The following is a 241,995-nucleotide window of genomic DNA, read 5'->3' on the forward strand; positions in this document are numbered from 1 at the left end:
GAAAGAAAGAAAGAAAGAAAGAAAGAAAGAAAGAAAGAAAAAGAAAGAAAGAAAGAATAAAAGAATCTCAGGGCATCCCCAAATCAGAAACTTCCTTTTAACAATTTCCTCAAGTGATTCATATACACATTAAAGTTTGATAGGCACCACTTTATAATTTGCTACAGGCAAAAAAAGAGAAGAGTAAGCTTGTTTCTAAAGCTTCAAAGAGCTGGCTGGCCCACCTTTCTGTTTGGTGGACATGTATACGTGGCCTAGGAGGGTAAACATTTCTACTTACTCTGGACTTACAAATATTGGGACTTAGGAACGATGGGGCTTTAGGAACCTAACCTGGTCACACATAAAAGAGTTTCTAAGGTTCTAAAATAGGTTGTATATCCCTGCTGTCTCCCGAACATCTCTGTGTGTGTATATGTGTAGAGAGAGAGATGTCCTAAAGAGATTTCAAGTTATATAGTAGGTGCTCAGTAAATGAGAATTCCATTCATTCAATTCCCTTTAGAATACCAGGTTAGAAATTCTCAGATGGAAGAATTGTGGGCTATGTTTATCATGTTCCCAGTGGAATATATAAGGTTGTTCAATTTAATTGCTTCAGACTGCTGTGCATTTTCAGTTCTCCCATTTTACCAATTTTCTTGTCTTTCCTGTATTTATTCTGCCAACAGTAATTGCTGCTTTCAATGTGCCTCTATCAATAGCACCTCCTCCCCTGCCCTGTGATTTGTTGTTTCTAACTGGGTATAGGCTGGATAAGTACAGAAATGACAGTACTGTATATCTAAAATAATAGCCAAATATTCTAAATAAGAAGCTGAGAGAATTTCCTGCATGCACTTTTGTGCACAGGTTGACTATGTGGTAATTATTTGCCTAACAATCCCATTTTTTTCCTTTTAGGATTTAGCTGTGTCTTAGATGTTCGAGACTTAAGTGATAGTTAAATGACATAAACATAAACAACCACATAACATAACCTTGCTACTCAAAGCATGGGCCTACTAAAAATGCAGTAAATGTGTAAATAGACCAGATAAAGGAAGAGAAAGAAGAAAATTGTTTTTCATTTTGGGAGAGGGACACCTTAATAGGGAATGCTTCTAAAAGAGAAAAGGTGTTCCACTAAGATCAAACAGGATTTAAAAGCTAGAGAATAAAAACAAACTGTCTGAGGAAGATGAGAAGCCAGGCTACGATAAAGAAAGAACTGGACCATCATCTTTTGAGATACACACAGGTCTTTAGTTGCAAAGTCTCCTGCAACCTCTGTTGTAGAGAATAGGAGTCATAAGCTGGGGGTGACAAATAGTGGCACGTGTGTCAGAACTTTACACTTGGCAAAAAATGTCCCTCCTGTACCTGCAGAAGGGCTTCATTTCAATTATACCACTCTCCCACTGAACTCAGACTTGGAGTCAGCATTTGCCTCCACCCTGCCCATCAGTCAGAATTGACACAGGTACTATCACATTTGGCATTTCTGGCACTGCATTCACACATTTAAAAACTATGACTTTTAATGATTGGCAAAAAAAAAAAAAATGAAGAGATGTCCTGAAGAAAAGGAGCATCACCTCCTAATGTAAAAAAAACAACGAACCATTTCAGCTTAACTTTGCTATTCAAAAGCAGTGTTTCTCCTATTTTTCCTGTGTGTCAGAATCACCAGGAATGATTGCTGTTGGGTGCCCTGTCCAGAGTTCAGTAGGTCCTGGGTGGGACCTAATAAATTGCATTTCAAACATTTTGAGATCCACCATTCTCAAGAATACTGGAACAAATTTTAAATATGTAAAACTGAAAATCCTTTGACAAGCAAAACAGTACATCATCATTAGCATAGGTTTGTGAAGAAAAATGTAAAGGAACCCAGCATAGTCTGTAGTGAATAGAGCAAAGATTTTGGAGCTAAATAGACCTTGGTTTGATCTATGGTTCTGCTATTTATAGGCTCATGATTTTTACTAAGATGACTTGAACTCTATTAAAGTCTTGGTTTCCTCTGGTAAAATGGAGATAAGAAAAACTGTGAGGACTAAATGTATCAAGTAACTAGTATAGTGCCTGATACATGGTTAAGTATTCATTCAATCCTTCATCCTTTCCCTCCTTATCTTCACTGATGGCAGTCATGGAACTTAAAGTAATGGAGTGAAATAACATATTTTCATAAAGGTTGTAGGACCTGACATGCAAAAGATTTTTATAACCATTCTAGAAAATACTACAGTGAATTAGTGGACAAGGGGAAGCAGCTTAGGTCATAAAGACTATGGGGAAGATCTGCTGAAACCTATGGTCCCAGTCCATCTCTTTAGAAGTCTCCCCTAAAGTGATAGGGCTCACCTTCATTCCACATACCTCTGATTAAAATGGTCTCCTTATACCCAGGAAAATACATTCAGGGGCAGAATGCCAATTGCCTAGTTGTTCCCTTACGCTCATAATGGTAGCCCTTAATCCAGGGCTTTTTCTTCTAAGCCTTTTTTCAAAGAACTCCTGGGAAGTGTTGGAACCCATAACCATGTAATCTCCTTAATAAAGCAGAGTGTGATCTTCTGCTCATGTTAGGGCTTAGGTTTCTGTGGAAAAGGTTCGAATGCTGTGGAAAAGAGTTTCCCCCTTTTGTCTATGTGGAGTATGATGTATCCTTGAAAATCCTAAAACTCAAAAGTACAAATCCAACCACTGAAATCGTATTCGTGGTGCATTAAAGCACCACGTACCGTTAATTTATGGCAAAAACGAGGGGCAAGCTTTGCATTATTCCAGAACACACTACATGATTTCCATAATTATTCAGTAAATTAGACTTATCACTCCAGAAATATCTTGCTAGATCCCATTTCGAGTTCTATGATGTTTCTGAGCAATTTCATTCCTCATACAGAACGATGGCAGCGTTCTCAGAATTCCAAGATGGCAAGACTACTTGGCTAACGTAGTCCAAGACTTGCTTTACAGTTAGCATGCTGGGACAGATCAGGGATTCAAAGATTTCAATGTAGAGAAAGCAAACTGAATTTTTGCTTTGGATGCTATAGCTTCTTTTCTAAACATCAACAGAATGAAGCAACCCTTGGCAAAAATCATGAAGAAGATAAAATTTGTCTTCCAGTTTCTCTTACTCTATTTTCTCCTTCCTCTTCCCTAGATTTAAGTCAGTGGGAAAAGTTCAGAATAATGCCATTCTTATTTCGATTCTTGGGTTTATCAAAGAGAAATGTTTCCAACTCCTTTGCCGAGGATTAGAATTCCCTGGGAATTCAGGTACCCTGAATGCCATATTTCTTTTAGAATTAACATTAAGAGGGGAAAATTCAAGATTAAGAACCAAAACCGAACCTAGGGTTCTCTTTCGGAGGAAGGGAGGAAGGGTGGGTGGGGTCAGTCCGGGGCAGCGTGGCCCCGGGCTCCGGATGTCACCCCGCGGCTCTCGGATCCCCCTCCCAGCACCGCCGGGCCAGGCTCGCCGCGCGCCCAGCCTCCGCACCGGTGGGATCGGGCCCAGGTTTCCTTCTCCTACCGGGGTCCATCCCTCCCGCCTCACAGCGACCGTGGCTCCGCCTGGACCGGACCCGCCGTCGCAAGGCTGGCGGTGAGGCCGCGGCCCCGGGCCCCGCCTCGGGCCTGAAAGCGCCGGGCTTTGGCCTGCAGGGGGCGTTGCGGCGGCGGCCCAAGGCCCGCGGTGCGAGGACCGACCCGAGGCTGGAACTCCGCACTCAGGGTTTGGGGCGCGCAGCACGGCCGAGCGGGGCGGGCCAGGAGGCAGGGTCGCGGCACCCGCGCGAGGCTCCGCGGTGCGCAGCCCCGGCAGCCCGGCCGCGGTCCCGGGCGACTCCCTCGGTGACGCCGGGCGCGTTCCTTCCTCTTCCTTTCGCCTCTCCGGCCCCGCCTTCCCATCCCTCCGCCCACCTCCCCGAAGCGCAGCCGCCGCCGCCAGCCGCGCCGTCATGTCGGCCCCCGCCGAGTCCCCTCATCCGGCCGCCAGCGCCCGGATCCCGCCCAAGCTTGGCGGAGCCCCCGCCTCAGGAGCCGCCGCGTCCGCAGGCCCGGGCCCGGCGCCGCACCAGCAAAACGGTGAGGCGGGCGGCCCCAGCGCAGCGCGCGGCCTAGCGCCGGCGGGGCAGCCTGCGCGGCCGCTCAGGGCCGACCGGACCCGGCCGGGCCGGACGGGGTGATGGGGCGGGGGGCTGCGGGCGGTAGGGGCGCGGGGCGGTGGCCGCGCAGGGGCCGGACTGTGTGTGGGGTGGGCGCGGGGTGCGGGGCCGGGGGGGAGGGGCGCCCTGGCGCGGGGGCGGGGGCCGACCTGGGAAAGCTGGGGCCGGGGCTGTTTACGTAATGTGACCCTAGGCCCGAAAGCGCCCGGGATTAGTACGGGAGGTAGAAAAGGAGGGGCCCAGGTCCGCTTTAAAAACCCTCCTAGCCCGCCTGAGCGCAGGCGAGTTGCCCCGAGCGACCCTTTGGCCGGCGGAAAGCCGAGGCCGCAGCGTGCGTGGTCTGGGGAAGCCTGGTGTAGCCATGGAGCTGCACGGTTTGTGCCCTTCCCGTCTCGGGAAAATTGCTTTGATTTCTGCGGCCCAGCGAGCACGCTGCCTTCAAGGGAACTTAAGTTAGAGCTCAAGTTTGTAGACAAAAGGGTGTAAATGTGCAACACAAGTGTAACCGTAACGCTGACCCACTTCGGCCGCGAGGTCTGCCCTTGGCTGCGGCGGCGGCTCCGCTAGCGTTTGGAGTTTGCTTGTCGTCTTGGAAAGGGAGTAGGTGTCAGACGGATTTAAACGAATACCTTTAGATCCGGGTGGCTTTTGCCCCAGCTTCACTTTCAGAAACACAGAAGCGTGCCAGAGTTGGCCCCGCTTTGACAGAAGAAAGGCCTTCATACAGGCAGCAGCTGGTGCAGCTTGAAAGCGGCTTTCATGCTGAGGTCGTAGGCTTTTAGTATGCAGGAGGTTCAAGTGAAAAATGATCATTTCTAGGATATTTATTTCCTGAGCATTGGGATCTGAATGTTTGTGGATGGGGCCGGAGAAGGGGGAACTCGCGTTATAAACTTGATAGTAGTTTAGAGGAGAACCCTCGAAAGTAATTACTTGAGAAAAATGCCCTGTATTTTGTAAGAGAACCAAACTACACTGGTACTTTTCAAACAGTTGTTGGACTGACCTGTTTTATCCAGTTTGTTAATGAAAATTCATTGGGCTGTATAAATGAGTTCAGCCAGTATGTAGTTTTTCAGCTGATGCTTTTCAAACATGAGTATCCTTTATCCTGAGACTCAGAAGTTGAATTTTTTTCATAAAAGTGATGTCTTAGGCTTAATATCCTTTGGATCAGCCATCCTTGTCATTATTACATGCTTTACTTCCAGTGGTCGGTGTTTACTAGCGTGCAATGTGAACAGTATTGCAGGTTTGGTGTTCCTGTCCTGAACATACATAAGGGCATTTCTGAGCAGTTTTTGTCCTTGTAAACTTGATACAAATTGTTGTTTTTGTTTTGTTTTTAAACAGTTTTGTGTGTGAAGGAACTAGCACATGTTTATTTAAGAAAAGTTTCCAAGTCTTTTGGAATATTGTAAACCCATGTTTTAACAGAGATCCAAGGATTGTCTTTTCTTGATTTTCTGGGTATACATTATTTTGTTAGTGCATGATTTTTAAAGGGGCAAATATTGCTCTTAGCCTTACAAATTTTGTGAAGGCTCAAGAAATGCCAAGATATTACAATGAGGATATTAAATCCGTAAGAATGTTAGAAGCCAAATATCGAGGATGGTGCTTTGTTTCTACTGTTTGTAATCATTACTTTAACATAGTTCATTTCAGCATTTTTTGCGTGTTTACCAATTGGGTACCTAAGATTAGCCTAGTAGAAAGCAGAATCCCTGCCTTTCTCCTAAATTCACCTTTATTTTGTTGACATGCGAGTTCGTTCTGACCTTGAGGGATTTCATGGGTCGGGATAGGAGGGCAAGACCGTCTTGAGGCAGGGTTACAGCATGAACAAAAGTCTCAAATTGTCAAAGTGCAATGCATGTTTAGAAACTAAGCTGTCAAGAGGCAAGAAGTGTGCTGGGTAATAGGGAGAACCCAAGGCATTGAAGCTGAAGGGAATGCTTAAAAAGGGGTCAGGTTGCAGAAAGGCCTTAAATGTCATTGCCAAGGAATCTGGAAATTAATATAAAGAACGAGGCTAAGAGGGTAAATTTTACCAGTTCTCATCACAAGAAAAAAAAGTCTGTAACTATGTATGGTGACAGACAACTACACTTACTATTCTAGTGATCATTTTTGTAATTTATTCAAATATTGAATCATGTTGTATACTGAAAACTAATGGAGCGTACGTCAGTTATACCTCAATTAAGAAAAAGGATGAAGTAGGGTCAATTTTTTTGTTGTTTTTGTAGAAGGAAATAGCTTAAGTAGAGAAGTAACAAGATCAAATCTGTTTTTGTTTTTATTTTGCTAATCTTAGAAAAAATAATTTTTGCTACATTGTGTTGGCATTTATAGATAAAGATTAAACCGTCCTTTGGGTTTTTGGTTTATTCTTTAGCCGTACGTGAAATAGTTTGCCTTTTAATGTGTCTCTATGGAATTCCAGACATGGTGAAAAGAAACAGGTCAGAAGTGTGCGTATGAGACATTATGGGAAACAGAATTGTTAAACTGGAATGATAGCTAGAGATGGCTTATTTTAGGGGTTATCCAACATTTTAAAAAACATTTATTTTTCCAAAAGAATAGTGGATAGAGCACTTGATGGAGAAATCAGAAAAAAGCAGAGCTGTTATGGTTAAATAGAGGTAGAGGTTCGGGTGTTTTTGGAGTGCAGTCTGAAAAACACCTGGTCTACTCCTCCAATTTTATAGATGAAGTCAAGATCCAGAAAGGTTAGGTGGGTATGTTTTTCACCAGTTCCTCTGTAAACTTTGTGACGGTAGCAGTTTTGTCTCTCTTGTCACCACTGTATGTTCAGGTACTCGTTAAACATTTGTTACACCAAGTCCACTTCAGTCTTCCTAATTCCAGGTCCAGTTCTCTATTAAGAGACTGTAGAAAGTCTTTTTAGAGACTTTGACATTTTTTTGCAAAGGGTAGGGAATAGGCAGAAAACTGAGACTTCATTATCACTTTTGTTTTCTAGGTTTAACTGCTCACATGCTTTACCCCACTCATTTGAAGATACAATTTGACTTGAGTCTGTGACATACTTCTCTTAAACTTCCTTTTGTGTACTTGTATTTCTGTACTTCAGTTTTTCACTGAGCAGCATATGGGCTTTTAGAATTATTTGTATTTCCATGTGAAGTGTTAGTTGAATATTCTTCACTTTTACTCTGCCTTTTGAGAGTCTCTCCAAAGCCCAGTCCTCAAAGAAGGGAAGATTGGGTGAAATAATATCCTGGTAATATGATGGTGTAATTTCAAAATTTTTCCCAGTTGACTTAATTTGAAAGATATTTTAAAAAGTTTTTTTTGGAGGGAGGGCGCTCGGATTTAACAGTAAACCACTGCTGCTTAATTCTACTTTTAGGAAGCAAATGGTGCTCATTTTCAAATGAAATGTGTTTTCTTTCTTCCATGTGCCTTTTCCAGAAATGATTCTACTGGCAGTTCTATCATTTCAATCGTCAATAATGTGAGAAAGATGAGTCAGTAATGGGAATTTTGGGGATCCATTATGGAAGATGTAAACATACCATTCACTCAGTAGTACTATCTGGTCAGTTATAGGAAACCCTTCAGCTTTGAGAGCGCATGCAAAATTTAAAAGGATAAAAATTGCCCCCGTGTGTCTGAGTAAGTTCCTTTTGATCAGAGCAGCGTCTGTGTCTCAGGTTCCTAGTCTCCTTTATACCTGAGCAGAAGCATCAGGCCCTCTGGTGAAGATACTGCCATGGTGTAATGTAACCGTCTGCATACATCATTTCCTTCTAAGCTGATTAATATTTTGAGAATCTTAAAAATCATGCCTCATATAAACAAGTGTCTCTTATCTGGGTTTAAATTTTATTTTTTGTTGCTGTGTGTATTGCATTAGTTATTTGCAGTGTCCTCCTCCCACTCGACTCCTTCCCCCTGGTGTCTGAGATTATATCTGGGATAATTTTTGCAAACCCCATTCATTGCCACTGATTAGAGTATTTCATCTCACTTCCATTTCTCTAATGATCTGTAAACCCTGAAGTGCTAGATGCCTAAAGACATTGAAATAGACCAGATTTTTGAGCCGGTCTTCAGTGGACTTTGTGAGAAACGAGAGCATCTCCACAGTCAGCCCTGCATGTGACAGCAGATCATGTTCTATTCAGAATTGTCAGAAGGTGTGGGCTAGTGAAAAGGTTGTCGGCTTTGATAAAGCTCCAGGTTTTGTCGAGGTAATTACTCAACATCTCTGAGCTTAAGGGGGGAATAATACCTTCCTTCTAGAGTTGAGAGAATTATATTAAATGAGTTATTTTTAAAGTACCTGGTGCTTAGCAAAATGAGATACTTAGCAAATGAGAGTCCCCTACATTCCATCTCCTGCAGAACACCTGGATATAAATTCTTTAGGTGGCAGAGACTATCTCAGTTTTCCTCATCATATTCCCAGGGGCAGCAGGCAGGAGGCATTCAACAAAGTAAGTGAACTTGGCTTCATATTCACTATTGTTTTTGAAGACTGGCCCCTGAAAGGATCTGTGTATGGCCAGCTCTCCCTATCCTTTCCTGTATTTAAGGCTCAATCACTGTTTCCGTCTTTTTATTATTTTCTTCCACTGCCAGCCCTTCCTCCCTCCAACAGATCTACTCTTGGAAAGTTGCCTGTAATAGCCCATCTACCTCAGCTAGCTGGCTTCTGGGAAGGTGGATTTAATTGGTTTCAAGTTTTCTAAAATTGTATGCTGGAAGCTGCTTGTAATAGGAACCAAGGAAAAGCAGGATGAAGTAGGAGGTGAGAGGGAGTAGTAAGATGCCTCGCCTAAGCCAATGGCCAAGTCTTAACTTGCTTGTTTTTCCTAGTATTTCTGAGAAACCGGTATTGTGAAATGAGCTTTGGGACCTGCAATGCCTGGCTTCTTCACTACTTACCAGCTATTTGAAGCTGTATAAATTAGTGACCTTGCATGCCCCCATTTGTCTGTAAAACGATGATAGTGATACTTCACAGGATATTGTGAGAATTATGTAAGATTATGTAGAGGAAAGCAAAGTACCTGGCATGTAGTAGGTTCTCAACCAGTATCGGTTTTCTTTTGGTCCCTTTACTCTTAACACTCATTATTATGGCAGCCAAAGAGGAGAACTGATGGGCTTAATGCAGTGAGATTTCACCCAAATGGCCGCACAGGCTGTGTCTGTCTGTAGGCTCTGTCTGCCAGCAGTGACTGGGACAGTTACTTTTGTAGCTATTAGTCTTCCAGTAGAAAAGAATAATCCGGCATATCCAGATGTGACTGGAATTCCCCCCCTTTTTTTTAAGATTTATTTATTTTAGAGAGAGAGCGCATGCAAGGTGGGGGGGAGGGGCCAAGGGACAGGGAGAGAGAGAATCCTCAAGACGACTCCCCGCTGAGCACAGAGCCTGATGTGGGGGCTCCATCCCACGACCCTGAGATCATGACCTGAGCTGAAATCAAGAGTTGGACGCTCAACCGACCGAGCCACCCAGGTGCCCTAGGAATTCCTCATTTTTAAAATCACGAGGGCTTCGAATTACAGGTTTCTTTAGGGCTGTGGTGGTCATATATTTTTTATGCTTGTAAAAAATTTTTATTTTAGCAACATTATTGATACTTTATTGTCAGGAGTCCTGTATCCAAAATATTCAGAAATCAGTACTATGTATACTGATGACCGGATGGATACCAGCGTTAATCCCACCAGAGCAGGATTCAGTAAGCCTGTAATGTGCCATTAGTCTTTTAGTTGCTGGATCATGAGGAGGTCTTGGAGGTCTGGGGCAAGGAACCAGCATTGTGGGGTATAACAGGGAAGCAGGGTCAGGGCTGTGTGACTATTTACTGGTGTCATTCTTTAACAAGAACGATTGCTAAAATGCATAGTGGCTGAATATTGACCTATTTCTTGGTAGTTCAGTGATGAATAAATTACGTTCTTATATCTGATACTGCCTCTCCACGTTAGTATGAATGTGTCCCTGTAGGATAGAGGAGCTTGTACTTTGCTGACCTTGATATTCTTTTTAAGATAATGAAAAAAAACCTTTAATCTGACTTTTAAAAAATATTGAAATGTGATTCAGGAAAAGACTAATGAAGGAAATATTCTTAATATTAAAAATGTTACTTCTCTGTCGGGAGAGGATGAGGAAACTCATTTATTTAAAGAGAGCTTATGATTAATTTTTTTTTTATAAATGTATAGTGACTAGACATTCCATAAAATACCTTGTAAATTCAAATTTTCATGTCTGGCTTGTTTACAGCAAGAATAGATTAAATTTTCGTCTGGTGGGAATCTAGTCTCTGGAAGGAGATTATGTCCCTGAATGTAGAAACTTTTTGGAGATTGTATATAACCTGAGTTTTTCTGTTTTTCAGTGATTTCTTGATGCTCTTTTTATGAGTCACTGAGTTCAGCCCTTTGGTGGATGCAGTAATTATATTACTTCATTGATTCTAAGACACTTTTTTTTCACATTTTTAGCTCTGAATTTGGGGGGCATCTTAGAATTGGTGAAATTTTAAAATTGGTTTTACTGAAACTGTAGAAGTTATGGTATACTTATGTGAAAACCTGCGACTGACAGCTGATGTGGTGAGCTGAGTACAACGGCCCCCCAATATGTTTCCATCTTAATCTTTGAAACCTCTGCAGCTACGATTAAGAATTAGGGATATTATCCTGGGTCTGGGTGGGCCTGATATAATCACAGCAGACCTGATTAGAGGGAATCAGGAGGAGACAGCCAGCAGAGAAAGTTACTGACCAGAGAAGCAGAGGTGGGAGTAATGTGCTTTGAAGATGGAGGAAAGGGCCATAAGCCAAGGAATACAGGTGGCCACCAGAAGCTGAAAAAAGCAAGGAAATGGATTCTCTTCTTAGAGCCTCAGAAGGAACCATCTCTGCCCATGACACTGACCTTAGCCCAATGAACTGATTCTGGGCTTCTGACCTCCAGAACTGTAAAATAATAAATTTGTGTTGTTTTAGGCCACTGAGTTTGTGGTAATTTGTTATAGTAGCAAGAGCTAATATACCTGGTAGGTTTAAAAAAGCAGCAGCATCAAAACACCTTAGATGTAATGAAAAACTATATTGTTACTTTCCTTTTGTTTCAAATGATGTTCCTATACTTGAATTAATGTAGAGTAAAATGTGTAAAATGCCACAGTAAAAAAATTCAGATCTGTATATTTGTTCTTGTACTAGAGTATAAATTGCTTTAAGTACTGGAAGTTCTTAAAGGTTTGTGTTCTTTCATTTTACTTATCATGTAGTCCTTGTTGAGACATGATGAGGGAAATGCCTGATTCAGAAATATTTGGTGATTATTTACTAGGCTTCTTTTTTCCCCCCTCAAAATATAGGGATGTTTTCCATGAACCAGGCACTAAGCTAAGCTTTAGGAATATGATAGAGCTGAGAGCAAATTAGACTGGCTCTTCACTTACAGAGTTTGCAGTCAGACAATTAAAGTACCATGTGAAAAGTGCTATAATTGTGGTCCAAGATACAGTAGATGCAACATTAAGTAGGCATTCACTTGTAGGGTTAGCAGATGTTTTCTAGAAGAGCTGAACTGAGATCTGAAGAGTGAGTAAGAGTTGATCAGATGAAGGGGGAGGAGGGAATTTTTGAAGATTCTAGGTAGAGGGAAGAGCCTGTGTGAAGGGTCAGGGGTGAACAAACATGGCTTGAGAAAAATTTAGTATGGTCGGAATGTGTGTGGAACACTGATTCTCAGTCTCTTCATACTCATGGCTACCTTAGTGCTAAAATTTTAGTTGGTGGCATTCTTGAAGGAATTAAACTTTTTAAACACCTGTATTTTAAAAAAGCAAATTTCAGAAAAATAGCACATGTTTATTTGATCCCCTTCAGAAGCCTTTACAAGGCAACTCAGCTGTATTCTGCACTCACCAACCGCTTTGATGGCCTTTTGAGGTTAAGCTCTAGCATATACTCCTTCCTGATGTGCTGTGGCTTCTTTGCTCCCTTCCTACTAGGTCATCATTGTGTGTCACTTTGACCTAACGATAGGCACCTTTAGTTTTAGCACAATTACATTTTATATACTGATCGAACTTCGGTAGACCCATGTGAATGACTTGTGGCGTAGCCGTATGTTAAGGCGCATCTGTTGAAAATCATTGTGAGGAGTGGTGAGCAGTAAAGTAGAAGAGGTAAGCAGGAGTCAGATCATGAAGGGCCTTTGCGTTCGTTTTCTCTTTGCTGCTGTAACAAATTTACCACAGATTGGTGGCTTAAAATAACATGAATTCATCATCTGTAGGTTAGAAGTCTAACAGGGCAGAAATCAAGGTGTCAGTAGGGCTTAATTCCCTCCTAGAGGCTGGGGGAGAGTATCCATTTCTTTGCCTTTTCCCACTTCTAGAGGCTGCCCACATTCCTTGATTCATGGTCACCTCTTTCTGTCTTCAAAGCCAGCAACCTCTGGCTTCATCTCTGAGGATCTTCTGTAGTCACGTCTCCCTGACTCTCTTCTGCCTTCCTCTTCTACCTTAAAAAGGACTCTTGTGATTACATTGAGCTCACCTGGATAATCGAGACTTTTCTCCTGATTTTAAGGTCAGCTGATTGATAGCAGTCCTAGTACAAGCTGCAACCTCAACTCCCTTTGCCATGTAACGTATCATATTCACATGTTCTGTTGATTAGGACATGGACATTTAGTTGGGGGGAGGGATTATCGTGGCTCCCATTGCCTTACAGACTATGTTAAAGAATTTGGATTTTTTCTTGATGGCAAGAAAAACCATTAGAAAGCTTTAAACAAAGAAATAACATAACCAGATTTGCTTTTTAGGGAAATCACTCTGGTTATGTGTGGTGCAGTCATTTGTCTAAAATATAGTGTCATACAGGGGCGCCTGGGTGGCTCACTTGGTTAAGCGTCTGCCTTCAGCTCAGGTCATGATCTCAGGGTCCTGGGTCGAGCCCCGCGTCATTGGACTCCCTGCTCAGTGAGTAGTCTACCTCCCTCTTCACACTCTACCCGCCCCCCCCCCCCCCGTCCTCGCTTGTGCACGTGCACTCTCTCTCAAATAAATACATAAAATCTTTTAAAAAATTGTGTCCTACAATTTAGTAAGTCATTGCCAGCACTTTTTTCCATTGATGTTTTTTAAAACTTATTTTGCAATAATTTTAGATTTGCAGAAGTGATGCAAAGATAGTACAGAAAGTGCGTTGTTCACTCAGCTTCCTCTAAAGTATGACATCTTCTTATGTCTTACCATATTACAAAATCATGGTACATTTATCAAAACTAGGAAATTAACATTGCTGAAATACCATTAGCTAAACTATACCATTTCCACCATTTTTTTTCTGTTCCTGGATACAATCCAGGATATCCTGTTGCATTTAGTTGTCATGTCTCCTTAGTTTCCTCTGATCTGTGACAGTTTCTTAGTCTTTTTGTTTTTTAGGGCTTGACAGGACTGGTTAGTTATTTTGTAGACAGTTCTTCACTGTACTGTTGCTTTCCCATGATTAGGCTGAGGTGGAGTCTTAAGAATTTAGGAATTTTTATGAATTTATGAATTTTTAGGAAGAATACCACAGAGGTGAAGTGCCCTTCTTATCATATCAGGGATTATATGTATCAACTTGTTTTATTACTCGTCATGTTAATCTCTTGAACGCTCGATTGAGGGAATGTCTTAGCTCAGGCCTCTATGACAAAATGCCATTGACTGGGTAGCTTAAAGCATAGACATATATTTTCTCAGTTTTCGAGATGAGAAGTCTGAGATCCGAGAGAGTCTGAGATCTGAGAGACGTCATGGTTGGGTTCTGATGAAGACCCTGTCCCTGGCTTGCAGATGACCACCTTCTTGTTGTGTGCTTGCACGGCTTTTTTGCATGCATGAGGAGAGAGTGATCTCTTCTCCTTCTTGTGAGGATACTAATTCCATCATGAGGGGCCCACCCTTGTGACCTAATCTAAACCTAATTACTTCCTGAAGGCCCCACCTTAAAACTATCAAATTGGGGGATAGAGCTTCAACATATGAATTTGGGAGGACATATTCAGTCTATAAATAGGGGCTACCAAGTTCCTCCACTGCAAAATTAATATTTTTTTTCCCCACATTCAACAGGAAGGGAATTTAAGAATTAAGCTCCACCTTCGGGTGCCTGGGTGGCTCAGGTTGGTTAAGCGACTGCCTTTGGCTTGGGTCATGATCCTGGAGTCCCAGGATCGAGTCCCGCATTGGGCTCCCTGCTCAGTGGGGAGTCTGCTTCTCCCTCTGACCCTCACCCTTCTCATGCTCTCTCTCTCTCTCAAATAAATAAATATCTTTAAAAAAATAAATTAAGCTCCACCTTCTACAGTAAGGTGTATCAAATAATTTGTAGGTGTATGCTAAAATCATTACAGTAATTTATAAATATTCTTGGGGAGATACTTTACTATCCTGTTGCTTTTTAAAATTTCATCCGCTAATTTTAGCATTCCTCAGTGGCTTGCACCTGCAGTGATTTTTACTGTGGAATTCTAATGGTAATTTTCTCTTTCCCTCCTTTACTCTACATATATCATTTGGAATTTTTCCATAAGGAAGACTTGCCCCTTTTTTTCCATTTTAAAGTGTTTTCAGTCATTTATATTGTGGGCTCATGAATATTATAATCTAGTATTATCATTATTTATATTTGTTGCTCAGATTGTTACAGTTTTGGCCATTGGCATCTCTTTCAGGTTGTCTCCTGTGTCTCTCTGGCACCACCCTTTTTTCAACTGCTTCCCTACTTTCTGACGCTACAAGATACTCCAATTTTGTCCTTGCCCTATCCCAGCACTAGAATCAGTCCTTTGTCCGAGAAGCCCTGGTTCCTTTTGTTGGGGCATGGTATTTAGAAACTGAGAATTGGGCCCTGGATGTGGTCGTAGCTACAGGCGTATCACTGCTGCTAGGCTTTCCCAATAGACAGAGTTAGGAGATACATATGTATCTACTAAATTGTGTATGTAAACATCTCTGTAATTATATCTGCATCTATCCATCTGTGTATATATATATTGCCTAAACATCCTTCAGTGAGGTTATCATACATGTAATACAGCTAGACTGATTTGTATATGTTTATTGCCATCCCTGTATCTTCTTTGGTGATTCTATTTTCAGACCTTTTACCAATTTTTTGGTTGGGTTGTCTATTTTTCTAACTGCTGAGTTTTAAGAGTTCTTAATAAATTTTGGATACAAATGATTGGGCATGTGATTTGCAAATATTATCTCCTTGTCTGTAGCTTGTCTTATAGTTCTCTTGGTGGTTTTTCTGGAGCAAAAGTTTTTAATTTGATAAAGTCACTTTTCTCAGTATTTTCTGTTCTTAATCATGCCTACATATTCTTTATTTTCTCCTAGGAGTTTTTAAATTTTACTTTTAGATCTGTGATTCATTTTGACTTAAATTTTGCTTAAGACCTGAGACATGTGTTGAGGTTCATTTCTTGAATATGGACTATGGCAGTCGCATTTGTTGAAAATATTATCTTTTCTTCATTGAATTGGCTTGACATCTTTGTCAAAAATCAGTTGACTGTATTTTTGTGGCTCTATTTCGAGACTTTTTATTATGTTCTACATGTCTGTCCTTTCACTGGTACCATACTTTTTTGATTATTGTAGCAGATAAAGCAAGCCTTGTAATTAGGCAACAGGAGTCCTCCCACTGGCTTTTTCAGAGTTTTTGTTTTTGTTTGAGATTTTAGTACCTTTGCCTTTCCATAGAAATTTTAGAATCAGCTTGTTGATATCTATAAAAGAGCCTATTGGTATTTGTATCGGGATTGCATCAAACTTACAGATCAAAACTGAGATAATTTATCTTTTTTTTTAAAGATTTTATTTATTTATTTGACAGAGAGAGACACAGCGAGAGAGAGAATACAAGCAGAGGGAGTGGGAGAGGGAGAAGCAGGCTTCCCGCCGAGCAGGGGTCCGATGCAGGGCTCGATCCCAGGACCCTGGGATCATGACCTGAGCGGAAGGCAGACGCTTAACGACTGAGCCACCCAGGCACCCCGAGATAATTTATATCTTAATACCAAATCTTTCAGTCCACAAATACGGTGTATCATTCCATTTATTTAAGGAAATCCTTGATTTCTTTCATCATGGTTTTGTAGTTTTCAGCATACAGATCCTTCACATATTTCATTAGATTTATATTTTAAGTACTTTTTGGTGATATTATAAATAGTATTGTTTTTTTAAAAAATTGTAAATCCTGTTTGTTCATTATTGAGTTTGAGAAGTGCATTTGACTCTTACATACTGGCCTTCTATCTTGTGACTTTGATAAACTCACTTATTATTAGTTCCGGGCCTTTTCTTTTTCTTTCTTTATTTTCTTAATCCTGTCATTCTGTAAATATCGTTTTATTTCTTCTTTTCCAATCTGTATGCCGTTTATTTCTTTTTCTTGCCTTACTAAAGTAGCTAGTAAATCCTGAACATTGTTGAATAGGGGAATGGCTTTTATTTTTTTTTTACTGTGAGTGCATGGTAGTGAAGAATATGGTAGTTACTAGTGTTGCTTGGTGTCATTGCTTCCGTTTATGCCACAGGACCAGCATGTTACCCGTCATTGCTATTGTGTCATTAGTACAAATGTCAACACAGTAAAGAAGGCAGATATTTTCATACACTATGAAAGTAGTTTTTACCTGTGGATCCCCCAGGAGTCTCCAGTATTAACCAGGGTTCTATGTACTACACTTTGAGAATTGCTGCTCTGTATCCTTACTGTATGAGTTTCCTAGGCTGGCTGTAACAAAGTACTACAAACTGGTAGCCTAAAACAACAGAAATGTATTCTCCTCCGGTTCTGAAGACTAGAAGTGTGACATTCAGGTGTTTGGCAGGGCCTATTCTCTCTGTAAGGGAGAATCTTTTCCTTGCCTCTTCCAGCGTTTGGTTGGCTGTTGACATTCCCTGTATTTTGGCTGCATCACTCTGCTTTATCCTCTCATTGCCTTTTCTTCAATGTGTATGTCTTCTCTTTATGTGCATCTTATAAAGATACTTGTGATGACCTTTAGGACGCACTCAGATAATCTCAAGATCCTTAACTTAGTCATGTCTTCTATCATAAAAGATAATACTCATCCTTTTCCATATAAAATCATTTTTACACGTTCTGGGGATTAGGATGTGGATGTATCTTTTGGGAGGCCACTGTTCAACCTACTACCCTTATTACATAAATGTTAGACTGCTTCATATTGTTCTGCAGGTTTCTTAAATTTTATTTTTCTTCAGTCTTCTCTGCTTTTTTTAATTGGATCATTTTACTTACTTATTATTAATTTTTAAGTAAGCTCTACACCCAACATGGTGCTTGAACTCATAACCCCAAGATCAAGAGTCGCATGCTCTACCGACTGAGCCAGCCAGGTGCCCCAAAGTTAGATCATTTTATTGGTTAGTCTTCAGGTTCATTAATTCTTTCTTCTGCCATACTGTTGAAGCCATCTAACATATTTATTTCAGCTTTATTTTGAATATTTTCATCTTCAAAATCGTTTTCATTTCTGTTTTGGTGTATCTGTTCATTTACTGATGATTTTTTTTTCAATTCTTTAAATACATTTTCTAATTTTGAACATATTTATAATAGCTGCTTTGAAGGCTTTGTCTGCTAAATTCAACTTTTGGGACCACTTTGAATCTGGTCTCTGCCTGCTTTTTTTTTACTGAGCATCTCAGTGTCTCTCCTTTGTCTGTACAGGTAAGCTGCCAGTTAAGGACTTGACCCAAAAATTGTAACTGACAGGAAATAACTTTCAGGAAAGTAAAATGAATGAACAGACAGACTTACCTACAAATATATTTATCATCGTGTGGTTTAATGTTTTTGAAAAAAATGGAAAACAACCTAAATGGCGGTAAATAGAAAAGTGATTAAAATATGGTAAATCTGTATAATGGATATTATTCAGACATTTAAAAATCATGATGGAAAGATATTCAAATCAGGTTACATAAGCAAATCATTAAAAAATGCACCTTATAATTCTACTTTTGTTTAAATTAGTTAGATAAATCCAAGAAGAAATTACTGGGTAGCTATGCATCAGAATATTGATAGCAGTTTTCTCAGTTAATAAGATTATGGATGATTTTTATTTGATAATTTCCTGTACCTCTTTTTGCAGTGACTGTATGTATGTAACATTTGTAATAAGAGAAACACTTCTAGAGTTATTTTTCAAAAATTTGACCATCCACATATGTAACTAGTTTATCCTTTCCTGCACAGCCTTTGTCTCTCTCTATTTTAGAAGTATTAAAATACCAGTGGTCTTATATGCTGCAGAGCCATTTTGCTTTTTTTTTTTTAAGATTTTATTTATTTGAGAGAGAGAGAGAGGGAGATTGAGAGAATGAGTCGGGGGAAGGATAGAGGGAAAAGCAGACTCCCTGCAGATCAGGGAGCCCGATGCAGGAGTCGATCCGAGGATCCTGGGATCATGACCTGAGCCAAAGGCCAACGCTTAACTGACTGAGCCACCCAGGCGCCCCTGCAGAGCCATTTTGAATCCAAAAAAAGATACGCATCTAAATTACCCCAGAAGGCCAGTTATTTTTCTTTTCTTTTCTTTTCTTTTTTTTAGAAATCAGCATTAACTAATGAATCATTGAACACTACATCAAAAACTAATGAGGTACTTATACAGTGGCTAACTGAACATAATAATAAAAAAAAGAAATCAGCATTAATGAAATTTGGTAGTACCTCAAAATGCTTTTATAATTAATGTTTCTACTAATGTCCAACTTAAATGTTTAGGCCTAGCTTGAAAGCATTTCATATATACCGATATTCTCCTTTCTGTGTTTGTATTTTTCTGTCTTATAGTTGTATTCAATAGGAATTTAGTGTAAGCTGCACATGTAATTTTAAATAGCAAAAAGAAGTAAAATCAATTTCAATTTATCCAGTTATCACAATATATAAAACATCATTTTAACATGTATTCAATATTTATAAAAATTACTGAGATATCTTACTTTTTTCATATTATTCTTTAAAATCCGGTGTGTATTTATACTTAAAGCACTTCTCAATTCAGATTAGCTCTATTCCAGTACGCAGTAGCCACGTGTCACTAGTGGCTGCCATATTGGATAGTGCAGGTCTATAGCACATGTATGTGATTCCAGGTGTTTTTACCTCTCGTGGTAGATCCAGTTTTCAGCCCTTAGTTGTTTTTTTTTTCTTTCATTCTTTCCTAGTGTACCTGATTCAGTTTTTTTCTATATTTTACTTAAGCTTTACAGCTCTCAAATAATATATTCTAGGAAGGAACTTTTTCTAATAGAATAGGACAACTGCACTGAGTGCATATATACACATATTATGTTTAACTTATTTGAAGATAACATTTTCTTTTGTAAGACTTATTAAAACTATGATATCTGGACTTTTAAGAATATAATGCATTTTTATGTTAGGTAAAGATGGATGTTTTTCAGTTTTAGAATCTCGAATCTGAACCTTTTTTTTTTTAAAGATTTTATTTATTTATTTGTCAGAGAGCGAGAGAGAGCACACAAGCAGGGGGAGCGGCAGGCAGAGGGAGAAGCAGGCTCCCTGCTGAGCAAGGAGCTGGATGTGGGGCTCGATTCCAGGACCCTGGGATCATGACTTGAGCCTAACGCAGACACTTAACCAACTGAGCCACCCAGGCATCCCTGGATTCTGAACTTTTCAAATTAGTAATTAGTTGTTGCTTTCAGTTACTGTTGCTGGAAAACAAATTATTCCAAAACTTAATGGTTGAAAACAACCGTTTTATTATGCTCACAGATTCTGTTGATCAGGAATTTGTACAGGGCAGAACCAAGATGGCTTTTCTCTGTTCTGTGATGTCTAGGACCTCAGCTTGGAAGACTCAAAAAGTGTTTTGATGGCTGGAGTTTGGAATCTGGAAGGCTCATTTATTCACATGTCTGGCACCTGGGCTAGAATGACTCAAAAACTCGAACTTCAAACCTGAGTGCCTAAAGGTGAACTCTCCACGTGGTTTGACTTCCCCAGATGGTGGTAGCTGTGGAATAATTGGACTTCCTACATATCTAGCTGCTCAGGGATCCACATGCAAATGTTCCATCAAACAGCATAGAAACTGAGTTGTCTCTGACCAAGCAGGGAAGTCACATAGCTTCGCTTCTGCCAGTCTTTTTTGGTGGAAGCTGTTATAAGGCTGCTCAAATTCAAGGGAAGTAGACAGATTTCACCCTTTAATAACACAGTATCAAAGAATTTGGGGACCATGTTTTTTAAAACTGCCAGTTACTGAGGGAATTAGAGGAAATACAGGCAAATGAAACTGCTAATACTAACGAAATGTCCGTAATTTACAGATTGTTTTAAAAATAAAAGAGCTTAGGTTTATGTAACTTAATGTATTTGTAATATTTGCCAGGCTCGGTTTTAGTATATGCAAAAGAAATAAAACTTTAATATTAGTTTTGGTATTATACCATAATAAAGTTAGGAGGGTTATCTAATACATTTTCAAGTTGAAGAATATGTGTTTCTTGTTAGGTCACAGTAAGGCAAAATTTTTAAAAATATTTTACTTGTCCTAGATAGCATTTTCTTTTCATTTAAGCTGATTCTTATGTTTATTTTTTTTTAAGTAGAGGCTTTTGAAAATTGATTTAAAATATTTGAAAGGAAATATTTTTCTTCCAAAGGAGTCTTGATTCATTTATCATTTTGACCAAATTATTTTCATATACTTTTCATACACTTAGAACATTTAGATCTTGATATAGAATAAGGAATGGTGAGCATCGACCTATAATTAGCTATGCACACCTTCACATTCCCCCAAAGTAAGTACCTTCTTTGATGGACTGAGAAGTAAAAAGGTTCCTCTGGTGGGTAGTTCACTTCTGATAAATTTTAGCATCTAGATACAACGTTCCTGTTAGTTTTAGAAGAATGACATTTGGGTAGCTTGGACATACTGATAATTATTTCCCTGTTTTCAGATCATGTAGCATGGATGAGCCACATTATTAAGTGGATAGATATTTAAATAGATTTATCTAATTCTGACTTGACTCTTCTCTTCACTGATAAAGTCTTACCAGTGTAGAGTTTTCTGAGACTGAAGAGTAGCAAACCATTTTTGTATATTTAAGGAAGGAAGTGGGAGAGAACATTTCCCTTTTTTTTTTTTTTGACATGTTAATGAAAGATTCCTATCTACTCTTTCCCTTTTAAGTAAATAAATTCTTTCAGGTGAACTATGACCATATAAAATATCCTGTAAGAAAAGTAAATTATACACCCAGTAGAACAGTGTTACCGAGTTTGGGTTCTTTGTATACTTCTTGGAATTATAAAAGTATGGATGTTATTTTTTCCTAACAGTTCGATTATATAAGTTTTCTTTTTTCTGCCATAGAATATGTATTTATGTGACCAAAATTGAGATGCCACTACATTATTGAGTAGAAATTGAAAACAGAATAAGGAAAGATAAGCTCTATTCATAGATCTTTTATAACAAGTATTTTTATTTTTTTATGTTTTCTATTTTTATACATTATTATAGCAAGGAATACAGTGGCACTTCCTTTGTATCAGTGAACTTGAAAAAGCTTGTGAATATTTTTTTTGTTATCCTTTCATTTGTGGTATGGCACAGATAACGATTTCCTTCCACAACATAGGAAAATTAGATTCTAGGATAAAGATTGCCCTTAGTTGGGAACAAGACTGGAATTCCATTGTTTGGAACGATTGACCATTTTCTGGGCTAAGGAAAGCCAGCCAGACTTTAGTATAGTATGGGTGGCAGATCATTGTTTAAAAGCATGGATTTGGGGTGCCTGGGTGGCTCAGTTGGTTAAACCGCTGCCTTCAGTTCAGGTCATAATCCCAGGGTCCTGGGATCGAGCCCCACATCGGGCTCCCTGCTCATGCAGGAAGCCTGCTTCTCCCTCTCCCTGCGCCTCCCCCTGCTTGTGCTCTCTCCCTCTCTCTCTCTCCCTCTCTCCCTCTCTCCCTCTCTCCCTCTCTCTCTCTCTCTCTTTCTTGCTATCTCTCTCTGTGTGTCAGATAAATAAATAAAATCTTTAAAAATAAATAAATAAAATAAAAGCATGGATTTGAGCCAAGTTACTTGATTTATCTTAGTCCTATTACTTCTAAGCATGTGACTGTATTAAAGGACTTCTGTGCCTTATTTACCTAATTTGTAAAGTGGGTATAATGATACCATTTACTTCAAGGGACAATGAGTGGTACATAATATAATATGTTTAATGATATTTATAATATTAACAAAAGTAATACTAAGATTAATGTTAATTTGAATGGTATTGATAAAAAATACATTCTGTGGCGATTGAAGAAAGGAATATATGTCAATGGAAGTTTTAAAAGCATTAGAGGAAAACATGAGTATATATTTATATAATATTAGAATAGGGAAGGCTCTTTATGATTTAAAAATGAACAAGGTCAAAAAATAGTAACCCGAGGGAAAATACGTGTAGTACATAGTAATAACATAAGGTTAAATTTCTTAATACACAAGAACATTTATAAGTCATTATGGAAAGCACAACCCTGTGGGAAAAGGGCAAGACACTTAAGTAGCTAAGAAATATTTGGAAAAATTCTCAGCGTTACTCCCAGTACTACAACCTGAAATGTTTCTCCCCTATCAGATTGGCAAAGATTGAAATGTTACTCAATGTTGGGAAGATGAGGCATTCCTAAGCATTATTCATAGGAGGTATGAATTGATAGACTTTTGAAGAGGTATTTGGCAGTAATTATCAATTTTAAAAGCACAAACCCTTTGAACTCCCAGTTTCACTTCTAGGAACTTATCCTACAGATTCATCACAGAGGTTGACCCCATAAATATAAATTAGTTCACTCCCTGAAATAATCATCAAGGAGATTTAGTAAATAATGTTATATCTCTAATGAAATACTATGCAGATTTTTAGAAGAATAGTGAAGATTTATATATGCTAACAGAAGGTTATTCAGGACACATTAAGTAAAAGAAAAGCAGGCTGCTGAACTGTGTCATAAAGGATACACAAAAAGCCATTAAGTAATAGCTACATGTGGGAAGAAGTCTGTCAGCTACCAGGAAAAAAGGAGGAATTGTACTTTTTACTTTATATTCTTCATTGTTTGATTTTTTTTTTTTTACAACAGGTATATTGTTACTTTTATAGTTTAAAAAAAGCTAATAAAAAAGGTTTGCACTTTGTACTGGGTATAGTAGTTATCTATTGTTGCATAATGAAATACCCCCAAATTTAGCGGCTTAAACAACAAATATTTAATCTCATAGTTTCTGAGGGACATGAACTTGGGAGCAGCCTCGCTGGGTGGTTCTGACTTTGGATGTCATGAGATTGTAGTCAAGCTGTCAGCTGGGGCTGTAGTTTTCTCAAGACTCTCCTGGGTATGCTTCCAACCTCACTGATGTGGTTCTTGGCAGCCCTCAGTTTCTCTTTGGCTCTTGGCCACAGAGTTCAGTTCCTTACCTCATGGATTTTTCCTTAGGGCTCTTCACAACTTGGCAGCTTTGTTCATATTGAGTGATCTAAGAGAGGGAAGCCAGCACCCAAGATTAGGCTAATCTTGAAAGTGATACATCATTACCTCTCTGGCATGCTATTGGTCATACAAATCAGTCTTGGTATATTGTGGGAGGGTGTGAATTCATACACAGGGTATGAATATCAGGAAGTAGGGATCACTGGGGCCATCTTGGAGGCTAGCTACCGCAGTGGGTCTATAACAGTATATATCTTTTGTGACAATTTGGGATTTTAGAGAAGTAAATTAATTAGGGCAACATTTGATGGGAACTTTGCTTAAAAATTAGTTACCTCCTTGCCAATCCCGGTAAGTGTTTGCTCTTCTTTTTCAGGTCCAGCACAGAGTCAAATGCAGGTTCCATCAGGGTATGGAGTGCATCCTCAAAACTATATTCCTCCCTCAGGACATTATCCTCAAGGACCTGGGAAAATGACCTCATTGCCATTGGATAGCCAATGTGGTGATTACTACTCTGGTCTCTATACGGTACCGACACAAAATGTGGTGACTTCTAATACAGCAAACCAACAACCAGGAGCACAGCATGTGTATGGCAGGGGTCCTCCTGCCCCTCATATTGTGGGATCCACTCCAGGATCTTTCCAGGGTGCCGCATCATCAACATCCCATTTGCATACGAGTGCCTCCCAGCCGTACTCCCCTTTTGTGAATCACTATAGTAGTCCAACCATGTACTCTGCCAACTCTTCTGTTGCTTCTCAGGGATTTCCGTCGACTTGTGGTCACTATGCTATGTCAACTGTTTCTAATGCTGCGTACCCTAGTGTTTCGTATCCCTCTCTGCCTGCTGGTGATCCGTATGGGCAACAAATGTTTACCTCACAGAATGCTCCGACTGTCAGGCCGGTCAGAGATAATTCGTTTTCTGGTCACAGTACCGCCATCGGTCATCCGTCACCGCTTCCACCTCCTCCGTCACACCAGTACCACCAGCAGCAGAGTCTTTCAGGATGCAGCACTCTCTCGTGGTCAACTTCAGGCCTTCCGTCAACCCAAGATAATGTCGTCCGAAACCACACTGGCACCCTGGCTACAGCCGGCAGCAACCCAACAAATACTGGTAGGTTGAATGGAAAGTTCACCAGAGCATGGCTGAAAATCAGTGCATTTCCAATCAGGTTTTTATTTGCGTGAAGGTTTAAGATGATATTGCCTAATAGAAAAATTGGAAATTAGCTCACTTTTGCAGTTTATTTGCTTTTTTTATTGTGGTATTTTGCAACATCTCCCTGAGCCCTTCCCCTTCACCTATTCAGTTAGCCACCCAACCATCTGTCTTGCATAGTATGTTCCTTGTCATGATGGGGATCTCAGTCAATATTTATTGATATATTTTATGCCTCTGCAGTAGTTGTCTTTAGTATGAGTATCTCAAGGGCAAAATAGGAGGGTCCATTTGGGTATATGCTTTGTTAGCATATACTTTCTTTTTCAACCTTGGGACAGTTCCTGTTCCAGCCAGAGCCTACTCACTATAGAATGCCACACTGGTTTCTCTAAGTGAGCCCCTGTTAGTGATGCTCTCAGAAGATAATATATGTGTATATGATATGTAGGAATACATACTAAAGCTTATGTTTTCTCTTCCTAAATTGGTAAATTAGGATGAAGGCTGGGGAAGATGAAGAAAGATGCATGAAGAATAGTCTTGTAGTTAGTCTTTCTGACCTTCCTAAACCAAGATGTAGTTAAATTTATTAGTTTAAAAATTATGTAAGTTACGTAGTCATTTTAGTGTGGGGTTTCCATATCATATACTCATTTTAATTCAGCTTGTAAGCTTGAACTTCAACAAAACACGCTCTTGAACTGCATGAAAACGTATGTAAAGAATGGGAACTGGTGAATCTGTGGTAGTTTTCTGAGTGATGTCTTCAAATTATATATCAGAATCCAAATAGCCATAAGTCAAGGATGCCATAGAAAAGTATCCTTCCCTGGACAGTTAGATTATTTAAAATTAAAATTATTTAAAATTATATCTGAACTGTATATTTGAGATCATCTGTTCTTTCACTGTAGTTATTTAGAAACCCTTTTGGCTGCAAGCAACTAATAGTGGTTTAAACAAAAAAGGTGGTATTTTTTTCACATAACAAGAAGTTTAGGTAGATGTAGTGGATCCAGATGTCCTCAGTGTCTTTTCTCTCCCTAGCGTACCATCCTTAGCGTGTTGGTTTCTAGAAACAGGAGAACTTCTGTGCCTGTAGACATCAAATCCGAGTTAAAAACGGGAAGAAGGGAAAGGAAGAATGGGGTGGTGGCACTGACAGATTTTTGCCATAACCTATCATTTGCCATAGCTATTTTAAAGGACAATCCCTTATTTTAGGGAAGGTTAGAAAATGAATACTTAGCTTTATAGCCTTCGTGGCAGAGGCAGGCAAGAACGAAAGGGGTTGGCATTGCCTGGGTCTTGGGTGGATCAACTTGAAGCATCTGTCACAGTTCCCAAATCTGGCTGTGCACCAGACTCACATGCACAGATTGTAATCTTCAACCTTACTTGCTGAGCTAGAATAAAATCTCCAGGCTAGTCTTGGGAATCTGTATTTCTGACTTGATCTTATGATGCCTAGTAAAAATTCAAATTCTGTTTCTTTTTGTTGTACAGATGAGGAAAGCTATCCAAGTTGGGTTGCCTGCTTGTGGTCATTAATGTTACAAACCAAGTTTGTCCTGGAGCTCAGTTTCTTTGACTCTCAGCCTTCCCTTCTCAGAATCAGGACTTTCTGTCCCCTAGAAATTCTGTTTTCTTGCTTTCTTCTTTCAGCAGTCTTTTTACAGATCAACTTATCCTAAGGTGCCTCTGACTTAAGGATTTTGTGACTTTCAGGACAAAAAAAAAAAAAAAGAAGAAATGCAGGTAATTCCTATCTTATTTCTGAGATGGGAATGGGATCCTGGATGGAACCAATTATACTGAGATGTAGGATCAGGGAAATAAGGGGCCACTTGGCTAATGAACAGAATACCTAATTGGGAAGTGCTATCCCTGAAAAAAAAAATTGAATAAAGAATACAAATAATTACAAAATTACCTTCTATTTGAATAACTAGTAATTAGTTCTTTATATAGAGAGATGGAGTATATTTCCATTCTTTTAATCCTAGTACTATACTGTGAAAGCCATAATAAGTATAATTTTAGAAATTAACTCATGTTAAATGGGGAGGGTTTGCCTTTAGATTGGTAAGTTACTTTTTAATTACAGTTCGGAGATTGACAGATATATCTCAGGTTAATCTGACACTTGTTTTTCACTATTTCAAAAGAAATAAAGAGGTTACTTTTAAAACCTACTTTGAAATGAAATATTACAGAAGTTCCCAAATTTTCTCAGTTGAATTGTTGTGTATCAATATTATTTTTCATGGTGCCCCATGCTACTTAGTAGTAATAGTTCGTAAGGTATTTGACAGATATCAGTGTTTTTTCTTAGAAATTTAAAACATCCCTTGGTAGTTTTTTATAATAAAAAATAACAAATATTACATAGAGTTCAAAGAAATAGATAAAATGGAAAGTAAAAGTTTCCTACCATTAGACATTTTGGCCACTAATTTTCAGAGATAATCACAGTTAGCAATTTTTTGTGTATCCTTCCCAAAATTCTCTACACATATACAAATGTTCTCTATTAGAGGTATCATAAGCACACACATACACACTTAAGTTAATCATTAAATAGCGAGGAACTATTTTGTACGATAACACTAAATAACATGAAACTATTGAAATTTGTAATTTTTTGGTTAATTTACGTTAATTTTACTAAATTAACTTAGTGCATAAATGTACTATATTGGAATGTAATAAACTGAATTCATTAAAAAAAAATAAAACATCCTTTGGAACCCTGTGAATTTTTGCCAGGGTGACTTGGGTGCCTAGGTACAAGGTTTGGTAACATGGGAATATTGATTTAAATTTTCTAGAAAGACAGACAACTTTTAATTGCTTTGGATGCCCTTAAATATTGTCATGTTAGAATAATGATCTTAGGTATTAAACATGGTTTTGGGTGAAATTGAACCATCGAGTAATTAACAAAAATGATTTCACTTTTTTATTACTTGATTATACTAGTTTCATTTTCAGGTGTAACAAAAGTTCTTAAACAGTTCATAAAGTGTTGGCATCCAAAAGCATGAACCTGAGTTCAGTGATTACCAAAAACATGTTGCTGCATACATGCTGTTATTTTTAAGCAGTCATTGAGTTCATTTTCAGAAACATTGGAATAAGAGAACTTCAAATGTTATCTCACCTCTTTATTTTATAAGAACATGTCAGTATAATTCAGCACTAGAACTTCAGATTTTTTTTTTTTTTTTTTTTAATTAAAAGGTCTATCCCAAGTATGTATGTCTGGGGTGCTATGTTTAATTGTTAACTTAGGGTGAAATTTTGGCTGGTGTGTAAAGAGTGTCATTTCATTAGGACTGTTACTGTAGATAAATCTCTGAAGTTTTAGAAGGTTTTTTTCTGGTTTGAGATGAAGTTAGTTGAGTGTGTGACTTTGGGATATAAAGGTAACCATCTTTGATAGCAAGATGAGTATTGAAACATCATTTAAAATCATTTTCTTAGGGCGCCTGGGTGGCTTAGTTGGTTAAATGACTGCCTTCAGCTCAGGTCATGATCCTGGAGTCCCGGGATCAAGTCCTGAGTCAGGCTCCCTGCTCAGCAGGGAGTCTGCTTCTCCCTCTGACCCTTCCCCCCTCTCATGATCTCTCTCTTTCTCTCTCATTCTCTCTCTTAAATAAATAAATAAAATCTTTAAAAAATAAAAAGCTAAAATCATTTTCTTAAGTTTTTTTACTATCCCTTTTTTTTTTTTTAAAGATTTTCTTTATTTATTTGAGAGAGAGAGCATGAGAGCGGGGAGGGTCAGAGGGAGAAGCAGACTCCCCGCTGAGCAGGGAGCCTGATGCGGGACTCGATCCTGGGACTCCAGGATCATGACCTGAGCCGAAGGCAGTCGCTTAACCAACTGAACCACCCAGGCGCCCTATCCCTTTGTTTTGAAAAGTAATTTTAAAAATTGGCAAGATAAATCTTGGCTAAAAAGTAGAGTTTTGCCAGAAGATATATTTTCATTAAAATTATTTTTACTTTTTTTGCTTAAAGAGAATCATATTAATAGCATATTATGAAATAGTACTGTCTAATTAATGGTGTTTTACTCTGTGCAATTTTATAAAACAAAAAGCATATGTAAAAAATTACTTATATATTGGGGCGCCTGGGTGGCTCAGTCGCTAAGTGTCTGCCTTCAGCTCAGGTCATGATCCCAGGGTACTGGGATCGAGCCTTGCATCGGGCTCCCTGCTCCGCGGGAAGCCTGCTTTCCCCTCTCTCACTCCCCCTGCTTGTGTTCCCTCTCTCACTGTCTCTCTTTCTCTGTCAAATAAATAAATAAAATCTTTAAAAAAAAAAACTACTTATATAAAAATAATAATAAACATTTATATAATCCTGTATAAAAATCCATAATATACATGACATCAATATCTAGTTACTGATAAGTTAATATTATATCTGTCATCTTGGGGTACTGATGTGCCTGAGGAAAAGCAAAATAAATTCTCAGTTTTCCCTGATACTTGAGCTGCAGTCTGAAGAATGAATTCTTCATGTGTAAAGTAAATTGCAGGCAAAATAAGTATTTAAATGTAAAAGGCAAAATGTAGAAACTTTTTAGAGAAAGTATGGAAGACTACCTCTAGAAACTTGGAGTAGGGAACACTCACAATACAATATAAAAATTATAGGTATAAAGAGTAAGCATGCTCAACTTGACTAATTTCGAATTAAGAACTTTTCTTCACTGAAAGACATGAAGAAAACAAAAAGACAAGCCATAAACTGGGAGAAAAAAATATTTCGAGTATTTATGCAGAATACACAAATAACACATAGAAATTAATAAGGAAGAGAGCAACAACCCAAGGGGAAAAAAACAGAAGATGAGATGAAAACATACTCAACCTCATTAATAATCAGGAAAAGAAAGTTAAAACTAGAGTGGGATATCTGTTTATACCTAGCAGCAGAAAGGTAAAAAATTTGAGAACCTGACCATACCATTGGCAAGGATGTGGAATAGCAGAACTCTTAGACTGTTGTTGATAGGAAGATCTATGGGTTCAATATTTTAGGAAATTTTGGCATTAGTGGAATTGAAGATAGCCATCCCCTAAAATGCAGCTGTTCCACTTCTAAAATTTGGTGCATGAGTCACCCAGACTCTTGTTAAAATGCTGGTGCTTACTCACCAAGTCGAGTATGGCCTGGCCTGAGATTCTACATTTCCATCAAGTGTCTGCAAGGGGTGTTGCTACCTAGTGACCATACTTGAAATAGGAAGGCTCTGGAGCACCGTGTCCTGTTGTAGATGTGTAGCACTTACAGGAAATGCTGACATTTGTCAGGGCTCCCGGGCTAAAAGGACCAGTCTGCTCTCTGGGCCAAAAGACCTCATTCCCACAGGCTGCCCCCAGGCTGAGGGGGTTCTGAGCCCTTGGCTGCACACCTTCCACCCACGTGGAGCTGTGGCACACACTTTGAGAAGCTCTGCCCTAGAGCAACATGCGTATCTGCACCAGGGACATGTTCAAGAATATTTATGGCAGCACCGTTTGTGAAAACAAAAAAGTAGAAACCCAAAAATCATTATAGTGGAACGGATAAATAAATTATATCCTTCCAATGGACTGCTGAACAGAAGTGAAAATGGGATATAGGGCTGTGCTCATTAACATGAGTGAATCCCAGAAATGTAACATAGGAAGCCATGGAAGAATACATGTAGTATGATATCATTACCAAGTAAAAAAAAAAAAAAAAAAACCAAGCAGAAATAATGTTCAGGAACACTTGTCTGTGTGGTAAACTATTTAAACACAAAAGCAAGGGAGTAAACAATTCAGGAGGGAGGGCTTCTGTGAGGAATATGCTGACAGCATCAGCAGTTTTGGAAATGTTTTATTTTCACAACTGGATGCTGAGTTTGTGGGTATTTTATTAGGGTTTTATGTGTGTATATGTGTACATATGCATATATGTATCACATAAACTCAGCTATAACAATTATTTTATGAAAGAAGTTTGTGACATCACAGCGGGGAGTCCGTGTATTCCTCTTTATGGGGAGAGAGCATGACAAGTTCAAGCGACTGGAAGACGACCAGTGAAGCTGGAGGAGAACTCCGGCCAGGATGAGGCTAGGGACTTCGGATCATTCCAGGCCTCATTAACCATGTTAGGAAGTTTTGAGGATAAGATGTTTTGTCTCCACCCTGAAGCTCTGGCAGAATTTTGAAGGATTATAGTATGCATGTTGGAGACTGGCTATAGCGTTCTGGAACGGAGAGGGGCCCTGTTTAAACTACTTATCTTTGACTTTGTGCTTGGAATTGCTTCTGAAAAATTAATTGTGGGAATAGTTTGAGGCCTAGGACGATGGAGTTGTTCTTGATAGAGGCTTTTTGTTTTCTTCTGCCAAGTGCCTCTAGGTACTACCTGCTCATTGCACTAATTTGAGTCCAGAACTCTAGACTTCCTGGACTCTGAATGTTCCCAACCAAAGCCGCTGGTGTTTGAAAGGTCTGGTTTCCTGGTTTGTCCTTATGCTGAGGTTATAACCCTTCAGAGCACTCTCTTCAAAGTGGAAGTCCAGTATGCCCTGGCATGTGTCTTCTGTTTCCCATGCCCTGCAGGGCCAGAGAAAACAGCAGATCAGCTTTGCAGCAGAAAGTGAAAGCAGCTTTGAGTGTTGGCTATTTCTCTTAGTTTTCAATTTTGTACAGATTTTGGCCCAGAAATTCATTAATAGCGTGTTAGGTCTTTGATGATTTTAGGAAAGTATTTTTTAAAATAGTTTTTAGGGAGCCTGGGTGGCTCAGTTGGTTAAGTGACTGCCTTCGGCTCAGGTCATGATCTGGAGTCCCAGGATGCAGTCCCGCATCAGGCTCCCTGCTCAGTGGGGAGTCTGCTTCTCTCTCTGCCCCTCCCCCCGCTCGTGCTCGCTCTCTCAAATAAATAAGTAAAATCTTTAAAAAAATAGTTTTTAAAGTTACCTTTAATGGGAGGTTTGGTCTTTACCTCACCCATCTTTACTGTGTCTTCTACCACCCTTCCCTTTTCTCCATCACCCAATGTTAGATGATTTTATCTTTCTTAGTTTTCACTTTGTACTGTTAAATATACTTATCACTCTGTTACATTTTAATGATTCTGTCAGTTATCTAATTCTGGTTTAAAACAAAAATGACTTATTATTTTTCATAGTTCTGTGGGTTGGTTGGACAGTTCCTCTGATGGTTTTTCTTGGACTCACCCATGTGTCTTCATTTAGCCGGAGACTTCATTTAGCTGGGTTGGAAGATCCTAGAACTTCACTTAGGTGTCCAGCAGTTGGTGCAGATAGTTTACTGGGGTACCTAGGTTTTTTGACACTTAACTAACTTCCTTTACATGATAATCTCAGGACAGCATTTCAAGAGCAGAAGGGCATAGCTACAAGATGTCCTGAGATTTGAGTTCTGGGATATGCATACCATTACCTCTGCCACATTCTGTTAATTAAAGCCAGTCACAAGGTTAGCCCTAATTCAGAGGGAGGGAAAATAGACTCCACTTCTTAATGAGAAGAATTGCAAACTACCGTGACCATGTTTTCAGTTTCCCACTATGATGTTTGTCCTCCCTAAAAACGATGAATAGCATGTTTAGACTCCTTCCACCTTCTTTCCCGTTCCCTATATTTATATCATTTGTAAACTGGGACATATAACATGTTTTTTTTTTACTTAGTTTTTATTTATTTATTTTAAGTAGTCTCTTATCCCCAATGTGGGGCTTGAACTCACAACCCCGAGATGAAGAGTAGCATGCTCTTCCTATTGAGCCAGCCAGGCGCCCCAACACATAACATGTTTTGTTCTGTCACCACATTCCTACATTTGTTTTAGTCTTAGCACTTCTAAGTTTGTCTCTATGCACACACACATCATGCATGTTTAAGCATACATGTATGCACATTCATATATGCATATGTTCAGTATATTTTCACTGCTCACTAGTTTTTTTGCCATAGGTTTTTTGTTTTAAAGATTTTTAAAATTTATTTGACAGAGACACATACACCGAGAGAGGGAACACAGCAGGGGGAGAGGGAGAAGCAGGCTTCCCGCACAGCAGAGAACCTGATGCAGGGCTTGATTCCAGGACCCCGGGATCATGACCCGAGCCGAAGGCAGACGCTTAAAAACTGAGCCACCCAGGCGCCCCACCATAGTTTTTTTTTTTTTTCCCTTTGAGATATAATTGACATACTATGATGTGTAAGTTTAAGAGATACAGTGTGATGATTGATATATGACACACATACGTATTAGAAAATTACCACAGTAGGGTTAGTTAATATATCCATCATCTCACATAATTACCTTTTCTGTGTGTGTGTGGTGAGAACATTTAAGATTTACTGTCTTAGCAGCTTTCAAGTTTATAAAACAGTATTGTTAACAGTAGTCACCATGCTGTACATTAGATCCCCAGAACTTACTCATCTTAAAACTGAAAACTTATAGGGATGCCTCCATGGCTCAGTCAGTTAAGCTACTACCTTCAGCTCGGGTCTTGATCCCGGAGGTCCAGGATTTCCAGGATCGAGCCCCATGTCTCCAGCTCCCTGCTCAATGGGGAGTCTGCTTCTTCCTCTGACCGTTCCCCTTCTTGTGCACTCTCTCTCACTTTCTCTCTCTCAAATAAATAAATAAAATCTATTAAAAAAAAAAAAACCCTGAAAATTTATGTTGACATGGTAAGTCTGCTTATTGTGGTGAGCATTATGTAATTATCAAATCACTATGTTGTACAACTGAAACTAATATAATCTTATATGCCGGTGGGTATACTTCAATAAAAAAAATTATAGTTTATACCCTTTCCATGCCAGGCCCTGGAAACTACCATTCCACATTCCACTCTGTTTCTTTCAGTTAAACTTTTTCTACGTGTAAGTCAGATCGTGTATTGTTTATCTTTCTCTGACTTGTTTTACTTAGTATCTTCAAGGTCCTTCCATTTTGTTGCAAGTGACAGGATTTCCTTTTTTGTGGTTGAATAATATTCGTGTGTGTGTGTGTGTGTGTGTGTGTGTGTGTGTGTGTGTGTGTGTTTTATCCATTCATCCATCAGTGGACACTTAGGCTGTTGCCATGGGTTTTTCAATGAGCTCTTGGTTGGCTGAAGATTATAGTTGGGCAGTTTGAGCTATCACCAAGGCCCACTATGAATCACCTGTACTTTATTTATTCCAGAGGTCCGACCTAGTGTTACCATTGAGTCCTTACTTAGTTACATTTGAAATACAGCCTCTGATTAGTAGCAGTAAATAAGATGTGACAGTTTATAATACAAAAGGGGATCTGAGCTGATACTAGAAACGTTTGTAGAATTCATGGACTACATTACTGCAGAAGCAAATAACCTCTATTCATCTTAGACAATAATGAATTAATAGTAGTGCTCATTAGTAGAGAAAAATTGGGGTTCATTTTGTTTAAAAAGGTAAGGAGGCTTATGACATGTTTTAGGAAAGTTGCTGTTAAAGATTATTAAAACATTTGATAAGTTTTCAGTTTATCTGGAAATCATTTCTTTGGACCTTCTTATTTTCTCTATATAATACTAGATAAATGTGATGCTACAAGAACTTCAGATAAACCGTATTTTGTTGGTATTTTAATATTTTCAAGTTGATTGCTGTAGATGAAATAGTTTTTTGTCTTCAGTTGCAGATTCTTTATCTTGTCCTGTTATGCAAAATGTTCAGCCTCTCAAGTCCAGCCCAGTCGTACCCACTGTTTTACCAGGAGCCTCATCGACACGAACACCTCCAGCTGCAAACCGCCCAGTTGAGCCGGTAGCCTCAGTTACACAGCCATCAGAGCTGCTACAACAGAAAGGTATTTAAAAATTTTATTTTAAAGTTTATTTATTTATAATCTCTGTACCCTCTGTGGGGCTTGAACTCATGCCCGTCAAATCAAGAGTCATGTCCTTCTGACTAAGTCACCCAGGTGCCCCTCAAATAGCTGATTTTTTAAAAAGTCAAACTGTATAATCGTAATTTTTAGAAAATAAGAGGAAATGTCATTTATAATCTCAATTCAAACACTATTTCCTTTTTATATATTAACTTCCAGTCTGTTTATGATTATCTTTTACATAATTGCAATCATAGCTTACATACCATTTTGTGTATTGTGGTTAAATTTATTCAGTTATACACAGTTCTTCAAATATCCATATAGTCGTTATAGTCATTTTCATGGCTAATACTTTATTGTTTCAGTGTATTATGATTGACCAATCCATCCCTCTGCCATGGAACTTTTGTTTCCTATTTTTTAAAGGTTATTATAGTTTTAGGATAAAGCATCCAAGATTTTTTTATTTAATGAATCTCCATATCCTATTTGATGATTTCTCTACTTGTTATTATTAATGAAAGTAACTTTTGACCCAGTTTTGGGAATGAGAAGGGTGAAAATGAAACTGTAAGCCATATCTTTGCAGCATGCACAAACAACACAGTTTATTCATTTGCTTGTTTAATATTCTTCATGTGTTAAATAAGTGACAGGTAACTAAAATGTGTTTTGACCCTCTTTCCCTACTTTGCCTTTTATTTTGGCAGTATTTTGGGTTTTTTTTTTTTCTGGCTAAAATTCCAAATCTATTGGTGTTTCCGGTTGAAATACTGTATTTTTCATTTCATGAGAGATAACTGAAATGTTATTAGGAAGTTTGTATTTCCAGAGCAACCATTAGTAATATCTTAGGGACTATACTTACTATGTAACAACAGCTTCTCACCTTGAATATGAAGAATTCTCTTTCTCTCTCTCTTATGTTCTGAAACTCAGAAAAAGCATTTTAGGTTGATCTCACTACTTATTATCTGTTAAGTATGTGGTCAGGAGTACTTTCTGCCATTTGATCAGATTATACATTATAAATTTTCTTATTTGGCTTTATAGGAAAACCAACTGCAGCACCATGGAGTGTCCATGGATTCCCAACAAGCCAGTGGGTATATTAGGAATAAACTCTAGTTTTTTATAAGCATTTGCTTTTAAAATGAAGGACTGGTAGGAAAATTTTGCTTATCATGAGTAGAAAAAACTTAAGGGTAGGTTGAACCCCTAACTAAATGAATGATATCTTTCCTCTACATTGATGACTGCCTTCATTCCTTAAATATTATGCTCGTTTGACCCTTCACATTTCCCCTCCTAATATCTTTTTCCATTATATTTTCTTTTTTTTACCATTTTACTTTAAGTACCATTTTACCATTTCACTTTGTCATTTTGCAAACCACAGTCCCACAAAATAATCATGTTTCCTTTTTTTTTCTTACTAATAAGATAGATTTAAAAAGATAGATTTGAAAAGAGGAGCTACCATTTATTGGGCATTTACAATGTGCCAGATACTTTATTATTTATTATCTCCTTTAACCCCCACTGCAATTCTATAATATTATCCCTGTTTTACAGATGAGAAAAGTGAGATGCACAAAGATTAGGTAATTTCCCCAAGATTATAAATTACTCTGCCCAAGTAACAGAGTGAAAGATTTTTAACTCAAACCTTTTTATCTTTCTATAAAATGAGGCTGAATTGTTTAGTTGGCTGTTAAAAAATGTGATGTACCTAAGAGAAGCTCCTTGAATAAGTAACAGAAAAGAGAATACTAGAAACATTTGAATTGTAGCTTTTATTGTTCCTTTTTCTTAAGTAAGAGATTGGTTTATCTTAGTGACCTTTTTACCTTTGGATAGATTTGGATGTACAACCTAATTGGGTGAGGTAGGGCTACCATGTATGTTGTGTAAGTTGTGGTTTGTGTGAATGGTGCCTATAGTAGTTGGGTGGTGTGTGAGCTGTATAAGCTATGCTGTGGTTCTGATATGACTACTAAAATATTAATGCTTAAAAGAGATTAATATTTTTCTCCCAGCTTCAAAGACATCCTTTCATAGTTATTCTCAGAAGGACCCAGCATTCTTATCCTGGTTTTAAGACAGGAGGCTGCATACATATCTCCTAGGAAGTTTTTGGGTAAACTCTGTAAACTACTTGAACGTTTTTTAGATTGACATCTAAAATTTTTCACCAGGAGTCTAAATAGATGAAGGTATATAACTTTTCAACATAATGCGTATGTTGACTTTAAAATAAAGACGTTATATTATTCTTTGTATCCACTGGAATGAACCTACCATCATCCTTTTAAAAAAGGCCCAAACGAGCCTTTAACATTTTTCTCCTTAATGTCATACTGTTTCCCCTGAATATAGTAATATAATATATTCTTTTTTTTTGTTTAAGATTTTATTTATTTAACAGAGAGAGACACAGCAAGAGACGGAACACAAGCAGGGGGAGTGGGAGAGAGAGAAGCAGGCTTCCTGCTGAGCAGAGAGCCCGATGTGGGGCTCGATCCCAGGACCCTGGGATCATGACCTGAGCCGAAGGCAGACATTTAATGACTGAGCCACCCAGGCGCCCCAATATAATATATTCTTAAGCTAGAAACTCTTTTATCATTCTTTCATACTTCTCTGCCATAGTAATATTATATAAAGTGAAATTTCACGTTTTCCTTTATTGTCTATGACCATTAGTGTCTAAGCGTTAGCACTTTTTCTTCTGGATTAAACTGTCAATACAATTATTGTTAGCATATAGTTGGTCAGAACAACATGTAAGAATTGTGAATTTGCATATTTTTTATGGAAAGTACATTTTGACTGGAAATATATCTTTCAATGAGATGAATGGCTCTCCCCCATCCCCCCCATAGCTTTGTGTACCTGAGTTGCACATGACTCATTACTAGAATAAGATAAGCTTTAGGTAAATTTCATTCATAATTTTTATTTTCACACATACAATTGTTAAGAAACTTTGTTCAAGTAAAGTAGATAGGAATGGTATTAAAAGGCTTTTATTAAAGCAGTATTGTTCTTTGGAGTTTTTTAATGTGTTTAACCTGAGTTACATACCAGAAATTTTTATTGTTTGTTCGATTTTATTTTCCAGATAGTAGCATTATTACTTTCATGTAGCAGTTTACAATTTTAAAGTACCTTTAACTTGTATCTTATCACTTGATCATCAGGGGAAGCAAGCGTATCGTATTTCATCCTCCTTTTATAGAAGAAGAAATTGAAGTTTAGAGGGGTTAGGTGTCTCACCCAAAAACACAAACTCCCTAGGTGGGTTGCCAAGATCAATATAGATCTTCTGCCTCCAAACCTAATACTTGTTTAACTGAATCACCGGTTATTCAAAATAGTGTGAATTTCATTGTACCATTGCCAGTACAATATCATATCCTTTAAATGTATTTTTATCAAAGATTCCAAGCTGTGATGGAGGTCATTTGTTTTATGTGTGGTATCTCATATAACCTAATTGGCTAAGGCAGTCTTCATTTTCAAACCATTGAGACAAATTTTATTCTTTGTCAGAAAATCTAATTTTATTTTTTTAATCTAAGGAAATGTGTTCCTGGAGTTTCAAAAGAGTATCATAAGCTCCACTGAGAAACAAATTATAGCATATATTTTCTAAGCCAAATTACTAAAAACAGTCAAATTTAAATGTCAAAGATCTAATGTGATTAATTTATCCTTTATTATAGTAGGTTATAAAAACTAGACAATGAGTCAGTATGCTGGTTTTCATTACCAAATTTGAAATAAAGCAGTGCAACATGTACCTAATATTATGCTATTTATGAAGTGAGGATTATCTTGAAAAGTATTGTATTCTGGTGGTAAATATATGCATTGTGTGTATCAAACTCTGATATTTGACTTTTTTAAAATATTTAAATAGGAATCAAGTATAAAAATCAGAAATAACTGTTGATTTCATCAGACATCATGATTAAAATGTTCCCATGTAATTAATTGAAAAATGAAAAACATATACCACTAAGTGACAGCAGGTTCCCCTGTTAGTGAATATTTTTGTGTTGTTAAAAGGAGGCAGAAAAAGTTAAATATTGTATAAAATAAAAGGAGGTGAGAAATGATTATAAACATTATAAGTATTTTATGGTAAAATAGGTTGTACAATACTTTTTTGAACATCTCATATTGACTCTGAAAGAAATCATGTAGAATTTTTATCCATGAGTTTTATCCAGTGTATCTTGAAAAAAATTGGTTATCCTAGAAAACATTCTACTTGTTTTTAAAAGAATTTACATTGCTAAGAAAGCTACTCAAATTGGTGGAAGGTTCTTTTTTTAATGACTTGCCCTATCCCCTATAGGGTTAAGAATTAAGAATAGCTGAAAATAAGTGTTTTTAATTATACACAAAAACACATTTTTAAAGTTCAATAATAATAGTAGCTAATTAATAGTATTTAGTATATTCCAGGCAACCTTTTTTTTTTTTTTTTTTAGATTTTACTTATTTACTAGAGAGAGAGAGAGCATGAGAGGGGAGGGTCAGAGGGAGAAGCAGACTCCCCGCCGAGCAGGGAGCCCGATGCTGGGATCGATCCCGGGACTCCAGGATCATGACCTGAGCCGAAGGCAGTCACTCAACCAACTGAGCCACCCAGGCACCTGCAGGCAACATTTTAAGCTTTGAAATATATTAATTCATTTAATCCTCACAACAACCATTTGAGGTGGTTACTACCCCTTTTTACAGATGATGTAAATGAAAACTAGAGAGGTCAGTAACTTGCCCAGGGAAACATAGCTGGTAAGTGATAGAACTTAGAATTAAACCCAGACTCCCCATCTTTATTCACAGCGTCCTGCTGCTTGTCTAGTCAGTCTTTCTTAACTGTTTCTGCTTTGTTCTCACGGGACTCTTTCAAAAGCAGTGGGTTCTCTGACAGTAATAGTTTTGAGCTGTGTGTATACAGGATTATTAAATAAATTCATCATGACTCCCACCAGTCTACTTTTCAGTGTTTCTGAATTAATAATATTCCAGTGAGGGACGCCTGGGTGGCTCAGTCGTTAAGCGTCTGCCTTCAGCTCAGGTCATGATCTCAGTGTCCTCGGATCGAGCCCCGCATCGGGCTCCCTGCTCAGCGGGAAGCCTGCTTCTCCCTCTCCTACTCCCCCTGCTTGTGTTCCCTCTCTCGCTGTGTCTCTCTCTCTGTCAAATAAATTTTTAAAAATCTTAAAAAAAAATATTCCAGTGAGCACCAACGCTATTTCTAACATATTTGGTCTTAACTGAAACATGAATGGCAAGGTAAAAGAAAGTCTATAGATATAGGGTGCCTTGATTAATCATTTAAGGAAGAAGGAAGTTTTCCCTTTAGTGCCAGAGATATTTTTATATGTCAGGGCTATGTATTGTAAGATTTAGGATAAGTTAAGAGTGTGTTTTCTTTGTAAAGTGAGAGAATGGCTGTTGTTAACATAGGCATTTTCTTAGGTGGGTAAGTTTTAGAAAGAGAATACTATGGAAAATTGATTCTGTTAAAACCATTATTTTGCAAAGACATGAAAAGTCTTACAGTATGTGTACCTAGTTTGAATACCAGCTTAGAAAAGATAACACTCAAAAGTCTGAACTCTTAAATTTAAAAAAAGCGAACTTCCACAAGGGATTTGTTCTCTTCAGACTCTTCAGATTTTATTTATTCCCAGTATAGCTGTATCCAGGGAACAGTGAAGTAGCCTTTTATTAAGCAGCTCCAAGAATATGGTCTCCTTTTGAGTTTTGCCTGAAGGTGCTTTAATATGAGAGGTAGTTTAAACCGAATGTCCTTTTTAAAATACTGGGGCCCAGTTGATAACAAAGCTCTTCATCATGTTGGGTTCTATCTACGAAGTGTGTCTTGCTTCTTGATTTACTAGATTCACACTGAAAAGCTCTGATTAAAACAGAGTAAGTTAGGATTCAGCATTGCCACCCCATTTGGTGGTAGTGGGTGGGGTGGGAGGTACTCCATGTACATTTCTACAGTGGCTTTTAGGCCAAGCTCTAGAAGATGCGTATTCTGCCACCTCATATATGCAATCTGAGTATCTCATACACAGGTTCTGGCTCCTAAAGAAGGTCTAAATAAAGGCACTCAGGAAGTTTGCATAACCATTTACATATCCTAGAGTAGATGACTTGGCTGTCAACTCCTTTTTGGCTCCCTATTTGTTGCAGTTTGTATGTACTGTACCCAGCCTAAAGCAGGGCATTTAAATAAGGAGTGATTGTTATTCTGGAGTCACCAATAAAAAGGTCATATTCTTGTGCCATTAATATTCTCAAGCTTCAAACAAAGTTTACTTGGACAAGTAAGGAAAGGCTAAATTCTGAGCATAGTAAGAGTCACAGTTGGGGAAGGGCTTAAATCTTGACACTTTTATCTTTAGCACTTCTCAAAAAGGATTGCATCTTTTTTCAGGAAAGTAAAAATTTGAGTATGCTGTGCAACATTCTGTTAATATAGTACATTGACATCCATAGTATAACATAAAATGATATAATAATGTTACTCTATTTTATTCATAGGTTTGTTCCAGTGCATTAAGTAGTTGCTCTTTAGATTTTTTTTAATCATTGTGTAGCCATCTCATTTGTTTCCAATTAAGCATTGGATATTTTTCCAATAATAAGTGAATCTGTTTTTAATTCAGTAAATGTGGAGAAAGAGAGGAAAATGTTTTATCATACATACAGGTTTGTGCTGTACTTTGGCTTCTTTGATTAGTTAGAGTCATCAGTCTGAATATTGATTCAGTCATGAAAAGAATGGATTCTCTTCTGATTTTTTTCCTGCTTAGTGGCCCCTCTTAGCGCAGTAAATGGAATTTCTTCTTTCTCATTTCTTCTTATTGTGTACAAACACTCGTACTTTTTGAAGTGCAATACTAATTGCATTTTGAGAAAGTACTTAATTTTAAAGAGGTTCTTAAATTGAAGAATTTGTTTTCTTCTAAAATCTTTTTACAGGGGTGCTTGGAGGGCTCAGTCGGTTAAGCATCTGCCTTCGGCTCAGGTCATGATTCCGGGGTCCTGGGATCGAGCCCCACTATGGGCTCCTTGCTCAGCGGGGAGCCTCCTTCTCTCTCTCTCTGCCACTCCCCCTGCTTGTGCTCTCTCTCTGTCAAATAAAAAAATAATATCTTTTTACAGTTAACTTGTGTTTAATTGCACACTGTTTAGTATGTTTAACGCAAGGTCTATTACTAGTCAAATTTTCATTTTAAATAGGCTTTTGTTAGAGGAACATGCCACTCTGAATTTGGTCTTTCAGAGTATCAAATTGATTTCTTGTATTGCCTGAATTTATTTTAGTTCACATTGATTTTTACTTTCTCAGATGAGTTTGTGATAACTACTATTTTACCTATATATATTTTTGAAAGATTTTGTTTATGAGAGAGAGAGAGAGCATGAGCAAGGGGGGTAGGGGAGGTCAGAGGGAGGGGGAGAAACAGGCCCCCCGCTGAGCACAGAGCCACCAGGGGGCTTGATCCTAGGACCCCTAGATCATGAGCTGAGCTGAAGTCAGATGCTTAACCAACTGAGCCACCCAGGCACCATTTTATTTTATATTTAAAAGATGTCTCAGCAAAGCCAGCAGATTTTTCTGTGACTTATTTGGTCCTAGTGAGAAGATCAAAGCTTCACTCATCAACAGTTTAACCTTTGCTCTCTTCTGAGCTCAAATTTTTCTCTTTAATAGCGTTTTTCCTATGATAGACATGAGTATGTTTATTAACATAACATGCTAATTTTAAAAGGTCACCTGAAAGAAAAAAAGAAAGCATCAGAGGACTACCATGTGATTTTGGTGAGGCAGGGCTTTATTGTGCTTCCAATATTGTGAAATGTCCTTAAAAATCCACACTGTGTTTCTGTGTTTTTTTCTTTTATCTTTTTTTTCAAGTTGAATTATAAGATTTTCTTTATAAGGATATTTATTCATTTTTATATTCTTATTTTTAATTGGGATTATTTTATTTTCCCTCGTAAAATTTTGTGAATGTTAATTTTTAGCCTAATTTTACCAGTTTTATTAAATAATAAAAATACCCAATCACGTTTTTTTTTGAAGAAGTGTTACGTAGTTAACAGCTGTACCTCTTCCACACAATCTTCCTTCTCGTTGTGTCTTACACAGAGGACCAGTCTCATTCATCTGCTTCAGACTGATGTGTTCGCAATAGGCTGAGATGATTGGCCATCTCAGAAAATTCACTGTTTTGTAATTGTCACACTTGTAGGACCACAGTTAATAAGCTCTCTTTTTTTTTTTTTTTGAGTGTCTGTGAGCAGAGAACTATTCTGAATACAGTTCTTTTCTTTAACCGTCATTCTTCTTCGGTTATGAGAACTGAGTTACCATCAAAGTGGCATTAGCAGAAGGAAGGTATCAAGTATTTGATGTGTGTTGAATGCGTTATAAATTCATTTCACTAGAAATGATCACTGCTCAGCAAGAATGCACAGTCCCAAAGGAAGTATACCACAAGGGCCCCAAGGTCAAAGAAGGTAAACATGTATAGAGCTCAGTAAAATTTTCACAGTATCATTGCAGTTTCCTGAATATTACCGGTGTAATACGTGGTACTTTTTTCACACTTAAACCAGTTCATGTAAAAGCTGCTTTTACTAAACTGCTTTGCAGAAATTATTCTAACGGTTCCAGTTTTGATAATAAATTTGCTAACATTAAAATGCATGCTGGGATGTTCTTTAGAATGGCAGAGTTCTTTCTCACTTTTAATGCAATGTCAAAATTTTATTTCTCCTCTTTCCTGTTGGTTTGACTCTTGTGTTTGTGCTTTCCACTTTACAGGCATGCAGTATGGTGACTATGTTAATAATCAAGCTAGCTCCGCACCAACTCCCTTGTCATCAGCTTCCGATGATGAGGAAGAGGAGGAGGAGGATGAGGAAGCAGGTCTGCTTTAGCTTTACGCCAGTTCTTGATCTTTCCTACTCAAATTTTCTTTTTATGTCCACAGTCTGTTAGCCTTTAAAAAAAAAAAAAAAAGTGTCTGCAGATTTAGCTCCATGAACTTGCTTGGTTTGGGTTATAGAAGGTTGGGTCACTTGAAATGAGGTGTTTTGCTCGTTTGCTTTATTTTTCCTCCTTTGGACATCTTTTACCATTTTGTAAGTGACAATACATCTTTCATGATGATAGAGTGCTTTCTTCTTTCAGAAATGCATTTCCTCTCATGTCACATATCAAAGAATGAGCCCTAATTGAAGCTTTTGGTCTGTGATTGCTTTAGCACCCTTTTAGGAATAATGTTAATTATTTTCTGCTTTGCATGCCACTTTAATCAAAATAAACCATATGGATTTTATAATAGTGAAAGAGAAATTGACAGTCTTTCTTTTAGGTCCTTTTTGGTCCTTCTTGTCATATATTTAAAAGGCCCAAAATTTGTAGTTATTATCCTGCTTCTTGAAATAGTAGTTCACATCTTGCTAGTGAAGAAGTTGTGTATGCGGTTAAATGTTGAAGCCTGTTTAATATCTTTTTCTGGCTTTGCTGGGTAGAACACTAAGCAGTTCAGTTCCTTCATTAATTTTAATAGTTTAAGACAACAGTAAGTGCTGACCTTTCAAGTTATATATGACCATGATTCTCCTTTGGTCATCTTTATTACTGAGTAGAAGGATTTGCTCTATAAACAATAAGTTTAAACACAAGTTTGTTTCTTATGCATTTTTGAAATATTCAAATCCTTGTGCACAATTAGAGGAGGAGTAAAAATAGAGGTTTATAGATGGGGAGTAATTTTTTTTAAGTATGTAGATACCCATCTATCTTTTTGGATTTTTTGTAATTTTTAAATTTTATATAATTTCAGTCTTACAGAAAACTTGTAAGAAGAGTAAAAGAAACTCCCATGTACACTTATATAAACCATTTTTGCCCCACTTGCTTTATTATTATACATTTTTTTCCTGCATCATTTGAAAGTAGGTTGGAGTTACCATGGACTTTTACCCCTCCGTATTTTAGTATGTATTTCCTCATTATAAGAACAATGTCTTACGTAACACAAATGCAATACAGTATTCAGGATATTAAACACTGATGTAATAATATCTGGTACATAGTCCATAGTTAGATCTCAACGGTTGTCTCAGTAAGATCTTTTATAGCTGTTTCCATGGCCCAGGATCCAATTCAGGGTCATCCATTGAATTTTGTTGCTATTTCTATTTAGACTCCTTCTATCTAAGACGATCCTTTAACCTTTCTTTCTTTTTCTTGACTTGACATTTTTAAAGAATACAGGCAAGTTGTTTTTTAGAATGCACCTCAGTTTGGGTTTATCTGATGTATCCTTGTAATTAGATTCAAATCATGTGTTTTTGGCAGGATTACCACTGAAGTAATATTGTGTTCTTAGTGCATCCTGTCCAAGGCACGTGATGTTGATTTGTTCCCATATTGATGATGTTTACTTTGAGCACTTGATTATAATGGTGTCTCTGCCAAGTTTCTCCACTGTGAAGTTACCACTTTTTCCCATTGAAATTAATAAATAATTTGTGGGGAGATTTTTTGATAGCATGTAAATGTCCTGTTCTTAATTAAACTGTCACTCAGTTTTAGCATTTATTAATGATTTTCTAATTCGAACATTCCTTCTGTATTTATGAGTCAAGGTTTCAGTGTAAAGGAGAGCTTTTTCTTCTCCCTTGTTCACTTCTTTGGGTTCATATTGACTCATGGATTCTTATTTTATTCACTCAGTAGTAACCCATCACAATCATTAGTTATTTTGATAGCAGCTAGTCCTAGATGTGGTCAGTGACAGCTTCTTCAAACTGTCTTTTGAACACGTTGCCATGAATCTTTAAGCACGTTGGGGCCTCGGTAAGATATTCCTAGCTCATCTTATACTGCTCCAACGATGGACTGAGCCATTTCTCCAAGGCGTCCTTTTTCCTTTAGTGAAGAAGGGTATTTTAGAAACTAAGATCTGATTGTAGTGTGTGGTTATTGCTACTAATGGGTTGTTGTTCTCAGGCCTTGTATTATTATTATTTGAGCACTTACTGTGTGCCAGTTGCAGCACTAAAGAGCTAATGGGTTTTTGTGTCAGTTTTTCTAGATTCAGATCCTGACTTTGACACTTATTAGCTTTGTGACAAGTTTCTTAAATTCATTGAGTCTCAGTTTACTCATCTGTAAAATGGGAGTCATAATAGTAACAATTACATATGGTTATTTTGAGGATTGAAGGTATTCTTTGTAAAGAGCTTAGAACAGTGTCTGGCAAATGAAAAAGATTAACAGTCATTCACATTGAGATTATGTTCTTAACTGCAATTTATTCTTCTCAACAATCCTGTAAACCAGAGATAATTGGCTCCATTTTACAGAGTTGGCTGTGATCTGAACAAGCTGAGTACCATTTGTCTCTGGCCTCACAACCAGTAAGTAGCAGAGTGGAGATTAAAACCGACGTCTCTCTTGTCTGCACAAAGGTGTGAAAAAAGGAGTCTCTGTCTTCTAGTGAGAACACAAAGCACTGGAGTAGGAGGAAACTAAAGGGCATGTGGCAGTAATCACTACTGTATTACTCACATATTGTCTTCCTCCTGCCTTTATTTATTATGCAGCAAAACAGTAAGACTATATCATGGACATTTTTACTAGAATCCTGTGTTCTCAATTCATGGTTTGTTAAAAAAAAATCATATATTGATTGCAAATTAAAGACATGTTCTGAATGGGGAAAAAATGTAGCTTTTACATGAATTTTATTTTATTTTTTTAAACCCTGCTCAGTTACAATAATTTTTTCATGTGTAAAGTGGTAAAAGAAAGTTGCTCAAATTATTGTAGGGACTATATATAAGTATTTATATAGAGATTTAGAGTGCTCTACTTTTTAAGCATTACCCTGTATTCATGGGACTTTTGTGTGTTTAGTTTATATGGAATTGTTCTCCATTTTTGAAAAAATAATGAGATATTAAGAGCAGGTTCAGAAATCATTAATATTCTTTATAATTATGGTATAGATTTTGTACTAGGGACAGTCTTATATTTTGTTAGAAGCTACTAAAAGTTCATAATTGTTGGAGAACAAACTTAAAGGAAGCTTGAGCAAGTAGCAAGCTATCAGGTTGCCATATGATTGTATCTTAAATCCTTCTCTTTAAGTTTATTCAGTCATGGGTATTCACTCCTTCAGTTGTTAGTGCTTGAGTGGACCATCAGTTTTAGACAAATACTTGAAAGTGGGAGTGAAAGGAAATAAGCAGTGAAATAAAAATTGAGAAGTGAAATGATGTGAAAGTGGGGAAAGAACACAAAGACTAATTCAGATTTCGGACTTTATCAGCCCTGTTCCCGGAAAACACTATCAGGTAATGTTCTGTTACTTGCTATACAGACTCTCAAGCACCTTTCCTCTAGGTAATTTTCAGGTTGGGAAGAGGTGAGAGGACAACGGGTAGCTTTCTCACATGGCTCTGGGAATGTGACAGCTTGGTGCTGTATTTTGTAAGTGCTAGTGGAATAAAACTTTTGATTTTTCGTAAGGAGTTTTAAGGTCATAGTCAGTTTTTGTTTGACTTTCACACAAACTAATAGTAATTAATCAGTTCCAGGTACTGCGTCAGAGGTAATGATGTTTATGGTTTGCCTTGGGTATTTTAAAAGGTAATGTTGTATTCTGACACAGAACAAGTTAAGTCGACTCCTGTAGATAACAAGACAATATTGGCCTGCTTAGGTCTAACTTCCAAAGAGAATTCTTTTTTTTTTTTAATTCAAGTATATAATACAGTATAATTAACTATAATACTATGCTATATATTAGATTTCTCAGACTTACTCATCTTACAACAAGAAGATTGTACTTTTTGACCAGTATCTCCCCCTTTCCCCTACCCCTCAAAAGAGAATCCTTAGAAGGATTCAAATCTGTCTTTCCCTTTAATTGATGTGATATTTTATTATTTTAACAGGTAAATGTCTTTCAGCTGAATTCAATACATATGTAATATATTTTTAAAATTTTATAAATTGAACGCATAACCTGGGTCTCTGAAGGATATAAAAGGATATTCATGCCACAAGAAAAGTATTTGAGGGTTTTCAGTGTTTATCTACATTATACAGAAAATATGGTACCTGTTACCTGATATTTAGCTTATAAACACATGCCATACATATGTGTATATGATTACTATAGCTGGAAACTCCCAACTTTCTGTATACTGAGAAGGGGCAGAGTATTAGGGCTACAGTGGAAGGAGATTTGGTACCAGCATCTAGAGTTAGAATTCAAAAGGTACTTTCAAATAGAAATAGTATTCAAGTAGTAATTAGATGTCTAGGCTAGCCCCAAATCTAATTAACTGAAATACTAAACATTTGAAAATGCTCTCTTTTTTTTTTTCTCCAGCCATGGCAAATGTATATAGTATTTAATCAGTAATACAGATTATGTGTTTTATAAGTACCTGCAAACTGGACCTATCTAAGGTTTAAGAATGAGGGCAAGTCTCTAAGCTATTCATTTGACTAAAGCCAGATTATACACAGAAAGAAGTATTTTGCTTGGTGTCATGCTTCCAGAGATTAATAAAGCAGCATAGCCTCCTCCATATACTCATAATATGATAGGGAAGCATATATGATTACAGTATATCTTGATAAGTGCGTTAATTAAGGGGTGAGAAAATGTCCTGACATAGGAAAGGAAATGATTTTCCATGGGTATATCAGAAAGGTTTAATGGAGGATTTGAAATTTGAAGGATAAGTAGGAATTTGCCATGTGGAAGAAGAGAATCTAGGCTCGTGAACCAATATCTGCAGTGCATAAATGCAAGAAAAGATGGTATGTTGGGTGCAGAAGTAGATCAGTGTGATTGCATCATAAGGTAAAAGAGAGAAAATGGTGTGGGAATAGGAGAGAAATAGAGGTGAAGAGGGCAATTGGATGCCACATTTTGAAGTTCCTTATGATACCACAAAGGTATTTAGACTTTATTCTGTAAGATGGTAGGGGAATCGTGAAGGTTTTTTTAGACTTGTTCAGAATATTAACTTGTATAAAGCACTTCTTAAGAAAATACCACTTTGACTTGTGTTGGCAGTGATGTCGTGACCTGATTAGAATTAAACAATAAGTTTTAGCAAAGCTTGAGATGTTTAGTTCAGTGGTTCATCAGGATTTAAAACTTTTATCATGGTTTTGCTATTTTAACAAGTTGAAAATAGAGATTAGCATTGGTGCTTTTCTTCCTAAAGTGAATTTTAAAGTAAGCTAGCAGGTTTCAAATTATTTAATAAAACAATATTTTTTTAATTTATTCATTTGAAAGAGAGAGTTGGGGGGTGGAGCAGCAGAGGAAGAGGGAGAGAGAGAGAATTTCCAGCAGACTCCCTACTGAGTGTGGAGCCTGATGTAGGGTTCGATCCCAGTACCCTGAGATTATGATCTGAGCCAAAATCAAGAGTCAAATGCTCACCCTACTGAGCCACCCAGGCACCTGAAAACAGAATATTTCTACAAAATTAATACTTTAAATCTTTAAAATAACTTGATATGTGTAAGCAGTCTTACCTTTATTTTTTTTTCAAGAATAATTATTTCTTGATATTTACATTTAAAAGTTTTTCTTGGGTGCCTGGGTGGCTCAGTCAGTTAAAAGTCTGCCTTCAGCTCAGGGCATGATCTCCTGGGATCGAGTCCCACGTCAGGCTCCCTGCTCATTGGAGAGCCTGTTTCTCCCTGCTTGTACACTCTCTCTCTGTGTCTATCAAATAAATAAATAAAATCTTTTTTTATTTATTATTTTTTTATTTATTATTTTATTTATTAACTTGACAGAGCCAAGAGCAGAAACACAAGATTCAGAGAGAATGCTATGTATTTTTTTATTTTTTCCTTTTTTTATTATGTTAATGCTGTGTATTTTTTTAAATAATAGCTTTATTGAAATACTGTAAAATTTACTCATTTAAATTGTACTATTTGGCAGTTTTTAGCATATTAACAAAGTTCTGCAACAATCACTGTGTAATACCAAAACTTTTATCACCCCAGGTAGAAACTTCATACCTTTTAGCAGTCACTTCCTGTTCTTACCCTCCTCCACACATACATACACACAGCTCTAGACAACCACTAATCTACTTTTTGCCTCTAGATTTGTCTGAGCATTTCATATAAATAGGTCATATAATATGTGGATTTTTTGTGACTGGCTTCTTTCTCTTCTCATAATGTTTTCAAGGTTCATCCATGTTGTGGCATATATCAATACTTCATTTCTTTTGGGCGCCTGGGTGGCTCAGTTGGTTAAGTGACTACCTTCAGCTCACGTCATGATGCTGGAGTCCCAGGATCGAGTCCCACATTGGGCTCCCTGTTCGGCAGGCGGCGGGGAGTCTGCTTCTCCCTCTGACCCTGGTCCCCCCCCTTTTCATGCTCTCTCTCTCAAATAAATAAAATCTAAAAAAAAAATACTTCATTCCTTTTTATTGCTGAATAATAGTTATGTAGATATATCACATTTTATTTATCCATTCATAAGTTGATGGACATTTGGGTTGTTTCCACTCTTTGGCCACAGGAGTATTGCTGCTGTTAACATTCATGTACAGCGCTTTGTGGAGGTGTGTGTTTTTATTTCTTTTGAGCAAATTGCCAGGTCATTAGGTAACTCTGTGTTTAACCTTTTGAGAAACCACTAGAACGTTTTCCAACATGACTGCACCCTTTTACAGTCTCATGAAGTTTCCAACTGCTCTGTATTCTTGCTAAAACTTGGTATTATCTGTCTTTTCAGTTATAACCACCCTGGTGGATGTGAAGTGGCATCTCATTGTGGTTGTAATTCTCATTTCCTTAGTGGCTAATGATGTTGAGCATCATTTCATGTACTTATTGGCTATTTGTTTATCTTCTTTGGAGAAGTGTCTGTTTAAGTCCTTTACCCATTTTTAATTTGATTATTTGTCTTTTTATGGTTGAGTTGTAAGAATTCTTTTTATTCTGCATACTGGACCCTTATCGGATGTATAATTTGCAAATATATTTTCCCATGTCTCTTCTTTCTTGATGGTATTGTTTGGAGCATAAAAGTTTTCAATTTTCCTAAGATCCAATTTACTCTTCTTGTTGCTTGTGCCTTTGATGTCATATTTAAGAATCCTTTGCCAGTCCATGGTCACAAAGATTTACTCCTATATTCTCAGATTTTTGGTGCTTACGTTTAGGTCTGTGACCCATTTTCAGTTAATTTTATTGTAGGGTGTAAGGAAGGGGTCTAACTTTATTCTACTTCACATGGCTGTCTTGTTGAAAAGAATATTCTTTCCCCATTCATGTTGTCTTAACATACGGTTTTGAGGTGAAATTCTCATAACATGAAATTAACCATTTTAAAGTGTATAATTCAGTGTCATCTAATAGTACAACCACCACCTCTGTCTGGTTCTGTCATTTTGGTTGTTGTACAGTCATCACTTCTATCTAGTTCTAACTTTGAGAAAGTACTGAACTAGGTAGAACTGAACATTTTCATCATCCAAAAGGAAACTCGCATTTTCATTAACTTCCCATTTTCTCCTCCTCTCAGCCCCCAGCAACCACCAATCTACTTTCTGTCTCTGTAGACTTACCCCATTCCGGGTATTTCATATAAATAGAATCATAATTGTGACCTTTTGTGTCTGGCTTCTTTTGTTTAGCATGTTTTCAAGGATCATTCACATTGTAGCATGTATCAGTACTCCATTCCTGTGGATAGCTGAATAATATCCCATTATATAGATATGCCATATTTTGTTTATCCATTCATCTATTGATGAATATTTAAGTTTTGGTATATTTTGGGGAGAGACTTAACAAAGATTTTATTTTAATAATTGAAGTACAGTTAATATACAGTGTTAGATTCAGGTATGCAGCGTAGTGATTTGATAATTCTATACATTACTCAGGGCTCAGCACACTAAGTGTAGTCACCATGGGTTACCATTTGGTGTCATTAGAACATTTTCAACTCTATTCCCTGTGCCGTACTTTCATCTCCATGACTGATTTATTTGATAACTGGGAGTTTGTACCTCTTATTCCCCATCACCTGTTTCACCCATCCCCTTACCCGCCTCCCCTCTGGCAACCCCCAGTTTGTTCTCTATAGTTGAGTCTGTTTTGTTGTTTATTTGTTCATTTGTTTTGTTTTTTAGATTCTACATATAAGTGAAATCATATGGTATTTATCTTTCTCTGACTTATTTTGCCTAGCATAATACCCTCTAGATCCATCTGTTGTAGCACATGGCAAGATGTCATTCTTTTTTATGGCTGAGTAATATTTCTCTCTCTCTCTCTTTCTCTCTTTCTGTGTGTGTGTGTGTGTGTGTGTGTGTGTGTGTGTGTGTGTGTGTGACATCTTTACCCATTCATCTATCGGTGGACATTTGGGTTGCTTCTATACCTTGGCTATTATAAATTATGCTGCAGTGAACAGAAGGGTACATATATCTTTTCAAATTAGTGTTTTGGTTTTGGGGGGTAGATACCCAGTAGTGGAATTACTGGATTGTATGGTTTTTTGGTTTTGTTTGTTTGTTTGTTTGTTTGTTGTGTGGAACCTCCATACTGTTTTCCATTGTGGCTGCAGCAGTTTACATTCCCACCAACAGTGTATGAGGGTTCCCTTTCCTTTACATCCTGACCAAAGCTTGTTATTTCTTGTCTTTTTGATACTAGCTAGCCATTCTGACTGAGGCATAGAAATGCGGAGTAGCAGGCTAGGTAGCAGCCCAAGCCGGAGACTCCTCTTTTAAGAAGGTTTCATACGGCTGTGCTGCCTTATAAAAGTCACTAAAATTTCATTATCTTAAAATATGCTAGTACTGATAAAATGTATTTAATAGCTTGAGATTTGGTAGATGCGATCTTGGAGGTGTTATTCTGGTAACATTTCCGTCAATCTAACATTTATATTTGTGTGTTCTACTAATTTTAAAAGTTTGATACCTGTTCTTCTCTAACACACCTTCACATGCATTTGATTAAATTGTGTTCCACTTGCCAGCTCCATATTCTCCCCACTCTTATTAACAGAAATTTATATATGGTTTTTAAAGGTCGTTAAACATCAGTCACTTTGAGTTTAGAGTCAAGAATTTTCCTAGTTCAGCAAAACATCTTTTTCCAAATTGCCAGAGGCTGCTCTATGATACACTGCCATTTTTAAACTTAGTGCATATTTCCATTTTTCCTTTTAGGTGTTGATAGCTCTTCTACCACGAGCAGTGCTTCTCCAGTGCCCAACAGTTACGATGCCTTGGAAGGAGGCAGCTACCCAGGTAATTCGTTTTGTGCTTATTTGATGCTTACTTGAAAAATTACTGACCATCAGTTTTTTCCAAACATCAACATATATATAATTAGCAGGCTGTATTTTTAACAGAAAAAAGGGACATTTTCTGGTATTTCTCAGCCTTAAATTAGTAGTTTAATTGTCATATAACAACTACAAATGTTATTTCTGAGAGGCCAAAGGAAATCTATTATTTTATTTTTGTTATCATGCTCTTTATCTTTTTCCTCTTTCTAAAAGACTTTTAATACTAAATAATTCTCCTCTTTCCCTCCTTTCTTATACTGGTAACTCCTTAAGTAAATTTTATATTTCTGTTCTCATGCTTAGGTCCTTGAATTCCTTCCAGCTAACCTCTGAATATAAATAGTCTTTGACTCTTTACTCCCCCTATGGCTCCTGGCTGCCTCACCAGGTAAACAGACTAACCAACTTGGGGGTAGATCTTGGAGGCATTACTTTTAACCTTATCTGGAAATAACTTTGGCCATTATATAGGAATAGGAGTGGTGGATAGTATTAGAAAAAAATACAAACTTAAGTTTTAGAATTAGTAGTCATTTCATTATAATATCTTAAACTGTGATCTTCCTTTTTAGTCTGTCTCTTATCACAGATAACCTGACAACCACATCTGACTGCTCTCTTCTCACTTTTTCTAGTGATTCGAAACTTTAGGACTAACAGAACAAGTAATTTTGCCCTTCTCTTTATTTCTTACCACTTTGGTAATAATCCAGGATGGAGCTTAATTGAAGTTGGCATATGCTGGACTTAACATACCATCTTGCTATCGCTATCCTACGAATCGGTAGAAAACTTTCATCTTCTCAGCTTAGTAGAGTTCCCTTTTAATATTTCAAGAATACTTCAACAAGCTACTCACTCTTTTGTGGTTAAGGATTTTTTTCCTAGGGATGTGTGTTTGTGTAAGAAATTGTGGATCATTCCAAAAGCAGTCACCATTATCAAAATATTCTAGAATTCGTGGACTAAAAGGTGAATACTACATGTGGAATCAGTATATTATGAACCTGAAACTAATATAACACTGTATGTTAACTATACTGGAATTTAAAAAAAATTTTTTTAACTAAATTTTTTTAAAAAGATGTATTTACTATAACTATATAGTATTTCGTGAGCTTCAAATTAACCTAACAGAAACAAAAAGAAAATTAACCTGAAGTGAAATGCTGAATGTGGTAGTTAAAAGATCATGGCTTTGGAGTTCAACCTTGCTTTGTCTGTCCATATTCATTTCATCAACAAATCGTAATCTTACTATGAACTGTGCTGACATTGAGTGACCTTGGGCAAGTTTTCTAGCTATTTATAACTACACCAAAATTAAAGATGCGAACATCTATAGCAGTAAGATTAAATGAATTGAAAATACTGTGTCAGGTGCTAGGACAGAATTTAGGACTATAGAAATGTATGTATGGTATATCATCCCTTTCCTAAGGAAGGGGAGAAGTGTTAGACCTCCACGTTTGACTCCAGCTATTTATATCTTGTGCTGATGGCTATTACCATGTTAAGAGACCTTTCTACTTACATTCCCATCACTGTGAGGAAGAATAAGCAGGGCATGACAGTACATTGAACCTCTTGTCCTATTAAGAAATCTGGGAGGTTACCAGAAAGCCAGTAAGCCAGCCCTTGCCTAATAAGCACAAGATGATAGACAGAAGAATGTCTGGGAACATATCTTCAAAATGAGAGCCAATAGATACTGTCTGTAGAAAGATATGATTGTTGAAGAATCTTTAAAAAATACATTTTATTAAGTCACATGCTTTTAAGAGCATATTTTTTGCAGAATCTGGTTGCTGGTGAAGAATATAATTTTTATATGAAAAGTAGATTGAAATTCATATATATTATATAGACCTGACATTTTTAAAAATAAGACTAACATTGTAACATGTTAATAATGGTATGTGTAGTAGAGTAATTTTTAGGGTTTCTTCTGATATTTGTGCTTGATGATTAACTTTTCTACACTTTTTTCTCAGTTTTAATCAAATTTTAGTTTTGTTTTTTTTTTTTAAGATTTTATTTATTTATTTGAGAGAGACTGCACAAGCAGGGGGAGTGGCAGGCAAAGGGAGAGGGAGAAGCAGACTCCCCACTGAGCAGGGAGTCCACTGTGAGGCTCCATCCCAGGACCCTGGGATCATGACCTGAGCTGAAGGCAGACACTTAACCGACTGAGCCACCCAGGTGCCCCTAGTTTTTTGTTTTAAATTTAAATATAAATAAAGGAAAAACATTTATTCATTAAATTTTATTTGGCATCTATTACATACCAGACATTGTTTTAGAAGCTGGACACTATACACTGTCTTTTATATTCTCACAATTTTGCCTCTGCAAATAATACAGACTTCTAGCTGACTGAAGGGGGCAAAGGGCTCATGATTCTATTCTCTCTACTTCTGTGGATGTTTGCAATTTCTCATAATAAAAAGTTTAAAAAAGGAAAATGCCAATTATGGCTTGCCCAGGAGCCAAGTCTTTATAGAGTCTTGATTTTCAGCACTAACACCATGTTTTTCCCTTTGTTAGATATGCTTTCCTCATCAGCAAGCAGTCCCGCTCCTGATCCCGCTCCTGAACCTGACCCTGCTCCGGCTCCAGCTCCTTCTGCTCCTCAGCCTTCAAAAATGGCTAAGCCATTTGGGTATGGTTATCCAGCTCTTCAGCCTGGTTATCAGAATGCTACAGCACCACTTAACTCTGCAGTACCGCCCAGTAGCCCAGGGTATTCTGGGTTCCAGCCGTATGCTCAAGTATGTGTAAAGACATTGCATTTCCAAAATTTGTAACTATTATCAGTTCTCACAAATCCCTGGTGATTCAAATGGATTATAGGTGCAAATACAGATAAGCCTAGATCAAACATACATACATTTTGGTTCCAGTTGTGTGTGTGTGTGTGTGTGTGTGTACATAGATAGAGATAAAAAGAAATATAAATAACAAATCTTTAAAGAGGTTAAATCTGGATCAAGATATTAGCTGTGATTTTTCTGTCCTTTGTTGTACTTTTATTTTTAGAGTCTTGCAGGTATTAATTTTATAATCAGGAAATTAAATGTTAAGTTTTTTTAAAAGTCTGTATTACTAAGCTGACTTTTTCCTCAAAAAAAAAAAAATAACATGTTATAAATGTGGTTTAGGATTTGGGTTTCAACTCTTAGATCGAAGAAGTCTTCAGGATATGATGTATAACTGAAATTGGTAACAGTCTCCACAAACATAAATGCTAATCAGTAGTTATGTTTATTAGTAACTACTGCTGTGACCCATTCTGATATGACCTTTTTTGAAGTCACCTTTTAAATGCCTAATAATACAGAATAGTAAGTATCTTACATTTATTTTTATTAAGAATGTAAAATATAAGGAAACAATTGAAATGGTAAAGCATTTTACTTAAAATGAAAAAGCATTCTTAGTAGACTAACCTTATAGAAATTTCATCTTACAGGACACTAATGAAGATTAGAGGGACATAGGAAAATCATGGGTCTGGAATTTAATCTTAGAATTAAGGCACAGAAGGAAGAAGGAAACTGGGAGAGGCACTGGAGAAATATGATTGGTTAGAACAGATTTTTCTGCCTTCCATTTTGTTAGTTTCTTAAGACTTTATTGGATCCAGATGAAACAATTTTGTAAGTCATTATTTTCTGACTCTTGTGCTTTAGGGAAATGGTTTTTGGGGGTTGTAATATATAACGTATTCCTACATTTTAATGAGAAGAAAACCAAGTTCAAAGAAAGGATCTGGTTCTTGGAGGAAGTTTTGGGCAAGGAAAAAATTGTAACGGTATTCCACAAGGACAGAGGAAAAGGTTCTTGGACCAGATCTGGCCTGCTGCCCATTTCTGCAAATAAACTTTTATTGGAATAGAGCCTCGTGCATTCTTTTATATATTATCTGTGACAACTTTTGCACCACGGTGGTAGAATTGAGTAGCTGCAGAAGAGATGTGTGGCTCTTAAAGCTTTAAAATATTTACTACCTGACCCTCTACAGAGAACGTTTGCTGACCCTTGAAATAGTAGAATGGAAAGTATTGTGGGGTGTTTTTTTTTGTTGTTTTTTTGTTGTTGTTGTTGTTAAGATTTTATTTATTTATTTGAGAGAGAGGGAGAGTACAGAGGGAAAGTGAGAAGCAGACTCCCCACTGGGCAGACAGCCCTATGTGGCCTCGATCCCAGGACCCTGAGATCATGACCCGAACCAAAGGCAGATGCCTAACCAGCTGAGCCACCCAGGCACCCCAAAAGTATTGTTCTTGTTCCATTTTATTTGGAAGGTTATTTTAGAAAAGTTAAGAGGTTGTCCTTGGAATAAAAATAAAAATTAATATTTATTATGCTAGATTTTAAAAATAATTTCATTCTGTTCTTCTGTAATCTCCGTCCTTTTTATACCCCAGCTCCGGTGCAAAGATCACAGGAATTTGAATGAAGGAGACAGAGGCAGACTGAAAAGTAACTGATTCTTAATCATGGGAGAAGTAAACATCATAAAGCAAAAGCTTTAGACTTTATACTGTTAGAGATCATTCACTTCCACCTTTCCTTTTTTATAACTTTTTATTGAAATATAATCTGTATTATATTTACGTACAATTATATAAATTAACATCATACTGTTCGATACCTTTCTACAAATTGAACACATGTAACCAACAGCCAGAACCCTTTCTCATGCCTTTTCCAGTCATCCCCAAACGAGAGTTAGCAACTGTCTTGACTTCTAATACCACACACTAATTTTGCCTGTTTTTAATAATAGCTGTGTATATTCTTGCCTAGGCTCTTTGGCTCAACGTTATGCTTACTGTGTGCTTGTAGTTCGTTCATTTTCATGGTTGTATGTACTCCGTTATGTGAATATACTAGTTTATTTATTTGTTCTATTGTTGATGGGTGTTAGGGTAAATTTCCAGTGTGGGGCTATTATGAATAGTGCTATTGTGAATATTTCTGTTCATGTCTTTTAAATGAATGTATGTATCAAGGAGTGGAATTGCTGGGTCCTGGAGTATCCATACTTTCAGCAGTTAATGCCAGACAGTTTTCCAAAGCAGATGTTCCATTTTATACCTCCATTAGCAGTGTGTGAGAGTTCCAGTTACTGCACATCCTTGTCAACACTTGGAATTTTGACTTTTTTATAGCAGTCACCTTCCTTTGATTATTTAATTGAAGAAATTGAGACTCAGATAAGTGAAATCATCTGTCCAAGACCAGGCTTAGTTCTGAGAATACAAGTCTTTACAGTTCAGAATTAAGCACTTTTTTCCCTCTCTTTAACTGGTAGGGACTTGTGCAGAAGAAAACCAAAGTCATATTTGATATATGTATCTAAGGAAGATTACAAAGCAGCAATTTGTTTTTGTTTAATCTGAATTTAAAATAGTTTTTTGGACATTAGTTTCAGGGTCATTGAACAATAATGATTTAAACATAATAGCTAGGCTGTACATTTAAATTCTTACCTATCTACTAAAAAAAGATGATAGATTTTAATCTAAGATTAATATTAGCAAGCTAATTTTAAAAGAAGCTATTTAAAGGTGACTTTTTTTTATGCCCTTCTGGTCCCACAATTATGGCCAAGAGGGCTATCAGGGTCACCAAGAATAATTTGGAGGTTGCCAAGGACTTGTTTTGAAGTGTTTTCAAGTCTGACCGAGAACTCTGACAGATTTGGGGAGGGAGAATTAAAAAAATAAAAGAGTAATAGGAATAAGATCAGAGGTAGTGAGGGACCATAGTCCAAAGCTTAGATTTTATCCCAAGTGCAAAGGGGAAACATGGGAGATTTTATGTAATGGAGTGATAAATCTGATTTACATTATTTAGAGAATCATTTTGGCTGCTGTGTGAAGAACAGGTTAGGAATGGAAGTATTTGAAAAGACAAAAATGGAAACAGGGAGACAAATGGAACCTTTGCCATTATTCCAGAAATGTATGATTGTGCTTTGTTCTAAGGTGGTATTGGTGAAGGTAATGAAAAGTGGATGGATAATATCTATCTTTTGACTTGTTGATGGATTTGTTATGGTAGTTGAGAGGAAGGTGAAAAGATAAATGTTAGGTTTTTGGCAGAGCGATTGGGTAGAGGGTAGTTCATTTACTTTGAAGGTGAAGGGAGACAGATAGGTCTAAGAGTGGCAATTGAGTTGGCCATGTTAAGTTAAAATGCCTAATAGATTTACATGGAGCTATCTAGCAGGCAGTAAAAGTGTATATGAATGCCCATTCATCTGTATTACCAAGTCCACCAAGAATTATTTTTTATAAGCAAACATCTTTTTATAATTATTAGTCATTTATGTTTCTTTACTGAAGTCCCAGTTCATATTCTTTCATCATTATTCAGGTCCTCTGGTTTATAAAAGCCATCTATAATAAGTATATTAACCTTTTGTCTAATACATATTGCAATTTTTTTCCTCCACCTTGACATTTGTTTTTAATTTTAATGGTATTTTTTTGACATTGAAGGAATATCTAAATTTTATGTAGTTGTATTATTTTTTTAATTTTATTTTTAAAGATTTTATATATTTATTTGACAGAGAGAGCGAGCACAAGCAGAGGGAGTGGCAGGCAGAGGGAAAGGGAGAAGCAAGCTCCCCACTGAGCAGAGAGCCTGACAAAAGGCTAGGTCTCAGGACCTAGCTGAAGGCAAATGCTTAACCAACTGAGCCACCTAGGCGCCCCCATATAATGATTTCTTTTGTTTTTACTTTTGTTTGTATCCTTTAAAAGATCCTTTCAACCTTCCAGCTATAAATTTTTTTAGTTCTTAGGTGATTTCAGTTTTGGGTTGTTAATCTAAGGTTTTATTTTGGCTCATAATGTAAATAAATTCATTTTCCCCAAAAAAGTTAGCTCTAAGTTCATTATCATTTATTAAATAATCTGTTTTTTTCACTGGCCAGTTATTCATTAAGTCACTTTGAGTTCATAGAAAGCTGTGAATTCATAATAATACTAAATTATAACAAATGTAACACAGAAAAAATAAGCAAAGCAAAACTCATTGAACATCATTGTACATTTTTATGGCATCAACTCATTATTCTGAAAATTGATCATTGAAAAAACTTGGAAACAAAAGCATTTATCCTGCTTTTCCAGTATGAACTGTATTCACAGAATCTAAATTCTTGATGCTGAAAAACATTGCTGCTGAAATTTGTTGTGAGGTTTAACTGTGCTAAGATTTAAATTCATTATTTTGCTTTGAGTTTTTTCCAAGAATGCTTTAAATTGAACTACCTTATTAAAATCATTCTATTTCCAAAAGAAGAAGATAGCCGGAGGGAAGAATGAAGGGGAGTAAGTCAGACGGGGAGACGAACCATGAGAGACGATGGACTCTGAAAAACAAACTGAGGGTTCTAGAGGGGAGGGGGGTGGGGGGATGGGTTAGCCTGGTGATGGGTATTAAAGAGGGCACGTTCTGCATGGAGTACTGGGTGTTATGCACAAACAATGAATCATGGAACAGTACATCAAAAACTAATGATGTATGGTGATTAACATAACAATAAAAAGTTATTTAAAAAAAATCATTCTATTTCCAAAATTGAGGAAGACACAAAGAAATGGAAAAACGTTCCATGGTCATGGATTGGAAGAACAAATATTGTGAAGATGTCAATGCTTCCTAGAGCAATATACACATTTAATGCAATCCCTATCAAAATACCATCAACTTTTTTCAAAGAAATGGAACAAATAATCCTAAAATTTGTATGGAACCAGAAGAGACCCCGAATAGCCAGAGGAATGTTGAGAAAGAAAAGCAAAGCTGGTGGCATCACAATTCCAGACTTCAAGCTCTGTTACAAAGCTGTCATCATCAAGACAGTATGGTACTGGCACAAAAACAGACATAGATCAGTGGAACAGAATAGAGAGCCCAGAAATGGACCCTCAACTCTAGGGTCAACTAATCTTCGACAAAGCAGGAAAGAATGTCCAATGGAAAGAAGACAGTCTCTTCAACAAAGGGTGTTGGGAAAATTGGACAGCCACATGCAGAAGAATGAAACTGGACCATTTCCTTACACCACACACAAAAAGAGACTCAAAATGGATGAAAGACCTAAACGTGAGACAGGAATCCATCAAAATCCTAGAGGAGAACACAGGCAACAACCTCTTCGACCTCAGCCGCAGCTTTTTCCTAGAACATTGCCAAAGGCAAGGGAAGCAAGGGCAAAAATGAACTATTGGGACTTCATCAAGATAAAAAGCTTTGCACAGCAAAGGAAACAGTCCACAAAACCAAAAGACAACCGACAGAATGGGAGAAGATATTTGCAAATGACATATCAGATAAAGGGCTAGTATCCAATCAGGGAAATCCAGATCAAAACCTCAGTGAGATACCACCTCACAGCAGTCAGAATGGCTAAAATTGACAAAGGAAACAACAGATGTTGGCGGGGATATGGAGAAAGGGGAACCCTCCTGTACTGTTGGTGGGAATGCAAGCTGGTGCAGCCACTCTGGAAAACAGTATGGAGGTTCCTTAGAAAGTTGAGAATAGAGCTACCCTACGACCCAGCAATTGCACTACTGGGTATTTACCCCAAAGATACAAAAATAGTGATCCAGAGGGGTACGTGCACCCCAATGTTTATAGCAGCAGCGTCCACAATAGCCAGACTATGGAAAGAGCCAGGATGTCCATCAACAGATGAATGGATAAAGAAGTGGTATATATACACAATGGCATATTATGCAGCCATCAAAAAGACCGAAATCTTGCCATGTACAATGACGTGGATGGAATCCTAGAGGGTATTATGCTAAGTGAAATAAGTCAGTCAGAGAAAGACAAGTATCATATGCTCCCACTGATAGGAATTCTTAATCTCAGGAAACAAACTGAGGATTGCTGAGTGGTGGGGTGGGAGGGATGGGGTGGCTGGGTGATAGACATTGGGGACGGTATGTGCTATGGTGAGCACTGTGAATTGTATAAGACTGATGAATCACAACCTCTACCTCTGAAACAAATAATACATTATATGTTAAAAAAAAAAAAAAAAGCAGGAAGGGAAAAATGAAGGGGGGGAAATCGGAGGGGGAGACGAACCATGAGAGACTATGGACTCTGAGAAACAAACTGAGGGTTCTAGAGGGGAGGGGGGTGGGGGGAATGGGTTAGCCCGGTGATGGGTATTAAGGAGGGCATGTACTGAATGGAGACTGGGTGTTATACGTAAAGAATCATGGAACACTACATCAGAAACTAATGATGTATGTTGACTAACATAACATGATAATAAATAAGATACAAAAAATTAAAAAAAAATAAAGTAAAATCATTCTGTTTCCAAGCCAGGTTTAAATTTTTGTATCTTATTTATTCTGTATGTTAAAATCCTATATATAGCATAGTACATTGTATTCATGCTTCTTGTCCTTTTGTTTGTTTTGTTTTGAATTGCTTTTTCAGCAGTATCCTGGTATGAACCAGCTGTCCTCCAGTCTGGGAGGACTGAGTCTTCAGAGTTCTCCACAACCGGAAAGTCTGAGACCTGTAAACCTCACCCAGGAGAGGAATATTTTACCCATGACTCCTGTTTGGGCTCCTGTACCTAACTTGAACTTAGACCTCAAAAAATTAAACTGTAGCCCAGAGTAAGTATTTATTTTATGATCTTTAGTAGGTAATAGACTTTGTTAGAAATCTTTGACTTTCTTTTTTTTTTTTTTTTAAGATTTTATTTATTTATTTGACAGAGAGATAGAGAGAGAGCACAAGTAGGCAGAGAAGCAGGCAGAGAGAGGGAGAAGCAGGCTTCCGGCTGAGCAGGGAGTCCGATGCGGGGCTTGATCCCAGGACCCTGGGGTCATGACCTGAGCCGAAGGCAGCCGCTTAACAACTGAGCCACCCAGGCGCCCCTGAAATGTTTGACTTTTAAAACTAGTACAAGTGATATGATATTAATTCCTTGATTGGAAGTTTTCTTAATGGGGACTTTTCCATTTTACTTTGTACAGAAATTCTAGCTGTAAAATTCATTTTAGATCCTGTTCCTGCCTCCATCTCTGTCTCTGTCAGTCCCTATCATCGAATGCAAGGGAAATGTTTTTTTTATTTGAGTGAAGGATTTCAGGAACCCAGATCTAACTGTATTTTTCTTAAATTTCTTTTTCCTTACTTTTCAGCAGTAATAACTTCTGATGTCTTTTAAATAAGGTGGAATCTTTAAAAATGTATGCTCTTCAGTCTTTGCTTGAAAAGGACACTGACTTCACTTACATAATCCCAAGAACAGGTTTAAATGGTTTGTCTCTGGGTTTTCTTTTCCCACGCAGCATAGAATGCGAAGACCAGTACCCCCAGGCTTATTTATTCAGCCTGGATTTAAATTTGGATTTCCTTTATTGAATATTTCCTCACCTCATGGAGAAGTGTAGCTGATAGTTTGCATCCGGTGGCCACCAAACCCTGGTGTTTCCTCTGGGTGGGTGAACTAGCTCTGTCATGCACCTCACAGTACCTTCAAAACCAAGAGTTTTCCTTTGTTGTTTGCTCTCAGTACTTTACTACACTTTCAGTGTCTTCTTCCTTGCATTAGGAGAATTAGTGTTCCTCTTTACAGCCAGTATTTTCCTTTAAAGTAGTAGTTTTCTGGCTTGTTAAAAAAAAAAAACAAACGTAAGCTTCTCTTTTTTCAGTCAAAATCTTACGGAGATTTCCAGTACAGAAAACAGAAAATGGAGTTGCTCCAAGGATTCCCCCTCTTCTGCCACACACTACCACCAACCCCCATCAGTGCCTAAGGCAGTGTCAAGATCATTGCTGTGAAAATGTACAATCATTGATCCTAAGAGGAAAACAGCTGCCCATACCTGTGAATATAAGTTGCTATCAGGTCTATGAGTATGTGGATTTTGGCCCTCTATTTTGAAAGATTAAGCATTCCCTAAGTAGGTGAATATAGTGTATATATATGTCATAGGTAGCGGATGGTGTATGTTTCTACTCAGTTATGTGTTTTCTGTGAAAATCTTTCTCTTACCAAGACAGCAATGCAGAGTATTTACGAGTATAGACTTCACAGTTGGATAGACTCAGGTTCTTACCATAGTTCCACTAATAAGTAGCTATAAGACTGCAAATTTCTTTAAAATTTTTCAATATTGTCAATTATAAAACAGGAATAATAATTGTTCCTACATATAAAGGTAAGTCATTCATTCAATAAATATTTACTGAATGCCTTCTAGGTTAAGGGCCAGGTACTGTTTCTAGATGCTGGAAATGAAGCAGTAAACGAATAGAGTTCCCAGTCTCTTGCAACCTTTATCCTGTTAAGGAAGACACACTATGAACAGTCAGAAAGTCATAGGTTAACCATCATAAGTTGGGGACCATCTGTATAATGTAATGTCAGAATATTACTATGAAGTAGGGGTAGTGAGGGTGGAGGTTGGCTGTTTTCAACTGAGGAGTCAGGACAGGTTTTCCCAGAGAGTTAACACTTGAGTGGAGATCTGAATGAAGTGTGAGAGCAAACCACGTGATCTGGGAAGCAAGTGTGCCAAGCTACATGAACAGCAAATGCAGAAGTCTTAAAGCAGGGATCACCTTAGTGTTCAATGAACAACAGCAGCCTGGAGTCAAAATAAATCTGGGTGTCTGTACGTACTATGAGCTGCTCTTAAAATTCCTTTCCTGGTTTCCCGTACTTCTGCTTCTTACCCCTTTGATTGCTCCTTTATTGATTCTGTGTCTACTGACCTTAACTTATAACTTAGTACGTTATAAACAGTAAGTTATAAGTGAGTATTTAGTAAGTTATAAACACTTTCTCTAAGAAAGGAATAGTGCTAGGGTGACAGGACAAAATGATCACTGATCTCAAGTGGAAAAGACAGGGTACACAACCAACTAAAGCAAAGCAGACTACTAAAGCAAAGCAGACTAATGGTACCATAGAAGCATAAACTGATCTCAGAGCACAGAGGAAGACATCGTTTCTTCTGACTTGTGATTGGAGGGAAGGGAGATTTCAGAAGTGATAATTTTGATGTGTCTCATAATAAGACCCATGAAAGGCGTTTCAACAGGTGAAAATGGGCAGTAAAGCAGGAACAGCATTATTAAAGATACAGAGGTTTCCTGTTCACTCCCTCCTATTCGTGTTCTACACGCTAGTGATGTTTTTTTCCCAAATGTGTTGTACTTTTCCACCATGAAACTGTTGAGTCCTTAATTTAGGTTTTTTTGTCCTATATTGCATATATGCCTGCTTAGTGTAATACAGATCTTCCTAGTTATAGTTATATAACATTCCCAGACAATTTTCATTTATGCCCTTAAATTCTCTTGATTATCTACAACTATCTATAGTACAAATATTTTTTGATAGCTAATAGAGTCCATGTTGTCTATATTTTTTGCAGTTCGTTTCGGTGTACTTTGACAAATATTCCGCAGACACAGGCTTTACTGAATAAAGCTAAGCTTCCTTTAGGATTGTTGTTACATCCCTTCAGGGACTTGACGGTAAAGTAACACATTTTAAAATACTTACGGGTACTGACGTGTGTTTATGTGCAGCGTATTTTGATTGTATATTTTCTTGGAAATTTTTTTATCTTTTATCTTTTAAGTTAGAAATAATCATTTTTGTCAGATTCATCTCAGCAAACATTTTCTGACTTTCTGCTTTGTCACAGGCCTTAACTAAACACTGGTAAATACAGAGATAACGAAGTCATTGACCTTGCCCCTAAGAAATTTATATTTAACAGGGGACAAAGATGTAAAAACAAATAACCACGGTGCAGGGTAACTAATATATGTACCTAACCAAATTCTCAAGGTACTTAGGCCCTGAGTACAGTATGGGAAGTGATTCCCTCTGGGTGCAGGAGCAGAGGTTTGCCATGAGTGATGAGGTCTGAGCTAGACTTTGAAAGATTAGTAGTTCTGGAAGTTGAAAAGGCCATAACAGATAAACTTTGGGAATCTTTATTAAACATAAAGGTAGCACCAACAGTGATGTCCAGTTGGGGATGGGAAGAGCTGTATGCTGGTTCCTAATTGTATGAAACAAATAATCCTTGTAATAATAAATCCAAATGCTTCTGGTCTACTGAATGAAAACATTACTTAAGTTTCCACAGTCTATTGGTTTAATACTAAGCTTGCTGGATTTGGATTTTTACATACAGTTCTGGTATTTTATGCAGATATGTTGTCTTTAAAATTTCTAAACTTCAGAAATTAAGTTTCTCCAGATACATTTTATTTATACTCTATAAGGTGCATTTTTCCCTCACTTTTTTTTTACTACTGTGGTTTTCAACCTCTCTTATTGCTACCGAGTTTCTTTTGCTCTCCTGGAAAAAAATGTGTATTAACTACCCATTATGCTAGATGCTGAGGATACAAAGGTTAATAAGCTTCCTCGTGGAGCTAACTTTTGTACTAGTTAGGATACATAGAAAGGAGCAGAGTGAATAGAAAATAAAATAAATGTGCAGTAAATACCTTGAATGTATTCACTCAGTAGATACTGTTTGATCACCTGTAATACTATTTCAGCCATTATCTCTAAACCAAGATAGTTAATTTCCCATGTACATAGATGAGAATTTTTGTCTAAACACAGATGCCATATATGATACCTTCTGGAAGTATATACACTAAATTAGCAACAGTGGCTTCCTCTTTGCTGTGGAATTCTGGGCAAGTCTTTATTTTCTCATTTTCAGTTAATTGTATTTCCTGATTTTTTCATAAGTATTGTCATTACTTGTGTAATAAAAACTGTGTATGTGAAAGAAATTAAATACAAACATATAAATATTTATGTAGAGTTAGAAAAAAAAAGCCAGAAGAAAATACACTAAAATGTTATCAGGGATTAATTCAGGGAGATAGAATAATATGTGATTTCTTAGTGTTTTTTCATATTTTCTAAATTTCTTAAATTGAATATAAAGTTCCTTTCCCAAACCTTTTCTTTCCTTTTCCTTTTTCTGAAGCAGTCAGAAACAGATGTATAGATTAATTTGTAATCTTTGTCTCCTCAACACTTTTGAAAAGGTCGGTAAAATTACCAGCATTTCAGTGATCTCTTTTTTGTTAAGTTTAGCACCATAACCTTTCTCACCCTCTTAAAAAAATAACCCATGCAAAATTAGGTAGGACTTCTGCCTTTCGTCATCTGAAACTATCACACGCACACATTTTTTTTTTCATGTAGGTCTTTAAAAGGCACTTCATGCTTGGTTTGTGTGGCCTCTGTTCCTGTGAGGACTCTGGCGGCTGTCTAATGCGCAGAGCTCTGGTACCAGATGCTGTCAGGCAGCAAACATAAAGACATTTCTACGTGGTGTCTGGTTCTTTCTCACTGGGGTTTCTGGAGTCTAGCTGATGAGCTTCGAGTTAAATTATTTTCTTGGCCAAACAGGCTTTTTTTATCAGCCAGTAACTTTTATTGCCTTTGTTTTGGTGTTATCTTACGGTTTGTGACAAAGAGGGAAAAAACGTGATGGCTGCTTGTGTTGCTAAGCACATCACTGGATTTTATGAAAATGCTTCCGTTTCAAAACACGGTTATGGTTTCTGTTCTGTCTGTGGAGCAGAGCAGTATGCGTTCCATTTTTTTCGCCTGAGGTGCTTTTTCTGCTACAGCATCTTTATTTTACTTCCTAGCAATTACCAGTGATAACATCAAATACCATTGTGAGGTGCCGATCTTGTCGAACATATATCAACCCTTTTGTATCCTTCATCGATCAGCGTAGATGGAAATGCAATTTGTGCTATAGAGTTAATGACGGTGAGTTTCAGATTCTTAAAATAAGTGTGTTTAATATTATTTTAAACATGTTGACATTTTTGTCATCTGGTCTCTCTCTTCATTGCTTTGAGAACTTTCATGCCACTTTTAATGGAGAGAATATAGGCTAGAGACACTTCGTCTTGGCGGGCCAGGGAATGATGGGTAATGAGGAGAGTGACAGTAAAGGCAAAGTAAAAAAAATATTCACAAAACAAGCAGTGAAGTTCACGTGGACTAATTGTGCCATGTCTGTCATCCCCTTTAGTCATTTCTTAGGTCCTCTTAGTATAATTGCTTTCAAATTTGTGTTTCTGTCTGATTTTTTTTCCATGTCATATGCTATAATAAATAGGACATAAGGTTACCTGTCCTGGTTTCCTCACTTGATTTCACAATATAAGTTTTTTTTTATCTTCATATATTTTTTAAAGAGCATTTTTATCATTAGATATTCACAAAACCATTGTAAACCTTATATAAATATTAATGATAAAGGTGTTTATTTCTTGTTATGCATATGTCTTATTTAGTTGCAAATTGTATTACTAAATTTGTACTGGATTTCTAATTATTACCTAGTTCCTGAAGAATTTATGTATAATCCCCTTACTCGATCTTATGGAGAGCCTCATAAACGACCAGAAGTTCAGAATTCAACTGTGGAGTTCATTGCTTCTTCAGATTACATGGTAATTACTCAATGTAAAAATTAGTCCTGGGATATAACTGTATTGGTCATTTATAATTTGCTGTTAAGTGAATTCTTGCAAAATTTTGAATTGTCCCCAGTATGAATTTTTTTTAAATAATGCTGAAAGTTTATACTTCACAAATAGAAAACTCTTTGTAAAGGTTACTTGATGTCCTAGAAGATGCAGTTATGTCACTAAGAAACATTAGTAGTTTTTTATGATAAGCACTATTTACAATTTGTTGCCATTTTGATTTGATTGCTCACATGAAATGAATATAAATATTCTTTTGCCATGTAATATTTAAGACCTTCAAACAGAAAAACTCAGTTTTCGAGCTCTTAAAGATACCACCATCTTACTGGTTCACCCAGTACAGCCGTCAAGATAAATGGATAGTGACTTGACTTTAATTTTTCTCTTTCCAGTTCATCATCAAATTCTACCTTTTCTTTAATTATACTATAAGATCTCATTCTTCTTTTCCATTTATAAAAATGAATTCTTGGCTTAAGTTCTCATCTTCTTTATCGTATCTACTCATTTTTTTTTTTAAAGATTTTATTCATTTGAGACACAGAGATAGAGAGAGAGCATGAGCAGGGAGAGAGGCAGAGGGAGAGGGAGAAGCAGGCTCCCCGTTGAGCCAGGAGCCCGATGTGGGGCTCAATCCCAGGACCCCGGGATCATGACCTGAGCCGAAGGCAGATGCTTAACCATCTGAGCCACCCAGGCGCCCCCGTATCTACTCATTTTAAATGTATTTATAATAACTTACATTTCTTCAGTACCCTTATTACTAATCTTTGTTGTCTGCAAAAATGGAAGATGTTGCTAGTGGGGAAAGGTAAACAGAGATAGCTAATGTGTATTAAATTCCTGTTTGACCCATTTCTTTCTTTGTTTTTGTAATTTTTATGGTCCTTTGTGTCCACTTTAGCATATGCCCACTTAACTACTGTTTCCTTGTCCGTTTCCATATTAACTATAGTAAACTTTTACTCTCAGCTTCTTACCTTCTTTACAACTTACATTCCCAACTCTGTTCTGACTCCTTAGGATCTTAATCTAATTGAAGTGGTGAAGCAAGAAGTTAATCTTTAATTTTTGCCATATGACCCATGTGATCCTTGGTTGGCCTATTAAGAAAAAAAAAGATTCTACGTATCCTTTCAACTTTCTATAACAGCAGTTTTTAAGCATATTTCAAAAAAGAGATAATAATATAGTGAACTATTACTTACCCATCACCGAGCTTCAACAGTTGTCAGCATTTTTCTAAATGTATTTCATCTATCCCCAGTCCACCCCAGTGCCCCCTCCCCTCACCCACCCTGGAGTTTATTAAATGGTGATCCCAGCATCATATCATTTAACCTATAAATACTTCAGTATACATCTCTAGCAGATAATGACTTAACATACTTAGAATACCATCACAAGGACTTCCTTTATACTCGGCACTTGATCCTTGGGATTTAGCCACCACCAGGTAACCTAAGAGCTAGTACTAATGGCTAGTACTATTAGTTGTCAGATTTTAAAAAACAAATATAAAAAACAGTATTTTTCTGGAGTAGGGAAGGGATATAGATGTTCATATTAAAAAATAAGCTCATTTTTTCTTTGAAAGATACCTCAATCAACACTCTTATCAGGAAAACATTTAGCCCATCTACTTAAACATTACTGTAACAACTCCTTTTTTTTTTTTTTTTTTTTTTTAAGAGAACACAAGAGCCAGGGGAGTTGGGGGTGTGAAGGGCAGAGGGAGAGGGAGAGAGAGAATCTTAAGCAGGCTCCATGCCCAGCACGGAGCCTGATGCGGGGCTGGATCTCACAACCCCGAAATCATGACCTGAGCTGAAATCAAGAGTTGGACGCCTAACCGACTGAGCCACCCAGGCACACCTAACAACTGCCTTATTATGCTTAATCCATAACCAACTTTATAAGGAAAAAAGCTAAAAGAATGTCATTTTCATTAGTACGTAAAATCTTATAAAATGTCGATCCTCCTATTTGTATATTTTTTGTGTGTCATTTACTCAGTAAATACCCAGTAGTAAAAGTGTTATAAAAAGAATAAATTGTGCCTACGAAATAAATTACATTATTTTCATTCCTTTCAGCTTCGTCCTCCTCAACCTGCAGTTTACTTATTTGTTTTAGATGTATCTCATAATGCAGTGGAAGCTGGATATTTGACAATTTTGTGCCAGTCGTTGTTAGAAAATCTAGACAAGTAAGATTTTTTTTTACTCATAATGTGTGTGTACAAATATATATAAATGCGAAATGTTTATTAGCAATTTATGGGGTTGGTTTTTAATTACAGTTTGACTTCGTTTATCTCTTACTGCAAGAGTACTTCTTTGTCCACCTCAGACTAAGGGTCCTGCTACTTCGATTACTACAATTTATGACTTGGTATCTGAATCACAGAATTGTAAATGTTTAATACTTGCCGAGGAATTTAGATTTCATCTAACTGTTCCTCTGACTTAGCAGATCTGAGCACTGGCCAGGGTATCAAGGACCTGGATGAGAGAAATCTAGCTGAAATTTATGCCTGAGCAAGGAGTTTTTCATACTAGTTTTAAATGTCCTAATGAGAAAATGAGCCAGATAAAGGGAAGGGAGGAATTGATTTTGTACTGAATATTTCAGGAAGCCAGAAACTGAACTCTTCATTTTGGCACATTGATAACGAGCTGTATTGTGAAAGTAGAAAGAGGGTATAGGATAGATTACTTATACTTGGCTCTAATTCCTGCCTTGTATTAGTCATGAAGGAGACCCTCAACTAGCTTTAAAAATGAACCTTCCAAATCTCTGGAAAACAAAATAGTTTGTACATTTCTTTTTTTTACTCCCAACACCCACAGAGATTTGACTTAAGGTTATTAGTAAGAGTGGTTCACACCTGCATTGGTTCTTGACATGTGTAGAGGAGTTGGGATGGTTGCACATATAAATACTTTGTCAGAAGTACTCTTGGTGATTCCAAAAAGTTTCTCCCATCTTCCATTTGAGCCTGAGAGTCCTTCCTCTAATAAGTGTTAGCTTTTATCACAGTAGTCTACATGGCACTGATCTGGGCCTATGATAAGTGGATAACATTGAGATAAAAATATCCAGAGATATTAAATGATTTGCTTTTATTTTCTGTTAATAACTTAAGAGTTCTCATATTTTTATCCTTATTGAAGCATTTGCCCTGTTTTTAGTCAGAGGTGCTTAATTCAGATTCAGCTTTAGCAGTGAGTGGCAATGGAAGACTCTGCAAAGAGAGAGTTTTAAAACTGAAGAGTCAGCTTGCTGAGAAAGTATGAGCATATATAACTCTAGAAATAGGAGCCAGACCAATGAGTAACTATTTGTGAGTTAAATAGTAACTATTTGTGAGTTAAATAAAATTGGGAATGGAAAATCATTTAAAACATGTATATTTAATTAAGCAGAAAGTAGAAGTATTAGGAAAATAAAAAGGTAACATGTTTTTGGAAAGGGCTATTGATAGAACATTGAGAAAAAAGAATTTGATGTGGAGCAATTGTAGCTCAACTCTGAATTTTGAGCTTGGAGTACTGTGGATAAGTAGTCTCCTTTTTAACTGGTAACAAACGACCCTAACACTCATTGACCTTAGAAATTTCAAAGGAGCAAAGAATTTGTCTGTAGAAACATCATAAATCTTAACCAATATTGGTAAGCTAAACACCACGTAACTTGGTGCATTCTGTTCTCTGAAGTGCTTTTTGACCTTGTTTGCAGACCATCTGACTAGCCTGATCAGTCATGCATAATAGTAATAATGCTTCTTTTTTGATGCACACTGTTTTGGCATCCTATAATATTTAAAAATATTTTTAGAACATTGCTAAATAATATAACTATTATATATAAAATTATATAATAGCAGTTAATATGGTTGGTGGTACATAGAAACATACTTTTGTAAGATGAGGCATCCACTTTATCAATAAGGAGAACCCAACGAGTAATGAAATGATTTATTCTTTTGTGCCAGGGCATTGACTTTTGAATACAGAGTTCCAGCAGAAAACTAAAAGGTTGATGATAGATAAAATGTTTTGATGTTCTTAAATGTGGTTTTTATTTAAAATTTCTACATTAAAATCTTTACATTACATTGTCTTTTCTTGGAAAGTACTCATTTGTCATTCTGCCCTTAAACTATTTAAACTAGATACATTATTTTTGTGGTATTGGAACTGGAAAATATGAGTAAATTTTTAAAGGAGTGTGTTTTAAAGGAAAGTTAGCAAGAAATCTTTGGGGGATTTTTTGTTTGGAGAGAGAGTGTGTGCATGAAGGGGGGCGGGGGTAGAGAGGCAGGGGGAGAGAGAGAACCCCAAGCAGGCTCCACATACCCGGCATGGAGCCCAACTCAGGGCTTGATCTCACAACCCTAAGATCATTCACCTGAGCCAAAGTCAAGAGTCGGGCACCTAACTGAGCTACTCAGGCACACCAGAAATCTTTGATTATTTAATCATATCATTTTTAGTTTGGGTTTAGGTTTGAACATGGTTCAGTTTTCTGAAATAGTAACTGTAAACATGTTGGTTTCATCTGAAAATGGGATGGTTCATCCTTGGTCTTCTCTGATGTATGTTGGTTTAGGGAGGAATAACTTTCTGTCCTCTGTGAAAAAGCACATGTAATTATTCTTGGACTTAGTTCACTATTTTATTACTTTTTAAAATAAAATATGTAACTGAAAACTTTGAATTTAAAATTGTCATTTTTATCCTTAGGCTTCCTGGAGATTCACGAACAAGAATAGGATTCATGACCTTTGATAGCACTATTCATTTCTACAATTTACAAGAAGGATTATCACAGCCTCAAATGTTGATTGTCTCGGACATAGACGGTAAGCAATGAATAAGTCTTTTCTAACTGTAGCTTTTAAAATGGAGGCTACTTTGTTTGACAGTACATCCTGTCATAATGCTGTAAGGATAATTTGGTGTACTTTGATATTTGTTTCAAAATAGTTTCCTGGAAAAAAAAATTTTTTTGTTTCCTGAAAAATACTTCATTCTAAGTTTTCTATGCCTGTGTGTGTACTTAATACAAGTGTGCAGACACGTGTGTAAAATGTACACAGTGTGTGTGTGTTTATAATAAAGCAGTATTGTGGTACCCATTATATATGGCCTGATAAAAACTAAGATTTTTAAATTGATGATATTCTTTTGACTTGATTTATCTGTTGATTAAAATATGTTTTCCCCCTTAGATGTTTTTCTACCTACACCGGATAGCTTACTTGTGAATCTATATGAAAGTAAAGAGGTGAGATAGATTTTTTTTTCTTAAAGTATGAAAACATTTCTGTTATTTCAACTATTTACTAAAATCTTTAACATTTATTTACTTGGTATATGAATACCACATAGACAATGTAGGTAGCGTATCTATTGACCCCCCCTCAGGTTACGGTCCCCATGATAGAGTGGTGTATATATTATACTGCAGAATGTTTTAAAGAAGAAAATTGCCTTGCCCTCTCAGTAATTCAACTTTTAATCTTTGTTTTCCCAGCTTATAAAAGACCTTTTGAATGCATTACCAAATATGTTCACCAATACAAGAGAAACACACAGTGCCCTTGGTCCTGCGCTTCAGGCTGCCTTTAAATTAATGTCTCCAACAGGTGGCCGTGTGTCTGTATTTCAGACACAGTTACCTTCCTTGGGTGCAGGACTTCTGCAGTCCAGAGAAGACCCTAATCAGAGATCAAGCACAAAGGTATTGTATATTTGGTTTCTTGGTCATATTTAAGATGGTGTTTTGTACCTCCGTAGACTTTGTGATTATGTGTTCATTCTTCTACTTCTACTTCATGAATAGTAAAAACTCTGCTGAGAAGGTTTAATCAAATTATCGTTTTGTGTTGTTTTATTTCTTGGTTTGCAAGTCATAGAAATTTAGGAATCACTTACTCTAATCCTTTCATTTTACAGATGAGGAAAACAGATTAAACTTGCCAAAGGTTAAATAACTAATGGTAAAGGTGTGACTTGATTTTCTGGCTGCAGTGCTCTTTTCTGTTATACAAGGAATAATACTTACTAAATCTGAGATATTATAATTTAACATGCTCGTACTAATAAACATTTTAATTACAAAGGTAATACAAATCATTGCCTAACAAATTAAGCCATCAGTAATCTTTACTATCAAGATAATAGCGTTTATGGGCGCCTGGCTGGCTCCGTTGGTAGAGCTTGAGACTCTTTTTTTATTTTTATTTTTTTTAAAGATTTTGTTTATTTGACAGACAGACACAGCGAGAGAGGGAACACAAGCAGGTGGAGTGGGAGAGGGAGAAGCAGGCTTCCCGTGGAGCAGGGAGCCCGATGCGGGGCTCAATCCCAGAACCCTAGGATCATGACCTGAGCCGAAGGCAGACAGTTAACGACTGAGCCACCCAGGCGCCCCAGAGCGTGAGGCTCTTGATCTCAATGTCGTGAATTTGAGCCCCACATTGGGTATAGAGATTACTTAAAAATAAAATCTTTAAAAAAAAAAAAAAGACAGTAGCGTGTAGTTATATAAACACATACAGATAAGCATAATTGGGCATCATACGTATACAGGATCTTTTTTAACTGGCTTTTTTTTCATTGAAAGAGTATATTGTGAGCATTTTCTGAGGACCCTGAAAATTATCTTTAAAAAATACTTTTAGAGGTACCTGGCTGGCTGAGTTGGAAGAGCATGCAACTCAATCTCAGGGTTGTGAGCGCAAGCCCCTCTTTGAGGATAAAGATTACTAAAAAAATAATAAACTTGCAAAAATAAAAAAATAAATATTTTTTATTAAATATGAATGTATTTGATTTAATTAGTTCCCTCCTAGCTACTAAATAGTTGTCTCCAGTAGTTTCACTATAAAAGAAAAAAAAGATGATGAGGCTGAATACTACTTGGGTTTTATATGAAGATTTTGTCAGAGTGTTTGAATCCCTTATTTCAAATAATAAATGAACTAGAATCATTTTTGTGCTGTGTAGAAGTTTTGTCTGACCTCAAGGAAATATTACAACTAATTATGAGTATGAATTAAACCGTTTTAATAGTGCCATAAATATTTAGCCACAATTTGGTTTTTCCTTAGGAAAAATTCCTAAAAGTGAAATTATTCAGTCAAAGAGTATATAAACTTTATTTAAGTTATTAATGTGTTTTACTTGGATTTTTTTTTTTTTTAACCAACTGTACTCTTAAGGACTCTCAAATCTTCTAGCCATCATTAAGTATTTTTGCTTTTTTCTTCACCAGTTTGCTAGAGAAAGTGCCATATTTCACTTTTAATAGAAACTGCATTTTTAAGTTACTTTTCAGGAAGAAAATCTAATTTTAAAATAAATTGGGGCAAATATATTTTTTAAACTCATCAAGTAGAGCTAGCATGCAGTTCATTGATCCAAAGCAGTCCGTTATAGAATATTGAGGGGTTTTGAACATAGGAAGGTAGTTATGTGTTACTGAAGTCTTCAGTGCAGTTTTGTTTTGTTTTTCTCATTTGACTTTTAAAAGTATTCTTTATCTGCCTGGGACTCAAAAGCTTAAATGCCTGTGCTAGTTTACATGTTTCTTCATATCTGAGTAAAGTCTTATATAGTAACCATATACTATAATTAAGAAGATTGAAACATTTTGTTTTGTAATATAGCATAGTGATTAAGAACTTGGAGCCTGGCTCTTGCATTTTTAACTCCTCTCTGGTGCCACCTTCTCAGCTCAGGTGTCCTTATACCAGTTAGGAAAAGCCTTCTTTAATCTAGGACTCTTTCACGTTGTTACGAACAGTATACAGTAAGGGTTAACAGCACTCACTCTGGAGCCAGATTTGGCGGGTTTATATTCCAGCATCCGCCACTCAATAACTATGTAATTGGTCATTACTTAATCTATTTTTTGCCTCAGTTTCCTCGTCTGTAAAATGTAGGTCACTTTAATTTATATAAAACATCTTGAACAGTGCTTTTTAAGTGCTTTATAAATATTAGCAATTATTAGTATTCTTAAAGAATCTGTGACAACTACCTAGACATTTAAAAAACTTCCTTAGTTTGATAGAAGGACAAAATACCCTAGAAATCCCTATATCCTCTTCATTATTGCAGGAGAGACGTAGAAATATGTGCATAGTGCAAGGTTTCTAGCTCTTACTTTATGACCTTTTGACTTAGGTTGTACAACATCTTGGCCCTGCAACTGATTTTTATAAGAAACTGGCTTTAGATTGCTCAGGGCAGCAGACTGCAGTGGATCTGTTCCTCTTAAGTTCACAGTATTCTGATCTTGCTTCTCTAGGTAAGGAGATATCATCATGTTCATCTGTTTATATAAACATTTTTAGCATATAGTCAAATCTAAACTCTTTATTAAGAGTTCTCAACATTTGGGGGTAAAAAGCATGTGAATTGGATAGATACCATCTATGAAAATTACCAGTAAACTGTAAAGCACTATACATATCTAAAATGCCATTACTATTTGTTTTTAAAATCCAATTCCTTTACCATTTTGCTTAATAATAAACCTTATCACATACTTTACAAATATTTGTGTTTTCTCAGATTTATATATTATACTTATTTTGACCGCTTAGGTTTTCTCATTATGACAGATTTTGTTCATGACATAGAATCTCTTCTGTTGTTGGACAAGTAAGATATTACTGGATATTATTAGAGGATATTCTTGTTTCTGTAGCTAATACCTTTTCTGTTTCTCTCTGAAGCTTGCATGTCCAAGTACTCTGCAGGGTGCATCTATTATTACCCATCTTTCCATTATACTCACAATCCTTCACAAGCAGAAAAGTTACAAAAAGACTTAAAACGGTATCTCACAAGAAAAATTGGATTTGAAGCGGTTATGAGAATAAGATGTACAAAAGGTATGAAATTATAAAAATTAGGCTTTATATTACATACTTTTGTCAAAATTAATTACCCTGACCACCTGTAATGATCCTTCATCATGAAGGACTTCCTGCCTGATCCAGTTAGCTGTAAGCTGTTTTAAATATATGTAGTTATTGAATAATCATTGCCCAGTTTTTTAAGTAATTTGAATAAATAAGCAAAAATAATGTTTGCTTTATTAGGAAGAACGTTAATAGAAAGCCATATTGGAGGTGATTTTAGAAGGAGAAGTAGAGGAGTAGGGAAGGTTGTAAATGAAAATTGTACGATGAATGATCTTTGCCTTCATAATCATTCAATTTGTCTTCAGTTTACCTCAGTTTTACGTGAGTGTTTGCTGGAGGGAATCTCCTCTCTAATTTTAATTCTTAAATGAGTTGTACAGTAATCATCATTTGTTTCATTTTGTGTATTAGATCTTCGTCTGACTTCAGATCACATATGGGAAAATTTAAGATCAGTTATCAATACAAGTTAAATGTCTACTCTCCCTTTTATATAAGCTGCATTGTTCTTTCTGAACTGGTGTTTTAGAACCTCTGCTGACACCCTAGTCCTACTGAGTTATCCTTTTGATTCAGTATCAGAGGCCGGTATTACTTCACAAAGTAGCTTTAGCCTGAGGTAAAGATACTTCTTTTACTTCATCTTTTATAACAGGTTTTCTCTCCCCTAGGTCTTTCAATGCACACTTTTCACGGAAACTTCTTTGTCCGTTCCACTGATCTGTTATCCCTTGCCAACATCAATCCTGATGCTGGATTTGCAGTACAACTGTCAATCGAAGAAAATTTGACAGATACTTCCTTAGTGTGCTTTCAGACAGCCCTATTATATACATCAAGCAAAGGTAATGTTAACAGATATGAAATACAATCAGCAATAGTTTTCCCCTCCTTTTACATACTAGGGGAAATGGGGAGAAAGAATGAACGAACATACAGTGGGAGATAAATGGAATTTGCATTAGTTAATCAAATATACGTTTTTGGGTTTTTTTGTTTTTTTTAACTCATTTGAATCTTTAATATCTTTTTTGACTCGTGGAAGTCATGTATTCTCAGGATCGTATCTGTCTGGTAAACTCATGCTAAATCCAGCTACGTCATCCTTAGCATTATTTTTTGCCCCATAAAATAAAAAATTCCACATAGCACATAAGGCCCACTTTAGTTATTTGACAGTCACGTTTTCTGTCATTTTACTCTGTTGGATATAATTTAGAGTGATTGATATTAAAATAAAAACCAGAACCTAATTTTCAACTATATACAAAATAGTATATGTTCATAGTCTACAGATTTGGAGAGCGTTTTGATTTTCTTTAAAACATGTTACTTGTAAAACTTTTGTTTTTACATTTCAGAATCCTGTGGGTGGTTTAATCCAATCAAAATAGTAATTTGAATAATGTTTTGACCTGTTTGCTTTATTTCTCTCTTGGCCCAGTGTGTTTTTGCAATGACGTTGCTTCATCATTTCATATAGGTGAGCGGAGAATTAGAGTACACACGCTCTGTTTGCCGGTAGTAAGCTCACTAGCAGATGTGTATGCAGGAGTGGATGTACAGGCTGCCATCTGCCTTCTGGCAAACATGGGTGAGTAAAAATGTGAAGGAACAGGTGAAGTGTATTTTTCTATCCTAAAAACTGAAACCTGGGTATTTTTTTTTACCCTAGAAATCCCTTACTTAGAAAGTATATATATATGTTTTGCATTTTCATTTACAGCAGTATGAATTGGACTGTTCTTATATTTCTCACTAATTCCTCAGTTTAAAAATCTTCTGGGGGATTCATAATCACTAGAAGCTGGTAACAACCCAAATGTCCTTCAACTGGTAAATGTATGAACAATTTATGGTATATCCATACAATGGAAAGACAACTCAGTAATAAAAAGAAATGAATTATTGATGCCAACAGACGTGGATGATTCTCACAGTCATTATGCTAAATGAAAGGAGCTAAGCTTCAAAAAGACTACATACATGCATTCATATGACATTCTGGAAAAGGGAAAATTATAGGGATGAAGAACAAACAGATCATTGATTATCAGGGTTAAAGATAGAAGATTTTACCACAAAGGAGCAACACCAGTGGATATTTTTGGGGTAACGGAACTGTTATGCATTTTGATTGTGGTAGTGATTATATGGCTGTGTGTTTGACATATAATAACCATACAATTATACCCAAAAACGTACATTTTATTGTGTGTAAGTTAAAAAAAAAATCTTTTGGGGAATCAATATAACACTGAGTTTTGTTTTGAGTGAATTTTCCTTTTGGGCATGAAATGAACCTTATTCTTCATGTAGTCCTAGAGAAAAATAGTCATTAGTACTCATTTTGGGGAAAAAAATCGTAATAACATTTACTAAAGCATCCCAGTTTTTAATTATTTTATATCAGTATTTCAAATTCAGTATGTTATAACTGTTCTTCAATATACTTTTATTTTTACTAGGGCACATCTGTAGGCTATCTCTAGCTTAATAAAATATGGACTTAGAAGAAAATAAGTTTCACACTGATTATCTGGCTCTTCAGTGTGTCTGAGAACCTATGTTCAGTTGCCCTCCTTTTTTTGTTGACTTGGGAATGCTTTGACAGGATTTCAGAGGATCACGGGATAACTCAGATTGTAGAACTTACATTGTTTCTGCAGAAAAAAAAGTGATACTTTTTACCTGTGACTTCTACTGGAGGAATGGCAACATCCCTAGAGCTTTCTCAGATGTAAATGGTTGATATACATTCTCTAGTATCACTAGCAATTAAGTGGTTTTAGATGTAAAGAGACTAAGACAAAAAGATCCACAACAATCTAGATCTGTTCTGCTCGTGAGAATTATGCAGATGTACTTTGCAAAAATTGTGTAATGAGCAGACACTTGCAAAATGAAGGGGCAAGTGAAATGTTATTTTCTATCCTAAAAACAGAATTTTTGTTGGTTTCTTAAATAACGTGTTTAAATTTTATCCCTTACAGCATTCATTGGAATCTAGTGGTTAAATACATTTTCATTTTGATTGCTTTATAGCTGTTGATCGATCCATCTCATCAAGCCTATCGGATGCAAGAGATGCCTTAGTGAATGCTGTGGTGGATTCGTTGTCTGCATATGGCTCAACGGTCTCCAATTTACAGCACTCTGCACTGATAGCACCCAGCTCCCTCAAGCTCTTTCCCCTCTATGTTTTGGCCCTTCTCAAACAGGTAGCCCTCTTGTCTACACTGTTACATTTCATATATGTATCATATACTTTTCATACATTCTCAATACATAGATGAAGAAATGAAATCCAGGTTTTCTGGGGTTGTTAATATTTAACTAGATAATTTTGCAGCTTAGCACTGTTTTGAAAAACAATAGATCAGTAGAAAATTAAAGTATATAAAAACACACGATGACTCTAGTGAAACCATATGCTCTCTTTAATATGTGGGAGCAGCTTGAATAATGGTGTGCTTATAGCGCACTCTTAGTATATATGTGCTTCTGGAAAGAGACTCTAAGGAAAGGATTTACTGTCCATTGAACATCTTTCCAAGTCTCAGGCACTGTAATAGTTGTTATATATGCATCATTATATAATCCTTTCAGCAGCTAGAGAGCTATTTTTTTCTCATGATAATATAACTTTGAGAAGCTGAATAACGAGCTCACATATCTACCTATTGAGTGTCAGAGCTGAGAATTTAATCCAAGTCTGTTTTGAAGGCCATGCTTTTTCCATGACTGTGATGGTATATATATTTGTTTTGATATGTATCTGTATTTATGTTTTATTTGAAAAATATGTGATTTTTTTTCTTGTAGAAAGCATTTAGAACTGGTACAAGCACACGCCTGGATGATCGTGTATATGCCATGTGTCAGATAAAGTGTCAGCCACTTGTTCATCTAATGAAAATGATTCATCCCAACTTATACAGGATAGACAGATTGACAGATGAGGTATAATTTTTTTAGTGTATTTGAAACTTTTTTATTTAAATATATTTTAGTATCTTGATTCTACAGCTAAGGTGCTAATGTATTCGTAACAATATTTTACATCTGCTTTTTCCCTGTGATAGTAATAATACATTAAATAAGGACACTAGCTATGAATTTGGTTGAATAATAGGACTATCAGATACTATCTGTGGTTATGGAGTTTTCAAAAATATGGGAAGTTATTCACCTTGAGGTTTGGTTATAATATTTATTACAAAGCTAAGTTGTAGAGTGGACATCTCCATTTATATTTTGTAGATACTGACTGTTCCTGTTGTGATCAGAGTACAATTTTTATTTTTGTTGGTTTTTTTTTTAATATTTTATTTATGTATTAGAGAGAGTGGGAGTGTGCACAAGTGGGGGGAGGGGCAGAGGGAAAAGCAGGGAACCTGATGCCAGGCTCCATCCTGGGACTCCTGGATCATGACCTGAGCCAAAGGCAAAGGCTTTACAAGATTGAGCCATCCAGATGTCCTATTTTTGTTTTTAACTCCAGTATAGTTAATGGATAGTGTTATATATTAGTTTCAGGTGTACAATATAGTGCTTCAGTAATTCTATACATTACTCAGTGCTCATCATGACCAATGTATTCTTGATCCCCTTTACCCACCCCTCACCCACCTCTGGTAACCACCAGTTTGTTCTCTGGAGTTAGGAGTCTGTTTTTTTTGGTTTTTCTCTTTGTGTGTGTGTGTGTGTGTGTGTGTGTGCGTGTGTGTGTGTGTGTGTGTTGTTTCTTATATTCCATATATGAGTAAAATCATACAGTATTTGTCTTTCTCTGACTTACTTCACTTAGCATTATACCATCTACATCCATCATGGTGCGGCAAGATTTCATTCCTTTTTATGACTGAGTAACATTCCATTGTATGTGTGTGTGTGCACACACCACTTTTTCTTTATCCATTCATCTGTTGGGGATACTTGGATTACCTCCATACTTTGGCTATTGTAAATAATGCTCCAGTAAACACAGGGGTGCATATATCTTTTTGAATTAGTGTTTTTGTATTCTTTGGGTAAATATATAGTAGTGGAATTAATGGATCATATGGTAACTCTGTCTTTAATTTTTTGAGGAACCTCCGTATAGTTTTCCACAATGGCTGCACTAGTTTGCATTCCCACCAGTAGTGCATGAGGGTTCCTTTTTTCTCCACATTATTGTCAACATTTGTTGTTTCTTGTGTTTATTTTAGCCATTCTGACAGGTGTGAGGTGGTATATCTCATTGTGATTTCGAATTGCATTTCCCTGATGATGAGTGATGTTGAGCATCTTTTCATGTGTCAGTTGGCCATCTGGATGTCTTTAGAGAAATGTCTGTTCATGTCTTCTGCCCATTTTTTAATTGGATTATTTGGGTATTTTTGTTGTTGAATTGTATAAGTTCTTTATATATTTTGGGTATTAAACCTTATTGGATATATCATTTGTAAATGTCTTCTCCCATTCAGTAGGTTGTCTTTTTGTTTTGTTGATTGTTTCCTTTGCTATGCAGAAGCTTTTTATTTTGATGTAGTCCCAATGATTTATTTTTGTTTTCATTTCCCTCACCTTAGGAAACCTTCTGGAAAGATGTTGCTATGGACAATGTCAGAAATTATTGCCTGTGCTCTCTTCTAGGAGTTTTACAGCTTCAGATCACATATTTAGGTTCTTAGTCCATTCTGAGTTTATTTTTGTGTACATTGTATGAAAGTGATCCAATTTCATTCTTTTGAATGTTGCTATCCAGTTTTCTCAACACCATTTGTTGAGGAGCCTGTCCTTTCCCATTTCATATTCTTGTCTCCTTTGTCAAAGATTAATTGACCAAATAATCATGAGTTTATTTCTGGGCTCTCTTTTCCATTCCATTGATCTTTGTGTCTGTTTTTGTGCCAGTACCATACTGTTTTGATTACTGTAGCTTTGTAGTATATCTTGAAACCTGGGATTGTTTTTTCAAGATTCCTTTAGCTATTTGGGGTTGTCTGTGGTTCCATACACATTTTGGGATTATTTGTTTTATTTCTCTGAAAAATACTGTTGCTGTTTTGACAGGGATTATATTAAATCTGCAGATTGCTTTGGGTAGTATGGACATTTTAACAGTATTTGTTCTCCCAGTCCATGAACATGGACTATCTTTCCATTTGTTTGTGTCGTCTTCAATTTCTTTCACTAGTGTGTTTAAGAGTTTTCGGAGTACAGGTCTTTCACATCCTTGGTTAATTTATTCCTAGGTATTTTATTATTTTGGGTGCAATTGTAAATGGGATTGTTTTCTTAATTTATCTTTCTGCTACTTCATTATTAGTGTATAGAAATGCAACGGATTTCTCTATATTGATTTTATGTCCTGCGACCTTAGTGGATTCATTTATCAGTTCTAGAATGTTTTGGTGGAGTCTTCAGGGTTTTCTGTATAGAGTATCGTGTCATCTGCAAGTAGCGAAAGTTTTACTTCTTCCTTACCGATTTGGGTGCCTTTTATTTTTGTTGTTGCCATCTGATTGCTGTGGGTAGAACTTCCAGTACTATGTTGAGTAAAAGTGGTAGGAGTGGACATCCTTGTCCTATTCCTAATCTTAGGGGAAAAGGTCTCAGTTTTTCACTGTTAAGTATGATGTTAGCTGTGGGTTTTTCATGTATGGCCCTTATTATGTTGAGGTATGTTCTCTCTGATCCAAGTGCAATTTTGATTATATTATAAACCAAATCTGGTGTCCAACAGTTATTTTTAATATGCAAATATGTAGTGCCTTTTCTTCCTTGAGTTAAAACTACTCTTTGGAATCTTCTGTGTTTTGTTATTCGAGAAATGTAAAAAAGTAGCTTGCTTTGCAGCAGATTTAATAATGATACTTTTAACATTTCCAGATCCCAGCAGGGAAGGAAGTGGACATATCCAGATCCCAGAAGGGAAGGAAATGGACAGATCATTTTACATATTCATGTTTTTATCTTTTTTAAAGATTTTATTTATTTATTTTAGAGAGAGAGAGAGAGAGCGTGCACAAGCAGGGGGAGGGGCAGAGGGATAGGGAGAGGGAGAGAACTCAAACAGGCTCAGCGCTTAGCTTGTGCCGGATGCAGAGCCCAACACAGGGCCGATCTCGTGACTCTGAGATCACCACTTGAGCTGAAACCAAGAGTCAGATGCTTAACCGACTGAGCCACCCAGGTGCTCCATCATGTTTATATCTTTGTAATTTGAATACATTTGAGTGTCTTGATTCTACAGTCAAGGTGGTAATGTATTATCAGTAATTTTTTGCAACTTACAAAATTCTTGTGTCATTTTTCAGTATTTCATAAAGAGCTAGTAGCCATTATGCTCCAGACTGTGATGATAGCTATATAAGCTCAATCCATCTCTTTTTTTTTTTTTTTTTCAGGGTGCAGTACATGTTAATGACAGGGTCGTACCTCAGCCACCTCTTCAAAAATTGTCTGCAGAAAAACTGACAAGAGAAGGTGCTTTCCTTATGGACTGTGGCTCTGTAAGCACCCTCTACTGATAAAAGTGTAACACTTCCAGCTGGCAAAAGGAGAAACACGTACAGGGTCCAGCTTTGTGACCATAGATCAGACAGTGAAAGGTGAAATTAGGAATGGAGAGGCAATAAAATAAATTTGTACCTGGCACAAGAGGTCAATTTACTTTAGACTCTCCTAGTTGGATATCATTTTATTATCATGGATTATTTATTGTCATGGATTATGTATACTTGATAGAAAAGTAAAGAGATAAGTTCTGTCTTCAAGGATTTTACCATCTAGAATCATAAAATTCAAAGGGACCTTAGGAGTCTTATCAGTTTCAGCTTCTATCCTTTGTCTGAAAGCCATTAACGATTAGAAGTTTAAGAGAAGTCACTGGGCAGGGTGGTGGTGAAGTGTATCAGAATGGTCGAGGTGACTTCATAAATGATACCTTTTGAGTAGGAAAAGGGTGGATGAGGGAGAGCCCATTAGTTAAAATACTCAGAGAGTAATTGAAAAAGTGGGTAAGAAATACAATGAGTCAGTTATCCTGGCTAAAGCACTACCTTCTTAAGGGAAAAAAAGTAAGGAAGATGGTAAAATGTATTTTATGGGAATTCTTGAAATTTAAGCTAAGAAGATGTGAACCACTCTAAATTCCTGGATATAGATCCCAAATGTACCAATTACAGGTTTCCTTTTTACTTTTATGTTTGTTCCTATTTAATTGAGACCATATACTTTACCTCTTTTATGCTTGATATTTTGAGAAAATTATCTATAATAGGTTTCAGATTAGGAAGTTTTAATATTTTGTTGTTTTTTTCATTTTAGGTTTTTTACATTTGGATTGGAAAAAGCTGTGACAATAACTTCATAGAGGATGTACTTGGGTATCCTAATTTTGCATCAATACCACAGAAAATGGTCAGTGGCTTTTACAGTTTTAAGTTTTGTATGCTTGTTTGTTTAAAATTTTTAGTAAGATAAAATTCACACATAGTTCACCATTTTAATTATCATAAAGTATATAATGTGGTACAACAATCACCAGTATCTTAATTTCAAACATTTCTATCACCCCAAAAAGAACCTGTATTCTAAATTCTCCCCTCCTGCTTTCCCCTAGCAACCACTAATTTACCTTCTGTCTCTCTGGATTTGCCATTTCTTATATATGGAATCACATAATATGTGGCCTTTTGTGTTTATTTTTTCACTTCTCACAATGTTTTCAAAGTTCAACCATATTGTAGCATGTATGAATACTTTATTCTTTTTTATGACTAAATAATAATTATATGGTTAGGCTACATTTTTAAATCGAGTCATTCATTCATGGACATTGGGTTGTTTTCACTTTGGGGCTATTGTGAGTAGTTTAGTATGAACAATTTATGTGCAAGTGTTTGTGTGAACTGTTTTCAGTTCTCTTGGGTATATACCTAGGAGTAGAATGGCTGGGTCATATGTTATGCTCTGTGTTTAACTTTTTGAGGAACTGCCAGACTGTTTTCCAACAACTTTAACTTCTGATTTAAATTATTTTGGTGATAATAAACATAATTTTTGCAATGGGCCTTTACTGTATGTATATTAACCAATACCAAAGAAATATGATTCTGAAAACAGTTCTCTATATTTAAATAATAGGAAAGACCTACTTTATCATTGGATATTGTAAATATGTCCTTTCTCCTGAAATTAATTTAAAGTCAGTGTACTTTTTATCACATTCTGCTATTGTTTGATTTGTTTTTTTTTTATTTGACACATTAATTCCAGAGTTCAATTCTAAAACTCAGCAAATGAAGTTAATAAGGAAAAGTTTGAAAAGAGGGAATAAAGTCAGCAAAGGGGAAAAGGCTATGAAAAAGAAGTTCTAAATAAAATAGTAAACTTTATTTTAAAGCTGTAGTTATTTAAACACTATGATACTGGCATAATGAACATATCAGCAGAACAAAATGGAGGTCAGAAATGGATCTAATTCATGAAAAATAGGATGTGGTAAACATTGTAGTTAAAGAAAAAATACTAGAAAAATAATTTTTATTGTATTAAAATGGGTAAGGCCTTTGTAAGTTAGTGATGGAAAAGATTAATAAATCTTAAAAAATAAAACATTTCTATGTGGTAAAATAAATAAACCAAAAGACAGACAACAAAATCAGAAGTTTATCTGTAGCTGAGGACTGAAAAAAGGCTAATTTTTCTAGTATAAAAAGTTGTCTTACAAATCTTTAGGAAAGACACCCTGATCCCCTCAGAAAAAAAAGGAAAAGAAAAATGGGCAAAAGATTTGAATAGGCAATTTCCAAGCCAGGGAGGAAATACAGTAGTAGCCATATGAAACAATGTTCAGCCTCACTCATAGTTATGAAAACAAAATAACAGTAAATAAAGCTTTACTATTTAATTTTTTTTTTTTTTTTTTACATACACTATACCTTGAGTTAGTTTACTATTAATTTGGCTTTGGAAACAGCCTCATATAAATTCATATACAAAAATATATATTTATATTTTGTAATATACATTTATTTATTAAATTTATAAACTATATTTATAAAAACATACAAGAGTAGACTCTTTAACTCTTTTAAAAATAATCTTGCATATAGTTTTTAAATTTATTTATACATCCACACTGTTCTTTAAAATTCCTTGCCCTTAAATTTTTAATTTTTTATTTTGGTTCCGGTTAGTTAACGTACAGTTATATTAGTTTCAGATGTACGGTATAGTGATTCAGCACTTCCATATATCACCCTCTGCTCATCACAAGTGCACTCCTTAACCCCCATCACCTATTTAACCTCCCCACACCCTCCCCGCTGGTAATCATCAGTTCTCTATAGTTAAAAGTCTGTTTCTGGGTTTCCCTCTCTCTTTCTCTCTTTTGCTTGTTTGTTTTGTTTCTTAAATTCCACAGAAGTGTGAAATCATGTGGTATTTGTCTTTCTCTGATTATTTTGCTTAGCATTATACTCTCTAGCTCCATCCATGTTGTTGGAAATGGCAAGATTTCATTCTTTTTGATGGCTGAGTAATATTCGAGTGTGTGTGTGTGTGTGTGTGTGTGTGTGTGTGTGTGTGTGTGTGTGTGTACGTGTACTACATTGTCTTTATCCATTCATCAGTCAAAGGACCCTTGGGATGTTTCTGTAATTTGGCTGTTGTAGATAACGCTGCTATAAACAGGGATGCTTGCATCCCTTTGAATTAGTGTTTTTGTGTCCTTCGGGTAAATACCTAGTAGTGCAGTTGCTGGGTTGTAGGGTAGTTCTGTTTTTAAGTTTTTGAGGAACCTTCCGCAGTGGCTGCACCAGTTTGCATTCCCTCCAGCAGTGCAGTAGGGCTCCCCTTTCTCCACATCCTGGCCAACACCTGTTTTTTCTTGTGTTGTTGATTGCAGCCATTCTGACAGGTGTGAGGTGACATCTCATTGTAGGGGTTTGTTGTTGTTGTTGTTGTATATCTCATTGTAGTTTTGATTTGCATTTCCCTGATGGTAAGTGATGTTAAACATCTTTTCATGTGTCTTGTTAGCCATCTGGTTGTCCCTTGCCCTTAAATTTTAGGGACTAAAGGAAACACACAATTCTGTGAGAATGGCTGTTATTAGAAGAGGATGGAATCTATAACTGTTGAGTAAATTTAGAAGTTAGTGATAGCCCCCTTCATTTGCATGTTTCCTTTAGATGAAATTAAAAGGATAGTACAATACCAATGACATACTATTCACTGTGGATGTTTTATTGATTTACTCAGAAAAAATATAATATGTGGGTGTAGTATCAGTGACATACTTATCATTAAACATGTTGGGGCACCTGGGTGGCTCAGTCAGTTAAGCACCTGACTCTTGATCTCGGCTCAGGTCATGATCTCAGAGTTGTGACATTGAACGCACCTTGGGGGGCGCGTGGGTGGCTCAGTCATCAAGTGTCTGCCTTTGGCTCGGGTCATGATCTCAGGGTCCTGGGATCGAGCCCCGCATCGGGCTCCCTGCTCAGCAGGAAGCCTGCTTCTCCCTCTCCCACTCCCCCTGCTTGTGTTCCCTCTCTCGCTGTGTCTCTCCCTGTCAAACAAATTAATATAATATAATAATAATAATAAGTAAATCTTAAATTAAACCCTGCCTTGGGCTCCGCACCAGGTGTGGAGCCTGCTTAAGATTCACCTGGGTGGCTCAGTCGGTTAAGCATCTGCCTTTGGCTCAGGTCATGATCCCAGGGTCCTGGGATTGAGCCCTGCATCGAGCTCCCTGCTCAGCCGGGAAGCCTGCTTCTCCCTCTAGCTCTGTCCCTCCCCCACTGCTTGTGATCTCTCTCTCTCTCTCTCTCTCTCTCTGTCAAATAAATAAAATCTTCTAAAAAAAAAAAGATTTTTTTCTCTCCCTTTCCCTCTGCCCCACTTTGCTCCCCATCTCCCTGCTTCCACAAGTACACACACTCTTTCTCTAAAAATGAATGAATGAATGACTAAAACATGTTTTATTAACTTATCCAGAAAAATATAAACAGATTTGTGAACACTTTAAATTTTACCCATTTGGTTGCTGCTTTAGGGCTGGGAATAGAGTGCTGGCAGTTGGTTTAGCGGGAATGCATCATGATTTAGTTCTAATATTGCTACAGTCTGTGAGTAAGGAAGTAATTTCCGGATTATATTACTTTTACCAGACACATCTTCCAGAGCTAGATACACTTTCATCAGAAAGGGCGAGATCCTTTATATCTTGGCTTAGAGACAACAGACCATTAAGCCCAATTCTTCACGTGGTAAAGTAAGTACTTCTGTAACTTAATTATGAAATTGTTTTATCCTGCACAGTCTGTGTGAAGTTGCTTGTCTTCAGAGCAAACTTTAAATAATATTATAAAAATGTATTCTAATAGGAGAATGCTGTTAATTGATTAATATCCCTTGTGTTCCATTTTCCTAAAGCCCCCATGTATTAGTGATTTTTTTAATGTATAATTACTCTTTATAATAACATGCATTTTTAAATAAATTCTCTTTTTTTCTATTTCAGAGATGAGAGTCCTGCCAAAACGGAATTTTTTCAACATTTGATTGAAGACCGAACAGAAGCTGCATTCTCTTACTATGAATTTTTGCTTCACATTCAGCAGCAAATTTGTAAGTGAAGTAGAATAAAATTGAATAAGAAGAAAAAGACCCATAGCCTAGGTAAAGCATAATCTGTCAGAGAAGCACATAGGATATTTGAAATGAAGGCATTTGCTGTTACAAGACACAATGCATAGCATAGCACCCTGAGGCTTTGGCAGAAGGTAAAGGGGAAGAAAGAACTTAACAGATTTTCTTCAGCCTGAATTAATGGTAATGATGATGCTGTTTCACCGAGTCTGTTTTGAGTTGGTTTCTACACATTTCCAGTAGCGCAGCAGTACAGTGCTCTGTCCATTGCAAGCCAGCACATTTATGTAGCTCTGTGGAATGATACGTCATAATGTCAAATTAGATCAATCCCTTCTTCTGATAATTAATATAACATTTCTGGACTTGAACTCTGACAAGAGATGCCAAAAGGCAGTGGTACCGTGTTACTTGTTTATATGAATTACTTTTTAACAAGGAATGATTTGTATTCATGAATTCAATATTTTCCCTGTAAAAACAGTAGCATTTCAGTACATGAACTATAGAAAAATATATGTATAATGTACATAAATGTTACATTTGTAAAGAAAATGTAAAAATGTAACTACAAAATATGAATTGCTTAAACTGTGCTGCATTGTTGGATGACAACTCTTTTTGTCACAGTTAGAGAATGAGGTTGACTAATGCGTATTATGAATTGAGTCCACAAAAGAAATACAAAACTCTTTGTAATTCTGTTAAATCTTTTATGTGGATTTATTTATGATCAGCCTACTAATTAAAAATATTTTGCTTGACAATATTTGGTGTTTTTTTCTGTGTGGGGAGGGTTGGTGTTACTTTCACATATTGAGTTTACTACTTGAATTTAGTAGTATTTGAATCCATTCGTTTTTATTAGTTTGTGGACATTACCAAGTCCTCATTCTGTTTGTATTCTAAAAAACCAGTGTCACTTTTAAAATACATATGAGTGTTGACTAGGTATAATCTTAATTTGTCTTTCTCAGTTAAAATTAGGCCTTTTTTTCTGTACATTCATAGCAAGAACATTTTCATGACATATGTGACTATTCTATTTAATTGACTGTTAAGATTACCATCTTGAATTCTGAGAGTGATTTTATTCTAATGAAAAAATCTCTTATTTGCTAACAGCATATTTACTATAAAAACTATTAATGATCTGTTAGACTGTGGAATGGAATTCTGTTTTATAGCTATGAAAGTCCCATCAATTAACTTTGAAAGGAAAAAGGTTCTTGGTGTGTGTAGTGAGTGATTTTTTCCCTGGTTTTGTGTTTGGTGGCTCTCTTTTCTTTAGATAAAAATGAAAGTACTCTCTCACATTCCCTGATGGAAATGAGAGGTGAAATGACTCACCCTAAACGACATTACTAATGAATGACAGAGCTAATAGTAAAAGCCAGATGTTCTCCCCACCCACCACCTCCTCCCGTCCCACCCTCACCCCCAGGACTGTACTTGTCTCTGCACCACGCTGCCTCCAGCAAGAGCGGATCTTACTGAACACTAGGAAGAACTACAGTACTCTTAAGGACAACTAAATACTGTAATTTTTATAACAAAAAGTATCATGTTTCTATCTTAAGAAAGACAAAAATCTTTTGTCTGGATATTTTGTTTTTCACTCAATAAATATTTGTAGGCACTTAATACTTGTCAGACTTTGTTCTAGGCACAAAACCTGAAATCCCCGCTTTCATAGAGCTTACAGTTTTGAGTAATGGGGTGGAGGGCTGTGGAAAAGACAATATATGTCAGGCATAATGACTGCTACAAAGAAAAATAAAGCTGGATAAGGGAATCAGGAATGCCATTTTTTATAGTAACTAGGGAAGGCCCTTCTGGAAAGGTGACAGCTGAGCAGACACATAAACCCACACGGATATCTGGAAGAAGAGGCATCCAAGTGGTCGGTAAATGTGGAAATTACCTTCAGATTGCTCTCGTTTTCTCTGTACAAAAAGCGGCAGAGTTACCAGCTGAGAAAGGGCAAAAGTAGAAGAGGTTTCAAGAAATACTTGCCCAGGGAGTGAGCGACTGAATTGACTAGTGGCAAGTAGTAGGATTGTCAGGCAGCACTGAGGACTCATCTTAGGATATATGAGTCATGAACTTTAAGTGAAACCATTGCGCTTAGCTGTGCCTCTTTCCTCCACTCACATTCAACTGCGTAGTGGGGATGGTTGGATTTCAGCAGGGTTGGTACGAGTGAGGGAATTGAGGACGCATATGAGGACGCATATGAGGGAATTGACGCATACGAGGGAGGGACTCATTTAAAGGAAAAGCGCACAAAATGCGGGATGGTTAGAGAAAGGGAAGTGGGCTTAGTAGTTTGTAGGTCCTGTTGAGGTCAAAGGGCTGTTAGAATATGGACACCAGAAGGAATGAGCTGGAAAGATAAGAAGTGGTGTCAGTGTATGGGATGCTTGAAATTGAGATTTGAGGGAAGCTCAGATTTTGATAATGGCAAGACGTAGGGTCTGTCTGTGGGAGTGGGTGATTGAGGTGGTGTAAAAGATCACAGGAGGTAAGGAGGTCGAAACTCGAATCCAGGGTTTTAGATGGACCATTCATTTGACTATTAAAATTTCCAGGGGGTGCCTGGGTGGCTCAATGGTTAAACGTCTGCCTTCGGCTCAGGTCATGATCCCAGGGTGCTGGGATCGAGCCCCGCATCGGGCTCCCTGCTCCACGGGAAGCCTGCTTCTCCCTCTCCCACTCCCCCTGCTTGTGTTCCCTCTTTGCTGTGTTTCTCTCTGTCCAATAAATAAATAAAATTTTTATAAAATTTCCAAGAAAAATGACAAGTAGTAGTTGTAGCGAGATGGGGACTGTAAATAAGGGAACAGAGGATATTGTCTGGCACAATGACATGAGCTCAGAGGACCTGGGGTAGGCAAGGAGAAAGGATAATCTGGATGTCCACAAATGAGGAGCTGAGGGGTGCCTACCTGGTTTGAGATTAAGAAATACACCTCTTGAAAGGTTTGTACGGAAGTCATGTCCTCAGAACACAGCCAGGTTTGTTAGAACGTGTAGAGACTGACATAAACAGGAATATAGGCATGATGGGTTAAACTTCATGGGAGATGGAAAATCAGTTCTCTTTGCCTCCTCACAGGATGAGTCTCTGGCCACTTGTTTTGTGAAGCAGGGTCTGATGATAGGAACGGGTGTGCTTCCCAGAAGTTCTGTGAGCGCCTTTTGAATGAAGCTGTCATTTAAAGTCAGAGGTTCTTACTTTTGTAGTGGGAATGGAAAGAGAATTTCCTGGGAGAGCTTTTTTGATATATACATCTATTCTGCCTCAAATCATATTCACCTGGGTAGGAGGTTGACCGGAGAGATAGATGTATTTTTTTTTTAATTTTAAAGATTCTATTTATTTATTTGACAGAGACACAGCGAGAGAGGGAACACAAGCAGGGGGAGTGGGAGAGAGAGAAGCAGGCTTCCCCACGGAGCAGGGAGCCCGATGCGGGGCTCGATCCCAGAACACTGAGATCATGACCTGAGCCGAAGGCAGATGCTTAACAACTGAGCCACCCAGGCGCCCCAAGAGATGTATTTTAAGAGTATCCCAGGTGATATGAATAATTTCCTAATCCCCGATTAAAACCATTGTTGAATAGGAACATGTAATTTATAGAGATGTTTACATGCTACTTTTATGGAGTACTTCTATTGAACAGATCAAGTGTAGTCCACAAATCAGTGGAAAAGGATTCTATTTTTTATTTATATATTAATGTATATGTGTATGCAAAAAACTTTGAAAGCTGTTTGTGGATAGGAATCTATTGTGGTCAACTCGTGAGGCTATGACATGTATGTATTGATTAGCAACATGTAATACTAAGAAAGCCGTGAGTCCTCTATTCAAATTAACTTTTGAAGACATTAAAAATGCTTTCAAAGCCAAAAAAAGATAACAAAGCTGAAAGCAACACTGCAGATACTATCTAAGTGGAATCATGATAAGTGAAAGAAGAGTTCAAGGGAGGAAAAAAGCACTTAAGCTTTGCCATATGAGACAGAGACCTCCTGAAAAATAAAAGTGGTAGGTAGATATTTTACGATTCATTCATTTTTTAGCTCTGAATTCAGAGATAGAATCTGTATCAACCAGAAAATTGGGTCTCCTCTTAACTTCTGCCTTATAATACCTACGAGACACAGCACTTGACATAAAACCAGTGGGCAGGAAGGGTGTGTGTGCACGGCTTGCGGGAGGAAGGTCCTGTGACTTGGGGACACAGAGGCTATTAATTCATTCCCTTCTGATAGATCACGAGCTAATCCAAAAGTGAAAGCCATTCTTTAGTTTCCATTAGTGAACAACGCATAGTTATGTAGATTTTCATGTCCATCTGGAGGCCAAAAAGCATTACTTATTAGTAACCACTAAGTGAGTTGTTAAAGGTTGCTAAAATTTGTATTCACTCATTTGTGAATAAACCAATGTTATTAGAGTTACTTGAGACTCGAGACTCTACTGCTCTCCTAAGAAACTTGGTTCCCATGCAAGTTTCATAATTTTGCAAAAACTCCCAAAAGTGCAGATACTGTGCCACAGAGAGCCCGTCAGGCAACCATCAGAAACTACCCTCCAACAAGGACTCAGGCATTTCCTTATGAGTGTATCATCACTGTTGGGAGATGTTCATGGTTTTTGCTGCTATTTTTGCTTTTCAGATAGATGCCTTTATTTTAATTTGGTGGCCATGTAGATTGTTGATAAATTTGATTAGTGTGTAGTGATGTCTATATATTTATTTTTATACTATAATTTTCTAGTTTTCTGTAACTACATTTTTAAGTATATTTTTGGTACACAATAGACATAAAACAATTATACTCTCATTGCTAAGACAGAAATATGTATAACCTACACCTCTACCTAGCTTGCAGCACTTTATTGATGATATGGCTAGCATGTATGTGCTAATCTAAATAAGTGGTAAATGGAAGGAGAGTAAGTGCAATATAATAGGTGCTTTTAAAGTTAATAGCCTGTGACTTTATAATATTAAATCACATGCTTAAGCTTATCTTTTCTTTATAAAGAAATAATGTGAAATCCCCATATGTTCCTCTCAATTCTTTATTACATAGAAAAGTTACTTTAAGGCACAATTGTATCTTGGTTTTTTAGTACTTATCCCACATCACATGGCCCTGAGCCCTTATCCCAGGACAGGCTACATAACAGGAACACATTTATTTAATTAAACGACTAGAAAACTGGTTCGCCTTTCTCACAATGGAGTCATTTCACAATGGCCCATGAGAAAGCCATAGAACACTGTACTAGCTTGGAAAGCCACTTCCGTTTTTTTATGGCATTTTTTGCTGTATTCCAGTTTCTTTCGAATCTCTTGCTCCTTCGGGACTTAGTCCTATGACTTGCATAGGAACAATAGGAAATGCCGATTACCTATTGAAAGTTGAGTAGTTTGAAGATACTGTGCCCCTAGACTATCTCCTATTAATTATCAGAAACTGATAAGTAATTATTTGCTGAGTCGAGAAATAACAGGCAGAAACGAAGGAATAAGTTGTTGAAGCAAGAAGGGTCAAAGCTTGAAGTGGCGTTCTTTAATAACTAGGATCCAGAGTTCTGTGTCCCCAAGCAATAAGGGTGTTTTTCCCCAAAACGTAGTGAAGCTAAATTGTCTTTGTAGAACTTAACGGCATATTTGGGTCATCCTCAGGGAAGGAATGGGAACAAAATTGGACTGGAGAATGAATGGGAACCATAAGGGTGTTTTTCCCCAAAACGTAGTGAAGCTAAATTGTCTTTGTAGAACTTAACGGCATATTTGGGTCATCCTCAGGGAAGGAATGGGAACAAAATTGGACTGGAGAATGAATGGGAACCAGAAGGAGAACTCTGAAAGGGAAAGAAGACTGATGGTACATCATAGGAGCTGCCCTTGATGTTCACGTCCAGGCTTTGCACATGCTGCTCCCCTTACTTGGAAAACCCCCTGACCCCATCCTGGCTTTACTCACGGAGCCCCACTCATCTATCAAAACTCAGCCTGAAGATGGCTACCTCCTGGCCGCCTTTCCTGACCACTCCCCCACCTAGTTTAGATCCCCGCCCCGTGAGTTCCTAGCCCTCGTTCTGCTATCTCTGTCATAGGCCCCGTCATACCATGTTGTACTCGACGTCCCCCCTTAAACGAAGGCAGCTGTGTTGTCTTCGCGCCCACCCCCACCCCCTCCAGGCCTGGCACATTGTAGGCATGCGGTAAGTATGGAATCAATGATAAATGACTCCAACTTGGAGATGACATGAGTTGAAAACCTGGAAACAAAAGAAACAAGTGTCTGGGAGAAAGAGGAAATCTGCTATACGATGCTAGGTAGAAACGGAAGGAAAGTCTGTGAGAAAGAATGGGAGTAGTGCCAGGAGGAGGGTACAAGCCCCAAGAGAATTCAGGAGGGCTCCACCTCTGAAGTTTCCGGAGGCTCAGTGGGCTGGAGCTTGTTGCCAGATTCCCTCCAAAACGGAAGACAGGTGTCACCTTGCACAACACTATGTACAACGCTTGTGGTTTGGGGGGGGCTCTTGGAAGCGACACATCCTACACTTCAGGGCACTGCTCTGACCCATTTACCAGGTAACCGGTAAGGCCAAGTGTTCGCAGTCAGAGCAGGAGACGGCTCCACACCGACGCAGGCCACCGTGCAAGCCGCTCTGCCGCTTGAGCTTTATTGACCTGCAGATCCCACTGGAGTGTCTACAGCGAATACAAATGCCACGCGCAGGCTCAGTGAGGAATTACCTCTCGAGGGCTTGGGAGCAGCTGTATCTTCCGCAAAAAAATTTTTTTTTTCTTTTTGAGAACAGCTCCTAGATTGCTGCCGGGCTGTCTACTACAAGATACCCAGTGCCCCTGTGATCCCAGCTGACCAGGGTGAACTGGGCAGCAAGACTGGTGTGCCCAGCTGCAGTCTGCCGTTAAGTGCACGTGTGTAAGGTATCAGGCTCAGCTGGTCCTGGTAGGTGGCGTGCACAGGTGGCTCAGACTCTCAGCGGGGCTGGTCCTGCTGCCTTGCAGCTGGCGCTCACTTCCCAGCTACGGCAGCAGGAGGTATTTCCCTAGGGACGGTTAACCAAGGAAGAAAAAAATCAGAGCCTGGCCCCCAACTGGACAGCCATAGTGCTAGTGCTAGTCTAGTGGTGAAGGGAAATCCTCTTTGTGGGCAGATTTCAAGCTATGCATTTGTCTACACTGAGATGGCCAAGAGATGTAGGTCTAGACAGCTTCCCAGGCGGTAGCCATTGGCTAGTTAAATGGTAAGGGACTTGGAAGGAACAAGGTTGGAAATTGATGACAAATAGGTTTGGAGAACAGGTATGTGGATAGACTTCACACAGAGAAGATACTTGTATCCATCCCATATGAATGTACACCAAAGGGCATCTGCAGCAAAAATTGTCCCCCTCAATCAGGTGAACAAAGTGACCCATCTGTGAATGTCAGCCTTTTCCTTAGCCACCCCAGTATTTGGCTCAGTGGCCCATGTACAAATTTGCCGTACCTGCGAGAACAGAAGCGATGCGTGAGCTAAATAAATGGCTACCACTACTGTATTCCTAACCTGTTTTCAGCTGAGACCTACTTTGATTTCTCAGTGTGGCATCATTTCTTGGGAAACAAAGCCACCAGCCACTAGCAAGATGATGACACTGGACCTTTCCATCATGGAGTAATTTGTCATCGATAGAATAGATACATACCCTGAGTATGCCTTTGCCTGCCCTGCCTGCAGTGTTTCTGTCTACACCACCATCTGTGGGCTTACGGAATGCCTTCATCATTACCATGGGACCTCCACAGCATTGCCTCTGATCAGATAACCCATCCCATGGCAAAAGAAGTATGGCAACGAGAATTCACTGGTCTTCCACAACCCGTCACCTCAGAGAGCAGTTGGCCTGATAGAAAAGTGGAATGCCCTCCCAAAGACTCAGTTACAGGGACTACTGGTGTACTGTTGCACAAGATGTAGTATATGCTTTACGTCTGCAACCCAGATTTTTCTTTCATAGCCAGAACACACAGCTCTGAGGATTGAGATTGGAAGTGAGCACACTGCCTCTTAGCCTATTCACAGAATTTTGGGGTCTTCGTTCCCAAAGGCAAGATGCTCCCACTGGGGGGTGGGGAACACAGTAATGTCCCCACTGAATTGAAAGTTAGGACTACCATCTGGCCATTTTGGCTTCTTATACCAACAGCCAGAAGGGGACCGATTCTGATTGTGACAAGGAATTAATTTGCTGCTATATAATGGGGGCAGGGAGGACTATATCTGGGACCTTTAGGATTTTCCAGAGTGCCTCTTAATATTTCTATGTTCAATTCTAAAAGTTAATGTAATATTACAGGAACTTGTTTAAAAAAAAGGTGAGGGGGCGCCTGCGTGGCTCAGTCGTTAAGCGGCTGCCTTCGGCTCAGATCATGATCCCAGAGTCCTGGGATCAAACCCTGCATCGGGCTCCTTTCTCCGAGTGGAAGCCTGCTTCTCCCTCTCCCACTCCCCCTGCTTGTGTTCCCTCTCTCTCTGTGTCTCTCTCTGTCAAATAAATAAATAAAATCTTCAAAAAAAAAAAAAGGGTGAGGAGGTCAATGATGACCCAAACTCTTGAGAAGTTACGGTATCTGTCTCCCACTAGGTAAAGAATGCCGGCTAGCATTCTAAACTGTGCTGAATAGAAATTGGAAAATGATCTGAGAGGTATAGTGCAAACAAACTTGACAGTGAAGAAGAACTCAATTCTAGTCCTGGATCTGTCACATTATATTAGAACAACTATAGTGGAAAAAATAGGGTTTGAGAGCCAAACAGAACAAAATTTGAATTCTAGTCTCTCTGGTAGCTGTGTGACGGGGCAAGTCCCTGAACTTTTCTGAGCTTTGTCATCCCTACTAGAGATAATTCGTGCTAAGAATCTTGTGAGAATTATATGGTATGAACGTGTAAAGTTTCTTGTTTAACACCTGGACATAGTAGATAGAGTTAACCCTTGAACAATAGTGGGTTTGAACTGTGTGGGTCCATTTATATGCAGATTTTTTCTTTTTTGTTTTTCTTCTTTTTTTTTTACTTTTATAAAGTCAAGTTTTTAGTTCCTTTAAGTTCCTTTTTTTTTCAAATTTTTATTTAAATTCTAGTTAGTTAATGTATAGTATAATATTGGTTTCAGGAGTAGAATTTAGCGATTCATCACATACAACACCTAGTGCTCATCCCAACAAGTGCCCTCGGTAATCCCCATCATTCATTTAGCCCATCCCCCACCCACCTCCCTCCAGCAACCCTCAGTTTGTTCGCTATAGTTAAGAGTCTCTTACAGGGGCGCCTGGGTGGCTCAGTTGGCTAAGCGACTGCCTTTGGCTCAGGTCATGATCCTGGAGTCCCTGGATAGAGTCCTGCATCGGGCTCCCCGCTCAGCAGGGAGTCTGCCTCTCCCTCTGACCCTCCCCCGTCTCATGTGTTCTCTCTCTGTCTCTCATTCTCTCTCTCTCAAATAAATAAATAAAATCTTTAAAAAAAAAAGAGTCTCTTACGGTTTGCCTTCTTTTTTTTTTCCCTTCCCCTGTGTTCATCTGTTTTGTTTCTTAAATTCCACATATGAATGATTATGGCATATGTCTTTCTCTGACTGACTTATTTCACCTAGCATAATACACTCTAGCTCCATCCATGTCATTGCAAATGGCAAGATTTCATTCTTTTTGATGCTGCATAATATTCCATTGTGTGTGTGTGTGTGTGTGTGTGTGTGTGTGTGTGTGCACGCGCGCACCACCTCTTCTTTATCCATTCATCAGTCGATGGACATTTGGACTCTTTTCGTAATTTGGCTATTGTTGATAATGCTGCTATAAACATCAGGGTGCATGTATCCCTCTGAATTAGTATTTTTTGTATCCTTTGGGTAAATACCTAGTGGTGCAATTGCTAGGTCCGAGGGTAGTTCTATTTTTAACTTTTAGAGGAACCTCCACACTGTTTTCCAGAGTGGCTGCACCAGCTTGCATTCCCACCAGCAGTGTAAGAGGGTCCCCTTTCTCCACATCCTCACCAGCATCTGTTGTTCCCTGTGTTGTTGATTTTAGCCATTCTGACAGGTGTAAGAGCTGGTACCTCATCATGGTTTTGATTTGTTTTTCCCTGATGGTGAGTGATGCTGGAATCTTCTCATGTGTCTGTTGGCCATCGGGACGTCTTCCTTGGAAAAATGTCTGTTCATATCTTCTGCCCATTTCTTAACTGGATTATTTGTAAGTTTTTTGGGTGTTGAGTTTGAGAAGTTCTTTATAGATTTTGGATACTAACCGTCTATCAGATAGGTCATTTGCAAATATCTTCTTCCATCCCATGGGTTGCCTTTTAGTTTTGTTGAGTGTTTCTTTCGCTGTGCAGAAGTTTTTTTTTTTTTTTTAAGATTTCATTTATTTATTTGAGAGAGAGAATGAGAGAGAGAGAGTACATGAGAGGGGGGAAGGTAGAGGGAGAAGCAGACTCCCTGCTGAGCAGGGAGCCCGATGCGGGACTCGATCCTGGGACTCCAGGATCATGACCTGAGCCGAAGGCAGTCTCTTAACCAACTGAGCCACCCAGGCACCCCTGTGCAGAAGCTTTTTATCTGGAAGTCTCAATAGTTCATTTTCCCTTTTGTTTCCCTTGCCTCTGGAGATGTGTCTAGCAGGAAGTTGCTGCAGTCGAAGGCAAAGAGGTTGCTGCCTATGTTCTCTTCTAGGATTTTGATGGTTTTCTATCTCACATTTAGGTCTTTCATGCATTTGGAGTTTATTTTTGTGTATGGTGTAAGAAAGTGATCCAGTTTCATTCATTGGTGTATTTGTAAATGGTATTGATTCCTTCATTTTCTGCCTTTTCATGATTGGGATATAGAAATACAACAGATTTCTGTTCATTGATTTTATATCCTATGACTTTGTTGAATTCATCTATCAGTTCTAGCAACTTTGTGGTGGAGTCTTGGATTTTTCTACATAGAATATACATGTCATCTGCGATAGTGAAAGTTTGACTTCTTCCTTGCCAATTTAAAATTTTTTAAAAAATATTTTATTTATTTATTTGACAGAGAGAGACACAGCGAGAGAGGGAACACAAGCAGGGGGAGTGGGAGAGGGAGAATCAGGCTTCCCGCTGAGCAGGGAGCCCGATGTGGGGCTCGATCCCAGGACCCTGGGATCATGACCTGAGCTGAAGGCAGACGCTTAATCGACTGAGCCACCCAGGTGCCCCTTTCCTTGACAATTTAGATGACTTTTATTTCCTTTTGTTGTCTGATTACTGAGGCAAAGACTTCTACTACTACGTTAAATACCAGTGATGAGAGTGGACATCCCTGTCTTGATCCTGAACAGAGAGGAAAAGCTCTAAGTTTTTCCCCATTGAGGATGATATTAAGTGTGGGTCTTTTTTTATGGCCTTTATGATGTTGAGGTATGTTCCCTCTATCCCTACTTTGTTGAGGGTTTTTATCAAGAATGGATGCTGTATTTTGTCAAATGCTTTTTCTGCATCTATTGAGAGGATCATATGGTTCTTGTCCTTTCTTTCATTAATGTGGTATATCACGTTGGTTGATTTGTGAATATTGAACCCCCCTGCAGCCCAGGAATAAATCTCACTTGTCTGTGGTGAATAATTTTTTTAATGTACTGTTGGATTCGATTTGCTAGTATCTTGTTGAGAATTTTTGCATCCATGTTCACTCAGGGATATTGGTCTGTAATTCTTTTCGGGGGGGGGTTGTCTGGTTTTGGAATCAAGGTAATGCTGGCCTTGTAGAATGAGTTTGGAAGTTTTCCTTCCATTTCTATTTTTTGGAACAGTTTGAGAATAGATATTAACTCTTCTTTAAATATTTGGTAGAATTCCGCTGGGAAGCCACCTGGCCCTAGACTTTTGTTTCTTGGGAGATTTTTGATTACTGATTCAGTTTCTTTGCTGGTTGCAGATTTTTTTTTCAATAAATACAGTATAGTACTTAAATGTATTTTGTCTTACAATTTTCTTAATGACATTTTCTTTTCTCTAGCTTACTTTACCCTAAGAATACTGTATATAATACATATAATATGCAAAATATGTGTTATCTAACTGGCTATGTTATTGGTAAGGCTTCTGGTCAACAGTAGGCCATTAGTGGTTAAGTTTTTAGAGGAGTCAAAAGTTATACATGGATTTTTGACTATGGGGTGGGGTTAGAGGGTGGGGTTGGTGCCCCAGATCCCCATGTTTAAGGGCCAACTAGACTCAGTAAATGGCAGTGAATGACTTGACAAAATAGCAGCACAGCAATAATATAGAGATGAGCCTCCCATCTTGAGCCTGCTCTTTGCCCTCATCACCAGCTTCAATACCTATCAGTTTCTACCTTCATTGAAATTCTTCCCCACTAAGACTAGGACCCAAACTATTAGTGCTGGCTACCACCACCATAACTCCCTTGTTCTTATGATCAGTGTATGAACCACACTTCTATTTGCTTCAGACCACCCAGCACTGTGGATATACAGAATCAGTCTCACTCCATTCCATCATATACCATCACACCTCAAAACTTGATGCTCACCAGTGAGCCACAATTGTTACACTAAGTTTTGTTTGATATCAAGTTTTAACTTTCCACCTGATAATCTCTTTATTAGTAGAGAGTATGAACTGTTATACCTCTGGGCCTTTGAACATGCTATTCCCTCTGCTAGGAACACATCTTCACCTCTTCATCTGGCTAGCTCCCATTCCTCCTTCAGTTATTAGTATGTATGGACGTCAGCTTAAAACTTACCCCAAGCCTAGGTGGGGGTCTCCCTGCTACATGGGTCCATAGGCCCTGGTGCTTTTCCTATTACAATATTTATTTCACTTTATTTAATTACCTGTTTTGTTTAGCTTTCCTACTATGTCCTATTTGGGCAAGAAACTCAACTTTTCCTTTTTTTTTTAAGATTTATTTATTTGTCACAGAGAGAGAGAGAGCACAAGCGGGGGGGAGTGGCAGGTAGAGGCAGAGGGAGAAGCATGCTCCCAACTGAGCAGGGAGCCCAATGTGGGACTTGATCCCAGGGCCTTGGGATCATGACCTGAGCCAAACACAGACTCTTAACTGACTGAGCCACCCAGGCGCCCCGAAACTCAGCTTTTTCATTCATCATTCTATCATTAGAGCCTTGAACAATATCTGGCACACCCCTGTGCACACATAACCAGAAGTATGTGTATTTGTGTTATTCTTTATTATTATTATTATTAATATTATTATCATTGAGAGAGAGAGAGAGCACACGGGTGCACATGGGAACAGGGTTGGGGGGAGGGAGGGGCAGAGAGAGAATCTTAAGCAGACTCCATGTCCAACACGATCCCAAGATCATGGGGCTCAATCTCATGACCCTGAGATCATGACCTGAGTGGAAACCAAGAGTCCAACGCTTAACCGACTGAGCCACCCAGGTGCCCCATGTTTGTTATTCTTAAAGGTGGTTGCTGTTTTGAACTTTGAAGTCCTGTTTTATTTGTCATCCTTTCATTCATTCATTCATTCATTTATTCATCAAAAATTTAAGAACCTACTATGTGACAGGCATTGTGAGGTAATGGTTTTAGAGCAGTGAACAAGACAGACAAGGTCCCTTCCTCCATGGAATTTGCACTCCGGTTGCGGGGGTGGGGAGAGTTAAAAGATAAAAATATATAATATGTCAGGTAATGATTAAATGCCAGGAAGAAAAATAGAGCAGAGTGAGGGCTACAGGCAGGGAGTAGGAGTTAGTGTGGCCAGTGCAAAGTCTTTGAAGGGCTTTGAAAAGAGGAGCAATGTGACCTGACCCTAACAGGAGTCCAGTCAGCCTCCAGTAGGCTGCTGAAGAGGGTAAGGCGGACGCAGTGAACAGTAGATGAATGCATCAAGCCCTGGGCAGAGTTTAGACGGGACATGTTTGCATTAAGAGAATGTGAAATTTGGGAATTGACTTTAGCAGTCTGGATGAATCCTTACTTAATCATTCTTTTATTATGCTACTGGGTTCCATTTGCTAATGTTTTACTTACGATCTGTTTTATTTACTTTTTTTTTAAAGATTTTTATTTATTTATTTGACAGAGAGAGAGACAGCGAGAGGGGGAACACAAGCAGGGGGAGTGGGAGAGGGAGAAGCAAGCTTCCCGTGGAGCAGGGAGCCCGACACGGGGCTCCAACCCAGGACCCTGGGATCATGACCTGAGCCGAAGGCAGACGCTTAACGACTGAGCCACCCAGGCGCCCCTGTTTTATTTACTTTTATAAGATTGCTCTATAGTTTGCTTTTATAGTATTCACCTGTTTAATTTTGATCAGCATTATGCTTGTCTTATTAAATGAGTTGGCTAGCGTCCCACCTGTTTTGATGCTTTGGAACAGTTTGTATAGATTTTGGTATATGAGGTAGGTATTATCTATTCTTGAAGTTTTGGTTGAACTGGCCCATTATGCCTCTGGGCCTGGGACACTTTTCCAGGTAGATCATTAATCACTGTTTTAATCTATTACCATTGATCTACTCAGGTTATCTTTGTTGAGCTAAGTTTGGTCTTTATAATTTTAATTTGATTGGTATAAGCAATTATTATTGGGGGTTCGCTTTTTTCTTTTCTTTTTCATGGGGGTTCCCTTTTTGCATCCATTCTGTCATGTTTATGTATTCCTTCTTTCATTTTCTTGATCATTCTTGTTTCAGGGTTGCCTGTCTTGGTGCCTTAAAAAAAACAAAAAACAAAAAAAAAACTTTTGGTTTTATTGACTCACTCTCTTTTGGGGAGAGGTTGCTCTAGAATAAATGTAGAGTAAGTTTGATTCACTTTCTGCTTTTACCTTTATCAGTTCCTTTCCACTTCTTCCGTTGGGTTTATTTTAGCTGCTCTTTTTTGAGCTTCTTGGATTGTAAGCTTAGTTTATTTTCACACATTACTGTTTTCTAATAAATGCATTCAAGACTGTGCAATTTCCTGAGTAGAGAAGTTTTAATATTAAGTGCTTTCATTCCTATTCAGTTTTAAAATAGTTCCCAATTTCTGTATATTTTCTATTTAATCCATGACTATTTGTGTGTTATTTAAATATAAATTTAGTTGTGATGCTTTGTCTTTTTTTAATTTCTAATTTCATAAACATAGCTTTTTGTTATCAGGATTAAAAATTTTTTTGAGAGGGGCGCCTGGGTGGCTCAGTCAGTTAAGTGTCTGACTCTTGGTTTCAGCTCAGGTCATGATCTCAGGGTTGTGAGATCCAGCCCCATGTCAGGCTCCACGCTCAGAGCAGAGTCTGTTGGAGATTCTCTCCCTCTGCCCTGTCCCCTCCCCCAGTTCACGTGCTCTCTCTCTCTCTCTCAAATTAAAAAAAAATTTTTTTTTGAGAATTCCTTTGAGGCCTGATATATGGTCATTATATTGTGAATCTTCCATAGTGTTTGACAATATGTATCCTCATTTGGGTATTATGATTTTAATTGTTAAAAATGAAGGTCTAAGGGGCACCTGGGTGGCTTAGTCGTTAAGTGTCTGCCTTTGGCTCAGGTCATGATCCCCAGGTCCTGGGATCAAGCCCCGCATGGGGCTCCCCGCTCAGCAGGGAGTCTGCTTCTCCCTCTGCCACTTCCTCTGCTTGTGTTTATCTCTCGCTGTGTCTCTTTCTATCAAATAAATAAATAAAATCTTAAAAAAAAATGAAGGCCTAGGGGCACCTGGTGGCTCAGTCGGTTGAGCATCCAACTCTTAATTTTGGCTCTGGTCATGATCTCAGGATTTTAAGATCGAGCCATGCATTGGGCTCCGTGCTCAGCGGGGAGTCTGCTTAGGATTCTCTCTTTCTCTCTCTCTCTCCCTATGCCCCTCCCCACCATGAGTGCCTTCTCTCTCTCCCTCTCTCTGAAATAAATAAAGAAATCTTAAAAAAAAAAAAATGAAGACCTAGGGCCTGGAGGCAGAATAGGGAAAAGGAATATCCTTCTCTAGAATTCAGTCAGGGGGGCCTCCAAGTAAGATACCTGAGGGGACCCCTTAGCCATTCTGCCATCCTACAGTCCAGTGCAGCTCACATCTTCAGAGGATATATTTAAGATTGTTCAGTTCAGATGATTTTACCAGTAAAACCAGGTGACAAAAAATATAAAGCTTTTTTGGTAAATAAATTTTCCTTCCACCTTGACTGAGGCTAGTCTCTTTTTTTTTTAAGATTTTATTTATTTATTTGAGAGAGAGTGATTGAGAGAGAGAGGGAGTGAGCACAAGCAGGGGGAGGGGCAGGGGGAGAGGGAGAAGCAGACTCCCCACTGAGCAGGAAGCCTGACTTGGGGCCCCATCTGGGGACTCCGGGATCATGACCTGAGCCGAAGGCGGATGCTTAACCGACGGAGCCACCCAGGCGCCCCTGAGGCGAGCCTCTTTGCCAGTAGCATGCAAGCAGTACTAACACTAGATAATCCAATTTCATTATTGGTTGGCTAATCTATGAAAAATTGAGTTCTTCAAATGGAAGGTAGTTTGAGGACATAAGTGAATAGTGTCTGCAAGAGCAGGTTGTATAAGAGTCAGTGGGTGAAATCTGTGGACTAGGTTTATTAGAAGTTAGAGTACAAATATGAATATTGATGTCCTAATTGAGAATATGACACAGGGTTAAAACAAGGGCTCAAAATTTAAAAGGGGCACTTAAAAACTCAGTCATTAAGATAATATTTTAATGTAATTTTTTTTAGTTAACATACAGTGTAATATTAGTTTCAGGTGTACAATACAGTGATTCAGCACTTCCAGACATCACTCGGTGCTCATCACAAGTGCGCTCCTTCATCCCCATCACTATGCCACCCATCCCCCACCCACCTCCCTTTTGGTAACCAGCAGCTTGTTCTCTATAGCTAAGAGTCTCTTTCCTGGTTTGCCTTTCTTTCTTTTTTCCCCCTTTACTCATTTGTTTTATTTCTTAAATTCTACATATGAGTGAAATCACATGGTAATTTGTCTTTCTCTGACTATTTCACTTAACCTAATACTCTCTAGCTCCATCCATATCCTTCCAAATGGCAAGATTTCATTCTTTTTGATGGCTGAGTAATATTCCACTGTATGTATATATACCACCTCTTCTTTATCCATTCATCAGTCAGTGGACACTTGGGCTGCTTCCATATCTTGGCTTTTGTAAATAATGCTGCTATAAACATCAGGGTGCATGTATCCCTTTGAATTAGTATTTTTCTATTCTTTGGGTAAATATCCAGTAGGATGATTGCTGGGTCATAGGGTAGGTCTATTTTTAACTTTTTGAGGAATCTCCATACTGTTTTCCACAGTAGGTACACCAGTTTGCATTCCCTCCAATAGTGTAAGAGGGTTCCCCTTTCTCCACATCCTGGCCAACACCTGTTGTTTCTTGTGTTGTTGATTTTAGTCATTCTGACAAGTGTGAGATGATATCTCATTGTAGTTTTGATCTGCATTTCCCTTATGAGGAGTGATGTTGTGCATCTTGTCCTGTGTCTGTTGGCCATCTGGATGTCTTCTTTTTAAAAATGTCTATTCATGTCTTCTGTCCATTTTTTAAATTGGGTTATTCATTTTTGGGGTGTTGAATTTTAAAGTTCTTTATATATTTTTTATACTAACCCTTTATTAGATATGTCATTTGCAAATATCTTCTCTCTTCTGTAGTCTGCCTTTTAGTTTCGTTAATTATTTCCTTTGCTGTGCGGAAGGAAACATTTTTTTTTATTGTGATGTCGTCTCAATAGTTTATTTTTGCTTTTGTTTCCCTTGCCTCAGGAAACATATCTAGAAAGAAGTTGCTACGACTGATGTCAAAGAAGTTGCTATCTGCGTTGTATTCTGGGATTTTTATGGTTTTAAGTCTCACATGTAGATCTTTAGTCCATTTTGAATTTATTTTTGTGTGTGGTATAAGAAAGTGGTTCAATCTCATTCTTTTGCACGTAGCAGTCCAGTTTTCCCAACACCATTTGTTGAAGAGACTGGATATTCTTTCCTGCTTTGTCAAAGATTAATTGACCATATCATTATGGGGCCATTTCTGGATTTTCTATTCTGTTCCATTGATTTAGGTGTCTTTTGTTTTGCCGGTACCATACTGTCTTGATGATTACAGCTTTGTAATATACCTTGAAATCCGGAATTGTGATGCCTCCAGCTTCATTTTCTAAGATTGCTTTGGCTATTTAGCGTTTTGTGGTTCTGTACACATTTTAGGATTGTTTGTTCTAGCTCTGTGAAAAATGCTGGTGGTATTTTGATAGGGATTGCATTAAATGTGTAGATTCTTTTGGGTAGTATAGACATTTTAACAATATTTGTTCTTCCAATACATGAGCGTGGAATGATTTTCCATTTCTTTGTGTCATCTTCAATTTCTTTCATCAGTATTTTATTGTTTTCAGAGTACAGGTCTTTCACCTCTTTGGTTAGGTTTATTCCGAGGTATCTTATTGTTTTTGGTGCCATGGTAAATGGGATTGATTCCTTAATTTCTCTTTCTGCTGTATCATTATTGGTGTATAGAAATGCAATAAATTTTTGTATGTTGATTTTGTATCCTGTGACTTCACTGAATTCGTTTATCAGTTCTAGCAGACTTAGGGCAGAGTCTTTGGGTTTTCAATATATGGTATCATGTCATCTGCATATAGTGAAACTTTTACTTCTTCACTGCCTATTTGGATGCCTTTTGTTTCTTTTTGTTGTCTGACTGCTGTGGCTAGGACTTCCAGTACTACGTTGAATAATAGTGGTGATAGGGGACATCCCTGCCATGTTCCTGATCGTAGAGGAAAAGCTCTCAATTTTTCCCTTTTGAGGATCATGTTAGCTGTGTGTTTTTCATATATGACCTTTATTATGTTGAGGTATGTTCCTCTAAACCTACTTTGTTAAGGGTTTTTATCATGAATAGATGCTTTGTCAAATGCTTTTTCTGCATCTATTGAGAGAATCATGTGGTTCTTATCCTTTCTTTTATTAATGTGACATATCATGTTGATTGATTTGTGAACCACAATTGCAACCCAGAAATAAATCACAGTTGATCATGGTGAATGATTTTTTTAATGCATTATTGGATTCACTTTGCAAATATTTTATTGAGAATTTTTGCATCTATGTTCATCAGGGATATTGGCCTGTAATTCTCTTTTTTAGTAGTGTCTTTATTTGGTTTTAGTATAAGGGTTCATGCTTGCTTCATGGAATGAATTTGGAAGTTTTCCTTTTTTATTTTTTGGAGTAGTTTGAGAAGAATAGGTATTAACTCCTTTTTTTTTGAGAGAGAGAGAGAGAGTGTGTGTGTGTGTGTGTGCACATGCAAACAAGGGGGGAAAGGGAAAGGGAGAGAGAGTATTTTTTTTTAAGATTTATTTATTTATTTTAGAAAGAGGGCATGCACAAGCAGGGGAGGGGTGGAGGGAGAGGGAGAGTATCCTCAAGTAGACTCCATGCTGAGCACAGAGCCCAACACATGGCTTGATCCCAGGACCCTGAGATCTTGACCTGAGCCAAAATCAAGGAGTTGGACGTTTAACTGACTGAGCCACTGAGGTGCCCCATGGAGAGAGAGAATCTTAGGCAGGCTCCATGCCCAGTGCAGAGCCCAATGACAAGGGGCTCGATCTCACTACTCTGAGATCATGACCTGAGCCAAAATCAAGAGTTGGACGCTTAACCAACTGAGCCACCCAGGTACCTGATATTAACTCTTCTTTAAATGTTTGGTAGAATTCTCTTATGAAGCTATCTGGTCATGGACTTTTGTTTATTGGGAGTTTTTTGATTTTTTGATTCCATTTCTTTGTTAATTTTTGGTCTCTTCAAATTTCTATTTCTTCCTATTTTGGGAATTTATCTGTTTCTTCCAGGTTGTCCAGTTTTTTGGCATATAGTTTTTCATAATATTCTCTTATAATTGTATTTCTGTGATGCTGGTTGTTTAATGTAATATTTTTTAAAAATCAAAATTAAGGAAAAAATCCATAATGAACAGAATATCAAAATTTTAAATAAAGCCAGAATCTGGACTCCTCACTTCAACAATTCACCTCACCCTAATCCTAGCTGTGGTTATGGGAAGGTCAGGTGGCTAGGTGATGTCAGAAGAGATAGGCAGGGTTATCTTGGGGTCTTGAGTCCAAAAATCTTGGGGGTTATAGTTACAGAATTCCATACTCGAATTCTGACTGTGTAACCTACCAAGCTTCCATTTCTTCATTTGTAATAGGGAGCTAATAATACTTATCCCATAAGGTTTTTGTAATGACTAAACAAGATAACACGAAGTACTTAATGCCTGATCCCCAGAGGCAGAATCAGCTTTTGTGGAGCATGAAGCTTATATACTTTGGAAGACCCTTTTTATGAAAAGTAATAAGAAGTTAGGAATACAAAATTGGCATGGTAATGAATAGAGGGAGAAAATAAATAATAAATAATAATTTTTTTAAAAAGCACAAACCCCTCAAAGGAAAATATTTTTAAAAATCCATCACCCCCACGTATCAACTGTAATACTTTCTTCCAACAGTATTTTGGCTACATTCCCTTTAATTAAACTTTCATACCACAACAATTTTTTTATACTTTCTATAGAGAGAATTGAAAAGAGAACTTTTTTCTCTAGTATGTTGATTTGTTTTATATCACTGATAGTTGAGAAAAGTGTCTCTAAGCCTTATGACTCACCATTGGCCATGTTGTGTTAATTCTTAGGACTGTTCTTAAATTTGGGGAAACTTCCATCAAGTGTTTTTCATATATGAGCTGTAATAATTGGAAGAATATTCCATAGACCACCTTCTGGGTCCATTGATTTCAAACATTATTTCTTTTTACTAAGCATGTACTTCTGGTAACTTGGGAAGCCAGCACACTGCTGGGAGAGAGCCTCTGGACACTGCAGATGGAAAGGGCTTACTGTGGAGGTTCTGTCCACACAGTGGCTCAGCACACATAGATCTCTTTGGTGCCCAACAAACTTCCCCATAATGTATGGGAATCTTGGTGAGAATAGTGACTTAATGTGAGCCACTTCATAAATGCTACTTAGATATTACAGCCTTTTCATCTTTGAATCTCTGATCTCACTAGTCAGAAAAAAAATTTAAGCAGCTTTATCAAGTATTATTTACATGATATAAGATCACTCATTTAAAGAGTACAAATGGGGGTGCCTGAGTGGCTCAATCAGTTAAGTGTTTCCCTTTGGCTCGGGTCATGATCCTGGGGTCCTGGGATTGAGTCCCATATCGGGTTCTGTGCTTGGCGAGGAGCCTGCTTCTCCCTCTCCCACTCCCCCTGCTTGGGTTCCCTCTCTCGCTGTGTCTCTCTCTGTCAAATAAATAAATAAAATCTTTAAAAAAGATAAATAATAAATAAATCTTTAAAAAATAAAGTGTACAAATTATTGTTTGGCAAATTTATAGACTCATGTAACAATTACCACAATCCAATTTAGAATATTTCCATCACCCCAGAAAGATTCCTCATGCTCATTTACATCACTCCCAATTCCACCCTCGGCCCCAGGCAACTACTAATTACTCTCTGTCCCTATAGATTTGCCTTCTCTGGTCATCTTATGTAAATGGAATTACACTGGCTGTTTTTAAGACACTTCTTATAATTCTGCATTTCTCTCTCTCTCTCTCTTTTTTCGGAGAGAGGTGGGGAGAGCAGAGGGGCAGAGGGAGAGGGAGAGAGAGAATCCTAAGCAGACTCCATGCCCAGCGCAGAGCCTGATTTGGGGCTCGTTCCCATGACCTTGAGATCATGACCTGAGCTGTAATCAACAGTCAAATGCCCAGCCAACTGAGCCACCCAGATGTCCCTCTTTTTTGTTTGAGGTCTTTGTTCCTTGCCCTTGAGCATTTGACACCAGTACTTGTATCCACAGCTCCTGGACTTTTCCTCAGTCCATCTGTTTTAAGTTGTTCTTGCAGTATCTTTTCCTTTCCATTAGCATAATTTCATTTATTCATTGTTGACTAAGTCTCTAAAGCACGAACTGTGCTAGGCACTCTGACACGAAGATTAATAAAACCATGCACCTGCTCCTGCATTTATAATTTGGCTGGAGAGCCAGACATAGGTGCAAACAAATAGTGTGATAAATGCTACAAAATAGGCAGGTGTTAAGTGCAATGGAATGGTCTGTAATAATAATAAGAGCATTTATTGAGGACTTAGGTACCAGCAAAGTTAATTTAGTTGAAGTTTCAGGGGCTCTTCACTTACACAAGCCTCTTCCAAGACAGTTGCAGTGGAGTGAAGGGTCCCTAGCAATGTGTTGGTGTTTTTTGTTGTTTTACTAAAAGTAAGACATTTTTCCTGAAATCAAGACCACTGTCTCTTTTTTTGTTCCACCACTCCTCTGTCACACATTTTCTTTTATCATGTGATTGAGGAGTTATGGCCATTTTCAAGATCCAGCAGAAAATAAGTTGAAGTGGAGGTACATCTAGTTTGGATTTAGTGGGATATTTTTAAGCAGCCTACAGGTAATTTCCAGGTTTACTAAAATTATTGCTAGCCACACCCATGTAGAAGTGGCTTCTAAGAATACTCCGATCACCTACTGGGCCAACTTACCCTGTATTGTGACCCCAAATTGTAGAGCCAGAGATTGTACTAGAGTATGAATGTGTCCTACAGTGCCAAGTTACCAGAAGTCTGGGGCTAGTGAAAAATGGCATTTGAAATGAATGGAACCAGAAGTCGGTCTGTGGAATACTCTTTTAATTATTACATACATGAAAAACACCTGAAGGAAGTTTTCCCCAATTTAAGAACAATCCTAAGAATTAACATGATGTTACCAGTGGTGAGTTGTAAAGCTTAGAGACACTTTTCTCAACTATCAATGATATAAAACAAATCAACATGCTAGAGAAGACAGCTATCTTTCCTAGTTTCTCTATAGAAAGTATTGCAAAACTGTTGTGCTACAAAAATTTAATTAAAGGGAATGTTGCCAAAAACTATTGGGAAAAAAGTATTACAATGTGTATGGGCAGAGTCTGTGCTCTAAAATAGACATTTTCTCCTCTTCTCCATTTTCCCTTATAAAACTCTTTTGTTCCTTTCTCTTCCTCCCCCCCAGCTCTATTGAGATATAATGGGCAAATAAAAAGTGAATACATTTAAAGGGTACAATGTGATGGCCTGATATATGTATGCATTTCTAATGATTATCCCAAGTTAATTAATACATCTGTTACCTAGTATACTTTTTTTTTTTGATGTGCTAAGTACAGTTAAGATCTACTACTCTCTTAGCAAATTTCAAGCATATGATATGGTATCATTACTATTATTTTTTTAAGATTTTATTTATTTATTTGACAGAGAGAGACACAGCGAGAGCAGGAACACAAGTAGAGGGAGGGGCAGAGGGAGAGGGAGAAGCAGGCTTCCCCGGGAGCAGGGAGCCTGACGCGGGGCTCGATCCCAGGACTCTCGGATCATGACCTGAGACAAAGGCAGAGGTTAGCAACTAAGCCACCCAGGCGCCCCACGATATGGTATTATTAACCATAGTTATCGTGTGGTACATTAGGTCCCCAGAATTTATTCATTTTATAGCTAAAAGATAAATAAATAATTTAATCTAAGTATATCCCAAATATCTCATTTTTCTTTAAAGTGTTGGCCATGCAACATTTGGTACATACTTAAATTACTTGTTTATCCGAAATTCCAATTTAACTGGGCATCCTGTATTTTATCTGAGAACTCTATTATAACCAAGCTATGTGAAAGATTAGGTTGCTCAAATAGTGTTTTTAAAATTTGTTTTTATTTTTTTATTATTTTTTAAAGACTTCATTTATTTATTTGTCAGAGGGAGAGAGAGAGAGCCCAAGCAGAGGGAGCGGCAAGCAGAGGGAAAAGCAGACTCCCCAACTGAGCAGGGAGCCCGATGCGGGGCTCCTTCCCAGGACCCTGGGATCATGACCTGAGCCGAAGGCGGACGTTAACCGATTGAGCCACCCAGGCGTCCCTTCTTAATCTGTTTTTATAAACAAAAAGTCAAAACATTACATTTTCCCGTTGCTGGAAAGATTAAGTTCCGGTTCCTTTGCTCTTTTCATTAAAAACGCAATTGAAAAGAGAAGCCAGTTGCGCTGTGGCGGAGACTTGTCCCATAGAGGTCCAGGCGGACCACCGTCTAGAGAACTGCAAACCTCCGGCAGAAGTAGGCCTTGAGCTGACTCTGATGGACGCTCCCTGGCCATCGCTGCCCTTAGCATAAGCCTCGGAGACAACTGACGCGTGGAGCCTTGGGGACCTGCTTCTCTCCCCCTTTCCCACTCGGTCCTGGAGACTAACTCCCAGAGGGTTCCCGCCTGCGTCTCTCCAGGTCCCGGAGGCTCTCCTCTCCTCACCCCCACTCCTCCCTGCCCCGTGGGCGGGGACGGAGACACTAAGTCCCCAGAATTAACGGTGGGTGTTGAAATCAACAGCCCCCAAGGTGTGATCGCAAACTCTCGTTTATTCCAGAAGGGGCTTCCACGGGAAAAAGAGGTGTACGCCACGCATTCGCGCTGCCCGTCGAAATCTAAGATGGGGGAGGGCGGTTCACTAGCGCCCCGCCCCTTTTTCCTCTTTTTTCCGTCGGAGGAGAGAAAACAGTTTGGCGCCGGGCGCTTACACAGAGCCTCGGGAAGCGGGACACACCCTCCCCTTAGCCCTCCCCCCGCCCGGCGGCGCGGCGCGGCGCGGAGAGGCGGGGGCTGGCGGGAGGCGCGGGCCGGGCTGCACGCACTGAGAGCGCGCACTGCTAGCCTCGGGGCGCTGGCTGGCTGACTTGTGCGGGAGCCCGCGTCTGGGCAGGATAATGCTTCTGAGGGGCGCCTGCACGCGGCGCCCGCGGTTGCTGCCGATCCCCGGACCCCGGGGCCGAGCGCGTCCGCGGCCGCGAACGCCGATGCCTCAGGTGAGACAGAGCCCGGCTCCGGAGGCCGGGGGGCGCCTGGAAAAGTTTGCGTAGGGAAACTTGGGCGGGAGCGAAAGCCGAGCGGCTGGCAAGTTCACCGTGTTTTGCTGGCCCTCCGGCTGCGCGCGGGAAGACCCCGACAAGTGGGCGCCCGGGCCGCAGACGTGGGTTCCCAGGTCTGCAGGCGCAGTCACGCCCAGCGGCCGAGGGAAGGCGAGGCTGGGGCGGCGAGGAGGAGCATCACCTCCGTCAAGTTGGGGTGCGGGGACCACGGGGAGGCGCCTCAGGGAGCAGCAGAATCTCTCCGGGAGGCAGTTTCTCCGCGGCCAAAACGCGCTCCGGAGGAAGTTTTCAGAGTCCCTTTGCCGTCGGCTCGGTCATGGGTGGGGAGAGGGGCTCAGGAAACGATGGAGCACAGTGACTGCCCCGAGTGTGCACTGCCGTAGGGAAGTGAAATCTCCAGTCTGAAAACCACCAGCCCCTCCCTTCTAAAGGGGGAAGAAAAACTCGCGTTTTGTTATGAGACACGGGTGAATCATGAGTGTGTGTCGGTGAGTAACAGCGGGCCTGACACAGTTGTATTGTGGCCTGGGTAGAACCGTTGCTGGGAGGAAAGAGAAGAGAGTGGATGTGCACTAGAAAAGACAAGAGGGGGAAATGCTGCGTGCAACTCGGATTGGGATGGAGCCCGACAGGAGCCCTAACTGAGCCTGATGAGGAAAGACAGCCCATTAAAAAGAGCCTTCCAGGGGGCACCTGGGTGGCTCAGTTGGTTAAGCGACTACCTTCAGCTCAGGTCATGATCCTGGAGTCCCGGGATCGAGTCCCACATCGGGCTCCCTGCTCGGCAGGGAGTCTGCCTCTCCCTCTGACCCTCTTCCCTCTCGTGCTCTCTATCTCTCATTCTCTCTCTCAAATAAATAAGTAAAATCTTAAAAAAAAAAAAAAAAAGCCTTCCAGGTGCGTGTGGTTGGGGAGCGCGCTGTTTCTGAGTTTTAATTCTCAGCCTCCCTCCCCCCATTAGATTAGTTTCAGATTGTTAAAGAGAAAAATACGTTTAGCTCTGCAGTTTGCAAGAAAAACAAAAGCCATGCCATTATCTTGTCACTTTCACTTCCTGTGTTTTTTTTTCTCCAGCTATTTCAGGGCTTCACAGTTTTGAATGCTGGAGGAAATATTTAAATACATATTTAAAATTCTCTCCCTGAGTGTTTGAGAGAGAATGAGGAAGGGCATTTTGTTACTAACACCAAGGAAAAGGGGCAAACTCCTTAAAATGATACTTAGCAGTAAATTGGAGAGAGGGGCTTCCACTTTATGAAATTGTACTTTATTAGAAAGTGTTGTACTTCTCGGTCAGAAATATACTAAACAGTGAAACAAGCCCAACACAAGGAGCCCCCTTCACTATACCACCATTTAAACATAAATGATTAATTTCGTTTTCTGTTAAGTCCATTTAACATCTGGAGTAGAATTGTTACAGAGCTGGCTGCCCTTTCTCAAATTATCATCTCTAAGCCCCTTTCTCCATATTTCCCACCAGATGCTATTCCCACCTGGTGCCACTGCATGCCCCAGCAGGAATGCGGATGCCCTTTAAAAAAAAGAAAATGATACAGTGGGGCTTATTAGGCTTAATCATAGGGGAACACTCAGTACTTCGCCTCTAGGTAATCATCTTAAGCCTTACATTGGCTTGTTTCTAATTTGCAGATATTTGTTTTAAGTTTTGACTGTCCATCCTATTAAGTCAATTTACTGAACTTTAGAAGTGGAAATGCTTCCATCATTTTACTTCATAAAAGACCCCTGAAAGAAGAAAGACAAGCCTGTGAGTTGGCTTCTTTATAGTTCGCCTCTTTGAAATCATACCATAAAGAAACTGACAAATATCCTGGCCACTTAGGAGTTTTAGTTAGGACTACTAAACCATTTTCTACAAATTCTGTTAACTGGCCGTGGGGACATTTTTCACTCAAAGTCTGTTTTGTGGTCTCCCCATGTGATATGAAGAGTCCTATGGCTAAAGACAAGTATTTTATATATTTTTGCCACATTCAGACCCCTAGCATCCATGAAAACAGGAAAAACACAACAAAAGTGATATTTGCAACCCCACAGCTCATAAAATCTTAGCTTGCAAGGACTTGTCATTGATAGTAGCTCAAGTAAGCATTCCCAATTATATTTGACCTTTTCTGAAAGTATGAGTGTGCTCTAATTTATAGGAGGATTTGGTAATTTTGGAAAATAGACAATTCTCATCCTTCATATGGTAGGTAAGTCTGTCAGTATTTTTTGGGTGGGAAAAAGTTTGTCAACATGGATACACTTTGTATACCAGAATTGTTTTTTAAAGAACGCATTTAATCTGAAGCATAAGCGAGCAAGAGCATGTCGTGTTACCTTTAGCCAAGGCATGGCCCGGTGTCTATGGTCACGATCCAGAGTCAGCATCTCTGCTTGTCAGCAGCACACTGGCTGAGGCTGAGCGGTTGTCAGGGCAATCCATGGCTCCTGCTGGTCTTTCTGTTCTGCAGGACACAGCTTTGAGTGATGATGGCACCTGGTGAATTATCTCTAAACAGAAAGCCCTTACCTAATTGTGCCTTTCTTAACTTGGGTTTTCTGCTGCTTAGTTTGAAAACCTCCCTGGTAAGATTTCAGGCCCCCAGGACAGCATTTGAGTCTCTACATAAGCTGTGTTTAAAACTTAAAAAAATCAAGTGTACTTTGCAGAGAAGTTTGGGTATGCTTTTTTTTTTAAACATCTGGAAACAAAGCAGTATAGCAATACATGTTTCCATTCCACCACCAGATGTTAATTTAGAAATTGCTTTTGCCTTTTGAATGTAGGTCAATCCCATTTGACACTTGACTCCCATTCTGCCTCTTGTGTTTGTAACTAGGGCACTGTACTCTGTAATACTGGTTTCAGAGCGCTCTCCTGAGGAGGGTGTTTAGTTGTACCTTGGAGTTTGTACAGAAGACATTGGGGCAAGGTCATTCTAGACCAGTTTGTTAAACATTACTATCTTCCCAGTGCTTAGGTATTAGTATTAGTGCTCAGTTTTTTTTTTTAGATTTTACTATTTATTGCAATTTAACAAACACTATTAGTGCTGTTTTATGGCAAACTCTAAGCTAGAACATAATTTTGTGTCTTGGCAGATAAATACTTGTGGAATGAGGTCCCTGTGAAACTAAGGTAGAAAACCCGAGGCAAATATTGGTTGATCTGATTGCTCTATAAACTAAATGTGTTTAGGTCATAGAATAGAAATGAGCAGCTAATTGAGGTGGTGGTAGGCGGTTGGCACTCGTGGTGGCCTTGCCACCGCAGAGCTCTCTCAACTTAGCCCCAAGTCTTTCGGTCTGTTTGGGCCTGTTGTACTCCCTTTTCAAAACAAAGAGACTTGTCTAATTGGTCCCCAAAGCCCTTTCCATCTTGAAAATTGCCATTTTGTGATTTTACCAGGGGATGTAAGGAGAATATTGAATGAAATACTGTCAGTGTCAGAATGGTTGTCTTAATGGTTGAACAATCCTCTGTGTGATCTTAGGCAGTCACTAGAGTAGCAGCTCTACCTTGTGGTCCTAGTAACTTTTCCCTTTGAAGAGTAATTGAAATTTATTTGATCGGGTAAGCATGTCAGTATTAAGTCTCGCTCTGATCATTCTGTCATCAGCAGTGTTTTCATCTGTGAAATGTTGCTTATTCAAGAGTATTTAGCATTAGAACCCTGAAACCATTATATAATAGACATCTTGAGCTAACCTGTAGGCTATAAACCAATAGATAGTAAATAGTGTTACCTCAGCTGTATTCTAGAAGCATCTTCTTTTTCTTTTAACGATTTTATTTATTTATTTGACAGAGAGAGAGAGACAGCGAGAGAGGGAACACAAGCGGGGGAGTGGGAGAGGGAGAAGCAGGCTTCCTGCAGAGCAGAGAGCCTGATGTGGGGCTTGATCCCAGGACCCTGGGATCATGACCTGAGACGAAGGCAGATGCTTAACAACTGAGCCACCCAGGTGCCCCAAAGCATCTTCTTTTTAAAAAATCCCATTTAATTTACCACAGTATGAATTTTCCTGTCTTTTTAAAAATAAATATCAGCTTTCTGTTCTCTGAGCTGCATACATCTGAGTTCAGACTGCATGGAATCCCTCACCCAAATGTTTTTACTGAATTTCCCACATTAGCATACCTTTAAAAAAAACAGCCCTATGAAACATGTAGTCAGTTAAAAGGTTAAGAGGACCCCCAGAAGAAACTGCTGTCTAGTCTTAGTATTCAAGTCGCTGGTTTCTCCTGCCCAGATGCTGGGTTTATTGTACCAGCAGTGAAATGAGTGTGTAGCCAGTGCTATTCTCCCTGTGCACTGGCTGCCAGAAAGCCTAGAGTCCGATTTTCAACCCACCTTCTAACAAATGTGAAATGAAAAGCATTTTATGTGTTTACCATACTCATGGTTTCATCGTCTCTACCTTCATTTTTTTTTCCTCCATTCACATCCTAACCCATTTTTTCTGAAATTGTCCTTTAATGGGAAAATGTGCATAAATAACTTTATTTTAAGAGTTTATCTGAGAGAGTGCGCACGAGAGTGAGAGCGCACAAATTGGGGGGGGGGGACACAGAGGGAGAAGCAGACTCCCCCGCTGAGCAAGGAGAGCCTGACTTGGGACTAGATCCCATCATGACTTGAGCTGAAGGCGGATGCTTAATCAACTGAGCCACCCAGGCACCCCACATAAATAAGGTTTTAAGAAATTTAAAAAATCAGCCCTTGATGTTTGAACAAATATGTTCTAAGTAGTTAATTGCGGAAGTGTGGCAAACCAGCATCTGTCTTCACAGTCTCCTAGGGGCTTTGTGCATAGGAAGTGCTCAATAAATATTGATTGTATTGAATTCAGCTACTGTAAGAGTCTAATTTTGATGCTGTGGTTCTCTTGCTCTTTTTAATTGAGATGTAATTGACATGTATGGTTCTCTCTTAAGTGGGGTGCTGAACTTGTTTACTCGCCACCCTTTTTCCTTCTTACTACCCTCACCTGTCCCAATTCTTACTTCCTTGCGACCTCCCCTGTCCTCACCTGACTTAAAATCTAGTTTGGGTCAACTACCCATGCCTCTAAATCTCTTTATTCTCAGAGTTTCCTATTCCATTAACTCATAAATGGTATTACTTGATTGTACATGATTTTTATCTTAGATGTATCTTCATTATAAAGGGAATAGAGACATTGCAGTCCAGGCTTTTGTTTGACAGCTCTTTTGGGGGATAATGAGATTTCTTTTTTATTTTTTTTAAAGATTTATTTTTTTTAATTTGTGTGTGAGAGAGAGAGAGAGAGTGCAAGTGTGTGCACAAGTGGGGGAGGGAGAAGCAGACTCCCCGCTGAGCAAGGAGCCCAATGTGGGGCTTGATCCCAGGACCCTGGGATCATGACCTGAGCTGAAGGCAGATGCTTAACCGACTGAGCCACCCAGGCATCCCGGGGATAGATTTCTATTCAGGATTCACAATACTGGTGAGAAATGATGTATGAAAACTACACTATAAACAAAGTTTACTGAAGAGAATTTCTCAGTAGGTTTCAGGGCAAGAAATAGGGAGCCATGAAAAGAGTAACAAGAGATGGAGCCGGAGTTGAAATGTTTATAGCCTGTGAGCAGAAACAAGAAGTGACATGAAACATTAAACCTCCTATCAAGAAATGGATAGGTGCGCAAAGCTTTATTGTGGCAACTTTAGGTAGGAAAAAGTCTTCCTGATCGGCAAGGGTCATTCCACAAGTAGGTGTTGTACCTGAGGGTCTTTTGATACTTACTAGATGGAGAGATGGTTTGGTTTATAGCTGCTGTGAACACGAGTGGTAATCCCACTATATTTAATTCCACTGGGAACTCTCAATTATTTTGTTGTAGGAATGCTTTTATAATGAACCATTGCTTAAATCACATTTCTGGGACTTGATGAATTAGCTTATTTTTAACCTCTTAGGCATAACGGTAAATAAATTGTCCTGAATCTGGTTGGAGGAAGGAAGAAGTTACTCTTTTTGACAAATCCTTGTTTTTCTGACTGTGCGTGTGTGCGTATTCATGTGTGGCTCTCTCTTGTTAAATATTTTGTTTGTTTTTGATATGAGTTTCCCCAGTAGGCTGAATAGGTTATTTGAAGAGAGGATTTTAAAAGGTGTTTGATGAATAACTGCTCTTTGCACCAGTAATGCAGCTGGAATATAAGTGTACATTTTTATTAGAGAGGCTGATGGTATTGTGACCACAAACCTGAAAAAACATTGTTTTAGACAATGTCTGCAAACAGATCAACGTAGCATTGGCTCTCTAAGCCCTTGCTAGGGGATATTTGTGATGACATTTTACAGTCTGATGACTCATTTCTGCAAGTCTGCTTTGAGAATGTTTCAGATAATATATAATAAAGCAATTTCCACTTTTTAAGAGAAAGTACGGTTTCTTTTGACCTTGTAAATTATCCTTTTATGGGTTGGTTATTCATGAAACCAAGGTAAGAAAGCTTTAAAACTTAAGCTACAGGGGCGCCTGGGTGGCTCAGTCGTTAAGCGTCTGCCTTCGGCTCAGGTCATGATCCCGGGGTCCTGGGATCGAGCCCCGCGTCGGGCTCCCCGCTCCGCGGGAAGCCTGCTTCTTCCTCTCCCACTCCCCCTGCTTGTGTTCCCTCTCTCGCTGTGTCTCTCTCTGTCAGATAAATAAAATCTAAAAAAAAAAAAAAAACCCAAAACATAAGCTACAGTTGATCCAGAAATCCAGTGGCCTCATCCCTTCTGTCCTACTTTCTACTCCATGCCTTCCGTGTCCCGTAATTGGTGCCTGTGATGTTCCCTGGGTAGCATTGACACACACACACACACACCCAAATCACCCTTCCCTCACTCTCCTGAATTCTGCACTTCCCCCCAGGGCTGAGTTCCAGTACCCACCCACCCACTGCCCAGATCCCCATCTTGCTGAGGTCCACAGGTCTGTGCCAGCAGAATTAACCACGTTCTTTTTTCCTCTCCCACGACACTTACAACATCCCACCATGTGTTCCAGTTGTGCTCATATGGTTTTCCCACCTGGATTCTCTCAGCACTTTGTGGTCAGAACTCTTTCTCCTCACCTCTGATGGCCTCGGCCCTGCCACAGTAGGTGCATAATACATGCTTGTCGGGTAGAGGGTGAGTGGACGGATGACCAAGAACTAAATATTACATGGAGCTCCTTAATGGTGTGCTTTCTCCAGGTCTTACCTTCTCAGTTTCCTCTTGTCCACTGCATCCAGCTGGGAACACATGAAGCATTCTTCCCTACTTTTTGTGATATGAACCTTGAATAATTGAAGATTTTTTAAAAGTTAATCAAAATAATCTTTATGTATTGTATTTTCTGTTCAAAGGAAGCAGTAATCTTAAATCATATCTTGGTTAGTTTTATTTCAGATATGCTTTCAAATCAGGAATTTTAAAGGATATGATTAACATAACCTAATGAAGCATAAATTAAGTGCAGCCTGGTGTGTAAGGATGTGCGTTTTCTTAGCTGTTTTTTTTTTTCTTTTATTGAGGTATATGACCTACAACGTTAGATTCATTTCAGGCGTACAACATAAGTGATTTGATATTTGTATATGTTTTGTAAAACAGTCACCACGATAAGTGTAGTTAACATCTGTCACCATACATAGTTACAGAAGTTTTTTCTTGTGATGAGATCTTTTAAGATTTAGTCTCTTAGCAACTTTCAAATACGCACTACAGTGCTATTAACCAGAGTCGCCATGCTATGTGTTGCATCTTGTGCGTTACATCCCCGTGACATCTATTTTTATAACTGGAAGTCTGTACCTTTTGACCATCTTCACCCATTTCACCTGTCCCCCATCTCTGGCAACCACCAATCTGTTCTCTGTATCTATGAACTTGTTGGGGTTTTTTTTGTTTTGTTTTTTGTTTTTTTCTTTTTTAGATTCCACATATGAGTGACATCACTTGATATTTGTCTTTCTCCGAGAGCAGACGCTATTTCACTTAGCATAATGTCCTCAAGGTCCACCCATGTTACTGCAGATGGCAAGATTTCATTCTTTTTTATGGCTGGATAATACTCCATTGTGTGTGTACACCACATTTTCTTTATTCATCTATCAATGTGCACTTAGGTGGTTTGTTTCCATATCTTGGCTATTGTAAATAATGTTGCAGTGGACATGGGGCTGCATATATCTTTTCAAGTTAGTGGTTTTGTTTTCTTCAGATAAATACCCACAAATGGAATTTCTGAATCATGTGATAATCCTGTTTTTAATTTTTTTGAGGACTCTCCATACTATTTTCCGTAGTGGCTGCACCAATTTACATTCCTGTCTGCCGTGCACAAGAGTTCCCTTTTCCTTACCTCCTCGTCAGCACTTGTTAATTCTTTTTCAGTAATTGTCTTGGCTGTTCTTAAAGTGTGGTGTTGATTTAGGACGGTTTTTTACGTGTGGGGAAGGTAGCACTTGTCTCCATAGACAAGGGCTTTCCTAAATGGGATTCTTAAAGTGTTAGATCATACTAGTTTTAGACTTATAAAGTGAGGTTTTGGGATTGCCAAAATTATTAGTGTTAGTACTAAAAGCTCAATCATTAAAACTTAAATAATTTAGAATATTTAAAAATCAATGATAAAAATGTTTATTTGTAAGATGTAGCTCCTGGGCAAAGTATTAAGTTTTTTTTTCTTTTTTTAAAGATTTTATCCACCCATTTGACAGAGAGAGACACAGCGAGAGAGGGAACACAAGCAGGGGGAGTGGGAGAGGGAGAAGCAGGCCTCCCGTGGAGCAGGGAGCCCGATGCCGGACTCCATCCCAGGACCCTGGGATCACGACCCGAGCTGAAGGCAGACGCCCAATGACTGAGCCACCCAGGCGCCCTGGCAAAGTATAAGATTAACCCTTTGGAAAATAAACCCCAAAGAAAAGAATATAATTTTTGATGTTAGGAAACCTGCAGGTCCTTTCCTGTGACCACCTTTTTATTGCTATTCCAGAAGTGGGGCATACTCCACTTTGGAGCGTGGAGCTGCCATGAGTAAGATTACCATCTATTGGTCTTGCAGAGCTTAGGGGCTGATTAAGGGAGGTAGCAAATATTTTACATCTTTGGGCGTATGTATGTTTGTGTTTCTTATTCTGCCAGTGCTTGTGGTGCTAAATGAATAAGATAGTTGCCATTGTCTTTATGAGAAATGATGCTGGTCTATACCACATGTTGATTATCTTTTTTAAAATTATGTTATTATTTTTTAAAGATTTTATTTGAGAGAGAGAGCACAAGCAGGGGGAGCATCAGAGGGAGACAGAGAAGCAGGCTCGATCCCAGGATTCTGAGATCATGACCTGGGCCTAAGGCAGATGCCTAACCGACTGAGCCACCCAGGCGCCCCTTGATCAACGTTTTATGTTGAGGTCCACATAGTGATCTGGGCTTTGCATCCTATTGTCCGTGTCACAACTAACTCAGCTCTGGCATTGTAATGGGAAAGCAGTTACAGACAATATATAAATGAATAGGTGTGACTGTTTTCCAATAAACTTTATTTTAAAAAATGGCGAGAGGTCAGATTCGGCCCATAGGTCATAGTTTGCCAACTCCTGGCCTGTAGACAGTATACCAGGACTTTGGGCAGTAGTAATAGAGATGCTGTGCTAGAAGATGAATCTGGGTCTGGCAATCCAGTGTGTGTATAGTGGGACGAGGTAAGTGAGCACAGAACTAAGGACCAATCATGAAGTCATGGTTACTGTACATGGAGCTGGAAGAACAGGAACTAGAACAATGGGAAGAACAAAAGGAAGAATGTGAAGACGTATAGGTGTTCAGCAGATTTCAGTAGATTAGGGTTCTACCTAATCACGAAGCCACAGTGCCTGGCAGGCTCGAGAGAAAGAAGAGAATGGAAAGACTGGGACTAAGATGATGAGTTGCTGTCTGAAGGCAGGGGAACAATCAGTCCTGTGGTGAGTTCTAATTCTGTGGGAGAAGTAACATGATGGGTGAAGAAGTGAAGACTTGAGTAAGGAATGTTCGAGAAGCAGTGCATTGGCACACGCATTTATTCCAAAGGGTTTGTTTCTCTTTGGAATTATCATTAAACCAGGGGTACCATTTACCTTTAATCTGAATCCACCATTAGAATTTACAGTCCATGTGTATATACTGTTTTTCCTTTCTCAAATCATTTTCTAAATGAATATTATCTCTGTTGGTTAGAATAAGCTACAAGGTTCAGCTTTTGCTGACACAAAAGACCCAACAGTGATTAAACACAATTTTTAAGCTAAGTTTATCCTCTCTAGGCAGTGGTTCTGAGGTGAATTTTGTAGCACTAGCTCTGCTCCACACGGTCATTCAGGGACCCTAAGCTGACCATTTTCTCTGTCCTCATCAACCTGTGGACCGTAGGACTGTTTTGTTTTGCTTTTGTACTTGCAGGGTGTTAATGTGCGAGGTTGGTGATATCACATAACACCCATGCTCACATTCCATTGAATATTTCATTGACTATGTCAGATGGCCACTTTTAGCTACAAGGGGGCTGAGAGATGTAATCCTGGCAGGGAGCCACATTCCAGCTAAAACTTGATTAGTGTGGAAGGAGGGAGATGGAGTTCCATGGACATCTAGCTGTTTCTGCTGCAGGCCCCTTGGCCAGAAACAGGAGAGTTTTGCATTTTGTGGGCACTGAATTTCCAAGGCTCTATTGAGCTTGGTTATATGTGTTCCTCAGCAATAGATATTTATAGGGAAGCTTTATTTCTTTCTGGAAAACTTAAAAAGGAAATGATGGAAATGCAGCATTTTTAATTTGGGCTAGAACAGGAACATTTGACAGCTTGTTAGGTTCGTTATATGTCCTTGGGGCCGTAGCTTAATAGGAAAGGGTGTAGTCTCACTTGTACACTCTAAGTCTAGGGAGAGAAGTAAGTTCTGATGATTCAGTTAGGAGCTGAAGCCAGAATTCAAGTTTATGCAATGACACTTGATAAGGAGGGAAAAAAAACTAGAGAGTACTGACAGTATGGTTTTAGGGAAGGACTTCGTTTAGAGGAATTGTGATGATTAATAGATAAAAATTATAAAAGTACCATGCATATCTAGTGTATGAATTTAATTGCATTTTTTAGGCTAGCCTGTTAGAAATATGGTCTAAAAAAGGGAAAAAGTTTTTTAAAGGGCAATCTTAATTACTTAGGACTGTTGAAAAATGCTGTGTTTTAGAATGAAATATAGCTTAGTATATAACATATTGAGAATAATCCATTGTAATTCAGGGTATATTCAGAAAGAGTTTTATTAATATGACCTTTTATAATGTCTCCTTACCACATTATTTACTTAATTGCCTTTCTTTGGCTTATATGCTGGCTTTTTAATTTTAATTTGTCAGGCTTGGATATCATTGTTGATCATCTGGGTTTTTTGGTTTGTTTTTTTAAGTGTTACTTATTTCAGTAATCTCTACACCCCACATGGGGCTCAAACTCCTCATAGCTGGCCCTGAGATCAAGAGTCCCATGCCCTTCTGACTGAGCCAGCCAGGTGCTCCCACTGTTGATCAGTCTTGAATGCATTACTTTGATTAGCTTTGAGATATAAGAAATGTTTTCCTTTCTCATTTGCTTTTCATGTACTTCAGTATAATTATTGTTTTAGATCATGAAATGACTAGATTACCATAGATCCTTATGCATGTCTTGAGCTTGGACACTGTATTTAATTGTCCATGAAACATTAATAAGGCTTTAATGAAACAGTTGTCCAAAGGGCTAAAGTATACAATATGTATTATGTAGAAACACATATAATTGGAAATACGTAATACTGTTATCACTGATCTGAACATATTATAATATTAATGGCACCTGTGCCTTAGCCCGGTATTGTTACAACATGAGTGATCCTGCTGCATCCTGCATCAGGGCATTATGGTTTGTCTCTGAGTCAGTACGTCAGAAGGGACACTGACAAGCTGGTGGGGAGGGAGATACCTCCAGAGGAGGATTAAGATGTTGGGGATTTCTATAGAAGATGATTAAAAGGGCTGGATATTCTTAATCTGGTGAAAAGAAAGCAAAGAAGATGTAAATCTTTGTTTTCAAATATATAAGAAGGTTTCTTGTGAGAGAAAGTTGTTATCCTTTGTTGCTTCAGAATGAGGAAAATCACCTGAGATTGGGCAGACTAGTAGGTAAGCAGAGCTCAGCTCTGTTTAAGAAACTATTTGTATCTATTCTGGCTGTTCACGCATGTATGGACTGCTTCTTAAAGCACAGGACTTTTAAGTTACTAGAAGAACTCGGGCAGACGCCAGAGAAGGACTGCTGGAGCCTGCTCAATGAACACAGCTGACCAGAGCTAGGAAGCAGAGCCTCTTTTCCTCCTCCAGTGTCTCTCTAGTGCCCCCTACTGACAAAACTTTAGTGCCCGCCAGCAGACGGAAACTATTTAAAGGGCCCAGATCCATTTTCACAGAGAAGTCAAAAAGGTTGAATTTGGAGCCTGCTGGAAGCAAGTTGATAACCATCCCAGGTGGGATGAGGCAACACCTGTGCAGTACTTGAAAGGGACAGCTGCTGTCATGGGCATAGCCAACCTGGCAAAGCTAAGGTGCAATGGGAGACAAGAGGCCAGACTATGGCTGGGACACTGGTTAAAGGGGTGGTAATTTTGGATACGATACTGTGCTTATAGTATAGATCAGAAATCAAGGAAGCAGCACTTGACTGTTCCAGGAACACACAGTCCAACCCACAGAGGAACAGATAAGACAGCCCCCCGCCCCCCAAAAAGGTGCTTGAGGACGTTAGAGTGAACAAGTAGGAAGATAAGGGGTGGATGATTGAGAAGCCAAAAAGTAGGCTTGAGAAGAGTTAGTTGGGATCTGGTTCAGGTCAAGGTCAAAATGGGAGGTCAGCTGAGGTGACCTGTAAGGTTCCTTTCATTGCTAATGTTCTGGGGGTCCCTTAGGTCTGCAGTCTTTGATATCTGTCCCAAAGTCAGAAACTGCTTGAGTCTGGAGATTGATAAACTTGGCTAAAAATTAGTCAGTATCTATTGTTGTCCACTCCTTACTGTCTGCCTTCTCTACCAAGAAAAACCTTTGGATTGTTAGAGTGTAATGACTATTTAGTTGTGGTGGTTTGTGTTTTGGCCCTTTATATAGTAGTATTCTTTCTGTAGAGGTTTGGGTTTGGTGTGTTTGCTGTGGGTTCTTGCCTGGAAGTCACCCACCCGGTGTGGTACTCGTAACTGCATCAGTCTGAGCTTAAGCCCAGATCTTCTGCTAACAGGTTATAGCTCTTTCTTTGTATATGAAATTCACTTTGTAATGAATCCAGGCAGTTTCATTTATTTAGTTTATTCCATTTAGGAATGACTGTGCCACATTTAATTAGTAAAGTCTGAATTTGTGCCAGTGACTAAGCATTGTAATCAACAGTTGTTGTTATGCTTGCAATTGTATGAAATCATCCAAGTCTGACCTGTTGGAGAGAAATTACATAACTTGACTTTACCTCTGGAACTGAATTAGGATGAAATATCTTAATACTGCATTTATAATTCTGCTTATTTAAAACTATTAGGCATTAGAAAAGGTTTTTCATAGGCACAACAGTGAGCATTAAAACAATTTTAGCATAGTAATGTTACTGGTTTTGAAACTTTAGAAAACATCTTCGTGGTCTCTGCTAGTCATCTTTCTCAGGTGTTTTCCCTGCTCTTAAATACAAGCTTACAGCACAGTTGGCCATCTTAGTAGGACGTGACTTGCATTTAACTGGTCACCTGACCCAGGAATTTGGAATGGGGTTTAAGGTTGCCATCCCTGTTGGCTGCTCTTTTCAATAGTGGGTTGTTCACTTGGAGCTGGTCGGTAATGATCATTTTCTACCTTGGGGACTAGGAAACGGTGAAAATCATTTTGTAGTGATAAAGCAGAACAATGCTGACATGTAGAGAAAAGGAGAAATAAAATACGGTCAAGAGGACTCACCAACCTCAATATGACACTCCAGTCCCTGGTCCATTCCCAAGGTGTAATTAAATCCTTCCATTGAGGCTCTTGAGAGATACCCCTTTGCCCTTAGAGTAAATTCCATCCTCACTTAAGCTAAGTCAAGTAGATGTTTGTTCCTTTCATCCAAATAGCACATACATACATGAAGATCATTCAAACTTATTTTTTTTAGATTTTATTTATTTATTTGACAGAGAGAGAGAGATAGCAAGAGCAGGAACACAAGCAGGGGGAGTGGGAGAGGGAGAAGCAGGCTTCCCGCCGAGCAGGGAGCCCGATGCAGGGCTCGATCCCAGGACTCTGAGATCATGACCTGAGCCGAAGGCAGATGCCTAACGACTGAGCCACCCAGGCGCCCCCAAACTTATTTTAAAAAACCCACCAAGAGGGGCGTCTGGGTGGCTCAAATGGTTAAGCGTCTGCCTTCGGCTCAGGTCATGACCTCCAGGTCCTGGGATAGAGCCCCACATTGGGCTCCCCGCTCAGCAGGGAGTCTGCTTCTCCTTTGCCCTCTGCTTCTACCCTTGCTTATACCCTGTCTCTCTCAAATGAATAAATAAAATCTTTAAAAAAAATAACAGGGCGTCTGGGTGGCTCAGTTGGTTGAGCGACTGCCTTTGGCTGAGGTCATGATCCTGGAGTCCCGGGATCGAGTCCCGCATCGGGCTCCCTGCTCAGCAGGGAATCTGCTTCTTCCCTCTCTTGCTCTTTATCTCTCATTCTCTCTCTCTCAAATAAATAAATAAAATCTTAAAAAAAAATAAAAATAAAAAAATAATAAAAAACCCACTAAGATCTCAGTAGAGAAATGGGTAAAGGGCATAAGTGATTCTCAGAAAAGGAAGTTAAAAGTGCCTAATAAACATGAAAAATTGTAAGCATCACTGATAAATGAATATGAAAACAACGGGGTAATGGATACATTTTCTCTCTCTCTTTTTTTAACCTGTGAAATTGGCAGAGAAAAACAATACTCAACGTGTAAAACATGTCCTGATGTGAGAACTCTTTCTGGACGACTAGTCAGAGTATAAAGTGATTGTATAATTCAGAATCCCAACAGGAAACAGATGGCTCAGTCAGATAAGGATAATCAGAAGAGCATTTCTACACAAAGGACTATGCACTGGGGTGTGGGTGCAGGGGAACTGCCAGAGATGGTGCAGTAAGCCTGGGCTAGTGGAGGGGGGGTGTCGGGGAAGGAGGACCCAAGACCGCCTTGAAGGGAGTAGGGACCCCCTTCGTTGAAGGACCCAGCCAGATAGTCACTCAAATTATTTCCTTATTGTTCCTTTGAACATTAACATTCATTGAAACTGGAATTGCACAATTCTGTCTTCCTGGTCCAGGTGAAGACTTGAGGTGCTTTAGTAAATCATTTTTAATGAAGAGGCCGATGTTTTTCCAAGTCCAGCCTCTGGGTAATGTTTTCTCTCTCTCTCTCTTTTTTTTTTTTTTTTTTTTTTGCCAGCTACTATTGTGGAGTCCCCGCTCCTTTTGTTCGGTTGATAACATGCATGATGATAGCTAATCCATGGCCTGTGCTAGACACTGGCGCCAGCTCGTTCCTCACCATCTCGTTTAGCCCCCTCACCGGCGTCCTGGGAGACGGGTGCCCACGTTGCCCCCTTGTTTACTCATCACTTGAGGCAGCAGCTGAGGCTCAGACCTGGCCTGTGGCATCTCAGGCCTGCGCCCCCAGCAGCCGCTCTGCTTTATTGTTGAGGCAAGTTCTCTCTCACTTTTGAAAAAGAAAAAAAGTTGTAAGACTATCTTTTCAGAGTTTGATTATGCTGACTCAGTTGAAGAAGAGCTTCCAACACTGCTGAAATGTGATTGTTTTGTAGTTTGAAATGGATACTTGAATCTCTTAAGAGCTGTGAGATTAAACTTTGAAGTATACCACGGAGTTGACCCAGTTGTACCAGTTTCATATGGAAATTTGTTTATGGTGAAAAAGTGTAAAGTTTTCCAAAACCTTTTTTAAAAGGTTTCCAAGTAAACCGCTGAGTAAAGTTCCGGTGAAACTTTTTTATTCCCTCCAAAAGAAGCAGTTGGCCTTCAAAAGAGGAACTTAACATCAGTTAATTAAAAGAGACATTAATTGTTCAAACTCAGTGGTCAGGTGTACTGAGTTCACACAGTCCAAGAATGTTGGGCAAGGAACTTCAAAAGACAGTTTGGGTCCGCATCCTATTTTGTAGCAAGATTATAGCAAAATCAGAGTTAAATTTGTATATAGCTGTCTCCTGTCGCTTAAAATCTATCCACCCCCCCCCACAACCAGAAATAGTCCAGTGCCTTTTTTTTTTTTTTTTTTTAAGATTTATTTGACAGAGGGGGTTTGTGAGTACATGCAAACAAGGGGGACAGGCAGCGGGAGAGGGAGAAGCAGATACCCCGCTGAGCAGGGAGCCCAATGCCGGGCTCAGTTTTGGGACTCCCAATGTGGGGCTCGATTCCGGGACCCTGGGATCGTGACCTGAGCGCAAGGCAAATGCTTAACCCACTGAGCCACCCAGGTGCCCTGAAAATAGTCCAGTGTCTTAAATTTTAAAGTTATTCCCTTAAGTGATCATAAAATAATACTTAGTAATATAGTTCTTGAAATCTGAAGATGGTAGATGTATGAAAATTTGATGAAGTCACTAAGAATAACTTACTACCTAAAAGTTTAAAAATTACTTCCTGTACATGCGATCTCGTGTAATCTCTCTCTAGCCTTGTCATGTGGGTAATACTCTTTTATAAATAGGAACACTAAGGCCCAGAAAAGTTAAGTAAATTATTCACATAATTAGTTGGTGGGGGAGTGAGGACTTAAATCCAGGTCCTCTGATGATGAACCCCATACTTTTTTTTTTTTCTTAAAGAGCACGTTTTGGGGAAGGGGCTGAAGCAGAGGGAGAGGGGGAAGCAGACTCCCCACTGAGCAAGGAGCCCAGACGACCCCAGGATCCCGGGATCATGATCTCAGCTGAAGGCAGACGCTTAACCGACTGAGCCACCCAGGTGGCCCGAACCCCATACGTTTAACCAGCTCTTGCAGTGCCCTAGTTTTCTTCTTTCTTTTGAAGCACAAAAATAGTAAGATAGACTTGGGCAAACCCACGATTAATCCTAAAGAGGGAGTTCTCTTTCTGGATAGTAAAAATGAACAGGACATGTAGCAAGAGAAAGCAGCTTATTGTTTGAAGCTCCCCTGATTTTCATATCCCAGTTTCCCTCATTTGCATATGCAGATCTGGCCCCTCAGCGTCCGCTTCCAGTATTCCTTGACAAGCTCTGTTCCCTTTTCACAGATCTTCACTTTCTTTGGTAGGATGCCACTTGACCCTTGCTTCCATTGTTTTTATTGAAGTTGATGATAGAGAGCATTTGTACTTGTTCGGTTAGACTGCATGTTCTCTGAAGTCTGGGACCTTGTGTGATAACTCCATACTTTGAAATGCATTGTTCTGGTGGGGTTGATTTCTGTTTTTTTTTCCCTCTAGCATATTTTAGTTGTAGGGACTCTCGTTAAACCCCACATTTAAAGCAAAGCGGGACCACCATGTACAGTTGTGCAGACTTTGTCCTTGCTTAAGGGTGTTGCATCTAGGGGCGCCTGAGTGGCTCAGTCATTAAGCTTCTGCCTTCGGCTCAGGTCATGATCCCCGGGTCCTGGGATCAAGCCCCGCATGGGGCTCCCTGCTCCGCGGGAAGCCTGCTTCTCCCTCACCCACTCCCCCTGCTTGTGTTCCGTCTCTGGCTGTCTCTCTCTGTGTGTCAAATAAATAAAATTAAAAAAAAAAAGTTTCAAAGAGGGTGCCTGGGTGGCTCACTTGTTAAGTGTCTGCCTTCGGCTCAGGTCATGATCCCAGGGTCCTGGGATCAAGCACCGCATGGGGCTCCTTGCTCTGCGGGAAGCTTGCTTCTCCCTCACCCACTCCCCCTGCTTGTGTTCCCTCTCTCGGTGTCTCTCTCTCTGCCAAATAAATAAATAAATAAAATCTTTAAAAAATATATCTAGGAAGGGAAGCTGACTTTTAAATACACATGAGGGCAGCTAAGGGTCAGTGCAAAAATCCTGACCACTGCCACATAGAGGAGATTTGTATTACAGTCAGCTTTGAGTTTCTTCAGAGATTGATTCAAACATGAAGTCTGGCTGAAAATAGCAGTTAGAGGACAGAAGAAATAACCAAATTCCTGTAAAGGAACATAACAGGATTTGAAAATTACTTTTGTAACAAGCTTGAAATGAAAGTTTATGGGCAATGAGAGTATTCTCTTAAAAGATAGTTACAGGGTCGCCTGGGTGGCTCAGATGGTTAAGCATCTGCCTTTGGCTCGGGTGGTCCTGGGTTCAAGCCCCATGTTGGGCTCTCTGCCCAGCAAGGAGCCTGCTTCTCCCTCTCCCTCTGCTATTCCCTCCACTTGTGCTCTCTGGCTCGCTCTCTCTCTGTCAAATAAATAAAATCTTAAAAAAAAAAAGTTACAGATTTTAACAGGAAACAGTGATAAATGACTAATATATAAAGCTATGTTCTAAGTGTTGCATAATTACTGAGATCATAATCTTAACTTTTTCTAAGAAATGAGCTCATATAAAAATAGCAGATATCAGTCTATGCTGGAGGCTTTGTAAAAATGAATTAAATATTTAGTTCTTTTTTCAAATGTTACAAATAGTAATTTTGCTGCCTTTATTGTACTGAAAAAATTAAGCCAGTACAAATGAAAGCTTGTTTGCTATTTTGGTTGGTAGATTTGACATAATTAGAAGCTAAATCTATGTGCTTTGTGGCCATAATGTGGTCTAAAATACAGAAACTTTAAAGAGTTACATCACTATCTAAGGGACAGATCTCAAAAGGTTCTTTTGTCATTTAAGGCGTTAGTTTTTAAAAACTACTGAGTTTAGCAGAAACCTTCACCTTTCCACTTGTAGAAGGCAAATCACAATTTTGTGATGGTCTGCTTACCAAAACGTCCTAGCGGAAAGATAAGGTAGGGTTGTGGCTGAATGGGCAAGAATACATCTTTAAAATATATCCTCTATTTCTCATCTTTTAAAAATATTCATGCTAAAGGATAGCACATCAAAGTGAGGTGAAATGTTGTAGCCAGTAGACCTGTTTCTCATTCTGCTGTGGTGCTGCAAATCGCCAGGCAACTCATTCTGTTGCCTTGGGCTGCCCAAGGAACTGGGTGTGTCTGCAGCGAGGAGTTTGGTGTTTGAGTCGCTGAATTCAGTTGTGTTTTTCTCTGTCAGCTAAACTGACATGTTTTCTTTTGAGTTTTTGAGGTTTGCACTCCGATGCTGCAATCGTCCACTTTTAGCAGGGTTTGAATATTGGAAATGGCCAGTGAAAGAAAATTTTGTTTTATCTCCCGCCACCCTCTACTGAAGATCGTGTCTATTTTTTTTATCCCTTATGAAGGGTTACATTTCTTAGTTCGATACTAACAAAAATTCCTCTCCTGGCAAACTGAGGCTTTTCTGCTACTAGTAAGTGCTAAGTCAGCCTGACCTTTTTTCTTGTCATGCCTCACAGAAGTTACAAGGGCCGTGTTTTATGCCTCACTATTGATAGCTTTCCATAGCCCATCCCATCAGTTCTCAGCTTTTCTTTCTTTCTTTCTTTCCTTCCTTCTTTCTTTCTCTCTCTCTCTCTCTTTTTTTCTTTCTTTCTTTCTCTTTCTTCCTTGTTTTCTTTCTTGATTTTATTTATTTGACAGAGACACAGAGAGAGGGAACACAAGCAGGGGGAGTGGGAGAGGGAGAAGCAGGCTTCCCGCTGAGCAGGGAGCCCTACGTGGGGCTTGATCCCAGGAGCCTGGGACCGTGACCTGAGCCGAAGGCAGACGCCTAATGATGGAGCCACCCAGGCGGCCCTTATTTATTTTTTTAAAAATTTATTTTATTTAAAATATTTTTTAAGTAATCTCTGTGCCTACCAGGGGGCTTGAACTTAGAGCCCTGAGATCAAGAATCACATGCTCTGGGACGCCTCAGTGGCTCAGTCGGTTAAGCGTCTGCCTTTGGCTGAGGTCATGGTCCCAGGGTCGTGGGATCAAGTCCTGCATCTGGTTCCTTGGGCTCAGCAGGGAGCCTGCTTCTCTCTCTGCCTGCCGCTCCCCCTGCTGGTGCTCTCACTCTCTTTCCCTCTCTCTCTCTCTGACAAATAAATAAATAAAATCTTAAAAAAAAAAAATCGCATTCTCTACCGACTTAGCCAGCTGGGCTCCCCTTAGCTTTTCTAACACCTGTTTTATAAATTGTTGATGATGGGGAATTGAATGCAATATAAAGAATGATTGATAAATCATATTGCACAGACATTTTGGTTAATTTTTCATGGAATCTGATAAACTATTTTTGAAATTCATTTGGAAAAGAATAGTCAGAATTTAAAAAAAACAAGAAAGGGACTTGTCCTAACAGATGTCATCTAAGACTGTCATAATTAAGACAGTGTTGTATTGGTTCAGGAATATCTAAATGGATCAGGGAATAGAAGAATGAATAGAGAAACAGACTATTAATGAGAATTTAGTATATTATAAAAGTGGCATTTCAGACTACTAAGGAAACAGATTACTTGGTCAATGATTTTGGGGTAATTGATTATCTATTTGTAAAAATAAAGAAATGTAAATTTGTACTTCATATATTCACAACATTTCATAAGACTTGAAAGGGTCAATATGAAAAACTTTGGAAGTATTAGAAGAAAATACATGAGAATGTAATCTTGACTATGAGGTATAAATGAAAATATTGGTAAATTTCATGTTAAACTAATATACCAAAGTAATCAGTTTTTTAAAAGATTTGTGCAGTTATTAGTATATTAGTAAAACTCTTAATAAACAATTTTTAATAGTTGCATAATATTCCATAATGCAGCCGTAGCATTGTATGCTTGACGTTCTTAGTTACATTTTTTTAAACCCTGAGCGAATTTATGTTTTCTAAAAGATGGTCCTCTGAACTGGGTTCAGATAATCCAGGAAAGATACTAAATTAGAAGACCCTCTTGATTCAGATACTTTTCTTCCTTGCAATTTCACATTTGATATTCTGGTTGGTTGAAGACATGTCCTTTTAAATTTGTTCTTTTTAGAAAGTGACTTATTAAAGTTGCATTTTAAAATTGCTCTATTAATTCGTTTGCTTTTAGAATTTTCTTGTTACCAATGTATTTGCTCCCCTATTTTATCTGTGCCTACTGCACTAAACCATCAGGAATCCAGCATGGTATAAACAACTTAGAATGAAAAGACTTTCACATGTAGGTAGTGGAATCTTCTTTTCAAGGGCTGTGTTTGGGTGAAACCCAAAATATAAACCAGATATAATGCACGCCTGAGGGAAATGGTGTGGCGTGCCCGGCTCTGGTCTATCTAGTCCGCCTTTGGCCATCCCCACCAGGTCTGTGGGGCACCTCTGCACATTGCTTGGAACACACTTTGACAACCACTGATAATAGCAGTGTTCAGGTGAAAAGGCAGAAGGGTGTACAAACGTTTAGAGTAAGCGCCCTAGTGAGGTTCCCAGGATTTAAGAGCCAGTCTCCTCTAAAGGGAATGGTTGTGCTTTTTTTTTTTTTTTTTAAGATTTTTTTATTTGAGAGAGAGCACAAGCAGGGGGAGAGGGAGAAGCAGGCTCCCCGCTGAGCAGAGAGCCCGATGCAGGGCTCAATCCCAGGACCCCAGGATCACGACCTGAGCCGAAGGCGGTCGCTTAACCGTCTGAGCCACCCAGGTGCCCCATGCATTGTGCTTTTTGAGGTTATTTTTGTGTAGCCATGTCGGCATGCATTCATTCATTCATTCAAGGGGTGGGGAGAGAGAGAGGGAGGGAGGGAGGGCGTGCCCGCGTGCCCAAGCAGGGGGAGTGGCAGGCAGAGGGAGAAGCGACGGGTAGAGGGGAGAAGCAGGCTTCCCCCTGAGCAGGGAGCCCAATGCGGGGCTCAATCCCAGCACCCTGGGACCATGATCTGCGCCGAAGGCAGCCACTTAATGACTGAACCACCCAGGTGCGCCTCCCCCCTCCCCCACCAGGTTGGCATTCTCCTGACAGTCCTCCAAAGGACAGCTGCTGATGCCTTCATCAGTTTCTTTGGAAGGTGGAGCCTAAAGTACAAAAGATTCTTAGTTACTTCTTTTGCCTCAAGGTGAAGGCCCTGCCTGGCCCAACAAATTACCATCCTCCTGGTGTGACTCTTCGTCAGAAGGCGGGGTAGGGCCCGCGTGACTCCTTCATCTTGCTCCTTGTCTACATGCTGGTGCTTCCCTCTGCTCTGGAAATAACTTGCATGGCGGGTCTGTGCAGAGAGATGCGCGGCTCGCACTAACCCAGGGCACGCTGACAGCTTCCGGAAGGCTTTCCCTCTCTGCAGACACAGGTCCTGTGCAGGCTACCTCTGCTCTCACCCCATCTGCTTTAGTTTAAAGATGTAGAGAAAGCCCCTAAGTTTTTAGGTATTGGGGGCAGAGCTCTAGTCTACAGAAACCTTCATTTTCGTCACCATCTCCTGTTCTGGGATGCAAACGGAGACATAGATACAGACTGTCGTATTAAATTTTTTCCCTGCTGCTGCTCAGATGAATTTCTGAGTGAGCTTTAATGGCTGCGTACTGAAATCTGCTCCTTCTGATGGTGTTTTTCTTTCTTTTAGTTCTGCTGATCATTAAGGTTTATGAGGGGAGAGATTATGTCCCTTTTGTATCCCCAGGGCCTGGCATAGCTCCTGGCACCGGACTGATTTTGTCCATCTGCCTGACCTCGCAGGAGTCCCATTTCTTTCTTTGTGATCATGGCCCTTACTCAGAACTGCCTCATCATAGCTTAGATGCGAACGTTGGGAAGGTCTTGGGTTTCTTCCCTCTTGTTCATGCAGATCCCACCAATTTAGGTGGTGGTAGACTCCTCCTTACACTGTTTCTTTTTTTCTTTAATTAGAAGTACCCCTCAGTTAAGACTAATTCAGATCCATTTCCTGTTCTGTTTTTGTTTTTTAAGATTTTATTTATTCATAAGAGACAGAGAGAGAGAGGCAGAGGGAGAAGCACCCCCCCCACCACCAGCAGGGAGCCCGATGCGGGACTTGATCCCAGGACCCTGGGATCATGACCTGAGCCAAAGGCAGACGCCCAACCATCTGAGCCACCCAGGCGCCCATCCTGTTCTGTTTTTGTTATTTTGTGAGAAGTGCATAGTCTTAAAAGATTTTCTATTGGAAGGCTGTTAGGATTAGGCTAAGAATAATACCACAAGCCTTTTTTCTCTGAGTTCTAAGAGTAACCCTTGGATCCTCAGTTTCTTTAACCATAAAAAGACTTTAGAGATATATAAAAATAAGGGTACCTTTGAAAGTGTTTTATGAACAGCAGGGTGCCTACAATTGTTGCCCATAATTGACTTCCTGTTGCTTTTGTTTCTTTATAGTTTAAGTCCTTTCTACACCAGTTTTAAAATATTGTTTGATTAGAACAGTGAAAACTATAATGCAATTTCCATGTTTTATGGACTTTAAAAACAGAGCGGCTTTTTCATTAGAAAGGTCTTATAAAAAGAGTAGAGAAAAAGCCCAGTTTTTAAAATTGAGTTTTTTTAGTAGATTCATATGTGCATACATTGAGTCAGATAGTTATACAAGTTGCTATGAAAAGCAGGCTTTCATCACTACCTACCAGCGAGCACTCACGACTCTTTTAGCTGATAGGTTTTGTTGCCCTTTGTCGCTCTGCAAGATAGGCCTTATTACTGTCACTTGATATTTGGTTTAGGCATTTTCCATTGACCTCTGGGAAAATGAGGATTTAGCTCTCCTTACTGCTGCCCTGTACCTTGTTGTCTCTCCATTCTCTCTCTAAAGCTGTAATCTTAGCTCAGCATTCAGGGGTACCTTGTGACCACATGGGTGCTCTTCACAGGGGAGCCAGGTAGAAAACTGTGATTACTTCTTTTCTGTACAAGGTCACTCTTGCCCTTAGTGTAGAATTGTTGGTCCACATACAAATGTGCGCACGCACACGCATTTGCACTTAATTTTCTTTGTATCACTCAGTATTTCAATCTGGGACTTCCCTTCAGTTGTGTAAATCTCACTGCAGCGAAACTCCTTTGCCATCCTTTCAGTGGTTTCTTTTTGAGAAACTCTTTCCTGGAGCCTCTGCCCTCCTGGTCTGTTTGCTCAGCTGCCACGTTTGATCTCCAGCCCCCCCACCCCATTCTTTGGTGTTGGATCCCCACTCAATCAGGTATAGAGCACATCTTGATTGGGTTGGCTGAGTATTGAACTCTAGATGAGGAGAGTGTTTTCCTTGGAATTTTGGAGGCATTGCTCCGTTCTGTTTCACCTTCCGGTGTTAAGTCCAGTGCCATTCTGATTCTCGGTCCTGAGTATGAAACCATTTTTTTTAGTTTTGGAAGCTTACATAGGGCCTTTTCTTTGCGCTGTGAGGAAACTTGCTGTTCAGAGATTTCATAAGGGTGGGCCTGTGGCTATGTCTTCCCTCATTGTCCTGGCTACTTAGTAGGCCCTCTTGATCAGAAAACGTGTGTCCTTTAGCTCTGGAAATTGTTTTGTTTAATGGATGATTTCCTCCATTCTTTCCTCCATTCCTCTCTGTAATTGAACTTTTCAGAACTTCTGTTCACTTAAATATTGGATCGATCCTCCACTTTTCTAATCTTTTTACAGTTTCCATTTCTTGGTCTTTTGTTTCTACTTTCTAGGAGATTTTCTTGATCTTCTAAGTGTTATTTTGAGGTTTTCCTTTTCTGTTGTTGAATTCTGTATTTTCTAAGAACTCTTATTTGCTGAATTTCCTCCCTTAAAAAGACATCCTGTTCTTTCTGGATGTAATGTCTTATCTCTGAAGATACTAACTTGAGGTTTTACTTCTTCTTCTTGCGTAGTCCCTGTTTACTTCACATTGCTTGTGTTGTTGCTCCTTCTTTCATACTAATATGAAAGAAAATAGCTGATAGGAAACTGTGCAATTAGATGGAGTTTATCTAATATGGTCCACACTCTTTTCGGTACAAACGCACAATCCCTTTATCTGCAGTTCCAAAATCTTAAGTTCAAAGTGCCAATATCAGTAGGAACGCACAGATTCTGATTTTAATAAATGGGTTATAATTTCTTGTCATGCTCAAACTTGGCCAGTGGGAGTTCAGTCTGACCTTTAAATTATTTTGATGTCTTCCTATCATTCTTTGAATACTTCCTTTGTGGTGCAGCAAGATGTTCCAGGGCTCATTTTGTATTTTTCTTGCCCTAACGTAAGAATTAGCTTTTTCCTCCAAAGAGCCCAAGTTTCTTTTAGTGGATGATGGTATTTAAAAACCAAGATCTTGTGGCTACGCGTGTTCCTGGGTACCAGTTGTAGCACTATCTCAGAAAACCAAGCTAGTAAGAAACAAACATAAGAAAATTAAAAAATATATATATAAAATATTATTTTTGTGTATTTTATAACACTATATATTTTATGTAACATACGCATATATACCATGAGTTCATATGATTCCTGCAAATTCCAACCCAACACCGAAGGTTACATCTCTATCAGTGAGGGACCTGTCTGCATTATTTCAGTATGTAGAATATACAGAAAATAATAATTGTAGAATCTCTTTTCTGTGCCACTGCAAAAAGCAAACCTTACTAGAGACCAATATTTTTTGTGTTTTTAGATAAAATTTAGATACAATGAAGTACGTCCTGTGTGCCTACTTTCTACTTTTGACCACGCATAGACCTGTGTAATCTTCTACCAATGTAAAGATATAGGAACATTTTCATCACACCAGAAAGCTCCCTCATGCTTTTTCTTGATAAGTCATGGGAATAATTAAAAAGCAGTGATGTACATGTGGATATATTGACAGGGAGAGAGCCAGGATAAAACATATTTACGGTATGTTCTGTCTTATAAATTCAGTCCTTTTTAGGCATTTATTTGAGAGACTCCACTCATGATCTAATATTTTCTTCATTCTTTCTAGGTGTAACACACTAATGTCTCTTTGAAAGTACCAATAATCACTTCAGGGCTAGAGCAGGTTGGCTAGGTATGCACGTGCAAATATAAACACACATATTTCTTGTGTGTGATGGTTCAGAATGGCCATTTTTGGATAATACCCAGCAGTATTTCAGTAATCTTATTTCATGTCAATCTTTTCCTGCATAATTAAGAAAAAATAGGAGCTTTCCTTAAAAACGGGACAGTATGCAGGGAATCACTGGAATAATAAGAAAACGTGGTTGTCCAGTCTTTTGTTACAAAGCAAACTCAAGGAAAGATACTTTGTTTCCAGGTTTCCTCTAGAGTTGCCGGGAGCAGTTATTGGAGCTTGGAGCCTCACTTAGTGTTTGTTGCCTTCTTGCCTTGCAAGGGTATGTAAGACTGAGAGACTGATTATTTGAGGTCATTTCTGGGCATTGTGAGAGTGTGTCCAATTCCTTTCTATGTCTAGCTGCATAATATAATGGTCAGCAGGTCAGGTGCCCAGTAAATGACTATTTTATTAGAATTTATTTGGAACACCAGTGTGAATGTTCTTATTCAGAAAAATGGACTTATTTGAAAACTGGCACTATAATTGAGAAAACTAACTTGATTTCCTTAAGATGGTTAATGCAACATACACGTCTCTCTCCAACTTTGGATCTAGTAATAAACTATTGATGCCATGTTGGAAGATTTACCCATTTTGTATTTTTTTTTAATTCATCACCTTCATTAATATAATGCAGTAAATATTTTTTTCTAGATCATTGAACTCGATTGCTCCCTGGCACTGTATCAGAGATGTGAAGTCAGGGAAGCAAAATTTAAGCCTGTGTAAATTTCCCTGGTGCTGCTGCTCTGTCTTCTGAATGGTATAGTGAGCCCAAGGATAATGTCAGGACTCCAAAAGGACTGTGTCAACTTGTCTAATTCCCAGACAGATCGTTGGCCAAGTGTTGCTCAGTCCCACTAGTGGAGAAAAGCCTGAGGGAAGAGGTGTAGCCTTCCTTCTTCCCTTTCTATTTAATGACCCCTGCTGCCTAGAAGCCTGCCACACCTCTTCAGAATTCAGCAGAGCCCTGAGAATTTCTTTTTCTTTTTTTTTTAAAGATTTTATTTATTTATTTATTTATTTGAGAGAGAGAGAGAGAGAGAATGAGAGAGAGCACATGAGAGAGAGAGAGCACATGAGGGGGGGAGGGTCAGAGAGAGAAGCAGACTCCCTGCCGAGCAGGGAGCCCGCTGCAGGACTCGATCCAGGGACTCCAGGATCATGACCTGAGCCGAAGGCAATCGCTTAAACCAACTGAGCCACCCACGCGCCCGAGCCCTGAGAATTTCTAAAACTGAGTATTTACCAAGAGATACAATCTGTGTGGATTTGGAGCACATGGTAACTATGTCTAAAAAATTGCTTCCTAGATTCTGTGTGGGTTGTTGAAAAGCTAGGTTCTGTTGTGGGGGTTAGAGTGGGGTCCAATTTGCATGTGTTCTTTGGCATGTCACAGCAGTTCACCTGGCGGCCAATTCAGTGAGATTTTTAAGCTCTACAGGAGAACTGTGAGGAGTACTATGGGGCTTGTTGGGTTACTAGATGCTGGTATTTAAAAGAGAGAGGGAAAGGCAGCGCCTAACTAGCCCTTGGAGAGTGCTTCACGAAGACAGCAGCTCAGCCTGCAGTGAGGATGGACACAGGAGACCGGAAGGACAGGCGTCCCAGGTTGGGACACACAGCGGTGGTGCAGGATGGCTGCAGCTGCATAAATATGAAAGCAGGTCTTCTGGAAGGAGTTTAAATTGCAGGAAAATTGGGTCAAATTCTCTCTTAATTCTGATCTGGGTCCTTGATTTTTTCATATTGCCAATGAGGCTTGATTCAAAGGGAGATTTGTTTCAAAATTTCAAGCTGACACTTCGCTCGTTGAATTCCTTTTACTTTTAAAAAAGTATGTGCGGTTTTCTTTCCATAGTCAAATGGTTAATTTTATTTTGTTCTCTGAATTGGCAGCAAAAGAATTAATCGTGGAAGTATTTCAATAGATCAGTATATGTATATATTCAGCTGTTCAGAATACAGCCAGTCAACTCTTTTATATCAGCCAAATGTGTCAGAATAAATAGACTGGGCATTTATCATCTCTCAAGAATGCTTAAATTTTCACTTTGGAATGAAAAAGCATTGAATGTCCTTGACATTTAATAGGTTTTAAAAAAGAAAACAGCCAAGGGGCGCCTGGTTGGCTCAGGTTGTTAAGTGTCCTACTCTTGATCTCAGCTCAGGTCTTGATCTCAGGGTCGCGAGTTCAAGCCCTCCATTGTGCTCCATGCTGGGCGTGGAGCCTGCTTAAAAAAAAAAAGTAAAAAGAAAAAAAAATGGCCAAAAAATCAGCTATCCCTTTATTTGGGAGGAAAAAAAGTGAAAGTGGGAGAAGAAAGAAGGTATTCTTAATGATGGATATTTAATTAAGCGCTGTGGTCCAAGAACGGAATTGAGTATCATAGCTTACAGTGGAATTCGAAGCCTTAATTAAGTGCTGAGCTTTGCTTGGGATTGAATTTCAAATCAGTTGAAACTTTTTATGTAGTTGGCATTCAAAACCCCATTCCATCCCTCCCAGCTTTTGTTCCATCCTCTTTGACCTCTTTTGGATGCATGTCTTCTATGACAGAAAAAAATCCTGAGTTATGGAAAACGCCCGAACTACAAGAAACAACTTTGCAGCCTTTACTGTTTCTTTCTGAAGTTAAGTAAACTTAACTTTAGCCCCAAAACATGTACTTACAGAGTATCTACGGCCTTTACACTGCAGTAGTTTTGAGGGAGGACTGTCTAGAAGGTCCTTGGGGATGGCTCTGCTTTAGAATGTTCTTTGATGGATCCTGTGAGTGGTCTCAAGGATTCAGAATCTTGGTTTTTGTCAGTTCATGGTGCGAGTCCAGACCTAGTGAGACCTAAGCTATGCTGGTCAAACTTAAATCTCTTATTAAAATGATGTTAACATTAATTTATAGTTAGAAATGTATGTCATATGCAGGGCAGTGTTTTCCTTGAACTGAGCTATCTTGGAGATGCAAATCAATCAGAAGTTGCTCGTTGGACAGGGGCTTCAGGGATATATTATCTAGGCTGTGATGGCAAATCTATTTCCACAATAAGAAATGCAGATTTTTAAGATTTTATTTATTTGAGAGAGAGAGAGAGAGCATGAGAGGGGGGAGGGTCAGAGGGAGAAGCAGACTCCCTGCTGAGCAGGGAGCCCCATGTGGGACTCGATCCCAGGACTCCAGGATCATGACCTGAGCCGAAGGCAGTCGCTTAACCAACTGAGCCACCCAGGCGCCCCAGAAATGCAGATTTTTAGTGGTGAAATGACAAAAGTACTTGATTGTGATTCAGGAGATCTGAGTTCTAGTGCTAGTTTTGCTACTACCTGTGTGACCTTAGCAATTCCTTCACCTTTTTGGGCTCCAGTGCCCCCCCCTTTTTTTAAGATTTTATTTATTTGACAGAGACACAGTGAGAGAGGGAACACAAGCAGGGGGAGTGGGAGAGGGAGAAGCAGGCTTCCCACGGAGCAGGGAGCCCGATGTGGGGCTCAATCCCAAGAGCCTGGGATCATGACCTGAGCCGAAGGCAGACGCTTAACGACTGAGCCACCCAGGCGCCCCTGGTGCCCTTATTTTTTAAAAAAAGGATAGTTAGGGGCGCCTGGGTGGCTCAGATGGTTAAGCGTCTGCCTTCGGCTCGGGTCATGATCTCAGGGTCCTGGGATCGAGTTCCGCATCAGGCTCCCTGCTTGGAGGGGAGTCTCCTTCTTCCTTTCCCTCTACCTCTCGCCCTGCTCATGCTCTCTCTCTCTGTCTCAAATGAATAAATAAAATCTTTAAAAAAAAAAAAAAGGGATAGTTAGGTGGCCTTTGTACCTCAGATGCAGCTTTTCTTTCCTTACTAGTGTTCAGTGCCTCTAATAAATTTCCAGCTCTCATCCAGATGTTGAATATCCTACATTTTCCACTTTGTACTTTGCTGTGCTGCTATAGTAAAATGGTATATTCATAGATTAAAAGCTGTTTTAAAGATCAGCCCAACACCATCATCCATTTGATGCTTGGGGGAGCCCCACGCAGACTTAAAAACAGTCAGCTCTTTGGGGCTGACACGTTGCCTTAGGTACTTGGACATCCCTGGGTCACTGTCAGCTAGTGGTAGAAGTAGGTCTGACAGGGAGCTGAGAAAGACCCTAATTGCGGAGCTTAGCTTTGAGAATAAGAACTAGATAGGATGGGCTGGAACTGAGAGGCCCACAGCTCCTCCATGGGGGGAACTTGGGGAGTACGGAGACATGTTTTCATCATATCATTTAATTTTTGGACCCCATGTGCATCTCTCACCTCTGAGGAGGCTTGTTCTATAAGACTAATCTAAAATACATAAAGGGGGTCCTATTTGCTTCCTAGTGGTTGCTCCCTTTCTAACTTGCTTAATTGCTCTTAAGTTTGCTGCTCCTCAGTCTTTGAGGTTTGAGATGTTAATCTACTTGTATAGTTAAGTGACTGAGGTCTCTCTCTCTCTTTCTCTCTTTTTAAAGATTTGAGAGAGGGTTTGAGGGTTAGCCTACTTGTATAGTTATGTGATTGAGATCTCTCTGTCTTTGTTTTTAAAGATTTATTTGAGAGAGAGAGAGCTCGAGCGAGCAGGTGGCAGGGCAGAGAATTTCAAGCAGACTTCCCACTGAGCGTGGACCCCAGAGCCTGACACAGGGCTCGATCCCACGACCCCAAGGTCATGACCTGAGCTGAAACCAAGAGTCAGATGCTCAACTAACTGAGCCACCCAGGTGCCCCATGATTGATATCTCTATATACACATATACATATACGTGTGTGTATGAATACTGTGGAAAGACAAGACATCTGGGTCAGGGAAAATCATTCTTTATTTAAAAAAGAATTATTTAGTGATACAACCAGATCAACAACTAGAGTACCATGGAGCAATGAAAGCTCATGGAATTTCTCTGTGCAGGTGGCAGGTTTGACCCCATAGACGGGAGATGACGCTAGTGTATTTTCTCCATTTATATACAGAAGAGAGGCAGTCATTCCCCTCCTCTCTCATAAGGAGGGAGAAAAACCTTTGCTCCTATTAGATAAGATAGAAAGGCTCTTAGGTTCCTACCCTAACCTTTTGGAATACAGATGCATCTCTCTGAGGCCCGATAAACATCCCTGTCTTCCGGATTTTTATGTCCAGGTGATGTTTCCAGGGCCTGTGCTTCTGTAAATACCTAGGAAGATAATGCTTCTGCCTTCCTGGCATGTTGGGAATTTAGCCTAGGTGGCTAGTCTGGGCTGTAACCATTTGGCCCTCTGTGGAGATAAGTTTTATCATCCCTTTTGGATCGAGCTAGACAAATGGCTATAGATCTAATCCTCATGGTTTATGAAAAGCAAAATGCATCTAAGAGAAGTGAAAGCAAACATTTGTTATCTTTATATCTTATATTTTCCTTGTCTCGGGAGGCAAGGACTTTTATAAGAACACTGAGAAATCCAGGGAAGTTTTATTTCTCCAAGTCCACCAAAGGTGCTTTCACAATTCTGTTAATATCTATTTTTTTTGAAGTACTGACTTAATAGAGAAGTAAAAGGGGTAATTCGGTTGCCTAGACATCATATGAGTGAGGATTACTAGAAATTAGGGTCAAATCTCACTGTGATTCAAATAGAATTCTAGGCATGTCTCTTTTCTCTCTGTTAGAAAAAAGGCTGATGGTTTGAAGGCGATTTCCTTCCATTGATATCGCTCATGCTGGCAAAACTGAAGCAGATGGCAAACTGGGGCATTTTAAATTCCACTGCTAGCTGAAACTATAAGAACATAAAGCCCTGTGATTATGCTGCATTGATCAAGTGATTAAAATGAAAAGAGTACATTTTGGAACCTAGAATTTCTCCTGATCTCCTTTACTAGATTGACGACTTGAAAATTGTAGAATAAAATAACTGTCATTTAAAAGAGACTGCTCATTTTTTTTTCATTAATTTTGTTGGTCTTGTGGTATATTAGTCAGCTCAGACTTCTATAACAAAATATCATAGATGGAGTGGTTTAAACAACCCACATTTTTTTGGTCACAATTTTGGAGGCTGAGAAGTTCAAGGTCAAGATGCGGCAGATTTGGTTCCTGGTGAGAACTTTCTTCTCAGTCTACTGAGACCCTACCTTCTCATCATGTCCTTGCATGGCAGGGGGAGAAAGCTCTGGGGTCCTGGTCTTCTTACAAGGGAACTAATCCCATCATGAGGGCTCCATCCCCTTGACCTCATCAGGACCTAATTTCCTCCCAGTGGCTCTGCCTCCTAGTATCACGTTGGTGATTAGGGCTTTAACATACAAATTTTGTGGGGAGGGGAACATTCAGTCCATAACGGGAGATCTGAGTGTGACTTCAGTAAAAGATGGGAAATTCAACAACTACAAGTTTCCTTTCTGAAATCCTAACAGAACAAGAATACAGGAATAAAAAAGATACATGCCCACAAGGATAAAGAAATTGGGAAAAGAGGCCATCACAACAAAATACTGGTGCTACAAAGCAGACAAGCCTGTTTTACTTATCTCTTGTCATATAACAAAGATACACCAAAACGTAGTGGTTAAAGCAGTGCCCATATATCTACCAGTTTCCGTGGGTCAGGAATCCAGGTATGCTTCAGGGTCTGTCCCAGGCTGAAATCACGATGTTGGCTCTGGGCCCGAGGTTAACCTCCATTCCTTGCCTCTCCGATACGGCAGCTTGCTTCATCAAAGCATGCGGGCTGAGACGCAGCAGAGCTAGTCCAGCAGATAGAAAGTCTTAGAACCTAAGCGTGGAAGTAACAGCCCATCACTTTCACCATTCCCGTTTGCTAGAAGCAAGTCACTGGGTCCTGCTCACACCCAGGGGGAAGGGGTCATAAAAGGGTGAACATGTCAGGAACAAGATCACTGTGGGTCTTTTTTTTAATTGAAATATTTATTGAGATAATTGCAGGCTCACAGGTAGGTTGTAAGAGATAATACAGAGAGATCTGGTGTGCAGCTCACCCGTTTTCCCCAAAAGCAATATTTTGCAAAACTAGTATAATATCAGACCCAGGATATTGATAGTCACACTGATGTAATCCACCGGTTTTATTTCCCAGTTTTACTTGTACTTGTTTGGATGTATGTGTGTGTGTTCAGTTCTGTACAAATTCCTACAGTTTTATCATGTGTGGATTTGTGTATCCACCCCTGCAGCCATGGATCCTTTGTGTAGAAGGCCATGTTTGCAAACCACATACAACAGACCATTTCATGACTTACATACCTCCAAGGTGCAAAAAAATACATTCACCTCTATTCAAGGCCCCCAGAGCTTCATCTCATTTCAGCATCAGTCAGAGTCCAAAATGGTGTCATCTGAATCAGGTCCAGGCCTTTTGGGTATAGTCCTTCTCCAACTGCTGACCTGTGGAGGGAGATAGGTTTTCCGCCCCAACACACTTTGTTGCTGATTTGATGACCCCTCATTAGTGTGAAGCAGCAGCTGGGCCTTCAACTCTCCCACTCTCTCCTGGATCCTCCTCAGCCTCTCTGACTCCTGGGCCAGGTGTGTGACTTTCCCTCCCTGAGGAAGGGCTCCAGCTTCTGCAGAATACCCTTGTCACCAGGATCAGAGGCAGCAGGAACTGACCGATTTCAGCCCATCCTCGTGGGCTCCAGGTTGTGCTTGCGGTTCTTAGCTTGTTTTCTCTGCCGCACTTTGGATTCATCTTCCTTTCCTGACTGCCCACTCTGTGGACTTCAGCTCTAGAATCAGACATGACGATGACAGCCTCCTAGAAAGCACTTGACCAGTTCCCACAGTTGCCCAAGGTCAGATCTCTGTAACAAACCTTTGTGTAGTTATGCAGTACATTCTCAGTGGTTTACCTCTTTGGGCTGAATCCCAACTCATACACAGTCCAAAAAGCTGACCATCAGGCAGCAGTAAAGAAAACTAAGAAACAACCAATTTATATCATTTAACCATAGGATTTGATGGAACCAGTGCCTCCGGAAGTATGGGGTAAATTATGGGTTATAAACGTGAGGATTGGTTGAAGATCTGTTTAAGAAGCTATTAGACCCCAAACTCTCTATATAGGTGGGCAGGTGCCCTCTCTCCCACCTGGAGGGAATGCCACAGTTGTATTTCTTTTTTTTTTTTTTTTAAAGATTTTATTTATTTGAGAGAGAGAATGAGAGCATGAGAGGGGGGAGGGTCAGAGGGAGAAGCAGACTCCCGCCGTGCAGGGAGGCCCGATGCAGGACTCGATCCTGGGACTCCAGGATCATGACCCAAGCCAAAGGCAGTCGTTGCCCAACCAACTGAGCCACCCAGGTGCCCCTCACAGTTGTATTTCTTAAGACTGGGGACCTTAGGCACCAATGAGAACTGGCATCTGGAAAACAGGACGATTGAGTGAAAGTTAACTTACCAAAGTTGAGACTCCAGCCATCTTTCTTTACCGTGTAATTCTAGCCGTTAGGATTACATCCTCCAAGCACGCTACAGAGCAGCGTCTTATAAGAAATCTGACCAACCCAAAAGAAGAGACTTGAAAATGCTGGCATTGTAGACAATCCTGAACAACAGGATTGTCATAAGTAGGGATTTATTTGCTAGGTCTCAACAAATAAAAACTTGAAGAAGGTGGTATATTCCTTCTGAGTATATTCCTCAAAGAATAATAATCTTCCTTTATCTGTGAAAGACCGTCTTTTCTTCCGTGGGCACATCTGGTAAGGGTCACTGAGGGAGAAGACACTTGTGACTAGTGATACATCTCAGTAATATTTGTTCCAGCAATCAGTGAGTGACAAGCCTTATCACCGTGTGCAGCTTTTATCCACTTAGGACAGGAAAGGAAGTACCCCCACAGCTTGCATCATATTCAACAGTGAAAAGCTGAAAGCTTTTCCTCTAAGATCAGGAAGAAGACAAGGATGCCCACTCTCGCCCCTTTTATTCAACATAGGATTGGAAGTCTTAGAGCAGTTAGGCAAGAAAAAAATAAGAGGCCTCCAACTCGAAAAGGAAGAAGGAAAACTTTACCATTGTTTGCAGATGACATGCTGTTATATATAAAAACCCTAAAGAGCCCACCAAAAAACAGAACTAATAAATGACTCAGTAAAGTTGCAGGACATGAAAATCATTATACAAAAATCATTTGTTTCTGTACACTAATAACAAACTACCAGAAAGATATTAAGAAAACAGTTCCACTTACAATTGCATCAAAAAGAATAAAATACCTAGGAATAAATTTAACCAAGGGGGTAAAAGACCTGTACACTGAAAACTGACATTGATGAAAGAAACTGAACAAGACACAAATAAATGAAAAGCTATTCTGTGTCTGTGGGTTGGAAGAATTAATATTGTTAAAATATCCATACTACCCAAAGCAATCTATAGATTCAGTGAAATCCACAAACAAAATTCCAGTGGTTTCATTAAGATAAAAAGCTTCTGCACAGCAAAGGAAATAATCAATGAAACTAAAAGGCAACCTACAGAATGAGAGATTTTTGCAAATGACCTGATAAAGGGTTAGTATCCAAGATCTATAAAGAACTAATCAAATTCAGCACCCAGGAAACAATCCAGTTAAGAAATGGGCAGAAGACATGAACGGACATTTTTCCAAGGAAGACATCCAGATGGCCAACAGACACACGAAAAGATGCTCAACATTACTCATCATCAGGGAAATACAAATCAAAACCATAATGAAATATACCACCTCACACCTGTCAAATGGCTTAAATTAACAACTCAGGAAACAACAGATGTTGATGAGGATGCGGAGAAAGAGGAACCCTCCTACACTGCTGGTGGGAATGCAAACGGCTATAGCCACTCTGGAAAACAGTACAGAGGTTCCTCAAAAAGTTAAAAATACAACTACCCTGTGACCCAGCAATTGCACTACATATTTACTCAAAGGATACAAAAATACTAATTCAGAGGGAGACATGCACCCTGATGTTTATAGCAGCATTTATAGCAGCACTATCAAAGATAGCCAAATTATGGAAAGAGCCCAAATGTCCATTGACTGATGAATGGATAAAGAAGAGGTGGTATATATATATATCCACACACACAATGGAATATTACCCAGCCATTCAAAAGAATGGGATCTTGCCATTTGCAACAATGTGGATGGAACTAGAGTGTATTATGCTAAGCAAAATAAGTCAGAAACACAAATACCATATGATTTTATTCATGTGGAATTTAAGGAACAAAACAATTGAACATAGGGGAAGGAAAAAAAGAGGGAGGCAAACTGTAATAAGAGACTCTTACACTATAGAGGACAAACTGAGGGTTGCTGGAGGGGAAGTGAGTGGGGGCTGGGCTAAATGGGTGATGGGTATTAAGGAGAGCACTTCTTGTGATGAGCACTGGGTGTTATATGTAGGTGATGAATCACTAAATTCTGAGACCAGTATTACACTGTATGTGAATTAGAATTTAAAAACTCATGTACTTCTGGAGAAAAAAAATTCCAATGGCATTTTTCTTTTTTTTTTTTAAGGTTTATTTATTTATTTATTTATTTATTTATTTATTTGACAGAGAAAGAGAGCGAGAGAGGGAACATAAGCAGGGGGAGTGGGAGAGGGAGAAGCAGGCTTCCCACGGAGCAGGGAGTCTGATGCGGGGATCGATCCCAGGACCCTGTCATCATGACCTGAGCCGAAGGCAGACGCTTAACGACTGAGCCACCCAGGCGCCCCTCCAATGGCATTTTTCATAGCAATACAACAGATAATCCTAAAATCTGTATGGAACCACGAAAGACCCCAAATAGCCAAAGCAATCTCGAGAAGGACGAAGCTAGAGGCATTGCATTCCCTGATTTCAAACTATACTACAGAACTATAGTAATCAATCAAAACAGTTTGGTATTGGCATAAAAACAGACATATAAATTAGTGGAATAGAATGAAGAGCCCAGAAATAAAAACATGCATATATGGCCAATTATTTATGACAAAGGAGCATAGAATATAAAATAGAGAAAGGGGATAGTCTTCAATAAATAGTGATGGGAAAACTGGACAGCCACATGCAAAAGAATGAAACTGGATTATCATACTGTACATGACCACTAACTTGATTATAGATTTGAATGGAAGACCTGAAACCATTAAACTCCTAGAAGAGAACATAGGCAATAAGCTGCTCGGCATCAGTCTTGGGGATGATTTTTTGGATTTAACAAAAAGCAAAGACAGTGAAAGCAAAAATAAACAAATAGTACTACATCAAACTAAAAGCTTCAGCACAGCAAAGGAGACCATCAGCAAAAGGGAAAGGCAGCCTATCAAATAGGAGGAAATATTTGCAAATCATGTATCTGAAAAGGGGTTAATAACCAAAATATATAAAGAACTCCTACAGCTCAATAGCAAATAAACTATCTGATTTAAAAAAAAAAAAAAAAGGGAATCTGAAAGACATTTTTCCAAAAAAGACATACAGATAGATGGCTAGCAGGTCCACAAAAAGGTGCTCAGCATCACTAATCATCAGGGAAATGCAAATTAAAACCCCAATGAGGTATCACTTCACCTCTGTTAGAATGGCTATTATCGAAAAGATAAGAAATTACAGATGTTGATGAGGTTGTAGAGAAAGGGGAACCCTTGTGCACTTGTGGGAATGTAAATTGGTGCAGCCACTATGGAAAGCAGTGTAGGGGTTCGTTAAAAAATTAGAACTACCGTATAATCCAGCAATCCCATTTCTGGATATTTATCTGGAGAAGATGAAAACACTAACTTAAAAAGATGCGTGTATTACCTTGTTCGGTGCAGCTTTATTTACAATACTCGAGACATGGAAGCGACCTAAGTGTCCATTGATGGATGGATAAAGAAGAGGGTGTGTGTGTGTGTATATGGTGCATGTATATATACCATAAAGATGTGGAATGGAATGTGCCAATGGAATATTAACCATAAAAAGAAGGAAATCTAACTGTGTCAATATGGATGCATCTTGAAGGCATTATGTTAAGTGAAATAAGTCAGAGAAGGCAAATATTGTATGATCTCACTTATGGAATCTTAAAAAAAGAAAAAACTGAATTCAGAGATAGAGCAGAGATTGGTGGTTGCCAGGGGTGGGGATAGGGGTAGATAAAATGGGCAAAGATGGGCAAGAGGTTTAAACTTCCAGCTTATAAAATGGATTGTAATATACAGCATGGCAACTATCAATACTGTACTACATATTTGAAAGTTGTTAAGAGTGGATTTGTTTTTCTAAGTAAGCTCTAGGTGCAACTTGGGGCTTGAACTCACAACCCCAAGATCAAGAGTTGCATGCTCTATTGTTTGAGGCAGGCACCCCCTAAGAGTAGATTTTAAAAGTTATCATCATGAGAAAAAAGTTGTAACTGTATGTGGTAGTGGATGTTAACTAGCTTATTGTGGTGCTCATTTTTCAATACATACAAATATTAAATCATGTTTTTTACTTGAAACTATAATGTTATATGTCAGTCATATCTCAAAAAATACCTCCAATATGATGAATAGTAACTTACGAAACTGATAGCTACAGAGGGCATAGACCAAAACTGAAAGTTCAAAAAGGATAGATGTAAAATGGTCAGTGATAGATCCATAGTGTTTTTTTTTTTTTAAAGATTATTTATTTATTTGACGGAGAGATAGAAGCACTAGTAGGCAGAGAGGCAGGCAGAGGGAGAGGCAGGCTCCCCGCTGAGCAAGGAGCCCGATGAGGGACTCGATCCCAGGACTCTGGGATCATGACCTCAGCCAAAGGCAGCAGCTTAACCAACTGAGCCACCCAGGCGCCCAGATCCACAGTGTCTTGCACTTCTTACTTGACAAACATCTGTGGAAAAATAAATGATATTTTGATACTTTTTTCCCCTTTAGTGCATATTTCTAAATTGCCTTTCTAATCTATCTTAGCTCCTTTTACAGTGCTCAGGTTTGCTTAAGTTGTAACTATTTTCTGCTGGGGAATTTTACATGTTATTTTTACTGCTCTATCTTAGCAATAGGATGTACTTTTAGGTCTATATTATGTATACTATCCTGACTGATGTACATTTTGCCTCTATCATAGAGATTTTGAAAGTCTTGCCAAGTTTTTGGTAGTACCTTACCTCTAGTAGAGTCTATGCGATGGGGCTGCTTTGTCCACCGCCTCTAGCAATTGTTACCTGACAGAATATGCAACTACGAGGAAATACAGTTCTAAATTTTGTCCTCCTGCCTTTCATCCAGCCCAGCTTTATTTTGTTTTCATTTGGACCTGACACTTTAAACATGTGTGCCTTAGCCTGTTTTGCCAACTTTTGGATTTTCTTGAGTGCAGACTTAATGACTTTCATTTAAGCCACTAAAATTTCAGTGAAGAGGAATGTGAGAATTCTTCCACTAACCATGCTGGAGGTGACTGGGTGGCTCAGTTGGTTAAGCGTCTGCCTTTGGCTCAGGTCATGATCTCAGGGTCCTGGGATGGAGCCCCCACACTGAGCTCCCTGCTCAGTGGGGAGCCTGCTTCTCCCTCTCCCTCTGCCTGTCACTCCCCCTGCTTGTGCTAGTGTGCGCTCTCTCAATTAATAAATAAAACATTAAAAAATAACCATGCTATTATTTTAATATTTTCCTTCCAGTCTTTGTACACAATCATGTTCCCACATGATACGTTCTTACAAACATCCCAAAGTCAAAAGTACAAAAATATACAATATATTTTGTGTTTTTGTTCTTTTCTAAGAAAGCAAGAACGTTATTAAATTGCAAATGGTACTGCATCTTTTAGACAGTTTGTGATTATGAATTTCCAGTGTTTGGAACATGGGCTTTAATTTTGATCTTTTGATTTATAACTAAAAATATATCTATTCAGTTGGCCAAAGCCTGAATAGACAATTTCATGTTAAAAAAATTCACCCCACTATGAACCTCTGTTAATCTCCTTCTTTGTTCCAACCACATTGTAATTGCTGCTTTGTAACAGTTATATAAACACTTTGATTTACCCATCTCCACTGATTTTGTAAAATAGTAATGATACAGGCAAATTAATACTGCAAATTTGCCTCAACTTTTTGGCACAAATGTTCGTAAAACTGAGCTGTCGTCTGGCATAGGATCATGGTAAGTGTTTATTCCTTAGTTCATCACTTTTTTTTTTTTTTTTTGGATTTTATTTGAGAGCGAGAGCACAAGCGGGGGTGGGGAGGGGCAGAGGGAGAGGGAGAAGCAGGCTCTCCACTGAGCAGGGAGCCCAACGTGGGGCTCCATCCTAGGACCCTGGGATCATGACCTGAGCCAAAGGCAGACGCTTAACTGACTGAGCCACCCAGGCGCTCCATAGTTCATAGCTTTTACTGTTGGCATTTTGGTAGGGCATATTGTTGTTGTTGTTGTTCTGTTTATTGCAGAATGTTTAGCATCTCTGGCTTTGTCCATTGTATGTTTGTAGCACCCACTGGTCAATATGGCAACCAAAACTCCCCACACATTTCCACATGTGCTGGGGGGCGGGCGGCAGCAAAACACAGTTGGTTAGCTGATGCATTGGAAGGTAAGTTTGATGTAAAGGGAATTTAGAAGTGAAAATATATAGGTATGAAAGTGCTGGTTTTGAAATAGAAGAAATTTGAAGACCATTTGTTTATGCTTTTACACAAATGCAGTAACACTTTGTATTATTTGGATCTAACATCTTTCCAAGTTATCATTATCAGGATACTCTCCTTGTGTCAGTGTTTTCTTGAAAACTGTTTTAATGGGTGCATAATGTATTTTACAGACTCATAATTTATTTAACCCTTCCATTATTGGACAGTTAGGTTTCCATTTTTTTGTTATAAATAATATTTTTAGTCTCTTTTTTATAAAGTCTAATCAGATATTTATTAAGTCCACAATAAAGAATATGCAAAGATTTGATTTTCCTACTTTGGACCTATTTTTATACCTCCTTTAGATTAAGATGCTCTCAAAAGTATTTGGGGAAGGTCAGGATAAGGGTAGTTTCCCTTTATTCTTTGGAAAAGCCTGGGACATCTTGTTTTCATATGTAACTTCTTGATATGTGTAGCAGCATATGCCTCTGGTCCTTGCACACAATCACTCTGCCCACCTCTTGTTTCAGTAGTAGCTGTGCTGGATCGTTTTTTTGCAAATCCAGAAACACCTTCCATTGCTGGTGTTCCTCAAAGTCATGTCCACTCAGTTTTTCTGCATCTGCCCCAATACGTTCTTAGCAGCAAAGGAACTAGGGAGTTTGCTGAGCCCGTGTCCCAAGTGCAGCCTGTAAGGGCAGTGGTGTTAATGTTCCTTCTGTTCCCCCCCAGGGGACAACCCTCAGTCAGGCTGAATAAACAGACTCCTGTTCTTCAGATGATCAATTCTGGAAAATGTTCTAAATGCTTCTCGTGGGTACTGCTGGCAGAATCAGCCTCCTGTCGTCTGTAGCGGTGACCTCAGTAATGCTCTTCAGATTTGCTTTTCTTCTTTCCTTGTCTCATGCCTTCTATTCTCTGATTCCCTCTTCACCTCCCACGTAAATTACTGTACCCAGATCTGGTCTTAGGCTCTATTTTCAGAGAAACCCAAACTAAGACTCATGTAATGATGGGCTTTTTTGATTACTGTGTTTCCTATTAAATGCATATGTTGCACTTTTACCTAATTAAACGGCAAGTGAGAAAACAGCCTGGTAACAAATTATGATTAGCAAAGATATACAACCGCTGGGCCAAAGTTAAATAGCAACCATAGGGAGAATAAAATATAAGATGTGGCTGGAGGGGTGATTTTTCTTATAAATACCATTAATATTTTATTTTTTAAAAGATTTTATTGAGAGAGAGAATGAGAAAGAGAGAGTGAGCAGGAGCAGAGGTAGGGCCAGAGGCAGAGGGAGAGGGAGAAGCAGGCTCCCTGCTGAGCAGGAAGCCCGATGTGGACTCAGTCCCAGGACCCTGGGATCATGACCTAAGCTGAAGGCAGATGCTTAAACAACTGAGCCACCCAGGTGCTCCCAAATATCATTAATACTTTAAATAGCTATATTGTTTAAAAAGTATTTAGAGCCAATGGAAAAAGACCACTGCTTTTTCTTGCTCATGACTGACTTCCACGCAGCAAAGAAACTGCATCCTCTGTGAAGCTTATTAAGTTGACATTTATCACTCTTCCCAAACTGATGTACCAGGAATCCCAGTTGGTTCAAAGTCCATTACTGAATATTGAATCTCTCTGTTATGTTATTCCTCTTGAAATTAACAAAGCTTTTAGATCATTAGTGGCGTTAGTCTATAATAGTGTTTTGAGGTTATGTTGATTCTGAGAAATTACAATAATAATAATAGAGTAATAGTGATGTCAGTGCACTTAGTGCTAAGGTACTTTACACACCTGCTTATCCTTAATGCGTGTGTCAACTCTGTGAGGTAGGTACTGTTATCCCCATTGTATAGGTGAGGACGCTTGAGGTACCTAGATCCTATAGCTGTTGAGTGACCATTTGGATGACCATCCCTGCCTTCCTGACTCAGCTCTGCCTTTAAATACTTCGGGGACACCTGGGTGGCTCAGTCGGTTAAGCATCTGCCTTTGACTCATGTCATCATCCCAGGGTCCTGGGAACAAGTCCCGTGTCAGGCTCCCTGCTCAGCGGGGAGCCTGCCGCTCCCCCTGCTTGTGCTCTCTCTCTCTCCCTCTCTGTCTCTGACAAATAAAATCTTCAAAACAAAACAAAACAGAACTTCATACTGGTTCCTCTCTCATCAGTCTCCAGGGCCTCTAGGGATTGACATGACGCTCCTGAGGACAGTGCTAGCGGCACTGCTGGGTGAATTCATGGTCAACTACCAAGTGTTCTGTTCCTTTACTTTTTGTGCACAGACCATGCACTGCCAGAGAGATGCCGTAATACCCTCTAACACTAGTGTAAATTTGAATTCTGGAGCCCCCCCAGCAAGAGGGACTCCTTCTGGCTCACCAGCCCCAGCAACAGGTCAGGAGTGAGGCCTGCCCACATCTCCTGCTGAGTTCTTCCATTGTTGCACATTGTGGGCAGGAAGCAGTTCATCCCTGCACAGTACTAATGATGGTGAGTTATTTCGTCAGACTTCTCTTCCTTTTCTAGCCCTTTTACTAAAAGTTACATCATAGAGGAATTTTAGTTGGTTCCCTACACTACTATAATTTATTGTACAAAGTGCTCTAAAGAGCTATTTATGAAGAAACTCAAGTAACTTACTAGATGTAACATGAGAGCAGAGGAAAGGAATGTCTGCTGAGTCTCCCAAATGCCAGGTGTTGTAAATCTCACACGTGCATAAATTAACATTCAGTTTTCATCATAACTAATTCTGTGCACAGATGATTTGATGGCAATAAATTGTATGTTTTTCTCTTTGTTCCTGATCTGAAGAGGTTGGGAGTTGATTAAGAATAAAGAGCATTTATTACATTTGTAACACATTTGTCTTTGTGACTCTTGGTAACTCACAAGCCCTCTTCCTCTGTGCCTTCAAGCAGCTCCAGGTGGTAAAGAGGCAACATGATCCCCAGTTTACACCTGATGTAGCGGGAGCTCCGAGACACTGAGCAACTTGCCCAAGGGGCCAGAGCCTCCACATTCTTCTAGCTGTAAACCATAGCAAATCTGACCAGTTTGGTTGAATTTTTGTCTTTGTTTTTCCATAACTATTAATAGACTGGATTGTTTGGAAAGAAAGAATGAGATGAAGAGGTAAGATTTAGAGACTAGAAGGAGTGTGTTTGATTCTACAGCTGTCCTAAACGATACAGTTGAAGGCACCTCTTAGAGTTTGGGCGGCACAGAGAGTATATATACTCTTCTCCATCTTTATCCTGCATATCTGAGAAAAGATGGTGGTTACCTTAGTTATTTCTTCTATACCATGCAGAAATATTGCAAGATAGATGAGTGCTGTGTAGCACTTTGAAAAATGCTTAGAAGAAAAAGTATATGAATTTAAGTGGGCAGTATTGAATTTTAGTATTCTGAGAGAAAAGTGCATAATGTTTTGTAGTAGCTGCACACACAAGAAATAAAACAAATTTTACCCCTCAAGATTTTACAGTAAGTACAATAATATAAGGGACAGTACATAAAATAGAGCATAATCATTTTATGCTTGTTTCTGCTTAATGACAATCACAGAATTATAATGTCACTACTAAGGTTGTTACCCATCAATAATTAAATCACAGTGGAATAACTTTAGTGTATTTGCACCTCTGCAGTTGATTCATAGAAAACATGAACATGAAACAACATGTAGATTTTATGGTATTATTAATAAAAAATAAAAAATGTTTCTCAATTACGAAGGGAATGTGTGCTTATTATAAAAAAAAAACAAAGAATTGGGAGATGGAAGTCCTTCCCTTTCCACATCCATTGCTAACTAATGTGATAATACATACTTGTTTTATTTTATTTTTTTTAAAGATTTTATTTATTTGAGAGAGAGAATGGTAGAGAGAGAGCATGAGAGGGAAGAAGGTCAGAGGGAGAGGCAGACTCCCTGCTGAGCAGGGAGCGTGATGTGGGACTCGATCCTGGGACTCCAGGATCATGACCTGAGCCGAAGGCAGTCGCCTAACCAACTGAGCCACCCAGGCGCCCTACATACTTGTTTTAAACAACAAAATTTAATAAGGAATATAAAAGTTAATGTTTCTGATATTTGGGATGAAATATGTAAAGTAACCAAATTATTTATTGGCAAAAAGTTTTGAATGAATGGAAACTAAAAAGTTAAACCTACGAGGAAAGATCATAAAGGAATTAGGTTTCAAAAAGCAATTGTGGGACTTTAAGGATGTTTTAATAGAAATGTCAATATGATTTAAAATTGAGGATCACCTGAGGCATTTGAAAATGAGTTATTATATTTTGTTAAAATACGCTCTAGTTACTTCAAGATTAAATCGTATATATGCCTCTGTGGATGCACTCACTGCACCCTAAAACTTAATCCATCATAGACCTTTTCCCACAGTATTAAAATTGTCTGTTTACTCCTTTGTCCCACAGAGTAGGAACTGTATCTTGTTTCCCAGTGTACCTCCAGGGTCTGGCACATTATACAGCAAATAGAAGAAGTACTCGATAAATGGTTTTGGGAAAAAGGAAGAGACACAGGGAGAGAGAAGGCACCTCCTCTTTCTGAATGGAATGCGGTATTTCCATTGAGTGTAGTCAGAAAAATCTGCATTTAGGTTATCTGCCGTATTCCTTTCCTTCATGATTTTTCCAGAGTGCATTAGTCCTCAGTTATTAAAGCTCAGAAGGGATTGAGTTTCAACCTTTTGCTAATTGTTCTTTCAGTTACAAATGAGTGTTCTAGATTAGGGTTCTTGTTGGCCAGTGTCCTGCATTCTCAGGTAACACCCCAAATGAAATTTAGATGTCTAAGACTGTGCCAATACTGGCTTGTCAACACTGTTTACACTCAGCACTCAGTTCTCCCCTACATTATTTGCTTCTTGACTCATTTTACAGTTTTCAGCCATCTCAAATTCCTCCTAGAAGTTTCTTACAGAGAAGATGTAAAATTTGAAGATTTTTCCAGCAGAGAAGTTTCACAAGAAAAAAAAATTCTCATCACAATATTTTTCTCCAGTGATGTTCCCTTTAAGGAGAAAGCAAAGGTTATGTAAGAAGAGATTTAGTAAATTTAATATACAAAAATTCAATATTGAGAAATCCTGGTTCTAGCACATAAGTGATCTGTCAATTACTACACAGATAAGTAACTATAATTCTGAATACTTAGACTTAATGAAAAGTTCTTTGAAAGCCAGGATTTAAAAAAAATTATTAAAGGCACTGTGGTCTGGTGATTTTGAAGTCATTGACCTGGGTGTGAACTAGGACCCTGTGACTTGGGCCCTGCAAGTTACTTAACACTTGGGAGTTTCATTAGTGAGAGAGGAAGAAAAACACCTACCTCCTGGGGTTTACTTGAGAATTAAATCATGAAACAGGTGAAGTGCTGCTATATAGATTTTCAATAGGTAGCACCTTTCTCAACTCTTAATAGTACAGTTAAAGCAATATGGTATATTTGTATTGTCCTGTACCTTTCCTGTGTTAAAATTCACTTTGTGGAAGGCAACAGAATCCGCCTCTGACCATCTTAAAAATTCTTCTTAAACAAAACTTGCAAATATTTTCCCCATTCAGTAGGTTGCCTTTTCATTTTTTTAAAAGATTGATTTGAGAGCGTGTGTGAATGTGAGCGGGGTGGGGGAGGTCTCCAGCAGACTCCCAGCTGAGCCCGCTGAGTGTGGAGCCCAATGTGGAGCTTGATCTCACGACCCCAAGATCATGACCTGAGCTGAAATTAAGAGTCAGATGCTCAACTGACTGAGCCACCCAGGGCCTCACCTTTTAATTTTGTTGATGGTTTCTTTTGCTGTGCAGAAGCTTTGTAGTTTGATGTAGTCCCACTTGCTTATTTTTGCTTTTGTTGCTTTTGCTTTTGTCAGATTTAAGAAGTCATTGCCAAGACCTATGTCAACGAGCTTACCCCCTGTGTTTTTTTTCCAGAAGCTCTGTGGTTTAGGTCCTATATTCAGGTCTTTAATCCATATTGAGTTCATTTTTGTATTTGGTGTAAGATAGTGGTCCAGTTTCATTCTTTTGCATGTAGCTGTCCAGTTTTCCCAGCACCATTCATTGAAGAGACTATCCCTTCCTCATTGCATATTTTTGGCTCCTTTGTCATAAATCAACTGACCATATATGTGAGATTTATTTCTGGGCTCTATTCTCTTCCATTGATTTATGTGTCTATTTTAATGGCCATCCCATCTTTTTCAGATGAAAAACTTGAGGCCCAAAGTGGTTAGTTAGGTGGCTTGTCAATTCATGCGTTCTGCTTTATGAATCAAAATTGGTGCTCAGGCTGTTACCCACTTCAGTGCAGTCTGGAAGATCCAGAAATCCAACCTTTCCTCCGTGTTATCAAAATTTTCACATAGTTGGGAATAAGGATATGTAGAGTAGAAATGAAAGACCTCTGAGATAGGAAGGTATAGCAGATATTGTCCTGAGAAAATGCTTACACATAGTTACTATCATTAAATGGTCACCTCATTTTTTTTTTTAACCGAGGTAAACTTTGGTCTTAATACCTGATATTTTCTTTAGGAAATCATATAAATGACATGTTATTTGCCAAACAATACCTATTTACCAGCTCAGCTACTTAGACTCAATTATGGTCTCAAGGGTAGTGTCTGAGGGCCCTGCCTAATTTATTTTCATTTTGTAAGCTAAAGTTTGGGTTTCAAAGAAACAGCTAAAGTAAAAAAAGGGTGGATGCGGTTGTCTACAGCTATGGGAAGTTAAAGCTGGGTTTTAATATAAAGTTAAATCGAAGCTGGCAGAAGTGTTAAGAACCTGCTGTTAAAAAAAAAAAAAAGAACCTGCTGTTAATTATTTGTGTTTCTAAGAATTCTGTTTTGAGGAGGCCTGGGTAACATTCACACTTGTGAGATTATACCGAACAAGTTGAAGTGCATTTGCTGTGTTTTATTACATTGTGGTTAAAACAGGCTGATTTTTTTTTTCCTCTACCACAAAACAGATTTTTTTATTTGGAGATACTTGTTAAAGATTGGAGGATAAAGATGAGAAAAGAAGGAAGGACTGTGGAGATTAATTAATATGTGAAAAATAAATGCTAATTTTACATGTTAAAGTAATGGATGTGGGGCGCCTGGGTGGCTCAGTCGGTTAAGCATCTGCCTTCCGCTTGGGTCGTGATCCAGGGTCCTGGGATCGAGCCCTGGGTCAGGCTCCCTGCTCAGCGGAGAGTCTGCTTTTCCCTCCCCCCAACTTGTGCTCACTCTCTCTCTCAAATAAATAAATAAAATCTTAAAAAACAAAAGTAATGGATGAATGATTCCATTATGCTCTTTTGCCAGGGAAGTTAGTTTTGTTTTTTAATTTCTAATAAAATTAACATAGCTCAAGATGTACCACAGCTTTCCTGACCATTATCTCTAAATTTAGTTTTTTGAGATGTAAAAAATTTCTTCAAAAGGTAACAAGTTTATCCTCAAATAAATCATAATTCTTCGTTTTCTGAGACCACTAGATGGCCAGTATTTACTGGCATGTATCTGGAAGCATTTTGAAAGAAATGACAAAAGAAGTTTAATTTTTCATTGAAATATTTAGAATAACAGTGTAAAGGTATTGAGGAAGAATTAAATTCACCTCCGTGATTGAGTACAAGGTGATATGCCTGATTTGGGGGGAATTAAAGAGTCTAAGCTTTGCCTCCTTGAATCCATTAAGTAACTTAGGAAATGAATAGCTTTTGTTGGGGTTTGGAACACGTTACCCCAAACTCTGGCGCCTTGGCGACAGAACATACGCATCAAGATCGCTGCTGTCTTGCGACGTTAGTGGGGAGAGGGTAGCGAAGAAGTGAGCCTGATTTAACTGCAGACTGAGCTAAGGAGGAGGAGGAAGTTAAAGCAGGGGTAAGGGACGGGAGTCATGGGGCAGGAACAGTACTGGCGGGGCTGATGGGGAAGGCCTGTTTGAGGAGGTAACATTGGAGCAAGAGCTGAGTGGCCTGGAGTCAGCGGTGCACAGACTCGACGGAAGGGTATTCCAGGCGGAGGAAGTGGCAAGTGCCAAGTCCCCGAGCAGGAATGGAACGGATGTGTTTCTGAAACAGAGAGGAGGCCAGTGTGCCTAGAGAGGACAGGGTGAAGAGAAGAGAAAGAGAGAGTGAAGTCAGGAAATGGGCAGAGGCTGGACCGGGATGGAATTTAAATTTCATTCCAAGCACAATGGTGGGCTCCTGGGGTTTGAGCGAGGGAGTAGCAGGACCTGATTTATGCTTTTAGAGGGTCACTGAGGTTATTGTTGGGAGAATAGGTGGGAGAAGGCAGGAGTGGAAGCCGGGAAACAGGTTAGGGGGTAGCGGAAGTACGTAGGGAGGGATGCTGGCGGCTTGCAGGAGGGTGGCCACAGTGGAAATAGAATTTGATTAACTTGGGGTTCGTTTTGGAAGTAGAGCCGAAGACACCTGGTGAGGGATTGTGTTTCTGAAAGGAACGGGGAATGAAGGGTTCCTTGGTTTTGCCTGGAGCAGCTGAGTGGATGGTGACTCTGTTTACTCATGGGGAAGCTGGTAGGGCAGAGAAAAGAGTTTCTGCCTTTCTGCTAAACTGGAGTTTTCTTGAGGGAGGAGGAGAAGAAAGTGAGCTTGCAGATAGGTTAAGAGCCTGGGCCAGGATCCTGCCGGGGGAATCAGGACTTGAACTCTGGCGCTCTGTCTCTGACCTTTGCACCCTTGATTGGCTTCTTGGCTACAACACCAGGGGTAGAGTCTAGGAGAACTGGCATGTAGGGCAGGGCCATAGAGCCGGCAAAGGCTGAAGTACTCGGAGCAGCTGTTTGGGACTTACTGCTGAAGAACAATTATTTGTGGGTCCTGGTTGGTGGGGTCCCAGGGAAAACTAAATCCGGTTTCCTTCTTGATCTCCCAGATTAAAATTCAGTCTGTGCTCTTGAGAACCTTTAAGAGCTTAAGTTAGAGCTTTTTCTCTAGGCTAGACGTCTTGTTTACTAGAAATCGGATTTGGAGAACATAGCTGCTTTTGTCTTTTACCAGATTAAAAAAAGAATCCTTTCAAGATGTTCTTAAGGGTTATTTTCAGGCAGTGGATATAATTTTCAGCTACACAGAGGGCCCCGTGTTTCCCCTGAATTGTATAAACTGCACTCCCTGGACTCTCTCGTCACACCGTGGGACTTACTGGAAGAGCTCCCGCGCTTCCCCACCGCACGGGGTTCAGGGCATATCGAGCTCCTTTGCATTATGTAATACTTTGCTCTCCTCTTCGTCTTTTCTGCCGAAATAGTCCATCTCCGGGTGCAGGCCAGTGGCCTTACAGATGGGACCACGCTGGGATGATTGGTGGCAGAGGATGGCCTTCCAGAGGAAGCCAGTCGTGAGATTGCTGCCCAGTCACCCGGCCGGTACACGCCAGTCCGCATGGTTCTGTGTGGTGTGGAGTCGAACACCACACTCCACACAGCGTGGCACTTGATTTGTGGCTTTTGATGATGCGTGACACATTTCTGGTCTGTGAGCATTACGCAGTCTCTTCTGCTTTGGGTCTCAGGGCTTTGTTTTTCAACACTCATACTTCCCTTGTTGACTTTTCTCCCCCAGCACTGGATAATGAGGTAGGAATGTGGGGCACCTGGGTGGCGCAGCCGGTTAAGTGTCCCGACCCTTGGTTTCGGCTCAGGTCGTGATCTTAGGGTCGTGAGGTGGAGCCCCGTTTTGGGGGGGGGTCTTTGCTCAGCGGGGAGTCTGAGATTCTCTCTCTCTCTCCCTCTGCCCCTCCTGCTTGTGTTCACTCTTTAAAATAAGTAAATCTTTAAAAAATAAAAGAAAAAGGGAATGTGAGACTCTTTCAGCTCACTGTAGGTCTTTTTTCCTCAGAACACAAGTTACATAATAGAATGAAACCGAGTGCCTGTGGCATGTTTACTAAATATAGTGGTAAATATTGTCATTAACACTTGAGACACAACGCAGGCTTATATGTCTTTCCTTTAAAAAAATGCAGGACAAAGTGGAGGGGAATAAAAGGAATATGGTGCTAGTGATTAATCCCTTCTCTCTCCGCTCCCACTCCACCCTTCTTTGCTTTGGGATATTGGAGTTGGCCCCTGGAAACATCTCCTTTGGCAGCTGGTGCAGGGTTAGCCTCTGTGAGAAGAGGGACTGGTCAGCGGTGTCACACGGCGAGGTGATAGCCACAGGCATCACTGCCTTCCCAGTTCTGGCTCTTCTTCCTTCGGTGCCAGAACCCCGTGGTCCTCCCACACCAAGCTCAGCAACTCTCGCAGGCCTTCTGCCCACTTGCTGGCTGTTTCTGAGGTAGCGCCAGCTGTATCCTTCGGCTCAATTCTTCCCACAGGGAGACCTGGCCTCCCGCCCAGCTTACACCCGTAGCAGGGGGCTGCCCTTCCTCAGCCTGGCCCAGGCGGCAGCTCTCCTGCAAGCATCTGAGCTGCCCGCAGCTGCACCCTCTTCGGGGTGGCGGGGGGGGGAAGCCTCTCGCGAGTCCTCCACTCTTCTTCAAGTTAGACATGTTTTTGCAGACTGCTAGGAGCCACGGACTGCAACTGAGTACAGTACCTCCCTCCAGTCTGGGTATCTGTGTAGAGGGAGGTCAGCACACTTTTTTGGTAAAGGGCCAGATAGTAAATATTTTAGACTTTTTGGGCTACCTATGGTGTCTTGTTCATATTGTTGTTCTTTTTTTCTTTTTTAAAGATTTTATTTATTTATTTGACAGAGAGAGACACAGCGAGAGAGGGAACACAAGCAGGGGGAGTGGGAGAGGGAGAAACAGACTTCCCGATGAGCAGGGAGCCCGATGCGGGGCTCGATCCCAGGACCCTGGGATCAGGACCTGAGCCGAAGGCAGATGCTTAATGAGCGAGCCACCCAGGCGCCCCTCTTCTTCTTCTTTTTTAAATCAACCTTTTGCAAATGTAAAAAAAAAAAAAAAAAAAAATTTAGCTCATGGGCTGTAGTTTCTTGACCCCTTGGTTTAGAGGATGAGTAAAGAAGGGTCTCACGTTTCAAGACTAGAGAAGTGTTAAGGAAAACAGACATCTGAATTTTAGACTTATGATAGATTTTTGCATAACAAATCACCCCCGAGCTTAGGGACTTAAAACCATACTAGTTTATTAACCTTCATGATTTCTCTGGGGCAGGAATTGGGGAGCAGCGCGGCTGGGTGGCTGTAGCTGAATCTTGCTACATTGAAAATGAAAGAAATCTAAAATCTACTGAGCTTTTACTACACTGAAAATAGTGAGGTTCTGTTATGAAAAACTATGCTGTTTGACCTACGACAGATCAAAATTAAACTCAGTTATACTTTCTTAAATCCCTTATTTCATCTTTCCCGCATAAAGCCCCATCTGTTCTCTGTTCTGCATTCCTTCTTTGTGAAGGCCTGCTTCCTGTCTTTTGGCTCTGCTGACCTTCTACCCAGACACCTTCCCCCCTCTTTTCTTCCTTTATGCTCCCACACATCTTCAAGGTCCAGCAGGCGGCCAGGGTATTCGATGAATTCTTTTCCTCTTCTGGACAGTTTGCACATGGGATCTGCCCCATGCCTCTTGGTGACAATTACCTACTTTTTTCCTTCTGAGGTTGTATTTTCTACACAGCCAGAGGGCTGGCTTCTTGAGGGCACAGACCGTCTTCTGTTCCTCCAGTGGTCCCTCCCGTGGTCCTCAGTCATCTTCACGCTGCCATTATGTGTGAGATTAGTTGTCACTGGTTTGCATGTTATGGTTTCAGTGAACCACCTTTAAACAAAATAATCTTTCCTATGTTAATTAGATCTTAATGGCAGTTTCCTTTTTGTTTTCTCTTTGTCCTAAAAAAAAATACTACCGGATGTCAGTGGACCTAAAAGGGCATCTTGCCATAAGGTGTGTTCTGCCATATACTGTTTTCGGAGGGGAATGAGTAGTGATGATTTTTTTTTAGTTGGTTTGTGTATTTTACCTGTTTGAGTCTTCTTGTCAGTCCTGTCATTTCCAGTCTCTGTGTTAGCACTATTTTGGTAGGAGTCAGGGTGTGGTGGCTCAGTGAACGTCAGGCCCTGTGGCTGGTCCTCCCAAAGAATGACTATGAGACTATGATGTAGGCAGAAAGGTGTAAGGTTAGAAGGAGATATAAGGACACTGAAGAGATAGGAATACATTGTATTTTAGGAAAGAGTCTAAAATGAAATATTATAAGTTTATAACATTAGAAATAACAAGTGGAGAAATATCTGTTAAAATAAAACTTCTTTTTAAGATTTTATTTATTTGAGAGAGAGAGAGAGATTGAGAGAACAAGTGGGAAGAGAGGCAGAGGGAGAAGCAGGCTCCCCGCAGAGCCCGGACCCCCGACACGGAACTCGATCCCAGGACCCTGGGGTCATGACCTGAGCCGAAGGCAGGCGCTTAACCAACTGAGCCACCCAGGCGCCCTGTTAAAATAAAATTTAAATCATCCTGGCTTTCAGTTAAAGTCTTTTGTTTTGCATTTATTAGAACAGGACCTAATGTTTTATAAGGAATTTTTTATAAGGAATTTTTAAAAGAAACTTATTAAACATGAGTCCTTAAGTATGCCTGCAGAGGAATAAATTTATAAGTACTTGATGTGTTGGTTTGCTGGACTGGAGGAGAGTTACCAACTGTGCTACCCTATGTGGCTTTCAGCCCTCTATCATCTTAGACACCCAGGCATCAAAGCCAGGAAGACAGCTTTGTTAGTACCATCTGGCTCTACCTCTGGGGTTCGATTCCATTCCTTTGAGATAATTCTTTTTTTCTTTTTTTAAAGAATTTATTTATCTGGGAGAGAGAGAATGAGCACGAGAGCAGTGGGGAGGGGCAGAGGAAGAGGGAGAAGCAGGCTCCCCGCTGAGCAGAGAGTCCGATGCAGGGCTCCATTCCAGGACCCTGAGATCACGACCTGAGCCGAAAGCAGACGCTTAACCCACTGAGCCACATAGGCGCCCCTCCTTTGACATAATTCTTGATAGTAATTGGCTTAGATTAGGAGCAAAAAAAAGTAAGTAATTGGCTCAGGTATGTTCTTACCTGAAAGGCACTTCCCATGTAAAGTTTTCCTTCTTATTTTTATCTCGGGCTCTGTTACACTTCATTTGTTCTCTCCACTATCATACTTACTCTCACGGGATTATTCCTGTCCTAAGCGTTATTGGAAGGAATTCTCACAAAGGAGAATTGAAATCGCAGTTCAAGAGTCCAGTTCAGATTTAGCTGAGAAACTTAAGAATATTCATATAGGAAGTACGTTGTCCATAAGCTTAATGACTTTTCACAACGTGAACATACCTATGAGCGAGAAACAGAATATTACCAGACCCTAGAAGCCCCTTGTGCTCTCTTTTAGTCTCTGCCTAAACCTGGAAGTATAACCATCATCCTGCCTCTCCAGTGCCATAGATTACTTGTGCCTATTGTTGGAATTTATATAAATGGAATCTTAGAGCATACACGTTTTTGTACTTTTTGCTTAATATGTTTGTGAGACTTGTTGCGTTGTTGTAATATTCCTTCTGATGAATATACCTGTTTGTTGCACTGATGATTTGTGTAGTTTTCAGGTTTTGCTTATAAAGAGTGCTTCTATGAATGTACTTTTGTCTTTTGGGCACATATGTAGTTATTTCTCTTGATTTATACCCAAGAATGGAATTGCTGGGTCATTAGGTATGTTGGTATTTGGAAATACTGCCAGTTTTCAAAGTGGTAGTTTACATTGTCAACAGCAGTGTACAAGAATTCCAGTTTGAACACACAATCACATTCCTAGGATGGGAGCCTGATTGGCCCAACTTGGAGCAGATGTCTGGTTAGTTACGACGAGGGGACTTGTGTGGGGGGTTGGGGGGGGTTCGGGGGTCACGTAATACAGACATGGTTTGGGAAAGCCCACCACTGATAGGCTCTAGCAGAAGTAGAGGCAGTTTCTAGAAAATGAGAGATTGTGTGAATTGTGTGGATCTCCTAAAAGGTTTCAACATAGTATTTGCAAATGAGATGCACAAGGAGAGGCTCTGAGTTGGAGGTACAGCTTTGAGTGATCAGCAGAGTAATGTAGTTAAAACCATGTGACTAGGTGAGCGTGCCCAAAGAGAATTCAGAGAGTGAGATGAGAGTGGGTGGTTCATGGTGGAACTCTGGAAAACACCAGCAATTTTAGGATGACCAGAAGAATCTCTCAAGGAGACTGAGAAGGTGTGATCAGAGGGCCAAGGGAATGTGGTGTCATGGAAGCCAAGAAAGGATCCTTGAAAGACAGCAGTCAAAAGTGGTGACTGCTTCTGCGAAGTCGGTGGCTAAAAAGTTTTTACCTTACGGAGGGATAAGGAAGTCAGTGGCCTTCTGAGAGGAATTTCAGTGAAATGGTGGCATGTAACATGTACAGATGAATGAAAGCTACGGGTAGTAGGGATAACAGCTGTGGCCAGGCCTCTCAAGTCACTTAGCAAGGAGGGCACAAGGGGGTGGAGTTTGAGGGAAGGCCATCAGAAAGTAGCAGAGACTGGAGCATGCTAACCCGCTGATGGGAAAGATCTGGGACAGAAAGTATTCTGACAAGTGTGGTCTCTCTGGTGGTAGTGGGAACGGCTGGGATCCCAGCTCCGGGACATGTGTTAGCCTTAGGAGGACGCAGAAAGACTTCTTGCACGCCAACAGTGAGGAAGCAGGGAAGGGTGGTAGCAGGTTGCAAGGTTCCGTCAGTCAGCACTTAGGAGGTGCTCAGCAAATATTGGTTGAATTGACTGAATGACTTAATATTGTCAGGCATTACATCCTGCAGTCTCGTCTGTCAGGTTTTTTGTGCTTTCAGATCTCCAGTGAAAAGAGTTCTGCCGCCTAGCTTAGGTTACTCGGGAGAGCATTTGTTTCCACATTTACCACCACAGAATGTGTAATAGCTTGGAATTACTGCTTGCTAAAGAAATCCGGATGTGTTTCCTTTATACGGTGCCCATCTGTTTCCCAGGAGGAAACAGGCCATGCAGAGATCTTTAGGTGCTTCTGCAGTATGTAGAAGTTGTGACTATAAACGTGTGTACTGACTTCAATCAGTGTGTGTGTGTCTATATACAGTATGGTTATTCTAATGTATATATTTACACATTAGACCATACGTATCCAAATATTACCTTTAGTTTGGGAAAATAGAAAATACTTGCATTGACTTTACAAAATGTTATGACTGCATTTTTGGAGTTGTTTTCAGACCTTGGGCCACATTACTTTGAATGTCTTTATTTATTTATTTTTTTAAGATTTTATTTATTTGACAGAGACAGCGAGAGAGGGAACACGAGCAGGGGGAGTGGGAGAGGGAGAAGCAGGCTTCCCAGTGAGCAGGGAGCCTGATGCGGGGCTCGATCCCAGGACCCTGGGATCATGACCTGAGCCGAAGGCAGACACTTAATGACTGAGCCACCCAAGTGCCCCTTGAATGTCTTTAATGGTGGCAGTTGGATGGCTTCAGACAGCCAGGTGTTGTTCAGAATCAACTCTGTTGCTTTACCTCATCCGATTTCCAGTATGTGTCTCACTCAAATCCTTTTAAAGTCAATTACATGACCTAATGATACCTGTGGAATACAACTGCGCAATCCCTGGAAAGGGCAATAATAACGGAGTCCTCACTTGTGGATGTGGGAAGGGCCAACCGTAGCACCATGTTATTGCTGACAGCCCCATACTGGGACTGGTGTCACACAGAGTGCTTTTGTAGCAGGATAATTTAAAGTTGTCCTAAAAAGGCTTCTATTTAGAAGCACTCTGTTTTTATTTATTTTTCCATTTCCATGTGTCACTGTTGCCTTTCAACTAAGAAATTTAAACTGCTACCCTCTGATTTATATTCATTGTGCCCATTATGCTAGTTCCTGCTGCTGCCCATGAAACCTCAGGAGCTCTTCTTCACTCCATGTCGAGTAGTTCGTTCTTTTTGCAGTCACGCTACCACTGCTTTTCTCTTCTCCGCTGGGCTAGACTTCTGTTTACACCGTACTTTCTACTTCTTGACACTTGACATTTTCTTAATGCCAGAATGTAAGGTTGGATCACAAAAGACTGCTGTTCTTACTTGAAAGGGATGAAAACAATGAACTAAAAGAAAATTCAACTTTTTGTTCAGTCTCCCGGATGTGTTCGTTTTTTTCCCTCCGATGTGTCATTTTTAAATAAATGGCTTGTTACAGAGTTATTGAGGTACTCTCTACTAGATTTTAATACCGAAAGTAATTTATCATTTGTTAACATCCAAGAAAAGCAATATTACTCGAATTAGACTAGATAGGTAAGTTTATTTTAGAAAAAAACTGACCCTGTCCCAAAAATATGAACCCTCTGACAGGACTAGTAACTGCTCGAAGTCTCCAGATGGGCCACAGGTGGGATGTAAATTGGAAGAAGAAGTGAGTTTGGGTTAGGCAGTCTTGAAATGTTTTGGCTGTGCATGTGTGGTGGGTTTGTGTAAGATTTTTAGAATGGTCTTTTAATAAAATGCCTCCTGAAAAAGGGTTGTCATAGGCTAAGTATGATAGTTTCTCTTTCATACCTGACAGTCATGTCAGGAGAATGCCGGTATCCTTATAGTTTCTAAATAAGAACTTGTAAAGGGTACATGAGTTTCTGTGCTTGTTTTTCCCCCCACCCCTTATTTTTTTCTTTAAAAAAAAATTCAATTCCCCAGGTAGCCATAGTATTTTTACTTTTTTAGTGCATAAAAGAAAAGTTTATTTGATGTTTGACCACTTGTTAATAGGTTACTTCTCTCTGGAAATGATAATTTCAGTGTTTGTCTAACCTGTTGTTTTTAGCATTGTGTTATTTTGGAACAAGCTAAATGCAGTGGGAAGAAAGTTAAGAAACAAAAACCATCTGAGGATAAGTCGTTGATGTGATGCCATGCCCCCTCAAATACAAAGACATTCTCTAACTAAACCACAAAATGACCATCCAAATCAGGAAATTAACATTGGTACATTACCACCATCCAATTTGTAGACCCCATTCAAATATTGCCAATTTTCCCATTAATGTCCTTTATTGGAAAAAGTTGAGACTCACCATTGAATCTGTCATGTCTCCTTCAGTCTGAAACTAACATTCTTTGACTTGCCACGATTTTTACTCTTTTGAAGATTACAGTTATTTTGTACAATGTCTCTGTTTGGGTTTGACTGGTGTTTCTTGTGATTTGATTCACATCTTTGTTAGCACTTTCACACCTGTTGCATGTAGTCTCTCTCAGGGCATGATTTCAGTTTGGGCCCATTACTGATACTGGTGACTTTGATCGCTTGATTAAGGTGGTGCCTGAAAGACTTACTATTGAACTTACTATTTTGAACTTACTATTTTCCCCTTGGAATTAATGCTTTTGTGTGGAGGCATATTAAAACTATGTATGAGTATCTTGTTCCTTATCAGCCTTTAATTTTTTTCATTTACTTAATTATATCAAAATGGACTCATGGTTTTCTGTTTCCTTCAATGGATTATAATCTGTTACTATCATTATCTTAATGCTCAAATTGTTCTAGATTTGACCATTGAGAACTCCCTTCAGGCTGACTTCTGCATCTTTTTGATATGTGTCCCATTATTCATTGAGAACCTTCTTGCTATTTAGTACAGCAAGATGCCTCCGGCTCATTTTGTCCTTTCTGTGTCCCAGCCCTGGAATTAGCCATTTCTCTAAGGAATCCTGGTTCCCTTTAGATAAGAATGGTATTTATAAGCCAAGATCTAGATGTTAGATACTATGCTCATTATTGGGAGTGTTACTGCTCACAGCCCCTACAGAAAGAGAAGATACACCCATATAAGTATAAAAAATATAAATATATGAAATTTAAATATATAAACACATATACATTAAACATTTGAATCTTTTAAAATGTTTATATTTATCTTGTTGGTTTTATTTATAGTTTTACATATTAAAAACCATGAACTCCTACCAGTACTTCCAATTTCATTCCAATACTACAGCATTCATTCTAGTTTTCTCCTTTACATATTGTGGCTCCTTTTTTTGACAGGATAAATCTGACTTCCATTAATCTTGGTATATTTGCTTATTTGATCAGTTTCCCTGTATGTGACAGCCTCTCGTCTCTGCCACCACTCCTTCCCCTACATAGATGCCTTCCCCACCTGATTTGGGCTCTAACAGCTTGTTTTGAGCCTACCCTACATGCAGGTTCCTTCTTCATTCCATTCGGGTCCTGCCACCCCACACTAATCCCCCTTCCACTATGCTTAGGCTGCTTTACCCCCATGCTGGCTGCCCCTGTGCAGGGATGCCCTCCAGCCACACTCCAAGTCCGACTCCCCACATTAGCGCCACTCCTCTCCCCCTCCATGAGTGCCCTTTTCAGAAGGAATCCTTAGATTGAAGAAGCATTATGAGTCCCAAGCAGGAAAAACAAAATCACATTTGTACCTGACACAACCGTGGTGAAACTGCAGAACCCAGAAGCGGAAAGACCAAAGAAAATCTCAAATTTACAGAAGATGTTTTATTTCTTTCTTTTTTATTTTTTTTTTAAGATTTTATTTATTTGAGAGAGAGAGAGAGAGCGAAAGAGAGAGAGCACAAGTCAGGGGCAAGGGGAGGGAGAAGCAGACTCCCTGCTGAGCAGGGAGTCCGAGCAGGGAGCCCGGGGCTCTGATGCAGGCTTGATCCCAGGACCCTGGATCATGATCTGAGCCGAAAGCAGACGCTTGACTGACTCAGCCACCCAGGCACCCCCAGATATCAATATTTATCTGAGATAATAAATGTAAACAGATTAAACTCAACAGTGAAAAGGACAGAAATTTCCAAATTTATTAACATCCTAGACTGAGGATTTTACTTCTCATACAAAAGATCTCTTTGAAAACATTACTCAGAGCTGTACTGAGCAAAATTTAACAGAGAAGGAATAAGAATGCAGAAGAAATATTGCACAAGGAAATGAGTAAAGTACAAGAATAAAAAATTAATAAAACTCAATATTTTATTGTTGGTTTTTGTTGTTTTTAATGTAAGCTCTACACCCAGTGTGGGGCTTGAACTCATGACCCTGAGATCAAGAGTTGCATGCTCCACTGACTGAGCCAGCCAGGTACCCCAAAACTTAATATTTCAAACCCAGTTTTATGTACCACCTAATGTGGAGTTCTTGTGTGGAATGTGTGAAGCAGGTAAGTAAACTCCTTGGTTGGATAACTGTTTTGCTTTGAAGCTTGTCCTTGGGTCCATTTGTGTTTCATCATGATTTTTTGTAAAACCTCACCCTAAGCCCTGGAGCTTTCATGATTTGTTTTTGCTTCTTTGTACCTACTCCTCCTCCACCCCCAAAATCAACTACATACTAGCTCATTTTTATGAGTCTTCTGATTTGTCTCTAAGATTACATTTTAAATCTGCCTAACAAAAATTGCACTTTGTAGCGCACACTGGGCAGTTATCTTAACTAATGCTTCAGTTTCTCTCAGGTACTACATGAATCATCAGTGTTAAAATAAATTTTTCTTTTTGATCTGGATAGTACAGGAAGAGTAGTTTATAACATGACTGAAACAGAACAGAAACAGAAGTAATGCATACAGCAATTGGCTGGTAACCAGCAGTAACTTCCACATGTTGAGGGTAGTATCTCAGCAAGACCATGTTTATATCCCTTCTGAGCCCTTGGCATTTAAGCCATTGTCTGGACTGACCTCAGCAGGATCCCTAAAATTTGTGTATGTGTGTGTTTGTATATGTATGTATGTGTATCTTCATTCTTCCTTCCTTTCCTCATTCACTCCTTTTTTCCTCTCTTCACTTCAACAAGGAAGTGCTTTTGAGAGCAAATAACAAAGGACTACAACTCATACAGATGATACTAGACTAATTTGTTTGTTACCGAGCATGTTGATCTGTTGAAACATTAGAGTATATTGACTTAAGAACCTATTATTTACAATTAAAAAATTGGTTTCACCATCACGGTATGAATGCGGTTTCTTAAGATTTGTTTGTAATAGAAGTACCTAATACTTTTTCCTCTTGTTCAGACCACTTGTCCCATGAAACTTTTTTTTTTTAAACATAGGTTTCACTAGTGTACAGCTAGTTTTTTTTTTAATTTAATTTTATGATGTTATGTTAGTCCCCATACATTACATCATTAGTTTTTGATGTAGTGTTCCATGATTCATTGTTTGCATATAACAACCAATGCTCCATGTAATATGTGCCCTCTTTAATACCCATCACCGGGCTAACCCATCCCCCCACCCACCCCCCTCTAGAACCCTCAGGTTGTTTCTTAGAGTCCATAGTCTCTCATGGTTCGTCTCCCCCTCCGATTACCACCCCCCTTCATTTTTCCCTTCCTACTTTTTTTTTTTTTTAACATATAATGTATTACTTGTTTCAGGGGTACAGGTCTGTGATTCATCAGTCTTACACAGTTCACAGCGCTCACCATAGCATACGCCCTCCCCGGTGTCCATCACCCAGCCACCCCGTCCCTCCCACCCCCACCACTCCAGCAACCCTCCCAGTTTGTTTCCTGAGATTAAGAGTCTCTTATGCTTTGTCTCCCTCTCTGGTTTCATCTTGTTTCATTTATTTCCTCCCTTCCCCTATGATCCTCTGCCTTGTTTCTCAAATTCCTCATCAGTGAGATCATTTGATACTTGTCTTTCTCTGATTGACTTATTTTGCTTAGCATAATACCCTCTAGTTCCATCCATGTCGTTGCAAATGGCAAGATTTTGTTTTTTTGATGGCTGCATAATATTCCATTGTATATATATATACCACTTCTTCTTTATCCATTCATCTGTTGATGGACATCTTGGTTCTTTCCATAGTTTGGCTATTGTGGACACTGCTGCTATAAACATTGGGGTGCACGTGCACCTTCGGATCAAGTGTAGAGCTAGTTTTAACAGCTACTGTTTCTGCCTTCCAAGGTCCCCTTCCTTATACTTGGTCTGGAAACAGAGCTCACTACTCCGCACAGGTGCTGGCACAGTGTATGATCCTGAGCTGGGTGCGGTTCCACATCCTGTTTCCCACAGAGGGACTGTACTGACAGGACAGTGAAGCAGTTTAAAGAATGGGGGCTCCCAAGTGCTACACTCTGCTCACTTATTAACTGACTTTAGACAGATTACTTAATCTCCTTGTGTTCCAGTATTCTAATAATTAAGATATGGGAAACAACCGGCACACAGCTGTTTACAGCAGCTTTATTGATAATTGCCAAAATTGAGAAGCATCCAAGATACCCTTCAGTAAATTAGTGGATAAGTTGTGGTACATTGAGACAATGGAATATCATTCAGCACTAAAATGAAACGAGCAATGTAGACAATATTATCATCATCAAACTTGCTGAGAGACAAGATCTTAATTATTCCCACCCTGAAAAAGAAATGATAATTATGCGATGTCAAAGAGGTGCTACCTGATGACATGGCAGTCATAAATGTATCAGATCAACATGTATGCCTGAAATTTAAACAGTGCTGTATATCATATTTTCAATAAAAAACTTAAAAAAGAGTGACGCCTGGGTGGCTCAGTCGTTACGCTTCTGCCTTCGGCTCGGGTCATGATCCCAGGGTCCTGGGATTGAACCCCATGTTGGGCTCCCTGCTCCATGGGAAGCCTGCTTCTCCCTCTCCCACTCCCCCTGCTTGTGTTCCCTCTCTTGCTGTCTCTCTCTCTCTCTATCAAAAAAAATAAAATCTTAAAAAAAAAACTTAAAAAAGAAGCTATCAAGCCATGAAGAGACATGGAACCCCCTTAAATGCATACTAAGTGAAAGAAACCAATCTGAAAAGGCTACATTCTGTACGATTCTGACTGTATGACATTCTGGGCAAGATGAAACTGTGGAGACCGTGAAAGGGTCAGTGGTTGCCAGGGGCTGCAGGGGTGAGAGGGAGGCAGAGCACAGAGGATTTTCAGGGCAGTGAAACTGTTCCGTGTCATGCTGTGGTGGTGGGCACAAGTCCTCGTGCAGGTGCTAAAACTCATAGACTGTACCACCAAGAAAGAACCCTAATGTCAACTATGGACTTTGGGCGAAAATGATGTATGAATATAGGCTCACACATTGGAACAAATGTACCACTCTGGTGCTGGATGTTGATATTGGAGGAGCGGGTGGGATAGGGGCAGAAAGAGATGAGCGTAGATGAGAACACTCTGTACTTTGCTCAGTTTTGCTGTTCTAAAATTGATCTGAAATATAAAGTTGATTTTTGAAAACTGGGGGAGGGGCATGCTGGATTAGCCCCAGAGTCTCTTGTTTACCAACTCTAGCTTTCTAGTTACTTCTTATTACATCAATGCTAAGCTTCTTTTCTTGATAAATTAAGTGATAAATACATTTGAATGGGAAAAAAAGGATGGGAAGTGATAGTATGTGCCTCATACAGTTGCTAGAAAGATTAAATAAGATTGCATATAAAACATCTAGCTATACAAAGAGGGTGAGAAGAACATTTGAGATGGAGAACAGCACGTGCTATAGGCCTGAGATCTGAGAAACTTGTTACGTTCTAGGAATTGAGAGGTAACCAGTAGGATCAGAGGAACCCAAGCAAGGAAGAAAGGGAATGAGACAAGGTTGGTGAGACAAGCAGCATCTAATTGGCCATGATAAGCTTTTGTTTTGTTGAAGCGTAAAGGGAATTCATTGAAAAATCTTACGCGGAAGAGTGGGGTGATTGTGTTCGCATTTTAAGATCATCGCTTTTGCTGCTTTGAGGAGGGTAGCATGGAGGAGAGCAAGGGTGGAAGCAAGTAAACAAGTTTGGAAACTATTACAGTAGATCATGGTGGCCTGGACCAGAGTATTAACAATAAAAATGGAGAGAAGTGGATAAACTACGCAGGGAGAATGGATGGGTTGATGGAATTGATGGCATCAAGAATGACTCCCGGGTTTGACTTGAGCAGCTAGGGAGATGGTGGATCAGTTACTGCAGGGGGAAGATGAAACCAGAGGAAGGAAGTTTCAGGCGGTAAATCAAGAGTTTTGTTCTGGATAAATCCAGTCTCAGATGTATATGATTATGTAAGGGGACATGTCAGTCCCCCCATTTGGATGTCCTAGTCTGGAACTTGGGAGAGGTCCGGCTAGAAAGTTGAGGGGCTGGATAGAAAGAAGCCTGATGGTAGTATGTTAAAGAGTGAATAGGAGTTGAGGATGAGCCAGCATAGATAAACTGAAAGTTTTGGCTAAGGAGAGCCTATGAATGGGGCAGTAGCTAGAGGGATATGTGGTTAATGGAGGGTTTGGACCTTGTTAAAGATGAGACATAGCAGATCATATCTGCCTACTGAATCTGTGTTGTGAGAAGTAGTGATAGGAGATGGAGTTAAGATTTTGAGATGTAGAAGATGAAGAGCAGCTGGGGACGGCTTGGCCTTTGAAGAGGGAGGTCACTTGATTGCGGTAGGCAAGGAAGTGATAGTAAGAATAGAGTTCTGTGTTTTTTATGGCAATGGGAATAGTTTTTATGGGATGGGAAGGAGTGCAAAGGGCGAGGAAGCGTGCAACAGTGTGCGCTAGTCTGGAAACTGCAGTGCTTCCCAAGTCTGAAATCCGGGGTTGGGAGGTGGGCGGTGCTAGTGATGGTAAGGTGAGACCAGAGAAGTAGACAGGAATCAGCTCATGGCAAGTTTTCTTTGAAAATTTTCTTTGAAATTGTTTCTCTTTCCAATGGAGAGCAAAGAGAGGTTTTTAAATCTAGAAATAGTTTGACTTTATATGATTTCAGAAGATTGGAATAGATCTTACTGTGGAATGGATTGGTGGGAGAAGCCAGTTAGGAGGCCGTTGCAGTGATCTAGGCAAGATGACAAGGACCTGAACGAGGGCGGCAGAGGTGGAGATGGAGGGAGAAGGTTGGATTTGGGGGCTCCGTGTGAATTAGAACCAGCATAGCATGCCTTAGTGGTAGTTCAGTTGTAACTACTGGTCTACCAGTTGATTTTATGGAATATTGGTTGTTGAGGATAGCTGTTGGGGCTCTAGTTCTAACGACTGGTTGTTAGTGGTGTGAGTTCATTAAAATAAGAGGATCAGGTCTATGGAGGAACGAGGAAGCTCAGTTCAAGAGGTATTGAGGTTGAGGTACCAGTGGGCTGTCCCAGTGAGGACATCTGGTGAGCCTCCAGCAGGAAGCTGGTTCCTCCAGGGATGCCCAGATATGTCTGTTACTGTTTGATTCTGAGCTTTATGAAGATTTGCTTGTTTGGGTTCAGACTACTATTAATCTGGGGTTGTACTGAATAAACAATATGAAGCAAAGAAAATATGCCCAACAAGAAGCTTGATAATACATTATCATACTGCTTTATGATCTAATCATCCTGCAATCTACTCTGAAGAAAAAAAATGCAAAGAAAGATTTACGTGCAAAGATGTTTAGAATCAGTTTACCTGTAATGGTGAAAAATTGAATATAATACATAGAAAATAACCTGGAAGGTATACATCAGTGTTAACTGTGGTAATTCTAGGTGATGGCTTTATTGATGACTTTTCTTTCTGTGAGTCTGTGATGTGTAGATTTTCTAAAATGAGCATGCATTATTTTCCGATGAGGAAAAATGTACAGAAATGGTGTATAAAATGGAAATGTCCAACAATAGGTAAATAGTAAATTCTGGTACATCTGTAGGATAAGTGGTTATGGGGCATTTAAAATTATTTTGTTTATAAAAAGTTTTTGAGGTAGGTAAATGCTTATAAAACATTAATGATCCGTTCTCAGTGGACTATGATTACAAGAGCATATATCTCTGAAGAAAGGCTGGCATAAATGAAGTCAGGGGTTGGTGGGATTGTAGATGCTTGTTTTCCATATTTCTCAAGTTGCCACAGTGACTTTTTTTTTACACTTATTTTAGGTTTTTTAGTTTTCTAGTTTTTATTTATTTATTTTTTAAAAGATTTTATTTATTTATTTGACAGAGAGAGACACAACGAGAGAGGGAATACAAGCAGGAGGAGTGGGAGAGGAGAAGCAGGCTTCCCGTGGAGCAGGGAGCCCGATGCGGGGCTCGATCCCAGGACCCCGGGATCATGACCTGAGCCGAAGGCAGACGCTTAACGACTGAGCCACCCAGGCTCCCCTAGTGTTCTAGTTTTTAAAGAGCTTTTTGCTTTTTTCTACTTTCCTTGAAAATTTTTTTTTTTCTACCACTTTAGAAACCTACATGGAGTGGTTTCCTTTAAGTGTTTAACATACACACGTAATTACAAATTTTCTAACAAAGTCTTAAGTTTTTCGTTGTCTTTGCCCTCCTCCTGAACATGACAAGGATCTTCGCATGTTCTAAGAATCCACTCAGTGTAACATGCCAACTCTTGTTTAGAATTTTCCACTCAATTTTAACACCAAAAAGTGGTTTTAAACTGCTTAAAATGAATAGTTTATTTACCACCGTATTTTATAGCTTTGGTGTTTGTATCTGTTTCCTGGGGCTTCCATGACAAAGTACCTCAGATCTAGTGGCTTAAACAACAGCTTTGTTTTCTTCCAATTCTGGAAGGCAGAAGTCTGAGGTAAAGGTGTTGGCAAGTTGGGTTTCTTCTGAGGTCTCTCCCCTTGGCTGCTGAATGGTCATCTTCTCACTATGTCCTCTGCCGGTCTTTCCTCTGTGCGCGCGCGTCTGTGCCCAGACAGCCTGTTCTTAGAAGGACACCAGTCATGGTGGATTAGGGCCCACACCCATGTCCTCATTTTGACTTAATTACCTCCTCAAAATATATTCACATTCTGAGGTCCTGGAGATTAGGACTTCAACATGAATCTATGGGTTAGAGGGAAGACACAACACAATTCAGCCCCTAACGGTGTTCTCTTGCATTCTGCTTCCATCTGGGTTTAATTCCCCGCTTCCTGAAAAAGTTCTTTAACAAAGATATATGGGAAGAAAACTGTGATCTCTGTATATCTGAAAACTCTTCCTTCATTTCAGTAGTATTCCTGAGATAATGTTCTAGGTTTATATTTATGTTCCCTTAGCACCTCGAAGATACTCCTACATTTATTTAACATATGTTTATTGAGCCCCTATATTGTGTGTCACGTGCTGGGGATACAGCAGTGAACCAGACCAGCTCCCTCCCTGCTCCCAGGGAGCATGCACACTTGTGGGTGAAAAGGAAATAGCATTTGTACAAGTTGTGTGAAGGTAAAGCTTTCATTTCTCTAGGGTGAACAGCTAGGAGTGAAATCTTTGGGTCACATGGGAAGTGTGTGTTTAACTTTATAAGAAACTGCCAGAAGTTTTCCAGAATGGTTGTACCATTTTATATTCTTGCCACTAATGTGTGAGAATTAATTCCTCTTCAAGGTTTCTGTATCTTTTTGTGTCATACCTGGGTGAAATATTGCCTAGTTCATTAGTTTTCTTTTCTATTGACTTTATCCGGTCTAGATTTATCTAATCCATTAAGCTGGCTTTCTGACACATACATAGATTTTTTTTTTCTATTTCCGGATATCCTAATTAGTTGGTCGTAGTTTTTTGTTTCTACTTGTTTTCTGACAGTTTTTTGTTGATTTTCTAGAAGATAATTCTCCCTTTTATCTCTTTGAAGACCCTAAGTATAATTTATATTAAAGTCAGTTTTGAATGACTCTTATTTTTATTTTCCCCTAAATGGAAATAATCTTCAAAATTTGTTGGTTCCTTCTTAGTATTTAATTTCTCATATATTAGAATTTCGGATTAGAGACTCTAAAAGTTTATCTTTCATTCTGTACTCACCAGCTTCTGGCTAGTAATTTTCTGTTGCTTTCAACTGGGATCCTGTGGCCAGAGCCCAGAATCCCCGGTTCTTAAATTGCCACCTGAGGGTCCCTGTCCTGGAATATTGCAGTGATATTGGAGATATCACAGATCAAGTCATCACATCAGTGGAAGGCTAAAAGGGTCAAACTCTCAGTTACTTCTTATTTTCAGAAAAAGAGGTAAAAATATGACTGTCATAGAGTTATAAAAACACCTAATATTAAAGAATTTATTTTACTCTTACAATGTAAAGAAGCCAGGCAGATGTTATATCCAGCCAAAAGGAGAAATGAAAATTGTACACATTTATATGGAGAAAAGAATGTTAAGATGAATTGCAGTTAGAGATAAAACTGGTTGGGGGTGTGTCTGTGAGTCAGTTGGATCACTACCAGATTGAGCAAAATTTACATACCTATCCATTACCTACAGTTTAGATGGTTGCAGACTGGCTTCAAACCAGTGAAAAGGGCTAGAATGTGTTAACTTGAAAAAGTGTGCTATATATAGACAATGTATATTTTTCTATTGAAACATTTTTTTCTGCAGGACCCAGAACCTAGCCGACTTTCCACTTGAACCTTGCTTATCACATTGTGTCTCTCTCTTGCTTTTGGTACAAGGAGATACATATGTTGTTTTTTAATGGAGCAGAGAGGGGTCCCTTAAGTGTGAATTTACAACACCATCTTGAATGGAAACTGCATCTTGGAAAGCCTGGGTGGCTTAGTCCGTTAAGCGTCTGCCTACCACGCAGGTCATGATCTCAGGGTAGTGGGATCGGGCCCCATGTCTGGCTCCCAGCTCAACGGGGAGTCTGCTTCTCCCTCTCCCTCTGCCTCTCTCCCTGTCTTGTACTCTCTCTCGCAAATAAATAAAAATAAAATCTTTAAAAAAATTAAAAACCCTGCATCTTGATTTTATTAACAATAAGAAGGATATTTAATCGGAAATATGGCAGAACTTTAGAAGCAGTCTGGTCTTGTTAATTGGCCCCAACACATGCTTGTTACACATCTTCTTTCTCCTAACACCTGCCTCCCTTTTACTTTGAAGCTGAAACAGACCTCTCCTGTGTTAATGATGTTTTCCCTTTTGTCATCCAATATAGCTGTCTCCTCCTCGTTCTCTCAACCCCTATCTTCCTGAACAGTCGGCCTGTCAAAGATCAAGCGAGCTGGTATATCTTGAAGCTGGGATTCCAACTTGTTCTGCTTGCAAAGCCTGTGTTCTTTCTACTGTGACCATCATGACCTTGCAGGGAGACTTGAAGAGGAAATGGCCTTTGAGCTAGACCTTGAGGGAATGACAGGATTTGTTAGGCAGAAGTAAATAAAGAAGGGGCTTTCATGAGTATCATGAATCCAAATGGTTCTGTGCAGAAATTTAGCATAGTGCCCTGAAGGTCATGGAGGGTCCTCTAGAGGCCAGCTACTCAGAGTCTGATCCTCACACCTGTAAACTTCAGTAATAACCCTGGGGCTTATTAAAAATGCAGATTCTCACATCCTACCTCAGACCTACTAGATCAAAAATCTCAGCGTGGAGTCCAGGAATCCGTGTTTTTAGCAAGCCCTATCTACTTAACACTAGATGGTATTGTAGTATTTAGGTGATTCTTAGAGGCATGCAAATGTTTGAGACAGCTTGGATCGTTTTCTCTGGCTACTCTACCTTTCAGAATTTCCTAGTTGTCAGGTGGTTGCCTCTAAAATGAATTCCTCAGTAGTAGACCAGAAATTTCATCAGCACCTTAAATAATAAATACTTTCCGATCGGGAATTACCATTGCCATCTAGGAACCTGACTCATAAGCCGCCTAGCTTTATATAGACTCTACCATAGAATTTAGCTAGTCTGTAAAAGTGGTGATATAGAGAAAAAAGCCTGGAAGGAGACATACCAAACCACTGTTAAAAAATGATTCGGGGCATTCATAAAGGTAGACTTTATTCAGGGGAACTATGACAGTGGGGTTTTGCAGTGGGGAGAGAGAGAGGGCTGAACTCCAAATACAACAAGGAAAAATGGGGATTTATATCAAAGAGCAGGGTGGGGTGGGGGTGGGGGAGGGTAGGGTAATTGTTTGCTAAACTGACCTACCAGGATTCTTGCTGGAGGCAGACCAGGATTATCAGGTAATACCTGTATGTGGGGGATGGTGGAGAATGAGGAATTTGACTGGATGTCGAGGGTGGAGGATTCTGGCTAACCTGACTGGATTCTGGCTAAAAGGGGCTCCTAGAGGACACGCCGAAGGATGGGGCTCAGTCTGGCTGCGAGGAGCCAGAGTAAAGTTTAGTTAAGGAGAGAGTCTTTGTCACCACTAACAGTGACTGTCTCTGGGGGAGGTTGTGGGGTGGTGCAGAAGTGAAGGGGAGGGCTTTAACTTTTACACCCTACGACTTTTTTTACATAGAGAAAGAAAGTCAAATTTATATATTTGACTTTTATACATAGAGAATCATTTATGTCATTAAATATTTTTAAAGAAGTATTTTGGTAGAGAATTCTCATGTGTTTTCCAGTGGATACATGTTTCTCAGTTTCTTGTAGTTTAACTAAAACTGGTAGGAAAAAAAAAAAAACAGTATTGTACTGTCCATTATCCAAACTTGGAAAACTTCTGCGTGTCTTTATTCTTTGAGAGCTACGTCTATCTTAAGAAATAGGGTTTTCTTCCTTTTCATCTTAGTAGTGAGTTATTTTTAGAAATAAAACTCAAATGAACAGCCTTAATAAATTAACGTGACATGATATTTTATTGTAACTAATAGCCCATGTTGTGCTTAATACTAGAAATATGTATCTGAATGTTTTGTTTAACTTATTGATAACATTGTTTTGATTTTGAGCATAATGGAACATCATTTGAGTCATTGTCATTGTTTTCATTTTTCACAGCAGTGAGCACATTTTTAACTCTTTGATTTATTTTAATAGTGCACCCTTGCATAAATGAAAACTTGAAAAATATAATTTAGAAAAGAATTCTTGGGGCACCTGGCTGGCTCAGTGGAGCATGCAACTCTTATCCTCGGGGTTGTGAGTTCGAGCCCCATGTTGGGTGTGGAGATTACTTAAAAATCTTAAAAATCAGAAAAATAATTCTTCATTGCGTAATTCTTGGCAAACTTATTGTTAATGCAAATAACCCTTTGCAAGATGATACATTAAAAAACACTGGATGTTGGGGCACCTGGGTGGCTCAGTCAGCTAAGCATCTCAACTCTTGATCTCAGCTGAGGTCTTGATATCAGGGTCATGAGTTCAAGCCCCGCGTTTGGCTCTACGCTGGATATAGAGCCTACTGAAAAAGAAAAACCCCCTGGATATTGTGACTATGGTACTGATACCTCTGGTACAGGTTCTTTTGAGGACCAAAGGCCTATGACCCAGTTTTTCGGTGCCCTTTCTTTCAGTGACCACAGCGTCTCTGTGCCCTAGTGTGCCATGATGTCATCTGGCCTTCCTTAAGCACCAGCACAACTGTCAACCAAACACCAACACAACTCTAAAACATGTCCCATAGTCAAGTAGCCATTTTAGATGTTTTAAGCCCGGCAGTGCTTTCTGATGAACTTTCTGTGATGATGGAAATGTTCCGTTTCTGTGCTAATATGGTAGCCACTAGGCACGTGGAGCTCACCTGAGAAACTGAATTATTAGTGTTCATTTTAATTTTAATAGTCACGTGTGGCTGGTGCCTACCATATGGGACAACAAAGCTATCAGAAAGGTTTGGTGAGCTTCTCTAAGGGCTTATCTGGGTATGTGTGGGAAGCTGAAGTGTTTATCATGCTTGTCTTGTAAGTTTAGAAAAATCTTCTGGTAAAGACACTTATTTCAACTTTCCCACTTTTTCTAAAAGAAGAAATAATTTTTCTTACAGGTTTTGTGTGTGAAGCTGTGTGGAAATCCAAAATACTATCCATCACATCTTTATAGTACAGTGGTGCCCCCTGATGGTAAGCTTTCTTATCATTTCTTAGATTCCTATGCTAATGTATTTCCATTCTTCCAAATAAAAGGATAAGTAGGGGTTTTGAGCAAAATGGACTCTTCTTGTGCCCCCCCATGCTCCCCCCCCCCCCGCCTCCCACCCCTAGTTCACTTCCTCCCTTTTCTGCGGCCATAATATCTCTGATGTCTTTTGGCAAACTCCCACCCCAGCAACAGATGAGTTATAGATGAATTAGAAGCAGTTTCTGCCCACCAGAACTTAACTCTTCACCTGGGAAGACTCTAAGCAGATAATATAATAAAGCGTGACACATGCCTAATGAAATGTTATAGAATGGTAGAGAATAGGTAACTTGTAGTATAACGAAGACACTATTACAGGAATTCAGAGGGTTATGAATTCCATATTTCAGCATTCTTTATAGAATCTTGTATTTTAAAGTTGCCTTTTAAAAACTAAATTTTATCTATTCCTGTATTCCTACTTTTTTTTCCTCGACAGAAATAACAGTTAATTATAGACACGGCCTTCCCTTGATAACACTCACTTTGCCATCCAGAAAAGAGCGCTGTCAATTTGTGGTCAAACCAATGTCATCAACAGTTGGCTCATTCCTTCAGGACCTACAGAATGAAGATAAAGGTGTCAAAACCGCAGCCATCTTCACAGCAGGTATATATATATATTTTCCATTTGTCTTTTTTTCTTTTTCTGAACCTTTATCTTGTTCTTATTCTATACAGTTGATTCTTTAATTCATTATATAATGTCCTTTACTGTGTCCTCCATTTTTGTGTATCAGTAATATAAAAAAATTAACTCTATTGAATAAAGAATTAGTGGAATAAGTTTAATGTAAATTTCAGTTACTTATTTCATAAACTTAACCCCCAATTTTTTTCTGAGAAAATTTTAATGACAGTCATTAGCATGTAATTTTCAGCACAATTTGAATAATTAGAAAACAAAATGCAGTTTTAATGATTAAAATAGCTAGTGAATAATTACACAGATAGTTCACTAATCTTTATTATAAAGCAGTCGTGGTCTTGTATGTTTTTTGATGGATTGTTTTCAGGAAGAATATATATATATTTTTAATACCAGTAGAGGTGGTTAATCACTAGACATTTCAAGTTTTGGGATCTAGCTTTTATGTCCTCATAGTCTGAAGTGGTTCTTGGACCTACTGCCCCTACAGTAGAATAAAGAATTTCTTTACCCTAGCCCAACATAGAGGCTACAAATAGAGATAAATGACCAAATTTGCAATTTTATTTTATTGTAGTATGACATGCTTAGAATACACTTATTGAAGCATTAGTGATTACTGTTTCAGTTTTGAAAAGGAAATAAACATTCTTCTTCCCTGTCCACGTTCAGAACCAAATAAGGGGTAGATACAGAAGTTGGAAAAATAGAGATTAAGAATCTGTTTACTAGAGGGTCTCATGCTGAGTGGAATAAGTCAGAGAAAGATAGTTATCATATGATCTCACTCACATGTGGAATTTAAGAAACAAAACAGAGGATCATAAGCAAAGGGAGGGAAAAATAAGACAGAATCAGAGAGGGAGACAAACCATAAGCGACTCTTAGCTCTAGGAAACAAACTGAGGGTTGCTGGAGGGGAGGGGGTGGGGGGCTGGGGTAACTGGGTGACGGACATTGGGGAGGGCATGTGATGTAATGAGCACTGGGTGATATAAGACTGATGAATCACTGAACTCTCTCTCTGAAACTAATAATACACTATATATTAATTGAATTTAAATTAAAAAAAAAAGAATTACTCAACACATTGAGCATCTAACATATTCCAGGCACTGTTCTAGGTGCCAGAAGCAGAGCAAAGAACAATAGAGGTAAAAAAAAAAAAAGTCCTGCTCTTTTTGAGGTTATATTTTGAAAGGAGAAAGAAAAAGGTGGAAAAAATATGTAGTACGTTAGATAATAAATATTACAGAGAAAAAGCAGAGTGGGGGCTGTGGTGGTGGCGAGGCGCTTGCGGAGTGGGTGTTTATGTGGTGTGGGGGGAGATGCTCTGGAGTTGGGGGCGTGTTGTGTGGTGGGAGGTGCTCACAGAGTGGGGAGTGTGGTGTTGGGGAGTGTGGCATGGGGGGGATGATCACAGAGTCGGGGTGTGCTGTGGGGGGCCATGGTGTAGGGGGAGATGCTTGCAGAGTGGGAGTGTGTGTGCTGTGGGAGGAGGTGCTTTCAGAATGGGGGGTGATGGGGGAGGTGTGAGAAGAGATGCTCTCTGGGAGGCAGGGTTGGTGGGGGGCGGGGAATGCTCACTAAGGTCAGGTTCTAGGAAGACCTGGAAGAGAAGGGGGAGCTGTGTCGATGGGAGGGCTCTCCGGGCAGGGGCCCAGCTGTGGGAGCCCAGCCACTGTGGCTGCAAAGCAGGCAGCTGGGTGAAGCAGGGTGGGAGGGACAGGTCAGGGAAAGCTTTATTGTAGGTTGTGGTAAGGACTTTGGATTTAACTGGAAGGGGAGCTTTCTTCCTGATAAAGCCAGGATCCGAAAAGGTTTTAGTCCTGTGGCCACAGCGGCCTAGCGCTTCGTCTCTGAACTAGACTGAACAGTCCCAGGAGCACTGAACGCCCGTGGGCCTTCTGCACTGGGCCAGCACCTGCCTTCCTAAGCTTCTAAGAGCCGGCAGCTGGTTGCCAGCCCATGTGCCTGGGGGGGCACTGAGCACAGTCCTTGCCTGGTGGTGTGGACTCAGTAAGTGCCCCTGAAGTGAATGAAATAAGCCAGGTTAAAGCGGTGATTGACATGGACCCTGCTTGTTTCTAAAAATCTGAGTAGCTTTAAAACATAAAGCACAAAGGAAAAGACTAGAAATCTTAGAGAAAAAGGGCTCTTTAGACTGAGTGAAAACACTTTATTGGGGTTTAAATCAGTACTTACCCAAGAATCGGTGAAGAATTCAAGACTATCATTAGCTCCTCAAAGACTGTTTCGTGTCCATTTCCTGCTGTTCCTACATTAGTATAAAGGACAATGTAGTACTTCGACTGAGAAATCATACCCAGGTGATTGCTTTTTATAGCCCTATTTTAAGGAGTAAGTTTGAAGTTATTTAAATGTAAATTTTTAAATGACACTTGCAAAGTCATATAAAATGATTGGTGTGTTGCCGATCTTTAAAAAGAGAGGTTCTGTGGGTGGAATTTGCCTGCCTTTAATTTGGGCTTGAAAAGAGTGTTCTAAGCTTGTCACAGTTTTGCCCATAGTGTGGGTTGAATTATTTGGCAATTCCTGGGAAAATGATGTCACCCCAACTGATGAACAGGAACCCAAACAGCCAAATTTGAGGAACAGACCCAGGTGCAGACTTGACTCGCTGCCTTCTGGAACAAAAGAACTACAGAGAGCCAGACAGCAGGCAGACAACCAGGTTCTTCCTGATTTTACTGGCAGCATTACTGCTGTCATGCATATTAATGTAGCTGCAGTAGCTCTGGTTGGATGTAGCCAGGCAAATGCCAGGCTGCGCGAAAATACCATCCTGGACTTAATATCACTTCTGTGTGGACTGTTCTAAAGGGAGAATGATAGAGAAACTCCCCCTCCCCCACCGCCAGTGTTCTGCTTATTGTTCAAATAGTTTGCTTTCTCAACACCTGGGTTCCATTAAAGTTTAGTTCCAAAATAAAAAACCAGGCTATCTGAGAGACTGTGCAAAGCACACTGAGGTTAAAATTTTCCAGGAGGTTTTTTTTTTTCCTTTTTCTTTGAATTGTTCCTAGGATATTTGAAATTACTATTAGAATCTCTCCTACCATTTACGACCTCCATAAAAACCACATACATGCAGACTGACTCCTTAGGTTTAATTATTATGATTCCCGCCGCCCCCAGCTCCTGGAAGATTCGCTTCTCTTCACCTTTCCCCAGCTAGAACGGTAGGGAGTCCTGTGTGGTTGTGGTTGGTGGTGCTGTTTGGCTACCAAGTTTGAACAAATCAGTCACCTCTAATAATTAAAAGGCTTTTAAATGTTACTACCTGTGTGCCCTACACATACCAGTCAGGGGCTTAGCTCTCAGCAGCAGATAAGGACTCTGGCTGAGCAACGGAGTATGTCAGTAGGCTCTGGAGATTAGAATTGACAGAAAGCCAGGCTCAGAAGAAGGCAGGAACCAAGGGAGGACTTGAGCAAAGACCACGTTAGCCTAGGATCTACCTGATGGGCTCTGCTGCTGACACCTGCACCTTCCCCCCCCCCCCCCCCCCCCCCCCCGGCCCAAAGTGTCACCTCCACGGCTCTGGCCTTGCTGTGAAGAGTTCCCATGTCCCCTGAAGCTTTGAGTGACCTTGTGTAGATAGAGTCCTGCCAGTAACATCTGCCTAGATCCCAGCCCAGCTGACAGAGCATGGGAGAGGGAGCACCTCCCTGCTCTATTTGGTCCAGTGTAATGGGAGGCAGGGCAGGAAGGAAGGATTCCTCACTGTGGGAACAGTATTGGGTATTGGAGAGCCCCCCAAATGAAAGTGTCCCCTCCTGTATTGTAAAGACCCGAGTTAGTAAATCTTTTTCTGTCTGTTGGAAAAATGGTTTTTACTGTCTAAAACAAGGACATATTTTCACATGATGTTTTTTCTCTCAGATGGCAGTGAAATTCCAGCTTCGACCTTGATGGAAATTTTGCTAATGAATGATTTTAAGCTTGTCATTAACAAAATAACATATGATGTACAGTGCCCCGAGAAAGGTAAGAGATACAGCTATGCAACTATCTTAACATTTCCCCTTAGTTGTGGGATTTTACAGGGAACAAGCTTAAGAACCTTCTTAATTAACCAAATGACCAAGAAGGCTTTGAAGAACCGGCGTTTAAGCTTTTCTGGCAGGGGTATGAATGATCAGTAGCAGTTGCCCAGCAGGACTTTTTAGTGTCATATACTTCTTTTATACTTTTAAGATTTCATTTTAGGATCTTGAATGCTTAACCTCACATTATTGGGTTAAGAAGTGGGCCTGAAAATCATGAATCCAAGTGTGTATCCTGTAGCACTTAACTCTTTTTTTTCAAAAATAGACTTGATTTTTTTAGAGTAGTTTTAGTAGGTTCATAGTAAGATTGAGCAGTTAGTCTGCAGTTCCCATATACTCTCTGTCCCCCGCGCCATAGCCTCCCCCACTGTCAGGCACCAGAGTGGTACATTTGTTACAATCCGTGAACCTATGCTGGCCCTTCGTTATTTCTCAGAGATCATAGTTGACATTAGGGTTCACTCTTAGGTTTTGGTAAATGTATAATGACATATATCCACCATTTTAGTATCATTCAGAGTAATTCCACTACGCAAAAGTCCTCTGTGATCCGCCTGATCCCTTCCACCCCCTAACCACTGGCAACCACTAATCTGTTTACTGTCTCCATAGTTTTGCCTTTTTCAGAATGTTATGTAGTTGGTATCATATAGTATGAGGCATTTGTAGGTTTTTGTGTAGACATAAGTTTTTGGTGTGTTTGGGTAAATGCCAAGAAGCATGATTGCTGGATTGTATCTTAAGAGTATGTTTAGTTTTGTAAGAAACTGGCAAACTGTCTTCCCAAGTGGCTATACCATTTTGCATGCCCATCAGCAATGAGTGAGAGTTCCTGCTGCTCCACGTCCTTGACAGCTTTTAGCCTTGTCAGTGTTTGGGATTTTGGCCATTCTAATAGGTGTGTAATAGCTTATTTTTTTTAAGTACTTGCTTAATGGCATATGACTTCAGATGCTTACTGCATTCGTCGGTGAGGTGTCTGTTCAAGTCTTTGGCCCATTTTTTAAGCAGGTTGTCCATTTTTTTTTAATTGTTGGTTTAAGATTGTTTTGCATATTTTAAAGGTTTTATTTATTTATTTATTTGACAGAGAGAGACAGCGAGAGCAGAACACAAGCAGGGGGAGTGGGGGAGGGAGAAGCAGGCCCCCCCTGTGGAGCAGGAAGACTGATGAGGGACTTGATCTCAGGACCCAGGGATCATGACCTGAGCTGAAGGCAGTCACTTAACCAACTGAGCCACCCAGGCGCCCCTGTTTTGCGTATTTTAGATAACAGTTCATATCAGATCTCTCCTTTGCAAATATATTTTTTTCCCCAATCTGTAGCTTGTTTTCTCATTCTCTTGGCATTGTCTTTTGTAGAGCAGCGGTTTTAATTTTAATGAAGCCCTGGTCTTGGCAGGAAAGCTTCAAGTTTCTCCCCATTAAATATGATGGTAGATGTTGTTATCAAGTTGAGGAGGTTCCCCTCCATTCCTACTTTGCTGAGGGTTGTCATCATGAATAGGTATTGGATCTTGTCAAATGCTTTTCTGCATTTCTTGGTATGATCACATGATTTTTCTTCTTTAGCTTGTTGATATAATGGATTGCATTAATTGACTTTGGAAAGTTGAACCAACCTTCCATATCTGTAATAAATCCCACTTGGTCGTGGTGCATAATTGTTTTTATACATTGTTGGATTCAGTTTGCTAATAGTTTGTTGAGGATTTTTGCATCTTTGTTCGTGGGAGATATTGGTCTTTAATTTTCTTTTTCTGTAATGTCTTTGTCTGATTTTTGCATTAGTAGGGTAATGCCTCACAGGATGAGTTAGGAATTACTCCCTCTGCATCTGTCTTCTGGAAGGGATTGTAGAGAATTGGTATAATTTCTTACTTAAATGTTGAGTAGAATTCACCATGAACCCATTTGGGCCTAGTGCTTTCCCTTTTGGAAGGTTATTAATTATTGATTCCATTTTTTAAATAGATAAGGCCTATTCAAATTGTCTATTTTTTCTTGTGTGTGTTCTGCCAGTGTGTCTTTTCAAAGAATTGATCCATTTAATCTGGGTTATTAAATTTGCAAGCATGGAGTTACTTACCACTTCCTTTATTATCCTTTTAATGTTCATGGGATCTATAATGAAGTTAGTATGTATAAACTGATATTAGTCATTTGTGTCTTCTCTTTTTTTCTTGTCCTGGCTAGGGGTTTATCAATTTTATTGATCTCTTCAAAGAACTAGCTTTTGGTTTCATTGATTATTGACTTTCTGTTCTCAGTTTCACTGATTTTTTGTTTTGTTTTGTTTTAAGATTTTATTCTTAAGTAATCTCTACACCCGATGTGGGGCTCGAACACAACCCCGAGATCAAGAGTTGCATGCTCTTCCGACTGAGCCAGCTAGGCACACCTCAATTTCATTGGTTTCTGCTCTTTTATTTCTTTTCTTCTGTTTATGTTGAATTTAATTTGCTCCTCTTTTTCTAGTTTCCTACAGTGGAAACTTACTGATTTTAGATGTTTCTTCTTTTCTAATGTATGCATTCAATGCTGTAAATTTCCCTCTGAGCACTGCTTTGTTTCATCCTACAAGTTTTGATAAGTTGTGTTTTCATTTTCATGTAGTTCAGGATATTGTGTAACTTTTCTTGATTGCTTATTTGACCCATGTGTTATTTAGAAGTGTGGTGTTTAATTGCCAAATATTTTGCAATTTTCCAGCCCTCTTTTTGATTTCTACTTAAATTCCATTGTGGTCTGAGAGCATACATTGTACGATTTATATTTTGCGTTTGTTTGAATGTGGCCCCAAGTGATGTTTATCTTGGTGAGTGTTCCATGTAAGCTTGAGAAGAATGTGTATTACCAGTTGTTGGATGAAATAGTCTACTGAGGTTAATTCTGTCTAGATGATTGATGGTACTGTTGAGTTTAGCTATGTCCTTAATGATTTTTTTTGCTGGCTAGGTCTCTCCATATCTGATAGAGAGGTATTGAAGTCTCCAGCTATTATTGGATTTATTTCTTCCTCCTTGCAGTTCTATCAGTTTTGCCTCTCATATTTTGACACTTTGTTGTTAGTTACATACACATTAAGAGTTACTGTGTTTTCTTGGAGAAGTGACTACTTTATGTAATTATGTAATGCCCTTCTTTATCCATGATAAGTTTCCTTACTCTGAAGTCTGCTGTGTCTGAAATTAATATAATTACTCCAGCTTTCTTTTTCATTTAGATATATATAAACCTTTATATTAGTTTCAGATATACAACGTAATGATTTAATATTTGTATATATTGCAAAATGATCACCACAATAAGTCTAGTTAGTATCCATCCATATATAGTTATAATTTTTTTCCAGCTTGTTTTTGATTAGTGTTAGCATGGTATATCTTCCTCCCTCCCTTTCCTTTTCATCTATGTATGTCTTTATATTTAAAGAGGATTTCTTAAATGAAGGGGGGGAAATCGGAGGGGGAGACAAACCATGAGAGACTATGGACTCTGAGAAACAAACTGAGGGTTCCAGAGGGGAGGGGGGTGGGGGGATGGGTTAGCCCGGTGATGGGTATTAAAGAGGGCATGTTCTGCATGGAGCACTGGGTGTTATATGCAAACAATGAATCATGGAACACTACATCAAAAACTAATGATGTACTGTATGGTGATTAACATAACATAATAAAAAAAATAAAAAATAAAGAGGATTTTTTGTAGACAACCTGTAGTTGGGCCTTGTTTTTTAATCCAGTCTAATCAGTCTTTTAATAAGGTGTTTTTAGACCATCGATATCTTAAAGTGATTGTTGCTATAGTCTGATTAGTATCTATCATATTTGTTACTTCTATTTCTTGCCCCTTTGTTTCTAATTTTGTCTCCTCGTCTTTGAATGTGTTTTGTGTTGTTTTTTTAAGATTTTATTTATTAGAGAGAGTGTGCATGCACATGAGCAGGGGGAGGGAGGGGCAGAGGGAGAGGGAAAAGCACAATCCCAAGACCCCAAGATCACGACCTGGACTACCCAGGCACCCCTGCCTTTTGTGGTTTTAATGGAGCATTTTATGATTCCATTTTCTATTGTATCATATCAGTGATACTTTTAAATTTTACTTTTTTTAGTGATTGCCCTAGATTTTGCAGTATACATTTACAATTAACCCAAATTCACTTTTTTTTAAGTTCTTTTTCTTTTTTTTTTTTCCCAAGTAGGCTCCATGCTGGGCGTGGCTTGAACTCAGTGTGGGGCTTGAACTCAGAACCCTGAGATCAAGACCTGAGCCGATATAACCAACAGAGCCACATAGACACCCCTAAAGATTTTAAGTAATCTCTACACCCACTGTGGGCCTCGAACTTACAGCCCTGAGACCAAGAATTGCACGCACTACCAACTGAGCCAGCCAGGCACCCCCAAATCCACTTTTAAATAACACCAGACTGTTTCACAGGCATTGCAAGTACCTTGAAATAACCATGTATTTCTTTTCCTTTTTTTTTTTAAGATTGTATTTATTTATTTGACAGAGAGAGACACAGTGAGAGAGGGAACACGAGCAGAGGGAGTGGAAGAGGGAGAAGCAGGCTTCCTGCTGAGCAGGGAGCTGGATGTGGGGCTCGATCCCAGGACCCTGGAACCATGACCTGAGCTGAAGGCAGATGCTCAATGACTGAGCCACCCAGGCATCCCAAAATAACCATGTATTTCTGATTCTTTCTTCCCATCCCTTATCATTCATTTCACTCATATATAAGCTATAAGCATTGAATACAATTTTTGCTGCTATTATTTTGGACAGACTGTTACATCAATTAATAAGTGAAAGGAAAAATACGTTTTAATTTTGTCTTCCCTTATTCCTTCTTTAATGTAGAATTCCTTTATTTATGTAGATCTAGCTTTCTGACCTTGCATCATTGTCCTCCCTTCACTTTTAACACTTCTCACAAGGCAGGGCTACTGGCAGCAAGTTCTCCAACTTTTGAGAAAGTCTTCATTTCTCCACTTTTGAAGGATACTTTGGTGGGATACAGAATTCTAGGTTTGTGGGTTTTTTTTTTTCCACATTGACATAAAATGAACGTACCTTCTAGAATTTCTAAAAGGAAGAGAATTTTATTGGAGTCCAGGTTAGGACAGCTGCCCAGGATACGCAGTCTTTACAAAGCAGAGGGTGCTCTGTCAAAGGAACGTTTGGTGCAGGTTATTTACATTTTCTTGCATAAAAAGTTACAAGTCATTAGACAAAGGACATTTCAGAAAGTTGCCGACCTTAAGTTTCTAGTATATTCAGAGCTGTCGGACTTTAATCCTGTGGGAACCAGGGAAGCTTCTTCCTTTTAATTTTGGTTCAGAATGGTCTTTGGGGGTGGTTTTCCTTTTTTTTTTTTTTTAAGATTTTATTTATTTGACAGAGAGCGAGCACAAGCAGGGGGAGCGGCAGGCAAAGGGAGAGGGAGAAGCAGGCTTCCGGCAAGCAGGGAGCCCGATGCGGGGCTCGATCCCAGGACCCCGGGATCATGACTTGAGCCGAAGGCAGACGCTTAACCGACTGAGCCACCCAGGTGCCCCTGGGGTTGTTTTCTTTAACAAAGCAGATGTACAGCATGTGTGAGGGCAGAAGTAGACCCTGCTTTGAGGTTTTGCCAAGTCATTTTGACGTTGGCAAATGGAAAGTATAGGGCCCAAGACATGAAGTTGAAAATTTCTTTCATCACTGTCAAGGCTGAGTTTTCCCTCTACCCGCTCCTTGCTGGTGTCGTTTCCGGGAGGGGTCAGGTGTAATTTTCATCTGTGCTCTTTGGTAGGTAAGGCATTCTTTCTTCTGGTTTCTTTCAAGGTTTTTTCTTTATCTTTGACTTTCTGCAGTTTGAATATGATATGCCTTCTTGCTTTTTCCCTTGCTGCATAATTTTTTTTCAAAGTTGGGCATGACGTGTTAGATAGTAGAAACTGAAGCAAGGAGGCATTTTATGTGTACCCAGCTAAGAGGCTCTTTGCTGTAGCTGCAGGTATCAGACACTTGAGTTTCTTCTAGTGTCTCTGTTTTTGTCTTCCCTGTTGTCTCTGAGTTTCCCTAGAAATTCTTTCTTGGAGTCTGCCTCTGGCACAGAACTGCGGCCCTGTTGATGTGGTGGTAAGGTCTTGAGGGTGGGGGAGAAGCATTCTCTAAACCTATGATTGAATCTTGGGTGTTGTATTGGGCCAGAATTCCCGGGCTGCAACTTTCAGAGGAGTTTCTTAGCCTTTTTATTTTTCCTTCCCCTATGTGAGAGAGGAAGACTGGGCTGGGGGGGCTGCTGGAGTGTGCTCATTGCCCTTCTTCCAAGCCAGAGAAGGCTCTGGTAAAGTAGTTTCCTTGCTGTGGAGAAAGTTATGCTCAGGGCTGATGCAGAATGGTTACTTTTCCCCTCTCCCTGCTCCAAGCACCAGGTTATGTGTGATCTCTGACCTTCACTGTGAGTACCTGTGGGTCTCCTGGAGGTAAAACTCATGAATGTGTTTTATTTCTCAAACCGGTCCACACTGAGCCTCCAGCAAATCACCAGTTAAGTTTAAGTGTTCCTGCCAGTATTGGCTCCAGAGGCTTCTGTTCCCAGTAAGCTGTGACGGTAGAATGCAGCAAGAAGGAATTAGTAAGTCTGTGCCTTAATAAATAGATCAATAAATAAGGGCAGGCTCTTGTTTATAGTTAGGATGCGAAGTGCTGACTGGTAGATGTGGGAGGGCTGCTGGAATTAAAAAGTCATATTGCAGCCAGATTCTCCCAATTCTGCGTGAGCCAAGAAGTCTCAGAAGGTGCCAATGAGAAGGGGATAGGGGAGAGGAGGGGATTTAGATTAAAAAAGAATAAAGGCTAACACAGAGAAATGGGAGTAAGTCCCAAGGAGCTTAAGGGGGCTCCCACTAATGATAATGGGTCCAGTTGAACACCATAGCTCCCATATCTTGTGACTTGCCCCCATTTTTATTTCAAGCTTTTTCTTACTTTCTGGTGTAACTAGATGATCCGGTCTGATCTTGTACCCCAGCATTGGTGTCAGCCATTTCTCTGAAGATCCCTTGAAGAAAAAAACATATTTCAAAATTTTAATTGTATGTTTGAAAGTTTTATGGAATTTTCAAACACAAGTAGAGAAATTAAAATGAATCTGTCATTTCAACAACTGTGAACTTTCTTCTGTTAATTTTTCTTTTTTTTTTTTTAAAGATTTTATTTATTTATTCATGAGAGACAGAGGAGGGGGGAGAGAGAGAGAGAGAGAGAGAAGCAGAGGGAGAAGCAGGCTTCCCGCTGAGCAGGGAGCCCGATGCAGGGTTTGATCCCAGGACCCTGGGATCATGACCTGAGCCGAAGGCAGACGCTTAACCATCTGAGCCACCCAGGCTCCCTACTGTTAATTTTTCTTAAAAATCAGGGCAGTATTTAAGAGAGAAGGATGGTAGAAGTTGAGAAATACAGAAATGGAAACCCCTGTTAAGATAGAAAGTTCATGTTCAGTGAGTCCCCAATACTCTGGAAGGTCTTCTGTCTCCTTTCTCTGGGTTGAGTATTTGAGGAAACAAGTGGAAATAAACGTTTTTTTAAGGCATCTCATTGTTCTACTTGACCTTACTCTCCTGCAAGCCCCAACATGTCACATAAGCCTTAGGTCCGTGTGGACTAAATTGCGGCCTCCCTCCTGCCAGCTTACTGGGAGGAGAGCCTTCTCCCTGCCTGGAGGGGTGGTTTGCTGGGATCATGTTGCCTGGGCGCGCCCACGCCTCCCTGTCCTCGGGCTTACCAGGTGCCTTGCTGAACACCAAGTCCCACCGGCTCAGGCTCACAGTGTGAATTCAACTAACGGGCACAGGAGCTATGGTTGGAAGGAAGATGACAGAGGAATTATACTGGATTAATAGAAAATTCAGTTTGTAAAATTATAAATTCGGAATTAAAAGATGTATTTGAACTCCGTTTCTTTTCTAAAGCATTGGCAAATTTGTATTTGAAAATTCAGGATATGAAAATGAAATCCACATTGAGGACACCTATAAAAGGAATAAACAGCTTCTGGTTTTTGTTAGGCGATACCCGAGACAAATGTTTATTTATTTAGAGAAATGTTTAAATTGGTAACACAACATATGAATTTTGCGGTGCCATTTCTGAAAGACCATAGCTTGTCACTGAACTCAGATAAACATTTTGTGTCACTTAACAAAGACTCTCTTTGACCAAACTTGAGCCAGGTGCCTCTGAGCCCTCTTCTTGACTAGACCTCAGCCGTGACCTATAAAAAGATTGCGGATTCTCAGGGCACCTGGGTGGCTCAGTCGTTAAGCGCCTGCCTTCCGCTCAGGTCATGATCCCAGGGTCCTGGGATCCAGCCCCACATCGGGCTCCCTGCTCAGCGGGAAATCTGCTTCTCCCTCTCCCACTCCCCCTGCTTGTGTTCCTGCTCTCGTTGTGTCTCTCTCTGTCAAATAAATAAATACAATCTTAAAAAAAAAAAAAGATTGCAAATTCTCCACACAAATGATTTTGTTCACCCCCCACCCCTAAGAGACTTGAACAAACACCAGCAGAGCTTCTGCCAGCTCAAGGGCCTTATCCCTAGGATTAGACTACAGCCCTCCTAAAATGCTTGCCTGGGGAAGTACAGCACTGTTAGGAGAACTGTTTGTCCAGGGAAAGCCTGGTGATAAGCAGGTAGGTCCGTGAACCCCCTCTTCTAGCAGTTACTTTGGAAAGCTTGTAATTATAAATCCTTTCTCTGTGCCTTTGAAGTGTACAGCTTCTACCGCCCAGAACTGCCATCTCAAGGACCTGAGAACCGCAGACATGCAGGGAGGGAATTCTTGCTCTCACCCCCCAGCGGGGTGGCTGCCTTGCTCTGACTTGCACACTGCCCTCTGTCTGTTCCTCTTCCGCCTAAGTGCTCATTAACAACACAAATGGCCTAGTCTGGTTAACCAACAGCCATCACGTCGAGGTTTTGTAGATTTCTGCTTCTTAAGGCCCCCGATGTTCCCCAGGGTTCCCCTCCTTCCCTGAAAACGCCCAGCGACCTCTGCACAAGTAGAAGTTGAGCTCAGTTCACACTGGATCCTCTTCCTCATCGCAGTGGTTACTGATTGAAACCTCTCCTTATCACTTTGGTGTCTGGCTTTGTTTGTCCTGGATATGCTCCACTGCTTGGGACAGAATCGTGCCCCATCGGTACCTTTCTTCTATATGTAGACCTTTAATTTTTTTTTTTAAGGCCTTTTAAATAGCAGTACATTTTTCATCAAAACCAAAGGGCTCTCTGACTGTTCTACAAATCTCAGAGGCCTAGAAGGGAACTTCGACTTCTCACTTGTTCATTGCAGCTGTTGCTTAGAATGTGGAAGGGATTAAAGTCCATGCTCAAGTCTTGAAGGCAGTGGGTGCAGATGGAAGGGAAATAACTTGAGGCCTGCTGGCACGCGCTGGAGGCTCACTGGGGCCTCACTGGGCTAGTCCTGACTCCAGGGCCCTAAGCCTCCTGTGGCTGCAAGTGTGCGCTGCTGGTGGGCAGGTCTGTCCCGCCTCATCCCACCTCGCCCCCCCACCTCCAGTTCCCTTACAGTACTGAGCAACAGTTCCTCAGGAAAGAAGCATTATAGCCCAGTTTTTGTGGGAGTTTATAGATCCACAGAGACAGAAGGATCAAGAGAAATCCATAAGCAAAAGAAAAAGAACTTTGTTAACAACTTAGAAACTGACTTCCTTTCTTATCAGTGTGAACCTCCTTTCAGATCTACATCTTGTTGAGAAGAACTTACACTTTAATTGCTTTTCAAATGTGTATTATGCTTTTGTTTACACATGTGTACACCAGCTTCCCTCCCTGCGTATCCTAAAGTAATTTTTGAATGGATGGCTGGGGTCTAGGGGGAGGGATCTTAGGTTGAAGTCAAGTATAAAAAATGACCATAAGGAGAGCACTTGTGATGAGCACTGGGTGTTGTATGTAAGTGACAAATCACTGAATTCTATTCCTGAAATCAGTATTACACTATATTTTAAGTAACTAGAATTTACATAAAAACTTGAAGCAACAACAACAAAATGCACCCGTAAACTGAAGTGTTAACAAACTAAGGTGAGGCATGCACCTGGATTCTGGTAGATGGAAACCTTTTCCTGTGTGAAGATTTTTAAAGAAACAGTAAAGTCCTAGTACAAAAGAAAAAAGACAAAAAACATAAAGAATTTATTTATTTTTATTTTGTTTTAAGATTTTACTTATTTATTTGAGAGAGAGAGAGAGAGCACATGAGAGGGGGGAGGGTCAGAGGGAGAAGCAGACTCCCCACTGAGCAGGGAGCCCGATGTGGGACCTGATCCAGGGACTCCAGGATCATGATCCAAGCCGAAGGCAGTCGCCCAACCAACCAAGCCACCCAGGCACCCAAAACATAAAGAATTTAAAGCCTACTGTCTAGTAATTTATCATTCCAGACTGTGTTTCTGTGGGAGGGACGAATCACCTCAGACAGGAAGAAAGGCCAATCCCAGATGCCTCCCTAGGACTTAGAGCGCCCAGGCTGCCAGCCACGGGCACGCAGGTTGGGTTCCTGGGAGTCGGAGAGCCTGGAGGAAGAAGTGTGGTGACGGCCTTACGTGTCCTTTGTGTCTTTTGTCAGAGAAACTGAGTATGGAGCATGCTACGGAGATGGACAATGTGAAATCCTTGGTTCACAGACTGTTCACAGCTTTGCACTTAGAAGAGTTTCAGAAAAAGAGAGAGCACCACTTGCTGGAGAGGATTGACCACCTGAAGGGACAGCTGCAGCCCCTTGAACAGGTTAGGAAGCGACACCGTTGAGTCTGCCTGAAAGTAATACTGTTGACTGAGTGCTTGCTAAGTGAATGTTTCTGTGAGTGCTCTACCTAGGCTCGTTTTCTCCTTCAGTCCTCACGATGAGCCTGTGCGTTTGGTACCGTTACCTTTGTCATCCTTCAGGTGGGGAAGCAGAGACAGTGAAGGTGCATGGCTAGCGCCTGGCGGCCCAGCCCGAGCTGCCATCTTGAACTGGTGCGGTGCCGCCCCTCCTCCGCCACTGGCCGCAGCGTCTCGCTGACTTGAGGAGCAGATGAGCCCGTCGCACTGGCTGCAGGATTCCCGGTCCCTTTTTTAGAGAATAGGCCCATGGCCCCAGCTCTGCTTACCAGATGGCCAGCTGGGAAGTTGGCCATGGCTTCCTAGCATCCGAAGTTAATCATTGATGGAGGAAAAAAATTGGAACTTTTTTGGGGAGGCGGGGTTGGAGTTTGTTTTATTTATTTATTTAAAGATTTTATTTATTTATTTGACAGAGAAAGAGACACAGCAAGAGAGGGAACACAAGCAGGGGGAGTGGGAGAGGGAGAAGCAGGCCTCCCGCTGAGCAGGGAGCCTGATGTCGGGGGTCTGGATCCCGGGACCCTGGGATCATGACCTGAGCCGAAGGCAGATGCTTAACGACTGAGCCACCCAGGCTCCCCATGTTGTTTTAATTTAAGGGGAAAAAACGGCATCTTCGAAACCTCTGAACCCATTTGTGACTTTTAAAAATGGATGGGTGTCTTTTGCGTATCTTTGTATCTGAATAGGAAGTTTCTGGAAATAAAAGAAACTTTTAATAGTATCCTCTGAGGATACTTAGGAGATGGTAGAGTGAGGGACTTTTAAATTTTATTTGTTGGATTGTGTATCCACATTTTTGTTTTTTGCTTTTTAAAAAGTTGGCAATATACCGACTCGCATTAAGACTTGGAAAGGTGCCAATGGAAAGTTCTCCTCCACCTACCATATCGTAACACGCATGGATCACGTTAGATTTTCTTCGTCTGCATACACACAAGTACAAATAGGTTATTTTGTTCCCTTTTTCCGAAAAGGGCATACACCATTACGTACTATTCTCCCCTTTTTTCACCAACCATGTATCCTGGAGGGATCTAAACATTGGTATGTGGTGTCCTCACTACTGCTGCATAAGAGCTTGGTAGATATATGCACAAGTGTCAGTCTTTTACTCTTGAGAATCTGTAATGAACCGTGTGTGAGCAAGGATACCTATGGGGCGCATTCCTAGAAGTGCAGTTGCTGGGGCAAAGAAAATAGGCACGTAATTTTAGGTTTCAGAGGACAGCCTCTTGAGTTTTTCATTGTATACCTTTCTATACTATTTAATTTCTATACTATTTAATTTTTTTCTATACTATTTAATTTTTCTATACTATTTAATTTTTCCCCCCACAAGCAGGTATTACCTTTATAATTTATAATTTATATGACTCACTTAATGAACTGATTTGGAAATTAGTGATCACTCGTGAATGTGTCTGTTTCATAACTTGTCCCTAAATCAAACCTCGTTAAAATAATGCAGATAGGTGTTATTTTACTTTTGTTCCTTCTTTTCTTTCCCCGTGAGTTGGTAGCCTGTAAGCTGAACCAGGCTGTTTTTGCCCCTCAGATAAAAGCTGGCATCGAAGCTCGCTCAGAAGCCAAAACCAGCGGCCTTCTGTGGGCCGGATTAGCACTGCTGTCTGTTCAGGGCGGGGCACTGGCCTGGCTCACTTGGTGGGTGTACTCCTGGGATATTATGGAACCAGTGACATACTTCATCACATTTGCAAATTCCATGGTCTTTTTTGCATACTTTATCGTCACTCGACAGGTAAGTACTTTGTTAGGAAAATGGGAAGTTGGAACATGTTTTGCAAATAATTCCTTATCCAACTGAAGTAATGAGCAATAAAGCCTTTTTCATTTTTATTTTTATTTTTTTATTTATTTTTTTTAAGATTTTATTTATTTGACAGAGAGAGACACAGCGAGAGCAGGAACACAAGCAGGGGGAGTGGGAGAGGGAGAAGCAGATTTCCCGCGGAGCAGGGAGCCCGATGTGGGGCTGGATCCCAGGACCCTGGGATCATGACCTGAGCCGAAGGCAGACGCTTAATGACTGAGCCACCCAGGCGCCCAAAGCCTTTTTTATTTACTGAATTGCTCTCTGGGTTTTTATAAGCTGATAAATGTTGCTGTTATTTTTCATGAGGATATAGATTTATATACAGCACGGCAAAACTTTAACCTCTATAGAGAAATAAATAGTATAGCTCATAAATTTCTCCATGGAGATAAACACATCAAATTTTGTTCTGTGTCTTTATAAATAAAATTGAATATGTATTGCAAAAACACTCAGTAACTTTAGCTTCATTGCATGATTATTGTGCCAAAACAGTTTTGTTTTGCTCCTTTCTATCAAGAGTATGTGTGATTTCTCTTCCCAGCTTGCTTGCTTTCGAAAGCAGCAGCTGATCTCACGCAAGATGAAATGTTTTACTTGTGTTGCCTTCTGCTTGCTCTGCTGGCCACTGCAAATATTTTACTCATCTGCCTGCTTTTGCTTTAGTGTTGCTAAGCAAGTGTCTTTCTTGCAGAGACATTATGTTCATTTAAAACATGTTCTTTTTTTTATTTTTTCCTTTTAGGATTATACTTACGCAGCTGTTAAGAGTAGGCAGTTTCTTCACTTCTTCCATAAGAAATCAAAGAAACAGCATTTTGATGTGGTGCAGTACAACAAGTTAAAAGAAGATCTTGCTAAGGTACTGTATTGAAAATACGACATCTTATAACTGCCCGTTGGGGATCATCTGGGAGCCAGAACATAGTATTGGGGAAATCCCTAAGTTAAATCTTGGTCCTCGATAGACTTCTGTGTACTGTGCTTTGCTCAGTGAAACAGTTGACATGTGTGATGCTAATTTCATATTATACAGTTTTGTTTTTGACTCCCGTGTTCTACATGGGAATATCTTTTGTATGGGGGGAAATGTCTTAAATGACTTCGAGATAATAAAATAATAGTTTTCAGTAGCAGTCTTATTTCTTTTCACTCTCTGAGTATGTGTTTTTAAAGAAAACAGTCCAATATCAAGCTCAACTTTTTTCTTTTTTTTTTTTTTTAGAGCAGGGGCAGGGCAGAGGGAGAGAATCTTAAGCAGGCTCCGTGTTCAGCACAGAACTTGATGCAGGGCTTGATCTCACAACCCTAAGATCATGACCTGAGCAGAAATCAAGAGTTGGAAGCTCAACTGACTGAGCCACCCAGGCACCGCTGAAGCTCAACTTTTAAGAACATGAAAGGGGTGCCTGGGTGGCTCAGTTGTTAAGCGTCTGCCTTTGGCTCAGGTCATGATCTCAGGATCCTGGGATCGAGCCCCACATCGGGCTCCCTGCTCAGCAGGAAGCCTGCTTCTCCCTCCCCCACTCCCCCTGCTTGTGTTCCTGCTCTCTCTGTCAAATAAATAAATAAAATCTTAAAAAGAGAGAACATAAAAGAAAGTAGACTTTTAGGAAGGTGACCACCGATAACACATTTTAAGCTTTTAAAGGCATTTATAAGTTTCTTCTCCTTAGAAATGAAAGAGTCATTGTATGGTATTCCTCCTTTCATCTTTTCCATCTTTCCAGTGAGAAAACAGAGGTGCTTAGTTACTTGCCCAGGTAGTACACTGTTTCAAGGTGGGGAAACAAGGCTATGAACCCAACAGCCTGACTCCGGAGCCTCCACTCTGAAGGTCTTCCACACAGTCTTTGTCTGAGGTGGCTTCTAATCTGGCCTCCCAGTGGACTCAGTAGTTTTGTTAGATGGTAGCTTCTCGACACATTAACTTGGTTTTTAATTTTTCTTAGTAATTTTAAAAGAAAAACGTTTTGGTAAAAATCTCTTCCATTGCTTAATGCATGCTCCTTTAATAGCCAATATTCATAATATCTCTTGTTGCCTGTATCTTCTAAACTACCCATTTCTCAAATTAAAAAAAATAAGCTATTACTAGAATTAAATTTGTAATCTAAGAATTGGGGATGATAAACCCTTAACAATTTTTAAATTTTTTCTATAAAATCACTACTTAGGAAAAATATAATGATTTTATTTTTAATTAGTGGGTACTCTTACCTTCGAATGATCTAATCCAAGAAGGCTAAGGGATGGATGTTCTTCCAACTAGTTCATAACCCTGGGCATTGAAGATTTAAAGTAGCACCTGTGGGGGCGCCTGGGTGGCTGTCGGTTGAGCATCTGCCTTCAGCTCAGGTCATGATCCCAGGGTCCTGGGATCGAAGCCCGCATCGGGCTCCTTGCTCACCCGGGAGCCTGCTTCTCCCTCTCCCTGCTGCTCCCCCTGCTTGTGCTCTCTCTCTATCAAATAAATAAATAATATCTTTAAAAAAAATAGCATCTGTGAAGTATTTTTTTTAAGCTAATAACGTTGAGGAAGAAGGGAGACTGATAGGTCGCAGAGTGTTTTTCTTTTCAAATAAGAACTAGAAAAACCATTATAAAGGGGACAGCGAACACAGCAAGAACTTGAAGCATATATTAGAAGCCTTAAACTCTTCTTTTCAAAAAGGATCCCTATTCATAGAAATACTGTAGGCATTTGCCATTAGTAGTTTAAATATGTTTATTAACCTAAGGATACATTAAATTTATAGGATTCCTCTCGTGCAGTAACGCTGTTTCTCATTCTCTCTGATCATGTACTTTTTTCTTTTTCCCATTGACAGGCCACGGAATCCCTGAAACAGGTGCGCCACTCTCTCTTATGCAAGGAGAGGAGCTCAATGAAAAGAATTAATCTTACATTTTTTGAATGTCATTGAATTTTTCCAGTATGTGTTGATTCTGCAACTTAGAAACTGGAACTTTTTGAGTCCCATAGTTCCTTTGAATTTGATCGTTTCAGTCTCTTTTGTTAATTAAAAAAAATGCTTGCAAAAACACAGGTATTCTTTGAAGTTCTCACTTGAGATTTTTGGTTTGTGGATTCACACGACTTGTCCAGGATTAATGCCGGGAGGAGCTTGGACGCGTGCATCCAAGTCAGAGCAGCTGTGGTTTGGCACTTGAGCTAAGAGTCCTCGTCTGCCAACGTTGTGTTCATTCCCCCGCAAAGGGAGAGTGGTCAGCGCCCGTGGCATTCACTCTCATTCTTAGGCTTCCCTTACGGTTGTCTTGTAATTGATTTATTTTGAAATACAGGACAGTTAGAAGACCTTTATCATTAAACATAGCTAAAATTATGATAAAATGTCATTTGAAATGTTTCATCTTAACTGGTACTCACTGAGACAGATACTGTTTATATGTCAAGTACTGATACATTATTTGTAATCCTATAATGCTATGAGAGTAGCTATTTTTAATCCCAGTTTAATAATAAAGAAATGGAGGCATGGAGAGGCTAGTTGTCCCGAGTGCACAGAGCCAGATTTCAGCACCTACTCATAGTAGATGATAAATCTTTGTGCATTACAACTAATGGTTTTTAGTCCATTGTCCAGGATTTCACGGCCTGTGGGCCAGAAAGGGTAATGGTGATCCCCTGATATTAGAGATTTGCTATTAAAAAAAAAAACACCCCAAAGCCCCCAGTGTTTTCAGAGTTTATCTTTCAGTCAAATCAGATTCAAACTTCCTTCACCTGAACTGGAACAGCATACAGTGACCACTTGCTGTTTGTGTCGGTGTCTCTGCAACATGGAGATTTTGAATTACTTCCATTTTGGTGTCTTATTACTAAGCTAAGAATATGCACTAGTATGTTTTTATAATGAATATCACCAGGTTAAGCATTATGCCGAGTCCTTAGGACATGTTCTGCCGCCTTTGAACTCTATTCCCAGGGAGAGACAAGACATCAGTACGATCAAAGTTAAGAGAACCGCTTGGGAAGGGTGGGCCTTGCCTTTTGGGTGGAATTTGGAAAGAGGGGCAAGCATCGCAGGCAGGGATCTAACATGGGAGGGGTGGGGGGTCCTGAACTGGGTCTTGGCGGAATATTTCTCCAGAGGATACACAATGAAAAGGAGTAGATATATTTTTTAAAATTTTTTTATTGTTATATTAATCACCATACATTACATCATTAGTTTTTGCTGTAGTGTTCCATGATTCATTGTTTGTGCATAACACCCAGTGTTCCACGCAGAATGTGCCCTCTTTAATACCCATCACCAGGCTAACCCATCCCCCCACCCCCCTCCCCTCTAGAACCCTCAGTTTGTTTCTCAGAGTCCATCGTCTCTCATGGTTCGTCTCCCCCTCCAACTTACTCCCCTTCATTCTTCCCCTCCTGCTATCTTCTTTTTTTTTTCTTAACATATAATGCATTATTTGTTTCAGAGGTACAGATCTGTGATTCAACAGTCTTGTACAATTCACAGCGCTCACCGTAGCACATACCCTCCCCAATGTCTATCACCCAGCCACCCCATCCCTCCCAACCCCCACCACTCCAGCAACCCTCAGTTTGTTTCCTGAGATTAAGAATTCCTCATATCAGTGAGGTCATATGATACCTGTCTTTCTCTGATTGACTTATTTCACTCAGCATAACACCCTCCCGTTCCATCCATGTCGTTGCAAATGGCAAGATCTCATTCCTTTTGATGGCTGCATAATATTCCATTGTGTATATATACCACATCTTCTTTATCCATTCATCTGTTGATGGACACCTTGGCTCTTTCCACAGTTTGGCTATTGTGGACATTGCTGCTATAAACATTGGGGTGCACATACCCCTTCGGGTCCCTACATTTGTATCTTTGTGGTAAATACCCAGTAGTGCAATTGCTGGGTCGTAGGGTAGCTCTATTTTCAACTGTTTGAGGAACCTCCATACTGTTTTCCAGAGGGGTTGCACCAGCTTACATTCCCACCAACAGTGTAGGAGGGTTCCCAAAAGGAGTAGATTTCTTGAAACAAGGTTGGACTGGGAGGATGGATTCAGATAATGGAATCAGGATTCTGGATTTAATATGGAAAACAGCAGAGTAGATCCAGCGTGGGCTAGAAAGTGTGTGTGCTTTAGGGTCAGGCAGGTTCTGCCACTTACCAGCTGGAGATACTAGGCAACGAACCTGACCTCTCCTCATTGAAAGAAGTATAAAATACCATTGACCTTATTGAGAGTGAAGTGAGATAAAATACTTTGAACATGCCTAATCTAAGCTGCTCTATAAATGTCACACCTGAATAGAAGTTCCAGGAGAACAGCAGTTGTTTGCTTTGCTCACTGATGCATCTATCCCAAGTGCCAGGAATAATGCCTGGCTCATGCTAGGTACCCAGGAAGATGGTGAAAGGCTTGTGGCATTTTCAGGTGTGGCACTGGGCAGAGTCTAGACTGGGAGAGTAGAAAGGATGGCTTGTGAATCCTTGCAAGTAGTCTACGGGCAATCTGGGAAGATGGGGTAGACTAGAGCAGACATTGGCAAACTCATATATATATATGCCTGCTTTTGTAAATGCAGTGTTCCCAGAAGTCGGCTGTTGTTCATTTACGTATTGCCTTCGGCTGTTTCTGCACCACAAGCAGCGGAGCTGACCAGTTACAGCAGAGACAGTGTGGCCGCAAAGCTTCACGTATTTACTCTCTGGCTTTTTACAGAAAAATTTGGATGACCCCTGAACGGGAATATGAAAGATAATTAGCAAAGAATACTATGTTTTTAGGGCTTCAGAAAATTCGTCATGTGAAAAACAAATTCTTAGAAAAGATAGCTTCCTTTGATTTGTATCTTCCTACTTGAAGTAAAACAGAGTTTAATTCTTCAGATAAGGGACTGTGTGTAAGTCACCTTGTACTTTATGACTGGTGGAACTCATTTCTGAGTACCGAGAGGACAACTCAGTGATAAGAGGCAGGACACTCCAGCCTTTTTAATATTTAAACTGTAGTTTCTGTAAAGGAGACAAATGTCCCATTAATGTTTATGTTAAAACTTGCTGGATCAGTTAACTCGGAATATAAACAAAGTGTGCTCTTTCTACTCAGTTCCAAGTTGTAAGTCCAAACAGATTGGAACCAAAATTAAAGGAATCCAAACATTACATGTTAAATTTTATTACAAAAATATTGTCATTTAGAGACAATGGTTAAAATTCGGTTGTGTCCTGATTACTTCCATAGCTCAGATTTGATGGCATTTTGATACCCAGATAATGTCACCGCAGTTGGTGGGTTTGGTACCCACCGATCTCCCTGCATCTGAATAAGAGGATGTTACTCAGATGAACCCGTCAACTGATCACATTCAAGGGAAAAAGTGGTTTTATTTTGCTTTTAGAGCTTTTTAATAACATTGGCTACTTTCTCTTAGGTAAGCAGAATTGTGTCACGGTTGCCTAGAGGGCCAGGCCAGTGTCCATGAGGTGAGCTGAGGAGCAGTTCTGTAGTCAGTAGCTCTGGAAGGTGGAGCCACAGTGGCGGCAGCGTGGTAGGCCCTGTCATGACCACACACAGAGGTACACACGTCCCGCTCACCGAGCATCTGGTTGGCACGCTCTTCGAGCCACACCTGAAAGCGTATGTGCAAATGACTGCTGTTTTTTTTTTTTTAAGATTTTATTTATTTGAGAGAACATGAGGGGGAGCACGAGGGGGGAGGGAACAGCAGACTTTCTGCTGAGCAGGGAGGCCCACGAGGGGCCTTCGTGCAGGGGCTCGATCCCAGGACCCTGGGATCATGACCTGAGCCGAAGGCAGACGCTTAACCGACTGAGCCACCCAGGCGCCCCCAAAATGATTGCTTTTGAACTAGCAGGTCATAAGTTTCAGTCCTCAAAGCACAGACATTTTACCATCTTCAGCCTCTGGCAGGCTACTGACAAAGTTACTCCAGTTTTATAGATCATACGAGTAAGAATGGAATCTTGAAAGTAACATCTGTTATTCCATTAATACGGAGGCCCGTGAGTGGGACTGATGGCTGCCAGACAGGGTACAGTGACTTAGCGTGGAAGAGCGATGGATTCCGATTCGCGGGTGCTTAGCCCACCCTGAGAATGTAGCATGTTTTGTATTTCTTCCTCAAAATGCCCTACAGCAGTTCTTGAAGGCAATTTTTTAAAAGTTGGGTTTATTTGTTATTGAAGTGTAGTTCACCTACAGCACTAATGTTATATTAGTTTCAGGAGTACAGCACGGTGAATCAGAAGTTTTGTGCATGAAGTGTTTTCCGTGATAAATCTAGCTGCTCTCTGTCACCACACAATACATGGTATTACGTATTATTAATTATATGTCCTGCGCTGTACATTTTGTTCCCATGTCTTAATTTATTTTGTAACTGGAGGTTTGTACCTTTTAATCCCCTTGCACCATTTTGCTCATCCCCTCGACCCTCCTGTCAGGCAACCAGCAGATGTTCCCTGGATCTGTGAGCTCGGTTTTTTGTTTTTGATTTCACATATAAATTAGATCATACAGCGTGTGTTTTTCTCTCTCTCATTTCACTCAGCATAATACCCTCTAGGTCCTTCCCTGTTGTTGCAGATGGCAAGATTTCGTCCTTTCTTACGGTTGAGTAATATTCCATTGTACGTGTCATACAGGCGTACCTCAGATACTGCGGATTCAGTTCCAAACCGTCGCAGTGAAGCAGATATTGTAATAAAACAAGTCAAATGAATTTTTTGGTTTCCCGGTATATTAAGTTGTGTTTGCACTCTACTGTAGTCTGCTAAGAGTGCTGTGGCATTATGTCTAACAAAGCAATGTTATAATTGAAAAAAATAAATATCGAAAAAAAAAAAAAGCAATGTACAGTTGACCCTTAACGACTCAGGGACTAGGGATTGCCGCCCCCTGTGCAGTTGGAAATCTGTGTAACTTTTGACTCCTCTTAAACTTTAAAGATTAATTTATTTGAGAGAGTGTGTGCGTGCATGAGCGGGGGTGGTAGGCAGGAGCAGACTCCCCGCGGAGCAGAGAGCCTGACTGGGGGGCTCCATCCCAGGACCCTGGGATCATGACCTGAGTTGAAGGCAGACCCACTGAGCCACCCAGGCGCCCCAACTCCCCCCTAAATTTAATGAATAGCCTACTGTTGACCAGAGCCTTAGTGTTAACATAAAATGGTCAGTTAACACCTACTTTGTATGTTATATGTATTGTTACTGTATTCTTACAATAAATTAAGTTAAAGAGAACATTAAGGAAACCACAAGGAAAATACATTTATAGTACTGTACTTATCAAAATCATCTTCATGTAAGTGGACCTGTGCAGTTCAAACCTATGTTGTTCAAGGATGAGCTGTACCGACTTTTAAATAAAAAATGCTTCATTGATAAGTAAAATACTGTCTGAGCTTTCAGTGACTTGTTAGTCTTCTGTTGGAGGGATTTGCCTGATGGCTGCTGACTGATCAGGGTGCTGGTGGACGAAAGTCAGGGTGGCTGTGGCCATTTCTTTAAATAAGAAAATGACGGGGCGCCTGGGTGGCTCGGTGGTTAAGCGTCTGCCTTCGGCTCAGGTCATGATCCCGGGGTCCTGGGATCGAGCCCCACATCGGGCTCCCTGCTCAGCAGGAAGCCTGCTTCTCCCTCTCCCGCTCCCCCTGCTTGTGTTCCCTCTCTCGCTGTGTCTCCCTCTGTCAAATGAGTGAATAAAATCTTTAAAAAATAAATAAATAAATAAATAAAATCTTAAAAAAAAAAAACCGTGACATCAGTTTGCTGCATCGATGGACTCTTCCTTTCACAAACGATTTCTCTGTAGCATGTGATGCTGCTTGACATTTTACGCACAGTAGAACTTACTTCAAAATTAGGAGTCCATTCTCTCAAACCCTGCCACTGTTTTATCAACTAAGTTGGTGTACTATTCTAAATCCTTTGTGGTCATTTCAACGATCATTCGCAGCATCTTCACCAGGAGTAGATTCCATGTCAAGAAACCACTTGCTTTGTTCATCCCTAAGTAGCAGCAACTTATCTGTTCAAGTTTTGTCATGGGGTTGCATCAGTTTAGTTCCATCTTCAGGGTCCACTTCTGATTCCAGTTCTTTTGCTGTTTCTACCCTTATAGTTACTTTCTCCTCTGAAGTCTTGAACCCCTCAAAGTCATCCATATGGGTGGGAATCAGTTTCTCCCATGAATCACACATGTTCTTAATGGCAGCTAGAATGGTGAATCCTTTCCAGAAGGTTTTCAGTTGACTTTGCCCAGGTCCATCAGAGGAATCACTTGTCTGTGGCGGCTACAGCCCTTACAAAATGTATTTCTTAAGTATTAAGACTTGAAAGTTGAAATGACTCCTTGATCCATGGCCTGCAGAAGGAATGCTGTGTTAGCAGAATTGAAAACCTTAATCTCACTGTACATCTCCATCAGAGCTTTGGGTGACCAGGTTCATTGTCAGTGAGCAGTCATATTTTGAAAAGAATCTTTTTTTTTCCTTTGAGCAGTACGTCTCAAAAGTGGGCTTAAAATATTCAGTAAACCATGCTGTAAACAGATGTGCTGTCATCCAGGCTTTGTTTTTCCATTTACAGAGCAGAGGAAGAGTAGATTTAGCATAATTCTGAAGGGCCCTAGGATTTTCCGAATGGTAAGTGAGCATTGGTCTCAAAAATCACCAGCTGCGTTAGCCCCTAACAAGAGAGTTAGCCTCTTCTTTGAGGATTTGAAGTCAGGTACTGACTTCTCCTGTCTAGCTATGGAAGTCCTAACTGGCATCTTCTTCTTCCGTCTTCTTCCAAACTGATGGCAGTTTCATCTACACTGAAAATCTGTTGTGTAGCCACCTTCATTAATTATCTTAGCTAGATCTTCTGGAGAACTGTCAGCTTCTCCATCAGCACCTGCTGCTTCATCTTGCACTTTTACATACGGAGATGACCTCTTTCCGTAAACCTCAGGAACAAACCAAACTTCTGCCTTCTCTTCGGCAGCTTCCTTTTTTCTCTCAGCCTTCAGGGAATTGAAGAGAGTTAAGGTCTTGCTCTGGATTCAGCTTTAACTGGCTTAAGGGAATGGTGTGGTTTTTTCTTCTATCCAAATCAATCAAACTCTGCCTATCAGGAATAAGGCCGTTTCACTTTGTTATCACTCCCGTATTTACTGGAGTACTAGTTTTATTACTTTCCTTCAAGAACTTTTTGCATTCACAACTTGGCTCTGTGGCACAAGAGGCATAGTTTTTGGCCCATCTTGGCTTTTAACATGCCTTCCTCACCAGGCTTCGTTATTTCTACCCTTGAGTTAAGTGAGAAACCTGTGACTCTTGCCTTCACTTGAACACTTAGGCCAGTGAATAATCCTACAGTGGCCTCTAATTTCAGAGTCGTGTCTCAGGAAATAGGGAGGCCGAGGAGGGGAGAGAATGCCTAGTCCGTGGAGCAATGAGAACACACACATTTATTAAGTTTGCTGTCATGTAGAGGTGTTATTCACGGCACCCTAAAACCATTACAATTGTAACCTCAAAGATCCCAGATCACCATAACAAATATAATAATGACAAAGTTTGACCTATGAGAATTGCCAAAATATGAGAGACACAAAAGGAGAAAATACTGTTAGGAAAATGGTGCCAATAGACTTGCTCAGTGCAGAGTTGCCACAGACCTTCAGTTTGTTAAAAACAAAACAAAAACTGCAAAGCACAAAGTATACCACATCTTCTTTATCCATTCATCTATTGATGGATACTTAGGTTGCTTCCGTATGTTAGCAAATTATAAATAATGCTGCAGTGGGACGCCTGGGTGGCTCAGTCATTAAGTGTCTGCCTTCGGCTTAGGTCATGATCCCGGGGTCCTGGGATCAAGCCCTGCATCGGGCTCCCTGCTCCACGGGAGGCCTACTTCGCCCTCTCCCACTCCCCCTGCTTCTGTTCCCTCCCTTGCTGCGGCTCTGTCAAATAAATTAATAAAAACTTTAAAAAAAAAAAATGCAGTGATCATAGGGATGCATATTTTTTTTTTAAGATTTTATTTATTTGACAGAGATGCAGCGAGAGAGAACACAAGCAGGGGGAGTGGGAGAGGGAGAAGCAGGCTTCCTGTGGAGCAGGGAGCCCGATGCAGGGCTTGATCCCAGGACCCTGGGATCATGACCTGAGCCGAAGGCAGATGCTTAACAACTTAACGACTGAGCCACCCAGGCGCCCCGGGGTGCACATATTTTTTTTAAATTAGTGGTTTTGTGTTGATAACCCCAATAGTGGAATTACTGGATCATACGGTATTTTCCATTTTTTGAGGGACCTCCATGCTATTTTTCATAGTGACTGCACCAGTTTGCATTCCCCCAAGCAGTACAGGAGGGTTGCCTTTCCTCCACATCCTGACCAACGGTTGGAATTTGTTTTTTTTGATACTAGGCATGCTGACTGGTGTGAAGGTGATACCTCATTGTAGTTTTGATTTGCATTTCCCTGACGAGGGATGTTGAGCATCTTTTCATGTGTCTGTTGGCCATCTGTATTCTTCCTTTGGAACAATGTCTATTCAGGTCCTCTGTCCATTTTTTATTTAGATTGGGTTGTTTGGTGTTGAGTTGAATGAGTTCTTTATATAATTTCAGTATTTTTTATCAGATAACCTGATTTGTAAATATCTTTTCCCTTTCAGTAGGTTGCCTTTTTGTTTTGTTGGTTTCCTTTGTTGTGTAAAAGCTTTTAGTTTGATATAGTCCGTTTTTGCTTTTGTTGCCCTTGCCCGAGGGCGGGTACTCAGACCAGTGATGAGAGCTAACTACCCTATATTTTCTTCTAGTTTTATGGTTTCAGTTCTCACATTCAAGTCTTCAGTCCACTTTGATTTTATTTTTAAAAGATTTTATTTATTTATTTGTGAGAGAGAGCACAAGCAGGGGGAGTGGCAGGCAGAGGGAGAGGGAGAAGCAGGTTCCCCACTAAGCAGGGAGCCCGATGCGGGGCTTGATCCCAGGACCCTGGAGTCATGACCTGAGCCAAAGGCAGACGCTTCACCGACTGGGCCACCCAGGGACCCTTGATTTTATTTTTACATATGGTGTAAGAAGTGGTCTAGTTTTCCCAGCACCATTTATTGAAGAGACTTTCTTTTAAGATTTTATTTATTTATTTATTTATTTGGGAAAGAGAGAGGGAGACTGAGAGGGAGGGAGAGAGAATCTGAAGCCGACTCCATGCTAAGCACAGAGCCCGACTGGGGCTCGATCCCCTGACCCTGAGGTTATGAGCTGAGCTGAAACCAAGAATCAGACACTTAACTGACTGAGCCACCCAGATGCCCCTTTGAGAGACTGTCTTCTCCCCCTTTGTTCTTGCCATCTTTGTCAAAGATTATTTGATTGTGGGTTCCCTATTTTGTTTCATTAATCTGTTTTTGTGCCAGTAGCATATTGTTGATTATTATTGCTTTGTATTATAGTTTGGAATCAGGGAGCGTGATACGTCCAGCTTTGTTCTTCTCAAGATGGTTTTGGCTATTTGGAGTCTTGTGTGGTTCCATACAAATTTTAGGATTCCTCTAGTTCTGTGAAAAATGCCATTGGTATTTACATAGGGATGATACTGAATCTGTCGATCGTTTAGGAAGTATGGACATCTTAATAATACTAATTCCTCTAATCCATGATCATGGTATATCTTTCCAAAAAGCCTTTTTTTTTTTTTTTTTTTTTAATGTGAGAGTTGAAGTCCTGTATAAAAAGTGATAATCCAGGGCCACCTGGGTGGCTCAGTCAGTTTAGCGTCTGCCTTTGGCTCAGGCCATGGCCTCAGGGTCCTGGGATGGAGCCCTGCATCGGGCTCTCTGCTCAGCAGGGAGTCGGCTTCTCTCTCATGTGGCCCCTCCATCCCCACTCATGATTTCTAATAAAATCTTTTTTTAAAAAGTGGAAATCCATATGTAGATCAACTTGTATGACCAAGTAAAACAAATCTACTCTGAATTATACAAATGAATGTGAATTAGAAAAAATGAATTTCAAATATTTTATTAAGGGAAAACAACTAATTCTTGGGTTTCAAAAACCTTTAAAAACATTATAAAACTTTTATAAAAAACCCTAACAAAATACAAGTTAAATCAGCAAGGTATTTTGAGTAACTTTGTGATTTACTATAAAAATCAAGTATTACAAATGCTTATGGATTTTTATAGTAATTCCCTGAGGATTTCATTTCACATATATTAAACCCTTTCACCATGTCTAATACCAATATGAACTATTTTTTAAAGTTCTCGTTAAACCTTTAAGACATTTTAAATTGCTGTATCATAAATTTCAACCTAGTGATATTTACTGATATAAAAAGATATAAAATCTGTTTTGAATATAGATACATAAAACAAAATAGTTCCTATCATTTAGATTTTGGGAAAAAATGCAGCTTTTTAGTTAGCATTGAGGCAAAGCAGGGAACCTGCTTCTTTCCAATTGCATTTGGGTCTTTGCAGAAGTTCACTCGGCGCTGAGAAACTTTCCTGTTCACCAGGGTGAGGAGTTCTGTGAACTCTAAAGAGGAGCCGAATTTTCCCAGCATCTCACACAAATCTTGAATGTACCATGAACCATTCACAGTTTCCCGATGAGAATAATAACCTAAAAAGGAAGGAAAAGGGCAGGGTGTTTTGGCTTTCAGTTACTTTGAGTTTATAATGCACCACTACAGAAATATAAGTGCTCAAAAATTCTTGAATCCTTAAGATGTGCCCCTGACGGTTTCAGAAGTTTTCTCGGTTGACTAGTCTCATATGGGAAAAGGGATTCATTTATATAGTTTTATAAAAATGGGGTTAATTCTATGTAGTTTCCTCCATTTCCTAAAAATGCCCAAGACCACAGGAACCAGGCAGTGATTCTGACACGAGATTGGAAAGAAAAATATAGTTTGCTGCACAAGCAAGGAACATGGTAGTGGAAGTATTTTCAACAAAGCTTTCCAGGAATGTTATCATGACACTGTCACAATCAACTGGTAACAGGCAGCTCATATTCAATATAACTTATAACCTAACATGGTTCTCAGGAATGATTTTTCTCTAAGTCACTCTACACTTCAGAGATCACCCTGTGCCATGTGATCAGAGAACTCTAAGACTGAACTTCAGGATCAAATCGCGGTATCTGACAGAAACACCAGTCTTAATCTCAGGTGAAACGTACAGTCAAGTCAGGGAAGCCAGTTCTGTTTGTATTAAACACCCACCCACCTTCTGCAACAGAGTAACACATGAGGAAGTCGGCTCCGGCAGGCAGTGTGTGCACCGAGGCCGCATCCACCTCGGTGATGTTGGCCTCCGGCTGGTCCGTCCGATGATCCACTACGTCCAAAGGAATGACGGGCACGTCGTGCTGGTCTCCCCGACACGCCTAGGAGACGAGGAGGAAACCCACTTTCCTGTCTTACCTACTCTCCTCTTCCCAGTGCTTCGTGTTTACTGTGAATGTGTCATTTCGCAGCAACCCAAGCCACTTTATAGGTACTTCGGAAACCATGTCCAGTTTCGGAGCAAATGAAGCTGACCGCTTTTGCCTACCTTTAATTAATGTTTTCAAAAAAAAAAACCTGGCATCCTCAACTGTACACCAAATTGTGTTGATTGAAACGTATGCTATGGAGGAGAAAGCCTCTGTGGTTTTAAAGTTTCTTCTGGATTAATAACCACGCCATAGCACCAAGATGCACCTCTTATTTAAAAGCTATGGTCTTTGCCTAGTGTTACTAGTGAACCAGGGAATCCATGCCCCGAGTGGGTTGTGCTTGCCCAGCTGCTGCCATAAACTGTCAAAAGGACACCACCTAACCCATGGAGACATCTTTCACTGTGGCCTTTCTTTTTGCTCGTGCTTTAGAGGGAAGTCTCAAAATTCTTACCCGCTAATCCGGACTCACACAAGGGCTGACATAATTTCTACTCTTAAATGACCATTACGGGCTGATTTTTGTCACCCTCTCCCATTTATATGTAGGAGTCCTAACCCTCAGTATCTCAAATGTGACTGTACTTGGAGATAATGGCCTTTAAGAAGGTAACGGAGGTAAAAGGAGGTCTATTGTGATTTTAATCTACTATCACTGGTGTCTTAGATGAGGACACAGACATGCACAGAGGAAAGACCATGTGAAGGCACAGGGACAAGACAGCCACGTCCAAGCCAAGGAGACCTGAAACCTTGATATCAGACTTCTCACCTCCAGCACTGTAAGAAAACGAGTGTCTGTTGTTTAAGCCACCCAGGCTGTGTACTTTGTTCTGGCAGACCTAGTGCACTTAATACGATGACCTAATAAGATTCGGTGGTGGTATTTTAAATGCAACCCTCATTCTGAAATGCTTAAAGAGTTATAAGCTATCTACTTATTTATTGTGCAAAAGGTGGTTCTATTAAAGCACGGAGACAGGGGCGCCTGGGTGGCTCAGTCGGTTAAACGACTGCCTTCGGCTCAGGTCATGATCCTGGAGTCCCGGGATCGAGTCCCGCATCAGGCTCCCTGCTCGGCGGGGGGCCTGCTTCTCCCTCTGACCCTCCCCGCTCTCATGTACTCTCTCTCTCATTCTCACTCTCTCAAAATAAATAAATACATCTTAAAAAATAAATAAATAAATAAAGCACGGAGAAAGGATCAGGGCAGAAAGTGCTGCCAAGACTTACAAGCTTTGAAAGAAAAAAGTCGTGAGTGATTTCAGTTAAAGATCCCTAATATTCCATTTTTACAGGGAGATTTTAATCTTATATTCGGCTTCTTTTCAGAGCTTACTTTCCACTGTCTTCCTTTGTCTCCTGTAAAACACCTAGAATCTGATGCTCTCACCTGCCAACTCAGTTGCAGTCAGCTGAGAGCCAGCCTCTATGGAGGGCTTGCGTGTGCTGGGCACTGTTCCAAGTGTGTTCATTTGTTAGGTCGTTCATCCTCACAGCCACCCCATGAGGCAGTGCTCTTTTATCCCCTTTCACAGATGAAGACTTGGAGGCACAGAGAAATAACTGGGCAAAACATTTTCCTCCTTTGTGACTATCCCTGCGTAGTAGCTCGCTAGTTATTTCTGTTGTCTCTGACAGGGCTGGCTGCTCTTTTCATGAAGCAGTCATGTCATTATTTTCCCTGATTTTTCCCCTTTTCGCTGGGCCGCCCTCCTCAGTATCTTTCCTCTGTGCACGCTGTCCCTCAGTTCTGCTTTGCCCTCGTCTTTCAAGCCATACTTGATACTTGTAAATTCATCTACTCCCGTGGCTGCCATTACCATTCATCTCCTCATCACTCTCAGATGTATTTCTTCAACCCAGGCTGCCTGTCTTAAGTTCTAGACCTGTAACTCCACCGTATGTGATGGATACTCCAAGGCAGTTGTCCCAACAAGAAACGATGGATCATCCTTAACTTCGTAGAGACCCCCTGCTCCCTCCTCTCAAGGCTTTATGGCAGGTGGAATGTGGCCATGCCCCCATGCTGTTCATGGAAATACAGAACTGCTGCACTAGAACATTGTTCTGATTCCTTACTGATGTGCCAAATGAGATCTTTCAGGGCCAAACATATTTTTATCCCTAATACCAGTTTGGCTGAGGGGAAAAGGTACCCACTGGCCTCCCTGCACAGTCTCTTCCAACAGAGACCCTTCCTCTGGTAGCTGCACCTGATGCTGGGCCCGGCCGGAGTGTGGCACATTGGGTATTTTAAGTCCTTTCAAATGTCAATCTATTAATAAACTGATAACCTTTATTATTTATTCCTTGTTAAGAAGGAATTACTACTAATAGAAATTACTATTAATTGCAACTCTGATTGGCTGGGAAGCCAAAAGGCCTTTCCAATTATTGGAGAGTTACTTTCAAAATTGGCTTTAGTTCTTTATAATCACATGTGCAAAACCATGGACTTTACAATTAAGATTGTAATATAATCAGTCTTACCTGAATGATAAATATCTTGGGTTTTCCAACTAGGCTCTGACATTTGTCTCCTTTGAACAAGCCAGTCAGTGTCTGAATTTCAATTTTGGCATCATATGCGTAAATGTGATTGCCTTCGCCATGACTCAGGAAAACACATAAAAAGCAATCGGCATCTGTGTGGCTAGCGGTTGACGCTATAAAGGCCACCAAAAGTTCACAGAGAAATGAAGATGTTTATTATGTACATATAAAAATTCAGTTTATTAATATGAGAATAAAGTTACAATGATGGAGGAGGAAAATTTATTACAATAAATGTAAAATGTAATGAAACAACCTAGTCTTTATTCAAACAGAATAATTTATACCATACTGTATCTGATTTTTTTTAATTTTTTATTGTTATGTTAATCACCATATATTACATAATTTGTTTTGGTGTCTGTATCTGATTTTTAAAAACCTATTAAAAGTTCAAAGAGTTGGAACAAATTTCATTAGCTTTCCTACAGTGACATGGGAAACATAATGGGATGATTGTGGCAATAAAAGTGTCATTGAGCAGAGAGCTTCTGAGGGCCAACTGGAAAGCCCCCGCAACTACTTTGGGGGGAGTGCTGCTGAGGGGCTCCTGGGGGCTGCTGTACCTCCAGTGAGCATGCCGGCTTCACTCTACAGCTGCAGCACTGACCGCAAGCAAAGCAGAAAACCTGCTAAGCAGCCAGTTAAAATGATTTACAGGTTAAAGAAGTCTGGTATGGAGGTTCCTCAAAAAATTAAAAATAGAGCTACCATATATGATCCAGCAATTCCACTTCTGGTATTTACTGACGAAAACGGAAACGCTAATTTGGAGACACCTACATCCCCCATGTACACTGAAGCACAATGGCCAAGATGTGCAAAGAACCTGTGTCCATCAGTGAATGAAGGAAGGAAGAAAATGGGATATAAATGGGATCTACACACACACACACACACACACACTAGATTCTTCTTCAGCCATAAAAAAGGAAATCTTGGCCTTTGCAACAACATGGATGGATTTTAAGGGCATCCAAGAAAGACAAATACCATATGATCTCACTTATATGTGGAATCTAAAAAAACCAAACCTACAGATAGAGAACAGATTGGTGGTTGCTGGTAGGTAAGATAAAGTGGATCAAAAGGTACAGACTTACATTATAAAATAAGTCCTGGGGATATTAATATACAGCATAGCACCTATAATAATACTATATTATATATTTGAAAGTGGCTAAATTTTTAAAATGCTCATCACAATTTTTTTTTTTGTAATTTTGTAAGGTGACAGATGGTAAGGACACTGGTGAACATTTTACAATGTATACAAATACTGAATCATTGTTGTACCTGAAACTGATATTTTTCAGTTACCCCTCAAATTTTAAAAAGCTCTGCAGTTTAAATACATAAATATAATAGTCCATTGCAAATGACTTGAAAACCGATGGCACGCAGTAATTATGATAAACGTAAGTTAGATTACCTACTGCACAGTGATGTAGAAACTCAGAGACAATATTTGTAAATCCACAATTAATATTTTTTAATATTTTGAAACCAGTAAAAAATTATACCAAGATAAAAATCTTAACATATAAAAACAGCTTCTACTGATCTTTGTATATAATTTATGACCACGAATTAAATATTTCATAGAATTAAAACATGACTGCCCAGCATTTGTAGTATTTGCATTTTAGACTTTTAATTCCCAAATGAGAAGGTCATTTCATTCATTTCTAGAATAACAGATTGTAATGAGTGGTATATGCTAAATAAAAACTGGAGGCATAATACTTTGCAAGAGTCTCTGAATCTGGTGGGTAACATCCAAGCAGAGAGGCACAACCAAACCTGTAACCCACGCTAAATTAGTTGCTAAGACTTTTTTACAACACAGTTAATTATTTGGATGCTTTTATAGATAGGATGCTCAATCCCCTCAGAAGATAAACAGGAAACTACTTACCCTCATGAATTTTGAGCAGTAGTTCTTCTGCTTTAAGATCATTAAAGCATTTCACTTCAAATCCTAGTTCTGAAAACCTGGTGATAAACTGGATATTAGCTTAGGAGCTACTCAAAGTTGTCACATACCCATATTTACTAGGAGTACGTCTATACAGGTTTTTATGACCTATAAATTGACCTTTAGGGGGAAAGAAAAAATGAAAGATGACAATGATGGTTTTCCTTGATCACCCACAGTGGGAAAGGTTTTACTCATAACTGATTCAAGTTAGAACGTTGCCATCTGCTATGCAAATATACATGTAACGATGCAGAGCCTGTTAATATTTAACAGAAGAGGGTTAGGAAGAAAATTCAGGCAAGTTCTCAAGGGACCCTGTGCCCAAGTGAGGCATAGCCTCAGGTACTCTTGCTCTGTTATTTCCTCAGCAGGGACAAGTTTTGAGAAGTATCACTTAAATATCCTGTTCTCCTGACATGGAGATAAAACTAGTACCTGCGTCTAAGATTGTCTCTGTCTGCGCTGGTGCCCCGCCTTTCTGGCAACGTCAAATGCCAGAAGAACCTCTCGTGATTGAAGATTAAAGCAATCCCTCTCCTCTTGTGGTCCATTTTGTACTTTTCTGCCGGATCAAATATTTCACTGTTAATGAAAAGTTTTAAACAACAATCACTTTAAGTCCTATTGAACAATGAGCTCCTCCAAGCCCAAGATCATTGTGGAAGGTAGACAAAGGTCTGCTGTTTGCGCCTCATCTACCAGGCTGACACGCTTCTGCTGTGTGCTGGGAAAGCCTCACGGCCATAGTGCTAAAGAAAACCCCGAAATATTTCTGTACTGATTGGTAAACGGCAGCCATCCTGAGCACCCTGACCCCCAGTCCTTCCAGGGGCGTCTTTTCTCCAGGATCCAGGAACCAGGGACAACAGCCTGCCCAGGCCCCAGCTCTGGCTCCAGGGCCCGCACCACACCAGTTACTAGATATTCTGAACAGCACTGTTAGGTCCGGAAACCACCAAGGGCAGCAACCAGTACGCAGGTCGACGAGCCCCCTGTCCCAGTGCTAACACGTGCGCTTCTCAGCTCTACTCGCTCCCTGGTGCCCTTCTTGCTTCTTGTAGACTGATCATGATCGGCAAAGGAAGAGGCCTTCATTAGGAAAGTGCACATTTTTACCTTTTATGGAAGGCGTCCGTTTCTGTCATGTTTTGTTCCTCACCTATTTTTAAAAAAAGTTGAATTTTGTTAATTTACTTTTTGACTTGCAGTAAAACACAGCAGGCCTCCCACACTCTAAGCCCTTCAAGTTTTGCTTGGTTTAAAACTCAGAGTATATGGGGGCGCCTGGGTGGCTCAGTGGTTGAGCATCTGTCTTCGGCTCAGGTCATGGTCCCGGGGTCCTGGGATCGAGCCCCGCGTCGGGCTCCCTGCTCGGCGGGAAGCCTGCTTCTTCTCCCTCTCCCACTCCCCCTGCTTGTGTTCCCTCTCTCGCTGCGTCTCTCTCTGTCAAATAAATAAAATCTTAAAAAAAAAAGTATATGAGAACGAGAAAAAGGAAGGGAAACTGCTTAATAATAAGTGAACTATAAATTAACAGCTCAATTCTTTCTCACCCTGAAGTCTTATTTGAAAAAATAGGAAAAAGCATTATCAAGAGAAATGGAGAAAATACTATGCAAATGCATTCATTGCAAAATATACCTACAGTAACACAGTTCTGTGATTATGGACCAACACAAATGCAATATGGAACTGTTCTGCAGAAACTGTTTTTACAGATATTCCTTGTAACTGAGAAGGAATTAAAAACACAGGAAAACTGACACAGAGTGTGTGGATAATACTGGATTACCCTATGACCTGGAAGAAGTTGAAGTTTGGAGCAGGGAAGGGCCAAGGGCAAAGGCTTAAATTTTAGATCTCCCAAATGACACATCTGCACTTACAACCCATCCCATGATGGGGACCCTCTGTTCCCGACCCGTGATCAGACTTCCCCACCCTCTGGGCCACCCTTCACTGGACCCTTCTGCACCTGTGCTGTCCTGTATGCTAGCCACGGCCGCGGGTGGCTGCTGAGCACCTGAAATGGGGCTTGTGTGGCTAAGGAACTCCATTTTTAATTCAATTCAATAACCACACGTGGACAGTGGCTTCTGTACTGGACAGCACAGTCCAGCATCTTCTACAATAAAGGCCCAGACACCTATGACTCTGTTTTTAACCTCATAAAGGTAACAGCCCAGAGGGGAGGGAAGGGAAGGGATGGTTATTAACATTATTAACAGTATAGCCAGAAGCTCCTCTCCCTTGAAGTCACCGAAGGAAGCACGACAGACCCTCCCACCCATCACCTTGTAACCAGGAGGGTCCCTTCTCTCCCCGACACCCGACTCTTCTAGCCTCACACCCCCTCACCGACAGCAATCTGCCCCGGGAGGGAGAGGCTGGAATTCAACTCCGTGCCCTTCACCGTCACTTTCGGCCTATTCCTCCTGGAATCCACGCAGCATCCACATCGAGCCAGGACTCCACAAAGGCCCTCTGCTGTCCAGGAGACCCCAACTCAGTTTTTCTCATCGATTTCTGCATCAGTTCCTGGCCTGGGTGATAAAATGTCCATTCCTGGATCCCAACCCAGATTTACAGAATCAGAATCCCCGGCGAAGGGAAATCTGCATTTTTCACAAGGTGATTTTTATACCAAACCTGTGGAGTCAAGAGCAGCCTCCCTAAAGCATCCTCCGTCTCCCAGGTTTCCTTCCTGCCCCACGCACTGCTCTCCCTGTATACCCCCTAAAGCCAGCCGCTCTCTGGGGGACCCCTCCAGCCCCACACCCGGCTCTATGGGTGATCCGCGGTCACCCACACGCCGCTCTACCAAGGTTACCTCGTACTTCAGGCGCTGTTTTACTGAAAGGCTTACCATTCACACATCGATCGACCCGGGACACCTGCTACTCTACGAGGAGTATGTTCTACTCTTCCTACTCCATGACCTACTCTACCCAGAATACTGCCCACTCCAGGCCCTGCTCTGTGAAGGACACTTCCTTCTCTACGCACTTTCCTACCGGGGATACTTCTATTCCACAAGCTGCCCACCTGAGGCTACACCCTACTTTTCCTACTCCACAAACTGCTTTACACAGAAACTTCTACACCACAGCTGCTCTGCAGGGGATGGCACACTCTTCGTGCTCCCCGGGACCCCGTCTCCACATTCTGCTCTACCTGGGATACTTCTCCTCCACACTGTGTGCGACGGGAAACGCTTCCTGCCAAGACTGTGCTCTACCCAAGGGCAGTTTCCTTCGCGCTCGCCTCTCTGCGGGGCGACGGGGCACTTCCCACCAGCCATGGCCGCCCCGGCCGCCCCGCACACTTCCTCCGTGCGGGCGCCCTTCCTTCCTGCACACACGCGCAGGGCTCCCCCGGGAGACCGCCTACTTCACTCCCTGCTCTGCCAAGTGCGCTTCCTAGTCTACGTGCCGCTGCGGGCGTACTTCCCGCTCCGCACGCCCCTGTCGGGGTACCCTGTGCTCCGTACACTGCTCTACTGGGGAGTACTTCCTACTCAGACTCCCTCTACTCGGGGATACTGCCCTCTGAACTCCCTGCTTTACTGGGATACTTTTTGCTCCACACATCATTCTACTTGGAATAGCCCCTACTCCACACGCCGCTCTCCCAGAGATCCCACTCCCCACGTTGCTCTACAGGGAATCTGCCTTGTAAGACAGTGCACTACTTGGGATACTTCCCTGGCACACACCTACTAGGACACTTCCTACCAGACACTGCTTCACCCGGGATACTTCCTCACTGCATACACCATTCTTCTGGGGAGACCTCCTCCTTCACACCGTTCTACCCAGGAAACGTCCTCTCCCTCCCCACACTGCTCTATCCTGAATACTTCCTACCGCACACCCCAAATACTGGGATTACTTTCTACCCCCCACACTGCTCTACTAAGGCAGAGGAATTTTCTCTCCTTCCATTTTCAAAAGTGGTCCAGGATCCACCTCCTTTTAATAACCTCACCTCTTTATCTTTAAACCAGTTATAATGATAAAGAAATAGAACATCTCAAACTAAACACATTCAATCCCCGTGTGAAGGACAGTCCCCTCATTCATTCCCCCAAAACCTGCCCAATTAAGAAAGCACTGATCTCTAACATGGCGCACAAAGTAGCGGACCCAGGAGCTCACCTCTTCTGGCTTTTGCTCCACATCGGTTCGTGAGCTGAAGGCATCAAGTGTAGCGGATGGCAGCTGTGCCAAATGGCCGGTCACCAAACTAACTCAAGTCATCAAGGGTGAAAGCATTGGGAGATGGACACTTGATCAGGGGGGTCTTTAAAATTCATTTTTTATATACATGAGAAATGTCCTTGAGTTTCTCTCAGGCTCATATAGGACACAGATATGTAAATAAATAACATCCATGCAAAAGAAAAATACTCATTTTTTATAGTCTAAGGAAGGAATTGCACCCTTCCTCCTGGCCAGGTGTAATTTCAGCTGTGCATCTGGATGGTCTCAAACCCTGCCCTCAGCTTAGACGTGACCTCTGGATATAGGAAAGATAGCTAGTTTCAGGTAGCTCCAGATAACCTAAAATAACATTCAAAGTTAACAGATATGGCAATCTCTGAGGGATTTTTAAAGAGTGTTTTGTTGTTACTGTTAACACCATGGATGCGGAAAGAAACTGGGCTCTGAGAACTTTAGTTCGGACCCTTGCCATCTCAAAGCCCACTCTGATATTAGCGTGCACCCTGCCTCCCGCAGGAGCTAGTCAATGGCCAGGTTCTATTCTAGCAGTCTGTTCAATCAGAACAGAAAGCGATGGACACAGCAGTTAGAACCTAAGTTCCAAAACTGTACTGGAGTTGATATATTTGACCCAGGTTCCATCTACATAATACACCGTGACTCCGCTGTGGTCACTCTATAGACTGTATGTCCCCAGCAGACAAACTTTCAGGAAGGGCACACTTAACACGTATCATCATTACATGGCAGAAATCCAAATGAACTGCCTACAAGGGTAAAGGGTTCTGTCTTCATGGGAAAAGTAAATTTCAAGGGAGATACCTTGTAAATAACAGATTTGTAAATTCCTATGCATCTGCAATCTATTTCTCAAAAATGGTTCTGTCATTAAACTTGTCTGTTGACCTCTTTTCACTTTTCCTTGCCTCTCTGATTTAGGCAATTTTCCTTTTCACCATGATGCACCTACCATCTCTTTGCTCCTCGAACCAGTTTAATTTTTACAAAACTAATCACTTCTTTTTTCTCCTCTCCTTAATTTGATAATGCCTCCAGATAATCCTGCCAGCGCACATTTGTTGAGGGACTGACACTCCAGACTTTCTCAATCTCAGCTCCACAGCCCGTGAGGCAGAGACAGAGTACTCCAGGCTTGTCCAACAGCACTGCAGTGGAGCTGGGATTCAAAGCCAGGTCCGCCTGGAAACTCCAAATCTCTGCACTCTGGTCACCAAGTTAAACCCCTCCTACCAGACAGGCCAGCTCCCTTCCTAAACTAAGTGTTCATTTCTCCAACCTTCTCCATTAACCACGGTCATCGTCTTCATTCACTGCAGTACCTATGAAAACCCACCTATATTCCCTTATCAAAAATCTGTTTAATAATCCTATATTGAGTAAGCTATGTCGGGCCTAGAACACACTAAAAAGGGGGTGGGGTGGAGAAAAAGAAGGACGCAGATAGGAGAAGGAAAGCAATGAGATAAAGAGAATAGAGGGGCAAGTGCCCTGACTAGTGGTGGGCATCCTGGAGCCCTGCCCCTGCTGCCCAACCCGTCACCACGGAATCCAAAATGGGAGTGGCCACCGGACCCTGCCCAGTCCGTCCAGGGCAAGGCCACTCCCTGAACGGCCAAGGTGACTTCCTACAACTTGCCTCAGGGGCAAGCCTGGTTTCATGGAGCAAGAAACAAAAAGCTCTGAAAAAAGGTATTCTGCATCAACCGCTAGTTTCAACCTTTTCTTTCTTTCTTTTTTTTTTTTTACTATGGCCAGGCTCCAAGTTTCTAAAGCTATCAGTGATATAATTAGTAAGTGACAGGGAAGAAAGTTCTAAACGTACGTTTAGACGTTGATTATTTTGTAGAGAAAGATGTGGCTTCAACTCAAATCCACAAACAGTCGTGGATGTGGGAGAGACACTGGGGCTACCCAGCCCGCCAAGGCCTGGTTTTTGTCCCCAAGTAGGGGCATAACCAGGGGCCCCTGTCGGGCGCTCCTGCGGGCTGGTTATGCTTCCATGATGCATGCAACCACTTCTTTTTACTTTTAACTCACGAGTAGAAAACAAAACCAGATCCACCCTCCGAAAGTTCCAAAAGAGCAGGTGCGGGGGGGGGGGGGCGCCAGCCCCGGCCTGGCCAGCCTTCCAAGGTTTAATGGCCCGACGTCTGCAAAGGGATAACCAACCGCCCTGAGGACAAAGGCGGCCGGGGCACGCCCCAGCGCCGGGCGCCGCTACCCGGGGCCGCACCGAGCGGCGGCGAAGCTCTGGGCTGGTTTTCTAGACCAAAAAGCTGACAAGCTGCCCCCACCGGACTTGAGCGCTTCCCTCCAAGACCCGCAACTCTTTGGGGCCGTTCAGCAGAGAGAGCCCGCGTCTCGCCTCCCGCCCGCGCGCCCCGCGCCGCCCTTGGGAAGCTCTCCGGGGCCGCGCGCCCCCCCCCCGCCCCCTCGGCCTACCTGCAGGGGGAGCCTCCCGGAGCTGCGGCCCGGAGCTCATCGCGTCCCCTCGCGCAGCGCCGACGCCCAGGCGGCCTCCCCTTCCTGCAGCCCGGAGCCCGCAAGCCCCCGCCCCTTCCTCCGCCGCCTCCGCCCTCGCGCCGTCCACGGCCCGCGGCCTGGCGCCGGCCGTCCTGGGAGTGGGTGGGAGCCGCGCCTCGGTTCGGTGCCTCCTGCCCGCCGAGTTCAGGCTCCTGCCCCTCACTCCGGAGCTCGCAGGGCCCAGAGCGCCCGGGGAGGGCCGAGGGACGCGGTCTCGTCCGCCTGGCGCCTGGAGACGAGCCCGGCCCTCGGGTTATGCCGGTTGCCACCCCGAGGAGACACGGCGGGCTGTTTCAGAGCACCTGTGCGGAGCCAAGTGCTCGCCGGCCCCGCCTCCAGGGCTCGCGCTTCCCGACCGCCTCCAAGGTGGAGGGTGTAGTGTTTTCCTGTGTCACGGGCAGTCCTTCCCCAGGGACGGTTACTTTATTGGACCTGTAATGATTTCTCTTAAATTCTCTTTGGGGAATTTGGGGCAAAGTAAAACTGGAGGCAACCCTAGGATTTAAGTCTGGCTTTCATAGGTAAAGTTAATTCAGGGAAGCAATCATGCAGAAATTCGGATCCCGAACTTAGGAGTGTACAGGTGAAGATTTGTAGAGCCAGAGCCTGTTGTCCTCACTCATAAAATGCCCGAACAGTGCGCTAATTGGGCGCGGCGGGGAGCTCAAGGCTGCATTTAACCGAGCTCCGCCTTACGGGGTGGTTGGCTATTGTGTAAATTTGCTTCAAGGAACAACTCAAGTTCGGATGAAAAGGTGGCTTCATCTTTTCTAACTTCTCTGGGCCTTGTCATTTAAAAAGTAACCATCTTCAGACTGAGAAAAATGTGTTAAGGCATCATTTCTAATACATTAAAATAAGTATAAGAAATCCGTCTAAATATTACCCTATTGGGGAGAGAAAAATAAAATTTAACGTGATAACTTTTCCCACGTGTGCGCGGTCATTAACAAGAATATGAAATCAGGATTTTCCTCATCCCATGCCATTTACTACTGTTCATTTCGCTGTATGCGTATTTCAGAAATCTATTTTAGTAACTTATTCTGTAGTTAAGACAGGAAATAACATTCTCTGCCTTATATGGTTTTGTAACGATAAAGTGAAATGACTACTTAAAACAGTGCCTGGCTTCTGTTACCACCATCTTTAGCTCATTGAAAGGATTGGCCTTCTTTTGGTTTCCCCATTACCTGGCACGGTTGCTTAGCATGTAGGAGGTGCTCAGTAAATATTTATCCATTGAATGAGATCCAGGATTTCAGCATTTGCACTTTGGACTTTATCCAGTTTGAACGTGTTATCTGACCACCAGAACTTCCTGTCCTTTTGCCTAATTTTCAGGGTCTCCTCTGCTTGAGTCCTGAAAACACTACCTTTATAGGTGTGGAACAGCTGACCCACTTACCTGAAAGGAGCAGATGAAAGGAATTTGTTACCCCCCCCCAAGTATCTTATCTCAGAAAATTTTATTTTTATAGCATATGTATGTGGTTATATTTTAAAGTAAGATTTTGTCTATCTTAAGACGTAAGTACAAAGCATTTTGAGATACTTATTTCAGAATTATAAATGAGTGATTTTAGCATTTTAAAGCAATAGCTATCCCAACAAAATGGGTAAGTGCCTAGGACTGGAAAACAGGCTGCCTAGATTCTCACCCTGGCTCCACCATTTTCTTAGCTGTGAAACATTGTGCAAGTAATGCAATTCAATCTCCCCCAGCTTCAATTTCTTCTCTGTAAAATGGGGACCAAGCTTACTCAAATTTGGAGACAGTAACTGTCAAACTTCTAGAATAGTACCTGGCCCACAGTAAGCTTTCAGTACATTATTTTTAGCTACTGCAGACTACCTAGACCAGTTTTCAAACTGTGGTCCCTAAGCCAACAGTATCAACACCATCTAGGAACTTACTAGAAATGCAAACTTCTGGGACCTATAGAATCAGATCTCCTGAATGAGGAGCTAAGGGTGGGGCCCAGTAGGTGTTTTTATGCCAGAATCCAGTGATTCAACTGCACACTCATGTGCACTGACATAGACTAATTAGAATCCTACCAATCCTACCTTCTCAAAGAAGAAAAAAAAATCTAAAGCAAATCCATCTTATTAAAATAATTAAGATACCCTAAAGACTGAAAGTTACTTGACAGATGGCTTGAAATGTCCTTTCACAGAACTTACTGAAACTGAAGGTCTTAGCTGTCACCTATCCTAGAAATGAAACATACGGAATAAAAATCAGGGATGATCCTCAAATTTTGGTCATTTTTTTTTCAGTTTACCCCACTAAACCTTCTGGTGTTCCCTATATAAGTCACAGAAATGTTAGATTTCTATTATCCTGACTCCTACACTTACGACAAGTTGAAAGCGAACAAAAAAGGTTTGTAAAGTTGTCAGCAAGGGGACTTGAAAGGATGTTTTGGAAACCTATAAGCCTGAGGCAAAAAACCCTAACATCACTATGGCTTATATGCCAAGAGGATACTACTGATCCAGTTTTAGTTATTTTTATTAGTAACTATTAGTTATTTTTTGTATACTGGTTACACTAACTCATTCTTGCTTTTATGATTTGAGCAGATGGCTGGTTTTGTAAGGTTAAGCCGTGAGGAAAAACAGCAAACTAAAAGGGGCTACTTCAATTATTATAACAAGTCATTATACAAGACCCAAATGAATAGTGCAAGTAGTATCTGTGAATTTGAGCAATGCAATGAAATATATGTGGAAGAATCTTACCTAATAGGTTTCATTCTACCCCAAAGTTACTGAAGTCAGTCTACTAAATAGTTGTTCTTACAGAGACTCCATTGTCTTCATTTTGTTAGATGTTATTCTTGTTTTGTACCAGGGTAATATACATTTTGATTTCCTGATAATCTTGTACTTCTATAAAGACTGACAGAAATACCACATTTTCATCTTAGGGAAAATTAGAAGCTAAGAAAACAACTATTTAATTAATATTACTAGTTTACAGGTTCACTGAAGGAAAGCCTGTCCCAGATGTGTTTGCTTTTGTCCTATTTCAATTCTGTCTTCCTTAGAGCTTCTTGGTGCCTCAGTTTCTCCACCTATGAAATGAATACAGCCTTATCTGTTGCTGGAAGAAGTGTGTCAAAAGGTTTTAAAGACATAGGCATTATTTGAAGGCAATATAGTTTTATTTAAAAATACTAGTATTGTATTTCTTGCAGAGAGCTGCTGAAAGCTAGTTTTGGGGTTTTCTTTTTGCTTGTTTTTTTTAATGAATTTATTCTACGGATAGGGAAAATACCATTCTCAAAATCTAAATACATGTCCTGTGGTACATGATTCAAGTGAAGATATCAGTAAGAACTCATGCTCAGCTATATATATATATATATATATACACACACACACACACATACAGAAATCATTATAGATTGTACAAGGGTTAACATACATACGTATTTCCTAGCTCTGTTTGCTGGGAGGGTCTAGCAGCAGTGACACCCCAAGAGCAACAAGCACATCCAGCACCCAGATACTGGTTTCTAAGTTCCACTAGAAACCATTCTCCAATAACAGGAACCAGTGCTCTTTGGAGAAGAGGCTGATTCTAGTGCTGGAAATACACAAGGCAAGCCCAGAGCAACATTCCTACTTTCTTGCCAGAAAGTATGGAAGTGCTCAAAAATCAAAAGGATGGGGGCACATTAAAGACGCACAGGAGCCAACCTGACATAACTCCCAATAGCCGAGCTGGAACAACTTGAGCAATAAACATTACCCAAAGTCTAAAAGAAATATACATGAGTCCATACTAATATAAATAATTGACTAAATGGGAGGGGTGAGGAGACAAATCCTTCTTACAGAAAAATACCAAGTACTATATAAAGATACTCCCCCTTCCAGGAGGTGGAACAGAGTCTTGCGCACCCCCACCTCCCACAGACTGACTGACTTGGGGACTGGCTCCCAAAGAACAGAAGTATGGAAACGGAAAAACAGTAACTTCACGGTGGAGAAACCTGACAGACACTACTTTAACCAAGTATTCAGAGTTAACATATCAAGTTGATAACATTCAACTACTGATACAATTTGCTGAGAAGAACCCTTCATCACTTCTGTGGTTTTCTTCCTTAAATATCCATAACCGCAGTCCAATTCTGAGGGGAAACATCAGACAAGCCCAAACTGAGGGGCATTCTATAATACACCTGACCAGTATGCCTCAAAACCGTCAAGATTTTGAAAAACAAGCCTGTGGAACCATCGCAGACCAGAGGCTTATCAGACATGATGACTAAATGCAATGTGGTATCCTAGATTGGATCCTGGAAAAGAAAAATGACATTAGTGGAAAAACCAGTACAATCCAAATGAAGTCTAGAGTTTAGTTAATCGCAATTACCAATGTTGGTTTCTTAACAAATGTTTTCACGGTTATGTAAAATGTTAACATTAGGGGTAAGGAGTATACAGCAAGTCTGCATTATCTTTGCAACTTTTATGTAAATCTAAAATTATTCCAAGATAAAAATCTTAACATATAAAAACAGCTTCTACTGATCTTTGTATATAATTTATGACCATGAATTAAATATTCCATAGAATTCTGAGTCTGTCCTCTTGAGAAAGCCAATGCTGCCAAGAAAATCCATGAATTTATTGTAAGTTTAAAGTTACCTGGTCAAGTATTTCGATAGTAAATACTGGTAAAGATTACGGATAATGGCTTATAAAACTGTTACCTTTTAAAAAGTCTGAAAAGTATCAATTAAGGGTTCTAAACATTTATGTTAGAGCCCAGTTTGCTCAATTAGTCACAGGGATACCCTTGCCTTGTCTCACAGAGAACACATCTCTTAGCAGAAAAGCTCCATCATCTCAGTTTGGGAAGTTATTAGGTTTTTAGCAATGGTATCTATTCAAAGTGAGGAATGTGGCCCCTTCTCCAGAACATATTTTTCTCTCTGCCCATTTCTGCCTGTACTGACTTAAAAAAGAACCACTTCTTCTGCAGCTGTCCTTCTCTGACATTCCAAGCAGTTATATTAATAACTGTGGCTATAGGTTACCCACAAGCTTTCTGTGGCTTGGGATCGTAGGCAAGGGAAAGCGGACAGCCAGTGGTAGGCAAAGAGCAGTAGAGGAGTACAGCTGCGCTTTCCAAGGGGTGCAAAAGCTTCCAACACATAGAGACGTTTTCAGAGGCAGCGGAGGTCCTGGGATTTGCTTTCAAATATCTGCTAGTAATTTTCAATGTAAATAAGAAATCTACAAAAGATAGTTCTTTGCATCTTGCTTTACCATCCCTTCTGACTCCACAGTTAAAAGACTTAAAAAAAAATATCAAGAACAATATTTATTAAGACCACTATTAGGAAAAGGTTACAGACTTCTTAAAAATATACCTGAATCTACTATGAGGACCAAGTGCTAGAGAATGAACACCAAAGCATAGCGGCATATAATGTTCTAATGTGTATGTGAAAGAACTTTTCATTTGTCTCATTAAATCCACCTTTACTTCAATTTAGGCAAAGGTTATAGCAAAATGTGATATTTGTCATATGGATGGTTCATAAAATGCAAGTGGCTGTGCTTCTGATTTTTGTTCATGTCACCTTCTAGACACATTACATAATAGCTAGATATCCTGGTTTGCTCCCTAAGAGGCCACCAACTGATGGTTCCAATTTTATAAGAAAAAGAAACATGGAAACTCTGTCCTTATAACTAGTCTGGTCATTAATAGAAGTGCTCAATTGGCTACGGGAAAACAGCAGCATGTTATGTGTTAATTAAAACAGAGAAAAAATAAAGTCAGAGCCTTCCAGGAATAAATGTATATTTAAATTTTTATAGTAAACAAATACTTCTAAGTGAAGATTTTCCCATATTTCCAAATAAGATAATGTTCAACATACCTTGTAATCAGTTTTACATTTGACTTCATTGTTTTGGTAAATACAGTTGTGAAAACTGAGTTACAGACTCCTCCTTTTAAAATATTCTCCCCTTAACATGCACCTCTTTCTGAGGTTGGTCAAGACAATTCGGTACACTAAGGCAGCAACGTCCAGGAAGATCACCTCCCCCACTTTTTTCTTTAGTTTGAAGTTTTAATGTCAAAATAAAGTCTTAAAATAATCCTTTCACAAAAATAAGGCAGCATTATGCTGTAAAAACAGTAGTTCTTTGTCAAAGGCTATCTTCTTCTGTCCTTATCTGCTGTCACCAACTGTGAGCATCGTCTTTAAAGATCACTTTTTTCTTCGTGGCGACACCTACATGCGGCTCCTTGGCTGTCCAGGTACGGTTTGCAGCCTAAATGTATCACACTGTCAAACAAGAGCTCCACTGTGGTTTCACAGGCTGCAAGGTAAGAAAGTGCTGTTACTGCTGGGCAACTGCAAAGCACTGCTCTCCCTCCACATACATTACATGTTACAGCACAGTGTCAAGCACATCCTCGGTGGGCACTTAAACATCTGTTACGCCAACGTCCTCCCAAACCCTCATAGGCCCGAAGCACACACATACAGACTTTCAGTGTCAGCATCTTGAGCATGTAGCTACTTTTTTGTTTGCCCGCAACTGTTCAACCCGTTTTTTTTTCCTATGAGGCAAACGAGTCTCTCTCAATAACACTGATTAGTTCATCACTGTTACTTTCCCTTTTATCTGAAAAATACCACTATAAAGATGCCTTAGAACACTCTTAATTTTGCATTTGAAGGAAAGATATTTAGGTGTAGAAAAAAATAAAGGTTAAAAACAGAGAAACCTCAAGACATTTAATTACGGCCAATGACTTCTAAGAACTGATCACACATCATTAAAGATGCTTAAGGTAAATGGACCCTAGTCTCTTTCTCTCTCTCTCTCTTTCTCAATATCCCAATTCAGCCTAGGAAGGGAGACCTAGGAATCAAAAGTGTTTTTTCTCTAGCAGGGCTTAAAAATTTTTTTAGGACTATAAAAAAGATAATGGATTTACTTTTCTTATTCTAAGAAGCCTGGAACATCCAGGTGAGATTATCTTCATACACTTCACTTCCAGAGACACAGCACAGAGTAGCTTTTAGTCACCCATATACTTCCAGTTTCAAATATTCATGTTAAGGAAAAAACTCTTCGGGGTGCCTGGGCGGCTCAGTGTCTGCCTTCAGCTCAGGTCATGATCCCGGGGTCCTGGGATCGAGCCCCACATCGGGCTCCCTGCTTGCCAGGAAACCTGCTTCTCCCTCTCCCACTCCCCCTGCTTGTGTTCCCTCTCTCGCTGTCTCCCTCTCTCTCTGTCAAATAAATAAGTAGAATCTTAAAAAAAAAAAAAAAAAGGAAGTAACCATTCATCGCAAAATCCTGACATTTTCAAACTTCTCCAAAAGGCTGTGCCATTAAGGAACACAACCACCACAGAAGTGTAAAGGCTATAATTATTCAATAGGGCATTGAAAGGAAATTGGCTTCATCATTTAGCTGCATTGGTATGTCCTTAGATCAGAAGACAGGAAATACATCCATGTACGCTTCCGCTGTGCAACTAGTCTGCCTCAGCCGAAAGCATGCAAAGGATTCAAAGGCTGGGGGGTTCAAGCTGCACCTGGAGCAGAGCCTTCTTCCTTGACAGTTATTACTAGGAATTCAGAATCAGACCTATGACACTGTTTGGGGAATACTGCAGTAGACAGAACACAAGTTTTAAAATCGAAAGTATGCAACTTAGGACAAGTTACTTCTTTGAACCTCCTTTTCCCTTCTTGAAAAATGAGTATACCACTACCTACTTCTTTGGGTTTTTGTGGACATTGAGGAAAACATATCTAAAATACCTAGCATGGTACCTTATGAAAAATGCTTAAAAATGTATAGTTTCCTTTCTTGCACCTTCTCTTCTGATTTTGATGTATGATAAATACTTCGGCTTGACAGTGAAAAGATTTTGTAACTTCTAGTATTTGTACAGTGATTTGTATTTCCACAAACATCTTACTGTATCTTTATGACAACTCTATGAGATGGGTAGTATTTTATAAATGAGAACATTGATGCACCTTTACCCTTTGCTGACTTTGCTTCATATCCCTTTGCTCTGAGTAAGACTGTTATCCTGAATCCTGTGAGTCCTCCTAGCAAACCTGGGAGTTGTTTTGGGGACCATCCTGACACAGATACATATGAAGAGACAGTTAAAGCTCCAATCTTCTAGAACTTCCCACTATAAATCCTGTGTTATACTTTTAAAATCACTGGATCCAGGGTTTCAAACTTTAGGTTCCGGATAATTAGAGACAGACTACAGGGCACAAGATCTCGGATAAATTCTTCTCTGCCTCGCATACCCTCTTCCCAAGGTTTCCTAACACTTTTTGATACCATCTTCCGAAGGTTTCCTAACACTTTTTGCTTCCATGACCATAAATCATTTGGAGATGACAAAGTCAATGACTCCTCACCTCAAAAAATTGAAGGGGCTGTGTCACAATAGATATAGTAATACACAGCGAAAGATTTCCAGTGGTAAATCCTGTACTGAAACATAAAGCAGTCAGGCAATAAAACTTGACAAACTGCTCTCACCTCCATCCTGCTGGATCATCCTTACCCTGAACATGCTGAGCTAGTCCTAGTGTCTTCTGCACATCCCGGCAGATCTTAGAGAGGCAGTACTGGAATTCCTCATCACAGTCGTTCTTGCTTTTGCCACAGGTCTCATAGCACCTGTCATGTTGGTTGCAGCACTTTGTCAGGGAAGGGATGCCAACATTAAGCTGAAAGAGGCATTTGGATGGATTATTGTTGATGAAATTCGAAACTCCTCTGCGGAAGTACTGCATTCAAGTAGACTTAGAAATCAAGGAGGATGACTGCTGTGTAATTTTCCAAATCCATTTCTGTCTACAAATCTTTTCCATGTTATTCATACATCTGCCCATCACTCACCCGCATGCACCCATGTTCTCTCCCTCTCAGCCATGCCTCAAAACTCCCTATTTTGCAATATTCAGTTATCTGCTGGTAACAAATGTAACTTCCAATTGTCCAAAACACAAAACATAGTTTCAAAAACACAAAGGTCAGGCTAAGAGCAAAGACTGATTTTTGGACATTCCAATGTATTTGGTACCTCTCCCCCTGTAAAATGTACTTTATATGAAATATCACTGAAAACTTAAAAGTTTTAAGCTCCTACAACTTACAGTTTATGTTATTGTGGTTCAATCTTTAAGTATCTATTCCCTAAAGATACTGTTCCTTCAAATCTATAACTTATCTTTAACTGTTTTAAATAACTTTATATTGCAAAACCCGTGTCTAGGAATCACTCATAAACATTTTTTTTCCACAACAGTTGGCTCAGATTCAGCCTCGTCTACAAAACAAACACAGCTACCTTCCTTAGCTTTCCTTTAATACAGAAAATATTATGCTTTATCTATACTTTTTCATCTAAGTAGCATTACTTCTATACTCCAAACTTTTAAAACATGTTTGCAACATGAGGAAATATCTTTTCAATAGTATTAACATCTACAAGATTAAAAAATAAAACATGAATTTTATTCCATTTAGTTTTGTTAGGACTTATTAAATGTGTTTTAGCTATAAAAGAATATAATAAACCTAATTAACATTATAAGCAAAATTATTTGTGACCCTGAGAACACACTGACCATCTTGAATTATTAGGAGTACTACGTAGTTGGGGCACCTGAGTGGCTCAGTCGGCCGAGCAACCGGCTCTTGATTTTGGCCCAGGTCACGATCTCAGGGTCGAGCTGCTTGCTGGGCTCCACACTCAGCAGGGAGTCTGCTTGAGATTCTCTCTTTCCCTCTCTCTGCCCCTCCCCACCCTGCTTGTGCATGCTTTCTCTACTAAATAAATAAATCTTAAAAAAAGAGTACTACATAGCCTACTGATCATAAAACTTCTCAAATAAGAAAATAATAATATTTACATGAACACCAAACAGTGGAGAGCCACATCCATTCGGCGGGGAGGGTTTATAACCATAACGTGGGAAGGGCTTAGATCCTATAAAATATAAATGGTATCATAATTAATTTTCAAATATAAAAAACATGCAAAAAGGTCTATGAGGTACTACTAGACTAGCCTTGGAAATATTTAATATTTGGGTACTGACATAAGTGAATGTCATTATTCTAAGCCTATACCATACAAAACACGCAAAAGCTTACTCTGGACTTCAGGAGATTTCAGAGGTTATATGCCAGACTGGGTCCATATGTATGAAAGATAAATCCACCCTCTTTCCCTGTACATTTTAACACTTACATTTTTCGGTTAAAAACTTATAAGGCAAGAACTGTATCTTCCCAGTCTTCAGCCAATACTCCACTGCACACAAACCTCAATAACCATTAACTAACCAGTTTACTCATAGAGCTTAAAGCTAAGGAAGATAAGGTCATCCAACAAACATTTAATTGCCTCAATGCCATTATAAGACATTATAGAACCACACATTCTAGCCTGCACTCCAACCAACCATTTCACAAATACACTTCTTTGCCAGCTAAGGAAAAAGGTCAGGAATAAAGACAGCTTGGTGAGCCATCTTACTCCAGCTCTATTCTCCCTAACAGAGACAATGGTTCAGTAACCAGGAGAAAGATGACATTATCACAGCAATCTTAACTGCTGCAAAGTACTTCAAAAATATCTGTCCTCATGAAATACACAAATCACTTCAAGATACCAGTCACCTACTTTCTCTTGAATGTTTCCCACAATCCTCCTACAGTATCAAGAAATAGCCTATTCCATTGTGGAGTGGCACTAACTGTTAAATTCTTTCTTGTTTTCTTATGAGCAATCCTCTACCCCTGGGGAACGTAAAACAAACCAATTACATATTTTACATGATAAACCCTCCAACATTTCGGACTACCGTTCATCTTCAATTCTAAAAGCAAAACATCCCCTGTTATTCCAAATATCTCCCCATAGTTCCTTACTTAGGAAAAACACAAAGTATCTACCAACTTTCAGTCAACTAGTAATTATTACTAGAAGACTTAAATAAAGATGTTTACCCTCCAAAAGTAAAGTGAGGGGGAAAAAAAGCAACCCTTCCAGTAATCAACCATCAAAGTAAGTAACCCACTCAAAGTAAGGATCTAAAAATAGTTTAAGTGAGTTGCTAAGACTCACATGCTCGGCTGAAGTGATGAACTAGAGCCTAAAGAGAGTATAACTTTACGAAGCTTTAGCTGGCTCCACCCAGTCTAAAGAACAGTATGTACAAAGAGAATGGTTATGATGGATTAAGGAATGAGGAGGCCAATGGCAGAAGTTGGTTTTCTTTCTCTAGCACTGCCCAAGAAGGATGGTTGTTTCTGGGCCCTTGGAAAATGAAGGTACATACCTCAAGCTATCATGGATGAGTCACTGTGATCCTTCAATTCCTGCTTTTGGTCCTTCATTCTTAAGAAAACTGTTTATGATGGGGCGCCTGGGTGGCTCAGTTGGTTAAGCAACTGCCTTCGGCTCGGGTCATGATCCCAGGGTCCTGGGATCGAGCCCCGCATCGGGCTCCCTGCTTGGCGGGAAGCCTGCTTATCCCTCTCCCACTCCCCC

General features: G+C 39.9%; 4 protein-coding genes across 10 annotated transcripts in view; 2 read left to right on the forward strand and 2 right to left on the reverse strand.

Annotated features, from left to right (window-relative positions):
- The first annotated feature begins 3,821 nt into the window (after positions 1-3,821).
- SEC24B (SEC24 homolog B, COPII coat complex component) lies at positions 3,822-91,197 on the forward strand. Of its 4 annotated transcripts, none has more exons than XM_025873697.2 (24): positions 3,822-4,083; positions 24,142-24,891; positions 34,638-34,811; positions 43,705-43,809; positions 53,142-53,222; positions 55,811-56,034; positions 62,750-62,934; positions 65,710-65,812; positions 67,973-68,099; positions 68,682-68,791; positions 70,927-71,039; positions 73,579-73,697; positions 74,067-74,122; positions 74,372-74,578; positions 77,029-77,152; positions 77,583-77,741; positions 78,446-78,619; positions 79,258-79,368; positions 80,820-80,995; positions 81,600-81,737; positions 85,172-85,276; positions 86,094-86,186; positions 89,948-90,051; positions 90,301-91,197. In XM_025873697.2, exons 1-24 carry the CDS (start codon positions 3,957-3,959, stop codon positions 90,413-90,415), a joined length of 3,780 nt encoding a protein of 1,259 aa, XP_025729482.1. In that variant the 5' UTR covers positions 3,822-3,956; the 3' UTR covers positions 90,416-91,197. The 4 variants fall into 4 exon arrangements, with proteins under 4 accessions (XP_025729482.1, XP_025729483.1, XP_025729484.1 ...); XM_025873698.2 differs by having other exon boundaries at positions 62,753-62,934; XM_025873699.2 differs by lacking the exon at positions 43,705-43,809.
- Positions 91,198-115,199: 24,002 nt separating this feature from the next.
- Positions 115,200-208,452, forward strand: MCUB (mitochondrial calcium uniporter dominant negative subunit beta). The gene is given in 9 exon segments (XM_025873702.2): positions 115,200-115,455; positions 187,026-187,101; positions 187,599-187,769; positions 191,715-191,819; positions 202,529-202,689; positions 204,347-204,550; positions 205,371-205,487; positions 207,457-207,490; positions 207,493-208,452. Coding segments are annotated over 9 exon segments (1,002 nt in total). The 5' UTR covers positions 115,200-115,356; the 3' UTR covers positions 207,528-208,452.
- A 9,199-nt stretch (positions 208,453-217,651) lies between these two features.
- Positions 217,652-230,688, reverse strand: CASP6 (caspase 6). 2 transcript variants are annotated; one of them, XM_025873703.2, is made up of 7 exons: positions 230,322-230,688; positions 224,752-224,794; positions 224,071-224,217; positions 223,573-223,649; positions 221,592-221,767; positions 218,888-219,047; positions 217,652-218,276 (listed from the first exon to the last, which is right to left on the reverse strand). In XM_025873703.2, exons 1-7 carry the CDS (start codon positions 230,359-230,361, stop codon positions 218,038-218,040), a joined length of 882 nt encoding a protein of 293 aa, XP_025729488.1. In that variant the 5' UTR covers positions 230,362-230,688; the 3' UTR covers positions 217,652-218,037. The 2 variants fall into 2 exon arrangements, with proteins under 2 accessions (XP_025729488.1, XP_025729489.1); XM_025873704.2 differs by having other exon boundaries at positions 224,071-224,197; positions 230,322-230,420.
- A 2,865-nt stretch (positions 230,689-233,553) lies between these two features.
- PLA2G12A (phospholipase A2 group XIIA) overlaps positions 233,554-241,995 on the reverse strand; it is a 16,787-nt gene continuing 8,345 nt past the window's right edge. The window contains exons 2-5 of one of the 3 annotated variants that reach the window (XR_003208732.2): positions 240,350-240,426; positions 238,996-239,161; positions 236,315-236,762; positions 233,554-234,718 (exon numbers count right to left, since the gene is read on the reverse strand). Coding sequence is in view for 2 of the 3 variants with exons in the window: in XM_025873621.2 (XP_025729406.1) it covers positions 236,644-236,762; positions 238,996-239,161; positions 240,350-240,426 (362 nt within the window). In the remaining variant the exon portion in view is untranslated. Of the gene's footprint in view, positions 234,719-236,218; positions 236,763-238,970; positions 239,162-240,349; positions 240,427-241,995 lie in introns of those variants that run through there. The other 2 variants (XM_025873621.2, XM_025873622.2) reach the window with 2 other exon arrangements.

Source organism: Callorhinus ursinus, unplaced genomic scaffold (genome assembly GCF_003265705.2).
Source record: "Callorhinus ursinus isolate GAN/ISIS: 27379988/994484 unplaced genomic scaffold, GSC_fseal_2.0 scaffold4, whole genome shotgun sequence".
Classification (NCBI taxonomy): Eukaryota; Metazoa; Chordata; class Mammalia; order Carnivora; family Otariidae; genus Callorhinus; species Callorhinus ursinus.

Coding starts and splice junctions, on each gene's coding strand:
- SEC24B (XM_025873697.2), top strand. CDS start 3,957: ATGTCGGCCCCCGCCGAGTCCCCTCATCCGGCCGCCAGCGCCCGGATC. Junction 34,812..43,704: donor AGAGCTGCTACAACAGAAAG/GTATTTAAAAAT, acceptor TCCACTTTACAG/GCATGCAGTATGGTGACTAT. Junction 65,813..67,972: donor ATCCCTTCAGGGACTTGACG/GTAAAGTAACAC, acceptor TTTACTTCCTAG/CAATTACCAGTGATAACATC.
- CASP6 (XM_025873703.2), bottom strand. CDS start 230,361: ATGAGCTCCGGGCCGCAGCTCCGGGAGGCTCCCCCTGCAG. Junction 223,650..224,070: donor AGAGACAATCTTAGACGCAG/GTACTAGTTTTA, acceptor GTTTATCACCAG/GTTTTCAGAACTAGGATTTG. Junction 218,277..218,887: donor GTGTTACTCTGTTGCAGAAG/GTGGGTGGGTGT, acceptor CTTCCTTTTTAG/GTTATTATTCTCATCGGGAA.